The sequence below is a fragment of the Mobula birostris genome, chromosome 2, assembly GCF_030028105.1.
Source record: "Mobula birostris isolate sMobBir1 chromosome 2, sMobBir1.hap1, whole genome shotgun sequence".
NCBI lineage: Eukaryota > Metazoa > Chordata > Chondrichthyes > Myliobatiformes > Myliobatidae > Mobula > Mobula birostris.
Genome location: NC_092371.1, coordinates 20,072,768 through 20,361,125, shown reverse-complemented (window position 1 = coordinate 20,361,125; position 288,358 = coordinate 20,072,768).

Genomic DNA, 288,358 nt, shown 5'->3' with positions numbered 1-288,358 from the left:
CCCTTCTCTTTGACATCCCACGGATAGCCTACCTTGTCTTTTATTCTTCTCTTTCTAGCTAGAGGCCAAGAAAAATCAATAGTATGGGTCCCATATAGGGAGAGCAGAGATCTTTAACATAGAATACTACTGCACAGAAACAGGCACTTTGATCTATCTAGTTCATACCAAACTATGAATTTGCCTCATCCCATCAGCCTGCATCCAAATCATCATCCTCCAAGCCCCTCTCATCCACTTACCGATCCAAAATTCTCTTAAATCAAAAATCAAACCTGCATCTACTACTTGTGCTGGCAGCTCATTCTACACTCTCACCTCTGAGTGAAGAAAATCCCCTTCATGTTCCACTTATACATTTCACCTTTCACCCAACCTCAGTGGAAAAAAAAAGCCTGCTTGGTTTTATCTTATCTATATCCCTTATAATTTCGTGTACCTCCAACAAATCTCCCCTCAACCTTCTACATTCTAGGAAAGTAAGTCCTAAGCTATTCAACCTTTCCTTATAACTCAGGTCCTCAAGTCCCAGCAACATCCTTGTAACTTTTCTCTGCACTCTTTCAATCCTATTTACATCTTTACTGTAATTACGTGACAGAACAGCATTTAATACTCCGAAACTTGCCTCACAAACATCTCATACAATTTTAACATAACACCCCAACTGCTGCACTCAATACTTCCACTTATGAAGGCCAATTTGCCAAAAGCTTTCTCATTACCCTTTCTACCTGTGACACCAGTTATAAGGAATTATGGATCTGTATTCCCAAATTCCCCTTTTCTACTGCACTCCTCAATGGTGTACTGCTCACTGTGTAAGACCTGCCTTGGTTCTCCCAAAGTGCAACAACTCAGACTTGTCTGTATTAAATTCCACCTGCCATCCTTCAGCCTATTTTTCCAGCTCCAAGCTTTGATAGTCTTCCTCACCATTCACTATACCCAAGATTTTGGTGTCATCTACAAATTTGCTGATCCAGTTAAACACATGATCATCCAGATCTTTGATATAGGTGACAAACAACAACAGACCCAGCACCAATCCATACAGCACACAAATAGTCACAGATCTCATCAGAGAGGCAACCACTTACTACCACTCTCTTGCTTCTTCCTCAAAGTCGAGGTCTTTTCCAATTTAATACCTCACCTTCATAGGTTTCAAAGGTACAATTTAATGCCAGAGAAATGTATACAATATATATCCTGAAAAGCTTTTTCTTCGCAACCATCCATGACAATAGAGGTGTGCCCCAAAGAATGAATGGAAGTTAAATGTTAGAACCCCAAAGCTCCCCCCCAGCTCCCCCATCCCATGTGTAAGCGGCAGTGAGCAACAATCCCTCCTCCCCCCACTGGCAAAAAAAATGCATCGGCACCCCCCCACCGAGCACTCAAACATGAGCAAAGCAACAGTAAAGACACAGACTTGCAGTTACCCCAAAGGCTACATTTTTCACCTGGCATTCGACATACGATAGGTTCTCTCTCTCCCTAATAAGGAAGAAGGAGGTGTCTGTGTTTACACAGCGAATGGGGAGACATAACAAACAACTTGCTGGTTTACAATGTTAAAAGTCGCATTTTTCAAGCTCTGTGCCCAAAGATCACGATCTTCTGGGCACACAGCCGCAGATATTCCGACTCCTCCAACGACACATGGTTCTCCTGTTGTGACACCGACCCTCGTTCAGCCCATCTCCAGAGGCCCGAGATCATAGGCGTCCAAAGCCGAGCCGAATACTTAGGCCGAGCCCTTGGCGTGTTGAACAATGGCCAGTCCTGAAACCCCGAGAGCAGGTCCCATTCCCGCAAAGAACCATAGTCAGCGTGTAACTCCAGGTCAGGATCTTCAAAAGAACCCTGAAAGGGAAAAATAAAGACATTAAAGATGGAAATAGAGCTGTTTCCAAAGATGCAAGCAAAGGAGTCGCCGTTTAGCGCCTTCATCACTCCACTCCACCCTCTACTTGAACCTTTTTGACCAAACTCCCATGTGGGACCTTGTCAAAAGCTTTGCTCAAGTCCATGTAAACAATATCCACTGTCTTGCTGTTAATTATTTATGGTGCAACTGTAATGAAAACCAATTTCCCCCGGGATCAATAAAGTATGACTATAACTATGACTATGACTGTGACTATCAACTTTCCTGGTAACTTCCTTGAAAAACGCAGTAAGTTTATTCAGGCAAGACCTACCACACACAAAACCATGTTGACTTTCTCTAATCAGTCCCTGTATATCCAAATACTTACATAACTGGTCCCTTAGAATACCTTTCAATAACTTTCCTGATACTGATGTCAGGCTCACCAGCCTATAATTTCCTGACTTATTCTTAGAGCCTTTCTTAGACAACAGAACAGCATTAGTTATTCTCTAATACTCTGGTAACTCACCCATGGGTGAAGATATCTCTTCTAGAGCCCTGACAATTTCTTCACTAGCCTCCCACAGTTTCCAAGAGGCTCTGGGGATTTATCAACCCTAATTTACCCCAAGAAAGCAAATACCTCCTCCTCTGTAATCTGCATGGTGTCCATGACCTTGCTGCTGCTTTGCTTTACTTCCATGGACTCTGTGTCTGACTCCTGAGTAAATACAGATGCAAAAAACATCAATTTAAGGTCTTGTACATCTCTTTTAGTTCCACTCATAGATTATCTCTCTGATCTTGCAGAGGAACAATCTTGTCACTTGCTTTCCTTTTGCTTTTGATGTATCTGTAGAAGTTCTTGGGATTGTCCTTCACCCTGTTTGCTAGAGCAAACTCATGCCTTCTTTTAGGCCTCCTAATTTCTTTCTTGATTTTGTTTGCATTTATTATACTCTAAAAGTACCTACCTGTCTATACCTGCTATGCACCTCTTTCTTTTTCTTAATCAGAGCCTCAATATCTCTCTAAAACCAAGGATCCTTAAACCTGTATCACAGCCTTTTGTTCTGACAGGCACATACAAACACTGTACTCTCAAAATTTCAATTTTGAAGACCTCACATTTACCTAGTACACCTTTGGCAGAAAATAATCTGTCCCAGTCCACTTCTTCTGGATCCTTTCAGATACCATTAAAATTGGCCTTCCTCCAATTTAGAATCTCAACCCAAGAACCAGACCTATTCTTTTCCATAAGTGCCTTGAAACTAATGGCATTAAGTTCAATTGATGCAAAGTGTTCCCCTACCCAAACTTCTGTCACCTGCCCTGTCTCATTCCCTAATAGAAGATCTGGAATCACACTCTCTCTAGTTGGAGCTTCTTGTACTGATTAAGGAAACCCTTTCCGATCTAGCCCATCTAATGTATGGGAGTTCCTGTCAATAGGTGGAAAGTTAATGTCATCTACTATCACAAGCTTATTTATCTTGCAACAGTCTGCAATCTGTCTAAAAATTCACTCCTCTAAATCCTGTGGACTGTTGGGTGGTCTATAATATGCAATTAACATGGTTATATCTTTCTTATTTTTCAGTTCTACATGTAAAGCCTCACAAGACAAGCTTTCCAATCTGTCCTGCCCAAGTACTGTTGTGACATTTTTCCTGACTAGTAATGCTACCCTTTACCCTTTAATTCCTCCCACTTTATCACATCTGAAACAATGGCAACCCAAACATTGAACAGTCAGTGTTGTAGTTTGTAGTCTACAAGGACTTTAGGAAGGCTTTTTAAAGGTATTACATGAGAAACTGGTCCAAAAGGTCAGCTGACAAATGAATAATGATGAAGGGCTGTTTTTGTGATTGAATGCCTGTGCCCGTGATACGCCACAGGAATTGAAGTAGGGATCCATACTGTTTTAATATCACCAGTGCATATCATGAAATTTGTTAACTTTACGACAGCAGTACAATGAAAGACATGATAAATAAATTTAGAGAAGACTGAGTTACATTAAGTGTATACATACTTGTCTATTAAATAGTTAAGTTAAATTAAGTTGTGCAAAATAACAGAAATAAAAAAATGTGGTGAAGTAGTGTGTGCTTTCAGGCTTCTGTACCTCCTCCTCAATGGTCATAATGTAAAGAGGGCATGTCCTACATGGTGTAGATCCTTAATGATGGACGCTGCTTTCCTAAGGCACTACTCATGAAGATGTCATGAAAATTCAGTTGCTAGGTATACATGGAGAGGTGGTAAATTGGATTAGACATTGGCTCAATGGAAGAAGCCAAAGAGTGGTAGTAGAGGATTGCTTCTCTGAGTGGAGGCCTATGACTAGTGGTGTGCCACAGGGATCAGTGCTGGGTCCATTGTTATTTGTCATCTATATCAATGATCTGGATGATAATGTGGTAAATTGGATCAGCAAATTTGCTGATGATACAAAGATTGGAGGAGTAAGTGACAGAGAGGAAGGTTTTCAAAGCTTGCAGAAGGATTTGGACTAGCTGGAAAATTGGGCTGAAAAATGGCAGATGGAGTTTAATACAGACAAGTGTGAGGTATTGCACTTTGGAAGAACAAACCAAGGTAGAACATACAGGGTTAATGGTAAGGCACTGAGGAGTGCAGTAGAACAGAGGGATCTGGGAATACAGATACAAAATTCCCTAAAAGTGGCGTCACAGGTAGATAGGGTCGTAAAGAGGGCTTTTGGTACATTGGCCTTTATTAATCAAAGTATTGAGTATAAGAGCTGGAGTGTTATGATGTGGTTGTATAAGTCATTGGTGAAGCCGAACCTAGAGTATTGTGTTCAGTTTTGGTCACCAAATTACAGGAAGGATGTTAATAAGGTTGAAAGAGTGCAGAGAAGGTTCACAAGGATGTTGCCAGGACTTGAGAAACTCAGTTACAGAGAAAGGTTGAATAGGTTAGGACTTTATTCCCTGGAGCGTAGAAGAATGAGGGGAGATTTGATAGAGGTATATAAAATTATGATGAGTATAGATAGAGTGAATGCAAGCAGGCTTTTTCCACTGAGGCAAGGGGAAAAAAAACCAGAGGACATAGGTTAAGGGTGAGGAGGGAAAAGTTTAAAGGGAACATTAGGGGGGGCTTCTTCACATAGAGAGTGGTGGGAGTATGGAATGAGCTGCCAGATGAGGTGGTAAATGTGGGTTCTTTTTTAACATTTAAGAATAAATTGGACAGATACATGGATGGGAGGTGTATGGAGGGATATGGTCCATGTGCAGGTCAGAGGGACAAGGCAGAAAATAGCACAGCCAAGAAGGGCCAAAAGGCCTGTTGCTGTGCTGTAGTTTTTCTATGGTTCCTATGGCTTCTATATAATGAGTGCAGCGGATAGGGGGGAACAGATGGACGTTATTTACTTGGATTTCCAGAAGGGGTTCGATAAGGTGCCACATAAAAGACTTTTATCCATAAGATAAGGATGTATAGAGTTGGGGGTGATGTATTAACATGGATAGAGAATTGGTTAACCAGTAGAAAGCAGAGAGTTGGGATACATGGGTATTTCTCTGGTGGGCAATCAGTGGTGAGCTGTGTGTCACTGGGGTCGGTGCTGGGTCCGCAACTGTTCAAGATATACATTAACGATATGGAAGAGGGAACAGAGTATAGTGTATCTAAGTTTGCTAATACGTCAAATTGATTGGAAAAGCAAGGTGTGCAAAGGAGACGGAGAGGCTGCAGAAAGATATAGCTAGTTTAAGTGAGCGGGCAAGGGGCTGGCAGATGGAGTACAATGTTAGTAAATGCAAAGTCATCCTCTTCAGAAGGAAAAATGGAAGATCAGATTATTATTAAAAAAGGTAAAAGATTGCAGCTTGCTGCTGTGAAGAAGGACCTGGGAGTGCTTGTGCATGAATCACAAAAAGTTGGTTTGCAGGTGCAGCAGGCTGTCAGAAGGTAGATGGAATGTTGGCCTTTGTTGTTAGAGGGATTAGCAGTGAGGTTATGCTGCAGTTGTATAAGGTACTGGTGAGGCTGCACTTGCAGTATTGCATGCAGTTCTGGTCTTACTTGAGGAAGGATATACTGGCTTTGGAGGCGGTGCAGAGCAGGTTCACCAGGTTGATTCCTGAGATGAGGGGGTTAGACTATGAGGAGAGATTGAGTCGCCTGGAACTGTACTTGCTGGAATTCAGAAGAACGAGAGGAGATCTTATAGAAACGTAAAATATTATGACAGGGATAGAGACGGATAAGTTGTTTCCACTGGCAGGTGAGACTAGAACTAGGGGACATAACCTCAAGGTTTGGGGATTACACTTAGGACAGAGATGAGGAGGAACTGCTTTTCCCAGAGAGTGGTGAATCTATGGAATTCTCAGCCCAATGAAGCAATGGAGGCAACCTCAGTAAGACAAGGTTGGATAGAGATTTTTGCATACTAGGGGAATTAAGGGTTATGGGGAAAAGGCAGGTAGGCAGAGATGTGTCCATGGTCAGATCAGCCATGATCATCCATGTCTACAAGAAGGTTCAGAGCCGTCTCTATTTCCTGAGGAGACTGAGGTCCTTTAACATCTGCCGGACAATGCTGAGGATGTTCTATGAGTCTGTGGTGGCCAGTGCTGTCATATTTGCTGTTGTGTGCTGGGGCAGCAGGCTGAGGGTAGCAGACACCAACAGAATCAACAATCTCATTCATAAGGCCAGTGACGTTGTGGGGATGGAACTGGACTCTCTCACGGTGGTGTTTGAAAAGAGGATGCTGTCTAAGTTGCATGCCATCTTGGACAATGTCTCCCATCCACTACATAATGTACTGGGTGGGCACAGGAGTACATTCAGCCAGAGACTCATTCCACCGAAATGCAGCACAGAGCGTCATAGGAAGTCATTCCTGCCTGTGGCCATAATTTACTGGCATAAGTTACATATTACTATTTAACTATTTATGGTTCTATTACTATTTATTATTTATGGTGCAACTGTAACGAAAACCAATTTCCCCCGGGATCAATAAAGTATGACTATGACTATGATCTTATTGAATGGTAGAGCAGGCTCGATGAACCAGATGGCCTACTCCTGTTCCTATTTTTTATGTTCTAAGCCGAGATTCTTACCATTCTAAGAAAACATGCTTTTCATATGATTCCTTTAGAGGACAAATAGAAGCAGCACAAACCCAGTGAATGGTAAGGTGAAAGGGAGTATTGAAATCCAAGGAGAAACATAGCTGGATAGGTGGATAGCGGCAAACAGTGTTTTCCTTTTCAATAGATGTGTTAGAGTATATACTAGGAGCAGGGAGGCTATGATACAACTTTATAAAGCATTGCTCAAGATTCATCTGGAGTACAGTGTATGTTTCCTGTCAACACTCCAGAAGGAGGAGAGATGATAGATGGAGAAGGTGCAAGAGGGATTAAGCAGAAATTTGCCTGGGATGGAACATGTTACCTATGAGAAAAGACTGGAGAGACGGCGTTTATTTTCATTAGAGTGAAGGAGACTCGGGGGAGGCCTAGTAGAGGTATGGAGTGAAATGAAGGACATGGGTAAGATAGATAGTCAGAAGCATTTCGTTTAATAAGATAAGACATTCTAGGAATAGAATTAGGCCACTTGGCCCCTGGAGTCCACTCCGCCTTTTAATAACTGTTTATTTTTTTCAATTCGGTCTCCCGCATTCTCTCGTAACACCCATTAGTAATAATAATAATTAAACTGTAATAGAAATGTTTAACACTAGGGTTACAGGTAGAAGAAATGTTTACCCCAGAGGTTGATTGAAATCTGGAATGCACTGCCTGAATGGATGATGAGAGGAAGGGCTCTCATGGCAGTTTGAAACGTCTAGGCCCCTTGAGTCATTATGGCATAGAAGCCTCTGGACCAAGTGTTGGCAAATGGAATTGTTATTGATGTGTACTGGATGATTGACGTAAAATGATGTTGATCTGCTGCATGGGTCTAAAATTGTATGTCTATGAGTCTGGCTGTGCTCTTTCAACCATTCTTAACTCACTGCAAGAGCCTTAGGTGCAGTATTCAGCTCTCTTCTGACTCTGTACCCAACAAACCTACAGTAATGACATCTTTAAATAGAATACTTGCAGGCTTGCTTCTTCTGTGCAAATTCGTTTTCCCCTGGGTAGCCTGCAGACTGTATTAATTGCATGTAAATTAATCAATTTCACAGGAAGCCATCAATCAAGTGGTAGAGTGATATCAAACTTGCACGCACTGTGTGCTTCATGTATAATACATCAGGAACACACAGTAAGGCCTATTATATGCATTGCACATAAAAAAGTTCCAATATGTAATGGTTTCTGATCAATTTTACGCCACAATTCAATTGTGCAGCATAACTTATGAACATGTTATGTGAGGATATTTCCAGGCCAGCATCTACTTGTTTTTCCATATTTTTATCTTCCTGCTATCTGTCCGCAGTTTTTCATTCCTGTTTAATGTTTTATAATGTTCTGTTTCATTATTTTTGCTGACAGTTTTCCTCCTTTAACTGATGATTCAGAGCAAAAGCTTTTTAAACCAAGAGGATGGTTGGAATCTGAATATACTGCTAGAGTGTGGGTGGATGAAGGTAAGTAGCTTTTATGAAGAATCCAATAAGACCATAAGACAAAAGAGTGGAATTAATCCATTCGGCACATCATCTTCTCGCGATTCCATAATGGCTGATTTATTACCCCACTCAAATTCATTCTCCTGCCTTCTCCCCATAACGTTCAATCCCCCGACCTATCAATCTCCACCTAAGACAAAACAAAACTTGACCTGCACAGCCATCTGTGGCAATGAATTCCACAGATTCACCACCCTCTAGCTAAAGTACTTTCTCCTCATCACTATTCTAAATGGACGTTCCTCAATTCTAAGGCTGTGCTCTCTAGTCCTAGACTTCTCCCACTCTAGGAAACATTCCCTCCACATCCACTCTATCTAGGCCTTTCTAGATTCGATAGACTTCAATAAGGTTCCTCATTCTTCTAAACCCAGTAAAGTACAGGCCCACAGCCATCGAACACTCCTCATATGTTAATCTTTTCATTCGGTTGATCACTCTCATGAACCTCTTCTGGACCCTCTCCAATGTCAGCACATCATTTCTTAGAAAGGGAGTAAAAGCTGTTCACAATACTCAAAGTGTAGTCTGACCAATGCTTTATAAAACCTTCGTATTACATCCTTGTATTTGTATTCTTGTCACACTGGTGGGAGCATTGGGAGCAAGGGTGGACTCAAATGCAAGACACATCTTGTGAGGTTACTTAGATTTAGTTTATTGTTTGATACCAGGAGAGCTAGGCAGGAGCAGGAGTAGCGAACTGGACAAGGACTCAGGACTATGACTAGGCTGGGACCAAGGGTCTGGGCTTGGACTCAGAATCGGCTCCCAGAACTAGAGGAGACATGAAGAGGCTAGGGTATGGACTCCGAGCCAGAGACTGGGCAAGGACCCAGTACCTGGGTCTTGCCTTGGGCTCGGACCCCATAACCAGGCATGGAGATGACATGGGCTAGGGAGAGGAGGAACATGGAAAACAGAGCCTCGGTCTCGGGAGAGCAGGTACATGGAACCATAGACACATACACAGAACACAGAGTCGGGACCCCTCCTTGGGTACAGGACCTAGGGCTGGGACTCACACACAGAACAGAGAGCCAGGACCCCTCCTTGGGTACAGGACATAGGGCCGGGACTCATGACACCCCACAGGACAACGGCAAGACGGCCTGGCTTACCCCACGGAGGCGAGGACAAGACAAGACAAGACATGACACCCCGTGGGGCAACAGCAAGATGGCCAAACTTACCCCACGGAGGCGAGGACAAGACAAGACAAGACCAACATGAATAAACACCAGACAGTAGCTCCGGCAATAGAACTAGACCGAAGTGCAGGTGAGGGCTGCAGATGAGGGCTAGAGGCGAGAGGGGCAGAGAACGGATTCAGACAGGTGGGTAGGACAGGAATCACAGACCGCCAGGGCCAGGACTTGACTCGGAACTGGGAAGCCAACAGGGACAGGACTTGACTCAGTACTTGACTCAGTACTTGAATGCCGCCAGGACCAGGACTTGACTTGGTACTTGAATGCCCCCGGAGCCAGGACTTGACTTGGAGCCTCTGGGTAGTGGCGAGCTCTCAACTTGGCCCGGGAACAGTAGACAGCAGTTCTTGATTCCCTCCGGCGGGTTAACTGACGGACCCACCTCAGAGAGGAAACTTTGCAGGCCCGCTCTGGCGAGGTAACTTGACAAGGTTGTTCCAGTGAGGAAAGCCGAATTACCAGCACTCGCTTCGGGCGGAGACTAGGCTTGCTCCGGCCAGATGACATTGGCACGCTGTACCTTGGTGACTTTGCAAACGCACCCGCGCCAAACAGCTAAAAGCTGGAGACTATAAACTATCGATTCAGCTGAGTGTTAATTGCCTCTAATCACCAAAGCCGAGGGACATGGGAAAACAGGGAATCAGCGGTCCGGATCGTAACATAAACAAGGTAAGTTTAAAGGGACCCCGATCTGGACCATGACAATTCTAGTCCTCTTGAAATGAGTGTTAACATTGCATTTGCCTTCCTTACCACTGACTCATCCCATAAGTTAACCTTTAGGGAATCCTGCAAGAGGACTCCAAAGTCCCCTTGTACTTCAGATTTTTGAACTTTCTCCCCATTTATGAATTGACCATGCACTTCCTGACACTATATTCCATCTGCTTCTTATTTTCTCATTCCCCCTATCGTTCTATGTCAGGGGTTACCAACATTTTTATGCTATTCTCCAATACCATTAAGCAAAGGGTCCAATAACCCTAGGTTGGGAACCCCTGGTCTACGTCCTTCTGTAAACACCCTGCTTCCTCAACACTACTTGCCCCTCCACAAATCTTCGTCTGGTCTGCAAACGTGGCCACAAAGCCATCAATTCCTTTGGCCAAATCATTGAGGTATAATGGGAAAAGAAGCATTCCCAACACTGTCTCCTGCAGCATACCACAATTCACCAGCAGCAAACCAGAGGAGGCCCCTGTTATTCCCACTCTTTGCCTTCTGCCAATCAACCGATCTTCTATCCATGCTAGTACCTTACCTTTAATATCATAGGCTCTTAACTTGCCATTCCCCTAAGTACCTCAACCACAAGCTGCTCTAAAAAACCATCCCATAGGCATTCGACAAATTCCCTCTCCTGGTATCCAACACCAGCCTAAATTTAAAATCTACCTGCATATTGGAATCCTCCATGATTATCACAAATTTGCCCTTTTTACACACCTTTTCTATCTTCCATTGTAATTTTTTGCCATATCCTGTCTACTGTTCAGAGGCCTGTATATAACTCCTTTCAGGGTCTTCTAACTCTTGCAATTTTTTAACTCTGCACACAAGGATTCTATGGCTTCCTATCCTATGTCACTGCTTATGAAGAATTTGATTTCATTTTTTGCCAACAGAGCCACCCACCCACTCTACTGCCTGTCTGTCCTCTTGATGCAATGTTTATCCTTGGATGTTAAGCTCTCAACTATGATGTTCTTTCAGCCATGGTGCAGTGATACCCATAACGTCATACCTGCCAATTTCAACATGCTGTACAAGATCTTCTATGTCATTCCAAATACTGTGTGCATTAAAATATAACACCAGTAGTCCTGTATTCATCACCCTTTTTGATTCTAGCCCCCCTGTTACAACTTAACTCAACTCACTGCTGCCCTATCATCAGCCTGTCCTTCCTCACATTCTCACTATGCTCTGCATCGAGTTCTATACCAACTGCTCCATCCTCAACCCTATCTCTCCAGTTCCCATTCCTCTGCCAAATTAGATAAACCTTTCCCAACATCTCCAGCATACCTGTCCACAAGGATATTGGTCCCTCTTGAGTTTGGTGTAACCCATCCTTTTTGTACAGGTCATACCTTCTCCAGAAGAGATCCCCATGATCCAGAGATCTGCAACCCTGTCTCCTGCACTAATTCTTCTGCTAAATTATCCTATTTTTACCCTCACTGGCACAAGCCATAGGCTGTGAGGTCCTGCTTTTCAGCTTTCTGCCTAACTCACTATATTCTTTCCTCAGGACCTCTTCCCTTTTTCTACCTATGACATTCATAGCAATATGTACCACAACTTCTGGTTGCTCGCCTTCTCCCTTTAGAATGCCCTGGACATGCTCCAAGATATCCCCTACCCTGGTACCTGGAGGGCAACATACCATCTGGGTGTCTCTTTCACATCCACAGAATGTTCTTTCTGCTTCTCTAATTATGGTGTCCTCTATTACTACTGTACTCCTCTTCTTCTCTTCTAGCCACAGAGCAAGTCTCAGTGCCAGAGACCCAGTCACTGAGGCTTCCTCCCAGCAGATCACCCCCACTCAACAGTATCCAAAGTTGTATACTTATTATTGAGGGGAATGGCCACAGAGATAATCTGCACTGGCTGCCTATTCCCTTTCCCTCTCCTGACAGTCACCTGGGTACCTGCCTCCTGCAACTTAGGGGCGACTACCTACCTGTAGCTCTTATCCATCACCACCTCATTCTCTCGTATGAGCCGAAGGTCATCCATCAGCAGCTCCAGTTCCTTAATATAGTCTCTAAGGAGCTGCAACTCAGTGCACTTCATGCAGGTGTAGCTATCAGGGAAACTAGAGGTCCCCCAGACTTCCCACAACTCACACAAAGAACACAGGGACCCAGCTATGTACAAACAGAAAAAAATACTTACCAGCAACTTACTTAGAACCTCCACCTGTGCTCGCCCAAGCCTGTTGAGCCAAAGCCTGCCACTCTTACACTGGCCCACTCACACAGTGGTCGCTCCAAGATGGCACACTAGGAAACTGACCAAGTACACATAAATGGGGTAGATGGATACTCAATAGTGGCTTTGGACATGATGGTGTAAAGCATTATTTCATTAACGCTGATAATACGGTCAATATTACCTGCCACCCTGGCTGTTACCAATTGTTTCTACATTCTAAAGAAGATGCATGAGCTTGAAAGCCCAAACTCATGAACAGCTTCCTCCCAATGGTGATTAGACTTCTGAGCCAATCATCTACTTCATGCCACCTTCTCAGTGATGCTGCCACGTTCTCAGACCCTTAATTCTACCTCTCTTGGTCATTCTGTTATTGTCATGTCATATTGATGTTTGCGTTACTTCAGATTGAGCGATCATGTTTGCATTATTTTATTATTTTACGCTTATCTCTATTATTGACATGTATACTGTTTGCACTGTGAGCTTCTCAGGAGCTAGGAATTTCAGTGCACACCGGTGTAAATAACAATAAATTAAACCGAATCTCCGTTCTTCCATGATTACAGTAGGCATTCTCTTTATCTTCTCTATCCTTTCCTCCTCTCAAAGGTTAAAAACTCCGTTCCCCTCTCCACAGATGCTGATTATTTCCAGCCTTCTGTGTCCTTACTTCAGATGTCTGTCATCTGGGGTTGTTCAGCAAATGATTTTCTATGTGCTAGCTGTCAATATTCCTCTGGAACTTTCTCTCAAAAGACAAATTATTGCCTCTTTGGGATGTTCCTCAAAAATGATGGTTCTGGGTGGAAATCGGATTTGCTTTCTTTCCTTAGAGCTTTGATACAAGTTGCATTATTAACCGGGGCTCCTACCTACTTCAGCCATTGCTCAAGAAAGGTTTTGTTAAATTACCATAAAATCAAATGCCAGAACCGAAGTGATGCAATGTCATGAGTTTGAAGATGAGCATTGATGATCGGCGTGTAATATTTCTCATCTCAACCTAAACTCATCTTGAAAGTTGGAGAGATTTCAAACCCCTCTGATTATTCGGGAGGTTTGAACTGATTGCCTTTTCGGTCCCCAATGCAGCATGGATTGTCAGTTTTGATTCTTTGGCTTTCTGATCATGAAAACTAAACCAATTTTATTGAAGATTCATATTCAAAGAGACATTGTGTCCTAGAATTAAAGTATTTACATTTTGTAAAATTAGGCAAATCAAGAGCATGTCTCCTTCTCAGCTCATCATTGGGTGACATATTTTGAATTAATTTATCATGGTGTCTATTTATTAAGAATCGCTTGTTAAGTAATTTAAGGGCCTGAAATGATAGGCTTTTGGTGGGTTATTGGTTTTCCAGAAGGTGAAGGTGGGTTTATCCTGAGACTTACCAGACTCATTTGCTATCAACTGGCTTTAGCCATTTCCATTGTGAGGTGCTATTGGTTGGCCTGTGGTAGGCTATAGGCTTTGGGAGGTATCCAATGGTATAAGGCACATAATTGTATGGTCTCGCCTCCAGAGTGGATGCCGGAGGGTGGATGTGAATATAAAAGCTATGAGTAGTGAAAGCAAGGGTGGTGGGAAAGAGAGCTGGGGCAGGAAGTTAGAAAGCTGAATGGGGTATGAGAGAGTGGGAAAAGATGTGTGGGAGTGAATGGGTCAATAGTGTGAGGCAGTAGTGAGAGAACAGAGGGGGAACTGATATGGAGAGGAAAGAGACAAGAGGAAAGAGGAGGTTAAAAGTTTTGTGTTCTGTGAGAAGGATGTCATTATATTTGGAGGGATGAGGAAGTGGCATGGTCATGAATATTTTGCTTGTGTCAGTCTGCGCATGCGTGGGTTACCTCTACAAGTGTTGAGAGTGTGTGTTGTGTTTATACATGTTGTGCATTTTATGTATGCCGACTGTGTGTTCATGTTGTGTATTTCACATTTGTATATATGCATGTACGTGTTGTGTGGATGTCGTATTTGTGCATGTTTGTGCATTTGTGCATGTGTGTTTGAGAGAAACTGTGTATGTGTGTGTATCTGTATGTCTGCTTTATTTACATACTCCAGGACTTGATCCTGTTCCTTTCAAAGAACCATCCCTGCAGGCTTTAGTTCAGAGAGAAACAGCAGCTACTACATTTAGTTTGGATTATCTCCAACACCTGAATTGTGACAGTAGTTAAAATGTTAATAACTGATTTCACTGATTGCTCATTGTGTCCATGTCAATAGCTGGAGACAGTAGGTTTTGTGAGAAGAGAAAACGAACAGCTGTGATTTTGTCTTCCAAAGCTGACTTGATTTCCTGGGACAAGAAAGATGTTTTAGTCTATAAAAAAGAGGTTGCTACATTCTCAATGAAAATAATTCATAAATGAGACAGTAAAATGAGGTTCCAACAAGCAGATAAATCCAGAAGGTCTATGGCACTTAACAACAAGCATGGAACCAGTGTAAATTCACTTTGAGCCCAGCTCATTGCATTCACTCAGCCTTGGAATATTCAGAGGTGATGGTAATGGGTAGGTAATTAAAGGATCAGATTTTTAACATCAATACAGATTAGATGGGCTGAAGGGTCTGTTTCTGTGCTCTATGTCTATGACTTTACTCAGTATTTAAACTTTGCATTTGGTGCTAGCAAATGTTCCAAAATACTTTTGGTTGTTGTATTGTCTCAAACACACTAAAGACTACAGAGCATGGCAGTATGACTATTATTGTTACTGAAAGATCCAATTTATCTTTTAATTATAGAGGCTGTAGTGAAGATGATTGACTGGACAAAACCAAATACCTGATCTGACTTGTTCCATTCTGTTCTGGAGCATCATTACTAAGCACATTGTCCCCTGCTGTCTGTGCAGTACTAGAGAGTGCTGCATTGCCTTTCAAAGGCATTACTAAACTTTCCCTCTTGAGGAGTGGGGGGTATAAATGATTCCTCAACTGCTGATTTAAAGAGGAAGGAGAACAACTCTTTGGTGCTCTGCCCCAACTTTATTTGCCAACCTTGGGGTACAGCTGCTATTGCACTTGGTTCTGGTCAATCAAAGCCTCTCTGCATAGTCATAGATTCATAGAATTATACAGCTAATAAACAGGCTGTTAGTCCCCACTGGTCCATACTGACCAAAATGACCAACATGCCCCATCCAAGCTAGTCCCATTTTCAGTGTTTGGTCCATATCCCTTTTAACCTTTCCTATCCATGAACCTATCTAAATGCCTTCTAAATATCATTATTGTAACCACCTATGGCACTTCTTCACATCACACAAAATGCTCTTCCCTTTTTTTAAACCTGTTGTCTTTAGTTCTCAATCCCAGCGGGAACAAACTCCACTATCCAATCTGACCAGACACCTCATTACATCTTCCCACAGAAAATACTCCTCACCTCTCTAATTCATTCCAGGAACTGGAATTTATCAATCTAGGAACTATTCGTATATCTTTTCTAGATGCTTTTTAATGCCCTTGTTTCCTTTCTGCGCTGAGGTTCAAAGTCAAAGGATATTTGTTATCAATGTACACATATTCACTACATACTACCCTGAGATTAATTTTCTTAGCAGGCGTTCACAGTAGGTAAAAATAAATACAATAGAATCAATGAAAAACTACACACAAACAAAGATGGACAATCAATGTACGAAAGACAACCAATTGTCCAATTATAAAAGGTGAAGCAAAATAGTAATCATAATGAAGGAATGAATAAAAAAATAAATAAAATTGAGAACCTGCATTGTGATCCAAGTCCATATGTTGTGGAATCAGTTCCATGTTGGAATGAGTGAAGTTAACCACTCTAGCTCAGGAGCCTGATGGCTGAGGGGTATTTACTGCTCCTGCTTCTGGTGGTGTGGGATGCTGCACCTTCATCCCGGTGGCAGCAGCAGGAACAGAGCATGGCCTGGATGGTGGGGGTCCTTGATGATGGCTGCTGCTTTCCTGCGACAGCACTCCTTGTAGATATGCTCAATGGTGGGGAGGGCTTTACCCATGATGGACTGAGCCAAATCCACTTCTGCTTGTTGGCTTTTTAAGGGCACTGGTGTTTCCATGCAAGGCCATGATATTGCCAGTCAATATACGTACGTTCCACCACAAATCTATAGAGGCTTTCAAAGTTTTAGATGACATGATGAATCTTTGCAAACTTCTAAGAAAGTAGAGGTACTGCCATGCCTACATTGTAATGGCACTTACCTGCTGGGTCCAGGAATGATCCTCTGAAATGATACTACCGAGGAATTTAAGGTTACTGGCCCTCTCCACCTCTGGACCCCGATGAGGATTGGCTTATGGACCTCCAGTTTCCTCCTCCTGTAGTCAATAATCAGCTTTTTATTTTTGCTGACATCGAGCCAGAATTTCAATCTCCTGCTTTTATGCTGATTGGTTATCACCTTAGATTCGGCCAGCAACAAAGGTGTCATCAGGTTTATGCAATTGTTTCCATGGACTCAGTAGGCTAGGTTATCTCATTATGATACGGCAATGATACAGGTAAGATAATGGCAGACAAGTTGAAAGAGAATTTCAAGCACTTCTCTAGCTATGTGCAAAAGGGCCCTCTTGAAGACGAGTGTGATCATCTACAGAATGCATAGACTCCAGAGGGATAAAGAGATCATCAATGATTTTGTTTGCGTCTGTCGTCCCATTGTTTAAGAAGAAGTCTAAGAATAAGCTAGGAAATTATAGACCAGTGAGCCTGGAGCCTGCAACAGTCATGGGTAAATTAATGGAGGGTATTCTAAGGGATCAGATATAAAAGTACTTGGATTGACAGGGCCTGATCAAGGATAGTCAACATGGTTTGTGAAATCATGTCTAACCAGCCTCATAGAGTTTTTTCAAAAAGGTTATCAAGAACGTTGATGAAGGGAAGGCAGTGGATATTGTCTACATCGACTTCAGCAAGGTCTTTGACAATGTCCTTTATGAGAAGCTCACCAGGAAGGTTAAGTTGCTTGACATTTAGGATGAAGAAGTAAATTGGATTCAAAATTGGCTGAGCGAGAAAAGCCAGAGAGGAGTAGTAGATGTTTGTCTCTTGGACTAGAAGCCTGCCTATATTAATGATTTAGATGATGATCTGACAAACCATTTCAGTAAATGTGCAGATGATTCCAAGATTGGAAGTGCAGTGGACACCAAGGCTATCAAAGCTTGCAGCATGGTCTTGACCAGCTGGGAAAATAGGATGAAAAATGGCTGATGAAATTCAATGCATGTAAGTGTGAAGTGTTGCATTTTGGGATGACAAACCATGGTAAAACTAGCACAGTGAGATGTTCAAGGTCAAGTTCAAATTGAAATTTATCATCATTTGACTATGCATTTATACAACAAAATGAGAAAATATTCCTCTGGACCATGGTGCTCCCACAAAACATACATCATACATGGAACATAGAACAAAATATTACCACAAGTAAGTTATTAAAATATAATTCAAAGTGCATCTGATGCACTGCACAGGTAAACAGTGAACAGAATGGTAAACATCTTGATATCCCAGTGATGAGACAATGGTGGTGACAGGGTATTCATTAGTCTTTCAGTCTGAGGGCAGAAGCTGTTACCCAGTCTTGTAGTTCTAGTTCTGATGCTCTTTCCTGATGGTAATGGGTCAAAGAGATTGCAGCAGGGATCCTTAACAATGCTGCAGGCCCTTCATATCCAATATTCCATGCAAATGTCACAAGTAGATGGGAGGTTGACCTGGTGATCCCCTCAGTGGATTTTACTATCTTCTGTAGGATTTTGCAGTCCAATGTCTTGTACCTTCCCAACCACATAATGCTGCAGCCAGACAGGACACTCCCAAAGTTGCTCCTGTAGAAGTTGTTACAATAGGGGTGAGAGAAGCTTTGCAAACTTCATTCTCCTCAGAAAGTCCAGTCGCTGCTGCGTCTTCTTGACTAATGAGGAGGTGTTGTGGATTCAGGTTAGATCGTCTGTTATGTGCAAAAAGGAACTTTGTGCTCTTCACTCTTTCCATGGCAGAGCCATTGATAGAACAAAGATTAAACAAAGTGTGATAAAGCAAAAGGACTTGTGGATACAGATCCACAATTCCTTGACAGTAGTATCACAAGTCTTTAGTTTAGTAAAGAGAACATTTGGCACATTGGCCTTCATAAAATAGGGCACTGAGTACAGGAGTTGGAGTGTTATGTTGAAGTTGTGTAAATGAGTGATTGTCTTGGACATTTCTCTTGCGATCACAAGACCCTATAGGACATTGATAATGTAAAATGCTGCAAGTTCTTTTTCCCTTGTTTATTGGCAAAACAGATGGCAGGAGAGCTGTGTGACCTCAGTTGTCGCAAAGACTAGGTCTCAAGTTGTGGGCTCATCTGTTGCAGCAGTCCAGGAGAGAAGACGCCAGAGGTGGTGTAATGCAGTGTCCATGTTGGATAGGGGGTTATATCTCTGTGACTATATATTTACTTGCTATCTTATCTGTGCTATACATGCTTTGTGCTGTGTATGACTGTTGGTGCTGTGTTTTGTACCTTGGCCATTTAATTTGGCTGTATTCATTGGTTTTCATGTATGGTTGAATTATAATTAAACTTGAACTTGAACTTGATGATGTTGGTGAGTCCAACATTGGAGTATTGTGTGCATTTCTGGTCACTTGCCTACAGGAAAGATAACAAGCTTGAGAGAGTGCAGGGAAAATTCATAAGGATGTTGCCGGACCTTCAGTCCCTGAGCTATAGTAAAAGTTTGAACAGGTTAGGATTTTATTTACTACAATGTAGGAGAATGAAGGGAGAGCTGCGCAAAATTAATAGGGGTACAGATAGAGTGAATGCTTGTAGGCTTAGGTTGTGCAAGACTAGAACTAGAGGCCATTGGTTTAGGGTGAAAGATGAAATTTAAGAAGAATTTGAGGGGAAGCTTCTCACTCAGAGTGTGATACGAGTGTGGAATGAGCTACCAGCAGAAATGGTAGATGTGAGTTAACTTATAACATTTAAGAGAAGCTTAGATAGGTACCATAAATGAGGGAGGTATCGAGGGCTATAGTCTCCGTCCAGGCAGATGATCGGTCTGGCAGGGGCTAGAAGCACTTAAGGGACAGTACTGTAGTACACAGTCATGTACACTACATGAACAATTTCTGTACTGTAGTGCTCTACCACTCCAATATATAAACACATTTAATTGGGATGAAAAGGACAGCTACTGCCTCTCTTCCTTTGAATACATTGAGAGTTGGTCTTGACTCCAATGCTTTTTCCTCTTTTTTTAATCAAAATTCTGACCTTCGATGAATCTTTAGTGTAATTAATGGAAAGTGCAATCTCCCTCTGGAGTGCGATACATTTCAAATAGAACATGGATTCACAGCTTCAGAAAAATGCACTAATTACATCTCTAGTTATAAATGATTCTCTGGCCTTCTGTGAGGAGTATGAGTGTGATCATTAATTATCTGACCACATTTGTCAATCCAGTGAAAGACGTCCCTCCCTAACAGGCTAGTTCTATAGTAAAGGTCTCATTTCCTCAGGAAGTTAATGTATGTCAGACGTAACCCTGTCCAATGTGGGAGGTTAGGGAAGATGGATCATGGACTGAACTCAGGCTGAAGCAAACAATAGGAATGTTATAGATGCTGTGGATAAGGCATATGATGGATTCAGAGCCAACTATTAGATAAGTCATCATTTCATTGAATGACAGAGTCGGTTCAAAGAGGCATATAACCAATCCTCTTCCCGTTCCTTGTGTCTTTACAATCTGACTGCCTCATTTGGATGCGGTAAGTAAAACAGTAAGACAGTTACTTAAGTTATATAAGATTTACATAAATAAGTACAGCATGAAATTATGTCATTTAAATAAAACAAAGAGAGTCAGGGTATTTCTTTACAGTACAGTCATTAATGTGTAAGCATTATTAAATAATCATAAATTATTCTAGGAATGAGGGAAATAATCTAGTCACCAAGAAAGTTATAAGATGTCCAGGTATGATCTTCTGAAAGCCATCTCATGGATGGAATGGCAATTCAAGACTAAACTTGAATCTATGCAGGATGCTCAAGAGTTGTGGCAAGGAATCAATAATCTCACCTTTTATAAGGTTAAATGGTGTTATTAGGTCACATAGGTGTTAATGGTGCCAGCAAAAAAGCGACCAAGGGTGACATCCTCCGGATGGTTCATGAAACTACTTCTTTCACTTCTTTTACATCTTCTTTTTCTTTCAAATGTGGTTCTGCTATTGTTGGAGCTTATGATCTCACATCACACAAACCAATCTTCTGTCCTTGGACTCTTTTTACAACCCACGCTGTCGGAGCAGCGCTGCCAGGATAATCAAGGACACGACCCACCCAGCCAACACACTTTTCGCCCCTCTTCCCTCCGGGAGAAGGCTCAGGAGCTTGAAAACTCGTACGGCCAGATTTGGGAACAGCTTCTTTCCAACTGTGATAAGACTGCTGAACGGATCCTGACCCGGATCTGGGCCATACCCTCCAAATATCCGGACCTGCCTCTCGGTTTTTTTGCACTCCGTACTTTTCATTTTTCTATTTATGATTTATAAGTTAAATTTTAATATTTACTATTTTAAATATTTTAAATATTTAATATTTGTAATCCAGGGAGAGGAAAGCGCAGAATCAAATATCGCTGTGATGATTGTATGTTCTAGTATCAATTGCTTGGCAACAATAAAGTAGAAAGTAAAGTAAAGTATGAACTACATTTTGGTGGTGTGTTTTTGGGCCAATTGAGTGATCTAGTGCTTTATTGTCCCCGAGGGTGTTTGGTGAGGTTTCAAGTGGAGCGTGTGGCCTCATAGCCAAAAAACCTAGAGATGAGATGCAAGCCCCTCATCAACTCCATTACTTGCCCGCTGATTAAAGCATCAAAGAAGATTGTAATCATCGAGGCAACAACAGAAGATGAGAGAGTATTCAACGCTGTCTGCCAGCCTCTTGCTCACTGCTGCTGGAAGATGATGTCTGCGTGTGACAATATTCCTCTTCCTCTCACTCACTGCTCCCGGAATAAGGTCCCAGCATTTGAATGGTCTTTCTCTTCCTTTCGCTCAATGCTGGAGGATGGTGCCAGAATCCTGGGTATTGGGCAAAATTTAATCGACATGGTTGAGGATTGGACTCTGTGTTTTATGTGATGATATGTTTCTGGTTTCTGGCTGCTCCTTTTTTTGGTGCTATTTTAGGCAATTTTTATTGGGGCGGCTTGCAGATAACAAATGACACAGCACTAGATTGAACTGAACTAAGTTGAACTAAATATGCATAGACTCTTTCAATGTTTTTGTGGGTTTTCGTTTTATATTCTGTTTTTCGCTAATTTTTTTGCCATTTGCTCAGTTATTTTTTGCACGTGTGGGGTGGGGTGTTGATACTTTCCATTGAATGGGTTCGATGGTTTTCTTTGTTTCATGGAAGACAAATCTCAGGGTTGTATACTGCATACGTACTTTGATAATAAATGTATTTTGAATCTTTGACAACAGGGTTTCACTTCCAGATCAGCTCAATGCCATCGATACTCACTTTGACCATCAAAGCATGGAGGAATCATCACAAACTCCTACAGCCCCCGATGATCCTGTGATTTCAGTATCTGTGGCCGATATGTGAGCAGCCTTCAGCAGAATGAACCCATGAAAAACATCTGGACCAGACAGGTTACCTGGCCAAGAACTAAAGATCTGTGCTGATCAACTAGCTGGAGAGTTCACTGAGATCTTTAACCTCATGCTTCAGCAGTCCGAGGTGCCCACCTGCTTCAAGCAAGCTTCAGTTATACCAGTGCCTAAGAGGAGCATGGTAACCTGCCTCAATAACTATCATCAAGTAGCATTTACATCCACAGTGATACTTTAAACGTTATACCTTATACTTTATTGTCACCAAACAATTGATATTAGAACGTACAATCATCACAGCGATATTTGATTCTGTGCTTCCCGCTCCCTGGATTACAAATTGATAGAAAATATTAAAACTTTAAATTATAAATCATAAATAGAAAATAGAAAAATGGAAAGTAAGGTAGTGCAAAAAACCGAGAGGCAGGTCTGAATATTTGGAGGTAATGGCCCAGATCCGGGTCAGGATCTGTTCAGCAGTCTTATCACAGTTGGAAAGAAGCTGTTCCCAAATCTGGCCATATGAGTCTTCAAGCTCCTGAGCCTTCTCCCGGAGGGAAGAGGGACGAAAAGGGTGTTGGCTGGGTGGGTCGTGTCCTTGATTATCCTGGCAGCACTGCTCCGACAGCGTGTGGTGTAAAGTGAGTCCAAGGACGGAAGATTGGTTTGTGTGATGTGCTGCGCTGTGTTCACGATCTTCTGCAGCTTCTTTCAGTCTTGGACAGGACAACTTCCATACTAGGTTGTGATGCACCCTAGAAGAATGCTTTCTACGGTGCATCTATAAAAATTAGCGAGAGTTTTTGGGGACAGGCCAAATTTCTTTAGTTTTCTCAGGAAGTAAAGGCGCTGGTGGGCCTTCCTGGCAGCGGACTCTGCTTGCTTAGACCAAGTCAGGTCATTTGTGATATTGACCCCGAGGAACTTAAAGTTTTTGACCTGTTCTACTTGCGCACCACCGATGTAAATTGGTTCGTGCAGTCCGCTACTCCTTCTGAAGTCAACAACCAATTCCTTCATCTTGCTGACATTGAGGGATAGGTTATTGTCTTTGCACCATGACACCAGGTTCTTAATTTTCTCTCTGTACTCAAACTCATCATTACCCGAGATGCGGCCTACAATTGTTGTATCATCAGCAAACTTGTATATTGAGTGATGAAGGGTTTTGAAAGGATGGAGCTGAAACATATCAACTTCTGTCTGAGAAGAAATTTCGATCCACTCCAATTTGTCTACAGGTCCAAGCATATGCCATTTCATTGGCTCTTCAATCAACCCTGGGGCATGTGAACAGTAAAGCTACATACATCAGGACGCTCTTTATTGAATACAGCTCTGCTTTCAATGCCATCAACCCCTCAAAAATAATCAATAAGCTTCAAGAACTTGGCCGCAATACCTCTTTGTGCAATTGGATACTTGATTTCCTCACTCACTTGCACACCCATTCTCATGCCTCAGAACCGGTTATCTGGACACTAGATCAAGGAACACATACATTGACTGCAAGTACTAAGTAGGCTACCTCAATCCATTGTTACCGTATCACGTGCAGCCAATTGATGCTTCAATATGCTGTCACAATCAAGCACCCTCTGACCTCTCCAAACTCAGCCACACTCAGTGCATCTGAATCCCACTCTTATGCTTTTGCTCCATTTCAAGACTCCTGACAAGGGAGTCCTAGTTCACTAACTTCAGTGGGGTTCTGCAGTCAAGATCTACTCCTGATGCAGGGTTTTGACCTAAAATGTCATCAATTCTGTTTCCCTCACCCCCTCCCTTGCCCCCAGATTCTGACTGACTCATTGGAATTCCCTGAGCAGATTGTTTGATGCTTCAGATTCTAGCTTCTGATGTTTGTTGTGTTCTCATCTTAAAAAGGATTCTTCTGCCTTAAGATCTGGGAAAGGAGTCAAAGGCAATTTATTTTCAATTTCATAATAATAACCTCCAGAACAGTATCGTTCAGTTTTTTTTCAAAGCAGTAAAGCCTCAGATAAGATTTAGTTTAAAAGAAGAACATGAAAGATTTTCATTAAACACCCCATATTGTACCAGATCAGTATTATAAACGATATTTCAATCTCAAATAAACATATACAGTGTTGATGTCATCACTAAGATTATGTTTAATCACTACAAACTTCAGAAGCATGCTTCTTATACTGACTGTACCTCAAGAACTATAGATGTCTTAATTTTCAGCTTATAGACAACTGCAGTCTCTCAGAGGACTATCGAACTTTCCAAAACATGAAAGTGCTGATGGTGACTCAAGAAGGTTTTGCTGTATTTTAAATAACAGCTATACAATTTTTAAACAAAGAACTTGTCAAATACCATCTGAGCCAAATCTTGCATGAAGATTATATTTGTAAGGCAGCATGGATTCTAGTCAGTCAGAGAGTTCACAGCAAATAAATTTGACTATCATTTAACACGCACAAAACGCTGAAGGAATTCAGCAGGCCAGGCAGCATCTATAGAAAAGAGTACAGTTGGTGTTTTGGGCTGAGACCCTTCAGCAGGACCATGTTTCATTCCCCCATTTCCTCCCGGCAAGGATCACATAGATGTCAACACTTTGATTTGTACTTGAGATCAAAGGAACGGTGCCCGTAGAACAACAGACTTATCAGTAATTAAACTTCAAATAGAATTTGCATTCAGTGAAATTGCACCTGGAAGAAATGCTAATTGGTAAATCATATTGTTACACCTACTAAGGTACAGTGGAAAAGAAGTGGCTTGCATCCTGTCCATTCAGGTTGTTTTGCAACAACAGTACATCAAGGTAGTACGGCGGAAAAGCAATGATAGAGGGGAGAATGTAATGTTACAGTTACAGAGAAAGTACAGTACAAATAGACAATCATGTCCCAGGCCATGGTAAGGTATACTGTAAGGTAGATCTTCTGAGCCACCATTCAACAGTCTTTGAACAATGGGATAGAAGCTGTCCTTGAGCCTGGTGGTATTTGCTTTCATCTTTTGTACTTTATGCCTGATAGGAGGTAGGAGAAGAGAGAATGAATGAAGTAGGTGGGGTCTTTGATCATGTTGGCTGTTCCTTCGAGAGACTGGGAGTATAGACAGAGTCCATGGAGGGGAAGCTGATTTCCGTGCTGTGCTGAACTCTCTGCAGAAGTGAGTGCATGGAAAATACTTAAACTGACAGCTTCTACATTGCCAGAAAAGATAAATCAAATTCAGTCACTATTTTTTTTCCAAAAAAGCAAAATGGCTAGTTCACCATAATAAATTCTGAGATGTCAGACTATCATACAATGACTGATTTTATCAATCATGCCTGTATTCATTCCGGTTTGGAAGAATGCGAGAGGGGCTCATTGGGATTCTGATTGGCCGGTTGAGGGCTACTGTTTTTTCCCCAGCTGGAACCTGGAACCTGGGTTGGAAAAGCAACTACCAGTTCAAAATTGAATCCCAGCCCAGCCACTGCGTACGGCGTATATGCTATAACACACAATAAAATGAATCCAGGCAGCATTGACAACAACAAGATATTCCTTCCTGATGAGCTTAATACACACCATGTATGTTTTAAACAGAAGAGGATTGAATGTCAGAATCTGACTGCCTCATCGATGTGGATATACTGTAAAGTCTTCTGGAGAGTGAACCTGCAGTTCTCAGCACTGTACTCTACTCGCTACACTAGTGCCTGCCTGGCCAGGTTCTGCTCCAACTCCATTTACTAGATTGCAGATGATAGTGAGCTATATCTCAAATAACAATGAGTTAGAGTAGAGGAAGGAGTTTAGAGAGTTTAATAACATGGTATTTCGACCAAAACCTTTCCCTTAATGTCAGCAAAACAAAACAGCCGGTCATTGACTTCAGGAACTGGGACAATGCACGTGTTCCTGAATACATCAGTAGTGCTGAGGTTGAGAGCTTGAAGTTTCTAAGAGTGAGCATCACCAATATTTTGTCCAGCTCCAAACATGCAGACACGATTGCCAAAGGAGCTTATCAGCACCTCCACTTCATCAGAAGCCTAAAGGAATTTGGCATGTTGCCATTGACTTTCACCAATTATTTATCAATGCAGGAAAATGTCCTATCTAAATGCATCATGGCTTGGTACGGCAATTGCTCTACACATGACCACAGAGAGTTGTGAACATTACTCAGCACATCACAGGAACCAATCTACCCTCTATGGACTCTCGTTTCTACATCCCATTGCCTCAGGAAAGCAGCCAACATAATCTGAGACCCCACACATCTAGATAATCTCTCTTCTACCCTCTCCCATTGGTCAGAAGATACAGAAGTATGAAAGCACATATCACCAGGCTCAAGGAAAGATTATAGCCTGCTCTTGCAAGACTATTGTAAGTTTCCCTAGTACAACAGGAAAGATGATAGAGCACATAATTTGCCATGTTTTGAATTACACCTTACTGTCTGCCCGCATTGCACTTTCCCTGTATTTTGTACTCTGTTATTGTTTTACCTTATACTCCCTCAAGGAATTGTTATAACTAATTGACTTTTATGATGACATTGTGAACAAGTTTTACACTGGACATGTGACAGTAATAAGCTAATTTATCAACTTTTTTTGTAAATAATTTTTTATTGAAAGGGTCTCAGCCCAAAACGTTGACTGTTCGTCTCCATGGATGCTGCCAGACCTGCTGAGTTCCTCCAGCATGTTGTGCATGTTGCTTTGACCCCAGCATCTGCAAAGTATTTTGTGTTGTCTGTACTACCATGCTGTCCAATATTGAGATGACAAGATTTGCCCTGAGGAATTCAGGAGAAACATATTTTTAGAAAGTGTTTAGAGTATGAGTTTCACTTTTACAACATAAAGTTAAAGTCTGTCCCGAGCCTTATGGGCTCATCAGGCCGGTGCCTATGCCGGTTTCTGTGGCGTGAAGTGACTGAGAGTACGAGACTACCCCCACCCCTCATATAGGACACCAGTCTATCGTGAGGTTAACCCCCAGCATTTTTCAGCTGGGTGGACTGGAGCAGTGTGTGGTTAAGTGCCTTGCTCAAGGACACAATATGCTGCCTCGGCTGGGGCTCAAACTCACGACCTTCAGATCGCTAGTCCAACACCTTAACCACTTGGCCATGCACCACTTTTACAACATAAAATGTGTGAAATGTTCAGAAGATCAGGCAGAATCTTAAGGAAGCGTAAATGCATTTCAAGTCCAGGACCCTTCATCACATGATTTAGACTTTCAGGCTCATAAATGTTGGTTGAAAGGATTGATATTGATATACAGTACTTTACAGGAAAATATATACATGCATGATAAATATATGGTGGATGAAGGAATAAAAATTATGCCGACAAGTTTATATAAAGACCTACTAACAAAGGAAATAGGAGCAGGACAAAGTTATATGCTCCTCAGGACTGCGGCACCACTCAATGTGGTTATGTCTGAGCCTTACCTTTGTTTTCTGTTACTGAGTATCCAAAGCTTTCTCAGAGATTTTCAGAGACTCACACATTGTTGAATAAAGATACTCTCCTCATCTCAGTCCAGGTGCTGGAACCCATCATACTGAGACGATAGAGTGGAAGTGTGCATTCTGGCCCATGCAATACCAGTGTAGGTTGTAATCCACTTCTAAAATCCTGTTCATTGATATCAACACTCAGTTCCTTTAACTGAGTCTTTACTATGGATTGTGAATAGCTCAGCCTACAGTGGTGAAAGGCCAATGCCGATGACACCTCATGAGTTGAAGTCTGAGCAATTTATTATTACTGTTTCTATTCTTTGCTCAATCCTGTATCCAGTCTAATATTTACCTCGCAACTCAAAATGGTTGTAATTTTGTAAGCCAAGATCTTTCTGGCTGCTGACTGTATAGCTTTCTAGTACCCAGATATCTTCCACAGACTGGATAACCTACTTACCAATGTATTCAAGCTTTTTCCCAACAACTGATTTCAAGCTAAGCCAGATGTTGTTCAGGCTTTTCAATATTTTGTTGGACAATTATATTACATTTGTTTGCCACATCCGAACCCACTGGGTCCATCACAGAATCTAGGAAGTTCTAGAAGGTAACTACACAAAACACTGTTTAGACTTTATTTTGAGAATTGTGCACAATTCTAGTCATCACATTGTAGGAAATATATAGAGTCATATAATTGACATGATCACAGTGCAGAGAGTACAGACAGGATGTTGCCTGAATTGGAAAACTTAAATAATGGAAAAGCTGAGCTTGTTTTCTATTATGAAGCGGCTGCTTCTGTGCTGTAGAACTTAACTTGATGACTCTGACATTGACAATCCATATATTATCTCTGCTACCATCTCTTTCAGAACCCCAATGTGCCATCTGGTCCATGTGATTATTAGTCCCCTTCAATTCTCAGTCACTTTTCTTTACAAATCTGAATAATTTCCTCTCACTCATTATACACTTAACTCTGTATTATAAGCAAACTTTATTTATGCTTTACGCTGCGAAGGAGGATTCAAAATAATTATTTACCGATCATCCAGCTATTTATTCCCTATCATTATAATCTCTTGTTTTAGCATCAGAGACCCATGTTTATACTCATGACATTCTTCCTCTTTCAGCACATGTAGACACACTAATTATCTCTTTTTTATTGTATATTAATAGTTTTCTGTCATCCTATTTTTTCTGAGTCAATTTCTTGGTTGTCATTTTCTAGTTACACAAGGAGCAGTAGGAGCCAAGATTTGGTTCATAAGCATTGGAATGAATGAAATGATAAGCTGCTCTGACTCTGTGCTTACAGAGGCATCAGCCCAGGTTGAGTCTCAACCTCCTTGCTAGCTAAATCATAGGTTAAATTGCCACTGAACAGCTAAGTTTACAAGAGATTTAAACTCCATTTACATTAATTCAGCACCTACTGCACCTGCATTTTTTAAGTGGCATCACTGTAATATTGGCCACTATTGAAAGTCTACATCAGAATGCAGCTCTTTGCAAAGTGGAGCATTTTATCTGGGTCTGCAAGACACTCTCCCTTTTATCAAATTAAATTCTGTTCTACTTATTGCTCCTTCCTTTCTCCTAAAACTATCGATTCCTTTGTGAAATTTTGTTTCAGAGATGCAGGGCTGCTTGTGACACCTCATTCAGCAGGCTATTATCCATTTAAGGGAGGTACCATGATATTTTACCAATGGGACACAAGTGATCTCAATTCAATCACAGCTTGTAATTGGAAGCAGAAGCACTGCCTGATGTTCACAGCTCCTGATGATCAGCCTTCCCTTCTTCAGCATTCCTTCAGTAATATCATAGGACCATAAGATAAAGGGGCAGAATTTGGGCTCTGGGCCCTTCAAATCTGTTTGCCATTCAATCAAGGATAATTTTTCTCTCTCAGCTCCATTCTCTCACCTTCTCCCAACAATCCTAAAAGCCTCTTACCAAACAAGAACCTATCAATCTCAGCCTTGAATACACATCATACCTTGACCTCCACAGCCCTTTAGTTCACCGTCGTCTGGTTGAAGTAAATATTCTTTAACTCAGTTCTAATTGGACAACCTTTTATTCTGAGGCTATGCCCTCTGATCCTTGGCTCTCCTATTAATGGAAATATTCTCCCCACCTCCACTTTATCCAGGTCTTTCAGTACCTGGTGGGTTTCAATGAGATGTAACTATTGTTCTTCTGAACTCCCTCAAGTACAGGCCCAGAGACATCACATACTCCTCATACGTTAAGCCTTTCTTTCCAAGGATCATTCTTGTGAACAACCTTTGGATTCTCTTCAGGGCCAGCATATCTTTTCCTTTTATATGAGGCCCAAAACTGCTCGCAGTATTGATAAGGATAACTCACTTTCAGTGCATCTCTGGGTTCTGAGGTGACTGATGAGGAACCACAGAATCTCCTACAAGTGGACGAGGTGGTGCCTAGTGAGGTGTTTGGGTGGACAGTTTGTGAGGTAGTGACTTCCTTCTGTTGTTTGTGCGGAGCTCCCGATGAATGGAGTTGAGGTCCCAGAAAATACTTTCTCCATTAGTGTGGTCAAGGGCCAAAAAATCCCCATCTCAATGGGAATGTTGTACCATTCAAAGTAAGATTTATTATCAGAGTACATATATGTCACCACATACAGCCCTGAAATTCTTTTTCTGTGGGCATACTGAGAAAATCTACAAAACAGTAACTGTAAACAGGATCACTGGACAACAAACTATCTAAATGCAAATATAAATAAATATTAGTAAGTAACAAGAACAAGAATTAACAAGGGACCTTAAAGTGATACCTTCGGTTGTGGGTTATGGCTGTAATTTCTTTCGGGGGTGGGGGGGGTGGGGGAAGCTGATGTCTTTTCTTTCATCAACCCCAAGATCTGTATTTCATGGCTATCTGGAGTACACTAATATCAGAGTTATTTTGTATATGTATACTTTGACTACAAAATGAACTTCTGAATTTGAAAATTAACCAAAATTTCCAGAGACACTAGGCAGATCAACAGCACTAATGGAGGCTTGGCAGGTACTACTCAGAACTTTAACTAAATACAGAGGCAGGCTAAAAGGTAGGGAGTTTGGATCAAAGGAATAAATGAAGGAACACAGAGCAGAAGTGATAAAGCAGTGAACAGGTTGACAGACTGTTAAAGAGTCGGCCAGAGGATAACTATTATCACAACTACTGTTCAAAAACTGGTTTGTTGACCCCATTCTTCAGGCCAGAGAGATTTAATATGCTCAACCAAAATCTAAAATTATTGGGACTGCATTTCACCCCATTGAAACTGTGCAAATTGCCAAGGCAGAGAGATCAGACTGAGAATGGGTGAACTACCAACATAAGTAAAAGTTGCTAATAGTGCCATTCGAAGCCTCATTTCGGTCCTTTAATATCCTATTATTGGTCTGCTTTGGATTCTTAAGGTTGTTTTACCTGGGGGTGATAGTGGGGGTAAGCTCCCTGTGTCTATTAAATGCTCCGAGTGGCAGGCTTCTCAAATAGTTTCTGACAACCAAGTCCACCAACACCAACGCCAGCATAGCATGCCCACAGTTTGCTGGCCCTAACCCTATGCCTCTGGGATGTGGGAGGAGATACAAGCTCCTTTCAAACAGTGGCAGAAATCAGTTCCCTATCTTACAGCTAACACTGTGAAATATTGCACTAACGGCTACGCTACTGTCCTGCTCAACAGTCAAAATGGTGTCTTATCTAGGCTGGTGATAATATTCCTAGTTGCAGCTAAGCTCTTTTCAGCAAGTAGAAAATACTCCATCACATTTGTGAGATACTTATTGATAATGGACACCCTTTGGGAAGTTAGTAGACGTTTCACAACCTCTAACCCTTGAGTGTCATCATCCCCAGACCTATGCCTAATCGTGCTCACAGCTTTCTGAGTGTGGGAGAGGTGTCTTGGTATTTGAGAAACTATTAATGAAAGGGAACACTCTGGTATTGTCAGCAAATATTCCAGATGGCCCAGGACAAGGGCCAGTGCTTTAATGTAGCATCTGAAGCTGCAGATTTACATTAAGAAATAACCCAGAGGAGCTCTTGCAGTGATGGAGATGACATTATTATTTCTAAGAGCCACAGCCTTTTCCTGAGTATTTGAATTGTCTTTGGTTAGTGGAGAGCTTCGCCCTGAAGCCTATTCATTTCAATTTTGCTCAGGCTCACGTATGCCTCATTCACTACAAAGCTAACTTACCTTTCAAAGGTGTCACTCTCAACTCACCTCTGGACTTTGATTAGGTTTGTGCCAACATTGGAGATGATTGTACCTGTTGAAAGTCAAAATGACATCAGTGAAATGACTAGCCTAGAGCTGTCCTTGGTGTTAAATTGTCACTTTATGATCTTCTTAAGAAGTAAGCCCTCTCTTTTTTACATGGATACTGCCTGATCAGCTGAGATTCCAAATTTTTTCTCTATTATTTACAATAATATTTCCCTTGTATAACCTTGATTAATTGCTCTGTCACCCACTGAAGTGTTACTCTCATAAGCTGAAGAACTGGAGAATACAGATGCCAGAATTTAGAACAACACTAAAGGTGCTGAGGGGAGGAATATCAAGGAGGAAAATGGACTTCAGAGCCTCCTCCACTGCCATGTTGAAGCCTGACTCAGGTTGGAGGAGCAACATCGCATATTCCATTTTGGTAGTCTCCAGTCTGTTGGCATCAACATTGATTTCTCTAACTTCAGGTAATCACTCCTTTCTGTTCCCCCATCCCCATTTTTTCTTATCCCTGTGACCCTGTTACCTCTTCTCTTTCCCTTTCTCTGCCCTTATAACCTGTCTATTACCTCCCCTTAGTTCCCCACCTCCTTCCCTTTATTCCATGGTCTACAATACTCTGCTATCAGATTCCATCTTCTTCAGACCATTGCTTCTTCCACTCATCAACTTCCAGCTTCTGAAATTATTCTTTTTCCCTCCTCTCTCATCCACCTACCTTCTCCACCTCACTTGGACTCACCTATTAACTATCAGCTCCTACGCTTCCTCCTCCCTCTACCATTTTATTCTGCCTTCTGACGCCTTCTTTTCCAGTCCTCATGAAGGATCTTGGCAAAAGACATCAACTATTAAGTTTCTTCTGTAGAAGCTGTCTGACCTAAGGACTTCTCCAAGTATTTCTTGTGTGTTGACCCATATTTCCAGCACCTGAAGTCTCTCTTGTGTCTCTGAAATTCACAGTCGGTTTTTGAGGTTGAGACCCTCAAAATACTGACTGTGCATGTCCTTCCATAGTTGCTATGGTAGAGAACTGTCTCTTTGTAAGCCATTCCTAAATGCTGCATTATTCCCTTTAGAGCACAGATGAAGAGGAATTTCTTTAGCAGAGCATGGAGAATCTGTGGAATTCATTGCCACAAACAGCTGTGGAAGCCATTATTGGGTAGATTTAAAGTGGAAGTTGATAGGTTCTTGATTAGTAAGGGTGTGGAAGGTTACGAGGAGAAGGAGGTTGAGAGGGATAATAAATCAGCCACAATGGGATTGCAGAGCAAATTTGATGGCCTAAATGGCCCAATTCTGCTCCTACGTGTAATGGTTTTATGTTCTTATAAAATATGGCAAAAGTCAGTTTATGAAAGCTCTTACAATTTAAGGTCATTAATCCACGATTCCAGCAAACACACACCCCACAGTTACATTGTCTCCAGAACTGAGGAATCCCCTGTTCAGATGGTTCCACACACCATCCATAGCATGCTGCCGTGACTTTCAATGTAATGATGACCCGGGGTGATGAACAGATTGCCACTAAAGTGAGACAAAGTTTAAAAATGAAATGGAAAGGTTGACCCAGTTCTATCAGAGCTAAGATTTAACTATATTAGTACCAAATTCCACCATAATGTGTTCAAATACCACCTGAGATGAACAGACTCAGACTCCAGTTACTTGGGTATACTTCAAGGGTATTTTATTTATTGTAGCAGCTTTTATGGATCAGAGGATTTTATTCCCATTGGAGTGTTTGAACTTCCTCAGACACATTGGCTTCTTGCTGTCTCCCATCACCAGTAATTATTTCAGAAGCATCAGGACAGATTGCTGCCGGTGTGCGTGGTATAGCTGGATCTGTCCACCAGGGGAGCTGAGCATGGGAGTAATTGCCCAAATGACTGAAAGTTGCGTTTCAGAGAGCTTCAATATTCTCCACAATGTCTCACTGTTGTACTTGTAATATTGATAAGCTTCTGCATGTTTATCTACAAATACTTAGTATTTCTGTTTCCACCTTTCCCCACAAAATTTGCTCAAATTTTGAACTAAAAAGAATGCAAAGAACATCTTCATTACTACTGTTGACCAAGAATCTGGTACTTTGTCACCCTCTATTCTAATAAGTACAGGATTAGTCCATGACACAAATATTATACATTCATAAAATGATGTGATGACTGAATTTTTTTTTTTTTTAAAAATGTGCATTAAATTAATTTATTGTAGCATAATTAAAATAAATAGGTGGTTACAGAATCTAGTGATGTTATTTTAGGTTGTAGTCATCGGAACAAATCAGTTTTATTTTGTTTTCCTTGGTTTACAAATTCTTATGCCCGAATAGGGCAGATAAAATGGGTCGGGCTATTGATTTTTATGTGTTTGTCTGTGCTGCTTCCTCCAGGAAAACATTGGCTTTTAACTCCTAAGGGAAAAGCTCAAATCTTGAATGAACTGGATATGTGTTGGACCTCAAAGTTGTTCAGCTTTCATCTCTATAATGTGTGTTTGGTCTTTTAAAGAGCAAAAACTAATCAACTATGTTATCAGGCGAATACTGATGAAGATTTGCTTACACCCAGGCATTGAAGAGAAGGTTTTGATTTCAGTCAAAAAAATTTTTTAAAAAATGAATGTTGAAATGGTTGGACAGAGTAGATGTGGAAAGGTTGTTTCCCTTGGTGGGTGAGTCCAGGACAAGAGGCCATAGTCTTAGAATTAGAGGGTACCCAATTAAAACAGAGATGAGGAGAAATTTTTTTAGCCAGAGGGTCGTGGATTTGTGGAATTCGTTGCCACATACAGCTGTGGAGGCCCGATCATTGAGGATGTTTAAGGAGGAGACTGACAGGTACCTAATTAGTCAGGGTATCAAAGGATATGGTGAAAAAGCCGGAAATTGGAACTAGATGGGTGAATAGTTTAGCTCATGGGGGAGCTGCGGAGCAGACTTGATGGGCTGAATGGCCTACTTCTGCTCCTTTGTCTTGTGATCACAGAAATGATGTGATATTTTTAGAATTTCAGTTCATATCCAGTAGTTTCATTTGGCCATCACATCAAGAACTGGTGAAAATGACGGGGACATTGGATGGTGGAACCTCAGAGCAGAGAGCAAGAGCCGGGTATAGTTTCAGATACATCCCCCTGCACATTCACAAAAGGCTTACATGGTCCACTCTTCTTCAATTTGCTAATGACTTTGTGGTTAAGTATATGCAGAGCAAACCAGATGTCTGAACTATGGTGAATTTCAGTTAAATAATTTGCTATTTAAAATAAATATTTTAATAAGACCATTATACTGTGGAATTTTGTAAAACAATATCATTGGTATGTCCCAATGAAAATGTTCTTTTCCCATTACCTGGTCTGGATTGTATGTTAGAATATGATCACCACAGATAGAGCTAGACACCTGTGCTAAATTGTAAGATTTGGAAGAAACCGATATGATTTCCTTCCCACTAATCTAACTGTTACATCTGCGTATGAAAGTATTGGTAGAAGTGATGACTGAGCATTTCTTGTCGAGACCAAGTCCTGTTTTCATATCAGACACACCCTTTACTGTGCAGTATGGCACTGTAACTGTATGGAATAGGTTCGAATAAGATCTGGTCTCTAGGTTGTAGAAGAAAGCCCTTAACTCAAAATGGAGTCATCAGGATGCCGTCATGACACCTTTTCTTTAGCAGGCTTTCTTATTTTTACAAGGCCAAGTTGCTAGCTTGATGCTCAACCCAGCATGGATGGAAAGCGTGCAAGGGAGCCGGCTGGATTCGGACTCAGGAGCCTTCACTCCGAAGTCCGGCGCTGATGCCACTACGCCACCAGCTGGAGGTCTCTAGGTTGTGAAGCAGAGTAACTCTGTGCATTACAAGCTGCTCTTGCTGCTTTGTGGGCATGTAATCCTGAGATTCTACTTCACCTGCTTGGCATTTTTAGCTGTGCCTGAGGCGACTCTAAGCAGCCCCTCTGCGCTCCTCATTGAATCAGGGTTAAACCACCGGCCACTGGGTGGCACGGTAGCATAGCCATTAACACAATGCGTTACAGTATCAGTGATTATCAGACGGTGTTTAAACCCACCACTGTCCGTAAGGAGTTTGCACATTCTCCCCGTAACTGTGTGGCTTTCCTCTGGGTGCTCCAGTTTCCTCCCACATTCCAAAAACATGTGATTAGAGTCAGTGAATTGTGAGCATGCTATATTGGCATGGAACTGTATCGGCACTGTGGGCTGCTCCCAGCCCAATAATGTGTTCAGTCATTAACAGAAACAATGCGTTTCACTGTATGTTTCGATATTTCAACGTACATGCGACAAATAAAGCTACTCTTTCTTTAATCTCTGAAGATAATGCCAGGCTATGATATTACAGATTGTTGCAGGGTACATTTATGATCTTGTTAGACCATAAGACATAGGAACAGAATTAGGCCATTCAGCTCATTGAGTCTGCTCCGCCATTCCATCATGGCTGAGCCCAGATCCCACTCATCCCCATACACCTGCCTTCTCGCCATATCCTTTGATGCCCCGAGCAATCAGGAAACTATCAACTTCCGCCTTAAATATCTCCACAGACTTGACCTCCACCACAGTCTGTGGCACAGCATTCCACATATTCACTACAGTCTGGCTAAAATAATTCCTCCATACTTCTGTTCTAAAAGGTCGCCCCTCAATTTTGAGGCTGTGCCCTCTAGTTCTGGAAAACCCCATCATAGGAAACATCCTCTCCACATCCACACTGTCTAGTCCTTTCAACTTTCAGTAGGTTTCAATGAGATCCCTTCCCCACCACAGTGAATACAAGCCCAAAGCTGCCAAACGCCCCTCATACGTTAATCCCTTCATTCCCAGCATCATCCTTGTGAATCTCCCCTGGACTCCCTCCAATGCAAACGCATCCTTTCTGAGATATAGGGCCCAAAACTGTTGACGATATTCCAAGTGCGGCCTGACAAGTGTCTTCTGAAGGCTCAGCGTTATCTCCTTGCTTTCATATTCTATTCCCCTTGAAATAAATGCCAACACTTGCCTTTTTTACCACAGACTCAACCTGTAAATTAACCATCTGGGATTTTTGCATGAGGACTCCTAAGTCCCTCTGCACCTCTGATGTTTGAACCTTCTCCCCAATGAGATCATAGTCTGCACTATTGTTCCTTTTACCAAAACTCATTATAGCACATTTACAAACACTGTATTCCACCTGCCACTTTTTTGCTGATTCTCTTAATTTGACTAAGTCTTGCTGCAACCAGCACTATCTACCCTCCACCTATCTTCGTATCATCCGCAAATTTTGCTACAAAGCCATCAATTCCATTATCTACATCACTGACAAACAATATAAAAATTATTGTCCAATACCGACCCCTGAGGAATACCAGTAGTCATCAGCAGTCAACCAGAAAAGGCCCCTTTTATTCCCACTCGCTGCCTCCTGCCTATCAGCCATTCCTCTATCCATGCAGGTAGCTTTCCAGTAACGCCATAGGATTTTATCCTGTTAAGCAGGCTCGTGTGTGGCACCTTATTATATGACTTCTCAAAATCCAAGTAAATGACATCCACTGCCTCTCCTTTGTCCACCCTGCTTGTTACTTCCTCGAAGAACTCTAACAGATTTGTCAGGTAAGATTTCCCTTCACAGAAACCATGCTGACTTTGAGCTATTTTATCATTGGTCTCCAAGTGCTCCGAAACCTCATCCTTAATAAAAGACTCCAACACCTTCCCAACCACTAAGGTTAGGCTAACTGACCTATAATTTCCTTTCTTTTGCCTTCCTCCCTTGTTAAAGAATGGAGGGCAGAAGACAAAAGAAAGGAAATTATAGGCCAGGTAGCCTAACCTCAGTGGTTGTTGATAGAACCCACAACATTTGAATAGTATAGCATTTGAACAGGCCCATGACACCTGCATCAGCCATGATGCCAAAAGCATAACTGTCTTCACACAGTCTCACTTCCTCCATTTCCATGCCTGTTAATTTATCAGTCTAAATGCTTCTTAAATGTTGCTACCATTTCTGTTTCCACCACCACCCCTGACAATGCATTATAGGCACCTACCAGTCTCTATGTAAAAAACCTGTCATGTAATTGTCTTTTAAACTTTCCACCTCTCACCTTGAAGCTAAGCCCACTAGTATTTGCTGTTTAATCACTGGAATAAAGCTTTTGACCTTTGATTCCTAAAGATGCCTCTTAAAAAATTAGATGCTTCTATCTAGTCATTTCTCAGCTTCTGACGCTCTGAAGAAAATAATCCAATTTTGCACAATTTCTTAAAGATAATACTCTAATCTGGACAACCTTCTGGTGATCGGCTTCTGTACCCTCTCTAAAGCCTTCATATCTTCCCTGTACTGGAATGACCCAGAACTACACACAATGCTCCAAATGCAGACTAACTAAAATTTTATACAGCTGCAATGTGGCTTCCTAACATTTTACTCAACACGCTGACAGATGAAGGAGGATGCTGTATAACTTCATTACCACTCTATCCACTCGTGTTGCAACCTTTTGGGAGCTCTGGACTTACACCCCATGATCCCTCTGTACATCAGCACAGTAAGCGTCCTGCCATTTATGCTACACTTTTTCTTGCATTTGGCCTCCTAAAGTACAACACATCCTACTTGTCTGGATTAAACTCCATCTTCCCTTTGTCTACCTATTTTTCCAACTGATCTACATCCTGTGGTATCCTTCCTCACTATCCACAACTTCACCAAATTTTGTCACCTGCACACTTACTAATCGGCCCATTTATATTTTCATCCAAATCATTTATAAACAGCACAAACAGCATAGATTTCTTAATAAGGCTCATTGGCCTATAAAGTCCTGGTTTGTCTCTCCTGCCATTCTTAAATAGAGGAGCAACATTGTATATTCTTCAGTCCTCTGGGATCTTGCTTTTGGCTAAAGAGGATAAAAAGATCTCTTTCATGTCTTTATGAATCCTTAGTAGTCTCTTCTCTTACCTTTCTCAATAACTTGGGATAGGGGACTTCTCTAACCTAATGCTCCTCAAGACCCTTCTTGATATAAACGTGCTCCAGAATATCATCATATCCCTCTCTGATTTTGCTCTCCTCCATGTCCTTCTCCTTGATGAATATCAATGCAAACTACTTATTTGGTATCTCAGCCACATTCTCTGGTTCCAAGCATGAATCCTATTCTTTGTCGTTGGGTGGTCCTATCCTGTGTGTAGCTATCCAGTTGCTCCCTTCTTGCTTTCAATGCATGGAGTGCCTTTGGATTTTCTTTAAAACAAAAGATCAAAGACTTAACATAAAAGTGCAAATTAGCTTGCTGAAGACAGTTGCAGTTTGTCTGCATTGTCTTCTGGAAGGCCGGTTTTAAGCTAGTATGTGTTGAATAGTGCTAAATAGCTAATCAACTGGAGAAGGAGGAAGATATCCACATGTTGCCATCCTTAATGTTTGTAAGTGCTAAAGGCAAAGCTGAAGAATTTGCAAGCATGTTCACCCAGTGACTATGAGTGAATGATACATCCTGGATTCCTTCTGAGAGACTATTACCTCATACAGTTCCTGTAGCAAGTGGGTGGTGGTCTTATAACTCTCATTTGCAAGCTATTTGTTCAACTTCCTCTTATCTAGGTGGGAAAACTGAGTTCTAGTTAGGCTTGGATATTACTGTGTGTGCAATTTCACTTCCCCTTACATTAAAAGTGAGATATTATTTTCAATATTTGAAGAGCATCTTGAGCAAAATTATTCATAATCATTAAATTAATCTTCATAATCACTACCTTGCTGCAATATTTCATGTGCCAGTTTCAAGGAGATTCTCAATAACACACAGATGTTCTGTACTTTAATCCTGCAAACGTTGGCCTTTAGTTTTACAAAAAGCTCACCAACTAATTTGAGTACAGCTTTGAGAATTTCTTGGAGAGAATCTGGTAGACACATTATGTGAAACACTGACAGGAATTTAAGGATGAATGAACTGTCGAGGTTTGATTTGCACTTTGATGTAAAGTCTTTGATCTCTTTTTTATCAGTAAGCCAGATAGAGTAATATTTTTATTGGAGCAGAAATGCTGATGAATGAAACAGTTTTGCTCTCATGTGCAGCCACTCATTAGGCCACTTCTGGATCTGTTAACCAAAAATCATATAATTCAGCCAAAAGGAGAAAGTCCATAGCAAGATCCTTCACCGTCCTTTCAGTTCTGGTATCAAACTTCAAAGGAATGAACATTTCCTGCCACTGAACGGAAGGAACATCAATATTGCAGTTGTCCATAAATAGGTTCCAGTTCAGTGGAAGCTACTGGAAAAATGGTTGTTTCTGATGAAAGATGGTGTGTAGGTCATTGAGATGTGGAAACAAGTCCAGCGGAAGGCACCTTAAAGAATAACCTGTCACCATGAGTTGATTTAGCTGGACAAATTACTACTTTAGGAGTTGCAGTCATTGGCATGTTTTTCCTTCCTCTCCGACTGAATGAGCATTGGAGGCAGAGTTAAATATACTGCATCTTTAGCATGACTGACCATGGATACATATCATGATTTTTAAATTTGATTTTGTAAGAAAGCTTAATCAAAAACAAATAGACTGGGACAGAAGCTTATTTGGGACAAATCTTAAAGAACAAAAACAAATTGAAAAAATAGCTTGGATTATTTGGGACACTATGCCACTTAATTGGGACAGGTGACCGTTGCCTAATAGTTTCTAACAAGTGTCAGTTGCCTGCGCTTGTGTGGCCATTAGACACTACACTGTGCTTAGAGTGAGCAGTTTTTGAATAACATCAGTTGCATATGTTTAAAATTCTGTGATTTTTGTCATTGATGGTTGACAAGAAATAACCAGCAAGGCTATTCAGAACTGTTTTATTCACTGCTGTTTCAAGCATTCAGACTTGGAAATGCTTAAAATCGCTGGGAGTGAAAAGGAATCTATTTTACCACTTCAACAAGTTAGGACCTATGAAGAACTTGAATGCATTCACAATCATCTTAAATATTGTCTTTGGTCTCCACCAGACAGTCAGCTCCTACCTGTGACTCCAAGTACAGTAGCTTTTGCATGGAACAGCGGCAGCTCCCTGGTACAGGTGGGCTAAACCAGGTGAGGGAAGCTGTCAGGTCACGTAGCTGTCCTAGCATGCAAACTCAACTCTGGCAGTCTGGGCGGATGAGATCTACAGTGAGCTCCAATGGCCAGGAAGGTGGTTCTGCAATGCTATAGAGAGCAAAGGGCATGACAAAGCACAGAAGGGGTCCTCGTCATCAACTGCAATCAGGGAAGATCCCGGTTGTGACGTCTACTCATACCACTGGACCCGGTCCTCCAGGGTTGAGAGAGTGAAACTACCAGAGTGTAACGGCTCCTCCACTTTAAAATGGTTTCCTGTCATTGTCGGCTATAATGGACAGTAGTATTGATAGTGTTGTAATTTGATCTGGATTTCATTTAAATACATAATTTGATACTCAGTTAAATGGTAGTTTGACCTTTTTAACTATTTTGATGAATCTCTGGCTAATTGGGATAGACAATTAATTGGGCAAAAGGTACCTGCACCAATGTGTCTTAATTAAATGGAATCCACTGTATTTGGTCTCAATCTCAGTCTGCCTTGTTCTTTTCTTGAGGGTGAATGCAGTTCTGAATTTTTAAATATCACTGGAGGCAAAATGCGATAGGCCCTGAAAAGATGCCCAGATTTTGTTTGTAGTATATATTAATGATCTAGATGATGGGGTGGTAAATTGGATTAGTAAGTATGCAGGTGATACTAAGATAGGTGGTGTTGTGGATGATGAGGTAGGTTTTCAAAACTTGCAGAGAGATTTAGGACAGTTAGAAGAGTGGGCTGAAAGATGGCAGATGGAGTTTAATGCTGAAAAATGTGAGGTGCTGTATTTTGGTAGAACTAATCAAAATAGGACATACATGGTAAATGGTAGGGCATTAAAGAATGCTTTAGGATGGAGGGATCTACGAATAATGGTGCATAGTTCCCTGAAGGTGAAATCTCATGTGGATAGGATAGTGAAGAAAGCTTTTGGTTTGCTGACCTTTATTAATCAGAGCATCGAGTATAGGAGTCGGGATGTAATGTTGAATTTGTATAAGGCGTTGGTAAGGCCAAATCTGGAGTATTGTGTACAGTTCTGGTCACCGAATTATAGGAAGGATGTCAATAAAATTGAGCGAGTACAGAGGAGGTTTACTAAAATGTTGCCTGGGTTTCATCTCCTAAGTTACAGAGAAAGGTTGAACAAGTTAGGTCTTTATTCTTTGGAGCATAGAAGGTTGAGGGGAGACTTGATAGAGGTGTTTAAAATTATGAGGGGGATTGATAGACTTGACGTGGTTAGACTTTTTCCATTGAGAGTGGGGAAGATTCAAACAAGAGGGCGTGGGTTGAGAATTAGAGGACAAAAGTTTAGGGGTAACATGAGGGGGAACTTCTTTACTCAGAGAGTGGTAGCTGTGTGGAATGAGCTTCCAGCAGAAGTGGTTGAGGCAGGTTCTATGTCGTCGTTTAAAGTTAAATTGGATAGATATATGGACAGGAAAGGAATGGAGGGTTATGGGCTGGGTGCAGGTTGGTGGGAATAGGATGGTAAGAGTTCGGCATGGACTAGAAGGGCTGAGATGGCCTGTTTCCGTGCTGTAATTGTTATATGGTTATATGATTAAACCACGACCCTCAACCCTGCCTGACTCCAAAACACATCTCTAACTTTAAAATGCATTCTTACTAGTTAAACATACCCTTAACCCAAAAACACACTTTTAACCCTAAACATATTCTTTATACCTCCTGTCTGCCATAAGCAATAACTCCAACAAACCCACCAGCACAACTCTAAACATGTCCTGAACTCTAAAGACATCCCCTATAACCCCACCAACCCCAGCTAAGGCACCCACCAAGTTTAGCCAACACCCCCACCAACCCTAACCAATATCCCCTAATGGTAAACACCCCAGTTAACCCTAAGCAACTCCTCTTTACAGTAAACTCACCCAGTAATCTTAGGTGACTCTCCATTAACCCTTGGCACCTATTACAAACAGACCCTGACCCCAAGCAACAATACCTAGTACATCTCTCAACTCTTAATAAGACAGATGTTAGATAAAAAGAGATCCCAGTAAAGACCAGTAGTGTTGGACCAGGCTAATGATTGTGTGGGCCAGATCAACATGGCAGGGTCGAATGATACTGAATATCCAGTAACAAGATGAATAAATACGAGAGGGATTATTTTCCCACTGCCCGCATGCTAACACACAAACTCTGCCCTATCCCTAACATGCCAGATCTAAGCAAGTACCACACGCCAAGCCTCCTGCCTAGTTCACCCTCACCTTGTACAAATAATCATCCAATAATACCCAGCACCCACTCCACTCTTAATAAGATAAATGATTAATAAAAACACTGTAGATTCAAAGAAAGGCAAGTGGAGCTGAGCCAGTTGAATGAAGGGGTGGGCCTTTCCAAAGTGGCAGGATCTGTGAACCTGAATCTATAGTAATGAGACTGACAAACATGAGGGATGAACTTCCCACTACCTGCTTGCTGACACCCTAAACCTAACACTAACTGGAACTCTTGCATATGATGCTCCAGGGCCAGGCACCTCACACTGCTGCTGAACTACTCAGCCATTCCACTCCCAGACATACCTAATTCTAAACAAGCCTGTCAGCCCAAACTTTCAGCTTAGTTCATCCCCACCTTACACACATACAGTACATATACAATATTACCTAGCACCCGCTCCCACACTTAATAATATAAATGATTAATAGTTTCCAAGAAAGGCGAGTGGAGCTGGAGCAGAATAATGAAGGCATGATCCATTGCAGAGTGGCAGGGTCAAGTGATACTGAATCTCCAGTAACAAGATCACAAACATAACAGGGATGAATTTCCACCTGCCAGCATACCGACATCTAAACTAAAGTGAAATGCCTTTCATTATTTGGGTTCGTGAAACACCAATAAAAAGTCAAGAAAAAGGAACCAAGATGTTATCCCCAAGCTGGGACCACTGAAAACAAGTCACCAGAAAACCATAAAGCCCCTGAGCAGTTAAGTGATGTCTAAGCTGAGGGTCTTCAGGCACTAAATTGGTAACAAAATAACCTAGCTCTAAAGTAAATGGTGAAATAAAATAGGAATGTAGAAATAAAAGGTATGCCCCTTCCACAAATAAAGTAAGATAAGCACAAAGGAAAGGAAATGGGACAGTTCAATTCAAAGAAAGGGGCTTTTCTGACCAATAAGAGAGGATGGAATTAATAAGGGATGCATGGTCAGATCACTGAGCAAATGAACAAGTGGTTGCTCAGGACCATGTGGAACCCATGGCGTAAAAGACCCCAAACAGCCTGGCTAGAAGAAAGTTATTAAACTTTAATTAATACATGAGATAGGAATATAACTTTAAGTGCATACAGTATTGCAATATGAAACTAAAAATGAAATTAATTGAAATATTTAAAATAAAATCAAAACAAGAACACAGCAGTCAGGAAGACTAGCAATCTGGGGTCAGGTGAGCTTAACTGGACACCCCAGCTGAAACCCCCCAAAGCAAGAACAATCAATCTTAGCAGGAGGTATCATAGCAACAGTAGAAAGCTGCAATCTATCCAAAGGTTCAAAGATTCATTTATTACCAAAGTATACAGCTCTGAAATTCTTTTCCAGATAGCTACAAAACCAAGAAAGAAAAGAATGGCAGTACAATATCAACCCCCAAATCCTTCCACACTGAAACACTTTAAAAACTTGAAAATCAATGCTAAATAAAAGAGCGGGGAGAACCTACCATATGGGTAGGCACACCTTTACCAGAGCTCACCTGGAATTCCAAGCCCTTTTCTCCAGAGGAAGTTAGAGAAAAAGCAAAACTGGATTCTGTCCCTGTCCATCCAAGCACCCCCTGACCCTCAGCACACCTCGCTGACAACCAGGCAGCTCCACTCCCATACTTACACAATTCTAAACAAGTACAGCACTCCGAGCCTCTTGCCCAGTTCACCGCCACTTTGCACACATAAAAATACGACAATACTTAGCAACCCCTCCCACTCTTAATAAGATAAATGATTGATAAAGACAGATTACAAGAAAAGCGAGTGGAGCTAAACCAGGTTAATGAAGAAATGGGCAATTCCAAAGTGGCAGAGTCCAGTGGCACTGAATCTCCAGCAACAAGTTCAACAAACATAAGAAGGGTAATATTCCCACTGTCTGCATACTAACACCATAAACCTAACTCAGTGGCCATTTTCATTCGGTACCTCCTGTACCTAATAAATGGTCACTGAATGTATTTCTGTAGTCTTCTGCTGCTCTAACTCATTCACGTCAAGGTTTGATGTATTATGTTTTCAGAGACGTTCTTCTGCACACCACTGTTGTAACACATGCTCATTTCAGTTGCAGTCATCTTCCTGTCAACTTGAAATAGTCTGGCCATTTTCCTCTGACCTATCTCATTAACAAGAGGTACCTAATAAAGTGGTCATTGAGTGTATATTAAACTGCACCATCCTACCAATATTGCCAGTAGCCTGAGATACTTCCCCACTGTTGTCAATCAGGATTCCTACCAGACTTGCCCATACTATCCAGAACATTACGTTGATTGGCTTTCACAATTTCCTAGTTCATTTCCAAAAGGAGACGCATGAGATTGAAGGTGCTGGAGTCAGGAGCAAGAAGCAAACTGCTGCAGTAACTCAGCAGGTCAGGCTTTACTGTGCAGGAGAAATGGATAGTTGATGTTTCGAGTCAAGATCCTTCTTTATTGTTAACATAATTGAGATTAACATTTTATTTCGGATTTACTTAATTACTTGAAGTTATGTATCCTTGCTGCCATGACAAGATAAGACATCTTATCTTTGCTTTTTTACCTGCCCAGTGGCCAACAGAATGGGGTGGTTGGCCAGGTCCAGTGTGGGATTGTGGGTGAACATGAAATCAGGTTTGTGATTTCAGAACCACACAAGTGAATGGCTCTGGTACAAGCTATCTGGTTTCCAGCCCTTTCTTGTGTCTTCTTCCTTCACATTTCCTCTTCTTTTTCTCTTCTCGCAGCTTTTCACCTGTTCCTACATGGTAGCATGAAATACATCACCTCAGCTCACCTGCACTACAAGCTCCACCATATCCTCGACACAGTGGACGTCTTGAACACAAGAGACTCTGTAAATGCTGGAGATCCAGAGTAACACACACAACGATGGAGAAGGTCAGCAGGTCAGGCAGAATATATGGCAAGAAATAAAGAGTCAACGTTTCAAGCTGAGCCCTTTCATCAGGATTTCCAAGGTGAAAATGTTGGTCCGACATTCCAATCCTCTGCTAGGTGGAACTTCTTGTGGAATCTTGGATAATTGTTAGGGTATGAACCACAGTCATACTCCATGTCTTCCACAGAGAGTGCTTGACCTCATGTCATAGCATTATGTTTAACGTGGTGGTCAACTGCTGTGGAGTATTGGTGGTTGCCAGGATATAAATACACTATTTGTAGTCACACGCCAGTGGTACAAGAGTGAACAGAAAAATCTTCAGTCCCCACTGATGCCAACAGGTGTATAACAGACATTGAACAAGAACTTGTGTTCATTGGCAGACTACACCACAGAACAGCCAGCAGATATCGCGCAGGTGGGGGTGCTGAGGTGCATCTTTATTTGTACATGTTGGTAGATATGATTTCCTGCAATGAGTGACTATCCCCCTTCACCTCCTTACTCTACTGACAGTTGTAACTGTCACACTCTGAATAAAGGCTGACTATACACTGGACAACACATGTTTTCAAAAGTGTTGCTTTTTTTGTTTATGATAGACTGCTTGAAGATGAACACAAATATAATTTCAGACTACTTATATCACGTAGGAATTTGGAGAAACAACAAATTAACTTTTATTGAACAATTATTAACAATTATGTGTTTAATTGCATAATGGTGCTGATGCTTTGCAACAGATCAACTAAGTTAAAAATATTTTGTTAATGATTTTCATTTGTACTCAGTGTCTGAGGCTTCTCGCTTAAGTGTCCAACAATAATCCACCAGCATTGATAGATTCCAGTTGCCCTGGTATCTTTTCTCCATGACCACAATGCCCTGGTGAAACCTTTCACCATGCTCGTCACTAACAGCACCAAGATTTGCAGGGAAGAAGTCTAAATGGGAATGCAGAAAATGAATCTTTAGTGACATGTTGCATTTCATGCTTGAAGCATGCTTTCAACCAGCTGCATGTAGTTTGGTGCTCTGTAGATGCCGAGAAAAATTTCAACTACTTCCTTGAATGCCTTCCATGTGATTTTCTCTGGTCCCACTAGAAATTTTTCAGATTGCCTGTCATTGATGACCTGTTTGATTTGTGGACCAACAAAAATGCTTTCCTTAATCTTGGCATCAGTTATTCTGGGAATCATCTGTCTCAAATATCAAAATCCTTCATAGAAAATTTTCTACCTGGTGATGGCAAATTCCATCCTTACAGTCCTGAACCCAATAATTATTATTAAAACCTGTCCTGCCATGTAGCAGCCACGCCGCCTAAGCATGCCCAAGCATGCTTGGACAAGATAGGAAACTTTCCAGCTTACATTATAGGCAACATTTTAATTGACTTGAATTATGAATTGAAATAATAAACATAAGTGATTTCAAAAAATGGTGCGTGATAGGGAAATTTCATGGTGATTTTCATTGTCAGTAGCCCAAAATTCATAAGATACACCTAAAGGTATTCAGGAAGCAAAATCTTTGTTGTCCAGTGATTAGAACATAGAACACAGAAATGTACAGGAACAGACCCTTCAGCCTATCATATCAGTGCTAAATCCAACAGCAAATTAAGCAAGCTCTCTTCTTTTTGCACAAGATCCAAATCCCTGCTTATTCATGTGTCCATTTCTTTTCCCACGTCAACAATTGATCTGTATCCCACTTCATGTTCTGACAACCTTCATCAGTCTTCTACACAACTCCTCCCAGCTGTTTGTTGTGTGCAAACTTACAAACCCACTCATCTCCATTTCCATTCAGGTATATACAGGAACTGATGTCTCTGCTACATCATACCATTAACTTCAACACAAGAAATTTCAGGGAGGGGATACACTCAATGACTACTGTATTAGGTATCTCCTGTACCTTAATAAAGTGGCCACAGAGTGTGTATCCATGGTCTTCTGCTGCTGTAGCCCATTCACTTCAAGGTTCGACCTGTGCATTGGGGGTTGCTCTTCTGCATACCACTGTTACAACACCTGGTTATCTGGATTGTTGTAACTTTCCTGTCAGCTTAAATCAGTCTGACCATCACCTCCAACCTCTCTCATTAACAGTGCATTTTCGACCACAGAACTGCCTCTCACTGGATCATTCTCTGTAAACTCTAGAGACTGTAGTGTCAGGTGAAAGTCCCAGGAGATCAACACTTTCTGAGATACACCCCGTTTGGCAGCAATAATCATTCCATGGTCAAAGTCACTTGGATAATGAACGTAAACACACCTCCAAATCCACAATGGACTACCTCAAGAGACGCAAGCTGAAGGTTTTGCCATGGCCCTCACAGTCCCCTGACCTAAACATCATCGAGAATCTGTAGATAGACCTCAAAAGAGCAGTACATGCAAGACGGCCCAAGAATCTCACAGAACTAGAAGCCTTTTGCAAGGAAGAATTGGCGAAGATCCCCCAAACAAGAATTGAAAGACTCTTAGCTGGCTACAGATAGCACTTACAAGCTGTGAAATTTGTCAAAAGGGGTGTTACTAAGTACTGCCATGCAGGGTGCCCAAACTTTTGTATGCCACTGTATGTATAGCTTTGCTGACCAGGAATTTATTGCCGCTAAAGTATCTGTACATTATTGATGATTGTGGGATTTTCCTTTATTAAAATGCTGACTGCCCTTCAGAAGGATTTCATTAGTTAAAAGGGCACAAAAGCTTCCCAAGGATGAACATGAATTTATTTTTTTGTCCCTTGGTGACTTTCTGAAATTATCTTTCTCTCAGAAAAGACACTGTCAGATGAACTTAGGTCAGGAATGAGTACTGAAGGGAAATAAAACATCACTAAATGGAAAAGAATCAAGAGAAGGGAGGAAGCTTATCAGGGCTCACAGCACCAGAGGAAGGGGGCACGGTGGACAAAATGGTCGCTGGAAATGAATGATCATGTTGGAATTTGTTGAAGGGAAATGAAGTCTGCCTTCAGCACGTCTCTGATTGCTGGATACTAGGCCTGTGTAGTTTTCCAGTCCCTCTGGAGAAACAGCACACCCACCTCCTATAGATCTAACTCCACTTCACCAACAATGGTCTAGTTTGTGCTCCCACTTGCACCCAGTGATTGTTGATAGAATGTATGTCCCACATCCTTTGAAGAAATATTATGGCTTAATCAGGCACAAATATGATTTATTTCTAAAATTATTTGTTATACTAATGTCTATTTTTCCCTATCAATATTCATCCAGACTTCAATTTCTCCCCTCTTTCTGCCAGCAAGAAACCATTTATAATGCGGCTTTTGTTATGTCGCATTTGAAAATGGCTAATCTTTTATCTTCATCATGTACGTTGGGGAACTATTTTCCCAGTCATTATGTTTTCTGAATCAATGTACAAAATAACCATCTAGGACAAAGATTATCTTAAATCTTATTTTGTGGGATGATAAAGGGTTAATTCAGTGTTGTAAAAGGATTGTTAAGTTAGAGTGAATTTAATATGACTGAATTTTGTTTTAAGTTTGAAAGTGATATGGTTCAGTGCAAAACTAAGACCTTAAATCTCAACAAAGGAAACTATGAAGTAAGAAGTGATTTATGATTTATCCATGGCTGACAAGAAAAATTACATATATCTTACAGTACATCAATGGAAAAGGTTTATAAATTTGTCCGAAGTACCAGTAGTATTGGAATGATTTTAGAATTTAGCAAAGGCAGACCATGCAATTGCTGAAACAGTGGCAAGATAGAAGACTAATCTGGCAAGAAACATTTGAGCTTCTATCAATGTGTAAAAAGATAAAGTCAAAGGAAGGAAAATGTCAGTCCATTACAGACAGATAGGAAAATTTATGAGGGGAAATGTGGAAGAATTAAACCATAACTTTTGTCTGTCCTCACAGAAAAAGGCACAAAATGACTAGAGGTCTAGTGAGAATTATGAGTTGAATGAAATGGTATGAACTAAGCAGAGGATGTTTAACACAAGGCGATAGAAATCCAGAACAACACACGCAAAATGCAGGAGGAACTCAGCAGGTCAGGCAGCATCTTTGGGAATAAATAAACAGTCAATGTTTTGGGCGAAGACCCTTCAAAAGGACTGGAAAGGAATGGGGAAATGCCAAAATAAGGAAATGGGGAGAGGGGAAGGAGGTTAAGCTAGAAGATGATAGGTGAAGCCAGGAGCATGAGGGAGGGTGATGAAGAAGCTGGAAAGTGATTAAGTGGAAAAGGCAAAAGGCAGGAGAAGAGGAATTTGATAGGAAGGGAGAATAGCTCATGGATGAAGGGGAATGAGAAAGGGCACCAGACAGAGCTGATCGGTCGTTGAGGAGAAGAGATGAGAAGGCAAAGTGGGGAAAAGAAGAGGGAAAGGGGAGGATGAAAAATTACCAGAAGCTGGAAAAATCAATATTCATGGCATCAGGTTGGAGGCTACCTAGACAGAATATGAGGTGCTGCTAATCCAAGATGAGAGTGTCCTCATAGTGGCAGAAAAGGAGGCCATGGACCGATGGGAACAGGAATGGAGATAGGAATTGAAATGATTGGCTATTGGCATTTTGCGGAAGGAGCTGAAGTGCTGGACAAAGCAGTTACCAAATCTGCTCCACGTCAGGTCACAGCAACGTTGAGGCTGCATCAGGAGCACTGGAAGCAGTAGCCGACCCCAACAGGTTTGCAGGTGAAGTGTTGCCTCACCTGGAAGGGCTGCATACTTTTAAGAAAGAGCTCAGCTTGGAGAAGCTTTCCATCTTTGCTGGAATCAGAAATGCGACCTTTAGGAAGAACAAGGTTTTCCAGCAAATGGAAGGATACCTTGTTCAGTACAGATAGATTGGACTGTAATACATCTGTCTAATATAGATGGAATGAACAGTGACACACCTGCCTTGTACTGATGGAAGGAAGTGTGATACAGTTGTCCAATACAAACAGAGTGTACAGTGATAGACCTGTTCAGTACAAAAAGGCTGGATAGTGATCTACCATTCTGGTACGGAGGGTCTGGATGGTACTACACCTATCCAGTACAGACAGACTGGACAGTAAAAACCTGACCTGAAGATGGGCTGGACGCTGAATCCCTTGTTCTGTATTCACACTAATAGTCTAAATGCTTCAGGGGGCAGAAATCCCAAGCACCCAAAATGAATATTGTCAGGACTGTTTCTGAGAACACAAATATGGTAAATACACAAGAGATATCGATTGCCTAGATCTGTGACCATGTTTGATGTGCTAAGTGTCAGCATCCATCTGGTCTGCCAGCTTGAACTCAGTCACAATGGTGCAAATAAGTTAGCCATGTTCCCTGTTTTGATGTAAGCCAATTAACACAACCAAATTGTCTTAGTGTTTGGCTAGTACATATGCAATCACTTACTCTGTGAAGCAGCCTGTGCTTTTAACTTCAATTTACTGCTTGCAAGTTACAAAAAAAAACTAAAGGCTAATTGTAAGCTTCCTGAACTTACTTACATTTACAATAAGAACAGAAGCCTGGCTCTTGTTTGAATCAATATTTCATCATCATGTTGCATGTCATATGATGTGGGTGATTATGATCATTGATCATGTTTGTTCTTAGCAAGTGTTTCTGCAGAAGTGGTTTGCCATTGCCTTTTTGTGGGCAGTGTCTTTACAAGAAGGGTGACAGGGTGACCCCAGCCATTATCAATACGCTACAGAGAATATTTGCCTGGTGTCAGTGGTCACAGAACCATGACTTGGGATATGCACCAGCTGCTCATACGACCATCCATCATCTGCTCCCATGGCTTCATGTGACCGTGATTGATGGAGCTAAGCAGGGGCTACACATTGCTCGAGGTGAGCTGCAGGCAATTGGAAATGAGTTCCTATACCTCCTTTGGTAAAGATATTTCTCCACCCTACCACACATTACTAGCATCTACTATACTCAAATAATTCCAGAATACTCCTTAACACACCCTCCTCTTGGCTCCTGGACAGAAATGTTTTCCAAGAAGGCCAAACTTTGAAGAGGATCTAAAAATGGGAAGCAAATTTGCCTTTCACATTGGATCCCCTCCCCAATAACTAATCTGTCATGTCCTAATATACATCTACACAATCATCCCTAACTGGCTTTCTACAAGACTAAACCGAGGTGATAATAAAACTTTCCAGAAATATGATCACACCTCTGATAGCTAAAGTTCAAAGTTCAAAACAGTTCAAAGTAAATTTATTATCAATGTACATATACTGCACGTCACCATATCCAACCCTGAGATTCATTTTCTTGTGGGCATACTCAATAAATCCATAACAGAATAATAACCATAATAGAACCAATGAAAGAACACACCAACCAGTGTGCAAAGGGCAACAAACTATGTGCATACAATAATAATAATAATAATAATAATACACATAACTTATGGAAATCAATGTGAAAAACATCAGAAATATGCTGAATTCAAAGAGGAAATTGAAAGACTTTGGAACATGAACAGGGTATACATTGTCCTGATAATAAAATCTACAAAGGGTATCATCCCAAAAGTCCTACACAATAGCATTAAACCAGCCTTCATTACAGAGTACAGTTGCTATTATACTTTAACATGCTGTTCACGGCTTGCTGTCACGCCCTCTTGGTGTCCTCTGACCTTGATTTTGCTGTGGGTCTGCCTCCATCAGGTGTGGTGCAACCAGCTGATGGTCATCATTTAGGCTCCATGTAATGGCTCTGTTATTGGGTACACTTGATCTATTGATCTGTCTGTGGGGGCAACAAGGATGTGAGTCATGCGGTTTAACCTGACTCCTGTGTTTCCACTAGGAATCATTTGTCCGGAGCTCTACCTGTAGTTCTACCTATCTGGGAGCAAACCCTACCTTTTACTTCATTGGGCCCCCATCTTACTTCATCTTACTCCTCTAATTAAGGCCTGTATTGGAGCAACTAGTGCAGAGAACCCTGGTATGAAATGACAGCAGTAATTAAACAGACCCATTATCCTCTTGCCTACCCTTATACTTAATGGGCAGGGTAGGGAGCTGATTGCAGAACGTCTGTCATCTGACATGTCCTTCCTCCCCTGGGAAATTGTGTAGCCTAGGCACTGTATGGTTTGCTTTCCTGCTTGAACCTTGTATGGGCTGATTTTAAACTCCACATTTCAGAGTATCTCTAAAACAATGGCTATCAGCCCTAAATGAGCTACTTCATCTTCTGAAGTGATTAGTAATCATCTACATATTGTAAGATAGTTAGATGTTACATTGAGCTTTTCCAAAGTCTGCACCATGATCTTATGAAAAATGGCTGGGCTATTGAGGAATATCCTGGGGGAGTCCGGTCCACGTATACAACTGCCAACCCAGTGTGAAAGCAAATTGGTCTTGGGACTCAGGTGCAAAAGGGAGCCCCCAAAATCCATTAGCAACTTCCTCTGAGAAAATGTTATGCTCTGGAGAAAGGCAATTCAGTATTGTAACAGGGCTCACCACAATGGGCTGCAGTCTCGGCATGGTCTTATTAAAGGCGGTGCGTTATTATGTGTGCATAAAAAAGAACTTCACTTCCCAGTGGGCAATGCAAGTTGTTCACCCAGAACCGGAAGCTATAATGCTGACCTATGCTCGTAATCGCACACGCTCAGCTGAACAGGAGTTCAGTAATAAAATGTTCTAATGTAAACCCACACCTAGTTTGTCTTTATTAAAAAGAAACATGGCATAGTGTCCCAAGTCAGTATGAGGTTTAAACACGGAGAGTAATTGAATACCATAACGACTGAAAATGAGACAGCGTAAGTAGAAAAGGTGCCAGCAGCAAGTGGCGGGAGAACCTGGCCAGCGAGATGAGAGTACATTGCTTCACTGGATTCACCAAGAGAGGCTGAGAGTTCCAATCATGGATAAGCCAAGTTCTCCCACACCTCTGCAGTTTACTGGCAATCAAATGGATAAATGGAAACTCTTCAAACAGTGATTCAATATATATTTAGCTGCTATCAGAGTGGCAGGGTCCAAAGAAAAACTGAAAGCATCTATTTTTCTGCATGTAGTTGGCGAAGATGCGTTGGACATCTGTAACAACTTTTAAATGGATGAGACAGCTTTTATGTTGGGCACACTGTGAAAAAGTTTGGGGAGCAAACTTTTGTCCAAAGTGAAAACATCAAGTTTGAGAGATATAAGTTTTATTTTCCTGTGACCAGAAACCAGGTGTTAGCTTCGACCAATACTTTCCCGAGATACACACACTGAGGAAATCTTTTGAATTTGGAGATTTGAGAACTCACGAGATAGAGACAGAATAGTGTGTGGAATTTCGGATGATAGACTTAGAGAAAGACTGCTGCATGAAAATGTTTTAATGTGTTGAGCAGCAGAGACCACATGATCCCAAGCCAAGGAGCTGACAGGGAAGAAACAACAGGGCATGCTGTGAAAATAGAGGAGCAGAGCACAAGGCGATTCCCAAAGCAACAGCAAAGCCAAGGGGGAGGCTCACACAGCAAATGCAGCAGCTGTGAAGGTAGTCAAATTCCAAAGGTATGCCTTGCTTATGGAGAGTCCTACAATAATTGTAAGATGATGAATAATTTTGCAAAGTGCTAACATAACAAAGGTGCACGCAGTTGATGAGGAAATGGAGGAAGCTTCTGTGGATTCTTTACAGACTCCGGGTGCTGCTAAGACAATTGGATTGTTCCAGTGACTCTGAATGAGACTGTAATTCCTTACAAGCTTGGTACCAGAGCCCAGGAAAATCTGTTACCCATGGATTATTACAAGATTCTCACAATAAAAAGCAAGATTTACCCAGTAATGTTAAAGGTGATAGGCCATACTGGAGAGAATATTCCAGTAAAAGAGGGCTGTATAGTGACCTTCAAGCACAAGGAGCAGCACCTAAAGGCACACCTGCTGATTGTAGGAAACAGAGTGTAGCAATATTAGATCTGAGAGCTCAAACCTGGTGAAACGAGTTTTTGTAGTGGTTTGCAGAACATCGATGACCACCCAGCTGTCATGGAAGAGTATGCAGATGTCTTTGAGGGATTCAGATGCTTACTTGGTATACACAGAATTAACATAGATGAGACAGTGACTCCTGTTGACCATGCATGCAGGAAAGCTCCATTTCCACTTAGACACAAACTTAAACAAAAATTAGCACACGTGGAACAGAATAATCTCATACAGAAGACTGAAGAACCATCAGATTGGATGAGCCCACTGGTCTTTGTGAAAAAGAAAAATGGAACACTGTGGATATGTTTAGACTCAAAAAACCTCAATAAAGCCATCAAGAGAAAGTATTTTAAATTGCCAGCATGGGAGGAGATCATTTTCTGGTTTGCAGGTGCCAAGTGGTTTAGCAAGCTCGACAGGTCATCTGAGTTTGAGTGTGTACTTTTAACACACCACAGGGTATATATCACTTTTTCAGCTACTGTATGGGATTCTGTCTGCACCAAAAATCTACCATAAAACCACCTACATGATCTATGAGGTCATACCTGGTGTCGAGACCATGATGGATGATATCATCATCTGGGGGTCCACTAAGGATGAACATGATGCATGATTGAGACTATTGTTTGATGTGACACGGAATGTCAATTTGAAATCAAATAAAGAGAAATGTGAGTTTGGTCTTAAGAAACTGATTTTCATAGGAGATATCATATTTGGAGAGGAAATGAAGCATGACCCAAAAAAGATGTCAGCCATTGAAAACATGGAGAGGTCCCAAATCAAGGAGGAGGTGAAATGTTTCTTGAGGATGGTGACTTACCTGGCTAAGTTCATTCCTTGACTGTCAATTGTGTCAGCACCTCTTAGGTGAGCAGCGAAACAAGTGAATTTGGTCTCATGAGCAAGAAGTGTGTTTCCAGATGCTGAAAAGAATCCTAACTGAAGAGCCTGTGCTGAAGTTTTACGATCTGGAAAGATGAACTAGAATCTTGGCTGTTATGTCCCAGTACAGCCTTGAAGCATTACTACTGCAGCAGCATGATGACATGTGGCAACCTGTGGCCTATGCATCAAGGGCTTTAACAAGTTGGAAACCAACTATGCACAGATAGAGAATGAGCGTCTCGCCAGAGCATATGCATGTGAAAGCTTCCATCAGTACATCTATGGACGAGCTTTTGAAGTGGAGACAGACCACAAACCACTGGTTTCAATTATGTCTAAACCACTGAATGACTGTCCCATGAGGATACAGTGCATGTTGATAAGGCTGCAGAAATATGACATGAAGATGATATGCACATCGAGAAAATATATGTTGGCTGCTGATGCATTGTCTCAAGCAGTTGACAAGAAAGAAAAGAGTGACCAAGAGATTAATGCAGATAGGCAGGCTGATGTTGATGATTGTCACTTTAGGTTTAGAAAAGCATAGTATTGTATTTGTTTTCTTTAAATGGGGGAAGATGAGTTTGTACATAATGAAGAACTTCACTTCCCAGTAGGCAATGTGTGTAGTTCACCCAAAACCAGGAGCTACAATGCTGAACTACTCACAGGCATTCAGTGTTGAACAGGGAGTTCAGTTATAAAATGTTCCAGCATAAACCTACACCAAGTTTGTCTTTATTAAGAACAAACATACTGTATTGTTAACTGATATAAAACCATCTGGCTTCTCTGCTCGTTATATAAATGAGTTAGCAGTTCACGCAATCTCTCTTAGTATCCCTGAATGTTTTACTTCCCCATTATACTCTGAACCACTGTCAGGGCATCGGATTTTACAGGATACTGCTCATGGGGTTTATGTAAGTCTCCCTCTATTTTACTCGGGTTCATCTTCATTTGACCACAATCTTGGTTGTGTCTAGCCCATACTGCTGGAAACTGCTTACAAAGTAACCATAGGCAGCATTGTGGCACTAGTCCCTGATGGTCGGGGCAGCTGCAACTGTGCTGGCTAGGATGTGTTCTCTATTGGTTATACATGCTCACTGCCCCTGATATGTCCATATTATTTCTCCTTTTCTGAAATCTAAAATGGCCCCTGTCTCCCTTAGGATGTCTATCCCAAGGATATCAACCTTGTTATTTGTACAGACCCAGAAGTCTCAAGTACCTGGGACTGACTTCTCTCTGCCCTCATTGTTTCACCTCCTGAAGTGGTAATGTAAATGATCTCTCCAGTTATGGGCAAGGGTAGATCAGTTATCAATGCTGACGATCCACTAACATTTCACATTGCCGGCCCCCTAATAAATCTCTCATGTACATCCATGGATGACGACTTCTGACAATAGAGGCTTCTGTTAGTCATCTGTCTGATCTCACCAACCCTATAATCTGGTCAGCAGCCAAATCAAAAAGAGAAGGCACTGGGTGTGGATATCCCTGTTTCGGTGAATGATTCTTACACTTCCCTCTCTTTTCAGGACACTGACTCTACCCATGCCTGAGAAGCCACAGCCGCAACAAATTATCTCCTTTACCCTCTAAATTCTATCCTAGCAGATCCTTGCTAGATACCCTGGTTGCTAGTGCACAAAGGAAGTCCTCTGTGATGTCACAGGAGCTACCGTACAATTTCCCCCTGCTCTGGTCTATCTCACTGGCCCATGATACTATTGTAGGATAGTCTATCCCACCACTATCCCCAAATCTGAAACTTCCTGGAGGGCTGAACGCAAGCCTTCCTTCAGGATTTTTAGGAAGACTGGGTCATCCTTCCCTGAATACCCCTCATACACTCTATATTTACATTCTGCACAATACTTGGCTGGCTCTTCAGCTCTCTGAACCACTGACGTTATCGTTCCCCTATTACTGTCACCTCCCCCAGTCGCTGCCTCATGTCCCCTTTAAAGAAGCAATATCTCTCTTCATTGGTGGCATTCCCTGCTGTTGCCCAAGTACCATCCTGCTCTCTCTGGGTTATATGGTCCCACATATCCCTTGGGCACTTTGCTTTTATCAGCATGTGTATATCTTTGGACTGTAGTGATAAACTGCATTCATTTCCTCGAGCTTTCACCAGAATTCTACATTCCCACAGGCAACTTTAAGTGAGGGCAGCTCTGACAAAGTTCTCAGCTTCTCCCTGGGTGTGAAGGGCTTAAGGATGGTCCTAATCAAGGTCAAGGGCTGACAGGTCATCAGGGTTCTCGACCTGATGCTGCCTAACTTCAATAGGTGCCATCCTGATGGATATATCTGGATATAATCTCATACTCAAATTTCTCCACACTAATTCCCACACTATGCAAGTTATAAATAATGGATAAAAGTTAAACAGTACACACTTAAAGCTGAAGAGTACGTACCTTGCAATCTGCCAGATGGGTGTGTCTGAATTCATAATGCCTATTATATCCATTTGCATTTAAAATTGTTGCACCAAGGTTACAGATTTATTCTGGAGACACACAAGCATGCTTGCAAACGAGTCTTGCTACACAGCTTTCCTGAATGAGTATACTATACATGCACCCCACTGGTGTCCCAAACAGTTAGCAATCACCCTTTCAGTAACCATCCTTTGCAACTGGTGGCCCTGTCTCACCAAGTTACACAAAAATATCTCGTCCCTTACATAAACACACATGCACGCACATAGACCTCACTACTTTTCTATCTACTAGTTCTGGTGTCCGCCGTGTTTGTGATACCTCATGATCCCATAAATCAATGACCTGAACAGAGGCAGAAACAGAGACAAAGACTCCCTGACCTAACACTACAGCTATATGTTAAAGAACAAAGGTAACAAGATAAATTCTATAGTTACAAAGCCCTCATAATGCTTTTTTTTATTTACATGTAGTTTTCAAATGATTGGATCTTCTCACCAACACACCCAAATGAGTTTTAATTACTGTGGTCTCTGAGTCCTATTCATACAAAGGGGTATTGATTGCATTCATGCATATGCAGATGTATATCAGTTAAGTGGACGTTTCCTGATCTACAATTAACTGTTCCCAGCTTCATTTTGAATTCAGTTCACTATCCATATTCAGATCTGAAGATTGGTTGCTGAAGTTAGTATTTGCAATGTAATACGTCCAAGCAATCCCCAAGACAGTACCCACAATTTTTGGGCACATGCAAATTTCTGCAGGACGCTGTACTCCCTCAGTCCCAAGTACCTGAGACTCACTTCTCTCTGCTTTCATTGTTTCACTTCCTGCAGGAATATTGTAAATCACCTCTCCAGTTATGGATAAGGGTAGACCATTTATCGATGCTGATGACCCTGTGCCCATTAACTTTTCGTATTGCCTGCCCCCTAACAATCATTTTTTATAAATCCATGGGTGACCACTACTGGGAAAGGAGGCTGCCTTCAGTCATTTGTCTGAACTGGATGCTGTCCTCACCAGCTCAATAAGCTGGCTGGCAGTCAAATCAGACAGTGAGGGTGCTGCTGAGGCTTCTGCCTGCTTTCTTGAGTGATTCTCATACCTTCCTTCATTTTAGGACACTGTCTCTAAACGTGGCCTGAGAGGCCACAGCTGGAATAAATCATCTCCTTTCTATGTCTATTCAGACAATTCCTTGCTAGGTGCTCCAGTTGCTGGCACACAAAGCAAGTTCACAGTAGCTCCATCCACTACATCCATTTTATGACCTCTCTTCCCCCTCTCCAGTCTGTCTCCCCAGTCCATGGGGTAGCTTGATCCCACTGTTACCCCTAAATCTAAAACTTGCTGGTGAACTGAGCTCAGGCCTTCCTTCAACCTCAGGAAGACTGGGTTATCCCATCCTGGATTGTTCAACCCTGAATATTCCACATAGGCTCCATATTTACACTCTGCATTATCCATTGCAGGCACATCAGTACTCTGAACCACTGATATCATCATTCCCCAGTTACTTTTATATTTCCCCTCACAGTCGCTGCCTCACTTTCCCCTTAAAGAAGCGATATCACTCTTCATTACTGGCATTTCCCATAGTTGCCCATGGACCATCCTACAACACATGGGCCATACTATCCCACATATTCCTCGGGCATTTTGCTATAAACATCACTTGCCTTTCCTTGAGGTACATCTGGTGAACTTCAGTCATCTCTTCGAGTGTGCATCTGAATTCTGAATTTCCATAAGCAACTGTACTGAATCTCGGGCAAGATGCTTTGCTTCTAATGGGGGTGAAGGGCTAATGAATGATAGTACTCATGATCATGATCTGGTTTGGGTCATCAGGATTCTTGACCTGACATTGGCTGACCTCAACAAGTGCCATCCCAACAGATACACCTGGGTATAACCTGTCCCTCAAATACCTCCACACTAATTACCATACTAAGCAAAATATAAGGGATGGATAAAATTTAAACAGTACATACTTAAAACCACAGAGTATCTGCAATCTTCCACTTATGTGCCATTGAAATCATGTTGCCTGTTGTATTCATTTTCAAATAAATATATGGTACACTAAAGTCTCAAAATTATTCCTAAAGCATACAGGCAGACACACACTAGAAAAAGCTAGCATATACTTTCCCCAAGTCAATAAGTATACACCCCTCTGGCAGCCCAAACAATCAGGAACCACCTTTTGCAACTGGTGGCCTTGTTTCACCAAGCTATGCAAAACTGTCTTATAGCTTGTGTCTTACTCAAACACACATGCCAACATGCAGAACTTGTTTATATCTACTGGTTCAGCTCTCCACTGTGTTCTTTAATACATCATGATCCCATGTTCATTGACCTGAACAGATCTTAGTTTGTGGTGCTACTCTTAATTATACTCACTAGCCACACAGTGGGTCACAAATGTATCCCGGAAGAGCCCCCAAGTGTTGTGACTCTGATTGAAGTCACTGGAAGGACACTTAAGCTGATAATATAGAAGTCTTTTTTCATCACAACAAGCAGACATTATGTTGGGGACTCTCAGTGAAGACTCACAAACCCAAACGTACGTCACATTTTTATACCCTTACGATCAAAGGTAACAGTAGCTGATACAATACAATTTCAATAGTTACAATGGCATTGTTTACTTTAATACTTTGAGTTGACAAAAGATTCCTTTGAGAATATAGTGGAATTGATAAGATGTCTCTGAGTGTTCAAACACTTGTGTCACAAAGTAATTCATACAAGGATTCGAGAAGCCTCCGGGGGCAGAAATCCCATATACCCAAAATTAATGTTGTCAGAGTGTTCTCTGAGTACACAAGTATCATACGTACACAAAAACTATTGATTTCCTAGATCTGTGACCATGTTTGATATGCTCAGTGGAAGCACCCATCTGGTCTGCCAGCTTCCACTCAAGCCAGAATGGTGTAAATCATGTTGCTATGTTGCCTGGTTTAATGCAAAGCAATTAACACAACCCCAAGGACTTGGGTGAGGATCCAGCAGCTATTCAAATAGAGGCCACCCCAAACCTTCCTGTAGATTGATCAAAAGGACTGGTTGTCAAGATTATTCTGATGATCTTATGTCATGGCATAGAGTATGAAATGTTGCCTGTGAGCCTGAAGCAAAGATACCTCGCAGTGACCCTGCCCACTACTGACAGCCGCTATTGATGGTTTCAGCATTCAGAGATTGAAGGGGCTAAGGGAACATGATCTTACTTCTGGAACATTTTATTGCCATCTCTGCTTAGACTTGTAGATGCTCAGTTAGGGATGATATAGCAGGTATAGATGAACATAGGGACATGGCAGGTTAGCATTTGGGGAAGGGATCCAAAGTGAAAGGCATCTTTCTTCCCATTTTTGGATCTTTATTAAAGTTTGGCCTTCTTGGGACAGATTTCTATCCAAGGGCCAAGAGGAGGGTGTGTTAAGGAGTGTTCTGGAGTTATATGAATATAGCAGATATTTATACAAACAAGAACCAGGCTTCATAATTCTTACTGTAGATGTAAATAAGTTCAGGAAGCTTGCAATTAGTCTTCAGTTTTTTTGTAAATTGAAAGCAGTAAAATGAAGTTAAAAGCACAGGCTGCTCCACAGACTAAGAAATTGCAGAGGCTTTTTTCCCCAGAGCTGAAATGGCTAACAGGAGGGGGCATAGTTTTAAGGTGCTTGGAAGCAGGTACTGAAGGGATGTCAGTGGTAAGTTTTTCACACAGAGTGTGTTGAGTGCATGGAATGCACAGCCGCCGATGGTGGTGCAGGTGGACATAATAGAGTCTATTAAGAGACTCTTAGATAGGTACATGGAGCTTAGAAAAATAGAGGGCTATGCTGTAGAGTAATTCTAGTCAGTTCCTAGACTAGGTTACATGTTCAGCACAACATTGTGGGCCAAAGGCCTGTAATGCACTGTAGATGTCTATGTTCAATGTTCTATAAGCAGCAACCAGACATTAAGATGATTGGGTTGTGCTAATTGGCTTATATAAAGCCAGGCAACATGGTTAGGTTATTTGCACCATTGTGACTGAGTTCAAGCTGGCAGACCAGGCGGATGTTGTCACTAAGCATCACTTGGGATTTCTGCCTCCAGAAGCTTTTGGACTATTGGGTGAATTACTTTTTGACAAAGATGTTAGAACATTCAGAGGCACCTATCACTCTAGATATGTAATTCAAAGGAAGCATTCCCAACCCAATATATTGAACATCTTCCACAGTAAAGAAAGCTCACCAAGACCTCCGCTTTCTCAGGACACTGTAGAGAGCTGGACTATGCACATTGCCAGTATTTGTCAGTATTGGGACTGCAACTTTTCACATTGTTTGTCAATGATTTGGATAATGGAATTGATGGCTTTAAGGCAAAGTTTGCGGATGATACAAAGGTAGGTGGAGAGGTAAGTCGTGTTGAGGAAGCAATACGATTGTAGCTGGACTTCAACAAATTTGGAAGAATGGACAAAAAAGTGGCAGATGGAATACAGCATTTTGAAATGTTAAATAATATATTTTGGTAAAAGGAACAATAGTGTAGACTATTATCTAAATGGCGAGAAAATTCAAACATCAGAGATGCAGAAGGACTTAGGAGTCCTCATGCAAGACCCCCAGAAGGTTAATTTACAGGTTGTGTCTGGGGTAAAGAAGGCAAATGCAATGTTGGCATTTACTTCAAGGGGAATAAAATATAAATGCAAGGAGATAATGGTGTGGCTTTATAAGACACTAGTTATGCCGCACTTGGAGAATTGTTAAACGTTTCGGGCCCCATATCTCAGAAAGGATGTGTTGCCATTGGAGAGAGTCCAGAGGAGCTTCACGAGGATGATTCCTGGAATGAAGGAGTTAACATATGAGGAGCGTTTGGCAGCTTTGGGCCTGTACTCACTGGAATTTAGAAGAATGCAGGGGATCTCATTGAAACCTACTGAATGTTGATCAGACTAGATAGGGTGGATGTAGACAGGATGTCTCCTGTGGTGAGTGTACCTAAAACTAGAAAAGACAGCCTCAAAATTGAGGGGCCGCCTTTTAGAACAGAGTTAAGGAGGAATATTTTTATCAGGAATGTTCTGCCACAGACTGCAGCAGGGGCCAAGTCCAGGGGTATACTTAAGGCTGAAGTTGATAGTTTCCTGATCGGTCAGGGCATCAAAGGACATGGTGAGACAGCAGGTATATGGGGTTGAATGGGATCTGTGGAGCAGACTGCTGGGCTGATTGACCTAATTCTCCTCCTATGTCTTATCGTCTTATCCATACTCACGTCATTCTACAGATACTAAGTAGAGAGCATCCTAATAAGCGATATCTCTGCCTGAAATGCAAACCGCACTGCAACAGACAGGATGGCTATAAAGTGTAGTTAAAACTGCCTCTTGCTTCACCGGCATTAGCTTATCCACCATCGAGGTCACCTATACAGAAAGCTACCAGAAAAAGGGCAGTAATATCATAAAGGATCCCACCCACCCTGCTTATGGATTGTTTGTCCCACTCCCAACGTGAAAGAGGCTGCACAGCATCTACCCCAAGACCACTAGACTTAAAAACAATTACTTCCCTCAAGAATCAAACTGAGCAACACATCGTCCCATTATCCCATTCTACCACACCCAACCACCACGACATACTCTGCGTATATAGCAGTTAGTAGTCCATTGTATTTTATCAGATTATAATTACGTTTATCGTTATTGTGTATTTTTATTGTGTTCACTATACTTACTATGTTTTTATTTTGCTGCTTCAGATCAGAAGTAACTATTGTTTTGCTGTCTTATACACTTGTGTACTAAAAAATGTCAATCAACAATCTTGAATCTTGAACCTTCTAATATTACTTTTCTAATTTTTATTACATTTTTGCTCTACCTGCCGAGTTTGAAAAAGAAAGGTTTTTGGCAATAAGGAACCTATCTCTTGCTTTATTTTCTCTCTGATAAACCTCCATATACCTCCTTGCTGCTGGACATATTACTTTAATGTTCCTTGTCTCCAACTTTTTAAACATTGCTTGTTCCAGGTTAAAACAAGTTCTGACGTCTGAATCCTTTTCACGATAAGGAGTTGTTCCCTTGTTCATCGAACGCTGAGTTAGAGATACACATTGAAAGGACAATGAACAGGAAACTGGATGAGTGTTTCAAACCTGTTCCATAGCATTCAGCATCAATACACTGAATCCAATTACTATAACAACCCAAGGAAATGTATTTGTTATGGGTTTAAGTATGTTAATATTGTAGATCAATGATGAACGAGCTAGGTACTTAAAAGTTACATAGCACAGTAAACAATGAAATAACCGTGATTCATAAAGCTACTGCTCTGGGTTAAAAAGGGTTTAACCTGTCTTTACTGACAATCCTGAGATGCCATTTGATACAGCGATTCACCATTATCAGGTGATGGGTTCAGCCATACATCATTATCAGGTGATGATACTAGAAATCCTATTAAAGAACTTCTCAGTTAATCATCTCCACATGTAGACACTCTCATTATATTGAGGTCATAGTTCCAAATGCAACTTTTATCATGAATCCACATGAGGCTTCTATCAGTTAGGTTTGACCATGAATATTGCATCCTAGCTGTATACAGCCACAAGCCCAGGCAGTACGATATGGACGGCAAACTGTTGCCCATGTAGCAAGCTCCCCCTTTCTACGCACCTAATGGACCCAAAGAAACGGCAGAGACCAATACAGTTTGGTACCAGCAGCATCGCGGGAGTTGCCAGTCAGTGTTCAGCTCAATGTAGGACTGCCTTAGGGAATCCAGCAGTGGATTTTTTCTGTGGGGTTTACTCCCGAAGCTTTCCCTGTGAATGGGGATAGTTGCAAGGCAGTAGAGGTTTGAGATCAGAGTTTTCCTTCTACTGGATGAGCTGCCAATCTGCCCAGAGCATTTGGTTTTAAGGCACCAGTAACCTGCCTTTGTCCCTTCTCCTGACAGTAGAAACGGTTCTACCAGCCTTAGTTGTTAAGCCACATGTGCAGGTCAGGAGCTCGACTTGGTTGTGAGAGGCTATTTGAGATGGACGCCATTGGGACGTTTCAATAGGTAGTGGGAGCTTGTCCCCATTACCACCCCCTCCCAGCTAGTACAATCTTAAGAATCGACATAACATACAAAAATGCATTAAGTCTTCTATTAAGTGACCATTATTTTGAAGGAGCTCTAGTGTTAAGTTGCCTGGACTTTGTATTCCCTTCAGGGGGAATAAACTGATGAAACAGCTGACAGTGATAAAAACATTTTGGAGGATAGAGAGTGCAGAAGCATTCCAGCACAGAAAGTATTAGCTGTTCAGAGATAACATCAAGATGAACTGTGTCACACAAACAGTAGTGTAAATCCTGAATTCTTGCTGCAAAAGTATTTATTGGGATCAGGCTAATTGAAAATTTATAACTTCAGACTTTTGCCAGGCCAGTGTATTAACAATATCTCTTCACCAGCTGAGTGGTGCAATTTATTCCTTTACTGTGTGATTTCAGTCCAGTTTATTGTTGTCACTGGCTAGTGCTAAAAGAGCTGAGCCACCCAGGGAAAGAGTTATCTATCTAACTATATACTCTTTTTTTTCTGAGGCTGAGCAGCCACCAGCACCAGGAGAATGATCCAAATTGCTGCTAAGTATTTATAAATAATGCAGCTTAAACAGGCTGGGTTACCAAAAGTCAGTGCTTGCCACACCTGGACAGGTTACTATTACATAGAGAATATTGGCTGCTAAGATATTTTGTGCCTTGATTAACAAGTTTTCCAACTGGTTGACTATCCCTCTGGTTTGCTTTGAGATGTTTTTCTTTTGACTATTTCTTTCTCTGTCTTATCACTCGTTTCCTCTTGCCCGCACTCTCTGTGTGAGACCCTGAGCCACTTTTTCACCTCATGCAACCTTCCATCAGTCTGTAATATTTCATTTTATCAGTTGTGTGTTTTGAGTTGTTTCTAACGCCTTAATATTTTACTTTTCAATTTTCTTCTTAGCAATCAGCTCAATTTTTTCATGTCTTTACTGCTTTAGATTTTCCAGTACTTGATTTCGACCCTTCTGCCTTTTCCTTGCTGATGGTGTTTGTTCAGTTCGAGGTTTGACTTGCAATGTATTTATCTGCCTTGGTGGTTCGCTTAAAAAATATACTGGATCTATCTAAAATTCCCTCCACTTAAGTCCTTTACCCTTCACAATGTCTTAAAAGCAAATTCTTTTAAAAATATCATTTGTTATATCTTCTCAATGAACTTTACCTTTGTCTAAGTCTTACACAAAACGTTATCTCCAGGGGAATAATCTTGAAATTACTTTAAGATTATAAAGAATATTAGAAAGACTGAGGTTGTAGTATTCTATACTATGTTGAGTCATAGTCATAGAGAAATGCAGTATGAATACAGGCCCTTTGGCCCAACGGCTCCATGTTGACCATGGTATCCACCGAGAAGTCTCAATTTCCTGCATTCACCCTGTCACCCATCCACCGAGAAGTCTCAATTTCCTGCATTCACCTTCCAAGCCCTGTCCCTCCATGTACCTATCTAAGAGCTTCTTAAATGCTACTATTTTACCTGTTTCAACAACTTCTTCTGGTAACTCATCACTGCATGAAAATAGTTGCCCCCAAGTCCCTTTTAAATCTTTCTCTTCTCACCCTAAATCTATGCTGCCTAATTTTAGACACTACTACCCTGGAGAAAAGACTGCTGCCACCCACCATATCTATGCCCCTCATGATTTTACAAACGTCTGTACGATTACCCTTCATTTTTCTGTGCTCCAGGTAATAAAGACAAAGCATGGTCAACCTCTTCCCATAAGTCTGTTAGGGTGCATTCTGGTGTTATGGAATATTGCAAGTATTAATTTCAACAGCAACCAGTCTTCAGATCTAAATGTGGACTTCGGATTGTATTTAAACGTAGCTTAGATCAATGGTCTCCTTTGAGTTGCAGACTGGGGTCGATTACAAGTAGGAAACACTTCATTGACAAAGAAACACCCCATTGACATTGGATGTCTGCATATACACGAATGCAGCTCAGAGATAGCGATGATTAACATTCAGTTTAGGGTGTCAAAAATGTTGGTGTATGGATCTAGGTGTTTGAAAATTATATGTAATTCAAAGGAATTATTATGAATGCATTATAACTATAGAAATTGCTCTGCTGTAACCTTTGATCTTTAGTATATGCAGTAAAACTGTGATGTAGTGTTGGGTCAGGAAGCCACTCTCCAGAGTGATTCCAAATACTGTTAGCTTGTGTGTATTGAAGAAAGATTTTTATGCTACCAGCAATATGTCTCTCCAGTGGCTTTTGTTTGTCATTGCAACAACAAAGTCAATTCCTTCAGTCCTGGCGCATGCTTGTAAATCATTTCAATTTAGCGACACCTTTCCTGCAGAGTGACCAAAGCTGTACACAGTTCTCAGCACCGATTACTGCAGCTACATCATATTGTCCCTACTCCTTAACTCAATGAGCTGCTTACTAAAAGGAGGAATTCAAAGAGACAAATCTCTAAAGGGTTTAGGATGGGTGATGCCATAAATTTATAACTCTGCAAAACTATGCCTATCCTGAAAGATCAAATATGTGGGTGCTTTAAATGAGGGAAGGGTAAGTGGTGGTGGAATGAAAGCCGTCAATGAAGTAGGTCGCAATTAGGTTGAATGGGAAACTGTCAGACTTTGCAGATGCTGATTTGCTTCTTTTTTCTGTGAATTGCACGCACAGAATTTAGCAAGAAATGCATTGCCTGGCATACTGGCTCACATGCCAAAGTATGTGCTACTCATGTAAACAGGAAGCATGCAAAGTACAAGGGTGATGACATCTATAAAATAATTTTTTCCTCAGGTAGCAACAACCTATGTCAGACAGCATCCTTTTAAGGAGAGTGGAGGAAGGTTTAGGGGAGATGTCAGAGGAGGGTTTATTTTACAAAGAGTGGGACGTTTCTGAAATCACTGCTGGGATGGTGGTGGATTCAGATACATTAGGCACATTTAAGGGACTCATAGAGACATGTGGATGAAAGAAAAGTGGAGGGCTAGGGGTTGTGTAGGAGGGAAGGGTTGGATTCAACTTGGAGTAAGTTATAATATCAGCACAACATCATGGGACATAAGGCCCGTAGTTGTTGTACTGTTCTCTGTTCTCTCTGGCTCTGATGAATCAATCGGAGCTCAATGTTGCTGCCATTTATGAGGTAGACAGTTTAGACTCAAAGTACTACAGATGAAACAGGGATACACCCCACATCGCCTCCTCTCCTCACACCCCCACACAAATGGAGTCTATGTTAGTCGAGCGAGTCTGATGATCCTGGACGCCATGGTAGTGTTGCTGTTAGCGTGACGCTATTAGCTAGCAGTTCAACTCTAACACCATCTGTAAGGAATTTGTGCGTTCTCCCCGTGAAAAGCATGGGTTACCTCTGGGTGATCAGGTTTCCTCCCACAGTCAGACATACATACCAGTCAGTGGGTCATTGTAAATTATCCCGTGATTAGGCTCATGTTCAATAGTTGGGATTTTAGGCAAGAAGGGCCTGTTCCACAATCTACTCCTAAATATATAAAATTAAATAAAGACCAAAGAAAAGTAAAGCAGGGAGTGAGTTCCCCAATACTGAAATTTTAAAAAATAACACATTTGGAAACTCACAAGATGCAACAGGAGGTATGAGACACTTAGGTTTGCCTTGAATGAGTTAATAAGTTTCTCATGGGCAATTGCTGGCAAATTCTGTTGCATTATAATTGGCAGGTCATGAAGTTAGCCCGTGGCTGCATTCTATTCAAATAGTTCAGGTTAATATGTGAATGTAATCACACTACCCATTTCCCAAAGTGTTACCTGAGCATTTGAAATAGATTTTCTATTTCTGACACAAATTGTTCTGTTGTTTGATTTGTGCTTCTACTCTTTTATTGAATCTGTGTCTTTCATGTATGAGGTTATTTCTCTGACTTACATTATGTTTTGAAGCCCTCTGTCAGATCTATTCTTTGTTGATCTGTCAATGGAAAGGCACTATCAAGTTTTGGATGCATGTGTTAATAATTGTTCTTTCAAGAGACTGATACCTTTTCAAGTGCAAGTTAAAAAAAAGTCTTAACAGTACATTTCACTTGGACTTCTGCAGTGCACTGAGGTGCACGTAGTTCATTGTGTCTGCTTCTCATATTGACCACGCTGCAGTTACTGTAAGGAATGCCTGAAAAGGGAGAGATCATTTGCTCCCTCAAGCCCAGTACACAATTTGAATAAATCATGCAAAATACACATAAACACAAGGAAATCTGCAGATGCTGGAATTTCAAGCAACACACATAAAAATTGCTGGTGAACGCAGCAGGCCAGGCAGCATCTATAGGAAGAGGTACAGTAGACATTTAGGGCTGAGACCCTTCATCAGGACTAACTGAAAGAAGAGATAGTAAGAGATTTGAAAGTGGGAGGGGGAGGGTGAGATGCAAAATGATAGGAGAAGACGGGAGGGGGAGGGATGGAGCCAAGAGCTGGAAAGTTGATTGGCAAAAGGAATATGAGAGGGTCATGGGACGGGAGGCCTAGGGAGAAAGAAAGGGGGAGGGGGGAAGCCCAGAGGATGGGCAAGGAGTATAGTGAGAGGAACAGAGGGAGAAAAAAGAGAGAGAAAAAAAATAATAATAATAATAATAATAAATAAGGACATAAGGAAGCTCAGAAATAATTGACCCATGAACTGACGTACAGTGATAAACTTGTTCTTGCATGCCAGATAAGAAACATTTCACCACATTACAACTCAAGGTAGTACAAGGGAAAAGTAATAACAGAATGCAGAATATGGTGTTAAAATTACAGAGAAAGTGCATCGTAGACAGACAATAAGGCATGAGGGCCATGACAAGGCAGATTGTAAGGTCAAGAGTCTACCTTACTATACAAGAGCTATATTCAATGTTTTTATAACAGCGAGGTAGAAGCTGTCCAGCCTGATGGGATGTGATTTCAGGCTTTTGTCACATATTCAGGTTATTTATGATATTAGAAATCAAAGCATGTCCCCTGGCCAAAATTAGGAATCCAGGAGGGTGAATCAGGTAACCAAAGGGCATGGTTGAGAAGCCATGCTTAAAGTAGGTATTATGTGAAAATGAGAGATGTTGAAATACTCAGCAGGGCAGGCAGCATCTGTGGAGAAAGAAAGAGTTGTTATTTCAGGTCATCTGAATGAGGAAAAAGATTTCTGAAAGGGCAATCAACCTGAAACATTGTTTTTTTTTCTCTCTGCAGATCTTATCTTCTCTGCTCAGTGTCTCCAGGACTTTCTATTTTTGTTTTATATTTCTAATATTTAAAGTTTTTTTTTGATTTTCATGTAGTGTTGTCAGACAGTATTAAGCTGGAGTTTATTCTAAATGTGGAGGCAGGGGAAGCTGTAAGGTGTTGAGTAGACTCTGTGGGTGTAAAGGAATTCTGAGGTTGAGGAGTTTCCAATTTCCTCACAAGATCCCGAAGAGAGGAACATACAAGAGCCAAGATTCAAGCTCATCTGTCCTGTATGTACATCCAAGCATAAAGGAAATGTGTCATTTGCATGAACATCCAACACCCGCCCCCCCCAAGAGTGTGCTGGGGTCAACGTGCAAATGTCGCTGCTCATTTTGGTAACAACATAGCATGCCAACAGTGCTCGGAGGAACAACACAGAACCAATCAATCAACAAAAATAAGCCCTGTTCCTCGCTCTTATGTGACCAGGAAGAAAGCAAAGTAAGTGTATGATACTCGCATGTTCTAACCTTAATATTGTCCGTAGCCACAGAACATGAGACATTGGAGCAGAATTAGGCCATTAAGCCCATTGAATATGCTTCACCATTCAACCGTGGTAGAACCTTTCAAACCCATTCCCCTGACTTCTCCTCATAAATTTTGATGTCTTTACTAATAAAGAAACTGTAAATCTCCACTTTAAATATAGGGAATGTTTTCATCTACACAGCCACATGTGGCAATAAATTCCACTGATTCACCGTCCTCTTGCTAAAGAAATTTCTCCTTAAAGATATCCTTCTGTTCTGAGGCTGTGCACATTGGTCTGAGGCTCTCCCACTATTTGAAACTTCCTCCTACATTCACTTTATCTAGGTCTTTCAATACTTGTTTGGTTTCAGTGAGATTCCCCATCATTCATCGAATGCTTATCATATGTTAACCCTTTCATTTCTGGGATATTTCTTGTAAATCTCCTCTGGACCCTATCCAATGTCAGCACGTCCTTTCTTATGTATGGGCCCAAAACTGGTCACAAAATTCCAAATATAGTCTGATCAATGTCTTTTAAAACTTTAACATCACATGCTTACTTTTATATAGTAAAATGAATGCAAATATTGTATTTACTTTTGTTAGTGCCTAACATCATATCACATATCTGGGCTTCAGGTCGCGACTTTTCATCTGGATCAATCCAGATGTTGCTTGACATGCAGGAAATTAATTAATTAATTTAATAGAACAGGAGCAGGTTACCAGTCCACGCATTTACTCTGTCATTCAGAATGATCATGGTTAATATGTGCTGACGTCAAATTATCTTTTGTTCCCCATATCTCTCAATTCATTGCAGTTTTACATTTATCTATCTCCCACCTTAAGTATCCCTAAGTAGATCTGGCCTGACCCACCCCCTGGGATGGAAAATCCCAGAGGTTTACTATTTTCCAAGAGTAGATTTTACACACCTCACTTTTAAATAAAAGGCTATTTGTTTTGCAACTGAATGGACTTGGGAGTCCTCGCCCAGGATTCGACAAAGGTTATCTTGCAGGTTGGGTTTGTGGTAAGGAGGGCCAATATAATGTTAGCATTCATTTCAAGAGGACGAGACTACCGTGGTAACCATATATATATGCTGTAACTGGGTTACCTGTCTGGACACGCCCCTCTGCTGACTGCCCCTGTGGCTCCTCCCACAGACCTCTGAATAAAGGCGATTTCGCCATTGCTCCTCCTCCTCCTCCTCCTCCTCCTCAGTCCAGGAGCAGACACTCAGCATGCTGGAGGTCACATTTTACTGTGAACAAAAGCCTTTCAGTATTTACTCTACTTCCAGTCTTTTGGAGTTATTGAAGGTGCATCAACTACAAAAGCAAGGATGTAATGCTGAGACTTTATAAGGAATTCATCAGATCGTACTTTGGTGTATTGGGCTCTGGAGCAGTTTTGGGTTCTTTTATTTAAGAAGAGATGTGCTGGCATTGGAAAGGGCCCAGAGGAGGTTTACAGGAATGAAAGGATCAACATTTGATAGCTCTGAGCCTATATTTTCTGTGTTGCTGTGATCTAGGAGAAGGGGTGGGGGGAGAATCTCATTGAGAATTAGTGAATATTGAAAGGCCTGGAGAGAGTGGATGCAGAGAGGATGTTTCTTACAGTGGGGTGAGTCTAGGATCAAAGGGCACAGCCTCAGAATTGCCATCCATTTAGAACAGAGATGAGGAAAAATGTCTTTTTTTTTATCAGAGGGTGGTGTATCTGTGGAATTCCTTACCACAGACGGCTGTGCAGTTCAAGTCATTGGGTATACTTAAGCCAGAGGTTGATAGGTTCTTGACTAATCAGGGCATCAACGTTACAAAGAAAGGCAGAAGAATGGGGTTGAGAGGTAGATGTCTTAATCAGCTATGATGGAATGATGGAGCAGACTCGGTGGGCTAAAAGGCCTAATTCTGCTCCTATGTCTTTTGGTCTTATTGACTGCATAAAGAGAGCATCAGTTAAAGAGGAACAACATTTTAAGTGTTGGCACAGAGCAATCGGGGGACAATTTTGCTGTTGCGTTACAGTTCATTCAGAGTGCAGATGTGGGGAGAATGAAGGAATTCTCTTGATTGGGATGGAGGCATGATTAGCATTGGATAAGATACTAAAATTGGTGTCAGGAAATCCTCAGTGTCACACAGAACCAGATTACACACCCTGACAAGGACTGTCATCACCGTTCCCTCTAAACTGCGAGAGTGCGCGGCCACACAGTAACAGAAATGCTCCTGCACACATAGCCTTTGTTGCCACGCAGCTGTAATTTTCTTTTATGCAATGTTAACAATTTTTTAATTTTGTTAATATAATTTTGAAGTCATGCTAATATAGTTTTGAAATCTACATTAATATCATTGTGAAACACCCTGTAATTAATTATGCGCTCATGAATATAATCCATAAATTTTCGAAATAATAAATGTACCACAACTTTTGCTTTGAAACATATTAGAGCCTCATCATATTTACATTATCAGTATTTCAACTTGGCAATACATTTTATTGGAGTGACAAAGTGAAAGATCTGCTTGCGTCTATAAGTTCTGACATCAATACTGTGCTTATTATTCAAATCATTGAACAACCTGCTGTGCGGGTTGACTGTGTGGTTAGGAAAGCATATGGTGCATTGGCCTTCAATCGTGGGATCGAGTTTAGGAGCTGAGAGGTAATGTTGCAGTTATATAGGACCTTGGTCAGACTCCACTTGGAGTACTGCGCTCAGTTCTGGTCGCCTCACTATATGAAGGATGTAGAAATCATAGAAAGGGTGCAGAGACTTACAAGGATGTTGCCTGGATTGGGGAGTATACCTTACGAGAATAGGTTGAGCGAACTTGACCTTTTTTCCTTGGAGCGACGGAGGATTAGAGGTGACCTGATAGAGGTGTATAAGATGATGAGAGGCATTGATCGTCTGGATGGTCAGATTCTTTTTCCCAGGGCTGAAATGGCTAGCATGAGAGGGCTGCTGTTGACGGAGGTGGAGGCAGATACGATAGGGTCTTTTAAGAGATTCCTGGACAGGTACATGGAGCTCAGAAAAATAGAGAGCTATGGGTAACCTTAGGTAATTTCTAAGCTAAGGACATGTTTGGCACAGCTTTGTGGGCCGAAAGGCCTGTATTGTGCTGTAGGTTTTCTATGTTTCTATGTCTATGTTTCTAACTATATTATTACTTGGATAATAGATTTTCTAGCAAGCCTTTGACCCTTTTGCTTTTGCAAATACAATCAATTTTGAAATTGGACAAGAGAGTGTTGTACAACTGTAATGGTCTGTGTTGATGAGACCCAACAACTCGAGAGTCCAGGAGATGAGGTCATAAATGTACAAGCACAACAAATTAACTGTAGCCTGATTTGTTATAAAAGAGAAAGCACAAATAAAGCACAGAATATACTACATAGTAAGTTACAAAGATTTCAGAGCTGCTCATAATTCTTCGTCTCCACTTGATTGTTGCTGCCTTCGGGGGACTTAATTCTTGCTGTGGCTGGGGGAACTCCGAATTCTGACTAGTGATTCCTCAGTCTAGGTGGAGTCCCAAGAAACCAGCAAGAGGTGTCTCAAAATTCGGGATTCAATCCACAAGCATAGTGAGACACACAGAGACAAACACTTCGATCTTTTGTTCTCATGCCGCTGTGCCTGAAGCCAGAAAGAATCCAGTCGCTATTAGCAAACACGTAACAAACCTACAGTGTAAGACTCCAGCCACTATCAGCAAACATTTAACAAACCTACAGTGTTGAACTTGTATAGACACCTTACATGCTGCAAGCTCACAAAGAGTTAAAGTGTCACTTGGAATTATTCAATTTTACAAAAGTTAGTAGACCTTAACAACGACCGACAAAATAATACTCATTTCTGAGAATGCTAAGACTGGTTCAATTAGGATGATTGTTGATATATTGAACGACGTGCTTAGAAAGGAAGAATTTGAAGAACTGTCAATTCTTGTTGACATCGTTGGAACATTTCAGGCTTCTGTTGCTGATTGCGAATGTGGATTCAGTCATGAATTCAATCAAATATAAATCCAGTAACAGACTAGAAGTGGAACATTTGAATGATCTAACGAGGATTAAGAAGTATCTTTCATCTGGATGTGAAATTAATCTGGACAATATTTATAGACAATAGATTTATTATAAAACAGATGAAAATAAGGTTTACGAAACATGAAAGATTTCCTTTGCTGTACTGTATTTCATTATACCCTTTAATTAATAAATAAAATCAGAAATATGCAATTTTTCAATTTTCATTCTAAATATTCAGAGTATGCATATTACAAAAAGCAACATTTACAGTGCCACACAGTTTTTGGGCTATGTAAAAATTACCTGCTCAAAGGAGTAGTTGTTCTGTGCAGTTGTAAAAAAAAAGTTGGAGAGAAATTTGGCTGTCATGCATAAATATGTATTAAATAAGCATCTTTCAAATGTGTGCCTAATGCCACTAGACTTCCTACTCAGGACCTGTTCCAGAGCACAAATGGCAACCCACTTAATCAGCACTGCTCTCTCAAAGCTGACATCCTTCAGGTGAGATGTTGAGCTGAGGGTCTCCCTCCCAGGTAGACAATGGAGATCCCATTCCACCTGTCATAGGTGGGATAGTCTTCAAATGACAACTGTGACCCATTATCACTTTGCTCTCTGTGGGTGCTTGCTAAACAATATTTTTCTTTAACACTGTTTACACTTCAGAATTAATTCACAGGGTATAAATCAGCTTGGGATGACTTAGACCATGAACTTTATTTTACTTTATTGTCGCCAAGTAATTGATACTAGAGTGTACAATCGTCATAGCGATATTTGATTCTGCGCTTCGCACTCCCTAGAGTACAAATCGATAGTAAATAGTAAAAATTTAAATTATAAATCATAAATAGAAAATAGAAAAGGGAAAGTAAGGTAGTGCAAAAAAACCAAGAGGCAGGTCCGGATATTTGGAGGGTATGGCCCAGAGCGTGACGAACAGCTGCAAGGCTTTCTTTCAGAGTCATAGAATCATTAAGTAATGCTGCAGCATGGATGCAGGCTCTTCAGTCCAACTCATTCATGCAAACCAAGTTACAAGCTCACAAGTTAGTTCTATTTGCTTGCTTTGGGTCAGAGCCTGTCCAACATAGTTCCTATCCGTGTATCATCCAAATATATTTAAATTTTTTTTTACCAACTTCAACTACTTTCTCTGGCAACTTGTTTCATGTACTCACTGCACTCTACCTGAAGAAATTGTCCCTCAGATCACTTTTCATACACTTCCCTCACTCTTTAATCCTATCCCTTCTAGTCATTAGTTTCTTTCCCAGAGAAGGGAACTAAATGGGTTTTACAGCCAATGACAATTCAAGTTGGATTTTCTATTCATCTGTGAGGGTTAATCTACGACATTTTATCACATCTTCACCAGTCATGTGCTCAGAGGAGTAGAACTTAAGTGTCCAGTTCTAATTAGGCACTGGAGATCTAACAGAAGATGTCAACATTCAGTACAGTTTGATTGCACTGTGCTGAATGCACCTCAAAGTAAACGTGCTAAGAAAAAGAAATGATTCAAAAAATATTGTGTTTGACCTTCATTGCAAGTCTCTCAGAAGTGCCTGTTCATTGTGTATATTTATTGTTGAATAAAGTATATTCTGAAATAAAAAAAATGAGTGTGTCTCAGTCCCTGTGAGTAATGGGTTAGACCCGAAGAGCCACTGATCATGTGGATAGTCAGAGGCTTTTTCCCAGGGCTGAAATAGCTAACACGAGAGGGCACAGTTTTAAGGTGCTTGGAAGTAGGTACAGAGGAGACGTCAGGGGTAAGTTTTTTACGCAAGGAGTGGTGAGTGTGTGGAATGAACTGCAGGAAACGGTGGTGGAGGCAGATACAATAGGGTCTTTCAAGAGACTTCTGGATAGGTACATGGAGCTTAGAAAAATAGAGGGCTATGAGTAACCCTAGGTAATTTCTAAAGTAAGTACATGTTCGGCTCAGCTTTGTGGGCCGAAGGGCCTGTATTGTGCTGTAGGTTTTCTATGTTTCTGTGTTTCTATTTTCTATATTGTGTTTTTGCAAAAGCTGAAACATTTGCATGGCAATCACGAGGAAATCTGCAGATGCTGGAAATTCAAGCAACACATATAAAAAATGCTGGTGAACGCAGCAGTCCAGGCAGCATCTATAGGAAGAGGTACAGTCGACGTTTTGGGCCAAGACCCTTCGTCAGGACTAAATGAAAGAAGAGGTAATAAGAGATCTGAAAGTGGGAGGGGGATGGGGAGATCTGAACTGATAGGAGAGGACAGGAGCGGGAGGCATGGAGCTGAGATCTGGAAAGTTGATTGGCAAAAGAAATATGAGGCTGGAGAAGGGAGAGGATCATGGGATGGGAGGCCTAGGGAGAAAGAAATGGGGAGGGGGGAGCCCAGAGGATAGGCAAGGAGGGAGAAAAAAAAAGGGGGAAATAAATAAATAAATATATAAGGGATGGGGTACGAAGGGAAGGCGGGGCATTAACAAAAGTTTGAGAAATCGATGTTCATGCCATCAAGCTTGAGGCTAACCAGATGGAATATAAGGTGTTGTTCCTCCAACCTGAGTGTGGCTTCATCTTTACAGTAGAGGAGGCCGTGGATAGACATATCAGAATGGGAATGGGACATGGAATTAAAATGTGTGGCCACTGGGAGATCCTGCTTTCTCTGGCGGACAGAGCGTAGGTATTCAGTGAAACAGTCTCCCAGCCTGCGTTGGGTTTCGCCAATATATAGAAGGCCACATCAGAGGCACCGGAAGCAGTATATCATCCCAGCTGCCTCACAGGTGAAGTGTCGCCTCACCTGGAAGGACTGTCTGAGGCCCTGAATGGTGGTGAGGGAGGAAGTGTAAGGGCATGTGTAGCACTTGTTCCGCTTACAAGGATAAGTGCCGGGAGGGAGATCGGTGGGAAGGGATGGGGGGTAAAGAATGGACAAGGGAGTCGCGTAGGGAGCGATCCCTGCAGAAAGCAGAAAGGGGGTGGGGAGAGAAAGATGTGCTTAGTGGTGGGATCTCGTTGGAGGTGGCAGAAGTTACAGAGAATTATATGTTGGACCCGGAGCCTGGTGGGGTGGTAGGTGAGGACAAGGGGAACTCTATTCCTAGTGGGGTGAGGGTAGATGCACGTGAAATGGGAGAGATGTGTTTGAGAGCAGAGTTGATGGTGGAGGAAAGGAAGCCCCTTTCTTTAAAAAAAGAGGTCATCTCCTTCATCCTGGAATAAAAAGCCTCATCCTGAGAGCAGATGCGGTGGAGATGGAGGAATTGCGAGAAGGGGATGGCATTTTTGCAAGAGACAGGGTAGGAAGAGGAATAATCCAGGTAGCTGTGAAAGTCCATAGGCTTATAGTAGACTAAGTAGTATAACATTCGCATGGTATGTCTTTAGGACATTATGTTTAGTTCACAATCAAACTATTTGGGTTTTTAGCGCTGGAAATAGTTACATTCGGACACGTCTCATTAGCAGGGCAGCAGTAGGTTGCATTGTTTAATCCAGGGACCAGCTGATTGCGCTTATGCCGGCCGGTTTAGCGAACAGAGTAGCGGACGTCCCTGCTGAAGTCTGGAGGAAAACACACAGAGGATGCAGAGGGGGATCACAAAGGCGAAGAAAGAGGACGGTGTCGAGACAACAGAGACGTATGAAGAAGAGGAGTTCGGTGGGTAATAAAATGGACGAGTTGACGGTGCTAGCCAGGCGTCAGAGAACATTTTGGGAGTGCAATGAAATGTGTTTTACTGAAACGGGGCTGCACGAGGACATACCCGACCAAAACCTCTCCATGGACGGCTTCCAGACCGTTCGGACTGATCGGAAGTGCACTGACAGCGGTAAGCGTAAAGGAGTTGGAGGCTTGCTGTTCTGGTTAACAACGGATGGTGTAATCCTGGTCATATTACAATCGAGGAACGTGTTTGTAGACCAGATATTAAATTTTTTGCTGTTGGACTCCGGCCATATTCCACCGAGATACAACACTGGGCATCATGGGAGGTTATTTCTGCCTTTGGCCATCGAACTTTGCAGCTCCTCCCGTGGAGGGTCAGACACCCTGAGCCAATAGGCTGGTCCTGGACTTATTTCCATCTGGCATAGTTTGCATATTGTTGTTTGATTGTTTGTGGTTTTTGTATTGCTATATTTATGCTCTCTTCTTGGTTGGTGCAGCTGTAATGAAACCCAATTTCCCTCGGGATCAATAAAGTATATCTATCTATCTAACTGGTTCTCGTCTTGGTAATGGAAGAACAAAATGAACAGTTACCCACCCCTTTTTTCAAACAAACACCGGCAGTAAAAGTTCACGTTCAAAGTTTTTCTGTCCTAGTCCTCAAAGGATTGCGAGAAGAATCAAACCTCAGTGACCTAGTAAAGACATCACTATAATGAACATTAACTTTGGCAAGACTTCTTCTGTAGGTAATTGGTGGAAAGCTGCAACGTTGTACTGGATATGTTGAATCAGTCAGCACTCATGCATCAAGGTCCTCAAAAGGAACACGGGACTCCCAAAGTGGGTTATTTGGCAATGGAAACTTTTCTTTCTCTAGCAAAGAGAACTCTTTTTTCCATAATGGACATTTCTGGGATTTAGATTAAGAGGCAGGATAGTGATCCAATGCACAAGTGACCACAGATGTAGATATCAGACCTTTACGTCCTGACATTGACAAATGGCTCTTCTGGTCTAACCCATTACCCACAGGGACTGAGACACACTCATGGCTCGACAGGCACTTATACTGAGAGACTTGCAATGAAGGTCAAACACAAACTAAATGGTTCTGCCAGTAGCAAGTCAGGCTGCTACATAGTAATCAGAAATGCTGTGAAATATTCTGACAGTATAATTAGAGTGCAGGCAACCTACAGTGTTTGAAATTAAATGGAATCTTTGAAGTATAATTATTGCTCAGAATTTCAAGTATAGGCTTTGAATCCCCATAAAGAATGATTATTGCTTGCAGAAAAAAAGTAATGTTCTTTATTTTTTCATGTGCAGGAGATATTATGTAAATGCTGGTAGTGGACTGTATCCTGACATGGAGGGGACTTTTTATCGAAGCCATTTTGGGCACAGTTATACTGTAGTGCTATGCTCAAAAAAGAATTATGAACAAAGGCTGTCAGTCAATAGCCCTCAGCGATTCAAAAAAAGGAGGCATTTGTTCAAAAAAAAACAAGTTTTACATTTTAGGATTATGCGTTTGATCAAATCGTGTGCTTAATCTTCTCTGGCTTATTTGAGAAAACACAGAAAAATACCTTTGTATGCAATCCTTCATAAGTTTGATGTAATGCTGTATTTGGATTTATTCTTTTTTAAAGTTTTTTTCATGATACTTTTTAGCCAACTGCTTTTTCATTTTAAAATCAGATGGTACATACAGTAAGTCATCAGCACTATGTTCCACTATTTTCCTCTGTTAATATTCAGCACGATTGAGTCATAGAGTCAAACAGCACAGAAGCAGGCCTTTCAACTCCGTGAGTCAAGGCTGACCATCAAACATTCAGTTAAATGAAAATCAATAAAATCTGCAGATGCCAGAAGTTAGAAACAAAAACAGAAAAACACATCTTAACGCAGGCAACCCTTAATTCCATCCATTACCGTCCCCCTCCTCTGTGACCTATTTCCTCTTTTCCACCTATTTCCTCTCTTCCACAGTTCTATTGAAGAATCTTCAACTTGAGATGTTCACAGTTATTGACCTGCCGAGTCTTTCCAGCATTTTCTGCTCGTGTTATTCACTCATTTACATGAGCTTGACATTATACTTTTTTCTCCATATTCTGATCAGCTTCCCACACTCACCAGAAAATAATTTATGGTAAGCAATTGACCCACCAATCTTCACTGAAGGAAACTGGAGCACCTGGACAAAAGTCATGCAGACGCAGGGAAAAGGAACAACCACCACACAGACAGGACCTGCAGACCTACTCATCCTTGTGATTGCCCCTTCTGTGCTCAGTTTATGCTATACAAGATCACGTACTTTAACTTAATCTGTTAATCCTGTGCCCTCAAATTTGCTTGACTTGTTGAGGAAAAAATAAGCTGATAAAAGAACTCAGCAGATCAAGCAGCATTTATTTCCCTCCCTAGATGCTGTCTGGTTTGTTGAGTTCTTCTAGAATTTTGTGTGAGCATGCACACATCATTCAGAGCTGCATTGAAAGGAACACTTTTATTGTTATTCTTGAGTTAATCCACTTCTTTAGCCAAACATGACCAAATGGAGAGTCAGCATTAGATCACAATTTAGTTACTATCATATTAGACAGCTTTACCACTAGATGCTTTTAAATTGGTGCTTTGCTTTTTTACTTCACTATTAATTGATTCTAAAACAATTCTACTCTATCATCTTATACTATCTTACCCAAATCATTAATTACTCTCTTCATTTCACCTGTTGGGCTTTGAGTTGTGGTTGCTGCAGTGAAAGAAGAAGTCCACCTTTCCACTGCCCTATTCTGATATTACTTTCTGATGTTTTGCTGCCTAATTTATCCTTATTTAGTAATTCTTAGAGACATAGAATTGAGATTTAAAAGGGTAGAACAATTATAATAAAGTCATGAGCAGGTTGCCTCCATAGTGTTTTCCTCACTTTCCTTTCCAGGATTAGAGACATAGAGACTGGGCTATGATCCGACAGATCAATTGTTGCAATATTACAGTTTTTTATCCTGAGTCTATCTGTATTAAAGATAAAGAAATAGTCTATCCTTGAACAGGCTGAATGAGGGAAAGAGTAATGTGTATAATCTTTACTAGTAGGGTGTAATTCCCTCCAGACATCTATAATTCCCAACTCCTCCATCAATGAATTCATTTTCCGAGTCAGAGGTTTATTCTGAGTAACTATTCCTGAAGAATCTAATACAGGATTTAATCTAATATTAAAATCCCCTCCACAAATTACTACCCCTTGAGAACTGACCATTAGGTCAAAAATGTGTCTATAAAATGACCATTCACAACCTGGAGGAGCATAAACATTCAGCAATGTTATTTCTGTACCTTCTATTCTTCCTGTGATTTTTACAAACCGTCCTTCTTTGTCTTTAGTCTCTGAAATATGTTCATAATTAAGAGTACTTGATATTAAAGTAGCTACCCCTCTTTTGTGACTCAATTTATATGATGAATAAAATACATGCTTAAAGCCCATTCTTTTTAATTTTCCATGTTCAGATTGGCTCATATGTGTTTCCTGGAGGAAAGCTATTTGTGCCCTCTCTTTTTTCAATTTAGACATAATCTTATTTCTTTTAATTGGATTCAAAACCCCATTAACATTATAGGAAATTATTTTTACCAATTCAGTTTGCATTTTTCTCTAGTAGAAAAAAAACGCTCTCCTTTTCTAACCAAACAGTAAGCAATCCCTTCTCAACAGTAAACCAAGACATATAACCACACACTAGACATTTTTGAACGTGTAACATTTGAAAATTTTTCCCGACTTCCCAAAGTGAGGCCTGAGCACCGACTCGCCTCAGTTCAGAGGGATAACCTCTATCTTCACCCTGTGTTAGAGGGCCCTCAGCAGTTTGAATAATCATAGAGAATTTTCTCTTATTTATGTCTCGACCATATTGCTATCATTCAAGTTATTTCGCCTAGTTTATTTTCAGTTACCAGTTTTCATTTTACCTTTAAGTCCAATTTACTCTTTTCAGTCATTTCTCTTAATTAATCTGTGTTCTCTGTACATTCGCGTCTGAATACTTGCAGCTTTTCCTTGTAGTTTGACACTCTGGTTCGAGTGGAGCGTCCTCGCCGCACTAACTGCCACGACTTCTGCCGAATCCTCTCCAGTAGCGACTCCGGTTGGGTGATAACTTTAATAGGTAGTCCCCGGTCCGCCAGGTCCAACGTTGCCTCCTCCACCGTAGCGTAAGTTTTTGTCCCTTCGTCGTAAAAGACTCTCAGCCGAGCTGGATACAGGGTCTGAAATCTGATGTTGTTTTCCTTCAGGACTCTCCGTGTTTCCGTATATTCCTTCCGTCTGGCAAGAATCCCCGGTGCGTAGTTGTGGTCTAAACTGATTTTACAGTTGTTCCACATGAAACCTTTATTTTGCCATGCCCTTTTAAGCAACTCTTCCTTCGTTCTGTAACTGAGAAATCTGACCAGAATCGATCTGGGCTGGGCGCCTGCTGGAGGCTGTGGTGCCAACGCGCGGTGAGCCCTTTCTATCTGTAGGTCTTTTGCAGCCGGTATATCAAGGTTCTCTCTAAGCAGCTTCTCTATGAAGGGAATCATCAATCTGGGTTTACCTTCGGTTCCTTCGGGAACTCCGTAAATCCTCACATTTTCCCTTCTTGAGCGGCCTTCTTGATCTATTAGTTTCCACTGGAGCTGGTCTTGCAGCTTCAGCATTTCTGCTATCACTTCCTCGGCGTTTTGTAGCTTCTCTTGAATTCCAACAATCCTCGCTTCGGCTTCATCTATCCGCGAGTTAGTTTTTACTATTTCTCCTTTAATATCTTCCAGCTGTTTGCTGTTATCTTGTCGGAACTCACAAATCTCTCCGAGAATCAAAGACAGAGTCACTGATTCCCCCTCATTATCTCCGTCCTGGCTTGCCGTGGGGGAGCTAGGCCCATCGCCTTGCTGCGTCTCTTTATGTTTATCAGCCTTCGGAGCGGACTTTTTAATCTTGTTCTTAGACATCATCCTTGCCCCTTTTATTAATATAGTTATGCAATATTAAGTATTTGTCTAAATTCAATTTTTGGGGCAGTTTACCTTCTTTTTTGTCGAGAGACCTTTTCCTTACGCCGCCATTCCCTTGATGACCCGGAAGTCCTCCATGAGCAGGTTGCAATGAGTTGCCACACTCCAGTGGCATCTTATAAGGACTCTTGAGTTAGAATCTACCTCGCTGTGACCATGCACCTTATTGTTTACCTGCACAACAATGCAAGTGTAACACTTTATTCTGTACTCTGTTATTGTTTTACCCTGGATGATACCAATGCAGTATGCAATGAATTGATCTGCATGAGCAGTATGCAAGTCAAGACTTTCTCTGCATCTCAGGACATATGATAATAATAAACCAATTCACTTTCACTTATTCCTGCTATTTGTACCATGCTCACAACTCTGTCTTTCCTCACTTTATTCCAGTTCGGCCAGTGTTAGATTCCACCATCATTAGTTTCCCATAATCTTACCAGTTCCACTTCAAAAATCTACGTTCTTACCTGCAGTTGTCAGTGATTAGTCTATGGCTTTTTGCAGTAAAAGATGGTCAATCTGAGACAAGTTGAAGTTGTATTCTGCAAACACTTGTCTCCCTTTTTTATCCCCAATCACTTGTACCAAAACTGGAGTCCCTTCATATCATGCATCATGCCTTCCCCAGCCCAGAGTTGACATTTCTGAGAAATGGACAGGTGAAATACAGCTCTTTCCAAAATTTTCAAGTTTTGACCATTCTCCTGGATGAGTGGTAGTTGATGGATACTGATAGACATCAGCGGAATTAGTCTCAACTACAGTATCCCTGGGGGAATGATCTCACTTACACTATTCCCTGGAGAATGATTTCACTCACAACATCCCATAGAGAATTATTTCACCCACGTTATTCCCCAGAGGACAATCTCATCTACTCCATGCTCCAGAGAACGCAGCCACACTCATACAGTTCTCCAAGTACAAAGAAATAAAATGTTTTGCTCTGTGTTGGTCTAGTTCATATGATTTATGCTATCTATACTGCTCGAGTTGGTTAAAAATTCCAGATAATTCATTGACACAGAAGCTTTCACGTCTGTTATCAGCTACCCATTCCCTCAGAGGCTGGGGTTGATATTGAACGCACTGTAGAAAGTTTATCATTCTCAAGGAATAAAAAGCTCATAAAACTCATGGCAACCACTTTTGCCTGCTTGAATATTTTGAGAATGATATAATGCGATCTGATTGATGTGAAACCATTGTACATTTTTGGGTTGCTGCATAGCATAAATCTTCAAACTGACCAGCCACCTTCGTCAGGACTAACTTAGTCCTGACGAAGGGTCTCGGCCTGAAACGTCGACTGTACCTCCTCCTAGAGATGCTGCCTGGCCTGCCGCGTTCACCAGCAACTTTGATGTGTGTCCCTTCCCCTACAGCCCTGTCGTGCATGAGTCACCTCTCACCATCTCAGGAATTCATTCTCCAGTTTGCATTCACTGCATACTTCCCTTGTTGAACTTCTGACGATTCTTTCATGAGTCTCTGTTGTATTTTCCTTTGTTGTTTTGCTGTTACTGTTTTTCCCTTGTGTTTGTGTTTTTCTGATTACTGAAAATGCACTCATCAGAACTCCTGCTGTTAGGTCTCTCTGTATACCAATTCATTCAGCAATCTTGCTATTATGACATCCTTTCCCAAAGCTTTACATCCTACTACTGGGGAATTTTACTTGCTGTTCCAACAGCTGTTAACATTTACCCTCTTTTAAAATTTCTGAAATTTAAAAATAAGATATTGGCAAGATGGCACCAGCGCACAACGTTTCCTGAGTTGACATTCCTCAGATAGCAAGCAAAATATCTTTTTTTTACTTCTTTTACATCTATTTTCATCTTAATGTCTTTCTGGGACTGTAAGAGCCTGTGGTTTACAGTTTGGAGATTGTTTGAGTAATCCAGTGCTTTGCTGTCTCCGGGAAGATTCTGGGAAGCGAGCGCATACTCAGATGGCCTCGATGCGAAGAAACTTCGAGATGGGGTGTGAGCCAATGCTTAACTCCATTTCACTGTTTACAGCATCCATCAATCGCTGATTAAGACGTTTCAGAAGATTGAGACATTAAGACGTATGCTGAAGGCGAGAGAGAGTTTCAGCGTTGACTGCCTGCCTCTTGATCGCTGCCAGAGAAGGATTCTGTGAGCGGCTCATCTCTGTGTGGCTCGCTGTGGCAGGCGGGTTGGTCTGTCTGCCTCACGCGGTGTCTCTCACTTTCGATAAATGTCAGTGGTGTCGTAGGATGGTATCGTGGTTCGGCGTTTATAGATTGGACTTTATGAGCTGTGGACTTTTTATATTCTGTGTTTTCTTATCAAACATTCTTTTTCTGTTTTGTTGTGTGAGGGAAAGGATTTTGAGGGTTGATACTCTGTTAATGTTCTGTTAGGTTTCTGTGCAGGGGAGGACTTGTCTTTTTTGCGCGAGTTCGATGTTCCTGTTCCGTTTTGTGCAGGGGGGGTGGGTTTATTGATCAGGATGCCATTTTTTGTACTGGAGGTTGAGTTTGATGTTTCTCTCTTAACAACTTTTATGTTATTTATTTGTTTCCTAGCTATATGATGAAATTTATCCTTATTCTATTTGCCCGCTTATCACTATTTCCTTTTCTGGTCACCTCCTAACTTTATTCATTCTTGAATCTTCTGGGATGTCCCATGGCCTTTCTGACCAGGTTACATACACAAGCAGTTCCGTGTACTCTCCCTTTTCAATGATACTTGCTTCCCTGTTTCCCTAGCTGAACCTCTGTAGGCAGTTCTTCCCATCACTTGTTCTCTGGGTTTCCTGAACCTGTCTGGAGAGGGTGAAGTAAGCTGAGGCTCACTGACTGACAACTATTAACACTCTTTCTAAAAGTTTATTGAAAATAAGAAACACTACTGCTAATAGAATAGAGAAAGCACAAATAATATAACAATTGATATTCTAAAAAATTACAAAATAATGGATAAGAAATATTACAAACTGTAATAAGGTGCACTGAACTGCCCTGAACTTTTGCACTCTAATAAACTTGCATAGCTTTTAACTCTTAATTATTCATCACCCACAGCTACCAAGTAATGAGCTTTGTCTCTGATTTTGGACACAGCCACTATCTGCAGAAGTTGTCAGACCTGTCTAAGCTTTCATTGACAGCTCAGGTTGACTCCAAACCTCACTCTTATAAAACTGATACACACAAACCATCCCAACGAAATGAGCAATGCAAATCCCTCCATTTGTGATCATCCATTGCATGTCCAGTTTATTTCTTCTAAGACTAGGCATCCTGATCCAATTAGACCATGTATCATCACTTACCATTGAAGTTTTTGAGATGAGGAAGAGCTTTCAGCTTCAATTATCCTCTCATCTTGTCAGAGTTCAAGTTAGGTTCAGTTCAACCATGTGGCAGGAACCAGAAGACAAGTCAGATGAATGATTTTATTCATCTCATATCTCTATGTTATTCTTTTGTTTGTGTAGGATTCAACATAATGTTACAGTTAATCATCAAGCACTGAATATGGAAGATAAACTTGTGACTAATCTTCAGGACTTGAGATTTCCTTGAATACCGAAATAACATGTTAACTCCCAGTTATTGGAGCTCATTGCTGGGGTACTTCTAGGTGCATATTTGAGTCTACCTGGGTCCACAGATACTTCTTTCATATCGGTGGCTGCATCTCAGTACTTTTTAAACAATGAAATACTGTCACTGATTACCTGACTCTCCCACTGATCCCCTTTTCTGCGTTTCCTTCACTGATCCCCTTTCTGTGACTCACTCACTGATCCTGCACGGGCGACAGCTTGCTCTCCATATCGTACTGACTTGCGTACCATATAGGCAGCTGGGACACAACATCCTGGTCAACCCTGACCAATGGAGGGCCTCCCTCTCCCAGCCAATGCCCTTCTTCAGCGGATTAACCTGATGACATAATGTGGTGGATACAGCCCAGTCCATCACAGACAAAGCCCTCCTTTCCATTGAGCACATCTACAAGAAGCACTGCCACAAGAAAGCAGCATCCATCATCAAGGACCCCTACCATCCAGGCTATGCACTCTATTCACTGCTGCTATCAGGAAGAGGGTACAGGAACCTTAGGTCTCACACCAGGGACAGTTATTACCCTTCAACAACCGGGCTCCCGAGCCACCATGTATAGCTCCATGAAAGCTATTCCATGCTGCTACCATCAACAGGAAGTTGTGCTGTAGGTGCTGGGGGTCCTTACCTGAGCTTCCAGGCTCCCAGATGCAGATGTAGGAGACAAGAAACAGCACAGTCTGTTGAAGACACAGGACCATACCTCTCAGAAGGAGCCACCTCCACTCAGTGGTTCTGGGAACAGTTCTTCTTATTGTATCTTAGTTAGGAGTCACAGAGTTGCAGAGCACAGAAACAGGCCCTTTAGTCCAACTTGCCCTTGTTGACCAAGATGCCGACCTGAGCTTGTCCCATTTTCAATTAGTTGGCTCATCTTCATCTAAACCTTTGTCATCTGTGTACCTGTCTAAATGTTTTCTAAACATTACTTCTATTACTTCCTCGGGCAACCATACGCTCATTATTCTCTGTGCCACTCAGTTACTCTCTAAATTTTCCCTCTCTTACATATGGTTTTAGACTTCTCTGTTCTTAGAGAAAGACTGTGATTGTTCACCCTTTCTCTGGCCTTGTGATTTTATGTGCTTTTATAAGCCCACCTCTCAGCATCCTACGCTCCAGAAAAAAATATGCCCCAGCCTATCCAGTCTTGTTAATATTTTTGTTAATTTTTACTGCAGCCTTTCCAGCTTAATGACATCCTTCCTATAATAGTGACCAGAAATACTCAAAATACTCCAAGTATGATCTTACCAATCTCTTGTAAAATGGATATATTAACCTTAATTATGAAACAAAAACTAAATTGGAGAAACGTGTCTTACCTTGTTTTCTTTAAATTTCATGGTTGTGTGTTTGCATAGTTTTCCTATCAGTTTTAAGACCATGTAACTAGGTTAATAAAATAATACCAAAGCAATTGTTATCTTTACATTTGTCCTATTGTGACTAAATTACATTTCCCACTGCCACTGTGGGGCCATTTTACAAACGTCTCAAAAAATGAAAACCTAACGAGCAAGAATTGCAGCTAGATTATCAGCAGTATTCTGCTATGGACTTGATCTACAGGGAGAAAGATTGACATTGGCTAAAGTCATTTCACCAGCAGCTGCTACAGAGAGAAAGCATTAATCTCATTTGCTTGGGCTGGCAATGAACCACAGCTCCATGCGCAAAAAGGTGGTGCTTCCTTCTCTTATGTATCTATTATTTCTACAAGCTGTACGCTGGAGAATGGAAACAAAGCCTTACACATTCCACTGGATTGGAACAGTGAAAAGCAAGGCGAACAGCTGGGGTGAGAGTGAAGTTCCCTCCTTCTGACAGCTGTCAAGGGCCTTAACACACAGGGTAGGCTTTCTCAGGCTTGATAGAGGCTGGTGGCTCAACAGCAACTGAGGTGGGAAGGAATCAGGCCAGTTCCTAGTGACTGTACCTCCAATGTTAGCAACACACCACCATCTCAGCAACAGTGTTGTGGGGTGCCATCTGGATCAATCCTGAGCAATGAGACAAAAACACATTTTCACTTTAGCATCGAGAAGCACGCATGAGCTTCACCATGACAATAACGACAGGTTGTGTGTAGTGAGCAACTAATTTCCAGAGGAATGGAGCAATGTTCCATTTTCAGAGGAACAGGCAAGGGCATCCTGATTTTCAGATGTACTCTGGGTGCTTCGCAAGGTGGAGGATGTACTCTGGGTGCTTCGCAAGGAGGAGGAGAAAGAGATCCTCAACTTGCATGGGTCCTAGAAGGCCTGTTGACAGTGGGAGGAAGTCACTGATTACAGTAATGGACACGTACACATTGCCTTAAACATGATGCATCCAGCTAACAGATTTAGTACTCACTACAGGTTTTGGTCATAAACACTACTACATTATTCCTCTTTTGCACTTATTATTTATTGTTGTAATGTAGAGAAGTTTGTACTGTGTATCTTCCAATGTAATGCGATTGAAAAACAACACATTTCACAAAGCATGCCAGTGATAATAAGCCTGGTTCTGCAGTTTGCACGTCCTCATATTGAAGCAATCACAAAGAAGGCACATCAGTGGCTATTCTTGATTAGAAGTTTGGAGAGATTTGGTACGTCAACATGGAGTCTATAAAATTTCTACAGATGTAGCGTGGTGAGTATTTTGACTGGTTACATCACTGCCTCGTGGGGAGACTCCAATGCACGGGATCAGGAAAAGCTGCACAGGGGTTTGGACTCTGCCAACTCTAGCCTCCCCATCATTGAGGACATCTTCAAAAGGAAGTGCCTCAGGCATCCATCATTAAAGGCCCTGAACATCCATGGCATTCCCTCTTCTCATTTCTACCATCTGGGAGGAGATACAGGAGCATGAAGATGCACACACATCATTTTAAGAATAGCTTCTTCCCGTCCTCCATCAGATTTCTGAATGACCCATGAACGCATGAGCACTAACTCACCATTTTTCCCTCTTTTTGCACTATTTATTATTTTTAATGTTTCTTATTGTAAATTATAGTATTTTTATTTATTACACCATATTGCCATTGCAAAACAACAAATTTCACATCACGTAAGACAGTGAGAATGAACCAGATTCTGATCCTGATTCTTCCTAATGACTGTGTGCATTTCTAGAAGGTTCACTGGTTTCCTTCCCCATCCCAAAGACAGGTGATAGAGGCACAAAACACAAAGGCCATTCGGCCCATCAGGTCCATGACGACTTATCCATGCCAACTTCTTTTTAATCTGTGTTAGGTCCATTGTCCTCTTTATAATTTTAATGCTTGTCTAAATGTTATGGGTGTCTCTCACTCCCACCTACACACTGAGCATATTTCAGATTTTTCCATGTGAACAAACTCCCCTCAGATCACCCTTAACCTCCTCCCTCTCACCTCTTGTCTTGTTTTTGGCACACCATGGGAAAGAGACTTGCTGGCAGATGAAAGGCTGTTGTAAATTCTCATTTTATACAGGTCAATGGGAAGAAAGAGTCGAAGACAACTGATGGACAATTCTGAGAGACAATAAGATACAGAGATGCAAGGGATGAAGGGTGATGGGTGAGAACCCGTAAGATTGCACTGCTAGAAGCTGTCATAGACTTAATAGGCCAAATGACCCCCTTTTGTGCCATTATAACTATAGCGAGGAAGAGCAGCAGGGGGGAAAATTATCTGACAACATACATCTCTGAGAACAAATTGCATTCATTCATGTTTGTTTAATTGCATTGAAACATTTGCTGGGCTTTGAAGTTTATATCTTTTTAAATTTAACTTTAATATTCTTTTGAACAGTGTTTAATTTTCTATTAGTATTTTGTTATTTTTTTAGGCATGTAAAGATTAAAGATATTTATATTCAAGCTGTTCGTCAGCTTTAGGAGCCAGTTGGGAAGAGGAATGCAGCTTAATCAGCTGACAAAGAACACGTATGGGACTTGTGATTATGTCGCAGGGCTGGTCAATCAGCTTGGAGATTCATGGACAGATTTTCTCATCACACTGTCTTACACCAGGGGAAGAGGCATTTTGGCCAGCTGAATCCACACTAAGCTTTAAACACCTGTTTTGAACTAAGGCCACTTTTTTATTCTCTGCACATCGCTAACTTCCCTCAGAAATAACCATCCACCAGCAATATAGGGCAATTTACAGAGGTCAATTAATCTATTAACCTAAATGTCTTTGGTATATGGAAGCATTTGTGGGAAACCTACATATCAGCCTGAAGAACGTGCAAACTCCACATTGACACTACCCAATTTCAATATCAAACTCGTCCTGCTGCAGCTGTGAAGCTGTGTGGGAGCTGCTGCTTTTGGAAGGAGATGTGTCATTAAAACTAATGAATTAATGCCTGATCAGAGGTAATTTTTAAGGAGTTTTTAAATAAGATTGAGAGGTGGAACTGTCTAAGCAGGTAATACTAAGACCAAGGACTTTGATAGCTAAGCTCCGAACACCAGTGGCTGGCTGAACACAAATTACATAACAACCTCTCACTCAACATCAGCAAAACCAAAGAGCTGATTATCGATGTTAGGAGGAATAAGTTGGAAGACCATGAACCAGTCCTCATGAGGGGATTGAAGGTAAAGAGGGTCAGTAGATTTAGATTCCTTGGTATTATCACATCAGAGGATCTGTCCTGGGACCAGTATATAAGTGCATCACAAAGCAGGAACAGCAGTGCATCGACTTTCTTAACTGTTTGAGTAGACTCAGCATATGTGTTGTTACATACCTCGTGGGTATCTTGTGATTGTCTTATGACCATGATGTAAATGAGTATCTTGTGAGCATGATGTAATGATCTTGTAATGGTGTGGTGTTGTAATTTTCCCGCCAGTGTGAGGTCATGTGATGACACGTTCTCAACAGGTATGTAACGGGAAACTCCTGTTGTTACACAGTTGATCCATTGTTTAATTCATCAGTTACTCCATTATGCTGCGTATTCGTCTCATGATGCAGTTTTGGTTTAATGTGAAGTTTTATTTTCTATTGTAAGTCTGGTATTGGAGAGTGAAGACCTTACTAAAGTACGGGAACGTGAAGGATTGAGTAAAGTTGGTGTTGTTCGGTGGTTTCATAAAGGATCGATCTTATTGAGTCTCGTTCAGAGATAGTGACCTGCATCTGAGATAGCCCCTGTAAGATCAGGAAGGTTTTTGCAGTGTTCATTCACCAGGAAAGGGTCAGTTTCTTTAAGCCGTTTTATTTCCTTCGTCGTGAATCCTTTGGACAGAATCAGCAGTAACTTCACGTCTTCGAATAAATCCGTTTCCAGAGAAGTCTCTCATTATTGACTGCGTAAATCACTTGGAGTTTTGAATTTACCATTTTAAGACTGTGTTCGAATTTACCACTTTAAGAACTGTTCCAGAGTTGCCATATAGCAGTTAACTTCCGATTAAGTCAGTCGTTTGAATACTCCTCGCTATTGTTGAGCAGAGTTTAATAAATATTTATGTTTGTTTTTAAAACCACACTCAATTCTATATTCATTGTTGCTGGTCACATGACAAAGTCACTAAAAACTTTGCCCAGCAAATGGAAAATTCTCCCAGAAAGTGATAGATACATCCCAGTCCAACACAAGTGAATCCCTCCCCACCACTGAGCATGTCTACATGAAACATTGCCACAAGAAAGCACCATCCAGCATCAAGGACACCTGTCATCCAGGCTATGCTGTCTTCTCACTACACCAAGCAAGAGGCATAGAAGCCTTGGTTCCCACTTCACTAGGTTCATAAACAGTTATTACCCTACAACATTCGCCATAATTCTAAACTAATTCTCCAACCTGCAAGCTCACTTTGAAGGCCTTTTCGCAGCTCATGTTCTCAATGTTATTTCTTTTGTTTATTTATGCAGTTTGTCTTCTATGCATTGATTATTTGTCAGTCTTATTTGTATAGTTTTTTTGTTAATCCTATTGCATTCCTTCATATTCCTATAGACGCCTGCAAGAAAATGAATCGCAAGGTAACATATAATATCAGAATTCTAGAAGTAAAGTTCACTTTGACTTTAACTTACTTTGAATTATTATCAATGTGAGTGGAATCAGTAATCACTCAGGGAAACACAAAAGATTGGGCATTACACGTTTCTGGGATCTGTTTTTTGGAGGAAGTCTTCCTTCATTCGAACAACTGTCAACTAAATATAGTTTACCAAAAACCCATTTTTTTCGGTACTTACAAAATAGAGATTTTCTGCAATCTCAAATATATATATTTCCTAATAGTCCTAATAAGAACGTATTAGATGAAATTCTTAATATGAAATCATTCTATAATGGTTCAATATCCAATATTTATGATATGTTGTTGGGAATGAGAAATGACTCTTTAGACAAAATCAAAAATCTTTGGGAACAAGATTTACAGACCTCAATTTCTGAAGAAACTTGGAATGAGATTTTAAATTGGTTAATACTTCGTTATGTGCTCATCATTCCCTCTTACAATTTTAAAGTGGTTCATAGGGCTTATATGACCAAGGATAAGTTATCTGGTTTTTATATGGATATATCTCCCCACTGTGATAGGTGTAACAATGGAGAAGCTTCATTTATTCATATGTTTTGGACGTGCCCAAGTCTTGGAAAATATTGGAAGGAAGTATTCCAAACTTTTTCTGTACTCTTTAAAGTAAATTTTAAGCCTAATCCTTTGACTGCCCCATTTGGTATTGTTGGAAGGAAAGATATCATTTTGAAGACATCTGATCTGCACATTCGGGCTTTTATCTCTCTTATGGCTAGGAGGGCGCTTTTGTTTAAATGGAAGGATGCTGTTCCGCCTAATCATGCTCAGTGGTTACGGGATGTTCTGGCATGCCTAAATTTAGAAAAGATTCATTGTTCAATTTCTGAAACTAACCAAGATTTTCAAACTTCGTGGGGGCTGTTTTTAAGTTATTTTCATAATCTTTGACTTCTTGTTAAAGTACAGAAGTTGGTTAATAACATATTTTATTATTTTATCAGTTTTTTTTCCTCTTTTTTTCCCCAAACAGCTTTGACTTTGGTAGTGGGTGTAGATCTCTTTTTTTAATAAAATTGTTTATATTCTAATACATGAATTAATCTAATCTCTATCAAGATAGAGTAAGGGATTTGTTAATGTGATTCAATATACTGTATTTGGTATTATATTTTTCTTTTGTTTTATAATATGTAATCTCTTGGACTATATTCTTCTATATAGAAATCAATAAAAAAAATTGGAAAAGACAGAGAAACACAAAAGGCTAGAAATCTATGCACTTCCTCTAAGACAGACACAGTGAGAAACTGGGGATACGTATGCATATTACATGTTATATCCAAAAAGATAACAAGACAACTAATAATCTTAACATGTCACCCACCTTATTTTGTGGGGGTGTGTACAGTGAGGGTGAGGATTCTGTGAGTTGTACAGCAGGCATTAAACCCCTCAAGGCCTGGTCCAGGAGCTTGCTGCTCACCCAGTGCTTTTCTCCATCACACAGGCCACTTGGCAAAGCAATTCCCTGGAATATTTCATAATAACTGCATACGCTATTGGATACATTGAGCTATACAAAATGCTCCAGCTTAGAAGTGTTTTAGTGTGAATGCTAACATGAAGCTGCTGTTCTGTGAGTAGGGGCTCGGATGCAGTATATTCAGAGCAAGTAAATGAGGATGAATTTTGAATGCAAAGCCTCAGAATTACCATTTCTGAACACAATGTTTACTTACATATTGAACTTTATGAAATGATACCTAACAAAGAAAGTCAGGGACCTATAGCTGGATTTTCAAGTCTGAACTGAGAGGCCTGTAAATGTGTCCAGTGGAAAGCTAACTTGGAAATCACCTCCATGGTTTTCATCCATGTGAACAGAGCTTTCTTCTTGGTAATTTTAGTGAAGTGACAGGATTAGATATGCTGAGTCCAGCACTGGGAACAAACCTGAGGACCTTCTCTCATAGTGTCGTTCCCTCTATCCCTCAGTTCCACCTCTTCAGGTTCAATCCCAAGTGTGGCCATTTCCATTTACCATTTCATGACCTGAGCACCACCCCAGCTCCACAGAGATGACAAAAGCCGTCTACGTATCACATGTATCACCCTATCCCAGGCCCTGAACAATTCTGGGCCATTGAACCGATGCAAGAAAACAGGTGAATCAGAGAACAATTTGGCTACAATAATAATTTAGAACTCTTCTGGTTTCCAATATTTGATGCTGTCTCATCTCCTCCTGTGGTTTTCCAGCATTCCTTCAACTGTAGAAAGAGCAGCAATCTGAGCTGTGCCTTCAGCTCCTACGTGTCTGAGAAAAAATACTTCTCTTGGGTTACTTGTTGTATTTATATGATAATTCCCAGTTCAAGTTTTGAACTGTTCCACAAGTCGTTCTTATGGAAACATCTGCATGATGCTAAGCTAGGGCACATCATCAGTGATGTTACTTGGGGTAGTCGGGGGTTTCGGGTCTTTCAGCATCATATACCCTCGCCCAGGCGACCTGACCGGGGTTGATCAGATCCCAGCCTGTGTCCTAGCAGCAACCCACAGATCTGTCCTCTTTATCCAGAGCCATCTTGACGCTTTCTCTGCTGCATCTGTGGTGGTAGAAATGGCTCTCCTTCTTCTCTGTCCCGTGATTCCAAGTGCAGTGTACACTTTGCAGAGCGACTGGCCTGCAAAGCCATGACAGCTGATCTCCACGGGCCAACACTTTGATCTCCAGCCTCTTCTTTGGCAGTTGTCCTTCAGATCTTCATACTGGTCTCTTTTCCGCTCGTAGGTGAAGAGCAACCTGGTTGCGTTCTGGTGTTCCATTGGTCTTTCCCCCTCTTTGACAAAGCAGATGGCATTCTTGACCGAACTTGTTTTCCGGCAGATGTTAAGGGTGCTGCAAATTGTCTTAGTAATTGTCTGGAGGACCTGGTCATGCCGCCACCGATAACAGCCATCGGCAAGAGCTCTGGGGCAGCAGCTCAGAATATGCTCTAGCGTACCAGTCTTCTCACAGAAGGAGCAAGCTGGTCATTCTGCAAAGTCCCAGCAGTGCAGGTTTGATGGGCTAAGAAGGGCGTCATAAACAGCCTGGTTAAGGAACTTGATGCAGTGTGGATCCACCATCCAGAGATCGTTCCGCGTGATCTTTTGCTCAATCACCTGCTCCCATTTGGTCCAGGCTCCTTGCTGTTTCATTGCCACTGCTCTGCTAGTCCTCTCCTCCTTCACAGCTGCCCTTACTTCATTCTGGACCAGATCTCATCACTCTTTCCCTTGTACTTTGTCAAAATGGGGGACCTCAAGGCTTCCGAGTCCAACTCTCCCCTTGGAGACTGTCCCCACCAGCACCTTATGGCGCAGTCACTCTCAGCTTCTTCCACTGCAGCCTCTGCTCTCCACTTTCTTCCAGTTCTCACCGCCACTCTTGCTTCGGCAACCTTTGGATCTGAAGATTCCCAGAACTACAGCACCTCTCTTGCTCGCAAAACCTTGAACTCCTCCTCGATGGATTTCAGGGGGAGCCTCAATTTGCAGTTATTCCCGTATAGAGCGATGCTGCTGATGTTCCTTGGTAAACCCAGCCATCTTCACAGGAACCAGCTGACTACTCTCTCTAATTCATCAACAGTGGAAATTGGAAACTCATAGAGAAGCAGTGGCCAGAGGATTCTTGGTAGTATCCCGTGCTGGTAAATCCATGCCTTAAACTGCCCTGGAAGGCCAGTCCTGTCAACCTCTTGCAACCGTTGTTCAAACTCCCCACAGGTGTTTCTTATTGCCGCCTTAGTGTTGCATCAAACATCTTCCCAAGACTTTTAACAGGGTCTCTGTGATGGTAGGAATTGGAATGTCCTCAATAGAAAAACAAAATTTCTTCAGTACTCTCCCCTCCTTCAGCACTACAGATCTTGATTTTGCAGGCTTAAAGGACATCCTTGCCCACCTCATCAAACTTTCCAGCCCCTTAAGAATCCACCTAGCACCAGGCACTGACTCCGTAGTGATAGTCAGATCATCCATGAAGGCTCGTATTGGTGGCTGGCAGATCCCAGATCTTAATTTTGGGCCTCAACACTCTGGCTCTGCAGATTTCACCAGCATATTCATTGCCAGGGTGAAAAGGATGACTGAGATGGTGCAACCTGTGATGATACCAATCTCCAGCCTGCACCAGTCTGATGTTATTGGCCCTGTTGAGACTGTCAAGTGGAACTTGTTGTAGTAGTCCATAAGGAGGCCTCTGATTCCTTCAGGATCATGGTGCCTCCTCAGAGTGTCTTCAACAACCTTGTGGTGGATTGATCCATAGGCATAGGCCAAATCCAACCACAAAACCACTAGGTCACCCTTATTCTCTCTGGCCTCTCTCAGGAGCTGTGTGATGACTCCAGTGTGCTCCAAGCAGTCTGGTACCCTTGGAACGCCACCCTTCTGGACGGAGGTGTTGATGTAATTGTTCATCAGGAAGTACTCTGTTAGACGCTTTGCCACCACGCTGAAGAAGATCTTCCCTTCAACACTGAGCAAGGATATTATCCGAAACTGGCTGATGATCTCGGAGTTCTCTTCTTTTGGAATCCACACTCTGTTTGCATACTTCCATTGATTGGGTACTTTGCCTCTCTTCCAGATGGCCTTGAGGATTCTCCACAGCTGCCGGAGAGGTTGGGGGCAGCGTTTGTAGATGTTTTAGGTGGTGCCACTCGGACCAGGAGCTGAGCCAGCTCTGGCTTTCTTGACTACTTGCTGAAACTCCTTGAAGAGAAGCTCTCGAAGGTCGAAAGCCTCTGTTGGTTCTGCTGGGGCGATGAGGGCATCACTGTCTCCCAGTTCAACTTCTCTGTCCGGGTTACTGAAGGTGCTTTGAAGATGGTGGTCCGTCTATTCCTTTGTGCAGGACAGCTTTCCGCTTCTCTTCTGACCTAGCAGCTGATTGGTGAACTGAAATGTGTTGCTGATAAATGCAGATCCTTTCCGTGCTCTTTCTCTCCTGCGCCTCCAATGTTGCTCCGCTCTTCTCAGAGTTATGAGTCTTTTCCTCAACATCACACGCAGTTCTTCCAGTGGTTCCCTATCCTCATGGTTTTCCAATTTATGTTGTTGCTTGAGCACCTTGAGTTCTTTCCGGATATTGTGGATTTTGGTGGCTCTGTTGTTTTTAACATATGGCTCTTTCACACTCTTCTCTTCCTTGGCACCAAATTTTTCTGCTGCCACAGTTATGGTCACTGTTGTCATTATCTGCAATCTCCTCTCCACACCGCCTTTGGCCACTGTTTCCAACACTAGATCTACATCCTCATCAAGTCTTTGCCACTCTGTTGTCTGGCAGGCTTTGGGCCACCTCATCCGCAGGGTCTGAGATGTGATGGTGGGATGCACAGCTTGCACCACGCGGAGGCTCTCAGTACTGACCCTGACCCTAACCCTGCTCCTCCTCTGTCTCACCAGATTGGGAATCTGCACATTGTGGTGCTCCATGTTGCTCTTTACATTTCATCTTGACCGGTGGATTTTCAAGTCTCTCTGGTTCTTACAAATTTTGCCACAGATGCACTGTATACTCATTGTCATTTGTTCTTTGCACTGGGTCGGTAGCCTTGTATTCGTCCAGCTGGGAAGCTCTTGCATGCCGCCCCCCACCCCCCCCCCCGGCGGGCTTCCTTGGGGGTACCTTTCCATTCTTTGATCCATAGCCTTCTTGGGTACTCCTTTACAGGAACTGTGGTTAGGGCTGCTAACCCACCCCACCCCAGTTTGCTGTCTTTCCAGGCTGTCAACCAGACTCTTCCTGGTAGTCACTGGTGTCCCAGGAGGTAGTTCTTACAGGAACATCTGCATGATGCTAAACTAGGGCACGTCATCAGTGATGTTACCTGGGGTCGTCAGGTGTTTCGGGTCTTTCAACATCATACACCCTCGCCCAGGCGACCCGACCGGGGTTGATCAGACCCCGTCCTGTGTCCTAGCAGCAACCCATGGATCTGCCCTCTTTATCCAGAGCCATCTTGATGCTTTCTCTGCTGCATCTGTGGTGGTAAAAATGGCTCTCCTTCTTCTCTCTCCCGTGATTCCAAGTGCCGTGTACACTTTGAAGAGCAACTGGCCTGCAAAGCCACAACACCCGACCTCCACGGGTCAACACTTTTCTCTCCAGCCTCTTCTTTGGCAGTTGTTCTTCAGATCTTCATACTTGGCTCTTTTCTGCTCGTAGGCCTCCTCCATGCGTTCTTCCCACAGCACAAGCATAAGAACATGCTTTGATGCGTCGGACCACAACACAATGTCGGGCCGCAATGTAGTCTTTGTGATGTGGGGAGGAAACTGCAGCTGTTTTTCCAGGTCTGCTTTTAGCTTCTGGTCTTGCACAGTGAAGAGCAACCTGGTTGTTTTCTGGTGTTCTGTTAGTCTTTCCCCCCTTTGACAAAGCAGATGGTATTCTTGACCAGACTTGTTTTCTAGCAGATGTTAAGTGTGCTGCAGATTGTCTCAGCAATTGTCCAGGGGACCTGGTCATGCCGCCACCAATAATGGCCATCAGCAAGAGCTCGGGGGCAGCAGCTCAGAATATGCTCTAGCATACCAGTCTTCTCATAGAGGGGGCAAGCTGGTCATAACATTTATCCAGTTCAACCCAATTGACTTCAGAATTACAAAGCTTTCTTTGATATCTCTTCAGTTACAAGCTCTGAATGCTACAGTTGGAAGTTCCCACCTGCTTCAAAAGGGCAACAATTATACCACTGCCCAAGGAGAGCAGTGTGAATTGGCTTAACGACTGTCATCCAGCCTCTCTCACATCTATGGTTAAGAAATGCTTTTAGATTTGGTCATAGCTAGAATCAACTCCTGCCTCAGCAAGGGCCTGGACCCACTGCAATTTGCCTATTATCACAATAGGTCTACAGCAGGCACAATCTCATTGGCTCTCCACACAGCCAGAGTTCACATGGACAATACAAATACCCATGTCAGGATGCTGTTCATTGACTACAGCTCAGCATTTAACACCATCATTCCTGCAGTTCTAATTGATAAGCTACAAAGCCTGGACTTGCTAACTCTCATTATCAATACTACATGGCAATCTTCATGGCCAGTACTTTAATTAATGATCTACCATAACAACAACCCAATATTTGGAGGAGAATAGTGTCAATAAATCATTTTAAAAAGTTTTGCTTACCACTCAAAGAGAAACTCACTATTTTATGGTCTCTGTTGCTGGGATGTGAGGAGGGAAACACACACATCACTTCTACAAAATGAACATTAAAGGACACAGTAATGGATGCTGATGTAAAAACTGTGAGCAATATTTCGGTGCATGGATAAACATAAACATTAATGAGGCAAAAGTGCTCAGAAGTCTGATGTTTACGAGGATTAAGTTCATAAGGAGGTTCTAACAGGGGACTTATTGCCCTGTTAGTGTACAACTGGATGCAGCCTCCCTGGAAACATGCACCTCACACTCTTCCTGCTGACAGATATTGTTAAGGCTTCATCAACACACCAGTGACATTGGCTAAGCACCCGAAATGTGTGTGTGCTGCACGGCAGCCATTCTACCTTCAGATAGTTGGGCAAGTTTGGGTATTCTGCCCTTGCCCAACAGTTTTCCCCATTTTCTTAAGCTGGACAAATAGATAACACCAGTCCCGGCGTAGCTGTAGCTGAAGACAATTTTATTATTCACTCATGTGTTACAGTAGGCAAGGAACTGATGTGAAAAAACAGTATTTCTTAGTATCCTAACAAAAGGTAGATTCAAATATTGATTGAAATTCCTTTGGCTTCTAACAAGTGCTACTAAATGGAACGTACAAACGATTATGTAATGGCCGACCTAATGTCAAAGACTAATTGCTTAAGAACTCAATAATAAGCAATCAGCAATAGCTATGAACTTACAAGTAGTGAGATCCAACAAGTAGAGATAAACAAACCACATCAGGGTGGACATGACATTGGCCCTGGGTTTTCTGTTCACGATCAAGTGGATCTGAATTGGGTGATAATCATGAGATGGAGACCTTCCTTATTCTGGGGAGAGAATAACCCTTCATCTTTAGATCTATTCCATCAAGATTGCTGGTCCCATGGCAGGGAACTTATCTGCTTTCTTCTTCAGTAGCCGAGTCAGCCTAAAATGTGCTGGTACTGAAAGCCAACCTGATAGCCAACATCTTCCTTGCACATGGGTGGGGCAGACACAGGCTAATGGGAATTGCACTTAGTCAGCAATGGAGTGGGAAACATTTAGCATTCAGTCTTAATGTGGGTAAATGATACTAACATTTATGAAACTATGGGAGGTGTAGACAGGGTAGGTAGTCAGAGTTTACTTTGCACCCAGGATGCAAGTGCCAAATGTCAAGAGGGTCCAGACTGAAGGTGAGAGGGGAAAATTTAAAAGAGAAGTGCAAAGCAAGATTTTATTTACATCGAGAGAGAAAAGTGCCTGGAATCAGAATCAGGTTTATTATCACTGGCATACATCTTGAAATGTGTTGTTTTGTACAGCAGTTCAGTGCAAGACAGAAAAATTATTATTAAATGGATACATAGATAGGTAGTGCAAAAGGGGAATAGCAGGGTAGTGTTCATGGCTTCATGGACTATTCAGAAATCTGATGGTGGATGGAAGATGATAAGATAGAGGTGGTTAATAAGTTTTTAGAGACATGAATATGCAGAGAATTGAGAGATGTAGACCATGTGCAGACAGGTGTGGAGTTTAAATTGGCAAAATAGTTGGAACAGACATCGTGGGCCAAAAGCTGTACTGTTCTATGTTCTTGAATGGGAATAGTGCAGATGGGCAGAAAGATCAGCATTGACATGGTGGGCTTATTTCTAACCAATAAGTTTCCATGTCTCTAAGACTCACAGGATGACCATTCATTTGCACATAAGGGCAATGAGGAGACAGCACAGGGTTTCCCCCACTTCCCTCTTAAAGTCAGTAATAAAGCTGTGAAACTAACCTTATTCCTCAGGTTGATAAACTCACAGTGTTCTCCTATACCACCCCCTCAGCAGGGAAGACGTAAATAACTAACCAAACAAGTTCCTTGGAGACTGGCTACCTTAGGAAGAGATATTCACCCACAATCTAGACATTAGAGGCCACGTCCTTTAGCTCCACTCTGTTTCTTTTCAGAAGGAAGTGCAAGGCCAAGATTTTCCTTTCGGGACAGAGGGAACATTCAGAGGCCCCATCGATATTATGGAGAAGAGTATCAAACAGAGCGCACACCCACGAGGCCTGCCTCATCCTTCACCCTCTAAGTATATGAAGGGGTAGGCCCCTCCCCAAATGGCCACTCCCTTCCCTGCAGCTCAGGGAACACAAAATTTAAAGCAGAGAAGGCCAACATTAATGTAATAAAAATTGCACAGGAGAATTTTAGCAACAACTCAAATCAAGTGCTTCATTTGATGAATAGGATGCAAGTATACCTAGTTTTGCCTTCCCATAGGTCAAAGCACGTATTTTTTGGCAAAATTCGACCCTGTTGCTTAGATATAGCAACAGTCATTTCAAAAAATGCTGCAAGGATTGGCTTGTCAATGTATCAATCTTGCATAGATTTTGCTCATGGTTTCTGTTCACGCCTACTTGTTGGAAGTGTAAAATATCTCTGCTCTGTCGTAATTTCCTAGGAATAGCAATACCAATCAGGGATGAGTTTTAATTTTTAAATTTAGACAAAAAGTTGCTTGAAAAAGATATCCAAAGACTATAAAAACCTTGGGTATTTACCCCAAAACATTATGAGGTACTACAGGAACTGATGATTGCAGTTCAACAAGCAATAGATCTTTGAGCAAGGGTCTTCACTAAATCTCTTTCGTGAATTTATGTTTCAACAAAAACCACTGCATCCATCTGCTGTAATGAGGGAGAAGCTCACATACACTCTGCCTCATTTAATTTCACCCCAAATGAACAGAAACTTACTGCCTTAGAATGATGTCTTACTTTGGTATTCCATACAATTACTGCAGTAAGACCACTGCAAGGGGACAATCCATTTATTATACAAACAGAGTTTACGGCTTTGAAAATGATAGTAAATTACCAACAAATGAACAGAGAGCTACCATAATGATATAGGAATGGCAAATACTATACAAGACCAAACACCTTAAAGTGGTGCGTTTCTGTGTGTTGCTTGAAATTCCAGCATCTGCAGATTTCCTCGTGTTTGCGACCTTAAAGTGGGAATGTGTTCCTAAGAGCAATGACCTAAACACCTTATCTGTCATGGAAGATGCAAAACCATCTTCTCTATGACTTAACAAAGCAAGGCATCCTTGGTGTTACCATTTTGGCCGACCTGTCCTGGCCCAGCATGTAGGTGCAATTGTGAAGAAAGCACAGCAGCACCTCTACTGCCTTAGGAGTTTGTGGTGATTCTGCATGACATCTAACTCTTTGACAAACTTTTATAGATGTTTAGTGGAAAGTGTATTGACTGACTCACTTCTAATAACTCTTCATACCATGTTCTCTATTATTTATTGCTTATTTATTTATTACCATTGGCCAGTGGTGCAGTGGTATCCACACCGAGCTTTGAGGCGAGACGTCCCAAGTTCAAATTCGGACGGACGGCTCCTTGCACGCTTTCCATCTGTGTTGGGTTGAGCATTGAGCTGGAAACTCAGCCTCATAAGAAAAAAGAAAAAAATCTAAATAAACAGCAAGGTTTCCACTTGATACGCCACAAGGCGCAGAGAGGAACAACAATTTATTATTATTATTTCTTTCTTTTTGCATCTGCGCAGTTTGTTGTCTTTTGCACACTGGTTGAATACCCAAGTTGATGTGATCCTTCATTGATTCTATTATGGCTACAATTCTGCTATGAAGTTATTGAGTATGCCTGCAAGAAAATGAATCTCCAGGTTATATGTGGTGACCTGTATGCACTTCAGCAATGAAGTTACTTTGAACTTTGAACTTTAGAGCACTATTCTCAAATACGGTACTGTGATGGGTTGGTAATGGAAATCCAGAAAGATGCATCCACTCAATTATAATATCTGCTCTTAATTACAGAAGGAAAACTTATTGGAAACTGAAATTGAACCACATGAGTTGCAAGCGCAGCATTTATGGAATCAAAAAGCTCAAATTGCAGAGGCGAAAACAAGAAAATAAAACTGAGTCAATACTGACTCTACCTGGTCAACTGCTAGATGGAGAACACACAGAGGTAAACACTTCCACATTTCTCCACATGGAAGAATATTTATGAGCGATTATTGACTAGACCACTCGCACCTGCATACATGCCAACTGAGGGTCTCCCTTCAGTGGTAAAAGTTTTCAAGTCATGTGTGAACAAGAAGGCATACAAATGGATTACAGCACTCCATTCCAGCTGCTATTGAGTGGAATAGGGGAGCAGAGGAATCGAGAGATTATGCAAGGCCTGGCAATACTAGTCTAATTTTGAGGCACTTGTCCCTGAAGTGCAACTGAGTGTAAACAGAATGCCTACTATGAATGTAACTCCTTATTTCTCCATATATAATGTTCACCTAAATACATCCCTAAGCACTAAATTAGACTAACTATCACCTACACCCGATACAACTCTCCTCAAGGAATTGAGAAAATTTATGGGAATTCAAGGAAAAACAAAAGAACCTGACAGGAATGTTTGGAGACTACAACAAGGGGACTGGGTCCAAAAACAGGAAATTCCATAAAAATAATTCTGACCCTAGTTTCCATCCTAACTGAAAACCTCCTTTTCTCATTACCCTGCTTATCAATGATACAACTGTGGTAATCGAGACTGAGAGGGAAAACAAGACTATAAATAAAAACCTTCTCCACAGATAACATAAAACCTGTCACAGCAGGATTTATTTCCCCAGAATCAGTGGAACCCTCAATTTAAGTTGGTATATGGGTCCACCACGGAAAACCTACACCTGAACGGGTGGAGTGGGGATGAGTTATGGTGGTTGTCCATTGTGCCCAACAATGACAGGAAACCTGTGTGTGAGAACTTTTAAAGTGGAAGAGTTGTTGCATTGGGGCAGTTACACTCAAACCTCAGAAGTCTGGGTCCAGTGGTGCGAACAAGCTTCACAGACTAGGGTCTCCCTTGGTGCAGTGGATGATCATGACATCTTCTGTGCCTTGTCATGCCTATTACTCTCCATAGAGTGTCGCAGTACTGCTCTCTCGCGTTTGGATGACACTGTAGACTTTATCCACCTAGTCAACTGAAAATCATTTTGCATGCTGGGACAGGCATGTCCCTATCTCACCAGGGTATAAGACCGCTAGTTACCCTCACCTGGTTTAGCCCAGCTGTCGAAGCAGTGTACTGGGGTGTGGCCACTGCCGTACGTCAGAAGCTACTTAGAGACCCAGATGAGAGCTGAGTGTCCCGTGGAGAACAAAGGTGAGTGAGCTGCCCCAGACTGGATACGACAAGTCCTTCATCAGAGGTATTACCTATCCCTGGACACCCCTTACATCTCGGATGCATTGTATTGAAAAGGTACAAACAATATTTAGATCTAAAAAACAATGAGAAAATTTCCTCTTCACTTGAGGAAAATCTCAGAGACGTTATCCTGGGGATAATACTTACAGATTGCGTTGTTATTTTCAGAGTAAGACCGACTCAAATTCCAGGAAGAAATGCTGCTTTTGCTGTTTTTACCATTTGTTTTTTTTTTCAGAGGAAACCATATTTACTATGGAAATTGCTCATCTGGCTTGGACAACCCTAAAACTTAATGATTCATAAAATATTTGATATAGGATACCTGTGAGTAATGATGATTCTAATTTAAATATCATTAAATGGCCTATTACCTCTTCGTCATGTGAACTAATACAGTAGAACCCTTAATTCTTGTCTCTGACAAAGTGATTGTTCCTGCCCACTCTGACCTCATTGCAGATAAAATGAACATAGATACATGGGAAGGCAAAGAATCCCTTGCAGAAATGATTAACAAAGCCCCACTGATCTCCCACCCGGCACTTATCCCTGTAAGCATAAGTGCTACACCTGTCCCTGCACCTCATCTCTTGCAACCGTTCAGGGCCCCAAACAGTCCTTCCAGGTGAGACAACACTTCACTTGTGAGTCTGTTGGGGTCATCTATTGCATCCGGTGCTCCCGGTGCGGCCTCCTCTACATCAGTGAAACCAGACGCAGACTGGGGGACCGCTTCGTTGAGCACCTCCACTCTGTCCGCCATAACAGACAGGATCTCCCGGTAGCCACCCACTTCAACTCTGCTTCCCATTCCCATTCAGATATGTCCATACATGGTCTCCTCTACTGCCATGATGAGGCTAAACTCAGGTTGGAGGAGCAACACCTCATATACCGTCTAGGTAGTCTCCAGCCCCTTGGTATGAACATAGAATTCTCCAACTTCTGGTAATTCCCTCTCCCTCCCTTCCTCTACCCCTATTTCACCCTGCCCCCTCCCCCAGCTCCCTCATGGTTCCGCCTCCTTCTTCTACCACCCATTGTTTTCAGGGCTATGACGTCCCTGCTTCCCCTCCCCCACCCCTTTGTCTTTCAAATTACTGGTCTATCAACTGACACTACAAGCATTCTTCAAATCCTTCCCCATCTTTCATTCTTCAGTTCTGACGAAGGATTCCGGCCCGAAGCGTCGACTCATCGTTTCTGACTGATGCTGCCCGACCTGCTGAGTTCACCCAGCGTACTGAAAGTGTTGCTTTGATCTTTTACAGCATCTGCAGATTATTTTGTATTAACAAAACCGTAACAAAACTGAGAGTTTCCAGCCCAGGGATTAAAAGTAAACTAATACAGGAATCCCTTGAGATGGATCCCTCAACACTTTTAGAAAACTATAGCCACAGTTGTGTTATTGAATGACCCCACTCATGGGAACATTTCGTTGAAATAATTCATCTAGAGCATAGCGTACATCCTATTTTTCATGAAGCCTTTTACATTAAACAGATACTTTATTGTACTTTTCTTTTATGGTCATCAAGTATATGTACATACAAAGATTTTAGATGTTTCCATTTCTTCAGATTATGGCCACTATTCCACTCCATTGTCAAATGCCAAGGTAACATAACAATTTTCTGCATCTCTGGGTTATGTTCTAAATTGTTCAGTGAAGCCCTTGATCCAGGCTTTTGAATGGGGAGATAAGATGGAAGGATGCACTGAAGCAGAAGCTACGATAAAATGAAAATGTTTTCCTCCTTGGTGAACTGAAACTGATAAGTTCAATAAACCTTTCAGAGATTTTAGTCCCATAGACTATTGTATAGACCCAGATCTCCTATTTGCCTGTAATCAAACAGTTGTGAATAGTTTGTGCTGTGATACCCTACAACAAAATTAGTTCTGAATTATTGGTGGTCTTGCAAATTCTATTACATTTCAGATAGACTTCGCCTACAAGTTGAAAAATGGCGAAACAAACCTATAACAAATTTTACTGTTTGAGACCAAATGATAATGCTAAATTTGGGGGTTACACTGATGGCATTACTTCCAAAATAGACAAAGTTACATACACCGACAAGTTTTTAATTATTTCTGTGTGTTCAGTCACATGGTGTTACCATCAGCAGGCAGAGAGAAAAAAATGCAATTCAGCTCTAAACAATTTTCATAGATAAAAAATATATATGAGAGTAAAACTGCCTGTACAGTCATGCCTTGACAGTACCCACTCTCATAAATGCAGTGATGTAATCCTTCTGTCTTGGTGGAAGGTGGAATTTCTGATGACAAATGTTGCTCAGACATACTTCTGTCAGAGTTCCACCCACATTTTCAGGTTTATAAGGGTAATATGATTTTATCTATGTTGTGTATCTCAAGACAGGTCCATTTTTAAGGAACAATTTACAAACAGATGCAACAAAGAATGTTCTTGAAGAACTGAATATTTGTCAATAGTAGCTGGAAGAAAGTCAGTGAAATTAAAAGAATATTTACCTATGCATTTTGAGAGCAACGGAACTGACATAATCAGATGAGCAACATTCATTCGCAGACTCACTCTAAGCCCCTGACTGGCTTAATGCTCTAATTGCAACAATAGCTAAGAACTTTCCAGCTGTTGCATATTTAATTTCCATTGCAATAAATACAGATTCACACTACTTTAAATTGGGCTGAAGGTTTATTTTGGCAAATGTCCAATAGACAATTTACCTATCCTTTGGAATGAGTGTTTTAGTCATGCTCCTTTTATTTAATGTTGAAGTCCATAAGGATGGAAGTTTGGAGACTTCTGTTTGTTGTATAATGACTTCACTCCTTAGCCTTCATTAACTCTCATACTTGACTACTATGGATTATTTCTCATATACAAGAGAAAATCTGCAGATGCTGGAAATCCGAGCAACACACACAAAATGCTGAAGGAACTCAGCACACCAGGCAGCATCTATGGAAAAAAGTACAGTTGACATTTTGGGTCAAGACACTTTGGCAGGGCTGGAGAATTTTTCTCCAGCCCTACTGAAGGGTCTCAACCCAAAATGTCCACTACGCTTTTTTCCGTAGATGCTGCCTGGCCTGCTGAGTTCCTCCAGCATTTTGTGTGTGTTATTTCTCAAATGTTTGCTTTGCTATTCCTTGCCTTGTACTCACATCTTTACCTGTTCATTTGGTTTGTCTTTAACTGAAAGAGTAAAGAGCAAGGACTGCCCTAATCATGTTACCCTTGTTCCTCTCCTTTTCCTAGTCCTGATCACTGACAGTGCATACAGATATGCATGTTTGCCACATTATCTTAATGGGGGGGAGGGAAGGTTGTGATGTGTCTTTCATGAATAATTAGACTAATAACAGAAATCCCACGGAAAGATGAGTCAATAAACATTATTTTCACTTACCTATTTCAAAGTTTCATATTTACTTTTTAACATGGGTAAATGTTAAGTAAATGGTTCTTAAGATTTTATATAATGTACTTAGTAAATGTGTTATTTATTGCTAATGATAGTATTATACCATCATAATTTACAAATTTGACTTTTAAACTAACTATATTACCATATTTTATGTGCAACAATGCAGCAAGTAAGACCACTAGACTCATTAAATGCTGCTATTCATGTTGCACTTGTACAAGAATAACTTGTATATCTGGTTAATAAAATCCCATGGTTTGACAGAACAATTTGAGTAGCCTTGCACAGTTAAAGGTTTCCGGAGAAACATGAAAGTTGGGAAGGTACATCAATTCTTGTCATTTAGGTCCAATCCTTAGCAAGGTAAAGGGGTAAGACCTAAATAATAACACCCAGAGTACAGAATCATGAACATGGGAAGAAACTTATGCTGATGGTATGACTGGTATCAAAATTTTAAGTTACTGCATATACCCAATGGGTATTCACTACCATGGGGGGGACATAACCACTTTAAATGTGACATAATATTTTTTCTCTGAGAAAATTAAAGATATAGACAGAATCCTCAACAGGAGAACTGTGCTCTTCCTTACTTTTGCAATGTTTCATTTTTATGTTTATTGTTATATTGTGAAATCATGTGGTGGATGGATATAATTTCCCTTAATTAAAATGTGAGATTACAAACTCATATGCAAAAGAAGACAGTGATACACAATCAGCAAAGTGTTTACAAAACTTGCTGTGCACCACATCAAAAGCAATGCAAACACCCCTGTGAAAGAGATGAACTATGTTTGACTTGTTGAAAGACTTTACCAGCTGACTTGATGAACTAATAGCAGCAGAGACAGAGATTCAAGCTTGCATCAAGGAAATGGCAAGAACTGTTCGTGGGAAGAAGATCTTACAGATGGACTAATGTGGACTTATAATGTGAATGTTGATGAATCGTTGTCATATTTTTATGGAAAATTACAATGGTGACATTTCTTTGCGGTTTGGGAAATGTATGCAGCTGAGATTCAGAAGTGAGTACCCTAAAGAGAAAATCACACAGAAGCCCCTACATTGGGAAGTTCTCAATTAATTCTTTGAGCATTGGAATGAAGAGAGCCTTTCTAGCACTGGTCACCAACTGGAACGATGGAGAAGTGATGCTCTTTTCCCGGGAGGAGGTCTTGATCTTGAAGCTGATATTAGTAGAAAAAAGCTGAGTTATAAATCTTTGGCTAGCAAGAGGATGGTGTGATGGATATTCACTTCTGGACCTGTAGGCCTCTTTCTTGGCATTTTGTTAAACTTGCTTTATAAACACAGCTGCCACTTGTAAGATCAAAAACAGTTGTGAGTAAATTTCTGACTATCAGTTTGTTTAGTTTGTGGGCATAAAAAAGAAGTCAGTCTTCAGTTCATAAAATGCAAATAGTAAGTAATAATCAGCTTGCAGTTAAAAAGCACTCTATGGAACACCTTTGCAAACAAGCTTTGTATTTTGAAGATGCTCTGTCCGTGACAAGCAGATGGAAGTCACTACATCTGTTTTTTTTTAGCTGAGAGATGTAGTATAAGACAATGTATTGTTTAATTTGGTTTGCTTCAAACAGACAAGCTGGTACTTAAGTTGCTTGGTTCAAGGAAGCTTGCAGAACAGATGGATAATATAATTTAGTATATCAATAATTGGTATGTTTATAGTTAGAATAGCTTTTATGTGCTTACAGAAGTTAGCTTTATAGAATTTAGAGCATTAATTTAGGCCAGGAATGGGCTAAGGAACATCAAGGGTGACGCAGTTAGCAGAATGCGATTAAAAATTAGGGCATACCAGAGTTCGGAGTTCAATTCCAGTGCCTTTTTGCCAAGAACTTCTGTACATCCAACTCATGGAAAGGACATTTCTTTTCCAAAAGGAGTACTGGGAGTGTCAGTATCTGTGTGGCTTCACACTGGGAGTGTCAGTATCTGTGTGGATTCACACTGGGAGTGCCTGATACTGTTGATGTCTCTATTAAATGAGTTTCCTTGGTCGACATTTGCTGTCACCTCCTAATCTTGAGAATAGTGATGTTCTGCTTCATGGAAACAAGGCATTTCACTGTCCACTGGTGTTTGTGACAATAAACAAACCTGAATGTAAATCTGAAGGCAGACTTAAATCAATCATCCCTTCTCATCAGTGTTTGTATCATTAATACACACCTTATTTTGCTGTGATGATCATTCTTGCAGTAAAAATTTGTACTGGAAGTTTTAGTGAAATAGATACTTGTAGGACAGGATTCCGCACTTCGCACTGGCCCCTGTTGACCTGGTTCAGGAAGCAGCTGAAAATGCCCTCGACACTAACTCTGTAGGTTTTTGCAATTAAGACAACATGAGGCATTTTATGTTTAAGGAAAACTATAACAACTTATTTATTGTAATCCAAACACTTAACACATAAAGCATGGTAACAGAACTCCACATAATACATCATCACATCTGATCTGTCTCTTAGTGTGAACCCGACTCAGTGTTCGTGTTTGTGAATTATGTACTTTTCCACCAATTACATTACGCTACACCTGCCTTGATTCACTTTTAATTACACTAAGAATTTCATTGATTTGTTATCTGCAACATGTCCTAACATGTATGAGTTTAATAACATGTGTTTGAAATATCAACTCGAATGTAATGAAGGAAATTTTGCTGGCAATTTTCACACATTAAGTAACCCTTGATTGAGGCTGTGACCCGTTTATGATAGTAGGTGGAGAAAAAACATTGTACTGGTTCGTGCTGTAGCAAACCATGTCCTGGGATCTTTAGCTCCTCCTGAGAGAGCTGTTCTTAACACAGATGGCAGTTCCTGCCACGTGACGCAGCTTTGGTATTATGTTGGATTGACAGTTCAAATTATGACCTTGCTTACGGAAGGCATAAAGCCTTTAGGCTCAGTTTCATACGTTAGCTAAACCATGAGCACAAGATGAAAAATCAATGGAGCAACATGCTGGAAGGCTTGTGCAGTGTAGAAAGGCATTTCTAGGTTCATTTTCAACTGCAAGACATCATGCTATGAAAAGGAAAGACACCTGTACAATTGTCGATCTTATCTATTATAGAAACTACTTATAATCAAAAATGCCCTTTGCTCTTTCTTTGTCCTTTCTGGACCCCAAATATTGTAAAACCCACCTATCATTCACTTTATTTATATTAGAACAGATTGATTAATGTTTGGATGATCTAATAATGTGTTATTGTTCAAATAGTGAATGCCCTTTGCCCTTTCCATAGTGGACCATTAACATTTCAGTAAAAACACTTTCATTGATGGTTTTAATTGCAACTATGAGTTGCAATAATTGTACCTTGTGCACTGAAATCCACTATGCAGCCCCTCTCCACCAATTACACTGGACAACGAATATTTTCTAAAGTGTTGGCCTCCTCAAAAATTGACTTTGTTTATGATAGACCACTTGAAGTGAACATTAATATAATTTCAAACTACTTGTATCACGTAGGGATTTAGAGAAACAAGAAATTATCTTTTATTGAATATAATGCATTTAATTGCATAATGGTACTGATGCTTTGCAATAGTTCAACTGAACTAAAAATGTTCTGTTGATGAATTTCATTAGTATTCGGTGTCTTAAGCTTCTTGCGTAAGTGTCCAACACTAATCAGCCAGCACTGATGGATTCCAGTTGCCTTGATACTGTTTCTTCATGACTGCAATGTCCTGGTGAAACCTTCCACCATTCTTGCCACTGACAATGCCAAGATTTGCTGGGAAGAGTCCAAATGTGATTGTCAGTGACATGTTGCACTTCATGGTTTTGTATACGTGAAGCATGTTGTCAACCAACTGCACGTAGCTTGGTGCTTTGTAGTTGCCAAGCATATGGTCAACAAGGTCCTTGAATGTCTTCCATGTGATTTTCTCTGATCTCACTTGAAGTTCTTTCACTTGACTGTCATTAGTGACCTGTTTGATTTGCAGACCAATAAAAATGCCTTCCTCAACCTCGGCAGCAGTTATTCTGACTTGAATTATGAATTGAAGCAGCAAATATAGGTCATTTTTTTAAAAAACTGATGTGTGATAGGGTAATTTCATGGTGGTTTTCATGATCAGCAGGTCAAAATCCATCAGATACACCCCCAAAAGTATTCAGGAAGCAAAATTTTTGTTGTCTAATGTTACATTGATGTTAACTGTCATTCTGTCTAGAGAGTTTGGTGCTTTTGGAAGTGACGTGTCACAATTTTAAGACCAATAAGACCATAAGACATAGGAACAGAATTAGGTCATTTGGCCCATCGAGTCTGCTCCGCCATTCCATCATGGCTGATTTATTATCCCTCTCAAACCCATTCTCCTGTCTTCTCCCCATAGCCTTTGATATGCTGACTAATCAACTTCTACTTTCAATATAGCCAACGACGTGGCCTCCACAACCATGTGGCAATGAATTTCACATATTCACTACCCTCTGGCTAAAGAAATTCCTTCTCATCTCTGTTCTAAACAGATGTCCCTCTATTCTGAGGCTGTGCCCACTGGTCCTTGACTCTGCCACTGTTGAAAAAATCCTCTCAGGGCATGTACTCGCTGGAGTTTTGAAGAATGAGTGAAGAATCTCATACTTAATCCTGTCATTCCCAAAATCATTCTTGTGAACCTCCTTGGGATCCTTTCCAATGCCAGCACATCTTTTCTTTTCTTAGATAGGGGGCCTAAAGCTGTTCACAGTACTCCATGTGGTCTGAGCAATGCTTGATAAAACCTTATAAAGAACGGAAGAGTGATCTATTCACAGGCAGATTTACTATAAGAGCATCAATCATCTTATTTGTCTTCATGAACTTCTATTTAACTGTAATTACATAACAAAACCCATCCCTCTCTTCCAGTCCAATTCACAGTATTTTCAACTTATCACCCAAGAACAAAATTGTTTTCAAAGGTAACAACACAAATAATAAACATATTAGTATTCAATGCTGAGTGGAAACTCCTAATAAGTATGGAAGACTGATTAATTGTTTACAATTTCTCTGCAAGTAGGTTCATACTTTTAAAAAGAATTGACAGCACCTCATTCTAAGATAAAAAGTAAATGAATTCTGCTCAAATACATTCATTTGTTGGAATGTGATGGTGGTGTGTTTGTCTCCAGCTCTCTCAGTGGACTGCGCAAAGGCTGCCAACAATTAAATGAATGGATGCTGTCAGTAATTGCAATCATCAGACTTTATAAGGGCACCATTCTCTGCAGTGTGTGGTATTTCTGAGCCGAGACTTCAGAATCACAGAGATCATCCACCAGAGATATCACAGAAGTCTTCAAAAATGCACCTTAAGCGGAATTCATCAGAAACTCCACTGTACCATATGATGCAATGCTTTGAGTTTTGCAAAATGAATGCAAGACTTTCAAGTTCTCCATCATGGAGATGTGGTTCACCAATTGTTCTGAGTTGATTCCAGTTGAATGCAGCAAATAAAAACATCACAATATGCAGCAGACATCCATCCAACCCTATTACTTTAAAGAGTATGTGTTATGTACCAAATAGTTAAATAGTTACGCGACCCCTGAGCTTAGGTAGTAGGTAGTGGGTAGTGGCTGCATATGTCACTACTACAGGGTGTGACGACCCTACCCTACACGAGTCCTGGGCTCAGCTGGCTCTGGCTGACTGTACCTGGTATGGGCCCCTATCCAGGGTTACGGATCCCACTGCCTTGTGGGTATCTTCGGGAGAAGAGAAGGCTAAGGAGTAATCCCTACACAATTCCGGAGTGGAGCCCCTAAGGCGGTTGGATGATGTATCATGTCACCTCCCGGCAACTGCTGCAGCCAAGCTGATGCCAAATGTACTGCATCGCATTCCTTTGGACCACATCTGCGAGGCCGAGAGGGGGATCTTGACATCTGGACAGCCCAGGATCTCCATATTCATTGCTCAGGTCTGCGCCCAGTCCTAAACCTGGCGCATCCATTGTCTACTTAGACAGACGGAGCCATGATGATTTTGTGTTATGTGTAGTCATGTTCCCACCATTATCTGCATTGATCAGTTTGCCAGTGATGAATCTACACCAATCTTTTTGCTACATACAAAAAGATCAGATTCATGTGGACAAGAGCCAGCCATTCAGCTCTTCAAGCTGTTAAATCATTTAATTCCATCTTGGCTGATCTGTACATTTGTTCTTGTCCTGTTACCCAGCAGAAGTTTACTGCTTTCAATTTGAAATCTCCTGTGTACCAGCACACTCAACCACTGGTAAAAGGATGCTAAAAGTTAAAAATAACTGCATATGCTGGAAATATGAAACAAAAGCAGAAAGTGCAGGAAAACACAACAGGTCAGGAAGAAACTGTGGAGAGAAAAATAGAAGTTAATCTTTGAGAAGGAAAAACTTGGTTAGATCTCAAAAATCCTTTGTGAAATGATGTACTGTATCTCTGATTTGAAACATGAATTCTGCTTTTATAAAAGCCTGAAAGTAGATGCCACCAGGATAAAGGACAGCTTTTAAAAAAATAATTTAGAGATACAGCATGGAATAGTCCCTTTTGGCCCTTCGAGTTGCACCACTCAGCAACCCCCGATAACCCTAATTTAACCCTAACCTAATCACAGGATAATTTAGAATGACAAATTAACCTACCCTATTAGTCTTGGGACAGTGGGAAAAAATCCACACTTTCCACATGGAGGATATACAGAGACTCCTTGCAGATGACCCCAGAATTGAATTTTGAACTCTGCTGTCCTAAGTTGTAATAGTGTTGTGCTAAGTGCTACACTACTCATCTACTGTTATAAGACTACTGAGTGGGCGGCTTATATAATAAGGTAAACGCTTGATCTCACAATCCACCTTATAATGGCTCTTGCACTTATCTTCCACCTGCACTGCTCTGTTCCTGCAATTGTAACAACACATTCTGCATCCCATTATTGCATTTTCCTCAATGTACTGATGGATGAGATTATCTGCATGAATGGTTTACTTTTCCCTTTAAGGTACAAAAGAGAAAGGAGGAGTCATTATTTATTCTCACATAGGGAAACTGGTGCAGGAGAATGAAGATGGAGACAGACAAGCCATGAGGCATTATCGATTGAATAATAAGGCAGGCTTGAGGGTCTTAATCCCACGGCCTAATCTCACTCCTTGAAGCATATGAGTTATGGACTCATTCAAAGGTGCGGCATGGTTGAGGGGCTAAATGACCTACAACAGCTCCCATTTTCTCATGTTCTGATCGGAGCTAGAACACTTAGAAGGAAAAACAAGGAGCAGTTTTCACACCAGAGGATGGGAAATTGTAGGTTGTTAAAGTGAAATCAGTAGAGTTAATTGTATTAATTGGAAATGGAGCAGATGAATAAATGGAGCTCAGACGAGATCACTGATGACCTAAATGACTGGCAGGGAAAGGTTACAGAGCTCAATAGCCAATGTTACTTTTTATGTTTCTGTAGGTCTACACAAGAGTTTTGGATAAAAGCAAAATGTGGCTTGGGTGAATACCCTCCAAACACTATAATCACAGTTCACAGCCAAGCACATGTAAAGAGGTGAACACATGGCTAACGCTCCAGAAACTGGCCAATTGCTACTTGGAGAAAGGAGACAAGGAAAGAGATGATATAGTTGGTGAAATTAAAAACTTGACATTCTGCATTATTTTATATAAGTATCAAAATACTTTTGAATTGATTGATTAGATTGATTGGCTGTCTGTCCTCGTCAACAATTACAGATTTGTGCAGATCTTCTGTTACGTATTCGAAGATGGATATTGAATCCAAGTTGTGAGTGACATGGACATCCACAATAAGGCCATTTGCAATAGTCTTCTCTCCTCTAGGTTGTTGTGCTTAGCCCTCTGCTCTACATGCATTATATTTATGAATATGAGTTTGAGCACAGCTCCAATGCAATATTTAAATTTGCTGACAGCACCACTGACGTTGGCCAAGTCAAAGGTGGCGATGAATCAGCATGCAGAAGGGAGATTGAAAATCTAGCTGAAAGGTGCCACAACAACACTCAATGTTAGCAAGTCCAAGGAGCTGATATTTGACATCAGAAGGAGGAAGTCAGAGATCCATGAGTCAGTCCTCATCAGGAGGTCAGAGCTGGAGAGAGTTAGCAAAACTTTAAATACCTCAGTGTTTAAGAAGATCTGTCCTGGGTCTAGCATGTAGGTGCTGAAGAAATCACAGTAGTGCCTCTTCTTAGAAGTTTCCAAAGATTTGGCATGTCAGCTAAAACTTTGACAACCTTCTATAGATGCGTGGTGGAGAGTATATTGACTTGTTACAGTATGGTATGGTTTAGAAACACCAATGCGCTTGAAGGAAAAAAACATCCAAAAAGTGATGGATGCCCAGTCCATCGCAGGTAAAACCCTCCCCACTATTGAGCACATCTACATGGAGTACTATTGCAGGAAGGAAGCATCCATCATTAAGTATCCCTACTACCCAGGCCATGCCCTCTTATTGCTGCTATCATCAGGAAGAAGGTACAAGAGACTCAGAGGTCTCACAGTTCAGGAACTGTTATTACCCTCCCAACCATCAGACTCTTGAAGCAGAGGGGATAACTTCACTCAACTTCACTTGCCCCACCACTGAAAAGTTCCCACAACCTATGGGCTCACTTTCAAGGACTCTTTACCTCATATTCTGAATATTTAGTGTTTATTTATTATTATTATTAGCTTTTTATTGTATTTGTACAGTATGCTGTCTTTTGCACATTAGTTGTATGTCCATTCAGTTGGATGCAATCTTTCATTGATTCTATTGTGTTTTTCTTGTATTTACTGTGCATGCCCACAGAAAAATAAATCTCAGGGTTGTATATGTGACAAATATGTACTTTGGTAATAAATTTACTTTGAACTTCATGAGAAATTCTAACCATCATTCTGGTCTTGCTCACTCAACTGGAAGGGAATAAGTTTACCGTGTGCAATATGTGACTTAACACATTCTTTGGACCATTTGTGGAGCCTGCCTGAATTTCTCTCACACAGAGAAATCTCACATATGGTAGCTGTTTGTGGATTTGGGAATACTTCAGATATATGTCATGCCCTGGCCATTGAAGTCGTATTTTTATGTTCAAGGCTTCAGTGTTCTAGATTTGTGACTCAGTCCTACCAACAAATGCCAAGGATTGACTTCAAGATTATGCATTTAGCCCTCCTGCATTTTGAGGTACATTTTATATACGGTCAACTTTCACATTTGTAGAGGAGGAAGTACACAATTGCTGCGGATATCTTCCTCAACTGGTCCAACTGAAGTGAAAGCTTATATCAGGGCTCTGGAGCAGGGATCCAATCACAAACCCAGTACTGTGCACACAGAGATATTAATTGAATAATAAATCCCAAGGTGCAAACAAAGTCAGCATCAAAGTTCAGGCAGAAATCAAAACATACAGAGAAGTCTAAAAACCAGAATCAGGAAACAGGCAGAGTCAGTATTCAGACAGACAGAGTACAGATACGAATGCTGGAAAGGCTCAGGAAAACTCACTGGCAAAATCTGACAACAAACAGGTGAAAGCACAGGACTGAAATAAACAGAGAGGCAGATGATAGGTGGAGCACAATGAAACACAGGTGGCAGCAATACAGGTAATAATGAGAAACAGGTGAGAGACGGAGTAGAGCAGGAGCGGGGACAGGAGTACATGGCAATACAAAACCACAGACTGACAGCTAAGGAGAAAACACACAAAAAGACAGGGTTCGACTGGAGGTACTGATAGTTTTTCGCAATAACCTAGCGAGCATCTGGGAGAGCCAGAGGGTGGTGAATCTATGGAACTCATTGCCATAGACGGTTGTGGAGGTCAAGTCATTGGTTATAGTTAATGTGAGGGTTGGTAGTTTCTTAATTAGTGAGGATGACAAAGTTTACTGGGAGAAAGCAGGAAAATGGGGTTGAGAGGGATAATAAATTAGCCATGAAGGAAATTTGGACCAGACTTGATGGGCCAAATGATCTAATTCTTCTCCTATGTCTTATAGTCCTATGGTCTTATGGAAACTGACATGTTGAAAGACTTTTGGCATGCCACAGTAATCTCACTCCCCAAGAGTACAGGCACAAAGCCAATTGTGGTAAATATCATAACATTTTTCTTCTGTAAAAGTTTAAAGTAAATTTATTATCAGGGTACATATTTGTCACCATATACAACCACGAGATTCATTTTTTACATGTATATTCAACAAACCCATAATAGAACAACAGCCATAAAAGAATCAATGAAAACCCACACCAACTGGGCATTCAACCAATGTGCAAAAGGCAACGCTCTGTGCAAATACAAAAAGAAATAAATAATAAGAAATATATAAAAAATTAATATCAAGAACATGAGATGATGAGTTCTTGAATGTGAGTCCATTGGTTGTCAGAATATTTCAGTGATGGGACAAGTGAAGTTGATTGAAGCTATTCCCTTTGGTACAAGGCCTGATGTTTGACACAGTCATAGTCATAGTCATAGTCATACTTTATTGATCCCGGGGGAAATTGGTTTTCGTTACAGTTGCACCATTAATAATAAATAGTAATAGAACCATAAATAGTTAAGTAGTAATATGTAAATTATACCAGTAAATTATGAAATAAGTCCAGGACCAGCCTATTGGCTCAGGGTGTCTGACCCTCCAAGGAAAGAGTTGTAAAGTTTGATGGCCACAGGCAGGAATGACCTCCTATGACGCTCTGTGCTGCATCTTGGTGGAATGAGTCTCTGGCTGAATGTACTCCTGTGCCCACCTAGTAGAATACGTAGTGGATGGGAGACATTGACCTAGATGACATGCAACTTAGACAGCATCCTCTTTTCAGACACCACCGTGAGAGAGCCCAGTTCCATCCCCACAACATCACTGGCCTTACGAATGAGTTTGTTAATTCTGTTGGTGTCTGCCACCCTCAGCCTGCCAAATCTCTCCAGGGTCTTCATGATGTGGGAGGTCAATGCCACCGGTCTGTAGTCATTGAGGCTGCTGGGGCGCGGCGTCTTCAGCATAGGGATGAGGCAGGATGGCTTCCACAGTACAGGAACTCTCTGGAGCCTCAGGTTTGAGAGGTAATAACTGTTCCTAAACCTGGTGGTCTAAGTTTTAATTCTCCTGTACCTTCTTCCTCATGGCACCTGCGAGAAGGGAGACGACCTTGTTGGTGGGGATCCTGATGACGAATGCTGCTTTCCAGTGTGAGCACTCCAGCTAGATGGTGGGATGGCTTTATCCGTGATGGACTAGGTTGTATTCATTACTTTTTGTAGGATTTTCCATTCAAGGGCACCCATACCAGGCTGTGATGCAACCAGTCAATATACTCTACACCACACATCTATAGAAGTTCATCAAAGGTTTAGATGACTTGACAAAGCTTGGCAAATGCCTGAGAAGGTAGAGGTGCTGCTGTGCTTTCTTCACAATCGTATTTATGTGCTGGGCCCAGGACAGGTCCTCTGAAATGTTAACACTGATGAATTTAAGGCTGCTGACCCTCTCCACTTCTGGTCCTCCAAACAGGACTGGCTCATGGACCTCTAGTCTCCTCCTCCTGAAGTCAATATTCAACTCATTGGTCTTGCTGGCATTGAGTAAGAGGTTGTTGGTGTTGTGGCACCACTCAGCCAGATTTTCAATCTCCCTCCTATGCGCTGACTCGTCACCAATACTGGTGTTGTCAGAGAACTTGAAAATGGTCAGATCCTGGGAAGATCCTGGCTCTTATAACCCTCAGCCAGTTAATCTCCAGAGTATCATAGAAGAAGCTTCCCAAGACACAGTAGGAGTTTCGTCTGCATTAAATGGAATCAATCAGTATTTGAAACAGAATGGAGGAAGGGTGTGTGTGGCCCCTGTGCTGTTTAACCTATTCTTCACATGTATGCTGAACCAGACAGTCAGACATCTTGAATGTGGTGTCTACTTGAGGTACAGATTTGATGGATCAGTCTTTGACCTATGTTGCCTGAAAGCCAAAAAATGATAGTCAGGAAACTCATTCTTGAAGCCCTCTACACGCATAATTGTGCACTGAGTGTAAACTTCAGCCAATTGTCAACAACTTTGCTGAAGCCTCGTGTCTCTTTGATCGTAATATCAATCAAGGCAAGACAGAAGTCTTATTCAACCTGCTCTTGGATCAGCTGTTATTGGCCTCTCTATCACCAATGAGGGAACCAAATTGAATACAATGAATGATTTCAAGTATCTTGGCAGCGTTCTTTGCAGTGATGGCCCATTAGACAGAGAAACCAGCACCAGGATTTGTAAGGCTAGACAGAGCGTTGGTCGGCTGCAATCACACGTTGAACAAGCACAACATCCACCTGTCTACGAAAATAAAGTTAGATTACTATTCCAGCTAAAGGACATTTGAAATGCATTTGATGTACTAATATGAAAGGTACACTGAGAAAATAACCTAACTCATCACATTTGCCAAATGAACTGGGACCCACTTTATGTGCTCCCAGCTTGAATGTATGGTAACACTATAATGCATTGTTCTGATTTTAAACACATGGCCTATATTTGTGTGCCCTTATGAATGGTAATTCCCATTTATTAAAAACTGTATCTTACATAACATTCACATCAATTACCCTACACAGCCTGCAATATGTCCTGAAACTTTTATTAAAACCATAAATTTGCAGCTTTGCTATATATTGTATAAACTCATTACATAAAGATAGTAATCATTTAGTTCATTACTTTTGGCCATTAAAGATTTTTCATTAAATTTTTGCTTTGGAAAATGCTATTCAGAAGTTTTTGTTGAAAACTCTGATACATTAGGAAAGAAGTTATCAATTCTTTGAATTATCTGGACTCACTATTCCAGAAACTCAGGAGGAAAATGCTGCTTAAAGTAATCATATTTTACTGTGAAAAAAACTAGCTAATGCTTCAATGCTTATTCATCAAACCCATATTTAATCCACAACATTTTTCTGTTGGAATTTTCTGCAAAATTGTGATGATTGACTGGAACTTGTTAAAAAAGGGAACTGTTAAAAAGAACAGTCATCATTCAGAGAGGATTATATTTCAAGGATTAGCAGAGATTTCTGGAGGACCAATTTACAGTAAGGGCACATGATATATTTATCAAATAATTTCCTCAGTCTGCAGAATGGCTGGAGATACACAGCTGAGTCAATATTTTTTTCTCCCTAAGGTCTTCAAGTCATAGAGTTTTGCTGACATTTAATTTCAAATTTAAGAAATGTATTCATTTTTCGCATCATTGCCAGACATTGTTGCAGAGGTATTTTTTTTCAATTTCCAGAGTATTTGGTAAAGATATTCATGCCATTGACTATCAATAATGGGATGTCAATATATCCTAGTCCACAGTTTTGGGAAGATTCATGGATCCAATTCCTCAGTGCTCTGGGAACTCTATGTATCAATTTTCTTTGGTGCTGTGAGGATACCTGGTCTTCAAAACATAAAGCCATTCGTGCATCTCAATCCTTCACAATGGGAGATGCTGTTAATTCTTTCCTCAACACAGCATGTATTCCTTTTTTTCAATACTGGAAAGTCCAAAATTCTTATTGGGAGATCCACATATACTGATCCTCAACAATGGGATCTGAATGTATCTCATTCATCGAAAATAGGAGACTCATTAATCCCATTTGATAATCCCATGAAGCTCATGTTTCATATTCCTGAACACTGCAAGGTCCATAATACCTTCTATTTTGTTTCTATTTTGCATTCTTCACACGTTGCATCATGCATTATGTCAGTATTCTTCAGCAATCTGGCAAATGTGGAAGCTCCACTTTACCTATTGGTCAAATCTAGATATTCTGATTTCCTGCACCTCAGGGCCAAGAGATTAAAGTATTAAATCATGAAGTTTGGAATTTCTGTGCATCTCATTGACCAAGATTCTAAAAAGTCAAAGTCAATGAGTTTAATAATTTAATACACTGGTAGGCCTGTACATTTCCTTTCGAAACAGTGGATGATTATAATTGCATTTGGTTTATTATTATCACATGTACTGAGCTGCAACGAGACCTGGGTGTCATTATACACCAGTCATTGAAAGTGGGCATGCAGGTACAGCAGGCGGTGAAAAAGGCGAATGGTATGCTGGCATTTATAGCAAGAGGATTCGAGTACAGGAGCAGGGAGGTACTACTGCAGTTGTACAAGGCCTTGGTGAGACCACACCTGGAGTATTGTGTGCAGTTTTGGTCCCCTAATCTGAGGAAAGACATCCTTGCCATAGAAGGAGTATGAAGAAGCTTCACCAGATTGATTCCTGGGATGGCAGGACTTTCATATGATGGAAGACTGGATGAACTAGGCTTATACTCGTTGGAATTTAGAAGATTGAGGGGGGATCTGATTGAAATGTATAAAATCCTAAAGGGACTGGACAGGCTAGACGCAGGAAGATTGTTCCCGATGTTGGGGAAGTCCAGAATTAGGGGTCACAGTTTGAGGATAAAGGGGAAGCCTTTTAGGACTGAGATTAGGAAAAACTTCTTCACACAGAGAGTGGTGAATCTGTGGAATTCTCTGCCACAGGAAACAGTTGAGGCCAGTTCACTGGCTATATTTAAGAGGGAGTTAGATATGGCCCTTGTGGCTAAAAGGATCAGGGGGTATGGAGGGAAGGCTGGTGCAGGGTTCTGAGATGGATGATCAGCCATGATCACACTGAATGGCGGTGCAGGCTCGAAGGGCCGAATGCCCTACTCCTGCACCTATTTTCTATGTTTCTATGCAATGAAAAGCTTCCAGGCAAATCATTCCATAAATAAGTACTTCAAGGTACTATGAAGGTTAAAAAGGCATAATATTCATCAATTCTGGAAATTCATTGAGTCATAAAGTCAAATGACATAGAAACAAGCACTTTGTTTCATAGTATCAAGTAGCCATATTAATCACATTTGTGCCTTCCATGCCATGGCATTTCAAGTGTCCATCTAAAGACATTATAAATGTGTCCACCATCTCCTCAAACTAGGACACCACATGGTAATAGGGCAATACTCTGACCTAGGAATCTATGTACTCTTTAATTGAATACGAGAGTAGGAGGCGGAGCGGAGTGACGATGGCACTGAATGGTGACTCCTTCGCTCTCATCTTCGGAAACAGCTCTATTTCCATCTTTAATATCTTTATTTTTCCCATTTCAGGGTTCTTTTGAAGACCCTGACCTGGAGTTACACGCTGACTTTAGTTCTTTGTGGGAATAGGGCCCGCTCTTGGGGTTTCATAGCTGGCCGTTGTTGTTCAGCATGCCAAGGGCTCGGCCTAAGAGTCCAATTCAGATTTGGAAGCCTAGGATCTCAGGGTTCTGGAGACAGGCGAATCAAGGGTCGGTGTCATGACAGGAAACCCATGTGTCATTGGGGGAATTGCAATACTTTTGGGCAAAAAATAGCTCAAAAAAAGCGATGTGGTGGGCTTTTAACATCACAAACCAGTGAGTTGTTTGTTATGTCTCCCAGCTCGCTGAGAAAACAGAGCCACCTCTTTCTCTCTTATTAGGGAGGGAGAGAACCTGTGGTATGCCAAATACGGGGGGAAATGTGAAGTCTTTGGGGTTGAAGTCTGTGTCTTTACTTTGTCTTTGCTTTGCTCACGCTTGAGTGCTCGATAGCGGGTGCCAATGCTTTTTTTTTGCCCATGGGGGGAGGGGGGATTGTTGCTTACGTGCGAGAGGGGGGAGCTGGGGGGCACTTTGGGTTCTAACATTTGACTGTCGGTTCATTCTTTGGGGCACTCTGTGTTCATGGATGTTTGTGAAGAAAAAGCATTTCAGGATGTATATTGTATACATTTCTCTAACATTAAATTGTACCTTTGAGACCTTTGAATACCATGTCCTGAAAGCTAGAAGGTTAGTGTCTCTCAATTCTTTGCATGGGGAGCTCTAAATATCACAACATGCAAAGTGTTATGTTATTCACCTTTGTCTTTCTTCAAGATTTGGAGGTACTGGTTTCTCAGTTTTTCAAGCCTGACTAAAACATATCTCATTTCTCCACACTGTAGAGCAGCCTTTCTCAAACTTTTTGCCCTGGAGAAACCCTTGGAATATTTTTCAGGTCTAAAGGAACTCTTGCATAAAAATTATTATATCTGCAACTCACGGTACATTAGTTGGATCAGTAAGTTGTAGAAATAATAATCCAAAAATATTTTAAATGCTTTTTGAGTAGAGAATAAATTTAGCCAATCTTTCTTGGAAAGTAAAACAGATAGTTAAGCTTAGCTCACCGTTCTTGAAATTAATCCCTTTCTTTCCCTTTCATAAATTTTAAAAACTCTAAGGCAAACATAATAAATTTCTCAATTCTGGGTTGAACTTGAGATAAACACACACTGATTTCACCTTCAACATGGCAGCAGGAGGACCAGGGCTGGGAAATGAATATTCAAGAGTATACATCCTATCGAAAGGACAGACAGGTGGGCAGAGGGGATGGAGTGGCTCTGTTAGTGAGGAATGAAATTTAGTCCCTTGCGAGGGGTGACATAGAATCAGGAGATGTAGGGTCACCATGGATGGAACTGAGAAATAGTAAGGGCTAAAAGACCTTAATGGGAGTTATCTACAGACCCCCAAACAGTAGCCTGGATATAAGGTGCAAGTTGAATCAAGAGTTAAAATTGGCATGTCGCAAGGGTAATGCGACAGTTGTTATGGGGGATTTCAACATGCAGGTAGACTGGGAAAATCAGATTGGTACTAGACCCCAAGAAAGGGAGTTTGTGAAGTGCCTCCGAGATGGATTCTTAGAGCAGCTTGTACTGGAGCATACCAGGGAAAAGGCAATTCTGGATCTAGTGTTGTGTAATGACACAGATTTGATAAGGGAACTTGAGGTAAAGGAGCCACTAGGAGATAGTGACCACAATATGATAAGTTTTAATCTACAATTTGAGAAGGAGAAGGGAAAATCAGAAGTGTCAGTATTATAGTTGAACAAAGAGGACTATGGAGCCATGAGGGAGGAGCTGACCAAAGTTGACTGGAAAGATACCCTAGCAGGAATGACAGTGGAAAAACAATGGCAGGTATTTCTGGGAATAATACAGAAGGTGCAGGATCAGTTCATTCTAAAGAGGAAGAAAGATTCTAAGGGGAGTAAGGGGTGACCGTGGCTGACAAGAGAAGTCAAGGACAGTATAAAAATAAAAGAGAAGTATAACATAGCAAAAATGAGCGGAAAGCCAGAGGATTGGGAAACTTTTAAAGAACAACAGAAGATAACATAAAAGGCAATACGGGGAGAAAAGATGAGGTATGAAGGTAAGCTAGCCAAGAATAAAAAGGAGGATAGTAAAAGCTTCTTTACGTATGTGAAGAGGAAAAAATTAGTTAAGACCAAATTTGTCCCCCTTGAAGACAGAAATGGGTGAATTTATTATGGGGAACAAAGAAATGGCAGATGAGTTGAACAGGTACTTTGGATCTGTCTTCACTAGGGAAGACACAAACAATCTCCCAGATGTCATAGTGGCCAGAGGACCTAGGGTAACAGAGGAACTGAAGGAAATTCACATTAGGCAGAAAATGGTGTTGGATAAACTGATGGGACTGAAGGCTGATAAATCCCCAGGGCCTGATGGTCTGCATCCCAGGGTACTTAAGGAGGTGGCTCTAGAAATCGTGGATGCGTTGGTAATCATTTTCCAATGTTCTATAGATTCAGGATCAGTTCCTGTGGATTGGAGGGTAGCTAATGTTATCCCACTTTTTAAGAAAGGAGGGAGAGAGAAAACAGGGAATTATAGACCAGTTAGCCTGACAGCAGTGGTGGGGAAGATGCTAGAGTCATTTATAAAAGATGAAATAGGGGCATATTTGGAGAGCAGTAACAGGATTGGTCCGAGTCAGCATGGATTTACGAAGGGGAGATCATGCTTGACTAATCTTCTGGAACTTTTTGAGGATGTAACTATGAAAATAGACAAGGGAGAGCCAGTGGATGTTTTGTACCTGGACCTTCAGAAAGCCTGTGATAAGGTCCCAAATAGGAGATTAGTGGGCAAAATTGGAGCACATGGTATTGGGGATAGGGTACTGACATGGATAGAAAATTGGTTGGCAGACAGGAAACAAAGTGTAGGGATTAATGGGTCCCTTTCAGAAAGGCAGGCAGTGACAAGGCTCGGTGCTGGGACAGCAGCTATTTACAACATACATTAATTATTTAGATGAAGGGATTAAAAGTAACAATAGCAAATTTGCAGATGACATAAAGCTGGGTGGCAGTGTGAAATGTGCGGAGGATGTTATGAGAATGCAGGGTGACTTGGACAGGTTGAGTGAGTGGGCAGATGCATGGCAGATGCAGTTTAATGTGGATAAATGTGAGGTTATCCACTTTGGTGGCAAGAACAGGAAGGCAAATTACTTTCTGAATGCTGTCAAGTTAGGAAAAGGGGAAGTACAATGAGATCTGGGTGTCCTTGTTCATCAGTCACTGAAAGTAAGCATGCAGGTACAGCAGGCAGTGAAGAAAGCTAATGGCATGTTGGCCTTCATAACAAGGAAAGTTGAGTATAGGAGCAAAGAGCTCCTTCTGTGGTAGTACAGGGCCCTGGTGAGACCACACCTGGAGTATTGTGTGCAGTTTTGGTCTCCAAATTTGAGGAAGGACATTCTTGCTATTCAGAGAGTGCAGCGAAGGTTCACAAGGTTAATTCCCGGGATGGCGGGACTGCCATATGTTGAAAGATTGGAGCGACTGGGCCCGTATAAACTGCAATTTAGAAGGATGAGAGGGGATTTGATTGAAACATATAAGATTATTAAGGGGTTGGACACGCTACAGGCAGGAAACATGTTTCCGATGTTGGGAGAGTCCAGAACCAAAGGCCACAGTTTAAGAATAAGGGGTAGGCCATTTAGAATGGAGTTGAGGAAAAACTTTTTCACCCAGAGAGTTGTGGATCTGTGCAATGCTCTGCCTCAGAAGGCAGTTGAGACCAATTCTCTGGATGCTTTCAAGAAAGAGTTAGATGGAGCTCTTAAAGATAGTGGAGTCAAGGGATATGGGGAAAAGGCAGGAACAGGGTACTGATTGTGAATGATCAGCCATGGTCACAGTGAATGGCGGTGCTGGCTCAAAGGGCCGAATGGCCTACTCCAGCATCTATTGTCTATTGTCTATAACGGAAATGAGACAATTCCTATTCTTGCTCTTGATGCTTGTTAAACAATAAAAAGCTTGCTCACACATATCAGAAGTGAAAACTGCAGCAAAATGTTCATTTGCTTTCCTGAGAAAGGCAGGATACTCCTCTTTCACAAAAATCCAGAATTTGTCCTGGAGCAGGTCAGTAGATCTCATATTAAGTGTTTGATCAGAGTGTAGTTCACAAAGTTCTTCTTCTCCTCTCAAATTCAAGTTCTCAGGCTGTGCAGAAGGTTCAGAGAAAGGGTCTTTCACTCAGTCATATACTTGGGTTGAAAAGGGGCACATTTCTGTAGTTCCTTTGGGTGGTTTTCAATAAGACTTGAGACTTTCTGATATCCTTCCTCACTCTCAAGCCCAAGCAGCAGTGGAAACATTTTAAAACTTCCTTTTGCAACATGTTTTTTTCCAAAGATTCATTTTCCTTTTAAATCCAAGAATCTGGTCACTTGCAGTCAAACATTTTCTCCAGAACCTTGCAGAGACTTGTTCAACTGGTTCCTATGATGAAAAATGTCTGTTAATTAGGCTAGGTTTTGCAGACATTCTTCATCTTCAAAGCATTTAGCAAAATCTGGCCCACTATTTTCTTGAAAGTACTCTTGCAATTCAGCTTTCAGCTCAAACACCCCATTGACAACCTTACCTCTGTTAAGTCACCGAATTTCTATATGTAGCAGAAGATTAGTGTGTTCTTTGTCCGAGTTTTCAGACAGTTTTCTAAACATTCTCAAGTGAACTGGTCTTAAAACTACTAAGTAACTTGCTTCCTGAGATTTTTTTTACACACTGAGACTTTCTTTTCAAAAGTTTTAATCTGCTTTGAGATTCCGATAGCCGTTTAATATAATCAACTCTTTTATGTGTCATATGGTTTGATTTGTAGTTAAGAGAGTTTTCAATTTCACTGGAGACATTGCTATACTTGTAAGTTGTCTGCCACAAACTAGGCACAATGGAATAAGACAACTTGGATCACCAGTCCATATAAAACCCATTGATAAATAGCTTTCATTGAAAATATAGACTTTTTTGTGCCCATTGTTGCACTAGTGCAGTGAAATGACTCAGAAGATTATAATTCTTCATCATTAACCTTATCAGAATTTTCCATAGGCCTAGGCCTAGAATCCTCTCTTCCATCTCACACCTCCACTTCAAAAATCTCCACACTGGACTATGTCTAGAATGAAGAATTCCCTCCAATTTCCTACTACACTGGAAGCTTGTTCGCTTCCATAAGTCAGTTGGCAGCGCCTAAAGAAAAGTTGGGAGAGGTAACTTGGGAGGGAGAGGATGACGTCACAGTCCATGTTAGGCAAGTCCATTCAATGCTCGGAAAATGCACTTCACATTCTTCAACATCCTACTGTCCTACCCTCCATGCAATGCAGCACTCACCAATTATCAGCCTACCATCCTCTGCTCCGTGCATTCACCACTCAACAATGGGCTCCCCTACCTTGCATCAAAAACTGAGAATGGACTCAACCAAATAAACACGGTCTGACTGTGTACTGCCATACTGGGCTGAGGTTGCTCATGGCTGCTTGCTCACTGCCCACCACTGTGAGTGCGAGCATTGCATATTATGCAAAGTTCAAAAAACAATGTTTTTTTTAAATCACGATCTCTCAGGGAACCCCTGGTGACCTCTTATGGAACCCCGGCTGGGAAGCCCCACTGTAGAGTGTAGGATTCCCATGTAGCCCACCCTTAACATAGTGGAAGGAAATGTCCAATTCTTTGACACTCTAAGATTTAAATGAATCTTCTCACTTCATAATATCCATTGCCCCATGCTTCAACACTAAGGATGCATGTACTTCATCTCCCAATGCTGGAGATACATTCTTCTCTTCCCTTAACACTGGAAGCATGTGTCTCTCTTCCTTCAACACTGGTAGATCTATATATCCCATTCATCTGGCAGGATCACATATTCCATTCCTCAACAGTGGAAGGCTAATGCATCTCAATATACAATCAAGGATGATCTCAAATTCTTACTCCTCGATAATGGGAATTCTATGTACAGTATCTCATCTCTTGACACTGGAAGCTTCACATATCTTATTTCATAAAAGTGGAGTATCTCCATAGTTTTTTTCTAAGTATCAATCCTCAAATAGTGGCTATTTCATAATTCAGGAAAAGGGGACACAGTAGCACATTCACTTATGCATAATTACCTCAAACATCCCACTCCACCCAATTAAACACTTGGCCAGGTGAAGGGTTTGTAAATCCCCCTTTGTAAATCAGAAAAGGTTGTAGAATGAGGAGGAAGTAGAATGCAAAAAAAAAATTGGTTTGGATGTAAGAATGGAGTCTGCCCATCACTGGCAATCCATTCTTTTTCAGCCATTCCAGTAGACACCAGCACTCTCCTCTCCAGAGCGATAGTCTGAGAAACAACAAGAGAGATAGCAGCAGGCTAGGTATCATTGTTGGGGGTGAAATCTATTCATGTTGCAGGTCAGTGGCTCAGGCATGCTTCTCAATGGATTGCAAATACTATGAATTAATCACCAACTTCCCTTGCAATAAAGTTTAAAGTTCAAAGGAAGTTTTATTATCAAAGCACATATATGTCACCATAGACAACACTGAGATCTATTTTCTTATGATAGAGAAGAAAGGGCGTTGGTGAGTGTACTACCATGTGATTGGGTGCTGGTCTCTATCAAATAGCCAGCAGCATGTAGAGGCTGAATTGATCCCAAAATTTACGGTGGTGATGTGTGGCTCAGAGTAGGGTGGGGCATTTGTACTATATTGCTGCCACAATACAATAAATCCCAAGACATAGAGTCATAGAAAATTACAGCACAGAAACAGGCCCTTCAGCCCATCTAGTCCATGCCAACCAAGTCCTGTAGTGGTTGACCAGAACTCCACACACTAACTGTGGTCTAACTACTATATACATTATTTCTTTATTCTATTTTCTTTATTCTTTTTCTTAATTTCTTCGTTACTCTTTATTATAATTTTCAGTGGTTTAGCAATAAAAGCAACTGTCTCCAATCTTTTAAAAAATGTTAACCATTCTCTCCATCAGCCAAACCCCATCAGCACAGGTGTACCACAAGGCTATATTCTTAGCCCTCTGCTCTACTCGCTTTACGCTTATGTCTGTGAGGCTAAGCCCAGCTCCAATGCCATATTTGGGTTTCCTGATGACACCACTGTCACTGGCCGAATCAAAGGTGGTGAAGAATCATCACGTAGGGGGGAGATTGAAAATCTGACTGCACGGTGTCACAGCAACTTATCATTCAATGTTAGCAAAACCAAAGAACTGATTATTGACTTTGGGAGGAGGCAACCGGAGGTCCATGAGTCTGTCCTCAATGGGGGATCAGAGATGGAGAGGGTCAGCAACTTTAAATTTCTTGGTGTTATCATTTCAGAGAATTTGTCCTGGTCTCAGCACATAAGTGCCATTACAAAGAATGCACAGCAGTGCCTCTACTTCTTTAAGAGTTTGCGGATATTTGCATGACATTTAAAACCTTGACAAACTTCTATAGATGTATGGTGCAGCTAATCTGACTGGCCACATCACAGCCTGGTATGGAAACACCAATGTCCCTGAATGGAAAATCCAACAAAAAGCAGTGAATATGGCCCAGTCTATCACAGGTAAAGCCCTCCCCACCTTTGAGTACATCTACACGGAGTGCTGTTGCAGGAAAGCAGCATCCATTATCACTGAGCCCCACCACCCAGGACATGCTCTCTTCTTGCTGTTGCCATCCTGGAGGAGGTACAGGAGCATCAGGGCTCACATCACTAAGTTCAGGAACAGCTATTACCCGTCGACCATCAGGCTCTTGAACCAAAGTCATATAAGACAGCAATAATACACCTACAACACACACAAAATGGTAGAGAAACTCAATGGGCCAGACAGCACCTATGGAGGCCAAGACTTTTCATTAGGACTGGAATAGAAGACGGCATTCAGGAGCCATTAACTATATTTTTATTGATTTATTTATTTTGAGATACAGCATGTTCACAGGTCCTTCCAGCCCAACAAACTCACACTGCCCAATTACACCCATGTGATCAATTAACCTATTAATCCATAAGTCTTTGGAATGTGGAAGAAACCAGAGCACCCAGAGGAAAACCATACAGTTACGGTGAAATTATACAAACTCCTTACAGACAGCAGAGGAATTAAACCCGTCGAGGAATTGAACCCAAGTCGCTGGCGCTGTTTTTGCATTATGCTAACCACTACCCTACCACGCTGCCCATTATTCCAGCACTTTGCACATGTCCCTGGTGCTTCAGTCCAGATATTGGTTTTGCTGGTGAATATTCCCCTCTGGTTTTCTTTGTGAACTTTATAGCACCCTGCTCCCCTGTGGGTAGACGGTGTTATCCTTCCATCCACCTCATCAAGCAAATCTGCAGCTGGAAATCAGGACATATGATCTCCCTTCTGCTCCTGACTGTCACCATCATGAAAGTGACTTTTTCAGAGACAGGGAGTGTCCCAACACACATAGCCCCATACATACATGCAAATCATTCAGACGGTCTCGGCCAATCTGAATTAGAGTCAGATTTATTGTCACTGTCTTGTACTTTATATTATGAAATTCATTCCTCTGTGGCAGCAGTTCAGTTCAAGGATGTAAAGAAATCAAATAAAATGAGGATTTTTACTAAGAGTTCAAATGTCCCACTGCACCTTCAGTTACATCACCACTGCAAACCTTAGCATCCACTCACACTGGCCTTCATCAGTCAGCGTAGAGAAGCTGGGTGGTTATGTTGAAGTTATACAAAACACTGGTGATTCTGCACTTGTAGTATTATGTTCAGTTTTGTTCACTGTACAATGTGAAAGGTGTCCTTGAGCTGGAAAGAATGCAGAAAAGATTTGCAATGATGTTGGCAGGATTCAAAATCCAGAGTGATAGTTGGGCAGGTTAGGGTTTTGTTCATTGGGAAGAGGAGCCTGAGGGTGATTTTATAGAGCTGTATAAAACCATGAGGGACATAAATATGATGAAGTCCTTTTTCCCAAGCCAGGGAATCAAAAACGAGAAGGCACGGATTGAGGGTGAGAGCATTGATCTTTGGTTATTATTCATGACTCTAGATTGTTTAATGTCACTTCCAGTGCACAAGTGTAAAGGAAAACTAAGGAATTGTTACTCTGGGTCCAATACAGCATAAAAACACACGATAAGATAAAGAACACAGTAATAAAAGTACACAATAAATATAAATAAATGAGATAGTTTATATACATAGATTGATTGTATAAAGTGATGTTAGGCACAGGAGTATCTGTTAATAAGGTGACCCTGACAGGAAATGATGAAGTAGTGGTGACTGGGGATGCGGAGTGATGGGTGAGTGAATGGAGCTGTTGATCATCCTTATTGGTTGGGGAAAGTAACTGCTCTTGGGTCTGGTGATCCTGGCGTGGATGCTGTGTAGCCTCCTCCCGAATGGGATTGGGGCAAACAGTCCATGAGCAGGGTGGATGGCATCCTTCATAATGTTACTGGCCCTTTTCGGGCACCTTTATCAATGCATGTCCTTTATAGGCTGGTGATGGTGATTCATTGTGCAGTTTGATTACCCATTGTGGAGCCTTCCTGTCCACCACAGTAGAGTTTCCATACCATGCAATGATGCAGCAGGTCAGGATGCTCTCTACTGCGAACCTGTAGAAGGACATGAGTATTCAAGTGCATAGTCCAACTCTTCATCAGCCTCCTCAGAAAGTAGAGCCATTGGTGAGCTTTCTTGATTGTGTAGGGTATATTCTGGGACCACGAAAGATTGTGTGTAATGTACACTCTCAAGAGTTTAAAACTACTCACTACTGTGCACTGATATAAAGAGGACGGTAAGTGGTGCAAATCTCCTGAAGGTGATACCATCTCCTTTGTCCTGTTGACATTGAGTAAAGGGTTATTTGCCTGGAACCAGGCCTTGAACTCTTCCATCTCCTCTCTGTACTCTGTCTCATCATTTTCGGTGATGAGCCCCACCACTGTCATGTCATCAGAGAACTTGACGATATGCTTATTCGGGTGTTTGGCCATGCAGTCATGTGTAAGCAGAGTGAGGAACAATGGGGTCAGATAACAGTTCTTGGGGCATTCATGTTGAGGATGAAGGAGAGGAAGGAGTGGTTGTGCATCCTGACTACCTGAGGATGGTTTGTTATGAAATCCAACATACAGTTGCACACACGTGCATGTACCAAGATGCCGTTGAAAACTCATTTACATACTGTTTATACAGAACAAATCAATACCGAGTAGAATGAGGTAAAACAAAGACAATGCATAAAATTGTGTAAAAGCTACTGAAAAAGTACAGTGCAGGTAAACAATAAGGTGCAAGTTCATAGCGAGGTAGATTGTAAGGCAAAGAGTCCATCTCATCATACAAGAAGTTCCTTTTAAGAGTCTGACAATAGTGGGATAGAAGCAGTCCTTGAGCCTGGTGGTACCTGCTGGTACAGGCTTTTTCATCTTTTCCCTGATGGGAGCTGATGTGGGGGGAGGTGAAGGTTGGGATCTTTGATTATACTGGCTGCTTTACCGAGGCAGTGAGAAGAATCATCAGCTCTCAAAGAGGAGAGGCTGGTTCCTGTTGATGTTGCGAGCTGGGAACATAACACTCTGCAGTTTGTTCTGTTCTGAGGGTAGCAGACACCAACAGAATCAACAAACTCATTCATAAGGCCAGTGATGTTGTGGGGATGGAACTGGACTCTCTCACGGTGGTGTCTGAAAAGAGGATGCTGTCCAAGTTGCATGCCATCTTGGACAACGTCTCCCATCCACTACATAATGTACTGGGTGGGCACAGGAGTGCATTCAGCCAGAGACTCATTCCACCGAGATGCAACACTGAGCGTCATAGGAAGTCATTCCTGCCTGTGGCCATCAAACTTTACAACTCCTCCCTTGGAGTGTCAGACACCCTGAACCAATAGGCTGGTCCTGGACTTATTTCCTGGCATAAATTACATATTACTATTTAATTATTTATGGTTTTATTACTATTTAATTATTTATGGTGCAACTGTAAGGAAAACGAATTTCCCTCGGGATCAATAAAGTATGACTATGACCATGTCTATGACTATGACTGTGACTACGTGCAGAGCAGTTGTCATACCAAGCCATTATGCACCCAGACAAAACGCTCTATATGGAGCTTTGCCTAAAGTTCATAAGGGTTAACGGGGAATTTATTTAGCCTCCTGAGAAATTAAAAGCATTAATGAGCTCTTTTGGCCATGATATCAACAAGGGAGAACTTTAATAGGAACCTGAGGGACAACTGTGATCCAGCTTCAGTTAATGATGGATGCTCATGTCTACGTGGCACAGTAGATACCACTGAAGCTAACTTAAAGACTAACATATTCAAAGCCCCCAACCATCTCAGACATTCTCTCTTCTCCCCTCTTCATTGGTAGAGGATACAAAAGCCAAGCACAAGAACAGCTTACACCCATTTATTATAAGAATGTTAAATGTCTCCTTAGTACAATAAGAAGGACTCTTGACCTTGCAACCTGCTCGTTATGATCTTGCACTTTATTGGTATTGGTCTTGGTTATTACTGCCACATGTACCAAGACACTGTGATAAGTTTGTCTTGGGTGCTGTACACACAGATCACGCCAGGACGTAATGCATTAAGGTAGAATATGGCAAGATAATAACAATGCAGAATGAAGTGTAACAACTACCAAATATGCAGTGCAGATAAATACCAAAGTGCAAGATCATAATGAGGCAAAGAGTTTATTTTATCATACAAGAGATCTGTTCAAGAATCTGGTAGACAGTGGGATAGAATTTACTCTTTATTGTTTACCTGCACTGCACTTCCTCAGTAGCTGCTACACCTTATTCTTGGTACTCTATCTTGGTACAGTACATATGATAATAATAAACTTAAACAAGTCCAGTCCAACCTACACACACAAATGCTGAAGGAACTCAGCAGGCCCGGCAGCATCTATGGAAATAAGTATAGTCAAGGTTTCGGGCCGAGACCCTTCAGCAGGACTCTTCGTGTGTACTGATGAAGGGTCTCAGCCCAAAACGTCAACTGTACTCTTTTCCGTAGATGCTACCTGACCTGCTCAGTTCCTCCAGAATGTTGTGTATGTTGCTTGGACTTTTAGCATCTGCAGATTTTCTTGTGTTTCGAGTTCCAACCTGAGCACAGTTGGTTGCTAATTTGATAATGAGAGTGGAATCTCTATCTCCTGTGCGGCTTGAATCCTGCCAGGGGGAGGGTTGGGATTGTGTGGGGGTGCACTGGTAACTCAACATTATTTCCTGCCTTTCTCCACAGTTTTGGTCAGAGCTATTGGAAGAATCCATCATTATTTGTGGTTGGGACTGATGCAGCCTCACTTGGCAGGTAAAGGAGGGAGGTGTTATTCAGGGTGGGTGACTGGGTACCAATTAAGAAAGGTCTTTTACCCAGGGTGGTGGTGAGGTTCCCAAGTGTTGCTGAGCTGCATCAGGGATTTGGTCAGACTTTCATCACACCCCTGACTTGTGGCTGCAATTGAAGCAAAGACTTTCAGTTGTCAGGAGATGATTGAATTGCCGCAGGATTTTGAACCTCTGACCTGCTTTTGTAGTTACAACAATTATATGGATAATTCAGTTAATTATAGTCAATTAAGAATCTCTGGGGTTTTGGCAGTGGAGGATTAGTGATAGTAATATTATTGAAGTGGGAGTTGAAGTTAGTGTCTTTATGATGAATTGTGTGGTAGCCATGTTACTTACCACATACCAGTCCAAACCTAAATTACCTCTTGGTCATTCTGAATGGTGGAAACCCCTATGGAGTTCCATGTAAATTGGGGACCTGGGGTGGAAAGTGTTGCATTGTGCAGTACCATGCAACAGGTTTTTAAGTAGCTTCACTGACACCCTATCCATCTGTTCATTCTGTAACCCGGAGGAGTCAGTGTACCATGCATATATGGAATGTGAGAGGTTTAGCCCCTGTTTGAACACCTGAAGGGACTGCTTCTCAGGTTCTGGTTGCATTTCAAAGCTACGCTCCTTATATAAAGACACCCAGTACGGAAGGGGGCGGGCTGCGCGGAGGATTTACCGGCGAGTTGCTCCTGGGACTGGCCAAGATGGCCATTTGGGGGTCTAGGCTGCAGACAGTCAAGGGCTCTGCCAGGGCCAGCTGTCTGCCCGCTTCCAAGGATATGTTCAGGCCCAGCAGTCCTTGTAGAGAGAGCATGTGGTCACGATGAGTAAGTGGGGGATTTCCAGGATTGGTGGGCCCCCCAGTGAATTTACTGCTTAATATTTTAATCTAAATTTATTTGCTGTCTTGTAAATACTTGATGTTCCTACTTCATGTATTTTGTATTTGAATAAACTTCTGTAGTTTTGTTTAAAAAAAAGCACCAATGGCTTCATTGCCAGAATGGTTCAGTTCAGCTCTCTCCTCGTTATCTGCAAGGCAATCAGTCTGTCTTTGCCAACACAGGCAGAAGAGGCAGAGCCCACTGTCAGCTCCTCCATCGTTCCATATTCTCCTGCAGTGCATCTGTCTGTAAATGTACATTTTCTAGACTGTGGATGATGTATCTTGAAACCCTCCCTGTGTGAAGGGGAGTCCAGTTCTTGCCCTGTCCAAATATTCTCAGAAGTTATTCAGTTGGAGGGATCTCACATTATAGGTGTATCCTTTTCGTGTGCAACAAACCTGGACTGGACTTAGTCACCTGGGGGTCAGGCAAAATTTACTAGAAGATCTGGGTACGGGCATATGGAATGAATAAACAGCAGTTACCACTGTGATTTTTGGTCTCTATACAACTAAAAGTCAGTCTAACTGATGAGATAAGGCCTTATCATTGTGTGGTCTTCCACATTATGAGGTGCATCTCTGACAGTGACCTGAATGCAGTCATTTGAAGCCGGAATTCCGAGACACCTGTAATGTTGGCAAATCACTGCACATGACTCTTTCTGTTCTGGAGCCAAGTAGAAGGAGCTGGTTTCCACTCTCTGAGTGGACAGCTCCTGTCCCTGTTCTACCACAGTGGTTGTCTGTGTACTGTAACAGGACAGCATCATGGTATCTATTCCTGCCCTGCACTTGAATATGGCAAATGGTGCAACCTGGTTTGAATGCGGCAAATGGTGCAACCTGGTGCCATAATTCTGACTCATCGAGAGTGCTCCCTGCCCATTGTGAAGAACATCACCTCACTCAAGTCAATTACTGCACCCCTCTAATACCAGATCAACCAGCAAACTCTGAATCAGTGAGGAGAAAAGGACAGGCTCAGCCAGAGATTTTCTGCAGCTCGGTGACAAGCTCTCTTACGTTAACCCGAAAGTACCACTCAGCCCAAAGCATTTGTACGGCTGTTAAGGGAAACAATCCCATCAATATCATTCTGTCCCTCTCTTTTACTCTGGTATCCCTGTAATTATTCTCTTTTATAGAGTACATGCCCATCAATTCTCCCTTTAATTCTTTTTGCAACTTAGTCACAATGAAGGGCAGTTTACAGCAACTTCCCTCAGTGAGAGCCAACTTACCTGCACATCACTGGGACGAGTGAGGAGGCCAGAGCACCCGGGGAAATGCATGTGGTCAGACAGAGAACCTGCAAACTCCACACAGTCAGCAATGTAGGTCAGAATCGAACCTGGGTGCATAGATCGTGATGTAGCAGCACTAACCTCTGCGTCATCAAACACCATTGTGCAGAGTCTGTCAGCTGCAGACACCTTCCCCACTTAACAGGGTCAACATTAAATTGATAAAGGGTACGGATTAATTGACCAACTTCTCCACTGCACACTTTCAGCATGGATGAGCAATGCAGGTGTTGCCGGCACCACCCACACTGTTACAAAAAGTGGAAATGGAAACGGACTAGTATCTACATCCTGCTGCTCAGTTTTTTTCTTCATTTATCTCTGCAGGGTCAGACCTTGTTGTAACCTAAACAACTAAAATATTGACAACAGCTGTTTATATCCAACAATTCAATGTTTTCTCCCCCTGCCAGGGAAGTCAGGTAGGCAGCCGGATAGTAGATCACGAATTGAGGTACTTGTAACCATTTTAATTCTATTCTTCAGACTTGTCACTTGGCATTCGCAGCTACAAGACTGATGACATTCACAAGAAGCTCCCTCCAAATGGTTTTTGAGTAATGTGAGCAGAGTCATGCTGAACTGACCCATGTGGAATTTCACATCACAGTTCCCTTCCAAACATAGTTTCTTTTGATATTTCTTTTTCTCCTCTTGCTGATTGCTGTTAGTTTATGTTCCAGTTGGCTAATTTATCATTAATTCAATGAGCCTTAAAAAACTTCAGAAATGATGCATGTGGAGCTTTATTAATCAGCTTATAAAATTTAAGAGTTAAAGCCATTGCATTTACTAGTACTTATGGGTTTTCATTGGTTATTGAATGATTGACAGTAGGCAGCGAGCTGCATTTGAGCTGGGATACTCTGGGTTCCAGTTCCGCTCCAGAGTCTTGAACATGAAAGCTACATTGACTGACCAATTTCTGGTGCATTTATGCAGGGATGGCACAGCAGAGCAACTTGTGGAGCCACTGTCTCCCACATCAGTGGCCCAGGTTCAGTCCTGCCCTCTGGTGCTGTCTGTGTAGAATATGCACATTCTCCCTCTGACCGGATGAGTTTCCTCACATATCTGGGGGCAAAGAGGTTGGTGGGTTGATTGGCAACTGGAAAGTCCCCTATAGTGTGTGGGTGAGAGGTAGAATCTGGAGCAGCTGAAAGAATCATAGAGTAGGACAGGGTAGGATTGATGTAACTGGGTGTTCCTGATGGCTGTCATGGACCAAGTGGGTGAAGGGCTGTTTTCATGCTGGATGATTGTTATAGAGCAGGACTGTAATACTGATTGTACTATCTTTCAGAAGTTCTGTAAAACCAATGCAATGCTATTTATGCACTCTCAAGGGCATAGAATGATCCCATAGGATAATGCCAGAGAACAGCAGGGTCTTTTACTCTTCTGACCAACATCAACCAACCTCACTAACCGACAAAATGTTCATTATCACACTGGAGTTTGTTCTTTAGGTGCAAGACGATAGCTCCATTGCCAACCTTACCCCAGTGTTCAGCAATCACATATACTTTGTTGAGTTTAAAGTCTTTTGGGAATGACTAGGCTGTAGACGTCACTCTGCTTTTTGCTTTCTTTGCCATTTATATTGAACAATTCGCTCCCACTGCAAGCTTGGAGAAGACTGAGAGAGTTTTTTTTGCATCAACTCATTCTGTGTTTGTGCTGTCCTTATTCATTACCTTATTTCACCCTGCGTTTGTCTCTTCATTTGTTTTCCCTCTTGTAGGTGACACGAAATAGAAGCACAAATCTCTTCTTGTTACAATTATGTTCTTGTATCTCCTTCCCTTTCTCTTTGCCTGACACCGTATTCCTGTTTAAACCATTTCTTAAAATTACTTTTCTTATTCCGATTGATCAGCTTTTGTTTTCCCCCAATTGTTCTCATCTGGATGAATTTCAACCTGAACAGTTTGGTCAGCTAATTTCTCAGCCCCTTCCAGTCTTTCTTCTTCTGGAGATCTTCCTTTCTCAATTTCAAGCCACAGACCTATTCAAAGGACTGATATGTGAAACATAAAGGTATTCACCTGACTGATAATAACTGGTATCTTTACAATACTTCTTTTACCACTCAATTACCAATCACATTTCTCCTTTAGATTATAATTCAAAGTTCATAGTTCAAAGTCAATTTATTATTAAAGTACATATATGTCACTATATACTACAAAGGTACTTTGAGATTCATTTTTATATAAAAGTACAATAGTATTTATGAAAAACTATACATGAACAAAGACTGATAAACAACCAATGTACAAAAGAAGGTGTGTAAGTAAGAAAATACTGAGAAGACGAGTTATAAATTCCTTGAGAGTGAGTCTGTAGGTTGCGGAATCAGCTCAGAGTTGTGGTGAGTGAAGTTCAGCATGCCAGCTCAGGAGTCTAATGGCTGTAAAGTTTCCTACTAATCTGCTTTCCTACTCACACAATCCATGTGCAAGTTATCTGTAAGTTTCAGAATCCATCTCATTTTCTCCTGATTCCATTACTTCAGCATTTGTACATTGTTTATCCACTTTATATGCTTAATTCTTTTAATACTTTCCATTCCTATAATGAATGTCAGTTCACTGGGCCCAGGCAATCCTTTAATCAGAATATTTAATGCACTTATATCTTAATCCATCATTAATATTTTCTCTAATGCTCCAATCTGAGATTAGACTTCTTCAGCCAGCTTTTATGTATAACCTTTTAATCTGTACTGATGCCCCAATATCTCTGCTTCTGAAACTGGTTAAAACCTGTTAATATCTCTATTTTCTTCCAGTTCTGGTGGGTGATTAACAATCTGAAACATTAATGTTCTCATTCCATTGATGCAATGTTACCTGATGTGATCGTCTTTATTCCATCTATCACCAGCTTCATCTGCATGGTTGAAAGTGCTTGCAACTCAGGAACCTCTAAACTCCACCGAATTCTTTTGACTCCCAAATAATTCCATTGTATTGTAATAATGAAACCACTGCAGTAGTAATTTGCTGCAGTAAGGTCAGAGCCAGAAATAATTTCTTATATTTTGGTAGAAATTTGCATGAGCCATAACAATGTAAACCACAACAGAGTAGTCAATTGCATCATGGATACAATTCTCCCCACACTCAAGGACATCTATAAGAGATGAGAAGAGCAACATATATCATCATGAACCTCCTTAATCTAGGCCATGCCCTCTTCTCATTAATGCCATTGGACAGGAGGTACTATTTAATTATTTATGGTTTTATCACTATTTAATTATTTAAGGTGCAACTGTAACGAAAACCAATTTCCCTCGGGGTCAATAAAGTATAACTATGACTATGACATTCCCCATCTGGTTCTTGAACAAACCTGATAAACTCTGGTCTTACCCTGGACTATACTATAATATTATCTGTTTATGTTGTCATTAAAGTATGTATAACTTACGCAAATTAGAATTTATTTAATTTACATATGTTTGCTATATTCATAAGGCACGGCTGCTGCAAAATGCAGACTTTCATGGTATTTATACCCTGAGTAGGTACGTCCATCACAATAAACTTGAACTTGATGCTTGTTAATTCAGTGATCCAATCTTACAATCATTTCTAGTTTTCTCCAGATGTCCATTGAAAGCCCACAAATGCCCATGATCTTGAATTATTTCTCTATATGTCATCCTATGCAAAATTGTCAGTCATCTGAGGCTGATTATTGTACCTCTTGTGCATTAATGGCACAGACTGGGGTTGGAACTTGAACATCTGGCTCCATGGGAATCTGTTACTCGAGAGGAAAGGGAAAGGGAGGAGACGACTCATGAATTAACAATAGATGCCTGATGAAGGTGTATTTGAATCATTCCGCTACTGAACAAGCTATGAAGCTAACATAGAGTAAGCACCCATAAAACCCAGTAAAATGCAAAATGAGGGTGAAAATGAGAAGCATTCATCTCCAAGTGTTATCTTGTTGCAACTGAAAGAGAAAATTAGAAAATACCAAATCAAAGGCCACTGCAGACCTTAAAAAAACTGGCTGAATTTTAGTTGTTTGTTTATAAGGAGGAGGAGAAGGTGGCGGCGTGACGGCAGCGCGCGTGGACACTTCAGTGGTGATGTCTGTTATCTGTCAAATAGGGGACCGTGCACAATTCTGATTTGATGGAGACGGACAAGAGAGTATGGGGGAACATCTGGAAAACTTCTGAAATGCCTGCTTCGCTGCCACTGCTAGTGTGTGGTAACCGGAATTTCCGGGGCAGAAGGCCCTGAAATCCTGGGCTTTGCGTGTTTCAGCTGCCGAAGGCGCTTGGTAGAGGATGGTGCTCAGGAGGCTGTATTGGAGAGGCTGGTCGGAAGCTTGAAGGTTTCGGACAGATTGACTCAGTGTCAGCTGTGGTCAGCTGCTGCCAAAGCATCAGCAAGTTGACGGTGCCTGGAGGTTTATGGCAGGGAGTTTCTCCCTTTTGCCGCCCGCTATCGGGGACTCGGGAGTCGATCGACTCGGGGACTTTTGAGACTTTATTTACCGTGCCCATGGTTTGTTCTTCATCAAATTATGGTATTGCTTTGCACTGCTGTAACTATATGTTATAATTATGTGGTTCTGTCAGTGTTAGTCTTTGGTTTGTCCCGTTTTCTGTGATATCACTCCGGAGAAACATTGTATCATTTTTTAATGCATGTATGCATTTCTAAATGACAATAAAAGAGGACTGAGTGTTCTCATAATCTATATATTTTCATAACCTATATTAGTTATCATAACCTATATTTAGTTAATTTAGGTGACATCAAAACCTCATTCAGTAAAAACAGCTTCAAAAATTTGCAAACATATGGTTAAGGAACAGACAATCATTTCTCATTGTGAATGTAACAGCAAGTAGATCTATAACGAATGATGTAATAGATAGTGGACCCGGTGAGAGGTAAGGAAAACAAGCGTTAGTGTGGATTTATGAAGAATAAGTTGTATTTGACTCTTCTATTGATGATCTTTGAGTATCTGTTTGGTGCAATAGATAAAAGAGTGCCTGTCAATGTGGTGTATTTGGAATTTTAGCATGATTTCAAAAGGGTCCCACACTTGAGGCCAGTCAGCGAGGGTTGGAGAATGGTAGTAGGGGTAATGTATGCAATGGATTGGCAAAAAATGGGAAAAATTAGCAAAAAGTGGCTCAAAAGGAAAGGGAGGGGTCACGGGAGAAAAGTGCAGTAGTGATCCAGGAATAAAAGCGTTAATTTACGGAGAGCATTTGATGGCTCGGGGCCTGTACTCAGTGGAGTTTAGTAAAATGAGGAAGGATCCCATTGAAATCTATTGAATATTGAAAGGCCTTAGATAAAGTGGGCATGGAGAGGATATGTCCTATGGAGGGGGAGTCTGGGATCAGAAGGCATAGGCTCAGAATAGAAGGAAGCCCCTTTATAACAGAAATGAGAAGGGATTTCATTAGCCAAAGGGTGGTGACTCCATGAAATGCATTGCTAGAGAGAGTTATGGATGCCAAATCACAGGTTATTTTTAAAATGCAGGTTGATAGATTTTTGACTAATGAAGGCATCAAGTGTTACAGTGAGAGAGCAGGAGAACGGGGTTAAGAGGGATAATAAATCAGCCATGATGGAATGCTAGAGCAGACTTGATGGGCCAAGTTCTGCTTCTGTGTCTTATGGTCTTATATTCTTATGGCATAGGCAGCTCTTTAGTTTTCTCTAGTCCTGATTAAGACTTGGCACAAACTACCAATTCTTTATTTCTCTTAGTAGATATTTTCTGACCTGCTGAGTCCCTCCAGCATTTTATTGCACTGGATATCCAGCATCTGTAGAGTCTCTTGTGGTTATCTTCCTCCAGCTGGCAACTGTCATTTTTGCAGTGCCAGAGGGACCAATGCCTTGGGCAACCAATGATTTGACTGAGTGGACCAAATGTGCTTCCAAGTTGCCATTGATACAAAACCAGCTTGGCTTGTTGGTAGTGCAGAGGGTATAAAGAGGTTCCAGGGGAATCTGAACAGACTGAATAAGTGGGTAAGAGCATGGCAGGTGAAAAAGGTGCATTAGAAATCCTCTTTGATGCACAAAAATTAACACAATAATGTTATTATTCAATGGTGAAAGATTAAGAGATATTGATGTTCAGAGGAACCGATGTGACTTGTGGATAACTCACTAAAAGACAACTTGGAGATAAAGCTGTACGGTTTTGTTTTGGGAAATATTATAAGAGCATCTGAGTAAAATGTAATTTGCTGAGATTATACCTGGAGTTTGATGTCTGGTTTTGGTCTTAACTGAAACACCATAGACTTGCCATATACTTACCACATACTTGCCAGAAAGGGAGTGTTAGAAAGATTCACTAGCATGTTTCTTGGAATGGCAGCTTAGCTATGTCAGGAGAGATCAGTCCAGGCATGTAACATATGGAATTTAGAGGAACGAAAGGTGATCACAATAAAATGTATAATTTTTACATATTGACGAAATGGATGCAGGGAGGATATTACTCTTGGAACTGGGGTAGCAGTGTCCACCTATGATATAGGAAATTTAGGATTAAGGGAAGGAGAAATTACTTTACCTAAAGCCTGGTAATCTTTGAAATGCACTACCTGTGAAGGCCCATTCATTGAATTCATTTACATCTGTGATCCACAGATTGACACAAAGTAGGATTAGTGCACACACAATTCTATCTTGCATTGTGGCTGTGGCGTAGCTATCTCCAGTACAATAAGATTTCAGGAAGTTGTGGCTGAAGAATTAGCAGAATTGAAGTGTCCAATCCAGCAGCCGCCATCGTGCCAGTGCCGAAGCATTCCACTGCCATGAGCCTGAATGTCATCTGCCCAGTTGCACTCACCCCCATCATCGCACAGTGCTTTGAGAGACTGGTTCTATCATATCTGTAATCCTGTCCGCCCACTACCCTGGACCCCCATCAATTTGCCTATTGCACGAACAGGTCAACAGAGGACGCCATCTTCACGGCACTTCATCCTGCCCTGACCCACCTGGACAGCCCCAACTCTTACGTCAGAATGCCGTTCATTGTCTTTAGTTCGCTATTCAATACTGTGATCCCCTCCAAGCTGATCGCCCCAAACTTCGCCAGCTTGGTATCAGCTCATCCCTCTGCAATTGGACCTCGGACTTTCTGACTAACAGACCCCAATCAGTTAAGTTCGACAACGTCTTCTCCTCCACTCTCACCCTGAATACTGGCGTGCCTCAAGGCTGTATGCTGAGCCCTCTTCTGTACTCCCTTTTCACCTATGACTGCGTTCCTGTACATGATTCTAACTCCATAATCAAGTTTGCAGACGACACCACGGTGGTTGGCCTGACCAGAGGGGATGACGAGAAGGCCTACAGGGATGAGGTCCAGCACCTGGCCGTGTGGTGTGCCAACAACAACCTGGCCCTTAACACCCAGAAGACCAAGGAGATCATTGTGGACTTCAGGCATGCTAAGTGCCACACTCATATCCCCATCTACATCAACAGAGCTGTAGTGGAGCGTGTATCAAGATTCAAATTCTTTAGTGTCCTCATTTCCGAGGATCTCACCTGGTCCCTGAACTCCTCCATCCTGATCAAAAAGGTGCAACAGCGCCTTTATTTCCTGTGGAGCATCAAGAAAGCTCGCCTCTGTCCCGGGATACTGAAGAACTTTTATCACTGTACCATTGAGAGCATACTCACCAACTGCATCTCAGTGTGGTATGGCAATTGTCCCGTATCAGACTGCAAAGCACTCCAGCGTGTGATGAAAACTGCCCAGCGGATTATCGGCACCCAATTGCCCACCATTGAGAACATCTACCATAAACACTGCCTGGGCAGGGCGAAAAGCATTATCAGGGATGCATCTCACCCTAAACATGGACTTTTTACTCTCCTCCCATCCGGTAGGCGCTACAGGAGCCACCGCTTCCACACCAGCAGGCACAGGAGGAGCTTCTTTCTTCCCTGAGGCTGTGACCCTGCTGAACCTCACATCACAGCGCTAAGCAGTATTGCACCCGTATTGTACTGTCTCAGTACTTTTATATTTGTGTGCTGTAGCACTTACTTTTTATTCGCAGTTATTCTGTAAATAACACTATTCTTTGCATTTCTGGTTAGATGCTAACTGCATTTCATTGGCTTTGTATCTGTATTCAGCACAATGACAAGAAAGTTGAATCTGATCTAATCTAATCTAATCTAATTTAATCTCATCTAATCTAATCTAATATAATCTCCTGGCCCTTCGGAGCTGGGAAGGGGACTCTTTCAACTTCATTGTCCACAATTCTACAATGGGATGCAGTAATGTGCAGCTGCTTCTGTCTTCATCAAACAGAAAGTGCTGGAAATACTCAGCAGATCTGGCAGCATCTATGGAGAAAGGAATGGAATTAATGTTTTAGGTCAAAGGCCTCCCACCTGATGAAAGCTTTCTGATCTGAAGCATTGACTTTCACATATGCTGCCTGGCCTGCTGTTACAACTCCATTTTTAAAACTAATCCTCAAAGTTACAGTATTTTCACTGTTCAGTAGTCAATCACTGTCATCATCAAGCTACCAAAAAGCAATTTTGTTGCTGTGTGCTGGCAGTTCAAATTCTACTAACTGAGAAAACAGACACAAGTGTGCAGTCTGCTTTTTACAGAAAATGCTTAACTGTGTGGGGGAAATATTTTTTTAATCTTAAGAGCAGCCACTATATCTAGTCTAATTCCCAACTTGATAAGCTGTTTTACACATAGAAAATAATAATCAAGTCTTTGTTTATATCTTTTTAATAGACACTGTTACTGGAATGAGCGAAGTTCTACCTTGTTATAGGTGTGACCATAACATTTGTGCTCACTGTACTTCATTCTGTCATGATCACACAGAATGGTTCAAAAAGATCATCTCTGATTTCTTCTAAACTCCAGTAAGATTTGAAGGCTCATCATGTGGTAGTGGTTAGAAGTATCCCCTTCTCAAGCGTCTGTCCTTCTCCAGCAGTCTGTATGAGGTTCACACATTCCCTGTGTGACCGTGTGGGTTTCTCTCCCAAACGCTCCTGTTTCCTTCAACCTTAAAGGTAACTTGGCTGTTGTAACTTGTTCCAAGTTTTTGGGTGAGTTGGAACCTGAGATAAGTAGATGGGAATATGGGTAGGATGAAATGAGTTGAGCTAGAATTAACGTAAACGGTTGCCTGATCGCCAGCACGACCGCAGGTGGTTAAAGGAATTGTTTCTGTGCTGTATTTCTCTATGGCTCCTTTGTTCTTGCGAGAGGTGTCCTATGTTTTAGGTGTGAGGTGTCCAGTCTTCCTGTGTGAAGTTTCAAGTTGAGGGCAAAACTTTCTTTCAGATTATGTTGTTTACTATGTGATTCAGAGCATCCCACATATATGTGAAATGTGCATGATCTGCACTTTAATGGATCCTAGAAATATCATAGATATGCAAATACATATCTAGCTGCTTCATTAGCTGGATGTTCGGGCACTGTCACTGGCTAGGGACTGCATTTGTGGCCTATGTTCTGTGATCCATTTGACAGTAGAGATTATAGATGTATATCTACCCCAGAGAATCACTCTGGTTTCCTGCAAATGTCACCATAACCTGACACCAGAAATGGAACACTTGTTCAGTGTTTTTTTGCCTTCATCAGGAATCCATACCTGGAACTTTCTCCTGAACTGTGTTTACCTGCTTGCATCTCTCCTCAATCCCCAAATTTAAATTTCTTCTAAGAACTTCTGTTGATCTCAAAATGTTCATACATAGCTTGGCATTGAGTTTTGTTTGACTGTGTTTCTTTGAAGTACTTAAGGACATTTCATTGCATTGAATACACTCTATAACATTATACTTTTGATATTGTTTTGAGGTGAATATGCTTTATCAATTGCAGGCTTTGGTTTGAAAACAAATTTAGTCTCATCTGTATTAAAATACTCAATACCAAACCCATCTGAAAGATCATCCTGATCGCAATCCAGACCAAAAATTTCAGGTGACAAAATAGGAATTTGGGCTGTCGTTCTGATAATTTGAAATTCAGGTTGCACTCAGAAGCTTTACCATCTACTGTTTCTTTAAAGTTGCAGTAGCTCCTGAGCCTGACGTGATGAGAACAGAGCTGTTAATAATGCCATACCAACCCTAGGATTTTGTAAGTTGATATAAATTCGAGTGAATTTGTAGAGCTCATTATGAATTTTGGTTCTCTTTAGATATACTTGGCGTTTTTCTTTATCCATTTCAAAATGATGTTGAACTGTCTTCGTGAAGTGTCTAAGAAATTCCTTCCTAATTAAAGCATAGCAAAATGACTGCTGACCTAATCTATCTGTGAGATGGCAGGTGTTAATAGTTCATCGATATTTTATTCACAGTCTACAGAGCAATTATCCAAAACCCTACTTAGATAAGAACCATTAGTCTCTTTTCGAAGTTGAACATAATATTCTAAAGTGAGCATCTGTGCTAGAAAGAAGAGCAGTGATGCGAAAATTTAGTTGCTTATTGGATTTCCACAGTCAGAGGCTTCAAATTAGACTTGAGCTCCCATTGTTGCATCTACTGAACACATTGTAGACAAGAAAAAGTGTAGACTCTCAGCTTAAGGAAAGGGAATCAATGATGCAGACACAAGAAACTGCAGATGTTGATTGCTGGAGACACTGGATCTTGAATGCTGGACTGATACACAAAGCAGAGAATGAACCCAATGGGTCTGGCAGCATCTATGGAGAGTAATGGACAGCTGACATTACAATTTTGGCTCTTCATCTGGGTAAAGAGAAACAATGATGCTCGTAATTTTGTGGAACTAATGCGGTGTTTTATCTTGCATTCCGTAGAACTCTCACTAAAGATCTGATTGTGAACATGATGCTCTGATGCTAACAAACGCAAGATTAAATGGATTTATAATGCTCCCATAAAGGATTCGATTGGATACCACTAGACCTCATCAACACCTGTAGTTTATGGTTCTTTCTTCTTTACCTCATATCTGAGAAAATAAGTCTGAGAAAATGTCAAGCTGAATCCAGACCATCAGAATTATTCATGCATCAACAGTTAAATTCTTCTTTCTTTGTGAACTACAGCCTGAACATGTATTTTAATCCACCTGGAAGTTCAGCTTCTGGTTCATGAAATTTCAGTTACAGTAGATCAATGAACAGCACACTTTTTGAAACAAAAGTGAGAATTTGCCTCTGCAGTCAATGGTCTTGAAAGTACTGTAGATCAATTAATATTGTATGCACAAGTTTACACAGAGAGAAAAAAAAGAGCAGTCGATCACACCAACCTTAAATATCCAGCAAAATTACACATATTGTGAAATCCAGCAAGGCTGTTCCATGCATAGTTCATGTTAATAAGCTAGTCAATTTCAAATAATATTACTATTGGTTCATATCTTTTTCCATGAGTTAGAACTTAGAACCCTCTGGCCAAAGAAATTACTTTTCAGATCTGTTTTAAATGGACATCTCACTATTCTGACACTGTGTCCCCTGGTCTTAGACACACCCACTATAGGAAACATATTCTCTATATCTACTTTATCTAGGCCTTACAATATTCAATAGGTTGCATTAAGATCCCCCTTCATTCTTCTAAGCTTCAGCAATTACAACTCAGAGTCATCAAATGCTCCTCACACTTTAACCCTTCACTGAAAGAATACCAACATATTTGTCAGGTAAGATTTCCTCTTAAGGAAACCATGCTGACTTTGGCGTATTTTATCATGTGTCTCCAAGTACCCCAAAACCTCATCCCTAATAATGGACTCCAACATCTTCCCAACCACTGAGATCAGGCTAACTGGCCTATAATTTCCTTTCTACTCTCCCCTTTCTTTCTTAAAGAGTGGAGTGATTTTTGCAATTTTTCAGTGCTCTGAAACCATCCCAGACCTAGTGATTCTTGAAAGATCATTGCTAATGCTTCCACAATCTCTTCAGCCACCTCTTTCAGAACCCTGGGGTGTAGTTCATCTGGGCTGGGTAAGTGGCCAAGACTTGCTGTCACTAATGTACAACCCAAAGGACGGAGGGAGAGACACTGAAGTGGAAGAACATTTTACTGATGTTTAATAAGAACTGTGCAGGTTTGAAAGAAAAACAATAAATGCTAGGCCAACTGAAATTCTCAAGCTGACAGGTAACACTGACACTGTAGTTTGAAAGCAATGGCTAAAGGCTAAATGGTAGCAGTCATCACTGGGATTACCTTCCTAGGATTAAACATGGACACAAGGGACTGGTGGTCTGTCACTAGCATAAACTTTTCTCTGTAGAGGTAGTGGTGGAACCTCTTTATCCCCCATACTAGACTAGGGGCCTTTCAGTCGATCTGTGCTTAGTTGCATTCAGTGATCTTGAAGCAAATGCATTCATATGTTCAGATCCATCTTCCATAGTGTGTGATAAAACAGCACCAATGCAATAAGGGGATGCAATGCACACCAGGCTGATGGGCAGAGATGGATCATAATGGGTGAGCAGTTCATCTCATTTATCAGTCTCTTTGTTTCCAGTGCATTCAATGGCGCAGCACTGCAGCAAGATTTGGGAGAAACCCGTAATAGTAGTTTACAAAGTCCAAGTATGAGGTGAGTTGTGACACATTTTCCAGTTTCTGCTTCTCTTGAGAATTATGTAAGCCATGCTTGTCAATGACATGCCTACAATATGAGATTTTGTTTTTGAAAAACTCACATTTCTCTCTCATTGCAAGCAGACCATTCTCGCTCTGCCTGGTAAGCACTTTACCAAGGTTCTGGAGGTGCTCTTCGTCATTCTTGCCTGTCACAATGATGTCATCAAGGTCGCATTGTGTTCCTGGGATATCGTGAGGCACTTGGTCCATTGCCCTATGCCAAATTGCTGGAAGACTTCCTTGAGATGTTGATTATGAGAAACTTCATGCTTGACTCCTCAGTATCCATTTACAGATAGGCTTGTGTGACAAGTCAATCTTTGAAAATCTCTCCCTACTTGCCAAAGATAGCTTTTATTCCCTGGAGCGTAGAAGAATGAGGAGAGATTTGGTAGAGGTATATAAAATTATGATGGGTATAGATAGAGTCAATGCAAGCAGGCTTTTTCCACTGAGGCTAGGGGAGAAAAAAACCAGAGGACATGGGTTAAGGGTGAAGGGGGAAAAGTTTAAAGGGAACATTGGGGGTAGGGGGGCTTCTTCAGACAGAGAGTGGTGGGAGTGTGGAATGAGCTGCCAGACGAGGTAGTAAATGGAGGCTCACTTTTAACATTTAAGAAAAACTTGGACAGGTACATGGATGAGAGGTGTACGGAGGGACATGGTCCAGGTGCAGGTCAGTGGGACTAGGCAGAAAAATGGTTCGGCACTGCCAAGAAGGGCCAAAAGGCCTGTTCCTGTGCTGTAATGTTCTATGGTTCTATGGTTCTATTCATGGCAAAAGATACTGCAGAGCACCGGGTTGATGCTCAATTTGAAATCCCCACATATGGGGCGCTGGCCTTTTCTTTCTTGATCACCAGGGCAATCAACATGGCTCAATCTATCCAATCAACCTTGGGGAGAATTCCAGGTGCCTCTAAACTCTGTAGTACAGCGTCCTCTTTAGGACATAGTGCGTAAGGCACTGGGTGCGCTTTAAGGATTCTTGGTGTTACTGTTTCATTCAGTTCAATTCTGGCCTTCAAGCCTTTGAATTTACCAGTACCCTTCTCAAACACCTTCTTATTATCATTTAGCAGCTGTGACATTCTCTGGTTAGTGCTGCTATTTGGGCTGTAGCTGCCTGTTGATGATACATTGAGAGCTTTGATTGTGTGCTAGTCCGGTTGGATTTTTCTCAACCATTCACATCTAAAAAGTGCTGTCCTCCACTTTTCAACACATAAAGCTCTAGCTGCAGTGTTTTGCCTCTGTACATCACATTTACTTTCATAGTAACATAGAAACATAGAAAACCTACAGCAAAGTACAGGCCCTTCAGCCCACAAATTTGTGCCGAGCATGTCCCTACCTTAGAAATTACTAGGCTTACCCAGAGCCCTCTATTTTTCTAGGTTCTATGTACCTATCCAAAAGTCTCTTAAAAGACCCTATTGTATCCGCCTCCACGACCGTTGCCAGCAGCCCGTTCCATGCACTCACCATTCTCTGTGTAAAAAACCTACTCCTGACATCTCCTCTGTACCTACTCCCCAGCACATTAAACCTCTGTGTCCTCTTGTGGCAACCATTTCAACCCTGGGAAAAAGCCTCTGACTATCCACACAATCATTGCCTCTCATCATCTTATACACCTCTATCAAGTCACCTCTCTTCCTCTGTCGCTCTTTTTTAATTTTTGTTCCTCCATGCAGAATATGACCCGCCTACAACCACTCTTTGCCTTCTGTGGGCAAGCCAGTTCTGGATCCACAAAGCAATGTCCCCTTGGATCCCATGTCTCATAATTTCAGTTTGCTTTTGGGAGACACTCTTTCACCTATGATCGCCTTTAGCAACACTGAGGTCTTTTCTAATGGTAGCTTAGAAAACAGTCAGTTACAGTCAGCCTCTGAAACTACAGACAAAACTGACCCTGTATCCAGCTCCATTTTTATTTTTACACCAGACACATCTGTTATGATATATATAATTTTGCGAACTGCTTCAGTAATGCTATGCAAATCTAAGAATGACAACTCAGCTTTGTCTAGCTCTGTGTTGTCTGATTCAGTTTCACATTCAATCACTTTGTATGTTTGTTTAGTTTTGTGTTTGAAACTTTTCACTCCGTATGATTTCTCTCTTTGGTTGTGCTTTTTGTCTGACTTACACACTCTCCATGTGACCTTGTCTATTATACTTTCTGCAAACGTTTTCTTTGAACCGACAGTCATTTGTACCTTGGGAGGATTTGCTACTTTGATAACATTTTTGGCTTTTTGCACCATTGAGGAACATTTTGTATGTTTCACATTCTTCACTCTTTTTCTGTCGTTCTGATGCATCCTTTTCTTCTGTCTCCAATGATAATCAAACAGACAATGCCCATTCTAAGGTTAGTTCTCTTTCTGACAGTAACCTCTTTTAAATGCTTTGACTATGCAGGCTACATACCAGCCTGTCCCTTAATGTATCAGAAAGTTTGTCTCCAAAGTCACAGTATTGGGAAAGTTTGTGGATTCAGAAATGCTCACATCCTTTGACTGTTTCCTTTTATGATATCTAACACTCTCAGCAATTACTAGTGCTTAAGGCTCAAGTAATTTTGTAAAATTGCAACAATTTTGTCAAACATCTTGATTGCTGGTTTTTCAGGAGTTACTAAGTTGTGTAAGAGTTTGTATGTTTTAGAATCCATTAAGCTAAGAAATGTGGAGACTCCAATACGGTCACCCCTCTCGATATACGATTTTGCATAATCAGCATAACTGGTGCATTGTTGATTGTGGGAGTTTGCTGCATTGTGATATGCAAAAAGGAAATTGGTGTGCTTCTGATTTAGGGTCAGTATAGTGTCTGACATTGCTTGCAATGTGTTCTTTAGACTCTGGACAAATCTTTCTGCCAATCCATTTGTAGCTGGATCGTTCGATGCAGATGTATTATGTCATATCCTATTCATTTTCAGGAATGATTGAAAGTGTTCCACAACAAACTGTGGTCCAAAATCAAAGATTCAATGTACATTTTTTATCAATGTATGTAGTATATAACCCTAAGATTCACATTCCCATGATACAACCAGGAAACAAAGAAGCATCATAGAACCTGTTCAAAGAAAACATCAGACACACAATGTGAAAAAATATAGAACAAATTGCACGAATGGCAAAAGATGAGTGAGAAAACACACAGAATATAAAACATCAAACCACAGAGTCCTTGGAACAGTCTAGGAATATCCAATTTATTTCAATTTAGTGTTACGCTGTTTGTTGACTTCAGGCTGCACAGACAGTCTTGCACAAAATAGCAATTAAAAAGGAGTAACCAGAAAGCAAAAACACATCAAAACATGAACAACAGAGTTCAACCAACAAACCACAGTGGCTAAACCTTGCCCAAGACCGAAGACTCCAGCACTATCCTTCGAAAGCAGCATGTGAGAGAGAGAGATTGGTCAAACACAGGCACCAAACTCCAAAGGCACCAGTGAAATGCAGGTACTTTCCTCCAGAAGCAGCAAGGGAGAGAGAGAGAGAGAGAGACCAGTCAAACGCAGACAGAAGGTGCAGAACATCTGTTTGCCTCCCACTCTTATCTTAGTTGATTTCAATCTTGCTTGATTCTTTAATCAGCAAAATTGGCAAGAAATGGAGTCAATCATGGGCTCATAGGCTTCCAGGCCTAAAGTCCACACACTCTGCTTCAAACCTCACAGAACTTCCTCAGAGACAGCAAAGCAGCAGGTCCTTCAATTGGCCTGAAAACACACCATTAAAATGTAAATCACAGGTTCCAATCACACACCGTTTAGTCTTAGATTAGATTATGAGGACACGTAGTCCTCTTTTATTGTCATTTAGTAATGCATGCATTAAGAAATGATACAATGCTCCTCCAGAATGATATCACAGAAGCACAAGACAAATCAAGACTGAAAAACTGACAAAAAACACATAATGATAACATATAGTTACAGCAGTGCAAAGCAATACCATAATTTGATAAAAAAACAGACCATGGGCATGGAAAAAAACAAGTCTCAAAGTCTCTCGAAAGTCCCATCATCTCACGCAGACGGTAGAAGGAAGAGAAAAAACTCTCCCTGCCATGAACATCCAGGGCTGCAAACTTGCCGATGCAGCATCCTGGAAGCACCTGACCACAGCCGACTCTTGAGTCCATCCAAAACTTCAAGTCTCCGACCAGCCCTCCGACACCGAGCACCGAGCACCATCTCTGCCAAGCGCTTCGACCCCAGCCCCGGCAACAGGCAATAAGCAAAGCCGAGGATTTGGGGCCTTCCCCTCCAGAGACTCTCTATCGTACAGTAGCGGCGGCAGCGAAGCAGGCATTTCAGAAGTTTCTCCAGATGTTCCTCCCTGCTTGTCACGTCTGTCTCCATCAAATCAGGATTGTGCACGGCCTCTACTTAACAAATACGATACCATTTCAGAGCTGCCGCGCGCGCTGTGTCAGCCGCCATCTTTTCCTCCCCTCCTCTAGTAGAATCTCATTTGAAAGAAGTAAAAGAAGTAGTTTTGTAAACTGAATGAAGGTCTTCAAAATGCACCATAAACCCTCTGCCAGGGCAATGCAGACCACTCCTAGGGATGAAGCATAGCTCTTGGCATTTTCTGGATGTGTTGGAATGCTGAAGAGTGCATGGCAAGCTGCTTGATTTATTGATCTATCTGAGCTATGAGACAAAGTTTTGAACAAACGCTTTCATTTTGACCAAGCCTAGATGACAGAAATGTAGCTCCACCAACACTTTAGCTCTTGGCTTGGATAGTACAACAGTTCTCAATTCCCACATAAGGCATACCCCACCCCTCCCTCATCCCCTCCGCCAAGGACAAGTGCATCTCAGTACTGTACTGGTAAAAATGGAGGAACTGGACTTTCTGCTGCACATTTTAGCCATTTTGGGTTGCCATATAGACCTGAGACAGTCGAGTCTTTACTAGTTTCCCTTTGGATCATCTCTGCTATAGTTGGTAGACCTTCAATTCATATTAGGGAGCATAGATCAAGAGGGCTGTCCCCTTTTGTAAATTTTTCAGGTACAGTAGCTCCATTTACAAGTGTGAACAGGATAATCCACCAGCATTTCCATGATTAGTTGTACTCTTGAAATCAACCTTGTAACTGTGTCCTCCAAGAAGCAGACTCCATCTATACATTTGTGCTGTTGTGGTTAGTGGAATACCTTTCTGTGCAATGAAAGTGGACACTAATGAGTGTATACTCTCTCTGATACAGGTACTGGTTGAAATGTTTTACTCCGCAAACCAGACACAAGGCCTCTCTCAATCTATGCGTATTTTTTTCTCTGCAGCCATAATAGAACATGATGCAAAGGCTTTGGGACTTTCACTTCCATCACTTATAACATATGACAGGACTGCACCTGTATCATAAGGCAAGGCAGCACAAGCAAGCTTCACTGAACGATGTGGATAATAATGTGTGAATAGTGTCTGACATCATTATTTCCTTTGCCTTTTGGAAGCCACTTCATACTGTTTTGTCCATTACCATTTCTGCCCAATCTGCAGTAATAATTTCAAGGGGTGGAGCACAGTGGCTAGGTTTGGCAGGAACCTGTTATAGTAATTGACAAATCGTAAAAAGTACCGCAGCTGTATCATGTGCTTTGGCCTTGGATTATCGATCATTTCTTCGACTTTCTCACCATAATTATGAGAATCTTGTGCATCAATGGTGTGACATAAAAAGTGATGCTTGGTTTAAAGAATTCATACTTGTTTCATCATGCCCTGAGCCCATAATTTTCTAATCTTTTTGACACTTAATTGAGATTTTGGAGATACTCCGTGCCATCCTTACCCATAACGATGTCATCTAGGTAATGCTGAGCACCTGGGCAGCCTTGCAGATCCTAGTCCCTAGCTTTCTTCGAGAGCGCAGATGCAGATGCTACTCCAAAAATTAGGCCTATAATAGTGATCAAACCCTTTTTGTGTGTTTGTGGTCAGAAACACTTTGGACTCTTCTTCCATCTCTGTCTGTAGGCTGGCCTTAGCTAAGTCCGTTTTGCTGAAGTGTTTCTTTCTAGAAAGGTTTGCAGAGATATTCTCTATCCTGGGCTGAAGGGTTTGAACTACCTTCAGTGCTGATGATCTTAACACCGCCACAGAGCCTGACAGACTCATCCTTCCTGGCTATTCCTGACCTTTGGTCTTGACCATGGGCTCTACTCAACCTTGGAAAGACCTCCTTCAGTCCCCGCATGATATAACTCACTGGCTACTTTATCACAGATGGTATAAGGACCCAGAAGTTTTTTAAAGCTTGGGTGTGGGCATTTTCATTTAACAAGCTTTTTTATCCTTGATGCATTTGAGTTTTCCTTGAACACTGCTGTGGCATCATTCATGTTCAGTTGACTATATTGCAGGGAATGTGGTATGCAAATATTGGATGTTAATCCAATCAAGTCTTAGGTTTCTCAGCCAATCACATCCACACAATGTTGAACCTTCTGTTTTCACCACATACAAGCCCAATGTGACATGTTAGTTGTTCTGCTTTACCATTACAAACATCATTCCCAGAGGAGTTAGCTTTTCTCCAGTGTAAGTTCTTAATCGGTTATTTGCAGGCTTCAGTTCAGTATCTTTAAAATGCCAGTCAAACAATTTTTGTGGAATGACTCAAACCGATGAGCCAGTGTCCAATTTCATTTTAATTAATTTGTTGTTCACTTCTGTAGTAAGCCATATTGCATGTCTATTGTTAGTTTTTGCAAATTATACCCCAAGACGACCCAGTCCTGTGTTACTCTTATCGTTATTAGATTTTTCATCACCAGCTTGCAGAGTTTGAAAGTGCAATTTGCCTTTTTTTTATCTCTTCCTCTTCCCTGTGCCGTCTATTTATTTTTGCCTGCCCAAATGCTCTTTGTATGTGCCCTACTTTATTGCATCTTCTACAAGTTTCGCCCTTAAACTTGCATCGGTCTGGTGTATGTGAAGCCCAGCAACAATAGTAACTCAATTTTTTGGCTAGGCATGTTTTTGTTTAGATGCTGCAATTTTGTTCACACTCACTTTCATTCCAGACTGCAACTCACTTGCATCTCTGGCTGATGTTTCCAGTGAAACAACGATTTCAATTACTCTTTTAAATGTGAGTTATGTTTCAGTTAAGAGCCATTTTTGAATGTTTACTTGTAAGATCCCACAAACCAAATGTTCTCTCAGTGCATCATTAAGCCCATCACTGAACTGACAATGTTCAGAATATTTCTTCATTCAGCCACATAAGCTGAAATGGACTCACTTCCTTTTGATTCCACTTATAAAACTTAAAATGTTTATAACTGTTCCTGCATTACATTCATGATATCAGCAAAACTCATTTCAGCTGGTTTGCATGGAGCAAGTAAGCAAACTGTATGCTTTTCCACCTATTGCACTCAGTAGTACTGGCATTTACTTTTAATTGGCTATTCCATTTGCTTCAAAATACTGCTCAATCCGTTCAGTATACAGCTGTTACTGAAAAGATAAATTTCTTTTTTTTGTAATTTATTTTTTATTGAAGTTCATCATCAAACCAACATTTCCATAAGATGTATTTCAGATACTGTACATATATATTATATAATCATATTTATCACAAATCTCCACATAATATTTATCTGAGGTATACACTTATAGAAAGGAGAGGAAAGAAAGAACAATCGAAAGAAGAAAACTATGTACTAGATAGGGAGTGATTTTTTATAACATATTCATTGACTTGTGAGAATAAAATCAGGCCTATGAGGTGTTATGTAGTTAAACCATTTTCCCAGTATGAATCAAATTGTTCCAACTTATGAATAACAGATACTGTTATCTTTTCCATTTTGTAAATGTCCATTGTAATTTCCATCCATACATTTAAAGTTGAGCTCTCCTCTGATAACCATTTCCTGCTAAGGGTCTTTTTACCAGCCACCAGCAGTATATTCATTAAGTATTTATCTCTTTTCAACCATTCTTGAGGTATATACCCAAAACATATGGTCTTACTCTCTAAGGGTATTTCACATTTAAAGATGTCTTGTAGGGCATTATGTATCCCACTCCAATAGTCTTTGATAACGAGGCATTCCCAGAAAATATGATAATGGTTTGCATTTTGATTTCCACAATCTCTCCAGCAAACAGGATACTATCATAATGAGATTTCTGAGAGGGTGTAATAAAATATCTTCTCAAGTTTTTCCACCTGAACTTCCTCCATTTCTGTGAACTGGTACGCTTCCATTGATACCTCCATATTATTGTCCATTCTTCCTCAGATATTATTATCCCTCTTTCCTTCTCCCATTTTGTTTTAATGTATGAATTTTTTCTGCCTTTTTTAACATGACAATCTCTATCTCTTTCTGAAGAAACACATGCTGCACTTTTTAACTTATTGGTCTCTCTCTCTCCCTCACTCCCCCCTCCCACCCTTCCCCCCTCTGCCTCCCCCCCTCCCCATCCCCTTCAGGGGAAAAACATGCTGTGCTGCAACAGGTAGGTAGTTGCCTTTGGTTCTTCTTAAAAGTATCTCATCTCCGCCATTACGTTTTGTAACCCCAGAAACTAATTGAAAGAAAAACACAGGTCTTGTGCTGTTATGTTCTTTATGGCACTGGGCACTTCCTAATTACTAATTCTACTCTTTTCTCATAGAAAATGTCAAGTTACTTTAAATGTTAAGTTCAGACTCATTATTTTTTCACTGGTCCATAAAACACTGTAAAATAAAGCCACCTTCCCTCGGTAAAGGCCCAGCCTTTGAATTAAACCAATAGTGAAGTGTTGTATTTTTTTTTAAGAAAGCACTTGCACAGAGTTTTGGATAGATTTACCCACGGAGGCAGGGAAAGGATTGTAGAGTGAAAGAAACATGGTTGAAACAAGATATAGAACTTGTACAGAGGAAGCAATGATCAGACAGGTAGCCAGGAAAGAGCTTAAGATGGGAGAGAAGAGCAAGAAGGGAAAGACTTTACTGAGTAAGAGTAATAAACAGCAAGGTATGTAAAGAACAGGAGGATAACTAGGGTGAGGGTAAGACTGATGAGGAATAGAAGAGGAACCATGTGCCTGGATTTAGAGGAGGTAGGGAAAGATCTTAATGAATACTTCTCTTCTGTATTCACCTGTGAGAGGAAGTTTAATGAATGTGAGGGCAGCGGAAAGCAGGTTTAAATGATAGATGTTAAGAAGTGGATGTGCTGGGAATTCTGGGATAGCTAACTCACTGGGCAAGGTGGAACATATGCCAGGGTACCTTAGGAAGCGTGAAAGGAGACTGTGGAACCTTTGGAGATGATCTTTGCATCCTCACTGGCCACCAGAAGATTAGAGGGTGGCAAATGTTATTCCTTTGTTCAAGAAAAGTATTAGGTATAATCTTGGGAATTATAGGCCAGTGAGTCTTACATCAGTGGTGGGCAAACATAGTCTCATTAGAGAAAATCAGCATGGCTTTGTGGGGGGCAGGTCATGCCCCACGAGCCTGATCAAATTCCTCAAGAAAGTTACAGAGGAAATAGATGAGCATCGAGCAGAGGGTGATGTCTATATCGATTTTGTTAAGGCATTTTGATCAGGTTCCCATGATAGGTTTATCGAGGATGTCAGGAGGCATGGGATCTGGGGGAACTTCTCTATGTGGATTGAGAATTGGCTTGTTCACAGAAGGCAGAGGATTGTTGTCGAAGGAGAGTATTCTGCTTGGAGGTTGGTGACCAATAGTGTTCCACAGGGATCTGTTCTGGGAACCCTGCTCTTTATGGATTTTATAAATGACTTAGATGAGGAAATTGAAAGGAGGGTTAGTAACTTTGCAAGTGACATGAAGGTTGGTGGTGTTGTGGATAGTATAGAAGGTTGGTTAAGTTACAACAGGGCATCAATAGATGTAGAGCTGGGCTGAGAAGTGGCAAATAGAGTTCAATCCAGAGAAGATTGAAGGTAGAGTATAGTGTTAATGACAGGTTTCTCAGAGGAACAGTGAGATCTTGGGGCCTGCATTCTATTAAATTGTTCAAACATAATTATCCTCAAACAAAGCTTCAGTGATAATTTTAATCAATCCCTGCCTTTCCGTGTGTAGATTAATCATGTGCCTCAGGATTTTTCCAATAATCTTCCTGTGATTAACATTACATTCCCAGTAACCTGAGTGATTCAGGAAGGGGACATTCCTTGACTGAAAAACATTCATGACCTAGATGTGTTTAATCTACAACTCTTTGGGATGTGAAAAGACACTGGAGCACCATGGGGGAAACCATGTGGTCACAAGTGAAGTGCACAAATTCCACACGTACAGAGCGGGAGATCAGGATTGAACCTGTGTCACTGGAACTGGAGTCAGCAGTACTATTAGCTTTGTCACTGCAGCTCAGATACTGCTGAGAGTTGACAAGAGAACCATGGCTGTTACAATTTGGGTCTGTCATTGAATACTTGCTTGAGATTTCCATTGATTTGTGAATGGAGATTGTATGCTCACAATAAGGAATTAATCTGTGCTTTGTCAAACGTTGGCAACAGTGAAAAATGAACAACAGGATAAAGGTCAGAAAAGGTTACAGGCAACTTGCACATTATTTTCATGCCAAATCGAATGTTCCTGAGAGAAAGATTTCAGTGCGTCACTGATACATAGGCCTATCAGCTCACACATCTCTAGGACAAAAGGTGGGTTTTGGATATAGATCAACGGTTTTTGCTATCACAAACATCTCTGTGTTCCTGGGGCAATGTCAGAGGGATGATATCTAATTTGGGCAACATCTCTGCCAGATTTTCCCTGCTCCTGATACCTCCAGGGCATAGGATTTGTCCACAGATTAAGAATGTATCAGTGGTCCTGCATGTAAAAGAAAATTCAGAAGGCAAGTTATTAGCTTGTGGCAGCTAATGCTTTATTCAGAACATGTCTCAGTAGCTTGTTCTGACACAATTACAGAAATATATTTCTAATACATTTTTGATTGGGTTCAGCTCCTTTGCTGTCTGCTCTACAGCGTATCTAGACAGCAATATCAACATTTGATTAACCGTGTGCCAAAGCCCAACTCAATTCAAAATTCAATGACAGATCCTTTGCCAAAACTTTTTGGAGCAGTGTTCAAAGTGGGATTGAACCAAGAAGTAATAATGGGATGGAATCTGTTGTTGGAATGGTGATAAGAACATGCTGCTCACCCATGTTAATGAAACCAAATGACAGATTCAGTGGAGGTCAACATCTGTCATCCATGTAGCTTGATCCATTCTCCAGGTTAATGGAAACAGCTTCTCACTTTAGCTCTGACATGCAATGAACTGACCGACACTAAATTACTGGCTGAGAAATACCCCTACCTGGAAGCTCACTGTCAAGGATGTTAAAATTCTGAGAAGTGACCTCCAGATTATGCAAATATATAAAGCATTTTGCACATGTGTCTTGGGACTGGTCACACTTCAACAGAATAATGCAGGGTATTGAACAGTGCTTTTGAGGTCACATGCAAAACAAGAAGTGCAACACCACTTAATAGGCAAGAACAGAACCTAACTTGAACTATTTGATGGGTCGGTTTTGCCTTGAGTGTCAGGTCAGTGGTGGAATGGGTAATGAGAAAGAACTAGCAGGAAATGGAGGGGAAGACATGACTCACAAGTAGCTTCAGTGTCGGGATCTGAAATATCCATAAACTTCTGTCTTGTCCACCGTGTGACTCTTATTGATCTGTCATGTGACATCATGGCGTTTGTCAGTTTCACAGGCTTACACATTTCTCAATTAACGTCTGACCTACAAATTATGTGCGTGTGAACGTGTTCTTTGTTCTGACTGACTACGAGTCAAACAGATCTATTCGGCTGCACAATATATAATAAATGGCGTTTGTTGTAACAGCTGCGACAAGGTGAAAAATGTGTGACACTCACTCTTTTGGAATACAAGTTTACATTTGAACAATGCGCACACTTGAAAAAGTTGAGGAATATTTATGTCAAATGTTTGAACTTTTTTTCCGCGGCAAGTGACATTACAGAACCCAATTAAAAAGAGCTAGCACCTTGCTCAGTGTATGGGGTCTGAAAACATACACCATCATCCGAAGCTTAATGAGTCCCGATTTGCTGTCTTTGAAATCTTATGGGGAATTTGCGAGATTAATTGGTTCTCATTACAATCCTAAACCATCAGTTATTGTACATCTCTTTAGATTCAACAGACATACTCAGTTAGAAGATACTCAGTAGCACTGTTTGAAGAAATCTAACCGAATTCTGTGATTTTGGTGCTGTTCAAAAAGATTTGATACGACACCGCTTGGCCTTTGGCGTGAGTGATGTTTGCATTCAACGTTGCTTTTTGGCAGAATCAGAGCTCACACTAAGTCAGCCTTTGATATTGCAAATAGCATGGAAGCAGCAGATGAGAACGAAGTTTTGTTGCAACTTTGCCAACTACAAGGAGAGGCGACACTGCCATCACCTACAACTGCAGCAGATGATACTGACCTCAGTAAGGTGTCCCGAGTTAAGAAAAAAAGGAATTATACTCTGGTTTCCAATGTTACCATTACAGTGAATTTCACCAGAAGCCTTCTGACTGATGACACTGAGATTTCATCTGTTATACTTGCCAAAGGATAGGACACTTGGCAAGAGTTTGCCGATCTCAGCCCCCATCCAAACCTAAACGTTCCACAGCAGCACTGTACGTGGTTACGGTGCAGAGGACTTTAGTAATGAGCTCAGATGGTCTGGGGCCAGTTCCCCCTGTACAGATGGTTTTATAGATTAATGGCAGAACCATTCCCCTTGAACTTGATCCCGGCTGTGCTATTACTCTCTGCAGTGAAAAGACATAGGTAGATATGTTTGGTCCTGACTATTTGAAGACACTTAAGCCACCACATTACAGACTGAAGACTTACACGGGGGAGCTATTATAGCTGCTTGGTTTCTTAACTCGGGATACTATGTTAGGTCAGTATGATCTGCTGCAGCTGTAGGTGATGGCAGAGTTGCCTCTTCTTGTACTGGCACTGTTGCAACAAAACTTTGTTCTCACAAGCCTTTGGTTTATTTTTGTACTAATTCTGTTTTATTCTTGTGAAAATGTGTATAATTTATGTTTTTGGGAATGCTGTGACTCTGATGCTATTGCCTGTGGTACTGCTACAAGTATGTTTTTCAAAGTTCAACATTCAAATTAAATTTATTATCAAAGTACATATAAACTACCCTGAGATTAATTTCCTTCTGAATATTCACAATAGAAACAAAAAAACAGTCAATAAAAAATGACGCATAAAACAAAAACAAGCAAACAACCAATCTGCAAAGGAAGACAAATTATGCAAATTCAAAAAAAGAACATAAAAATAATAAATAAATGAGTAATAAATAATATTGAGAGCATGAGCTGTAGAGTCCTTGAAAGTGAGTCCCATAGGTTGTGAGGTGAGTGAAGTTGCCCACGATGGTTCAGGAGCTTGATGGCTGAAGGGTAATATCTGTTTCTGATCCTGATAGTGTGGGGTCTAAGACTCCTGTACCTCTTATCTGATGGCATCAATGAGAACAGCCTGGATGGTGGGGATCCTTCATGATGGATGCTACCTTCTTGTCCTGCGCACTTTGTACATGTGCTAAATAGTGTGGAGAGCTTTTCCTGTGATGGGCTGGACTGTATCCACTACTTTTTGTGGACCTTTCCGTTCATGGGCATTGGTGCTTCCAATCATGCCAGGCATAATGCAACCTGTCAGGGCAATCTCCACTGTGCATCTAGTAAAGTTTGTTAAAGTTTTAGATGACCTGCCCAGTCTACCCGAGCTACTAAGAAAGTGATGGCATAGCTGAGCCTTCCTTGTAATGGCACATCTTGATCCCAGGACAGATCCTCTGAAATGATAACGCCAAGGAAATCAAAGTTACTGACCTTCTCCACCTCCAATCCCCTGATGGGGATTGGCTTATGGACTTCCAGTTTCCTCCTCTTATAGACAATAACTAGCTCTTCGGTTTTTCTGATGTTGAGTGAGAAACTGTTGTTGGATTTTCAATCTCCGATTTGCCACCACCTTTGATTTGGCCAACAACAAACCAATTTTTACAGGGGTTGGCAAAATTGAATATAGGATAGGAGATTTGCACATATGAATACATGAACTTAGGCAAATAACAATAAATTTGACTTCTACTTTGAGGACCTCAGTAAAGTTTTGAGTTAGGTGCTGTGAATGTTCCTGAAGGTTGTTATAGCCAGGTGTGATAATGAGAATAAGCTCCCACTACTTCTTCAATTTCCCAATGGTGTGTGTCTCAAATAGCATGTGACAACCAAGTTCAGCTCCTGGCGTTTCATGTGCAGCTTAGCTATTAAGCCTAGAAGAACCCTTTCTACTGACAAGAGAAGGGGAAAAGGTGGGTTACTGGCACCTTAAAACCAATCACTTTGGGCAGATGGGGCTTGTCAGCCATTGTTGGCAGAAAAATTTGTTGGCAAAAATTGGTTTGTTGTTGGCCAAATCAAAGGTGGTGGCAAATCGGAGATTGAAAATCCAACAACAGTTTCTCACTCAACATCAGAAAAACCGAAGAGCTAGTTATTGTCTATAAGAGGAGGAAACTGGAAGTCCATAAGCCAATCCCCATCAGGGAATTGGAGGTGGAGAAGGTCAGTAACTTTGATTTCCTTGGCGTTATCATTTCAGAGAAGGAAAACTCTAATCTCAAACCTCTGCTGCCTTGTAGCTATACCCAATCATGAGAAGGCTTCAGAGAGTAAACCCTAAGTGAAAATTCTGGAACTGGAGTCCCTAAGACAGTCCATATTGAGTTTAATGTTGACTGGCAACTCCTGCAATGCTGCTGGTGGTATCAAAATATATTGGTCTCAGCTGGATCTCTAGGTTCATCAGAGGGGAGGGGGAGCTTGCTGCATGGGCAACAGCTTGTTCTCTATTTCATACTGCCCAGGCATATGTATCCAGACAGCTAGGACACAATATCCATAGACAACTCTGGCCAACGGAGGCCCTTGACTCACTGCGAATGTAGAGGAGAACTTATAGCATTTAGAACTTGAGGTGTCCCCTTCGAATCTGTGTGTTTTTTTTTAACTCACATGCTACATAATGGAAAATCTGGCCCACTGTGTTTCTGCAGGAGACTGAAGCAAGTGGTGCACTGGGAACATAAATCTGGCTCGAAGCAATACTAGGAGGATTGCTTTGAGCAATTTAAGACATACATATTTAATTCAGTATGAATTCAGACAAATGCTGCACTTTATATGACAGAGATTCTCTTAAGGAACTTCTTCGGATTTTATATTCAAATTTGCAGGACACTAGCACTGTTTCATATTTTAATGAGAGTTAGGAGATAAGACAATGGAGAAAACTGTGTTCCACTGGACAAGCTGCTGCTTGTGCTTTTATGACACAAAATGAAGGCAAAGGACAGAAGCAAATGCCGTAGATGCAGAAAATCCAAAATGACTGCTCAATTTACTCAGCAGATTAGCCATCATCCAGGAAAGAGAGAGACACACATTGACCTTTCAGCAGAACAGGAGGTATAATGACACCATGAAGACAATTGCTCTCTCTGGAAATTCTTCAAGGCTCTTAAAAGCAGAGAGGCATTTATGGTGTAGTTCAGCCATACTAATGGGAAAGTAGACTTGGTGGAGAAGAATTTATTTAATGGGAGCTTTGAATTAGTGATCCTGGAAAGGCCTTCTCCTGTTCCCTTTTCTTAATTTCTTATGTTGTGGCTACATGTTACTGAGCTCTGGTCAGAGTTCAATTTATTATCATGTACACAAGTACATGTGTGCACAAGTGAAATGAAAAACTTACTTGCAGCAACTTCACAGGCACATAACATCAGGAAAGCAGCAGTCACACTGAAAACATAATTAATCATAAATTATACACACAATAATCACACATTTAGAAGAAAATAGTTCATTTAATTGCAAAGTGATTAAAGTGGTCACAGTGCAACACACCGAAAATTCTTGAGGAACTCAACAAGTCAGGCAGCATCTATGGAGGGAGATGAACAGTTGATATTTCATTGGCACTTGTGATTCATCCAGCAGTGGTGTTGTCAGCGAATTTGAAGATGGCGTTGGAGCTGTGCTTAATCACACAGCTTTGAGTGTATACAGTGTCCAGAAGAGGTCAAAGAACACAGCCTTGAGGTGTGCTTGTGCAGATGGTCAGCAAAGAGTATATGTTGTTAACAATCCTCACTGACTGAGTACTGCTGAGAAGAAAGCTAAGGATCCAGTTGCAGATGGATGTACAGAGGCCCAGGTCTTGAAACTTGATGGTAAGTTTGGAAGGGATGATTGTGTTGGATGCTGAGCTGTAGCTGATAAACAACAGCCTGACGTATGTGTTTCTGTGTTCCACAGTAGAGTGAAGAGCCAGAGAAACTTCATCTGTTGTTGAACTGTTTTGGCAGTGCAGATTGTGAGGCATAGTTACAACCTTCCTTTATTGTACTTTTCCTGTACTTTAACACTTTGTTCTGCACACTTTTATTATATTAACCTACACTACTTCAATGTACTGTTATAAATAATTGACCTGTATGAGCAGTATGCAAGTATTTTATTGAACCCCAGTACACATGATAATTTATAAATTTGTGTACATTATTATGTTAATAATAAAATACAGATAATTTTATTTACCAATACATTGAAACCAGAAATGTAGAGTCGTTTAAGAGGAAATGGTGACAGAGCAGTTAGCATTAGCGAGAGGCTCAAGTTTAAAACATGCAAAGTACACCAATAGATCGCTAATGATACAGTTAGAAGGTATCACACAGTTGTAAATTGCCTTGACCTTTAACCTTTCCTGAACAACAAATGGACTTGTAGTGATATTTACTCTCAGGGATGGACTCCAGTCTGTGGTAACCACAGGCATGCCCGTCACCAAACTGCTCTGGAGTTACAATGCAGAATTTTTAATTTTTATACAGATATTGATCGATCTGTTATTATGTGCAGTTCTTAATCCCATTACTTGCATACTAAAATACCAATCATGATACATATTTCAGGACTCAATAACCAATAAAATCTACTTGCCAATAATACTTGAGAACTAGTAAAATGACTGTCCAAAACTTAGTGTACCTGATAATCCTACATTTGCATCCTTGCCCCGGTGACACGGGGTCCCAGGCTTGAATAAATATGGAGTTAGGTACTGATGTATTGAGCTTGGGTGACTGGACAATGTCTGCATACCATCTCTGATAGCACATCAACTTAACTCTTGCCTTGACTCAACTTCCACGTTGCTTTAAATATTGCTAGCACCAAAAGAGCAATAAAACGATGAACAGTTATGAATAACATCCACTAATGTATAATGTTGACCATAAGGTTTAAGAGCAGAATTAGACCATTTGGCCCATCGAGACTGCTCCACATTCCATCATGAATGATTTATTGTCCCACTCAACCCCATTCTCCTGCCTTCTTCCCATTACCTTTGGCACCCTAAATAATCAGGAATCTATCAACCTCCACTTTAAATATACCCAGTAACTGGACCTCCATGGTTGTCTGTGGTAATGAATTCCACAGATTCACCACCCTCTGGCTAAGGAAATTTCTCCTCATCTCTGTTCTAAATGAACATTCCTCTATTCTGAGGCTGTGCCCTCTGGTCCTAGATCCACCCACTATAGGAAACATCCTCCCCATTTCCACTCTCTCAAGGGATTTCAGTGTTTGATAGATTTCAATGAGATTCCCTCTTATTCTTCTAAACTCTAGCAAGTACAGGCCCAGAGCCATCAAACACTTGTTATTCTGTAACCATTTCATTCTAGGAATCATTCTCATAAACCTCCTCTAGACACCCTCCAAAGCCAGCACATCTTTTTTTCAGATAGGGAGCCCAAAACTTCTCACAATGCTCCAAGTGTGGTCTGACCGATGCTTTATTAAGACTTAGCATTACGTTCTTGTTAGAGTGGATTTTTTTGGGTAGATGATTTGTTTACACTTAAATGACTTTGGCCACCAGACTTCTATTTTAACTGTTTGACAAAGGACTGTGGATTGAGTCCACCACAATGGGCTTCCTAAAAGGTGTAAATACCAGATGCTTCTGGTGCCTGATGCCGTAGTTTCAAAGACGGTATTATCTATACATTATAAGTATTAATTGTCTTCTATGTTAGCACGTAAAATGCCAAACAAATGTATTGTGGATTGAACTAAAGGCTGTGGATATCAACCCAGACATGTTGGCATCAGAAGGAAAGGATGAAATCCAAAGATGTGATATTTGGTATGTAACTTCAAAGGGATGCATTGTCTATGCATTGTCTGTAACTTTTAAGTAGTGATTGCCTCTGTGTTTAGCATATATACATATTGAACCTACATTTAGCTAGCAGACCTTTCTGCGGAAAACTCTCCTTCTGTTAAGAAGCCTGCTGTACCTTGTTGTGTCAAATAAAGAAGCTGCTTTGTATCTACCAGTGACTCTGTCTCTCCAGTGATTTCATCCACGCTACAACAATCCTTGCTTCTTATATTCTAGTCCTCTTCAAATAAATTCTAAGATTGCACTTAGGCTATATCTAAACGCTTTGACTGCAAGTCTCGACCACAAGATGAATCCTGCAAAGTGAGAACAGCTGACCTTGTCAATGAGAGTTGTTGGCCAGATGTGGGAAAAGTTACATGTGGTCGAATCTGTGTTTGGAGAAGTCACTGAAGCAATGTGACAGATAATCCCTGGATTGACAAGCCTGGTCTGAACTACAGAAACCTCAAATCAACGGCGTAGCAGCTCACCACAGACAATCGGAATCAGATGGCAGCAATTTCCATTCACACAGCTGCAGTCTATGAACTTACGGCCAATGGCCAGTGTCAGCTGACAGCCATTAGCGCCTTGCAAACGTAATTCAACAGCCTTTGGCAACTTCTGTCCCAGTCCTAGCAGCTGACAGATCTTACTTTTCTGCTGGCCCAACATCTATGGTCTACTAATGCCTCACCTCCCACAACAGGATTAGAATGAATTCCCATGTCCATACCAGGAATAAGTAATCCTCCACTGGGCAGATACTTTGGTGGCCCTGATAGCTGCAGGAATCGCAATACCCAGTGTGAAGTGATTTTCCAATCCCAACTTGGTTGATTTGGTTATGGTGCACGTAAATTGCCATACATGGCATATCTCTTGGGTAGACCTCCGGTCAGATTGTTCAATGCTCCCTGAGAGCAAGGTTTCCCTGCGACCCAGTCATCTTGCCAAGTTAAGGAGAGTTTTTGACCTTTCGGTATGGGGTCAGGAGGCTGCCCACTGACTCCTCGGCCTGCACCAAGGTAGAAGGATAGTGAGGGACTATGCAGTGAAATTCCACGTGCTGGTGGTGGAGACAGGATGAAACGAGTAATCCTTCATCACAGCCTTCCAACGTGGAGTGATTACTGTTCATGATGAGCAGGAGAGACTGGACGACCTAATTAAACTGGCCATTCGAGTTGATAACCGGATAACTGAGTGGTGCAGGAAAAGAATGTCTCGACTTCCCTACTCTGTGGATCACTGCCTGTCTTCACCTTCTCCCTCATCACCCATCACCTAGTCCATGAAGGCACATGTGCTTATATGGGGAGGAACAAGATTGGTGCAGGATAACATGTTCCTGCCTCTATTGTGGTGATCTAGGGCATTTCTGGGCATCATGTCCCAAGCATCAATTAAAAAGGATACCCATCAGCAGGAATGGGAGTTCTGATGTGTCAGTTCTCCCTACAATCAGCTTCCCCTGATTATAAGATGCTCCCAGTCACCTTGTCGTGGGGGTCTCAGACTCATGAACTTCAGACATTTTTCGACTCCAGGGCAGCCGAGAATCTCATAAACATCTCTATAGCTCAAAGGTGGAGAGTTCCGACTCAGAAACTGAGAGAAAATATTGTCACCGTCCTGGATGGTCGACCTCTGGGGTGAAATCCAGGGCAATGCACAGGAAGTGCTGGAGGAATTCAGCAGGTCAAGCAGCATCTATGGAGATGAATAAACAGTTGATGTTTTGGGCCAAGACTATTCTTCTGGACAGTCAGAACAGTTCAGGGAATATGATTAATAGGTTTAATGTTCAAACATGTAAGCTTCATCTAATTGTCTAATTGTCCTGTGCTCTAAAGCATAAACTAGAATTTCGCAAATTGCCAGACCATGCACAACACCAGATAGGAATGCCTCCAAGCTAATTTTAAAGGTTCCAAGTTTCACTTATTATCAAAACATGTATCCATATACAACTCTGAAATTTGTCTTCTCCAGATAGCGATGAAACAAAGAAAGAACTGAAAGTCTTTTCAATGTCATTTAAGACTTTTCTGATGGACATTTGAAGAGTCTCCTTACATCGCTAGGAATATACTCTGTCTCCTTGCAGCAGAGTAAAAGGGGTAATCGCATACTGGAATCTTTTCCCATTTCTGCCCCGATTTACATTTTTACTGAAGGGAAAGAAGTAAGACAGGCTGTGACTTGCTGATGTTTGCTTATCACAATTGTACAAAGTCACAGTTTCAGTGGCTTTATCAATGCATCTTTGCCTTCCACCCAATTCTTATCTTGAGCTGAGTAAGTAATGCACTATTATTGTCTGCATTGTGTGTGATTTAGAGTTATTACAGTAAAATCACTTTTGTCCATTTGGAAAAGCATTAAACTGAGGGAAAGCACACAGTTACAGCTACAGACGAGCATTCATCTGTCACAGTAATTTGACAGCAAGATCTTCCCAATTTTAACCTGACAGGAAGGTAGCTTTAAGTGTTATCTGTGCAGATTTCTATCACCACTTCCATTCTCAGTAGAAACCCTAGAGAAGTGGTAACCAGAAGAATCACCACAATCGTGTTGTTAATGTACCTACAGCAGTTCCTCTCATTGTAAAAGCAGATAAAAGCAAAGAAACTTTGAAAACAAAGCCGGTTGCATGCTTCTCAATATAACGGTGGAAAACAGCTGCCAGAAACAGTAGGTTTAATTGCTTACACACCTCTAACACTTGTGTCTGATGCAATATTGGTCGTTAGACATTATTGCTGTTTTAAGCCTCCACCATTTCAAGAATCTTATTATGTGACAATTTTGTCTTGGTATGTTGGTACTGATTGAACTGACTGAAACTGTTGGTGTCTGTGGAAGAAAGAAACCATGTTGTCCACAGCTGGTGTGGTCTCCTGTATATTGGTAAGATCTGACAAAAATTGGGAGACCGCTTCATTGAGCACCTACGCTCCATCCACCAGAAGAAGCGGAATCTCCTAGTGGCCACCCATTTTAATTCCACACCCTCTCCAATTCTGATGTGTCAATCCATCACCTCCGCTACTGTTGTGATGAGGCCACACTCAGGTTGGAGGTACAAAACATAATCCATCTGGGTATCCTCCAACTGGATGGCATGAACATTTCAGTCCTGCTGAAGGGTTTCGGCTTGAAATGTTGACAAACTTTTTCCCATAGTTGCTGACTGGCCTGCTGAGTTCCTCCAGCATTTGTGTGTGTTCCATCTTGTTCATGCATTATTTTATTTAACTTGACCAGCAATTTTCCCAAAATATTAGAATGACACACAGAGGTTTATTACATGTAAATGGGAAGCTGGTCAGAACATTTGAGCTGGTGCTGAATTTTAGGGTCACTAACAGCCATCTAGTTCAAACCAACACGCACGCGCGCGCACACACACACACACACACACACACACACACATCTACTGAGGCAGGTTTTAGAGAGAGGAGACAAAAGCAGAAAATGCAGGAAAAGCTCAGCAAGTCAAGTGGCATCCATGGAAAGGAAGCATGTTCCCGCTGATGGGTGAGTCCAGAACCAGAGGCCACAGTTTAAGAATTAAGGGTAGGCCATTTAGAACGGAGTTGAGGAAAAACTTTTTCACCCAGAGAGTGGTGGATATATGGAATGCTCTGCCCCAGAAGGCTGCGGAAGCCAAGTCTCTGGATGCTTTCAAGAAAGAGATGGATAGAGTTCTTAAAGATAGTGGAATCAAAGGTTATGGGGATAAGGCAGGAACTGGATACTGATAGTGGATGATCAGCCACGATTACAGTGAATGGCGGTGCTGGCTCGAAGGGCCAAATGGCCTACTTCTGCACCTATTGTCTATCGTCTATTGTCTAAAAAGAATTGGGGATTAATAAATGATTCCGCAGCAAGAGGGTGATGGGATAGACCCTCCACATTTAGACAGTAACACCATAAGACGTTGGAGCAGAATTATGCCATGTGGCCCATCGAGTCTGCTCCGCCGTTCAATCATGGCTGATTCTTTTTTCTTCTCCTCCTCAACCCCAGTTCCTGGCCTTTCCCCCGTAACCTTTGATGCCATAGCCAATCAAGAACCTATCAATCTCTGCCTTAAGTATACCCATCGCCCTGGTCTCCTCAGATGCATGTGGCAACAAATTCCAGAAATTCACTACACTTTGGCTAAAGAAATTTCTCCGCATCTCTGCTTTGAAAGGGCAAACCTCTATCCTGAGGCTGTGCCCTCTTGTCCTAGACTCTCCCCCTTTGGGAAACGTCCTTTCCACATCTACTCTGTCTAGGCCTTTCAACATCTGAAAGTTTTCAATGAGATTCCCCCCTCATCTTTCTGAATTCCAGTGAGTACAGACCCAGAGCCATCAAACGTTCCTCGTATGATAACCCTTTCTTTCCTGGAATCATCCTTGTGAAACTCCTCTGATCCTTTTACAATGCCAGCACATCTCTTCTAAGATGAGGAGCCCAAAACTGTTCACAATACTCAAGGTGAGGCCTCACCAGTGCCTTATAAAGCCTCAGCATCACATCCTTGTTCTTGTATACTAGACCTCTTGAAATGAACGCTAACATGGCATTTGCATTCCTCATTCAACCTGCAAGTTAACCTTAAGGGTGTTCCAGACAATGCTTGACACTCATTGACAAGGATCTTTGTCTGGTTGGCTGCCAGTGACAAGTGCTGTTTCGCAGAGATCAGTATTGGGACTACTTTTTTTCTGACGTATATCAATGATTTAGATAATGGAATAGATGGCTCTGCTGCTAAAATTACAAATGATTGGTGGATGGGCAGGTGGCGTTGAGTAAACAGGCAGGCTGCAGAAGGACTTAGACAGATTAGGAGAATAGGCAAGAACATGGTAAATGAAATACAATGCTGGAAAATGCATGATCATGCACTTTGGTAGTGAAATACAGTGGCATACAAAAGTGCGGGCACCCCGGTCAAAATTTCTGTTACTGTGAATAGCTAAGCGAGTAAAAGATGAACTGATTTCCAAAAGGCATAAAGTTAAAGATGACACATTTCTTTAATACTTTAGGAAAGAAATTTTCTTTATTTCCATCTATTACAGTTTCAAAATTACGAAAAAGGAAAAGATGCCTGAAGCAAAAGTTTGGGCACCCTGCATGGTTGGTACTTAGTAACACGCCCTTTGCAAAGTATCACAGCTTGTAAATGCTTTCTGTAGCCAGCTAAGAGTCTTTCAATTCTTGTCTGGGGGATTTTCGCCCGTTCTTCCTTGCAAAGGCTTCTAGTTCTATAAGATTCTTAGGCCATCTTGCATGCACTGCTCTTTTGAGGTCTATCCACAGATTCTCGATGATATTTAGGTCTGGGGAATGTGAGGGCCTTGGAAAAGCCTTCAGTTTGTGCCTCTTGAGGTAGTCCATTGTGGATTTTGAGGTGTATTTAGGTTCATTATCCTGTTGTAGAAGCCATCCTATTTTCATCTTCGGCTTTTTTACATAAGGTGTGATATTTGCTACCAGAATTTGCTGGTATTTCATTGAATTCATTATTCCCTCTACCAGTAAATGTTCCCCGTGCCACTGGCTGCAACACAAGCCCAAAGCTTGATCGATCCACCCCCGTGCTTAACAGTTGGAGAGGTGTTCTTTTCATGAAATTCTGCACCCTTTTTTCTCTAAACATACCTTTGTTCATTGCAGCCAAAAATTTCCATTCAAAAGGTTCAAAGGAACATCTAAACAAGCCTGATGCATTTTGGAAACAAGTCCTGTGGACTGATGAAGTTAAAATAGAACTTTTTGGCCGCAATGAGCAAATGTATGTTTGGAGAAAAAAGGGTGCAGAATTTCATGAAAAGAACACCTCTCCAACTGTTAAGCATGGGGGTGGATTGATCATTCTTTGGGCTTGTGTTACAGCCAGTGGCACGGGGAACATTTACTGGTAGAGGGAAGAATGAATTCAATTAAATACCAGCAAATTCTGGTAGCAAACATCACACCGTCTGTAAAATACCAGCAAATTCTGGTAGCAAACATCACACCAGATGAAAAGAGGATGGCTTCTACAACAGGATAATGATCCTAAACACACCTCAAAATCTATAATGGACTACCTCAAGAGGAGCAAGCTGAAGGTTTTGCCATGGCCCTCACAGTCCACAGACCTAAACATCATTGAGAGTCTGTGGATAGACCTCAAAAGAGCAGTGCATGCAGGACGGCCCAAGAATCTCACAGAACTGGAAGCTTTTTGCAAGGAAGAATGGACGAAAATCCCCCAAACAAGAATTGAAAGACTCCTAGCTGGCTACAAAAAGCATTTACAAGCTGTGATACTTGCCAAAGGGGGTGTTACTAAGTACTGCCATGCAGGGTGCCCAAACTTTTGCTTCGGGCCCTTTTCCTTTTTCATTATTTTGAAACTGTAAATGATGGAAATAAAAAAGTTTTCTTACTTGAAATATTAAAGAAATGTGTCATCTTTAACTTTATGTCTTTTGGAAATCAGTTCATCTTTTACTCGCTTAGCTATTCACAGTAACAGAAATTTTGACCAGGGGTGCCCAGACTTTTGCATGCCACTGTAAGTATGCAGACTATTTTCTAAACAGGGAGAAAATCCAAAAATCTAAAATACAAAGTGACTTGGGAGTTCTTGTGCAGAACACGCTGACGTTGAGTCAGTGTGAAGGAAGTCAAATGCTTCTTGATTTGGTATTTCAGCCACAATTCCGCCTAATTTCTTAAGCCCCTGAGGAAGTAGAAGCATTGGAGAACTTTCTTGGCCGTGGCATCAATGTTATGGTAGGAGGACAGGCTATTGGTGATGTTCATTCCTAGGAACATGATCTTCTCAAACCTGTTAATCTCAGCAGTGTTTGTAAACAGGAACATGTGCACGCCCTGCTCCCTTTCCTGAAGTCATTGACGATCTCTTTTGTTTTGCTGATATTGACAGAATAATTATTGTCATGACACCTTGTCCCTGTCTCCATCCTGTACTCTGACTCTTTGTTGTTTGAGATATAGCCCAGTATGATTGCACAATCTGCAAACTTGTAGATGAAGTTAAAACAGCATTCGGCCACATAGTTGGAAGACTATATGGAGCAGTAAGGGGGCAGTAGATACTGCCTTGTGGGGTGCCAGTGTTGAGTATAATCATGGCAGAGCTGTTGCTGTGTATCCATACTAAACCATGTGAGTTTTTAGTCAGGAAAACAGGGATCCAGTTGCAAAGGGGTGTTGAGTATCTAGTCAAGGGGTTTGGAAATGAGGTTGTTAGAAATTACAGCACTGAAGGCGGAGCTGTGGTCAATAAAAGATGGTCTGATCTTGATGTTTCTGATGCTCCAGAGATGGGTGTAGTGACAGGGACATAGCATCTTCCATAGATCTATTTTGCTGGTATGCAAATTGCAGTGGGTTGAGGTTGTCTGAGAGGCTGGAGTTAATAGTGGATGTCAGAGCCACTGGGTGGTTGTCATTAAGAAATGTCACCTTGTTTTCTTAGGTACCAGCATGATAGTAGACCTTCTTAAAGGGTGTGCAAACTATAAATTGAAACAAGAAGAGGGTAACAATGTCTGGAAAACCCCCCTGCCAGTTTACCTTCACAGGATTTAAGGATACAGCCAGAGACACCATCTGGGCCAGATGTTTCCATGGGTTCACTCTCCAGAAGGCTGATCTGATCAGCAATGATGACTGTGGGTTCAAGTGTATTGGAGACTGTCGGACAAGATGATGACATTCCATTCCCTTTCTATTCAAAACATGCATAGAATGAGTTAAGCTCAGAGGGAAGGTATGTGCTGTTTTGGAAATGCTACCTAAATTCATTTCATCACTCATTATTACACATAGACCTTGTCACAGATGATGACTGGTATGGGACTTGATTTTGAACTGGTACCCTCGTGACATTCCCGATAGTTTGGTCCTCAACAAATTTGCTAATGTAAGTCCGTGAGGAGGCTGGTGACATACTGTCCAGATCCACAGCTGAGTCTTTGAACATAGACCAGTCTATCAACTCAAAGTAGTCATGTAGAAGCTTATCTAATTCCTCAGACCGGCACTCTACAACTTTCTGTAGTGGATCCTCCTATTTCAGCTTCTGTTTGTATGCAGAGAGAAGGGGCACAGCATGGCGGCCTTGTTTACCAAAGTGGATGGAGGAATGGGGAGAGTGACTGCATATGAAATCCACACGGTGCATGTTGATACAAAGATATGATATGATACTGATAGGTAATGTTTGAGATCTTGAATTAACCTATGTCAACTGAGATTAAACTTTTGAAATCATATCAGTTGCCTCTCGTTCACCCAGTCTGACCTTTATCAACTACAACCTGAAGTGATTCCTGCAGATTTTAAAACAGGCAGATAATGTGATGCAGTCACTTGTTCATCAGATAAGCTGATAAAGCAAAGTCGTTGATATAAGTATATTGTCATCATGATATGGTGCCCCTTTGCTCTCAGCAGTAGGAAAATTGGAGACTCCCTGACATTAGCTATTAGTCACTAAAAGTCAATTTCACCTCAAATTCTGCCTGGGCAGTGTCCACCTAGAGGCAGGAACATTAAATTCCTCTGTCATTTCTCTCTTTTTATTTATTTTTTTCCCCTCATGATCCAGCTAACCCCCCCATCACCCAATGCCTTTACCCTCCCTCATCCTTTCTATCTCACCATCATCCATACTCTCCTCCCGGGGGTTATTGTACCCACCTCCCTCCTTTGGTTCCATGTTCGTCTCCTATCAGATTGCATCTTCTTCATCCCTTTGTTATTCTCACCTACCACCTTCCAGTTTCTGACTTTATTCCCAGTCTCATCTCACCCTCATCTGCCTATCAGCTGGATCCACCTTTCACCTGCCAGCTCTTGCTTCACCCCTCCTCCCGCACACCTTTTTACATTGACTATCTCTCCTCTTTCTTTCCAGTTGTGAAATATCAAAAGTCCATTTCTCTCCATAGATGCTGATTGACCCTTTGAGTTCCTCCAGCATTTTGTGGGTTGTTATGTTTTTTTTACACTCATGGTCAGTGAGTATTTCTTGCCCATCATTAAGTCCTATGTAGATGGGGATGGTGATACTATTTTATGAAGTACTGCAGGTCCGTATGTTACTGGACTCTTGCAGTGTCTGTAAGAATTTTACATTGATAATAAAAATTCTGTTGTTGGAATGCTGTGTGACTGGAAGGAGCATCTGGAGGTCATGCTTTCTCTGTGTGCTTGCTGACCTTATTTGTTTAAATGGTAGGGTTTGGAGATTTGGAACTGCTGACAAGAAAATGTGACACAATTCTGATCCACCACAATCTATTACTGCCAACAGTAATGCGATTAATTACAATTACCTTTCATCTTCAGCAATTAATGAGCGGAGACAAAACTATTGGAAATGATTTTCCCTACTTCAAAGCTATCTGTAAAACAAAACACATGATATAAGCTCCAGATTGATTGGCAACTCTGTGGTTTTCTCAGGCCTCAAGAACTGGGGTGTTTTGGAAGGAAGAATTCCATGTCATAGCACAGCAAATTGATGGACACTTTGCAGAACAACCTGACAAATGCAATTATCACTTTAACCTGCAGCCCTGCTGTTTTTTCCAATTGTCTTCACTCAATTAAAACCCAGATCTCACAGTTTATTCTGGTCTCCGTTGTGTTATTGTCCATCATTGATTTCTACTTTGCCCATATCCCAGCTGCCTCATAACCATCTGCCTATGCGATGACAATATCTAATAAAAAACACTGCTGATAATATTAGAGCAAATGCTTTGTTTGATTGACAGTTTGAGCAAAATACCGTTTTACTCTTTAAGCAGAATATTCGAAGAGATTGCTTAGGAATACTGTGATAGATGTATAATTCAGAAGGTCTGGGACGTCATCTGATGACCATGTAACTCAATGACAATTCTCCTCATTAATATCCAGTTGTCGCTGCTGCCTGCCAACAGTTTCTAAACCATTACTTCATTCTGGACAGGGGTTTCGTAGGTCACAACAGACATTGACATTCATTGTGAGCTGTCTTGCTTTTTGAAAAAATAATGAAGTTATCTTGGAGTACAGTGTATTTCAGTCTGTTTTCCCTTATCCCTTCTGAAGAGACAAGGCAAAGAAGGATTTGGTCGGAATGCAGGAAAATGGGATTAGCAAGGTGGACAAAAGGGTTTGTATGGACATAATGGGCTGAAGGGCCTGTTTCTGTGCTGTACAACTCTCTGACTCTTTCGACTGCCTCTCCTGCTCTCTATCTGGTATTGATTTCTCCATCACCTGCTGACCCCTCTCTTCCACTCGGAATCCAACCAACTAGGATAGATGAGTTCACTGTACGATCCAACATTAATCAATTAAGATTTTAAACTGAGGTTGACGGATTATGGCTAGGTATGTAGGATGTTAAGGGATATTGGAACAAAGGCAAGAAAAAGATGCTGAGATACTCGTCAGCAGCCAGACACTACAATCCCTATCAAAAGTATTCACACCTCCTCCCACGGAAGTTTTCATGTTTTATTGTTTTACAACATTGAATCACAGTGGATTTAATTTGGCTCTTTTGATACTGATCAACAGAAAAAGGCTCGTTTGTGTCAAAGTAGAAACAGATCTCTACAAAGTGAGCTAATTTAATTACAAATACAAAGCAGGGACAAGCCACAAACGAGAGAAAATCTTCAGATGTTAGAAATCCAAGCAACACAAACAAAATGCTGGAGGAACTCAGCAGGCCAGGCAGCATCTATGGAAAAGAGTAAACAGTCAACGATTCGGGCTGAGACCCTTCATCAGGACAAGCCAAGTTATTAAAGGATTTTTAACACAAAGTCAGCCATAAAGTCATAGAACACTACACCTGAGAAACAGGCCCTTCAGCCACCTAGTCCATGCTGAATCTGTAATAACTTGGCTTACATCGATCTGCACCCAGACCTGCTCTCCATATCCCTCTTATCCATGTACCTATGGAAATCTCACCGAAATGTTGAAATTGAATACCCATTCACCACTTCCACTGGTCACTCGTTCCACAATCTCACCTCCTTCTGAGTGAAGAAGTTTCTGATCATGTTCCCCTTAAACATTTCACCTTTCATCCTTAACCCATGACCTCTATTTGTCATCTCACCCCAACCTCAGTGGAAAAAAGCCAGCTTATATTTACACTATCTATGTTTTCATACCCCTCATAATTTTGTATTCATCTATCAAATCTCCCCTCATCCCCCTATGCTCTAGGGAATAAAGTTCTAACCTATTAAACCTTTCCTAATAGCTCAAGTCCTCAAATCCAGGCAACATCCTTGTAAACTTTCTCTGAACTCTTTCAATCATATTGACATGTATCTTGTAGGTAGGTTGCCAGAACTGGACGCAATACTCCAAATTAGGCCTCACCTTCATCCTTTTTCAACTTTTAACAAACTATTCCAACTCCTGTACTCAATACTTTAATTTATGGAGACCAATGTACTGAAAGTTTTCTTTATGACCCTATCTACCTGTGACAGCACTATTCCCAGATTCTTCTGTTCTACCACACTCCTCGGTACGCTATCACTCACCATGTAGGTCCTACCTTGGTTTGTCCTCCAAAGTGCAATAGCTCACACTTATCTGCATTAAATTGTATCTGCAGTTTTTAAGACCATTTTTTCATCTGGTCTAAACTCTGCTGTGAGCTTTGATACCCTTCCTTGCTGTCCACTATACTCCCAATCTTGATGTCTCCCACATATTTGCTGATCCACTTTATTATATTGACATCCACATAGCTGATATACAATGGATGATTAACAACAATGGACCCAGCACCAATCCCTGTGGTACACCAATAGTGACAGGCCTCCAACTGGAGAGGCAAACATCTACTGTCACTCTCTGGCTTCTCCCACAAAGCCAATCACAGATCAAATTTACTTCCTCATCTTGAATGTCAAGTGTCTGAATCTATCTGACTAACTTTGCATCGTCAAAGGCCTTGCTAAAGTCCATGTGGACAACATCTACTGCCTTGGCTTCATCAACTTGCTTTGTAACTTCCTCAAAAATCTCTATAGGTTTGCTTAGACACAATCTGCTATGCATAAAGGCATGTTGACTATCAGTCCCTGACTATTCAAATATTTATATATCTGATCCTTTAGAATTCCTTCCGATAATTCACCCACTACTGATGTTAGTTTCACTGGCCTATAATTTCCTAGCTTATTCTTAGAGCCTTTCTTGAACAATAGAACAACACGAGCTATCCTCCAATCCTCTGGCACCTCATCTATGGTAAAGAACGTTTTACTTATCTCTGGTAGGGCCCCTGCAATTTCTGCATTAGCCCCCCACAGGGTTTGAGGGAAGAGTTTGTTATGCCCCGGGGATTTATCCACCCTAATTTATCTCAAGACAGCAAACAGCTCCTCCTCTGTAATCTGAACATGACCATGACTTCACTGCTGATTTGCCTCACTTCTATAGACTTTGTGTCCCTTTCCCAAGTAAGTACCAATGCAAAAAATCCATCTAAGATACCCTCCATCCCTTTCAGCTCCATGCATAGATGACAACTCTGATCTTCCAGAAGATAAATTTTGTCCCTTGCTATCCTTTTGCTCTTAATATATCTGTAAAAACCCTCGAGAGTCTCTTTCACCTTGTCTGCTGGAGCATCATCATGTCTTCTTTTAGCCCTCTGGATTTTGTTCTCTTGCATGTCTAATACTCGTGAGGTACCTCATTTGCTCCTGCCTGCCTGACTATACCTGCTATGCACCTCCTTCTTCTAAACCAAGGCCTCAATGCCTTTTGAAAAACAAAGTTCCTTAAATGTTGAAGGCCTCCCAAGTACACCTTTGCCAGAAAACAACCTGTCCCAAACTACTCACAAAAAAAGAGAAAATCTGCAGATGCTGGAAATCAAAAACAACAGACACAAAATGCTGGAAGAACTGAGCAGGCCAGGCAGCAACTATGGAAAAGTTGATGTTTCGGGCCAAGATCCTTCCTCAGGACTGAAAGAAAGAAAAGGGGGAGGAGCACCATAAAGGTAATGGGAAGCAGAATTAAAATGGGTGGCCACTAGGTAATTCCGCTTTTTCTGGTGAAGGGAGTGTAGGTGCTCCCAGAGTGGACTCCTGTATATTGATGAGACCAGATGCAAATTGGGAGACCACTCGCCGAGCACCCGCGCTTCATTTGCCAGAAAAAGCAGTTCTCCCAGTGGCCACACATTTTAATTTCACTTCCCATTCCCATTCTGACATGTTAATCCATGGCCTCCTCTACTGTCACAGTGAGGCCACACTCAGGTTGGAGGAGCAACACCTTATGTTCCATCTGGATAGCCTCCAACCTGATGGCATGATCATTGATTTCTCAAACTTACGGTAATACCCCCCCTCACAATTCCCCATTTCAGTTTCCCTCCCTCACCTTATCTCCTTACCTGTCTATCACCTCTCTCTGGTGCTCCTCCCCCTTTTCTTTCTTCCATGGTCTTCTGTCCTCTCCTATTAGATCTCCAGTCCCGAAGAAGGGTCTCGGCCCAAAACATCAACTGTACTCTTTTCTGTAGATGCTGCCTGGCCTGCTGAGTCTGTCTTGCATTCTGTGTGTATTGCTGTCTCAATCTATGCTTGCCAGGTCCTGTCTGAACCATCAAAATTGGACTTTCTCCAGTTTGGAATCTTAACCTGAGGACAAAGCCTATCCTTTTCCATATTTGTCTTGATCCCTAGATGCAAAGTATTCCTCTACACAAACTTCTGACACCTGCCCTGTCTCATTCCCCGACGGGAAATCTAGTATTGCACTCATTCAAGTTGGGACTTCTGGATACTGATGAAGGAAACTTTCCTGAACACATTTGAAAAAACTCTATCCCATCCAGCCTGTTTACAGTATGGGATTCTCAGTCAATATGAGGAAAGTTACTATCTCCTACTGTCACAACCTTTTGTTTCTTGCAACATACAATCATGATCTCGCTTCAAATTTACTCCTCTAAATCCCGTTGACTGTTGGGTAGTTTATAATATAATCCTATTAGTGTTATCATCACTTTCTTATTGCTCAGGTCCAGCCATATAGCTACAATTTATGAGCTCTCCAGCCAGTCCTGTCTGAGCACTGCCATGACATTTTCCCTGACTAGCACCCTTTTCATCCCTCCTGCTCTATTATGTCTAAAACTACTAAACCCTGGAACATTCAGTTACTAGTCCTGCCCCTTCAGCAACCAGGTCTCACTAATGGATACAATTCATCATTCTATGTGCTGATCTATGCCCTAAGCTCATCCACCTTTCCTACAATACTCACTGAACTCTGCAGCCTGCAGCAGCCTGCCTATTTCCTCAACACTACCTGCCCCTCCACCAATCTTCATATCACCTGCAAAATTGGCAATAGTGTCACCTATTCCATCACCTAAATCATAGATATGCAGCATAAAAAGATGCAGTCCTCTACTCCGACACCTGCAGAACACCACTAGTTACTGGCAGCCAATCAGAAAAGGACCCTTTCCTTCCCACTTGGTGTCTCCTACCAATCAGCCAGTGCTCTAACAATCCATTATCTCTCCTGTAATACCATGGGCTCTTAACTTGGTTAGCGGCCTCATTTATGGCACCTTGTCAAAGGCCTTCTAAAAGTCCAAATACACAACATCTACAGAATCTATCCTATGTGTAACCTCCTCAAAAGAATTCCAACAGGTTTGTCAGGCAAGTTGTTCTCTTAAGGAAACCATGCTGACTTCGTCCTATCTTATCCTGTGTCACCAAGTACTCCATAACCTTATCCTTAACAATTGACTCCAACATCTTCTAAACCACTAAGGTCAGGCTATCAGGTCTATATTTTTTTTTTCTGTTGCCTTCCTCCTTTCTTAAAGAGTGGAGTGACATTTGCAATTTTCCAGTCCTCTGGCTCCATGCCAGAGTTCAATGATTTTTAAAAGATCATTACTAATCCCTTCACAATGTCTACCACTACCTCTTTCAGAATCCTAGGGTGCAGTTCATCTGGTCTAGGTGACTTATGAACCCTTAGGGTTTTCAGTATTTTGAGCACCTTCTCATTTGAAATAGTAACTGCACACACTTCTCTTCCCTCACACTCTTCAATATCTGGCACATTGCTAGTGTCTTCCAGGGTGAAGACTGATGCAAAATCCACCTTTCCTACAATACTCATTGAATTCTGCAGTCTGCAGCAGCCTACCTATTTCCGCAACCCTACCTGTCCCTCCACCAATCTTCATATCATCCGCAAAATTGGCAACAGTGTCACCTATTCCATCACCTAAATCATAGATATGCAGCATAAAAAGACGCAGTCCTCCCTGATCCCAGGTGCCAGGGTACGGGATGTTTCGGATCGGGTCCTGAATATTCTAAAGGGGGAGGGTGAGCAGCCAGTTGTCTTGGTACATGTTGGTACCAATGACTTAGATAGGACAAAGGAGGAGGTCCTGAAGAGAGATTTCCAGGAGTTAGGAAGGAAGCTGAGAAGCAGGACCTCCAGGGTAGTAATCTCGGGATTGCTACCTGTGCCACATGCTAGCGAGGGCAAGAATAGTAGGATCAGGCAGATGAATGCGTGGCTGAGAGACTGGTGCAGGGGGCAGGGCTTCAGATTCTTGGATAATTGGGATCTCTTCTGGGGGAAGTATGACCTCTTCAAAAAGGACAGGTTACACCTGAACCCGAAGGGGACCAATATCCTGGCAGGAAAGTTTAACAGAGCTGTTAGGGAGGGTTTAAACTAATTTGGCAGGGGGATGGGAACTGGAATGACAGAGCGGAGGAAGGGGAAAACAGAAACAAATCTAAGATAGTGAGCAGTAAAGATATCAGGAAAGACAGGCAGGTGATGGGGCAAATTTGTAGCCATTGGGATGAGTTACAGTGCAATAAAGTTGCAGTGAAATCAAAGCAAAAAGTACCAAATACTGGTCTTAAGGTGTTATACTTAAATGCACGCAGCATAAGGAATAAGGCGGATGATCTTGTCGTACAGCTGCAGATTGGCAGGTATGATATTGTGGCCATCACTGAGACCTGGCTAAAGGATGCATGTCTCTGGGAGCTGAACGTCCAAGAATACACAGTGTATCGGAAGGATAGGAAGGTAGGCAGAGGGGGAGGCGTGGCTTTATTGGTAAGAAATGATATTAGATCATTAGAAAGAGGTGATATAGGATCAGAAGGTGCAGAGTCTTTATGGGTTGAGCTAAGAAATCGCAGGGGTAAAAGGACCCTGATGGCAGTTATTTATAGGCCTCCAAACAGCTGCAGGGATGTGGACTACAAATTACAACAGGAAATAGAAAAGGCTTGTCAGAAGGCAGTGTTATGATAATTGTGGGGGATTTTAACATGCGAGTGGATTGGGAAAATCAGGTCAGCACTGGATCTCAAGAGAGAGAATTTGTAGAATGTCTGCGAGATGGCTTTTTAGAACAGCTTGTTGTTGAGCCCACTAGGGGATCGGCTGTACTGGATTGGGTATTGTGTAATGAACTGGAGGTGATTAGGGAGATTGAGGTGAAGGAACCTTTAGGAGGCAGTGATCATAACATGATTGAGTTCACTGTGACATTTGAAAAAGAGAAGCCGAAATCTGATGTGTCGGTATTTCAGTGGAGTAAAGGAAATTACAGTGGCATGAGAGAGGAACTGGCCAAAGTTGACTGGAAAGGGACACTGGCAGGAAAGACGGCAAAGCAGCAGTGGCTGGAGTTTATGTGAGAAGTTAGGAAGATGCAAGACAGGTATATTCCAGAAAAGAAGAAATTTTCGAGTGGAAAAAGGATGCAACCGTGGTTGACAAGAGAAGTCAAAGCCAAAGTTAAAGCAAAGGAGAGGGCATATAAGGAAGCAAAAATTAGTGGGAAGACAGAGGATTGGGAAGTTTTTAAAACCTTACAAAAGGAAACTAAGAAGGTCAATAAGAGAGAAGAGATTAACTATGAAAGGAAGCTAGCAAATAATATCAAAGAGGACACTAAAAGCTTTTTCAAGTATGTAAAGAGTAAAAGACAGGTGACAGTAGATATAGGACTGATAGAAAATGATGCTGGAGAATTTGTAATGGGAGATAAGGAGATGGCAGAGGAAGTGAATGAGTATTTTGCATCAGTCTTCACTGAGGAAGACATCAGCAGTATACCGGACACTCAAGGGTGGCAGGGAAGAGAAGTGTGCGCAGTCACAATTATGACAGAGAAAGTACTCAGGAAGCTGAATAGTCTAAAGGTAGTGTTCTGAAGGAAGTAGCTGTGGAGATTGCGGAGGCATTAGCGATGATCTTTCAAAAGTTGATAGGTTTTGGCATGGTTCTGGAGGACTGGAAGATTGCAAATGTCACTCCGCTATTTAAGAAGGGGGCAAGGAAGCAAAAAGGAAATTATAGACCTGTTAGCTTGACATCGGTGGTTGGGAAGTTGTTGGAGTCGATTGTCAAGGATGAGGTTACAGAGTACCTGGAGGCATATGACAAGATAGGCAGAACTCAGCATGGATTCTTTAAAGGAAAATCATGCCTGATAAACCTATTACAATTTTTTGGGGAAATTACCAGTAGGCTAGACAAGGGAGATGCAGTGGATGTTGTATATTTGGATTTTCAGAAGGCCTTTGACAAGGTGCCACACATGAGGCTACTTAACAAGATAAGAGCCCACGGAATTACAGGAAAGTTACATACGTGGATAGAGCGTTGGCTGATTGGCAGGAAACAGAGAGTGGGAATAAAGGGATCCTATTCTGGTTGGCTGCCGGATACCAGTGGTGTTCCACAGGGGTCCGTGTTGGGGCTGCTTCTTTTTACATTGTACATCAACGATTTGGATTATGGAATAGATGGCTTTGTGGCTAAGTTTGCTGATGATACGAAGATAGGTGGAGGGGCCGGTAGTGCTGAGGAAACGGAGAGTCTGCAGAGAGACTTGGATAGATTGGAAGAATGGGCAAAGAAGTGGCAAATGAAGTACAATGTTGGAAAGTGTATAGTTATGTACTTTGGCAGAAGTAATAAACGGGCAGACTATTATTTAAATGGGGAAAGAATTCAAAGTTCTGAGATGCAACGGGACTTGGGAGTCCTTGTACAGGATACCCTTAAGGTTAGCCTCCAGGTTGAGTCCATAGTGAAGAAGGCGAATGCAATGTTGGCATTCATTTCTAGAGGAATAGAGTATAGGAGCAGGGATGTGACGTTGAGGCTCTCTAAGGCGCTGGTGAGACCTCACTTGGAGTACTGTGGGCAGTTTTGGTCTCCTTATTTAAGAAAGGATGTGCTGATGTTGGAGAGGGTACAGAGCAGATTCACTGAAAAGATTCTGGGATTGAGAGGGTTAACATATGAGGAACATTTGTCCGCTCTTGGACTGTATTCCTTGGAGTTTCGAAGGATGAGTGGAGACCTTATAGAAACATTTTGATTGTTGAAAGGCACGGACAGAGTGGATGTGGCAAAGTTGCTTCCCATGATGGGGGAGTCTAGTACGAAAGGGCATGACTTAAGGATTGAAGGGCGCCCATTCAGAACAGAAATGCGAAGAAATTTTTTTAGCCAGAGGGTGGTGAATCTATGGAATTTGTTGCCACGGGCAGCAGTGGAGGCCAAGTCATTGGGTGTATTTAAGGCAGAGATTGATATGTATCTGAGTAGCCAGGGCATCAAAGGTTATGGTGAAAAGGCGGGGGAGTGGGACTAAATGGGAGAATGGATCAGCTCATGATAAAATGGTGGAGCAGATTTGATGGGCAGAATGGCCAACTTCTGCTCCTTTGTCTTATGGTCTTATGGTCTTAAAATACTCATTTAGTTCATCTGCCATTTCCATGTCCTCTGCTATTATTTTTCTGGCCTCATTTCTAATGGTCCTATATCCGTTCTCATCTCTTCTGTTTTTTATTTATTTGAAAACACTTTTACTCTCCACTTTGATATTGTTTGTTAGCTTATTTTCATATTTCATCTTTTCCCTCCTAATGATTCTTTTAGTTGCTCTTTGTAGGATCTTAAAAGATTCCCAATCCTCTGTCTTCCCACTAATTTTTCTTTCTTGTAAGCCCTCTCTTTTGCTTTTACATGAGCATTGAGATCCCTTCTCAGCCAATGTTGTACTATTTTGCCATTCGAGTATTTCTTCATTTTTGAAATACATCTTTCCTGCACCTTCCTCATTTCCCCTAGAAACCCATGCCATCGCTGCTCCACTGTCATCCATGCCAGTATCTCCTTCCAATTTACCTTGGCCAACTCCTCTCTCATATGCAAACAACAGGAATTCTGCAGATGCTGGAAATTCAAGCAACACACATCAAAGTTGCTGGTGAACGCAGCAGGCCAGGCAGCATCTGTAGGAAGAGGTGCAGTCGACGTTTCAGGCCGAGACCCTTCGTCAGGACTAACTGAAGGAAGAGTGAGTAAGGGATTTGAAAGTTGGAGGGGGAGGGGGAGATCCAAAATGATAGGAGAAGACAGGAGGGGGAGGGATGGAGCCAAGAGCTGGACAGGTGATAGGCAAAAGGGATACGAGAGGATCATGGGACAGGAGGTCCGGGAAGAAAGACAAGGTGGGGGGGGGGACCCAGAGGATGGGCAAGAGGTATATTCAGAGGGACAGAGGGAGAAAAAGGAGAGTGAGAGAAAGAATGTGTGCATAAAAATGAGTAACAGATGGGGTACGAGGGGGAGGTGGGGCCTTAGCGGAAGTTAGAGAAGTCTCTCTCATACTGTAGTTTCCTTTACTCCACTGAAATACTGTTAGGTCAGTCTTTTCTTTCTTCCTATCAAATTTCAAGCTGAACTCAAACATAGGAACACATTTTAACACAGATATTGTAAGCTGCAATGAAGGAGACTGGAGATCAGACAGCCTGATACCAGAAGGTATAATCAAAAGGAAGGATCCACTATCCAGTCTTTCTGACAGGAAACACTAACTCTAATCCCAAACCCTGTCCCTGACTCAAACCCTATTTATAACACTAATCCTCATCCCTAATCCTAAACCATGTCCTTGACACAAAGCTCAACTCCTGAGCCAGACCTGGTCCCTAATCTTACCTCATCCCCAGTCATCCTGCTAGTCCATACATCTAACCCAAAAACTAAACACGAACCCCGGACAGTGAGATGCCATTGGTGACCATGGGGAGAGATGGGACAAGCTCCACCTCACACAGGAGCTTGCTGTTGTGGTCCTGAGTCCTTACATCATCACTCCTGAGATCCCAGATAAAGTATTAGAGTATGAGGCAGGAGCCACTGTAGGGCCTGTAGACATCTGAAAATATTAAGAAGTGTCAATAACAAGAATGACAGGGAAGTACATCCAGATGGAGCAGAGGATAAATGCACAGCACAGAATTTAGTATATTCAGTTCAGTGTAAACAATGTTACATCTTATACATAGGAGAAACAAGTAACAGCTTAGTGGGTAGATTCACAGGGCACCTTAGTATCATTTCAAGGGGAGACCAGAACAGAAGTGTCAACAGATGCTTTGAGTAGCATGGGGTCTACTTTTAGCAATCCTGCGTCTGGAAACTAAGTTACTGTTTGAAATTCAGATGGTTAAAATTATTCCATATTTGGATAAAGAAGTGCAGGGTAGGTGAAGACTACTGTCAAACAATACAAGACATATTTGTGTCTGCTACGGTGAGATGCAACATAAATTTGAGGGCCAAAATTTTAGATTCCTTCTAGGTACCATAATTAAACTGGTCATAGTGTTGCTGTACTGGGGTAGTGATTAAAGTTTTGCAGGTTGGTCCAAGAATTGAATAGTTGAAGGGAAGTAGCTGTTCTTGAACGTGGTAGAGTGCGACTTTAGCCTTCCATACCTGACACCAGCTAAGGTGACGGCATGGCCAGAATGGTAGGGACTTTTGGTGATTGATGTTGCCTTCTTGAAGTTGTGCGTTATGTAGATACTACTGACAGTGGCGAGAGATGTGCCTATGATGTATTGGGCTGAGTCCACTACGCTCTTGTGCATTTGAATTGCTGTCCCAAACCATGGTGAAACTTGTCAGAATTCATTCAACAGTTCATTGATAGCGTGATAGTTTGATAATGTGGTTTGTTACATGACAAACCTCCTTGACCTTCCAAGAAAGTAAAGATGCTGGCATTCCTTCCTTGTGATTTCATCTGTGTGCTGAAGTTACCCAATGTGTTTACACCCAACAACTTAAAGCTGCTGACCTTCTCCACCACCAATCCCCTAATGTAGACCTGTGTGTACTCACCTTCCTTCACCTTTCTGAAGTCAACAATCAGGTGTTCAATTTTGCAGATGGCATAAATGAAAGCTAATTAGAAGGAGGTCAAAAACTCCCCAGTAGTCCTGGAATGCTAACTGAACTTCTCACCTGTCTAGTTCAGCAGCTGAGCTTTCAGCCTGTGCATGTTTAACATGCTAACACAATGTATCAGAGCAGAAGATTATGTAAGGTCTTTGGCCTTAGGTCCAGTTCCTGTCCTAGTCCAGTACCTTCTAATTCCCTAAAGCTTCAAAATCTGTTTCCTTTATCCTTTAGTCTATATGAAGATTCAGAGAAACACTCAAGTGTAACATCCAAGAGCTGGAATGTTATGATGAGGTTGTATAATGCATTGGTGAGGCCGAATCTGGAGTGTTGTGTTCAGTTTTGGTCACCAAATTACAGGAAGGATATAAATAAGGTTGAAAGAGTGCAGAGAAGGTTTACAGGGATGTTGCCGGGACTTGAGAAACTCAGTTACAGAGAAAGGTTGAATAGGTTAGGACTTTATTCCCTGGAGCGTAGAAGAATGAGGGGAGATTTGATAGAGGTATATAAAATTATGATGGGTATAGATAGAGTGAATGCAAGCAGGCTTTTTCCACTGAGGCAAGGGGAGAAAAAACCAGAGGACATGGGTTAAGGGTGAGGGGGGAAAAGTTTAAAGGGAACATTGGGGGGGGGGCTTCTTCACACAGAGAGTGGTGGGAGTATGGAATGAGCTGCCAGACGAGGGGTAAATGCGGGTTCTTTTTTAACATTTAAGAATAAATTGGACAGATACATGGATGAGAGGTGTATGGAGGGATATGGTCCATGTGCAGGTCAGTGGGACTAGGCAGAAAATGGTTCGGCACAGCCAAGAAGGGCCAAAAGGCCTGTTTCTGTGCTGTAGTTTTTCTATGGTTTCTATGGTAAAGAATTCCAAAGCACTACAACATTCAGAGGGACAAAATTCTTCCATCTCTATTTCAATAGGTTTTACTTACTCAGAGCTCCATTGCCTTGGGTTTGCTCCCAGCAGGGCAGATACCCTTACAGTGCATATCCAGTCAAGCACCCTTTAAATGAGATCTATTGTATAATCAAATGAAATGCTAGAGACCAACTTGAGCAACCCTTCATGGTCTTAGAACACATTATACACAATCAAGAAAGCTAACCAACATCTCTACTTTCTGAGGAGGCTGAGGAGAGCTGGACTATGCATATCTATACACATGTCATTTTACAGATGCGCAGCAGAATACATCCCAACGAACTGCATCACTGCATGGTACAGAAAATGCATTACAGTGGACAGGATTGCACTACAGCAACAAGTAGCCAAAGCTGCCCCACACACCTCCAGCACCTCTTACCTGCCATCAAGCACATAGATACAGAAAGGTGCTGGGAAAGTGCCAGGAACATGAGGGATCCCACCAACCATGTTCATGAGTTGTTTGTCCCACTTCTATCAGAGAGGAGGCTACATAGCATCCACGCCAGGACCACTAGACTCAAAAACAGTTACTTTCCACAAGCAGTAAGGCTGATCAATACCTCGATTCACTATCTCACCCTTTCACATCTTCAGTCACTACTATTTTATCATTTCCTGTTAGAGTCACATATGTACAGACTCTCCTATGCCTAACATCATTTTATGGACATACAATCAATCTATGTATATAGATTATTTTATGTATTTATATTTGTTGTGCTTTTTATTAATTGTGTTCTTTATCTTATTGTGTTGCTTTTTTTGCGCATTGCATCAGATCCAGAGTGATAATTATTTCATTCTCCTTTACACTTGTATACTGGAAATGGCATTAAACGATCTTGAACCTTTAATGCATTTAAAATGAGAGGAGTAAGTTCAAAGATGTGTAGGCAAGCTTTTAAGTAGAGAGTGGTTGGTGCTTGGAATGTGCTGCCATGCGTGGTAGAAGAGGCAAATACAATGGAAACATTTAAGAGGCTCTTTAATAGGTAGAAAAATGTGCAGATGATAGAGCTGGTGGGAGGGGGAAATGGCTATAGACATTGTGTAGGTAGGAGGGATTAGTTGATGTAAGCATTTAATTACTTGGTTAATTAGATGGTGGGCTGAAGGTTCTGTTCTTGTGCTGTACTGTCTGAGTTCTGTCACTACTCATTAACCACTATAAATATGTCCTAGATAATTTGTGCCTGTGTGCACTCACCACATACACCCTGATAGAGCTTTGGGTTTAGCACATTTACATTTAGCAAATGTCTTCTCACCCACCAATCTTCAAATCTGAATGTAAATTGTAGATTTAATTTAAATAAACAATCAGTTCCTAAAAGCCATGAATCACAGACCAGACAATACTGATTAAAATTCATTTAGATGTCTGTGGTGTAGGTGAGAATCAGGAGATGTGAAGTCTGGGTATAGTTTTTTTAAGATTAGATTATGAGGAGTGCACTCAGTCCTCATTTATTGTCATTTAGAAATGCATGCATGCATCAAGAAATGATACAACGTCCCTCCAGAATAATATCACAAAAAAAAAGACAAACCAAAGACTAACACTGACCAAGACCACATAATTATAACATATAGTTACAGCAGTGCAAAGCAATGCCATAATTTGATAAAGAGCAGACCATGGGAACGGGTAAAAAAAAGTCTCAAAGTTCTGATCGACTCCTGATAGTCCCCGGTAGCAGGCGGCAGAAGGGAGAAACTCTCTCTGCCATAAACCACCAGGCACCGACAACTGTCGATGCATTGGAAGCACCCTACCACAGCCGACTCTGAGTCCGTCCGAAAGTTTTGAAGAAAGCATTGTAAATATGGAATTGTCCTTTGATGTTTAGTGCATAAAATATTGAGCCCCTCATTGGGCTAGCCAGACCTTTCACTGAAAGCCTCGCAATATGATGCCTGCTGTATCTTGTTTTGTTGAATAAAGAAGCTGCTTCATACCTGCTAGTACTCTTCTCCAGTAGCTTCCTTTGGTGACAAAAATGGGATACCTTTGTACGGCCCACTGCGTGGCCAGCAATCTTAGCATTCTAAGTGGATGTCCAATCACAAACAAGAGAAAATCTGCAGATGCTGGAAATCTAAGCAACACGCATAAAATGCCGGAGGAAGTCTGCAGGCCAGGCAGCATCTGTGGAAAGAAGTAGAGTCAACGTTTCAGGCCAAGCCCCTTGATCAGGAGTCTAAGTGGATGTGTATTTTTAAAATTAGCACTCACTCTTGGATCTGTATGGGTCGGTGGTACATGGGAACACTAAGTATCACTAACATGGAAAGCTGAACTGGTAGACATAAAAGTAGTGAGTGCACATGCATGTGTGTTTATGTAGGAGATTAAATTTTGCTTGTTAATTTGGTGGGACTGAGCAACCAGTTGTGATGCATTGTTATTGAAGGTACGGGACGCCAGTGGGGACGCTCCAGGAGCTGCATTTTAACTTATGCATTTTGTGATTGTGATGCAAAGGAATACAACAGGCATCATGAGTTCATGTGCTCAAAAGTGGCAGATTGCAGAATACATACCCTGCTCTTTTAAATATGTGCTGTTTAACTAGTACATGTCATTTATATTCTGCATAGTGTGGGAATTAGTGTGGCAATGAAGTTTTACTCAGGTCAAGATCCCTGATGACCTGAGTCAGCCCTTGACTCTGATTATGAACATTCATGAGCCTTTCGCCTCCGGGGACAAACAGAGCATTTTGTCAGAGTTGCCCTCACTTAAAGTTGCATGTGGGAATTCGGAATTCTGGTGCAAATTCGAGGAAATGGTTGAAAGTCACCAGATGCACCCTAAAGATATACATGTGTTGGTAAAAGCGAAGTGCTCAATGGATATGTGGGACAGTATGGCCCAGGGGCGTGTGGGTTAGTACATGGGCAACTTCCGGGTATTCCAGCAATGAAGAAAGAAATCACATTTTTAAAGAGGAAGTGAGGCAGCAACTGGGAGGAGGTGAGAGTAACTGGGGAATGATAACGACAGTGATTCAAAGAGTTGATGAGACAGCCATGCACTATGCAGAATTTAAATACCGAGCGTATGAGGAGTGTTCTGGGTTGGATAATCCAGGGAGGGACAACCCAGTCTTCCTGAAGATAAAGAGGGAACGCCTGAGTTTATCTCACCATGAAGTTTTAGATAGCAGTGGGGTCAACCTACTCTGTGATAGTTTCGTGGGCCAGTGAGATAAACCAAAGAAAGTGCAAGACAAATCGTAAAAGAGCTATAGTGGATGGAGTTGCTGTGATATCTTGGAGAGTTTGTTTGTGTGCCCATAGCCAGGGCACAAAGCAAGGAACTACTAGAATAGAAGTGGGAGGGTAAAGGAGTTGATATGCTACAGTCGTGGCTTATTGGGACATGGTTGGGGGCAGTGTCCAAAAAAGAGGAAAGAAAAACAGGTGAACGTCACAGCAGGTACGCAATCTCTCACCCAGTCTGAACAATCTGACTATCAATCAAATCAGATAGCTGATGAAGATAGCCTCTAGCTCAAAAAATTATGTGGCAGCAATCCCCACGGCCGGCGCTGGGGACCCGTGGATGCTCACGACAGCATTGTCAGCGGGCCAGCAATGCAATATGTTAGTGGACACGGGCATTGGTATCGTTAACTGACCTAATCTTGCCAACAACCGGGCAAGCTATTTATATTCCAGGTATAGGGGGAAAATCAGTGAAAGCAGGAAGAAGCAAGTTGTAATAACACGGTATTGGGGGTAAGGTATTGGTGTGGGTGGAGAGTTGGTTACCAGACAGGAAGCAAAGAGTGGGAATAAACGGGACCTTTTCAGAATGGCAGGCGGTGACTAGTGGGGTACCGCAAGGCTCAGTGCTGGGACCCCAGTTGTTTACAATATATATTAATGACTTGGATGAGGGAATTAAATGCAGCATCTCCAAGTTTGCAGATGACACGAAGCTGGGTGGCAGTGTTAGCTGTGAGGAGGATGCTAAGAGGATGCAGGGTGAGTTGGATAGGTTGGGTGAGTGGGCAAATTCATGGCAGATGCAATTTAATGTGGATAAATGTGAAGTTATCCACTTTGGTGGCAAAAATAGGAAAACAGATTATTATCTGAATGGTGGCCGATTAGGAAAAGGGGAGGTGCAACGAGACCTGGGTGTCATTATACACCAGTCATTGAAAGTGGGCATGCAGGTACAGCAGGCGGTGAAAAAGGCGAATGGTATGCTGGCATTTATAGCGAGAGGATTCGAGTACAGGAGCAGGGAGGTACTACTGCAATTGTACAAGGCCTTGGTGAGACCACACCAGGAGTATTGTGTGCAGTTTTGGTCCCCTAATCTGAGGAAAGACATCCTTGCCATAGAGGGAGTACAAAGAAGGTTCACCAGATTGATTCCTGGGATGGCAGGACTTTCATATGAAGAAAGACTGGATGAACTGGGCTTGTACTCGTTGGAATTTAGAAGATTGAGGGGGGGATCTGATTGAAACGTATAAGATCCTAAAGGGATTGGACAGGCTAGATGCAGGAAGATTGTTCCCGATCTTGAGGAAGTCCAGAACGAGGGGTCACAGTTTGAGGATAGAGGGGAAGCCTTTTAGGACCGAGATTAGGAAAAACTTCTTCACACAGAGAGTGGTGAATCTGTGGAATTCTCTGCCACAGGAAACAGTTGAGGCCAGTTCATTGGCTATATTTAAAAGGGAGTTAGATATGGCCCTTGTGGCTACGGGGGTCAGGGGATATGGAGGGAAGGCTGGGGTGATGTTCTGAGTTGGATGATCAGCCATGATCATAATAAATGGCGGTGCAGGCTCGAAGGGCCAAATGGCCTACTCCTGCACCTATTTTCTATGTTTCTATATAAATATTCAAAATCGACCGTGTACAGCTTGCAGTGTATTTCTGCGTCGGTCCAAATAATGAGGGTACTATTCTTGGAATAGACATCCTGGGGAATGCAACGGTTGTTATAGATTCAGGAAAGGGAGAAATAATATGGACAAGTCAGGAAAAGCGTACATATGCAAACAACAGAATACACAATCTGGTTAGCATAGTTGCAGCTGCCCCGATTATTAGAGACTGGAGCCAGAATAGTGTCTATGGGTTACTTTGTCAGAAGTTCCAGAAGTTCCCTGCAGTCTGGGCTGGACACAAACAAGGTTACCATCAAGTAAAGATAAACCCAGTTAAAATAGAAAAACTGCCACACTGACAGCTGTTCAGTGTATAATGAAGGTACTAAAACACCAAGGGATATTCAGAGAGACTGTATCAACTACCATCTCACCTATATGACCAGTAATGAATCCTGATGCATCATATCAGTTAACAATACACCATACCACCCTTCATAAGACCACATCGAGATCGCATCCTATTGTGGTGAACCCTGCAACAATCCTGGAGGTTGCTGCTGACCGTTCCACTTGGCGACAGCTGTGTAGGGACAGAGTTTGTATTCTGGAGATGGAAAGAACAACCAGAAGACAACAGAAGAGAGCCAGGAGAAATGCAGCCATCGTTGCCACCGCTACCACGTATACATGTCCCACCTGCAATAGAGCTTGTGGGTCCAGGATAGGACTGTATAGTCATCAAAGATTGCACTGTTAAAGGAGTGGGTGTCGTCATCGGATTTCAATGGAGAGCCAAATAAGAAGAAGATATAAGACATTGGTCAGATCACACTTGGAGTATTGTGAGCAGTTTTGAGCCCCTTTAGCTAAAAAATATGCTGGGGTTAAAGAGAGTCCAGAAGAGGTTTGCAGCAATGATACAGGAAGTGACTGGCTTAATGTATAAGGAGTGGTTGATAGCTCTAGGCCTGTACCCACTGGAATTTAGAAGAACGAAGGGGACATCTCATTGAAACCTATCAAATATTAAGAAGTCTAGATAGAGTGGATGTGGAGGGGATTTTTCCTATAGTGAGAGAGTAGAACATAGAAAGCCCACATCACAATACAGGCCCTTCAGCCCACAATGCTGTGCCGAGTCTAGGACTAGAGGGCACAACCTCAGAAATGAGGGACATCCATTTAGAACAGAGATGAAGAGAAATTTATTTAGCCTGAGGGTGTTGAATCTGTGGAGGTCAAGCCATTGAGTGTATTGGAAGTGGAGGGTGATAGGTTCTTTGGTGTCAAGAGTTACAGGTAGAAGGCAGGAGCAACAGGTTGAGAGGGATAATAAATCAGGTAAGACTTAATGGGCTGAGTGGCCTAATTCTGCTCCTATGTCTTATTGCTTTAAGGTCTTTGTATTCTAACTGTGGGAAGTCATTATATGGTTTCTTGATATTTGAATAATGTGAATGTGGAGAGCGTTTTCTCTGGTCACTGTTGCCAGACAGATTTGGCACCGGTGCATTAGTTTATTTTTTGGGAGAGAGCAGATGGCATTGTCTGAGTAAATAGTTATTCATTCAACATAATTAGGAATTTCAATTACTCTATTAAAAACAAAAATAATTGCCTATAAAGGTCAGTGCCATCAGTAGAGTGAGCAGAGTTTCAGCCCAACAGCCCTGCAGCAGGAATCAGAAACAGTTTGAAATAAGGTACAAAGCCAGGGAAAAGGAAAGGTGGAGCACTAGGGATGGGAAGGGGGAGGTCGCTTGAGTGGAGTGGAAGCAGAGAGAATATCATAGGTGATGGGTGAAGGACAGGAGTGGTTGATAAAATGGATTTACAAGGCAAAAGGAAGTGATAGATAGCATCATAACCATCAGTAGGTACAGAGTTGTGGCCACCAGACAGAAAAAGAAGGTTGAGAAGATACTGACCAGGATGTTGCCTGAGATGGAGCATTCTGGTTTAGAGCTCAGACTGGACAGTTTCAGCTCATTAAAACTCATTCACAAGATTGAACTATTTATTCAAATTTTGTGTTTGGGAGGAGGCAGTCAGGAATTGGTCATCCAATCTACAGCCCTCATGCTGTCAGTCCAAGATATCCTTAGGAACAGAAAGTGATCATCGGAGAATATTACACACCAAATTAGACCTTTTGGTAAAAGTTTAAAAAAGGATGGTACCTTCCAGATGCATTTCTTATAGACCATAAGGCATAGGAACAGAATTAGGCCATTTAGCCCATTAAGAATGCTTCACCATTCCAGCATGGCTAGTTTATTATTCCTCTCAACCCCATTCTCTTGTCTTCTTCCCATAACATTTGAATCACTTACTAATCAAGCATCTATCCACCTCTGCTTTAAATACAGAGGATTCTTGTTAACTGGGACACATCAGGACAATTACCTTTTGACCCAATTATGTGGCTGCTCCAATTAGCTGAAGGTTCATCAAAATGTTAAAAAGGTATAAAAAAGATAAACTATTGTTTAATAGGGTAACAAATTATGTATTTAAATGAGATATGGAAAAATACATACCAACACTGCTAGAATACTATAAAACAGGGTGTAGGTTTCTAATGGTTATCAACAGAGGAATTCATTTAGTATACACTGTTGTGTCCTTTTGACTGACTGTAAATGAACAAATTCAGCACAGCCACCTGGTGCAGATAATGGACTACCTTCATACAATCCGTTTGAAGACTGCATCCTCCAAAACTTCATTTTGATCCTACATTCAACGGGAGATAGAAAATGTATGCCAAAAGGGCAATTTAACAATAGTCATAGGGGACTTCAATAAGCAGATAGATTGGGAAAATTATGTTGGCGCTGGATTCCAGCAAGGGAAACTTCTAGAGTGCCTGTGAGATGGCTTTTAGACCTGGTGGTTGAGCCCACCAGGGGATTAATGATTCTGGATTGAGTGTTGTGCAATGAACCAGAATTGATCGGAGAGCTTAAATTAAAAGAACCATTAGGGACAAGTAATCATAATATTATTGAATTCACCCTGACATCTGAGAACAGAGAAGCTAAAGTCAGATGTCTCACTATTACAGTGGAGTAAAATGAGAGAGGAGTTGGCTGGAATTGTTCGGGAAAGAATACTGACGAATTTATAAAAGCAATTCGAAAGGCAGAGGATATGTACATCCCAAAGAGGAAGTAGTTTTCTAAAGGGAGGATGACCTAATTGTGGCTAACAATAGAAGTCAAAGTCAACATAAAAATCAAAGATGGGGCATATAATAGATCAAAAATTAGTAGGAAGTTAGAGGATTGGGAAGCTTTTAAAAATCAACAGAAGACAACTCATTAAGAAAGGTGAATATGGAATATGAAAGTAAGCTAGCCAATAATATTAAAGAAGATACCAAAAGTTTCTTCATATACATGAAGTGTAAAAGAGAGGAGAGATTGGATATGGGAATGCTAGAAAATAGTGCTGGAGAGGTAGTAATGGAGGACAGCCAAATGGCAGATGAACTGAATAAGTATATTGCTTCTGTATTCACTGAGGAACACACTAGCAGTATTGTGGAAGCGCCAGGTGTCAGGGGTCATAAGGTGTATGAAGTTACCATAACTAAAGAGAAGGTTCTTGGGAAACTGAAAGGTCTGAAGTAGATAAGTCACTTGGACCATATGGTGTACACACCAGGATTCAGAAAGAGGCAGCTGAAGAGATTGTGGAAGTATTAGTAATGATATATCAGAAATCAGTAGACTCTGGAATGGTTTGGAAGACTGTGAAAATTGCAAATGTCACTCCACACTTCAAGAAGGGAGAAAGACAGAAAGGAAACTATGGGCCAGTTATTGTGACCTCACTAGTTGGGAAGACATTGGAGTCGATTAGTAAGGAAGAGATCTCAGGATATTTGGAGGCACATGATAAAATAGGCCATAGTCAGCATGGTTTCCTCAAAGGAAAATCTTGCCTGACAGATCTGTTGGAATTCTTTGAAGAAATAACAAGCAGGATAGACAAAGGAGAATCTTTTGATGTGTAGTTGGATTTTCAGAAGGCCTTTGACATGGTGCCATCTATTAGGCTGCTTCGCAAGCTACAAGGCCATGGTATTACAGGAAAGCTTATAGCATGGATAAAACAGTGGCTGATAGGCAGGAAGCAAAGAGTGGGCATAAAGAGAGCCTTTTCTAGTTGGGTTCCAGTGACTATTAGTGTTCCACAGGTGTCTGTGCTAGTATCGATTCTTTTTACTTTCTTTGTTAATGATCTAGATGATGGATTTGGTGGCTTTGTTGCAAAGTTTGTAGGCGATATGTAGGCAGATGAAGGGGCAGGTAGTTTTGAGGAAGTAGAGAGGCTACAGAAAGTCCTGACAGATTGGGAGAATATGCAAAATAATAGCAGATGGCATACAGTGTTGGGACGTTTATGGTCATACACTTTGGTCAAAGAAATAAGAGGGTTGACTATTTTCTAAATGGAGAGAGAGGAACAAAAATCTGAGACACACAGGGACTTCGGAGTTTTTGTGCAGGATTCCCTAAAGGTTAATTTGATGGTTGAATCTGTGATGAGGAAGGCAAATGCAATGTTACCATTCATGTCAAGAGGACTCGAATATGTTGTAAAAACAAGGATGTAATGTTGAGACTTTCTAAAGCACTGATGAGGCCTCATTTGGAGAATTGTGAGCAGTGTTGGGCACCTTATCTGAAAAGGGATGTGCTGAAACTGGAGAGTTTTCTAAGGAGATTCATGAAAATTATTCCAGGTTTGAATGGCTTGTCATATGAAGAGCGTTTGATGGCTCTCGGCCTATATTCATTGGAGCTTAGAAGAATGAGGTGTAACCTAATTGAAACCTATCAAGTGATGAAAGGCTGTGGTGAGGATATTTTCTATGATGGGAGAGAGTTTAAGACCAGAGGGCACAGCCTCAGAATAGAGGTGCATACTTTTAGAACACAAATGAGAAGGAATTTCTTCTGCCAGCGAGTGATGAATCTGTGGAATTTGTTGGCCGAGGTAGCTGTGGATGCCAAGTCTTAATGTACATTTAAGGCAGAAGTTGACAGATTCTTCATTGATCAGGGCATGATTGGATACAAGGAACAGGCAGGAGACTGGGGCTGACAGGAAAAATGGATCAACCATGATGAAATGGCAGATCAGACTCAATGGGCCACATGGCCTAATTCTGCTCCTATGTCTTATAGGCTTATATTTATGCCCCTCATGATTTTATACAGTTCTATAAGATTGCCTCTCAGGCTCCTATTCTTCAAATGCCCTCATTCTTCTTCTACAGCTTATGGTCTTATCATCTTATGATTGTCGATGCCTTCAATTTTTTTGTAGCTCCTAAATTGTTGAAGTAGTGAAATCATGTCATTGTCACTCCCTGTTGTTTATGGCAACTCCAGGCTGTACACTTGAAATCTCAGTGAGCAAAACAATTCTAAATTGTCTTACTGCTTCTTTCTTGCCAACTATCAGTGGACATGTATACAAAAACATACTCTAAAAAAGGTCAACAACATCATGAAAAATCCCCCCTACCCTGCTCAGGGCCTTTTGTCCCACTCACTTCAGGAAGGAGGCAAGGTATCTTTCATACCAGGCTCAATAACAGTTACTTTCTCCAAGCAGTAAGGTTGATCAACATCTCCACCCACTAACCCATCCTACCACACCCCTCCCCTCAATTCTGATCGGTTCTTGTCAGAGTCACCTTATATACAGACACCTGTGCCTTGTGTCATTTTATGGATAATACATATAAATTATCTAATATGTATATATGTAACCTGGGGAAAAGTACACACTCAGGACAACAAATACTTTTTCGGGTTTTAATTCCTTTATCTGTTTTAGATGTTTAAGTGCCAGAAGAAGGTCGTGAAACAAAACGAACGAATTTACAACCAGTTCTTGCCATTACAATCTCAGTTTAACTTTCGATCCACACCCTTGCGTATGGACAGAATTGCGTATGCAGTATAAAAAACCAGAACTAATACGGTAGTGGCAATCCTGAAGGAACACAATACAAACAACATTAGAATCCCACCCACCCTGCATCTTATACATAACAGCGAAAAATGTAAGCAAATACATCTCCTCTAAGACCTACACACGTGCTGAACTTCCGAACAGAGACTAAATGTTCACGCTACGTGGTCACATGCACAATCAGTTCCGATACAATAAAGTCAGACAAAAGGTACACTTTGGCACGACTTTTACAAGATATTTCCTGGTAGTTAAATTACAGGAAAACTGACCACCTCGGATGGTGAGGAACTTTGTATAAGCCACGCGACCCAATGTTGATTTCTTCACTCGTGGAAATCTAAAGCATGCATGTGTAAAACATGTCAAATTACCGATATTCTCAATCTGCCAACAAGCATAAACGAATTCACATGGATATTGTCAATTAATGCTCACCTTTCCTCATCATGCCCAGCACACTCTGGGAGGAACCCAATTCCAACGCCCTACCAAGTCTTCGGCAGAAAGCAAAATGGTCTCCCCACTATCCTGCGCATGCGTAATGACATCACCGTCTCCCTTAAAGGCACAGACAACTATTCTAGCATTACCCGGATGGCTGCTTAAGTACACTTTTAACAATACTGAATAAGATCCGACGGTCACCCGGTTACATATATATATATATATATATATAGTGTTATTATTATTGCATTCTTTATTTTATTGTGTTTTTGTGCTGCATTGTATTTGGAGTAACAATTATTTTGTTCTCCATTACATTTGTGTACTGAAAATAACATTAAACAATCTTGAATCTTGAATCCACAAATCTTTATTTTGTCTTACTCTGCCCTCATTTGTTCAGTTATTTCAAAGTTATTTCACTGTTTATTTAGGCAGGTTCCAAGCATGATATGAAGGAGTTGATCTGCATATCACACAATCTGTTTCTGTGGCCATAGAGAATTTAATTACATTGCCTTGTCAAGACTATGTTTGCATGTTGAACATTGTGTATTTCAATTATTTTGAATTCACTGGTTTCGCTAAACCCAGTGTTAATTTTTCACTAATTTATCGCAACTACAAGTACCCATTGTCAATATTTTTAAGCTTCTTATCTCCATAAATTGACAGTTCATGGTTTTATAATAGCTGTTGTGTACAAAAGAGAAAAGCTAAAGCCTAGAGACCTTTATATACCCACGCACAGGATCATCGACTGAATCTTCCAGCCAGAGATACCAGCCGTACAACTGTTACCTATTCAATGGCAGAAATTGTTCTTTCGCAGGTGCTTGTTCTTCCTAAAATTCTGCAGCACTCTGTAAAATTGAGTAATTACTTGTAGGGTCTTTTTCTGCATGTCAGTCACTTCAAGCACTGTAAATGTTCATAGGTATCCCACTACTTTGTTAATGTGGTCTTCAGGTTCTGAGTTGTCCAGAGCTTTTGGAACCACCTTAGGCCAGACTTCCTGCTGACAAAATTCACTGCTTGCAATAGGAGGCAGACTGTAGAGTCGTGGACACAACCCAACACATCACGAATATATCTCTCCTCACCAGTGGTATAATCTACAGGAATTGCTGCCTCAAGATGGCAACATTCAATATCAAAGATCCCCACCACCTGAGGGATACCATCTTTCGCAGCTACACTGGGCAAGAGGTACAAAATCCTGAAGTTTCACACCACCAGGTTCAAGAACAGCTCCTTCCCCTCAATCATTCAGATCTTGAATTAACCAACACATTTATAATCACTAGTTTAGCAACACAACTGTATTAATCACATAGCTTGAAAATGTTTTTGTCTAGTTGTGGTAGTTCTTATAAAAATGTGTACAACATCTTTAATTTATGCTTTTTTCTTGTTGATGGGCTTAACTGATGCCAAGTGTCAATGATACTGTAACTAGATTTCCTTCTTAGCTGTGCATACACACACTTGTGCATATGACAATAAATTCTTCTTTTCCTTTGACATGACTTTCACTTCTTTCAGTGTGTTCCTACTGTTAGGGAGTATTTCTGAAGTTATGTGAATATAGCAGATATTAATTGAAACAAGAACCGGGCTTCAGATCTGTAAATGTAAATACGTTCAAGAAGCCCGTGATTAGCCTTCAGCTTTTTGTAAATTACAAACAGTAAAATTAAGTTAAAATCACAGGCTGCTTCACCAATTGCATATGCAAGAGCCAAGCATTAAAACAATGGGATTGTGTTAATTGTATTGCATCAAACCAGGCGACATGACTAAAATATTAGCATCATTGTGATTTAAGTACAATCTGGCCGACCAGACGGATGTTGTCACTTAACATATCCAACATGGTCACAGGGTAATCATAGTTTTTGTGTGTGTACCATATTTGATTACTCAGAGATAGCCCAGAAAACATTATTATTAGGTGTCTGGCTCTCTTTTGTTAAAAAGATTTAGAATTTTTGTACTAATTAGTTTCTCCTAAACACATTTGGACCTTCAGAGGTGTCTTATCAATTACAATATGCTTCTAATGTGTATCTCAAAGGAACATATGTCAACCTAAAGTATTGAAGTAAACAATGTCATTGTAATTATTGAAATTGTATTTAAACACCTGCTGTTGCCTTTGATCATAACAGTATAAAATGTGATGTATGTTTGGGTTTGGGAGCCTCTACTGAGAGTGTGTCCAATGATGCCTGCTTGTTGTGCTAAGTAAGGATGTCTATATCACCACTTTCAGTGTCTCTCCAGTTACTTTTTCCCCATCACAAATCTAGGTCTATTTTCGAGGAGGTTGGTGTCAGCTGTCTGGCTTCTAGAGAAGGCTAAATTCTGATTTCCAGGTTTATCAGAGAATACCCTCAATGTTCAGAAGCGTTACAGAATTCTGTGGGGGTAGTTTAACAATGACAGTTTTATAAACAATGTGTCTGAGTAAACTCATGGAAACTTTATGATGCAGAAGATCATGCAACTCATTTTGTCTACAGTGGCTGAAGACCAGTCTATTCCCACCTTGCATTGATTCTGTAGCCTGCAGGTCAAATTAATTTTTTAAAATATTAGGGAATGTATATGTGTACATCACCTTTTCAAGCAGTAAGTTCTGAAGTCTGGGTGAAAGTATTTTTGGTATACTGGTAAATTTGGTTAATTGGTTTACTATTATCACACGTACTGAGGTACAGTGAAAAGCATACTATCCATATAGATCATTTCAGTGCATGAGTCCATCAAGGTAGTGTAATGGAAAAGTTGTAACAGAATGCAGAATATAATGATACAGCTACAATAAAACTAGAGTGCAGGTAGTCAATAATGTCCAAATGCCAGCATGAGACAGATTGTGATCTTTAAATAAGTCCACCTTCTTTAAACAAGAGGTCTGCCCAATAGTCTTATAACTGCGGTATAGTGTCCTAGAGCCTATTAGTACAAACTTTAAGGCTTTGCTCTTCTCCCTTCTGATCTTTCCACTGACTCCTTTCAATCTATGCCCCCTAGTTTACTTGCTCCTCTCTAGTCACTCTGAATTGGCTGCTCAATTTTATACATTTCAAAGACAACTTTTATTGCCATATGCACAAGGACATGTATGCTCAGGTGCAATGAAAAAAATTACTTCCAACAGCATCACAGACACAGACAATAGAAGTGCTATCCATAAGAGAAACATCAGTTTTTCTACACTACTAGAACAAAGAAAAACACACAAAATCCATTGTAGTGCACAGTGTTCAAAGTAGTCATAGATTGGCTGTACTGAGGTGTGGTTACGTTTATGCTGTTTGATTCAAGAACCACACAAGTTGAAGGGAAGTAGCTGTTCCTCTTGAACTGGTGGTGTGGGACTTTAGCCTTCCTCCAGCCTTCTCTGATCCAAGGAAAAGAATCCTTCTAGCCCATGGAAAATTTCAAGGCCATATGTTTGGTAAAAGGTCTTAACATTGAAGAATTCTGGCAAAGAGCCATTGAAGCTTCTGATGAAATGAAACATGGAGTGTTACATACCTCAAGGAGATCTTGTGACTTTTTTGTGAGAATGATGTAATGGTTTTTTGGAGGTCACCTGATGTAATTTTCCCGCCAATGTGAGGTCACGTGATGACATGTGCACCACGGGTATAAAAGGGAAGACCTCTGGTGACGCAGTTTTTAGTTTTCCAGCTAGAACGTTAGTCAGAGTCTCTATTTCTGTTGCGTGTTTTATGATGCAGTTTCATTTTTAAAACTGAGTTTTACATTCTATTGTAAGGTACAATAGCGCTGGATTGGCAGTTTACCCTTCCTGCTAGATGTGTTGATGTATCTTTTCAGTAGTATTGGAGAGTGAAGACTTTATTGAAGTACAGGATATGGAGGATTAAGAGAAGTGGGGAATGTTCAGCAGTTTAATAAAGGATCAGCCTTAGTGAGTCTTCATTGAAGAAGTAGCGATCTGGATCGAAGATAACTCCTGCCGAAAGAGCAAGGAAGTTCATGCAAGGTTTGCTTTCTAGAAGAAATTAAGGTCGGTTGTTTTAAGCCATTTATTTCCTTCATCGTGAATCCTTTGGACAGAACCAGCAGGAAAGTCGCATCTATGAAGAAATCCTTCTCCAGAGAAGTCTCTCCCAAATGAATGTATAAATCTGTTGGACTTTCGAATTTACCATTTTAAGAATTGTATTTGACTTTACCGCTTTAAGAATCAGTACCGAGTGACGATTTGTTGAACGGCTGCATAGCGATTAACTTCCGGTTAAGGTTTTCATTTGTTTTTATTGTTTATCCGTGTTTAATAAATGTTTGGTTGTTTTTATATATCCTGACACAATTGATACTCGTTGTCGGTTACGTAACAGGAGAAACCCAATTTCATTGAAGCTGAATATTATGGCAACTCTTGCTATTGTGAAACAGCTCAGGTTAATGTAAACATGGACAATAAGGTGAACCACAAGCCCACCTAATGTATCTGAGCTTCCAGTTTTCTGCAAGTTCCATCTCCATCCTCAACTCTACTCGTCCATTTACTAGTGGCTTAACTTCAACAGCTATTCACAAGAGAATGTCCTTATTTTTTAATGAATATCTGGCAATAAAGAATTATTTTTCTTTCTTTCTGGGTGTTAATGCTGTGTAGCTTAAGATGAGAAAACCAAGTCATAGTGCCATACAACATGGAAGCAGGTCATTTTGTCTCTACTGTATGTTCATTAAAGATATTCTCATTTTTCCACATTTGGCCCATTATCTCTAAACCTTTCCTATCTTGTAAATATACCCTTGCCTCAACCACTGGCAGTTAATTCTATATATTGATGAACCTCTGGGTGAAAGTTGCCCCTCATCCTAAACCCTGGGAAAATACTTTGTGTATATACCCTATCTGTTCCTCTCATGATTTTATACAAGATTTCTCCATTTTATTCTACACTCCAATAAATAATGTCTCTACCTATTCACCCTCTCTCCAACCACTGAGCAGTCCCTAGAGTCGCAGCAAGATCCTTGTAAACCTTCTTTGCATCGTTCCAGCATAGTATATTTTCAAAAGCAGAATAACTAAAACAGACATCTAAGTCTCAAATATGGTCTCACCAACATCTTGTACAATGTATCAGAAGTTTTTCTTTCATTCCCTTTAACTGAACGTATCAGAGATTTGGTCCAGTACCGTCAGCTGTAATTTATTAGATGTACCTCCCTGATATAAAATCCTTTCATTAAAAAGTATATTCATCTTCTGATGGGACTGATTAATCTTCGTTGCACATCAGACCAACATGCTGAAAGGCACTATAAGTCAGAATGGTGATGCCATCTGACAGGAATCAGTCATACTGTAGCAATCTCGGGAGCACCTTGACTTGAAGGACGGCAATGGTTCATGAAGTCAGCTTACTACCAGGTCCTCAGAGAAAATTGGGGATGGACAAAAATTCTGGCCTAGTCAATGATTCCTGAATAATAAGTCTATTCTGTGAAAAGAAGTTGGCATGGAAGGAAACTAGTGGAGAATGAATTTCACCATAGAACACAATGTCCATTTGTCTGTGAGATTAGATACAGTATACTAACATATCTACCAGCTCTGTGAGCACAGAAATGCACCCAGAAACTCTGGGTTCCATACTTGACTGTTACTGTGAGAGGTAAAAAGAGCCTGGTCGGGGCTCCACACTTCAAAACTAATCACAGATTCCAGAAAATATAACTAACCTCTTTTTTTTATTATTTCCAGGACCATCTTCAGCAGCTAACTGCTTTGTTTAAATGATTTCCCTTGTGACCTTATCATTTAATTAGCTGGTCTTTATGGCCTCATCGCTCGGTGGAATTCGCTTAAATGGCGCAAGTTAATTCAGAGGTTTTTGCCTGTATCACATCACAGAGCTATGGAATTGAATTTTGATGGCATATTGCAAAAACCATGAAAACATAACCTTTCTGTATGAATCACACAGTTGGCAAAATATAACCAGGTATTATAGCATGTCCAATGATTTGAAGCAAAGTTTTTAAATAAAAAGAAATCTTGTGTATGTTTGTGTGGGCGTGTGTGTATTTGACATTTCACCAGATGGATGATACATGTTTTAAAGGAGTATAGTTCCTGGGAAGCTGCTGATGCAAGTTGTCAAATGAAGGTTGGGCTTAGGCAGCCAGGAAATAGGCTGATGCTTGGTTACGAGAGAGGAACATCTTTGATGAGATGTAGAGCAAGATGATTAAAGGACATAGCAATTGATAATGTAATGCTAATGTAATTGTTTGTTCATTATGTGCCGTGTGATATGACATGGGAAATCATGATCTCTCCATAACCATGACTGCCTTGGCGATTTTTTCTACAGAAGTGGTTTGCCAATGCCTTCTTCTGGGCAGTGCCTTTACAAGACAGGTGACCCCAGCCATTATCAGTACTCTTCAGAGAAGGTCTGCCTGGTGTCAGTGGTCACTAATGTAATAGGTAATTTAAAATATATTTGACAGTTACATGGACAGGAAAGGATTATCATGTTCAAGTTTAATTGTCATTCAACCATACATATGAATACAGCTGAATAAAACAGATTTCCTGCGGGGCCAAAACATAGTACCAATAGTCACACACAGCACATATAATTACCATACCAGAAAAACATAGTCACAAAAAATATATATGAAACAATGGTAACATTGCCCAAGTTGCTGAGTGTCGTGGCCTGTAGATTGATGGTGCATGGATGCTGTTCTGGAGCCAAGTTTGCCCAACTTCTCATCGTGCAATGCAGAGAGCAGCACTGACAGGATACTCAGCCCCCAACCCAGCACCACTCCAGTGGCTCCTTCTCTGGGCTACTGCAACAGGTGAGCCCCATGGCACAAGGGCTGGTCTGGGCAACAACCGAGGACACTGGGCTCCACCACCATCAGTCCCACCAATGAATCAATGATTCAGACAATGATTCTTTCTGACCAATATCCAACAGGGTCTTGTGATCACTGGAAAAATACCCAAGATAACTATTTGCAATATTTGTTGGACACCGCCTCCGTGCAATGTCATCTTCCCTGGGTGGTTGTAGCACGCTTCAACAAACACAAGTGCAGCTTCACTGCTATTGAACAATATGCTGGGACAACCTTCAGTATCTATTAGTTTTATACCATCCGCCCTGCTCTGCTGGAGGAGAAGCTGACAGCGATGCAGGTGGATGCTTTCCTAGCGTCGTGGATTCTTGATTACCTGACTGGCAGACCACAGTACGTGTGCTTGCAACACTGTGTGTCTGACAGAGTGATCAGCAGCACTGAGGCTCCACAGGGGACTGCCTTGTCTCCCTTTCTCTTCACCATTTACACCTCGGACTTCAACTACTGCACAGAGTCTTGTCATCTTCAGAAGTTTCCGATGACTCTGCCATAGTTGGATGCATCAGCAAGGGAGATGAGGCTGAGTACAGGGCTACGGTAGGAAACTTTGTCACATGGTGTGAGCAGAATTATCTGCAGATTAATGTGAAAAAGACTAAGGAGCTGGTGGTAGACCTGATGAGAGCTAAGGTACCGGTGACCCCTGTTTCCATCCAGGGAGTCAGGGTGGACATGGTGAAGGATTACAAATACCTGGGGATATGAATTGACAATAAACTGGACTGGTCAAAGAACACTGAGGCTGTTTACAAGAAGGGTCAGAGCCGTCTCTATTTCCTGAGGAGACTGAGGTCCTTTAACATCTGCCGGACGATGCTGAGGATGTTCTATGAATCTGTGGTGGCCAGTGCTATCATGCTTGCTGTTGTGTGCTGGAGCAGCAGGCTGCGGGCAGCAGACACCAACAGAATCAACAAACTTATTCATAAGGCCGGTGATGTTGTGGGGATGGAACTGGACTCTCTGATAGTGGTGTCTGAAAAGAGGATGCTGTCTAAGTTGCATGCCATCTTGGACAATGTCTCCCATCCACTACATAATGTACTGGTTGGGCACAGGAGTACATTCAGCCAGAGACTCATGCCACCAAGATGCAACACAGAGTGTCATAGGAAGTCATTCCTGCCTGTGGCCATCAAACTTTACAACTCCTCCCCTGGAGGGTCAGACACCCTGAGCCAATAGGCTGGCCCTGGACATATTTCTTTGCATAATTTACATATTACTATTTAACTGTTTATGGTTTTATTACTATTTATTATTTATGGTGCAACTGTAACGAAAACCAATTTCCCCCGGGATCAATAAAGTATGACTATGACTATGACTATGTCTATGACTATATCCAGCAGTGTTTTGCAATCCCTTAGTTGGTCTCAGAGATGTGGTGACCGAGCATGCCACCATCTTACCGGAAAATGGTGATATGGGCAAATTCAGGCAATTAACACTAGCTCAGCTAGACAATTTGCTTGTCATGATTGTTGAGCTCAACAGCCTGATCCCAAGTGTATGACTTTATTACTCTGAGGATCATGAAGTTGGAGAGCAGAGGCGACACCTTTTGGTCCATCACGCCCACTTAAACCAAGTATCCATCTACATTAAATACACTTACCAGCACTTGATCCATAGCCCACCATGCTTTCATGATTTAAGTGCTCATGTAAATGCTTGAATGTTCTATGAGTGACAACCTCTGCACCTTTGCTGACAGTGTGCTCTAGGCTGCAAACCCATCTATCTGAAAAATTCCTTGAGACCCCCTCTAACCTTTTTGTTCCCCACCTTCAAACTATGCATGTGTGGCACCTTGTCAAAGGCCTTCCAAAAATTCAAGTGCACAACATCCACTGATTCTCCTTTTTTCATCCTGCTTGTTACTTCATCAATAAATTCCAACAGATTTGTCAAGCAAGTTTTTCCCATAATGAAACCATGCTGATTTTGGCCCATGTGCATCCAAGTACCCTGAAACCACATCCTTATCAATTAACTTCAACATCTACGCAGCTACTTAAGTCAGACTAAATGGCCTGTAATTTCCTTTCTTCTGTTTCTCTCCCTTCTTTTGAAAAGTGGAGTAACATTTGCCATTTTCCAAACCTCTGGAATCATGCCAGAATCCATTGATTCTTGAAAGATTATTACTGATGCCTCCACAATCTCTACAACCACCTTTTTTAGAACATTGGGGTGTAGACCATCTGGTCCAGGTGCCTTATCTAATTTCAGACCTTTCAGCTTCTCAAGCACCTTCTTCTTAGTAAAGGCAACTTCACTCACATCTGTCCCCTGACACTCTTGAACCTCTGGCATACTATTAGTGCCTTCAACAGTGAAGACCGATGCAAAATATTTATTCAGGTCATCTGCCATTTCTTTGTCCAGCATTAGTCTCTGTCCAGCATCATTTTCCAGTGGTCCATTATCTACATTCGCCTCTCTTTTACTCTTTATATATCTGAAGAAACCTTTGGTATCCTCTTCAATATTATCAGTTAGCTTACCTTCATAGTCCATCATTTCCCGCTTTATGACTTTTTTAGTTGCCTTCTGTTGGTTTTTAAAAGCTTCCCAATCCTCTAGTTTCCCACTAATTTTTGCTTTACTTATATGCCCTTTCTTTGGCTTTTATGTTGGCTTTGACTTCTCTTATCAGCTATGGTTGCATCATCCTGCCTTTATAATACTTCATCTTCATTGGGATGTATATATTGTGCACCTTGTGAATTGTTCCCAGAAATTCCAGCCATTGCTGCTCCGCTATCATTGCTGCTAGTGGTCTCTTCTGATCAATTTTGGCTAACTCTTCTCTCATGCCTCTGTAATTTCTTTGACTCCTCTGTGATACTGACACATCTCACTTTAACTTCTCCACCTTAAATTGCAGGGTGAAGTCTGTCATATTATGAGCACTGTCTGCTAAGGGTTCCTTTACCTTAAGCTCTTGAAATCAATTCCAGTTTGTTGCACAACATCCAATCCAGAATAGCTAATCCCCTAGTTGACTCAGCCACGAGCTGCTATAAAAAGCTCTCTTGTCAACATTCTACAAATTTCCCCTCTTGTGATGAAGCACCAAGCTGATTTTCTGAATCTACCTGCATATTGAAATCCCCCATAACCGTCACAACATTGCCCTTTTGACATGCTTTTTCTATCTCCCATTGTAATTTGTAAATCACATCTTTGCTGCTATTTGGAGGTTTGTATGTAACTCTCATCGGGGTCTTTTTACTGTTGCAGTCTCTTAGCTCGACCAGCAACATTTCTATACTTTTTAATCCTATGTCATTTCTTTCTAATGATTTAATTTCATTTTCGGCCAACAAAGCAACCCCACTCCCTCTGCCCACCTGCCTGTCCTTTTGATACAATGTGTATCCTTGGATAGTAAATTCACAGTTATAATCTTCTTTCAGCAACGATTCAGTGATGTCTGGAACATCATACATGCTAATTTGTAACAGTGCTACAAGCTCATTTGTTTTATTCTGTATGAGCCAGCAGTCTCATTAAACACTTCCTCTGTTTGCAAACCATCCTCAAGAACACACACAAAGTGCTGGAGGAACTCAGCATGTTGCAATGAGCAGCTGGAGCAGACCCAAGTGCAGGACACAGGCACGGAGACAAACTTAGACTTCAGGACTTGGACTTGACTGGAACACAGAGCCTGGACTCGAACTTGGACGCAGAGCCGGGGCTCGGAACTTGGACATGGACATGGAGCTTGGACTTGGACTTGGACACAGAGATGACAACAGCATACAAAGACAGACAATTCATATCACGGCTCAGAGCAGCAGCTAACGGCCTGCAATACTCAGTCAGACACAAGACAACAAAAACAAACAACGACAGTCCATTCATATCTCGACTCCAGGTAGCACTTGAAGTGGCAAATGACCGGCAAAACTGGACCACAGGATCTTGACTCGACCCAGGAACTGTGAACAGCAGGCTCTCGACTTGACCCAGGAACAGCGAACAGCAGGCTCTCGACTCGACCCAGGAACTGTAGATGGCAGGCTCTTGATTCTACCCAGGAACTGTGGCAGACAGGCTCTTGATTCTACCCAGGATCTGTGGATGACAGGCTCTCGACTCGACCCAGGAACTGTGGAGGTGACGAACCAGCAGCGAGTAGATGTAAGCTGGAATTTTATGCTGCCGGTTCGAATGAGGATCAGGTGCCCTAATCAAGGAGCCCAGTGGAACACGGGGAAAAGGAAATTAACTGAAATGAGGAGTCAACGGACTGGACCGTGATACAGCAGGCCAGACAACATCTACGGAAAAGAGTAAGCAGTCAATGCTTCGGGCCGAGACTCATCCTCTGCCCTAGTACTTTGGTTTCCATCACACTGCCAAAATAGTTTAAATCCTCCCAAACAGCTCTAACAAACTTATCCACAAGGATATTTGTCCCCCTCCAATTCAAGCGCAACCCATCCCTTTTGTACATGTCTGAGCTCCCTCAGAAGAGGTCCCATTGATCCAGAAATCTGAACCCCTGCCCCCTGCAACAGTTTCTCAGCCACACATCCATCTACCAAATCATTCTATTCTTACCCTCACTGGCACATGACACAGGAAATAATCCAAAGGTTACTACCCTGGAGGTCCTGCTTTTCAGCTTTCTACCTAGCTACCTAAAATCTCTCTTCAGGACCTCCTCAACTTTCCTACCATTTTCATTGGTGTTAATATGTACCAGGACTTCCGGCTGTTCACCGTTCCCCTTTAGAATGCCGTGAATCCTGTCCAAGATATCCCTGATGCTGGCACCTGGAAGACAATGTACCAACACACACAAAATGCTGGAGGAACTCAGCGGGCCAAGCAGCATTTAGGAAATGAGTGCAGTTGACATTTTGGGCTAAAACCCTTTTGCAGAACCGGAGAAAAAAGCTGAGGAGTAGATTTAAAAGGTGGGGGAGGGGAGAAAGCGGCAACGTACCGTCTGGGGGTCTCTATCACACCCACAGAAACTTGTCTCCATTCCTCTGATTATGGATCACCCTGTCACCACTGTAGTTTCTCTTCATCTCTCTTCTCTTTTGTGCCACAGCACCAGATTCAGTGCCAGAGACCCGATCACTGCAGCTCCACTTGGTAGGTCGCGCACCTCAAAAGTATCCAAAGTAGTATTCTTATTATTGAGGGGAACAGCCACACGAGTATTCTGTACTGGCTGCCCATTTTCCTTTCCTTCTCCTGACAGTCACCCAGTTACCTGCCTCCTGTAACCTAGGGGTGACTACCCCCCCATAGCTCGTATCCATCACCTCCTCATTCTCCCATATGAGCAGAAGGTAATTGAGTTGCAGCTCCAGTTCCTTAGCGTGTTCTCTGAGCAGGCTCATTGCCCCAGCTGCCGATGTGGTTATCTGAAAGGCTAAAGGTCTCTCAGAATTCCCACATCTCACACACAGAACAAAACATAGCCCCTGGACCCATTCTCACTGCACTAACTGTGCCCTAAGAGATAAGGAATGAAGGATAAATAAGGAAAAAGAAACTTACCAGATACTTGCCCAGACCTGATTTCACCTAAACCTGATGAACCAAAGCCACTCAAACACTGGACCAGTCACAATAATAGCTGCATTGCTTGCGTCTGCCTTATTTTTATTCGCCCTTTCTAATGAATACCATACAGTGATTGGTCGCAGTCCAACTCCAAAAAACTGCCACAAAGTGCTGCTTTTTTTAATGTTGAGGGTGAACTTAAGCGAAAAAGTAGCTTTCTTCTTGCGCTCCCGCTCAGTGATTGGTTCGCAGTGCAACAAGAGTCCAATGAGAAGGTCGGTTAGTTATAAAGCTGGTGAATACAGTACTGAATACAGAGGCTTTGCAGCTTATTGTCTGCCTGCATTGAACTTTGTTACTCTAACTCTTTATTCTGCATTATGCGCTTTTCTCTTGGACTAACATGATGTACTGATGTGATGAAATGATCTGTGTGGATAGCATGTAAAACATTTTTTTGCTGTAAGTCAGAACATGTGACAATAATAAACCAATGTATCAATTTACCGACACTTTGATCTAACAGTGCAATGGTTTGGTCATAGCAACTGATGAAATAATCTACTCAACAATACTGACCTGATTAATACTTTAAGATACCCAACACTGATATATGCCAGCTGCTGATGTTTCACTGGTGACAAAAACATATTGTTGTCTTGGCTGCTAAGTGGAGAGAAGACAGTATAACACATTCACCTCATTGTAAGTCAAGAATTGTATATTGGGGTTCACCTTTTTGCTTTTTCAGTCAAGAAATAAAAAGCCACACCTGCAAATGCTGACCCATTATACATCTCTTAAAAATGTCTTAAATGTACTGCAAAGAGTTTCTCAAAATTTTAACATTACTGTTTGAAATGATATTGGGATAAAGGCTTGAGAAAAAATCCATCAGCTTGAAGTATAAAAAAGATTGCAACATTTACTTATATCCTGAAATAAGTACGCACAATGGAATCCCTTCTGCCCACCTTAGTTTATTTGTAAAGAAAAATTTCAGCTACCACTAAACCCTGATTGCTCTTAAGAGATTTTATGAGACAGAAATGCACCAATTTCAACAGCATTAAATACACTCGATTGTTGAATTGAAACACAGGATCTTGCTACTGATGTTCATTCTGTTGAATTCAACTACCAAAAGAGGGAGAATTTCTGATCAGTCAAATTTACAACATATGAGCAGGCCACTCTTTACCTGTGTTTATGCTCAATATGAATCTGCTCCTATCAGAACATCATCTGAACTTTCCTGCTGCTTTCTCCTTTGTTATTTGTGGAGCTTCCTTAGTGCATTGTCCTCTCTTTTGCCTCATCTACTTCTTATAACCATATAACCATACAACAATTACAGCACAGAAACAGGCCATTTCGGCCCTTCTAGTCCACGCCGAACTCTTACTCTCACCTAGTCTCACCGACCTGCACACAGCCCATAACCCTCCATTCCTTTCCTGTCCAAATAGCTATCCATCTTAACTTTAAATGACAACATCAGACCTGCCTCAACCACTTCTGCTGGAAGCTCGTTCCACACAGCTACCACTCTGTGTAAAGAAGTTCCCCCTCATGTTACCCCTAAACTTTTGCCCTTTAACTCTCAACTCATGTCCTCTTGTTTGAGTCTCCCCAACTCTCAATGGAAAAAGCCTATCCACGTCAACTCTATCTATCCCCCTCATAATTTTAAATACCTCTATCAAGTCCCCCCTCAACCTTCTACGCTCCAAAGAATAAAGACCAAACTTGTTCAACCTTTCTCTGTAACTTAGGTGATGAAACCCAGGTAACATTCTAGTAAATCTTCTCTGTACTCTCTCAATTTTGTTGACATCTTTCCTATAATTCGGTGACCAAAACTGTACACAATACTCCAAATTTGGCCTTACCAATGCCTTGTACAATTTCAACATTGCATCCCAACTCCTATACTCAATGCTCTGATTTATAAAGGCCAGCATACCAAAAGCTTTCTTCACCACACTATCCACATGAGATTCCACCTTCAGGGAGCTATGCACCATTATTTTTAAATCCCTCTGTTCTACTGCATTCTTCAATGTCCTACCATTTATCATGTATGTCCTATTTTGATTAGTCCTACCAAAATATAGCACCTCACATTTATCAGCATTAAACTCCATCTGCCATCTTTCAGCCCACTCCTCTAACTGGCCTAAATCTCTCTGCAAGCTTTGAAAACCTACTTCATAATCCACAACTCCACCTATCTTAGTATCAGCTGCATACTTACTCATCCAATTTACCACCCCATCGTCCAGATCATTAATATATATAACAAACAACATTGGACCCAGTACAGATCCCTGAGGCACAGCACTAGTCACCGGCCTCCATTGCTAGCCACTGCTGAATCCATTTTAGGAATCCTTCCTAACTAACCTTCCGTGTGGAACCTTGTCAAAGGCCTTACTGAGGTTCATATAGACAACATCCACCGCTTTACCGTTGTCGACTTTCCTTGTAACCTCTTCAAAAAATTCAATAAGATTTGTCAAACACAACTTTCCATGCACAAACCCATACTGTTCCTAATCATTCTTGATGTGATAAGTTCTATATTGGTGGTTGTTGTCAGATCTAGGCCTGGATGAAAGGAGCAAAAAACAAGCATCTCGTAGGATGGGGAAAGAGGCAGAACGAGCCTCTTGTTGGATTTGGAGTAGGCGAGAGGAGGGGAGCTGGAAGCCAGGAGCAGATGGGCAGTGATTTGGCTACCACTGCCGGCCCACCAACTGGGGAGTGTCGTGGTTAAGGGTCGAAACACTCTGTGAAGTTTGGGAACCACCTGATGACATCTGCTCCTGGCTGAAGGCTACGGTTACCTGGACAAGGCAACTGGACAATGCACCCTAACAGGTGTATGTAACAAGCAAACAAGTTCGCATCTTTATGCAGGCAAAGCCATTTCTGCTGAATTCCTTAATGATAATATAATACTAGTTCAGAACAGTTCACTTGGCAACATTCAGTAGCTGGCCGAAGCTCTATGGAGTTTAGAAGAATAAAATGTTGTCTTACTTAAATATCCAGGTTTGAAATTGAGACCATAGTTCAGTTTAGGGGGCGCAGTGGTACAACTTGCAGCTCCAGTAACCCAGGTTCAACCCAGAACTCCAAGTGCATCTCTGTGGAGCTTCATGTTCTCCCTTTGACTGTATGGGTTTCCCCACGGTGATCTGGTTTCCTCCCACACTTCAAATATGTGCAGTTAGTTAATCTAATTGACTGCATTAAATTGCTCGAGTAACTGTGAGTGAGTGACCCTGGTGGGGTGAGAGTGGAATTTTGATGGGGAAGTGGGAGAGGCTAAAATGGGTTGGAATAGCTTTAGTGTAAAAGTGAGCACTCAATGGTCAGTACAGACTTGGTGGGCAGAAGGGCCTGTTTCTGTGATGTATCTCTCTGACTATGATTCCATAATGTCGCCTGCTGTTGCTGCCTTCTAGCCGCAGTTTTACATTTCATCTCTGTAACTCACTGCTTCCTTTCTTTCAATGTTTGGGACAGATTGGGTTCACAAATATGAGGTTATTTCAACATTGCAAGATTAATTGCTGTGTCAATCCTGGTGTGTGTTTTGCCTTGATAACCCTTTTCAAAGAGTGAATCTTACCACTAGGGTCCTAGATAAATAGAAATCACTGTAGCAGTGTGCTACACACAGTGCTAAAATAACCACACGTAGTCGGTGAGTTGGAGTTGTGATGAAAGAGATTTATTCAAACTTCGCAGCTGGCTTTAAAGCCTTCCTGTTCCTGCCCTCCCTGGGGTGGGACTGCTGTGGAGAATGCATATTCCCAGACCCTCTCCGCGCACGGGACTTTCCCCCGCTGGTGAAGATGGCCTGGCGCCCTTTTTGGGGCCGGCCCTCTGCCTGTGCACGCTGTTTTGTGAGCCGGTTCGTGTGTGCTAGAAAGTGGGTCGCAACATAACCCGCCCACAGAACCTGCGATACCTCTCCCAATGTCCGCAGTCTGGATCGGCCTCTGTTTGGGAGGTCTGCCCCTGTGCCGCGGTGCCTGAGCTGTTGCGTTAACAAAGTCACCAGATATAATTTACTGTTAGATTCAAAGCATCTCCTTTATTCATCAAAACAAGGTACAGCAGGCATCACATGGAAATGCTTTTGGTTGAAAAGTCTCACTGGGCCAACATGGGGCTTGATATTTTATGCTCCAAACATCAAATGACTCTCCACATTTACAATGTATGGACAATGCTTTCTTTGAAACCACATACAAGCTTCACACCTCCTGATTCACATCCACGCCACAGACATCCAAATGAATTTTAATCAGCATTGTCTGGACTTGGATTTACAGCTTTTAGGACCCCATTGTTCAGAGCTACACTTCAGATTAAATGTACAATGCATTTTCAGATCAGCAGACTGGTAGCCAAAGTCAATTGTTAAATGTATAGGTACTAAACCCAAAAATCACTCTAGCAGGCTCTTGATTAGTAAGGGTGTCAAAGGTTATGGGGAGAATTGGTGCTAGAGGGATAATAAATCAGCCATGATGGGCCAAGTGACCTAATTCTGCTCCTATGTCTCATGGCATTTTTTTACTCTCTCTCGCTCGCTCTCTCCTCATGCTTTCACACTATCAATCTTTCTAATACTTTCTCTTACTCCCTTTCTCATTTTCTCTGTCTTCATTTTGCTGCCTCTTTCTCCCTTTTCTCCTCAGATTTTGACCTTAAGCAAAATAGGACTGGAACCTGGAAAGGTGTGTGCTGCTTTTCTCTTGCTGTGAAACCTAATTTCATCAGGGAACTTGTAAGTGTGAATTGCGTTCATTTCAAGACGGACTCCTCCCAAGCTTATTCCTCAGAGAGTCAGGGCTGTTACGCCACAGCTGTGAGATCCTCAAAGTCTGGACTTCGGCTCTCAGTGGTGATGCACTAATGCAGAGGAAGCCAGCTCAGCAATGGCATCTCAGTGAGATTGTCACAGCTTCACAATGTGGAGGGTGTTATGTAAGGTCTAAGAATCAAGTGAGAATAAGCAGTGAGCATGGTCACTACCAGGGGAAATGGGATGGTGGGGTGGAGTTAGAGTAACCGTAGGACCAGCTGAGGATAGTGAGTGGGAATTGGGTGGTCAGTCAGCAAGTGAGGGATTGAGTGGGCAGAAGTACAATGGAGACGTCCCTGACGGCTAAATAGTTTTAGGCAAAGGAGTGACTTGGAGGTCAGACATATGTGAAAACCTGAAGGTGGGGTGTTGAACTGCTGCTGCTAAATTAACAAATTTCACATCACATGCCAGTGATAATAAACCTGATTCTGTTCCTTGCACCCTTATGACTTTGCCTTCAGCTGCCAAGCCCAGAGCTCAAAACTCCCTTCTTAACTCTCTCAAACTCTTACCTCCTCTAAGGTAGTTTATCTTTAGATCCATGGAGACACAGTACTACAGCACTGAAACAGGTCCTTCAGACCATCTAGTCTGTGCTAACTTCAATTTCCATCAAGCCCCATCTACAGGTTCTCGGAATATAGCTCTCCATACCCCTTTCGTCCATGTAGCTGTCCAAACTTCTCTTAAATTTTGCAACTGAAACTGGATCCACTACTTCTGCTAAAAGCTCATTCCACACGAGAGAAGATGTTTCCCTCAGAATCCCCTTAAATATTTGTCTTTTCAATATTTCTTGTTGGCCAAGCTCTTAATGTTTCCTTGTTCTAATAAGCAGTGCAGCACAGAATGTCACTTGTAACCTCTTTTGTGAAGATCTTCATAAATTTTGGTTTACCTGAATCATTGTTCAAACCTCCTTGTGCCTCAAGAAGACATTGAGTTGTCTGTGAGTGAGAAGCACTTCTGTGGGTGTGTGGCCCGACTGAAAGAGTATATTCCTAACTGAGATGATGCTTCGTCTCTCTCTTTCCACTGGGTGCTCAATTTGGGCTTGTTACAAACAGTGCATAAACTGGCTCGTAACACGGATATAAAACATAGAACAAACAATACAACAGCAGACAGGCCCTTTGACACACAATGTTGTGCCAAACTAATTAAACTAATGGCTCTGAATTAATGTAATCTTTCTCCCAAATATTAACTATATCTCTCCCTCTCATGAGTCCATCTAAGGGTCTTTTAAGTACTCCTATGTTATTTGCCCCATCAGCATCCCTGGCAGTGTCTTTCAGAGTTCAGCAGTCTGTGTACAAAAAAAATGCCTCACACATCTCCTTTGTACTTCCTTCCTCCCCCCCCCCCCCATTTTAAATACATGCCCTCTAGTACTAAACACCGATGTATTTGGGCTCTCACGACCAGACTATGTAACAGTTTCTTCCCCCAAGCCATCAGACTCCTCAACACACAGAGCCTGGACTGACACCAGCCTACTGCCCTCTACTGTGCCTGTTGTCTTGTTTATTATTTATTGTAATGCCTGTACTGTTTTGTGCACTTTATGCAGTCCTGGGTAGGTCTGTAGTCTAGTGTAGTTTTACATAGTTCAGTGTAGTTTTTGTATTGTTCATGTAACACCATGGTCCTGAAAAACGTTCTCTCGTTTTTACTGTGTACTGTACCAGCAGTTATGGTCAAAATGACAATAAAAAGTGACTTGACTTGACTTGCTTTAGAGAAAACAACCCCATCTTGTCCATCCTCCGCTCAGAGTGCATGCCCTTCACAAAAATCTTACTTTTTCCTCTTCACCTTCTCCATTGGCAAAGGTGGTACCTAAGTCCCAATTTTTTTTCCAAATGATGAGAGAGTTGGAGTACTAATATCTTGAACCAAAACATCAGCTGTCTATTTCCCCCCGCCAGATAATGCCTGACCCATTGAGTTTTCCAGCACCTTGTGTGTTGCTTCTGATTTCTGCATCTGCAGTCCCTTGTGTCTGCCAACAGCTTGAGAAGTTGAGAATTGTGTGCTTATTGGCAGAAGAGGGTATCAAAGGCCAAGACATAGAAAATGAAGTTCTGAATATTGGAATTAACATTTGGGTTCTTGATAGTCAGCATGAATATGATGGCCTGAAAGGTCTGTTTCTCTGTTGTGAGACTCCATGAACGATATTTAAGATAGAACCAGAAAACAAACGAGAAGTTTCTTTTTCGACTGAGTAGCCACGATTTGCCTGAAAATGTGGAAATTTAAAGTATCTTTCAAAAGAGAACTGCATGTATATTTGAAAGTAAGAAAAATTGCATGTGGGGGGGAGGGGAGTAGTGGGTGATGAGAAAACCAAACCCAAGGGAATGGGAATAATTGAGTTAATCTTTCAAGGAACTCAAATGGGCAAGCTGGCAAGATTCAATTTTTCTATCATTGCTTTGAATACTTGTAACAATTAGTTGAGCAGACTATCGTATCTTTATTACATTTAATTTGAAAAATTCTTGGGTATTTTTCCAGCTTTACTTTACACCAGTTAATACTTATAATCTCCAATATGACTGTCTGCCTTATTTAAAAGTTATATTCAGGCTTTATCTCTTCTAAATCTTTCAATATTTTATGTACTTCGTAGAAATCTCTTTAGGGCTTAGAAATTGTGTTTTTAATCCATCTCTATAGCTCATTCTCTTTGTACTTGGAATCATTCCTCCGCTGTTCTTTTTAACCAACCCTTGGGAGGGAAAAAGAATAAGAACTGTAATTATGTTAAAGAATAAAATAACCGATGGAAAAACAAGGTATGAATAAATTCTTAAAAATGCAAGCATTGTTATTATTTGGGCACCTTTAGAAGAAAAAACATCATTTGAAGTCTGCACTTGTCTACAATTGGCTATCTTTCAGATGTTGTTGTGAATTATGGAACACCTGGATTATCATGCATAACATAAAACTATCGTAATAGAATCAAAGTCAGAATCAAATTTATTATCGGCTTACTTAGATGATTTGAAGATGCCGTTTTTTTCTTGCAGCTGTACAATGCAAGGACATAAAATTACTGTAAATAACACAAAAGCAAAGAATATCAAAATAGTCTTCATGGGTTCACGGACAGGCCAGATATCTGATGGTGGAGGGGAAGAAGCTGTTTGTTCCTAAAGCTCCTCTCTGATGGTTATAATGAGAACAGGGCATGCTAGGGATGGTGAGAGTCTTTAATGATGGATGACAACTTTTGGAGCATCGCCTCCTGAAGATGTCTTTGATGGTGGAGATGGTTGTGCTTGTAATGGATCTGGCTGAGTCTACAAACCTCTGCAGCTTGTGCTTTGGACCCTTTGGACTGAAATGAAACCAATCAGTATACTCTCCACCATGCAGCTATAAAATTGTAGGAGTCTCTGATGGCTTACTGAATTTCCTCAAACTCCTAATGAAGTAGAGTCTTTGGCATGTCTTAGAGATGCTCAGAGGTGTTGACATCCGGGAACTTGAAGCTGTTCACCTCTTCCACCACTGCATCCTCAGTAAGGACTTGTGTGTATTCTCTTGACTTTCCCTTCCTGAAATCCACAATCGGTTCCTTGGTCCTGCTGATATTAAGTGTGAAGATTTTTGTTGCAACAACACTCAACTGGTCGATCTACCTTATTCTTCACCTCTTCTTTGTTAACTATGATTCCAGCAACAACAGTGGTGTTATCAGTGAATTTATATATTATGTTTGAACTGTGTTGAGCCGTATAGTTATGAGTTTAGAGAGTAGAACAGTGTATTCTGCAATCTATTATTGTGTTTCCCTTATACTAACTCAATGCACTGATGTGTTGAAATGATCTGTATGGATGGCATGCACTGAACCTTGTTACGTGACAATAATGAACTAATTTACCACTCAGCCAGTTTTGGTCATCTTATCAGTCTGATTCCTGGTATGGTGGTACCATACTAGGTGTGACTATGCTTGTCCTCAAAGAGAAGTGATTGCACTTAAGCACACAAAAAATTCTGACAGGGCTGGACAGATTGGAAGCAGGACAGGGGCTTCTCTTCGCTGTAGGACAAGGGGTCTCTAGATATGGAATGAGATGAGCTTTCATTACATGGTGCTGAACTTGTGGCATTCTCCACCTATGGGGCCCAAGTCACTGAATACATTGAAGGAGGAGGTAGGTTTCTAGACACATGGGACATCAAGAGATGTGGGATTGAGATAAAGGATCAGCCATAAACATACTAATTGGTGAAGCAGGGGTAGGCTTCAAAGAGTCACGTGTTCACTTCTCTTCCTATTGTGCTTAATGCTATCAAGTCAGCAGTTACAGATTCAATTAATTTATTTATTACACAGTGCACTGAAGCATACAGTGAAATGTGACATTTGTATTAACCAGCACAAAATAACAATGTGCTGGGGGCAGACCACAAGTGTCGCCACAGGGTTCTGAGCCAGCAACAATGAAGGAGCAGTGACCTATTTCCAAATGGATGTGGAGTGAGACAAAAATTAAACTGCTCCTTTTGTTCTTGGTGAAATTTGCGAGCAAAGAAGATATAGTAGGTTTCTGAAAGTATTAGTCGTTGGATAATTAAATCTACAATATTTTGAGTAGTTTCATTATTGGGAAACTAGCCAAGTACTTGCAATTTAGTTGTAATAAGCTATTTATACAGCCACATTAGATGGTGCTTACAGTGTTTAATAAAAGGCCCTTAATGGAATGCTAAGGCTGCTAAAATAAAGATTCTTTCAGCAGTTAAAGATGCATCACGGGCAAACTCCCCTTTGTGATCTCCCTTGTGCTGTGAGCTGTGTGTGGCCATCAAACTGGGTTAAATCAGGATTATTTCAGAGAAGTACACATTTTCATCAGGACTCAAAGAATTTCAGCAGACAAGAAAGATTAGTTGAGGAATAAGCAGTGATAAAGCACCCTTACCAGTCTGAAGTGTTCAGCTTTGATCCCTGTGATTTTAGTGTTGAAAAAGAAGTTGACTGGCAGATTGTTCAAAGGAATGCCCTTCTCTCCATCCTAAAATCAATCCTTTTTCAGAGTATTCTAGATGAAGAAGACTGATGGTTTATCCCAGCTTTTACCCAGCCCTGTTGCGATGGACTGAGTGATCTCCTCTACCATAAATTCCTGCAGATCTATGACTCCCTTTTCTGAGCTGTGGGTGGTCATTTTGATTGTTGCATTTACTTTCATTTCATTCATTTCAGCTACGTTTTCAAAACTTGATTCAGTATTGGCATTGGTTTATTATTATCACATGTACCGAGATACAAATGAAAGTTTGTCTTACACACTGTTCATATGTATCATTACAACAGAGCGTTGAGCTGGAACAACGAAGAATACATTGTAACAGTTGTACTGAGAAAGTGCAGTGTAGGTAAACAAAGTGCACGATCACGATGGGGTAGATAGTGAGTTCAGGAGTCTATTTTATCATAAAAATTTGTAAGCAATACTTTAATTAGATTAGATTATGAGGACACTCAGTCCTCATTTATTGTCATTTAGAAATTCATGCATTAAAAAATGATACAATGTTCCTCCAGAGAGATATCACAAAAACACAGGACAAGCCAAGACTAAAACTGACTAAACCACATAATTAGAACATATAGTTACAACAGTGCAAAGCAATACCGTAATTTGATAAAGAGCAGACCATGGGCACAGTAAAATAAGTCTTAAGTCCCGATAGCTGCATCATCTCACGCAGATGGTAGAAGGGAGAAACTCTCCCTGCCTCCAAGAGCCGCAAACCTGCCGATGCATTGGAAGCACCCGACTGCAGCCAACGCTGAGCCCATCCGAAAACTTGGAGCCTCCGACACCGAGCACTGAGCACCATCACTGCCGAGCACTTCTACTCCGCCCTGGCCGCCGAGCAACAAGCAAAGCGGAGGACTCGGAGCCTTCCCCTCCGGAGATTCTGGACCACACAGTAACAGCGGCAGCGAAGCAGGCATTTCAGAAGCTTCACAGATGTTCCTCCGTGCTTTTACGTCTGTCTCCATCAAATCAGGATTGTGCACAGCACCCTACTTGACAGATAACAGATATCATTCACCAGAGTGGCTGCTGCAAGCTGCGTTGCACCGCCATCTTCTCCTCCCGCTAATTAAAAGCTTTTTCAAGTATTTCATGGAGATTTTCTCTACATAGTGACTTCAGGGAGATGAGGCTGCATGCGCAGCCCTCCGGTGAAAATGATATCGTATTTGTTAAATAGGGGCCGTGGACAATTCTGATTTGATGGAGACAGACATGAAAGCACAGAGGAACACCTGGAGAAATTTCTAAAATGCTGGTTCGCTGCTGTTGTTACTGCGCGATCGAGAATCTTCCGGAGGGATGGCCTCAATCTCCAGCTTTGCCTGCTGTTGGTGACCGAGATTGAGGTCGAATCATTCAGATAGAGATGGTGCTCGGTACTCGGTGTTGGAGAGCTGATCGGAGGCTCGAAGTTTTCGGACGACTCAGAGTCGGACTGTGGTCAGGCATGGCAGGGAGAGTTTTTCTTCCTTCTCTCGTCTGCGTGAGATGTGGGACATTTGAGAGACTTTGAACTCTTTACTGTGCTCATGGACTGTTCTTCATCAGGTTATGGTATTGTTGCACTATTGTAACTATATGTTATAATTATGTGGTTTTGTTAGTTTTTCAGTCTTGGTCTGTCCTGTGTTTTGTGATATCACACCGGAGGAAATATTTTATCATTTCTTAATGCATGTATTACTAAATGACAATAAAAGACAACTGCATGCCTTCATAATCTCAACTGCTGAGTGGAAACTGTATAATTTAGTGGGACTATGAACCAAATCCCAGTCAACTATCCCAAAATTTTGGAGATTTTTGGATATATAAAGCATTATAAAAGGGAATGAGATTACCAAATTCCCATCTGTTTGTTAATGACAATACAGGAGTTAACCCTGACCAGGGGCCCCTTTAAAATGAAAATATTGAGGATAAGCGTAGGATAATATGCGAACCATATGAGTTAAACTTGATCAAAGTATTTACATCTAATTTGCAGAAATGGATTGTCTGTTTCTGAAGAACATAATCAGCAGTCTTCACAGAAAGTCAGGGTGCTTAGTTAACTATGTCTAATGAAACCAAGCCTGTCACTCTTTTTGTGCTTACATTGGCAACATTCTGTGACTGTGATAGACTGCTGCACCGTCTACGAATGATTCTTACAAATCAACAGCAGGAAATCAGGACGTTGTTACAGAACAGCTTCCCTTATTAATACACAACAATGAATCAGAGCTACTAATAAATGTCCTCCTTAAAGGAAGCCGCTTATTAGCAAGCATCTACAGTGTTTACATTCTGTGATAGCACTCAGCATGCAACTGCACACATGAGCAGGTTATCCATTTATCTTGTCAGATTATATAAAATCAAATAACAATTTTGTTCTATTGGAGAAACAGTAGTAAATTCTAGAGATTGACCAGAAGTTTGATGGCATCAAGAATCTGAAGCAGCATAATTTTCCAGCACAAGAGCACATCCTTTGTCTCATGATGTGCCAAACTAATTAATTAAGCTAATCCTTTTGACCTATTCAATATCCTTTCATTCTCTGTATGCTCATGTATAGTGGCATGCAAAAGTTTGGGCACCCCTGATCAAAATTTCTGTTACTGTGAATAGCTAAGCGAGTAAAAGATGAACTGATTTCCAAAATGCATAAAGTTAAAGATGACACATTTCTTTAATACCTTAAGCAAGAAAACTTTATTTCCATCTTTTTAGAGTTTCAAAATAATAAAAAAGGAAAAGATGCCCAAAGCAAAAGTTTGGGCACCCTGCATGGCAGTACTTAGTAACACGCCCTTTGGCAAGTATCACAGCTTGCAAATGCTTTCTGTAGCCACCTAAGAATCTTTCAATTCTTGTTTGGAGGATTTTCACCCATTCCTTCTTGCACAAGGCTTCTAATTCTGTGAGATTCTGGGCCATCTTGCATGCACTGTTCTTTTGAGGTCTATCCACAGATTCTCGATGATATTTAGTTCTGGGGACTGTGAGGGCCATGGAAAAACCTTCAGCTTGCACCTCTTGAGGTAGTCCATTGTGGATTTTGTGTGTTTAGGTTCATTATCCTGTTGTAGAAGCCATCCTCTTTTCATCTTCAGCTTTTTTACAGACGGTGTGATGTTTGCTTCCAGAATTTGCTGGTATTTAATTGAATTCATCCTTTCCTCTACCAGAGAATGTTCCTCATGCCACTGGCTGCAACACAAGCCCAAAGCATGATCGATCCACCCTCGTGCTTAACAGTTGGAGAGGGGTTCTTTTCATGAAATTCTGCGCCCTTTTCTCTCCAAACATACATCTGCTCATTGCGGCCAAAAAGTTCCATTCAAAAGGTTCAAAGGAACATCTAAACAAGTCTGATGCATTTTGGAAAAAAGTCCTGTGGATTGACGAAGTTAAAATAAAACTTTCTGGCCGCAATGAGCAAAGGTGGAAGTTGACAGGTTTTTGATCAGTCAGAGCGTGAAAGGTTACGGGGAAAAGGCAGGGGAATGGAGTTGAAAGGAATATGTATCAGCCATGATGAAATGGTGGCGCAGACTTGATGGGCTGAATGGCCTAATTCTGGTCCTATGTCTTATGACCTTATGATCTTCTGGGATGCTGCGCAAGGACTCCCAAGTCCCTTTGTACATTTGAGCTTTGAATTTTCACCCCATTTAGAAAACGTTCTACATCTTGATTCTTTCTGTCAAATGCATGACTGTCTACTTCCCTGTATTCTATTCTGTTTGCCACTTCATTTCCCATTCTTGTAATCATATGCAGGTTCATGCTTCCTCAACACTATCTGCCCGCTTCCTATCTTCCTATTGTCTGCAAATCTGGCCACAGAGCCATCAGTTTCATCATGCAAATCACTGACAATCATCCACTAGTAATAGGCATTTCAACCCTCAGAAAATGATACCAGCTGTTTACTCTATCTACTGTGTGACTTGCATGACCTTTACAAACTTTCCTCAACCTTCATTGCTCCAGAAGAAACCATTCAAATTTGTTCAACCTCCTCTTTGAACACATGAACCCTAATACAGGCAACTTCCTGGTATACCCCTTCTACACTTTCTCCAAAGTTTCCACATCCTTCCTCTAATGGGCAATCAAAACTGAATGTAATACTCCAGAAGCGGCTTAATCAATATTTTATAAAGCTGCACCATAACCTCCTTACTCTATGCTCAGAGCTCAACTAATAAAGAATGCCTTCTTTACTGATTTACCAAACAGTGCTTTTGACATGGACCCCATGATCCCTCCGTTCATCAATGTTGTTAAAAGTCCTACCATCCAGCCTTGATATTTTATCTTTCAAAATGTAACATCTCACACTTGGCAAGATTAAATGCTACTGTCAATTTTCTGCCCATATCTGGTTGCATCCTTCAGTAATCTTCTACCCTTTATCTTCTATCTGGCATTCAGACATCAATAATTTGTGGGTGAACCACTGCGGAGAGATGGGAGTGATGACACTAAAATCAGGCTTCCACTATGCAATTAGCACCCTGCCATCATTTACCAATCCTTAGTCTGGTAGTCGAGTTTTTGGACCTTGAGATATTGTTCAGGGTCTTCAGAAGTCAAAAATGAGCTACAAATCTCATTTATGAGATTTATGAAGAGCTCATGACAACAAAAAAAAAAGCAATAACCAACTTATTCTACTGTGTTAGAACCGAAGGAAAAAGACAAAGGAAAAAAAGGACAAAGAAGAAAGAAGTTGTGATTGTCATACACTGAAAACAAGCTCAAACTAGACAAATAAAGGAATTCTTTGTTAAGAGCAGTCCATGTGACAGTTCCATTTATGGTGTGACACAGGCTGCAGACTAAGAAACTACAAAAATACAAAACCAGCTGTACTACAAATAACTGAAAGTACACGGAATATTTATAAACAGTTGTCAAACATGTAAGCAAGCATAAGGAAAGTTCAACTACAAGAAAAATGACAGTTTACATCCTAATCCAACAGGGGCCTAGACATCACAGCTTGACAAGGACTTTCTGTACAGGTGGGAAGTGCCACTGTGCACACATTTGTCATCAATGTGAGCAGCAATCTTTCTCTTGGACCTTAGGAAGCACCATGATTTTGCCTGTGGTAGTCATGGCCTCTCACTATAACCTGCTATAGTTTCAACCACAACCACACACATCACCACCCTAAGATGCAACTTTCCCCATCTACCTACATCCCCTGACACCAGCCACCCATAAGCCCTTTTTCACCAGGGAACCCTGTTTGTGCTATACCATTGATCACCTGGCTCCGCAGGTTCAAATATCAGTGGCGGCACCAGAGGTTTTTTCTTGCTGGTGCTGCAGTGGGGCTGAATTATTCAGTGATGGTGTTGAGGGATGTATCCTATGGTAATATGCATTCGCAAGGCCAGACACGTGGCGTTCAAAAGTCAGTTTCAAGCATTATGTGCCTACTATAAATGCCTCTGTTGATTCACAAGCAACAGCAATTGATAATATAGAAGTAAACTGTGACAGTGTCAACAGCATCGGAGACAACCCAGGCTACACAGAGCATAAACAAACAAACCAACAGAGCGTCCGACCACAGCGCGCAATGTGAATCATACACCAATCCCGCAATAAGCGTGAAATGCGTGCTTTTCAACTGAAAAACACAACACTAACCCACAATGTTCACTGCTATTCACATTACATAGACAGACAATGCCAAAAGATACACCATTATTAAAGCCAAATAAGGCAACCAACAGATGCAAGGCTTTACCAGGAGTTGGACAAATCATACTCTGACCATGCAATATCTCAATTAATTCGGTTACTGAATTTAAAACAAAAATCAACAGAATCACTGCTTGGAAGTCTAAGCAAAACCAGCAGGCTTAATAATAAAATGTAATAGTTTGGGATTTTCAGGAACCATAAGGATTATGGGATATCCACCACAAAATAATAATAATAATAATAATAAGCATTAGTCTTGGCCCAAATTTATAAAAAAGATCAACTGCACTCACCATTGATGTCTTCAGAGAAGCACAATCCGTCTGTTGTTGTGATTGGTGGCGAGAACATCAATGATTTTCTGGATGTCAAGTGCTTTGGTCCTCCACCTATTTATGACCAACAGGGCCAAGTTGCTGTTCTGAACATCACCACTGCTATTCCTTAGGTCGTTTTTGAGGCTTCTGAGGCAAGAGAAACTCTATTTGCATGAGGTAGATGTCACAGGTAGTGTCAGTGATATGCAGATTAGATTGTATAAATCTATAAATGCATCGCGGTAGGGTCTCATTAGAGCTAGAAATTCCACTGCGTCAGTCACTGTCTGTCCTTGCTAGAGACTCAACCACAGCTCTCATATACTCATGATTTTCTTGGACAATCTGTGCATGTCCTTTGTCAGGCATATTTCCCAATCTTGACCGTCTTGTTTTATCAATTTGAATTCGGCCCATGCCTCCATAGCAAACTTATGAGCTGCACTTATATGGTGGGTTTTGAAAGCTGTTGTAGCTTTCCGCCAGTTGCAGTAACCGGTGACTGTGAAGGCAGACTCAGAATGGAACCCATGTCCTCCACACAGGAAATGCCTGCATGCGAAGCAGAACATAGTATCTTTCGTGATCGAATAGAAACATAGAAAATAGGTGCAGGAGTAGGCTATTCGGCCCTTCAAGCCTGCACTGCCATTCAGTATGTTCATGGCTGATCATCCAACTCAGAACCCTGTACCAGCCTTCCATTCATACCCCCGATCCCTTTAGCCACAAGGGCCATATCTAACTCTCTCTTAAATATAGCCAATAAACTGGCCTCAACCATTTCCTGTGGCAGAGAATTCTCTGTGTGAAGAAGTTTTTCCTAATCTCAGTCCTAAAAGGCTTCCCCTTTATCCTCAAACTGTGACCCCTCGTTCTGGACGTCCCCAACATCGGGAACAATCTTCCTGCATCTAGCCTGTCCAATCCCTTTAGGATTTTATATGTTTCAATAAGATCCCCCCTCAATCTTCTAAATTCTAATGAGTATAAGCCTAGTCGATCCAATCTTTCATCACATGAAAGTCCTGCCAACCCAGGAATCAATCTGGTGAACCTTCTTTGTACTCCCTCTATGGCAAGGATGTCTTTCCTCAGATTAGGGGACCAAAACTGCACACAATACTCCAGGTGTGGTCTCACCAAGGCCTTGTACAACTGCAGTAGTACCTCCCTGCTCCTGTACTCGAATCCTCTTGCTATAAATGCCAGCATACCATTCGCCTTTTTCACCACCTGCTGTACCTGCATGCCCACTTTCAATGACTGGTGTATAATGACACCCAGGTCTCATTGCACCTCCCCTTTTCCTAATCAGCCACCATTCAGATAATAATCTGTTTTCCTGTTTTTGCCACCAAAGTAGATAACTTCACATTTATCCACATTAAATTGCATCTGCCATGAATTTGCCCACTCACCTAACCTATCCAAGTCACCCTGCATCCTCTTAGCATCCTCCTCATAGCTAACACTGCCGCCCAGCTTCATGTCATCCGCAAACTTGGAGATGCTGCATTTAATTCCCTCATCCAAGTCATTAATGTGTATTGTAAACAACTGGGGTTCCAGAACCGAGCCTTGCGGTACCCCACTAGTCACTGCCTGCCATTCTGAAAAGGTCCTGTTTATTCCCACTCTTTGCTTCCTGTCTGCCAACTAATTCTCTATCCACATCAATACCATACCTCCAATACCATGTGCTTTAAGTTTGCACACTAATCTCCTGTGTGGGACCTTGTCAAAAGCCTTTTGAAAATCCAAATATACCACATCCACTGGTTCTCCCCTATCCAGTCTACTAGTTACATCCTCAAAAAATTCTATGAGATTCGTCAGACCTGATTTTCCTTTCACAAATCCATGCTGACTTTGTCCGATGATTTCACCGCTTTCCAAATGTGCTGTTATCACATCTTTGATAACTGACTCTAGCATTTTCCCCACCATCGATGTTAGGCTAACCAGTCTAATTCCCCGGTTTCTCTCTCCCTCCTTTTTTAAAAAGTGGGGTTACATTAGCCACCCTCCAATCCTCAGGAACTAGTCCAGAATCTAAAGAGTTTTGGATATTCCAGCCAGGAGTACAGGTCAAACCAGCCACGAATAAAACTCCTTTACTGATTGCCAGACTGTTGTGAGCAGTGAAGGATACCTTTTCAATGCTGGCTGACGGGGTCTTTCCTCAGGCTGCTGACTAGCATCGCTAACAGTATTCACATTAGCACTAAGAGCAGCTTCATCTACGTTCTCTTTCGAATCCCGCTCTATTTCTTGTTCGGACAACTCGCGGATACCTCCTCCTATTTACCCCTCGATCGTGACCCCACTAAGGAGCACCAACCCATTGTCTCCTACACCATCACCGACTTTATCCGCTCAGGGGATCTCCCATCCACTGCTACCAACCTTATAGTTCCCACACCGCACTTCCCGTTTCTACCTCCTACCCAAGATCCACAAACCTGCCTGTCCTGGCCGACCTATTGTCTCAGCTTGCTCCTGCCCCACCGAACTCATTTCTGCATACCTTGACACTGTTTTATCACCCCTTGTTCAATCCCTTCCGACCTATGTTCGTGACACTTCTCACGCTCTTAAACTTTTCGATGATTTTAAGTTCCCTGGCCCTCACCGCTTTATTTTCACCATGGATGTCCAGTCCTTATATACTTCCATCCCCCATCAGGAAGGTCTCAAAGCTCTACGCTTCTTTTTGGATTCCAGACCTAATCAGTTCCCCTCTACCACCACTCTGCTCCGTCTAGCGGAATTAGTCCTTACTCTTAATAATTTCTCCTTTGGCTCCTCCCATTTCCTCCAAACTAAAGGTGTAGCTATGGGCACCCGTATGGGTCCTAGCTATGTCTGCCTTTTTGTTGGCTTTGTGGAACAATCTATGTTCCGTGCCTATTCTGGTATCTGTCCCCCACTTTTCCTTCGCTACATCGATGACTGCATTGGCGCTGCTTCCTGCACGCATGCAGAACTCGTTGACTTTATTAACTTTGCCTCCAACTTTCACCCTGCCCTCAAGTTTACCTGGTCCATTTCCGACACCTCCCTCCCCTTTCTAGATCTTTCTGTCTCCGTCTCTGGAGACAGCTTATCCACTGATGTCTACTATAAGCCTACTGACTCTCACAGCTATCTGGACTATTCCTCTTCTCACCGTGTCTCTTGCAAAAACGCCATCTCCTTCTTGCAACTCCTCCGTCTCCGCCGCATCTGCTCTCAGGATGAGGCTTTTCATTCTAGGACGAGGGAAATGTCTTCTTTTTTTAAAGAAAGGGGCTTCCCTTCCTCCACTATCAACTCTGCTCTTAAACGCATCTCCCCCATTTCACGTACATCTGCTCTCACTCCATCCTCCCACCACCCCACTAGGAATAGGGTTCCCTTGGTCCTAACCTACCACCCCACCAGCCTCCGGGTCCAACATATTATTCTCCGTAACTTCCGCCACCTCCAACTGGATCCCACCACTAAGCACATCTTTCCTTCCCCACTCTCTCTGCATTCCGCAGGGATCGCTCCCTACACAACTCCCTTGTCCATTCATCCCCCCCATCCCTCCCCACTGATCTCCCTCTTGGCACTTATCCGTGTAAGCGGAACAAGTGCTACACATGCCCTTACACTTCCTCCCTTACCACCATTCAGGGACCCAAACAGTCCTTCCAGGTGAGGCAACACTTCACCTGTGAGTCGACTGGGGTGATGTACTGCATCCGGTGCTCCCGATGTGGCCTTTTATATATTGGCGAGACCCGACGCAGACTGGGAGACCGCTTTGCTGAACATCTACACTCTGTCCGCCAGAGAAAGCAGGATCTCCTAGTGGCCACACATTTTAATTCCACATCCCATTCCCATTCTGACATGTCTATCCACGGCCTCCTCTACTGTAAAGATGAAGCCACACTCAGGTTGGAGGAACAATACCTTATATTCCATCTGGGTAGCCTCCAACCTGATGGCATGAACATCGACTTCTCTAACTTCCGCTAATGCCCCACCTCCCCCTCGTACCCCATCTGTTACTTATTTTTATGCACACATTCTTTCTCTCACTCTCCTTTTTCTCCCTCTGTCCCTCTGAATATACCTCTTGCCCATCCTCTGGGTTCCCCCCCCCCTTGTCTTTCTTCCCAGACCTCCTGTCCCATGATCCTCTCGTATCCCCTTTTGCCAATCACCTGTCCAGCTCTTGGCTCCATCCCTCCCCCTCCTGTCTTCTCCTATCATTTTGGATCTCCCCCTCCTCCTCCAACTTTCAAAACCCTTACTCACTCTTCCTTCAGTTAGTCCTGACGAAGGGTCTCGGCCTGAAACGTCAACTGCACCTCTTCCTAGATATGCTGTCTGGCCTGCTGCGTTCACCAGCAACTTTGATGTGTGTTGCTTGAATTTCCAGCATTTGCAGAATTCCTGTTGTTTGCTATTTCTTGTTCCTCTACTTTGCCCTCACACTCCTTCGATGAACTGCTGTTGTCCTCATCCCCACTTACTTCTTTCTCCATGTCACTTTCAATTAAGACAGCCTCAGGCTGAGACACCATTGATTCTTCTGGATGAGGTTGTTTTCTCACTAAAAATCGATCCATTTTGCACACCGCCAAAATAATGCACATGCCAGGGCACGCTAGCTTGTGTGTGTGTGTGTGTGTGTGCGCGCACACGCGCGCACGCACGTGGCATCAGTTAGTCTCGCAAGACCACGGATCTGTGCATGGATGTACACTATCAATCTCTTGCATGAGTGAGAGTGAGTGACATCACCACCTTAAGTGATCTTAGATCAGCTTAACTGATCTGAGGACAGCACCAGCAAGACATTGACAAAGAACAAATAAGCAGAAGTGTAGAGTGGATCTGACAGAGTTTATAACTTTATTGCTGCGTGGGTGCTATGGTAATCGGGGGCGCTGTTTCACTAGATCAACTGGAAAAACAAGCTGTATTCACAACTGTACAGAGAAAGCAAAGCAGCTGCAATTTGTATGTGAAATTTCAGTTAATGTCTTGGTGGTGCTCTTGTAATTTCTGCTATAGCACCAGCTAGTACCAGCTTAGCGCCACCCCTGTCAAATGTTGATGGGCTGCCCAGTGAAATATGGAAAAAGTACCAAAAGCACAGAATTTTTGATAGCTTCTCCACACTGCTGTTCATTACACAACCCATCCTAATCACCCTCCATACCCCACAATCAATTGTCATCAACCCACTATGTCCCACAGTGAAACCTCATTACCCTTCCATGCCATACAACCAAACCTCATAGCCCTCCATATCATGCAACTAAACTTCATGGCCCTATCACATAAATCTAAATCACCTGTCCGTACTTCACATTCAAAACATGTACCTCTCCACATCCTTGAACTAAAGCTCATACACCTCCATAACTTAAAATCAAACTTTATAACCCTCCGTACTTCGCAACCAAACCTCATACCCCTGTATAACCCTCAACCAAGCCGGACACCATTCCATGCTCCACAAACAAATTTCATCACACTTCAACACCCTGCACCCAAACCTCATCACTCATCCACACTAACAACTAAACTCACCAACTCCCACTCCAATAAATACTGCTTCCAAACATCAGCCCTTTCCCACACCGCACACTGCTGGCTGGAGAGTTGATCAGCCTGCTGGCCACATGCTGGTGAGTATAATCAACAAGTTCTTTCTAATCCATTTGACCCTAAAGGGCGAATAAGGCCCCAACCCAGGGATTACTGGGGCAAGGTAAACACGTACAGACCACTTCATGCTTCTGATGGTTGAACAGTTCTGGAGGTGTGTAACCTGGTGGACTTGTACACAACCACACACTAGAGGGAGTTTATATACCCCAGGAGCCTCTATTGCAAAGCAATGTCTCTCTGCTCCAAACTGCCACAGGTTGACATTTTGTCTTTCCAACAAGAAATTATTTTTAGACTTGGTTTGGAGCTGATAATGGCCAAAAGAAGTTCTAAGATACAGGGATAATGGACTTGTCAGTTGGAAAGCAGAATCAGTAGGTCACCCAGCACCCTTAGTAGGAGCAGCGGTAAGATCAAGATATGTAAATACAAGGTCAAGAGAACACTGTTGTCAGGACTCCAGCGTGATGCCATGTCCAAGCTAAGAACAACAGGGAGAAACCAGGAGAATGGGGTTGAATAAAAACATCAACCTATTGAATGGCAGGGCCGACTATATGAGCCAGATGACCTAATTCTGTTTCTATGTCTATTGGTTTATACCTTTGGTTGCACAGCACTGGAGGCATGTGCTCCCAGTTCAATATTCTTTTAAAGGAGTTACCATGATAGACAGAATATTCTTCCAGTCACAGCTGAGTGTTGCCACCAAATACATAGATGCAACAAGTATTTCGGAGATAAAAGTAGAATATGTTGGAAATAATCAACAGATCAGGCAGCCTCTGAGGACAGAGAAATAAAGTCAACTTTTCTTAGCCCTGGGTCTGTACCAGCATACGTTCAGGTGAAGAAAATCATAATCAATACAAATCATCACACCAGTAGGGAGTTATTTTCAACGCAATGGACAGCAGCAGTGGTGTTGCAACTTGCTCCTCACATGCCGGCCCGTGAGGAGTTTACACATTTTCTGTGCACCTGTATGGGTTTCCTTGGGTTCTCCAGTTTCCTCTCATATCCAAAGACATATGGCAGCTGTAAATTGCCTCACGTGTATATACGTGGAAGGAGAACTCGTTGGAGTGGGGTGAGGGGGGGGGGGAAGTTAATGGAGATGTGAGAGGAAGGAAACATTGGATTAGTGTAGCTGCAAACTCGATGGTCAAAAGGGCCTGATTCTATTCTGAATAACTCACACTGTGGCAACAATCAGTTTGCTGGAGTATCTCAGAGGGTAGAGCAACATCTGTGGAAGAAAGCAATTGTTGACGCTTCAGGCTGAGACTCTGCTTCAGGACTGAGGCAGTCTGCAATATCCTGAGATATGGAAGCAGAAAATGAGTGAGAGCTCTCTCCACCACTAACATTCCAGTGGATACACACGAGGGAGACTGAGCTCACAGAGATCTCTGTGTGCTGGTATTGGGTTTGTCAACCTCAAAGCTCTAAACTCAAATAAAGACCTTAAGCCCTATCTGATATAAATAGCCACAAGTACTCTCACTAAAGGGAGATTATACTCTAATTACTCAATCTTCAAAGACTTATTTACTTCAGCAACACACACAAAATTCTGCAGGATCTCAGCAAGTCAGGTAGCAAAATGGTAAAGAGTAAACAGTCGATGTTTCTGGCCGAGACCATTCTTCAGGGCAGTTTACGCCCCTGTTTATTCTCCATGGTGAGTTTAGCTGCCAATATCCTATATTTGAGTGGTAGGTCCCCTATCCCTAACAAAGAGAAGATGCTTCCAGCTAACAAACTACTTTACAACACGGTTCCTTTATTTTCAGTGATACACATTTAAATCCACACCATGCCTAAAGCACATTTAAAACTCAGAGGACTTGTATCTTTAACATTTCCCAATTTTCGCAGAGGACTTATAAAACACAAAACATTTCCGAAGCACAAAGCATTTCTTAGATTCAAAGGATAAAATATAAAGCATAAAGCATTTCTTAATAATAAACCCTGATGGATTTCCAAAACACAGGTACAATTTCTATAAACTAAACAGAGTGATGCAGAAAAATGAATGACCTGTCGCAGAAACCAAAGGATATTCATTCAGCCTGTGTTTTTTTCATGTTTCTTCTTGATGTTCCTTATCTCATTCCTAATAAGTTCAAAGTTTACTATCAGAGTACATACATGTCACCACTTAAACCCTGAGATTCTTTATCTATGGGCATACTTAGAAAATCTATAGAACAGTAACTGTAGTCTATAAACAAACTCTACAAATGCAGGTAATAACTAAAGAGTAATAAATAATGAGCATGAAATAACATGATAAAAAAGTCCTTAAATGGGATTAATTATCCCCTATTTTTTCAAGAGCCCGATGGTTGAGGGGTAGAAACTGTTCTTGAACCTGGTGGTGTGAGTCCTGAGGCACCTGAACCTTCTACCTGATGGCAGCAGCAAGAAAAGAGCATGGCCTGGGCGGTGAGGATTTTTGATGATGGATGCTGCTTTTCTGTGGTAACTTTTCATGTAGATGTGCTTAGTAGTTGGGAGAGTTTTACTTGTGATGTACTGGGCTGAATCCCATACCTTTTGTAGGATTTTCACCCAAAGGCATTGGTGTTCCCTTACCAGGTTGTATTGCAGCAAATTGGCACACTTTCCACCACACATCTATGAAAGTTTGCCAAAGTTTTTGATGACATGCCAAATCTCCGCAGACTGCTGAGGAAGTAGAGGCGCTGTTGTGCTTTCTTCACAATTATTACTTTATGATTAGTCCCGGACAGGTCCTCTGAGATACTGACAGCCAGAAATTTAAAGTTACTGTACCTCTCTCCACCTCTGATCCTCCAATGATTACTGACTCATGGACCTCTAGTTTCCTGCTGCTGAAGTCTACGAAGAGTTCATTGGTTTTATAAGTTGGATTGCTCTCTACATTTGTACCGTCTTTCTCCCACTTTGGTGACTTCATGTACGTGTGATATTTCTTCAGATATTCTTTTAACACAATCAATCTGAAAACTTTTTTTTTGGAGACATAGTCCTTAACTTAGTGTTCACAGTTCACAATTAATGTTGTAAAGCTAGCATATAACTCACAACCATAAACACATCAGGTTATTGATATATTAAATTATATTATCCATTTGTTCTGCAAGCTTCCTTGAACTAAGCTTATTTTTTTGAAACAACCCAGATTAAACAACCTACTGTATAATACTCTACCTCGAGCAGTAATAAAGCAGGTGCAGTGACAAGCATCTGCTACTACTCACAGACAGAATGTCTGTAAAATACAGAACTTGTTTGCTCTGTTCTATTGAGAGGGTTTTTTTTATATAAATTTCAAACTGATTACAGCTTTTGATTTACATTTTCAGAACTGAAGACTGACTCCAATTTACAACCAGAAGTTAAACAAACTGTTACTTTGAAGCTTACTTGCGTCTGTTTTTGATCTTCAGAATCAGAATCAAGTTTATTATCACCGGCATGTGACAGGAAATTTGTTAACATAGCAGCAGCAGTTCAATGCAATCATAATCTAGCAGAAAGAAAAAATAATGCAATATATAAAATAAAACATAATAACAATAAATAAACAATTACTTATATTGAATAGATTTTTAAAATGTGCAGAAACAGAAATACTGTATATTAAGAAAAAGTGAGGATGCAGTGACAGAAGCAGGAAGGGTATAACTGGAGTAACAAAGGGCTGTGTAAACTGGAGTCTGATAAATAAGGAAATTGATAAGTAGAACCAGACAGGGGAGGGATGAGGGATAGATGGAACTAAGTGGAGGAGTGGATAGGAGGCAATGGGTTAAGTGTGTGAAAAATATGCAGGTGTACCTGGTGGTGGAAGTGTAAGGGACTGGGTGTCTTCCAGGGTGGTGGGGTGGGAGTGGTGTTGGGGATGTGGTTTGGACAGAAGAGGGGTTGACCGATCCCCAGTGTATCAGAGGGGGAGAGAAATGAACACATAGGGATTAGGTTACCTGAAACTAGGCAAATCAATGCTCATATATACAGCTGGGTGGGAGACAACCCGGGCCGAATATGAGATGCTGTTCTTTTAACTTGGCCTCACTCTGGCAGTGGAGAAGGCCAAAGGAAATGTGGGAATGAGAAGCAAAAATGCCATGAAGCAAGGATATCAAGATGGTTGTTGAATGCAAAAATTCTTTGTAAATATCAATGAATTATTGTGTCATACTGCAGACACAATTCCTTTGAACCAGTATGAGTACTATTAAGTTCCCATCTATACTAAATCCTGTAAACCCTCACCAATTTTTATCGATGCACCATGCAAAGCATCCTATCTGGATGTATCATGACCAGGACGGCTGAGAGTTTTGGACACAGCTGAGCACATCACAAGATCTTTGACAAGTGGCCAATCAGATCATCTGAAGTTCGGAGAGGAGGGAGTTTCTTTTCCAATATTTTTATTATTAATTTTACATATAAGAAAAGAGTACAAGAAAATATATATCAATACGTCATACTAAATCGCATGAAGACTCCTTACCCTATATTCATACAGATTAATTAATTCGTAACATTGAAATATAGTAATTTTATTATATTAAGAAATCTAACCCACTACCAAGACCGAAGCTGATTAGTAAAGAAACAAAGAAAAATAATTATCAGTTATCCACTGTGCTTTAACACAAATCAAAGGTTTTGAAAATAATTCACAAAAGGTCCCCACAATGTTTGATAGTCTTGGCTAGACTCAGAGATTGAACATTGAATCTTCACTAAATTTAAACATGATATCACATTACGTAACCATTGAGCGTGAAAAAGAGCGGACGCATCTTTACATTTAAGCAAGAGCGTCCTTCTGGCCATAAGAGAAATAAAAGCCAAAATGTGTAAGTCAGATGACTCCAAAATAATATCCTTCCCTCCAACAATACCAAATAAAGCGGTCAAAGGATTAGGCTTAAAGTTTACTTTGAAAAGTATCGAGAAAGTTTGAAATGCTTCTATCCAATATTTTCCAAGACTCGGACATATCCAAAACATATGAATGAGTGAAGCTTCTCCATTATTACATTTATCACCATATGGAGATATATCTAAATAAAAATGAGACAGCTTATCCTTGCTCCTATGGGCCCTATGGACAACTTTAAATTATAGGAGAGAGTGGGGGGCACATAACAATGAAGTGTTAACCAATTTAAAAATTTGATTCCAAGTTTCCTCAGAAATTGAAGTCTGTAAATCTTGTTCCAAAGATTTTTAATTTTATCTAAAGGAACTCTTCTCATTCCCAACAGCATATTATAAATATTAGATATAGATCCCAACAGCATATTATAAATATTAGATATTATAAAAAGATTTCAAATTAAAAATTACATCTAGTAGATTCTTATCAGGACTTTTAGGAAATGTACTTATTTGATACTGTAAAAAATCTCTTATTTGTAGGCATCCATAAAAATGAGTTTTGGGTAAACTATATTTAGTTGACAGTTGTTCAAATGAAAAGAGACTTCCCTCTACAAACAAGTCCTGAAAGCATTTAATACCTAATCTATCCCATTCTTTAAAAGCCACAATCACAGAAGGTTTAAAAATTAATTAGAAAAAATGGGACTCGAAAGAGAAAATTTCAATAAGCCGAAGTATTCTTAGAATTGTATCCAAATTCTCATAATGTGTTTAACTACCATCTTATCAGTTAACTTACTCAGAGACAAAGTAAGTGAGGATGCAAGAAGAGAAATAATAGAAAATTTATTAACAGAGTTAGCTTCTAATAAAACCCACATCGCGCAATCCTCACGATTAATGTAATCTAACCAAAATGTAAGATTTCTTATATTAACTGCACAATAATAAAATCTAAAGTGTGGTAAGGCTAATCCTCCATTCTTTTTATCCTTCTGAAGATGAATTTTCTTTAATCTGGAATGCTTATTCTTCCATATATAAGATATAATAGGGTCAAGAGAATCAAAGAATGATTTAGGAATAAAAATAGGCAATGCCTGAAAAAGATATATAAATTTAGGTAATATATTCATTTCAATAGAGTTAATTCGGCCAATCAGCAATAATGAAAGAGGCGACCAATTTGATAGTATCCTTCTTATGTGATTCAATAGGGTAAGAAAACTTTCTTTAAATAGATGCTTATAGTTTTTAGTAATTGTTACACCTAAGCAGGTAAATTGGTTTCTAACAATTTTAAAAAGGTTAGAATTTGTTGGTATCAAATTATTCAAAGGGAAAAGTTCACTTTTATGTGGGTTTAATATATAACCTGAGAACTGGCTAAAACAGGACAGTAAAGAAAGCGCATTGGGGTAACAAAGTCATAACATTAGAAATTAATAGCAGCAGATCATCAGTGTACAGCGAGACTTTGTGAATGGTGTCGCTCCTTAAAATACCGGTGATATCACTAGATTCTCGAAAGGCAATTGCTAAAGGTTCTAAGGCCAGATCAAAAAGCAAAGGGCTCAATAGACAGCCTTGTCTAGTGCCACGTTGAAGCTTAAATGGTTTGGAATTATGAGAATTAGTGATAACCCTAGCGGAAGGAGTTAAATAAAATAATTTAATCCATTGAATGAAAATGGGTCCAAAATTGAATTTTTCTGAAGTTTTAAATAAATAATTCCATTCAACTCTGTCGAAAGCTTTTTCAGCATCTAGGATACCATACATTCCGATATCATGTTAGAAGGAGAATAAATAATGTTTAATAATGGTCAAATATTAAAGTGAAAATATTGATTTTTGATAAATCCAGTTTGGTTATCGGAAATTACAGATGGTAAAACATTTTCAATCCTACGGGCAAAAACTTTAGATAGGATCTTGGTATCAACATTAATTAAAGAAATTAGTCAATAAGAAGAGCATTCAGTTGGATCCTTATTCTTTTTAAGGATAAGCGAAATGGAAGTCTGGTAAAAAGATTGGGGGAGTCTGACCAACTTGAATTATTCCTAAAAAACTGAACATAAATGAGGTATAAGCAATGAGGAAAAGATCTTGTAAAACTCTCCATAAAATCCATCTGAACCTGGAGCTTTCCTCAAATGTAATGAGCGCACAGCCTTAACAATTTCCTGAAAAGAAATAGGCTGTTCCAACAACTTTCTGTTGTCAGTAGAAATTGTAGGAATGCTTAGTTGGTCTGAAAAATTGTTCATTACAGTGTTATCCTCAGAAGATTCAGAACTATAGAGCTTAGAATAAAATTCTCTAAAAGTATCATTTATTTCTAATTAACCAGTTGTCCTATCACCATTAGCTTTCCATATTTCTTTAATCTGCTGTTTAGCTATAAAGATTTTAATTTGATCAGCCAATAATTTACCTGTTTTATCTCCATGAATATAAAATTGACTTTTATCTTTTAGGGGTTGGGTTTCAATTGGATAGGTTAAAGGAGATCATACTTAGTTTTAGTTTCAACACATCTTTTATATAAGGCAGGTTCTGGAGCCAAGGCATACTCTTGGTCTAATTTTTTCAGAAAATTAGCTAAATCACTTCTCTATTAGCTTTTTTCTTAATACTTGTAATATAAGAAATAATTTGTCCTCTAATATATGGCTTAAAGGCATACCACTCTCATAAGACTAGAAGTCTCCCCTAAAGTATTCTCTTCAAAAAAAAAAAGAGTAATTTGTCTCTCCATAATCTTTAATTTTTTTTTATCAGATAACAAAGTTAAATTAAATCACCAAAACCTATTTGTTTGAAGAAGACCAGGGAGATTTAAAGATAGGAACACAGGAGCGTGATCTGAGACAGCAATCTCCTTATATTCACAGGATAAAACTGATGGAATCATTTGGCTATCAATAAAAAAATAATCAATCCTGGAATATGTATGGTGAACATGAGAGAAAAATGAATATTCCTTGTCTACTGGATGAGAAAAAACACCAGGCATCAACAATACCACATTTCATTAAAAAATATTTAATAAACACAGCTGATTTATTTGGTATCATTAGTTTAGAAGATGAATGATCTAAAGCTGGATCTTTGCAACAATTAAAGTCTCCACCCATCACCACTGAGTACAGACTTGGATCTAGCAAAAATGAAAAAAAAACTCAAAGAAACCTGGGTCATTTATATTTGGAGCATACACATTGGCAAATACGATTAGTTTGTTATTTAGTTTCCCTGATACTATAACAAAATGCCCATTAGTATCAGAAATTACTTTATGTTGAACAAAAGGAACTTTACTATCTATAAGGATCGAAGCTCCACTGGCTTTGGCCTCGAACGAGGAATGGAAATGAGAACCTCTCCATTGGTTGAAAAGGCGTGAGTTGTCACACTTATGTACATGGGTTTCTTGAAGAAAAACAATTGGTACCTCAAGTTTTTTTAATATAGGCAAAAATCGTATTTCTTTTCATGGGGTAATTTAGCCCTTTCACGTTAAAACTAAGTAAATTAATACTTTGATCCATTATAAAACTATGTTTAAGAAAGGTTAAAGTAGCCAGAGGAATGTATATTAAACCCAAATAATAAACCTTGAGATATATTAGCTAAGCAACAGAATTAACTAGATTCCCAAATCAGCTTCAAGAAAAAAGAACTCCCAACCCCTCCCTCCTCCCAAAGAGAGAAAATCGGTCAAAGAACAACCGTTATCTACCCCTACTGAAAACATCCCCTTAGAAAGCCTGTTGGAACCACTCCAAAGAATTCAAGGTTATTTACTGTTCCAACCAAGACTAAATAACATACAGTAAGAAAATAATAGAGTGGAGGAAGGGGAAAACAGAAATAAATCTAAGATAGTGAGCAGTAAAGATGTCAGGAAAGACAGGCAGGTGATGGGCAAATGTGTAGCCATTGGGATGAGTTACAGTGCAATAAAGTTGCAGTGAAATCAAAGCAAAAAGTATCAAATACTGGTCTTAAGGTGTTGTACTTAAATGCACACAGTATAAGGAATAAGGTGGATGATCTTGTTGTACAGCTACAGATTGGCAGGTATGATATTGTGGCCATCACTGAGACCTGGCTAAAGGATGCATGTCTCTGGGAGCTGAACGTCCAAGGATACACGGTGTATCGGAAGGATAGGAAGGTAGGCAGAGGGGGAAGCATGGCTTTATTGGTAAGAAATGATATTAAATCATTAGAAAGAGGTGATATAGGATCAGATGGTGCAGAATCTTTATGGGTTGAGCTAAGGAATAGCAGGGGTAAAAGGACCCTGATGGCAGTTATTTATAGGCCTCCAAACAGCTGCAGGGATGTGGACTACAAATTACAACTGGAAATAGAAAAGGCTTGTCAGAAGGGCAGTGTTATGATAATTGTGGGGGATTTTAACATGCAAGTAGATTGGAAAAATCAGGTCGGCACTGGATCTCAAGAGAGAGAATTTGTAGAATGTCTGCGAGATGGCTTTTTAGAACAGCTTGTTGTTGAGCCCACTAGGGGATCGGCTGTACTGGATTGGGTATTGTGTAATGAACCGGAGGTGATTGGAAAGATTGAGGTGAAGGAACCTTTAGGAGACAGTGATCATAACATGATTGAGTTCACTGTGAAATTAGAAAAAGAGAAGCTGAAATCTGATGTATCGGTGTTTCAGTGGAGTAAAGGAAACTACAGTGGCATGAGAGAGGAACTGGCCAAAGTTGACTGGAAAGGGACACTGGCAGGAAAGACGGCAGAGCAGCAGTGGCTGGAGTTTATGCGAGAAATGAGGAATGTGCAAGACAGGTATATTCCAAAAAAGAAGAAATTTGAGTGGAAAAAGGATGCAATCGTGGTTGACAAGAGAAGTCAAAGCTAAAGTTAAAGCTAAGGAAAGGGCATACAAGGAAGCAAAAATTAGTGGGAAGACAGGGGATTGGGAAGTCTTTAAAACCTTACAAAAGGAAACCAAGAAGGTCATTACGAGAGAAAAGATTAACTATGAAAGGAAACTAGCAAATAGTATCAAAGAGGATACTAAAAGCTTTTTCAAGTATATAAAGAGTAAAGGACAGGTGAGAGTAGATATAGGACCGATAGAAAATGATACTGGAGAAATTGTAATGGGAGATGAGGAGATGGCAGAGGAACTGTCACAATTATGACAGAGAAAGTACTCAGGAAGCTGAATAGGCTAAAGGTCAATAAATCTCCTGGACCAGATGGAATGCACCCTCGTGTTCTGAAGGAAGTAGCTGTGGAGATTGTGGAGGCATTAGCGATGATCTTTCAAAAGTCGATAGATTCTGGCATGGTTCCGGAAGACTGGAAGATTGCAAATGTCACTCCGCTATTTAAGAAGGGGGCAAGGAAGCAAAAAGGAAATTATAGACCTGATAGCTTGACATCGGTGGTTGGGAAGTTGTTGGAGTCGATTGTCAAGGATGAGGTTACAGAGTACCTGGAGGCATATGACAAGATAGGCAGAACTCAGCATGGATTCCTTAAAGGAAAATCCTGCCTGACAAACCTATTACAATTTTTTGAGGAAATTACCAGTAGGCTAGACAAGGGAGATGCAGTGGATGTTGTATATTTGGATTTTCAGAAGGTCTTTGACAAGGTGCCACACATGAGGCTGCTTAACAAGATAAGAGCCCATGGAATTACAGGAAAGTTACATATGTGGATAGAGCGTTGGCTGATTGGCAGGAAACAGAGTGGGAATAAAGGGATCCTACTCTGGTTGGCTGCCGGTTACCAGTGGTGTTCCGCAGGGATCAATGTTGGGGCCGCTTCTTTTTACATTGTACATCAATGATTTGGATTATGGAATAGATGGCTTTGTGGCTACATTTGCTGACGATACGAAGATAGGTGGAGGGGCCGGTAGTGCTGAGGAAACGGAGAGTCTGCAGAGAGACTTGGATAGATTGGAAGAATGGGCAGAGAAGTGACAAATGAAGTACAATGTTGGAAAGTGTATGGTTATGCACTTTGGCAGAAAAAATAAATGGGCAGACTATTATTTAAATGGGGAAAGAATTCAAAGTTCTGAGATGCAACGGGACTTGGGAGTCCTCATACAGGATTCCCTTAAAGTTAACCTCCAGGTTGAGTTGGTAATGAAGGAGGCGAATGCAATGTTGGCATTCATTTCTAGAGGAATAGAGTATAGGAGCAGGGATGTGATGTTGAGGCTCTATAAGGCGCTGGTGAGACCTCACTTGGAGTACTGTGGGCAGTTTTGGTCTCCTTATTTATGAAGAGATGTGCTGACGTTGGAGAGGGTACAGAGAAGATTGACTAGAATGATTCCAGGAATGAGAGGGTTAACATATGGGGAACGTTTGTCCGCTCTTGGACTGTATTCCTTGGAGTTTAGAAGAATGAGGGGAGACCTCAGAAACATTTCGAATGTTAAAAGGCATGGACAGAGTGGATGTGGCAAAGTTGTTTCCCATGATGGGGGAGTCTAGTATGAGAGGGCATGACTTAAGGATTGAAGGGCGCCCTTTCAGAACAGAAATGCGAAAAATTTTTTTAGTCAGAGGGTGGTGAATCTATGGAATTTGTTGCCACGGGCAGCAGTGGAGGCCAAGTCATTGGGTGTATTTAAGGCAGAGATTGATAGGTATCTGAGTAGCCAGGGCATCAAAGGTTATGGTGAGAAGGCGGGGCAGTGGGACTAAATAGGATAAAATGGATCAGCTCATGATAAAATGGCGGAGCAGACTCGATGGGCCGAATGGCCTACTTCTGCTCCTTTGTCTTATGGTGTTATGAAAAACAAGCTTAGATGGGTTTATCAAACAAAAAGAGCAATTATTCATACTGAAATATATTAAACAGTCATTTTTTTAATATATAGCATTTCTTTTTTTGCAAGATTTTTAATCTATTCAATATATGTACACAATCATTTTTTTAGGTCTAAAAATTCTTGCGCCTGCTCCTTCATGCAAAACCATTTAAATAATCCATCTTCCATTGTGATTCTCAGTCAAGCCAGAAAACGAAGAAAAGGCTTAACATTTTGGCTGTATAGCTCCGTCATAACTTTTTTTAAAACTTAACACATTCTGCCATAACTTCTGATGAAAAATCTTCAACAATATGAATCTTCTGAACTTGGTAGTCAATCATACCTTTTCCACGGGCATCACAAATCAGATGGTCCTTTATTTGAAATTCTTGGAAGCATATAATTGTCATAAAGAGGGCACTGGGAGTGGACCCAAATATAAGACACAGACACTGAAGTACTAGGAACAGGACAAGGACTAGAGTTAGGGACGTGACCGGATGCAGACTAGGAGCTGGGACAAGAACACAGTCTTGGGCTAGGAAAGCAGAACCAGGGCAAAGAACTAGGAACAAGGAGCCTGGGCTAGGACTCCAACCAGAGACTGGACAAGGACCCAGAAGCTGGGTCTACACTTGGGTTCAGACCCCGGAACTAGGTGAGGGCATGACGAGGCTTGGATTCTTCGAGTCTTCACTATGGACTCTGAGCCAGGGACTGGGCAAGGACAAAAACCTGGGTCTTGACTCGGGCTCAAACTCCAGAACTAGGTGAAGACATGACTTGGCTACAGGACTGGATGAGGCTTGGATTCTTCGAGGCTTTCCTGGGCAGAATGAGGTCATCCTGGGCAGGACAAGGCACATGGACAGGACAAGAACTCAAAACCTTGACTTGGTCTTGGGAGAACAGGAAACATAGAGCCTTGGTCATGAGAGAACAGGAACACAGAGACTTGGTCTTGGCCGAACCCAGAGCCGGGACCCCTCCTTGGGAACAGAGCTTGGGGCCGGGGCTCTACACAGAGTCAGGATGCCTCCTAGGGAGCAGGACATAGGGCCAGGACTCATACACAGAACACTGAGAGACATATCTGCACTCAAGGTAGCAGCAAGCGGCCAGACCTACCCAGCAGAGGCAAGAGCACAAAGCGACGGTTCCCACCACAAGGTAACAGCAAACGGCCAGACCTACCTAGCAAAGACGTGGACACAGAGACAGATCCCAACTCAAGGTAGCAGCAAACTGCCAGACCTACCTAGCGAAGATGAACACACAAGCAGACAGCTCCAAACAACGAAAGACAGTTCCTTATCTAGACACAGCAAGGCTCTGGTCTTGCTCCAGTGGTAGAATTTGACAGCAATACAGGCAAAGGCTTCAGGCAAAGGTTTCAGGAGGAAGGTGAAGGGAAGGGAACAGTCCAGCAACTGAAGCAGAACCCAAGAGCTATTTATGTAGCCAGCCCAAAATGAGAATCAGGTGCCTCAATTAGAGCACCCAACAGAACAAGGGAAAACTAGAAAACCTGGAATAAGGAACAATGGACCGGACCGTGAACCGGAATGCGGCTTCACAAACCGGACCATGACAATAATGACTGATCTTGGTTTTGATTTTGAAGTCGATCCGTAGATAGGTGATCTGTGAGCATGATCAATCAAAGGCAGAGACTTTATAATATCAGAGAATAATTCCATCAAAAGGTTTGCAAAGAGTTCTTTAGGATTATCTCCTTCCATTTGCTCTTTAAGACCCAAGATTCATAAGTTGTTTCTCCTACTTCTTTTTTCCAAATCAGTAATCTTCTGTCTCAGTATTTCATTGGACTTGGATTGTTTTTCATACAGCTTTTGCAAATCATCCATTCTCTTGTCCAGTATGGTAATAACCTTTCCATGTTCCTTTATCTTCTTATCATGCTCGGTTAGAGTTGCTTGAATATTGTCTAATTTCATATCTATTTGTTTCATTTCAGCGTTGATTTGTTGCAAATCAGCCGACGCTTCTTTTCTGAACTGTTGAAACTCCTTAGTAAGCTTTTGAATTGAGCCCATAATAGCTTCCAAAGCTGCTTTGGTAGTCATAGTAATACAATAACCCATCTAACAGTAGTATTTCAAAAGGTTCGAGAGAAAAGTAAGTAAGTTAGGAGCACCAGCAGAGAGCTGTTACTCCATCAGTGGCCACCCGACAAATCCCTGGGAGTTTCAATCAGGTCCACCGCCTGAGGATAAAAGTCAGGAGCAGTTTGCAGCAGCATAACAGAGCTTTTCCCAGTGTTTAATTGGTGTCTGGGATTAATTAGTAAGAGCAAATTAAAGAAAGACAGGGGCTAGTGCAGCAGCCATCGTTGCAATGGCCGTCGCCTGAGTCAGAGTGGTGATCTTCGGCTTTAGCTCTTTTAGATTTCTGCGAAGAGAGACTTCACTCAGAGAAAGCAAAGCTCAGTTTTTCAGTCTTCACATTTTTATGTCTGCTCAGCAAGGTAGAGATGACAGGTTCTTCTTGTGGGATGTGGGAAGGCAAGGAGACCTCCAGCATCCCTGACCACTACAACTGTGAGAAGTTCATCCAGCCGCAGCTTCTAGCAAACTGCGTTAAGGAGTTGTAGCTGGATTTGGGTGAACTCCAGGTCATTGGGGAGGCTGAAGGGGTGATAGAGAGGTAGTTACACCCAAGGGACAGGACACAGGAGACTGGGTGACAGTCAGGAAGGAGAAAGGGGTTAAGAGATCCCAGTGCAGAGTGCCCCTGTGGCCATCTCCCTCAACAATGGGTTTATCACTTTGGAGACTGTCGGGGGGATAACCTAACAGAGGAAAGTCACAGTGGCCGAGTCTCTGGGACTGAGTCTACCTCTCTGCCAGACAGGAAAAGAGGAAGAAAAGGCACACTGTGGTGATAGGGAACAAGGGTTAGGGAAATGGATAGGACTTCCTGTAGATGAGAATGAGATTCCCAGATGGTAAGTTCCCTCTCAGGTGCCAGTGTTTGGGATATCTCAGTTTGAGTCCTCAGAATTCTTAAGTGGGAGGGTGAACAGCCAGAAATCATGGTCCATGTCGGTACCAATGCCGTGGATAGGATAAGTGACGACGTTCTCCATAGGGAATCCAGGGAGTTAGGGGCTATGTTAAAGAGCAGGCCCTCCAGAGTTGTGATTTTAGGATTACTACCCATGTCACATGCAAGTGAGGCCAGAGCTAGGAAGATAATACAGGTTAATATGTGGTTACTCAGCGGGTGTACAAGGGAGGGCATAAGATTTTTGGATTATTGGTCTCTCTTCCAGTGAAAGTGGGATTTCTACAGAAGGGACAGTGTGCACCTGAACTGGAGGGGGACTAATATCCTAGCAGAAAGGTTTGTTAATTTTACACAGTGGGGTTTAAACTAGAGTTGCAGGGGGATGGGGACCAGTGTGCCAGAGCAGTTAGTAAAGAGGTTGTGAAGGCAGATGTTGGTAAGACCTCAGACAAAGTTAGGAATCAAAAGGATGAGCATGGTGTGACAAGATCAAAAAGGGTGAATACAGGACTGAAGGTGTTGTATCTGAATGCTCGCAGCATACTGAACAAGGTAGATGAACTTGCAGCACAGTTGCAGATTGGCAGATATGATGTTGCAGGCATCACTGAATCACAGCTGAAAGAGTATATTTGGGAGCTTAATGTCACTGGATACACATTATATCAAAAGGTTAGGCAGGAAGACAGAGGGGGCAGCCTTGTTCTGCTGATAAAGAATGAAATCAAATCTTTAGGAAAAGATGACATATAGGGTCAGAAGCTGTTGAATCATTGTGGATCGAGTTAAGGAACTGCAAGTGTATAAAGACCCTGATGGAAGTTGTATACAGACCCCCAGACAGTAGGAAGGGTGTTGCCTACAATGTGACATACAAAATGCATGCCACAAGGGCAATATTAAAGTAGCCATGAGGACTTCAATATGCCAGTAGATTAGGAAACTCAGGTTGGTGCTGAATTACAAGAGGGTGAATTTCCAGAAGGCATACGAGATGAGGTCCAGAATACAGGAGCAGTGATGTGATGTTGAGATTTTATAAAGCACTGGTGAGGCCTCACCTTGAGTATTGTGAATAGTTTTGAGCTCATCGAAGAAAAGATGTGCTAGCATTGGAGAGGTTTCAGAGGAGGTTCACAAGGATGATTCTGTGAATGGAAGGTTTATCATACAAGGAATGTTTGATAGCTCTGGGTCTGTACTCGCTGGAATTTAGAGGATGAAGGGAATCTCATTGAAACTTTTCACATGCTGAAAGGCCTAGACAGAGTAGATGTGGAAAAGATGTTTCCCATGGTGGGGGAGTCTAGGAAAAGAGATCACAACCTCAAGATATTGGGGCACCACTTAAAACAGAGATGTGGAGAGATTTCTTGAGCCAGAGGGTAGTGAATTTGTGGAATTTGGTACCACAGGCAGCTCTGGAGGCCAGGTGTATTCAAGGCAGACTCTGATCAGTTCTTGATTGGACATGACATCAAAGGTATGGGGAGAAGGCTGGAGAGTGGGGATGAGAAGCGGAAAAAAAAATCAGCCATGATTGAATGGTGGAGCAGACTCAATAGGCCAAATGGCCTAATTCTGCTCCCATGTCTTATGGAGAAGGCTTTTTAGAGCAACTTGTGGTTGAGCCCACTAGTGGATCAGTAATTCTGGACTGGGTATTTTGCAATGAACCAGAATTATTTAGACAGCTTAAGGTAAAAGAACTCCTTTGGGGAAAATGATCATAATATGATCAAATTCACCCTGAAATTTGAGAAGGAGAAGCTAAAGTGAGATGTATCAGTATTACAATGGACTAAAGGGAATTACAGAGTCATGAGAGAGGAGTTGGCTGGAATTGATTGGAAAAGAACACTGGCAGGGATGATGGCAGAGCAGCAATGGCAGGAATTTCTGGAAGCAAATCAGAAGGCACAGGATATATACATTCCAAAGAGGAAGAAGTATTCTGAAGAAAATATGACAAAACCATGGCTAACAAGAGAAGTCAAAGCCAACATAAAGCCAAAGAGAGGGCATATAACAGAGCAAAGATCAGTGGGAAGTTAAAGGTTTGGGAAGCTTTTAAAAACCAACAGAAGGCAACTAAGAAAGTCATTCAGAATGTAAAGATGGAATACAAAAATAAGCTCGCCAATAATACTAAAGAGGATACCAAAAGTTTCATCAGATACATAGAGTGTAAAAGAAAGGTGAGAATAGATATCAGACCACTGGAATATTATGCTGGAGAGGTAGCTATAGAGGACAATGACATAGCAGATGAAGTGAATAAATATTTTGCATCAGTCTTTACTGCGGAAGACAGTAGCAGTATGACGGAAATGCCAGGGGTCAGGGGTCATGAAGTGTGTGAAGTTACCATAACTAGCAAGAAGGTTCTTGGGAAACTGAAAGGTCTGAAGGTAGGTAACTCACCTGGACCAGATGGTGTACCCCAGAGTTCTGAAAGAGGTGACTGAAGAGATTGTGGAGGCATTGGTAATGATCTTTCAAGAATCGCAAGATTCTGGAATGGTTCCAGAAGACTGGAAAATTGCAAATGTCATTCCACTCTTCAAGAAGGGAGAGAGGCAGAAGAAAGGAAACTGTAGGCCAGAGAGTATGACCTCAGTGGTTGGGAAGATGTTGGAGTCGATTATCAGGATACTTGGAAGCACATGATAAAATAGGCCTAGTCAGTGTAGTTTCCTCAAGGGAAAATCTTGTCTGACAAATCTGTTGGAATTCTTTGAAGAAGTAACAAACAGGATATGGTGGCTGTCTCTCGGGATCCGAGGAAGACTAAACACTGTGCAGTCATCTGTGGATACGCATGTGACTTCAGAGGCCGAAAGCCGAAGCACACATGCGGTTGCAGGTTGGACATGGAATGGCGGTTTTTAGAACAGGTGCATAAACAGCTTTGCGACATCGGTCTCATGCTGCTGCAAGGCGTTTATTTCAGTCATCCTCAAAGTCAAACGCAGCTTTTCTGGTCAGGGCGCGTCACACAGCCCTGTCAGCCTGTGGACTCCTCAAGTTGTCGAGGCTGGAGGTCTGCCCATTTGATGTACAGTTTCAGATGGTCTTTGAATCATTTTTTGGGGTGACCCTGATTGCGATTGCCATGCTCAAGCTCACCGTAGAACAGCTGCCTGGGGATTCTTGTTCCACCCATGTGGATTACATGGCCAGTCCAGCGTAGCTGGGCCTGGATGATCCTTGCCGCAAAGCTTGTGCTGTTGACTCTGTCAAAGAATAGACAAAGGATAATTGGTTGATGTTTGTGTACTTGGATTTTCAGAAGACCTTTAACAAGGTACGACGTATGAGGCTGCTTAAACAGCTATGAGCCCATGGTATTATTGGAAAGATTCTACCATGGATAAAGCAGTGGCTGATTGGCAGGAGGCAAAGAGTGGGAATAAAGGGAGTCTTTTCTGACTGTCAGCTGGTGTCGAGTTGTGTTCCACAGGGGTTTTTGTTAGGATGGATTCTTTTTACGTTATATGTCTATGGTTTTGATGCTGGAATTGATGGCTTTGTTACAAAGTTTGCAGGCAATATAATGATAGGTGGAGGGGCAGGTACTTTTGAGGAACTACAGAGGTTACAGAAGAACTTTCACGGATTAGGAGAATGGGCAAAGAAATAGCAGATAGAATATAATGTCAGGAAGTATATGGTTATGCACTTTGGTAGAAGAAATGAAAGTGTTGACTATTTTTTCAATGGTGAAAAAATCATAAAAGAAAGAGACATAAAGGGACTTTGGAGTTCTTGTGCAGAATTCCCTAGAGATTAATTTGTACTTTGAGTCCGTGGTGAGGAAGGCAAATGCAACATTAGCATTCAGTTCAAGAAGACTAGAATATAAAAACAAGGATGTAATGTTGAAACTTTATAAAGTACTGAAGTGGCCTCATTTGGAGTATTGTGAGCAGGTTTGGGCACCTTATCTTAGAAAGAATATGCTGAAACTGCAGAAGGTTCAAAGTAGTTTCACAATAATTATTCCGGGATTGAATGGTTTGTCCTTTGAAAAGCACTTGATGGCTATAGGCCTGTACTCACTAGAATTCAGAAATCTATCGAATGGTGAAAAGCCTTGATAGATTGGATGTAGACAGGATATTTCCTGTGGTGGGAGAGTCTAAGACCAGAGGACACAGCTTCAGAATATAGGGGCATTTTTTTTACAATGGACATGAGGAGAAAATTCATAAGCCAGCGAGTGGTGGATCTGTGGAATTCTTTGCCACAGGCAGCTGTTGGAGGCCAAGTATTTTTTATGACAGACATTGATAGATTCTTGATTAATCAGGGCATGAGGGATACAGGGAGAAGGCAGGAGACTGGGGCTGTGAGGAAAATTGGATCAGCCATGATGAAATGGTGGAGCAGGCTCGATGGGCCAAATGCCTAATTCTGCTCCTATATCTTATGTTCTTATGTTCTAAGGTTGAACCTCCTCTTCAAGAACTCTGCCTCAGGAAAGCTGACAGCATAACCAAACACCCCACACACCTGAGACATTCTCTCTTCTTCCCCCATCTCTCAACAGAAGAAAACAAAAGCCTGAAGGTACATGCCATCATACTCAAGGAGAGCTTCTATACTGCTCTTATAAGACCATTGAATGTGAACTCTTAACCTCATGTTCTACTTCACAATCTTGCTCCTTAATGTCTGCACATTCTTTGTACAGTAACTCTTTATTCTGCATTCTGTGGTATTTTCAGTTTTATTTAGAGATACAGCACAGTAACTGGTCATTGCAGTCCAATGAGTTGTTAAGTCTCTGGGCCTGATGGCATATACCCCAGGTTATTAAAACCCCAGGGCCTGATGGCATAATCTCCAGGTTATTGAGAGACGCAAGAGAAGAGATTGGTGGGGCCTTGACCAATATCTTTGTGTCTTCTGTAGCCACATGCGAGGTCCCAGAGGACTGGTGAGTAGCTATTGTTGTTCCGTTATTCAAGAAGGAAACCAGGGATAATCCTGGAATCTATAAACTAGTGGTAGGGAAGTTACTAGAGAGAATTTTCACAGATAAGATTTATGAGCATTTGGAAAACCATAGTCTAATTAGGGAGAGCTAGCATGGCTTTGTGCAGGACAAGTCATGTCTTATTGACTTGATTAAATGTTTTGTCGAGGAGACAAGGGTGATTCATGAAGGTAAAACCATGGATGTTGTTTACATGTGTTTTAATAGGGCATTTGACAAGGTTCCTCATGGAAGAGGATTAAGATGCATGGGATCCATGGTGAATTGGCCTTTTGGATTCAGATCCGCCTTGCCCATAGAAGGCAGAGGGTAGTGGTTGAAGGGACTTTTTATATCTGGAGTCCTGTCATTAGTTGTGTTCCACAGTGATCTGTGATGGGATCTCTGCTGTTTGCCATGTAAATAAATAACCTGGATGAAAATGTAGATGGGTGGGCTAGGATGTTGCGAATGATAAAACGCTTGGTGGTGATAGGTAGATAACTGGCAAAGAATACAGTGGGATATAGATCAGTTGCAGATATAGGTGGAGAAACAGCAAATGGCGTATAACGTGGTCAAATCTGAAGTGTTGCATTGGTAGGTCAAATTTAAAGAGACAGTATACAGCTAAGGGCAAGATCCTTTAGGTTACTGAGCAGAGGGATCTTAAGGTCCAAGTTCATAGCTCCTTGAAAATGGCTACACAGGTTGATAGGATGGTTAAGGAGGCATATTGCATGGTTGTCTTTATTAGTCGAGGCATTGAGTTCAAAATTCAGGAAGTTATGTTGCAGCTTTATAAAACACCAGTTAGGCTGCATCTAGGGTATTGCATACAGTTCTGGTCCCACTATTATAAGAAGGATGTCAAGGCTTTGGAGAGGGTGCAGAAAGGGTTTAACAGGATATTGCCTGGATTAGAGGGCGTATGCCATAATGAGAGAGGGTGGACAATCTGTGTGGTGTTCTCTGGTGTCTGAGGGAAGATCTGATAGAGGTTTATGAGATTATGAGAAGCATTGTTAGAGCAGGCAGGTAACATCTCTTCCCAAGCTTTGAAATGTTGAATAACAGAAGTCATGCATTTAAAGTGAGTGAGGGTAATTTCAAAGGAGATGGGAGGGGCAAGTTTTTTGCACAGAGAGTGATGGGTGCCTGGAATGCGTTGCCTGGAGTGGAGGTAGAGGCAGAAAGATTAGAGACTTAAAAGAGATATTTATATAGGCACATGAATGTGAGGAAGTGGAAGAATATGGACATTGTATAAGCAGAAGAGATTAGTTTAGTTAGCCATTTAATTTCTTTGGCACAACATTTCTGTACTGAACTGTTTTATGTTCTCTGTTCTAATGAGTCCGCATTGCCCAATTACACCCGTGTAACCAATTAACCTTCAAACACATATGCCTTTGAAATCTGAGAGGCAACCGAAGCACCCAGAGGAAACACAGCACAATACCTTTTCACTTGTATTTATGCAAAGACAGTTGTATGCCATGTTTTCTTCTACTTGTTTGGCTTGTAAACTTTGGTTTTCATTCACATAATTTATACCAAAGTATTTTTCAACTGAAACAGTGCCACATACTTCTTCCAAATAAGAATTCCATACTCAGCATTGAAAATGCCATGTTTTTAGCTGTAATTTGTGTCAATTCTCAACTGCATTGCTCGTCTAATAAAAATGCTGACTCAGACAAGATGACATTTTCACTGAACTGACAATTCTATTGTTTTTTGTAGATGCTTAAGTCTTCATGATTTGGATATAAATAACTGCTTTTGTATTTTGAACTATTGATTTTTCGGGAGCTGTGAGCAATTTCTGTACAGTTAAGCATTTACTGCACATAATTAGAACCTCAGGTATGGAGAGATTGGAAAAAGTAAGAAGAAAGGTTAATCTTGAAATTACACTATGAAGGTATTTGATGCATTGTAAATGACAAATTCTCTCTGTATCTTTATCACTGGAAGGTACTCCAGTGCATTTACCTTTTTAAGAAGGTTAAGGAGCTTGGCCATGGGGTTAGGTTGAATACAGGTTTCCCCCACCATCCGAAGGTAGAGCGTTCCTATGAAATGGTTCGTAAGCCGGAATGTCGTAAAGCGAAGAAGCAATTACCATTTATTTATATGGGAAAATTTTGTGAGCGTTTACAGACCCAAAAATAACCTACCAAATCATGCCAAATAACACATAAAACCTAAAATAACAGTAACATATAGTAAAAGCAGGAATGATATGATAAATACACAGCCTACATAAAGTAGAAATATTTTTCCACAATTATTGCCTGCACAGATCTCCGTAGCGAAAATCTCACGCTAACACCGTCGGCAAAAACACGGCGCAAGTGCTGTTGGCAAAAACACTCTCTCCAGTAACCTTTAAGTTATGAAGCTGCCAAATCATACCAAATAACACGTAAAAATACACAGCCTATATAAAGTAGAAATAATGTATGCACACTGTAGTATCACTTACAGGAATAGGGAAGACAGCTTGCCGAGCACACTGATGATGGTGTGTTAGACTGAGTCATCGGAGTTTGGGTGGTGCAGTGGCCCCCACCCTCCAGGCAGCGAACTGATACCAACCCGCGAAGCATGCAGCGGTACAACGATAGCCGGGAGGCACACAGCACAGCGATTGCCGATTGCACGTTAGTTCGCTACTGCATTCGGTTTCGATTGTTATCCTTTCCTCTTCCAATTGCATCAGCTCTTCATCTATCAGTAATTGGTCATGGGATGCCAAAACCTCTTCAACATCATCTTTGTCAGCTTCCACAAGCCAAACTCACGTTGTCCTTACTTCGTTCACCGCGATCAAAATGCTTAATTATGTCTAGTTTTATGCTAAGTGTAACACCCTTACGAGCTCTTTCAGGCTTTTCCGATACCTTAGAACTCATCTTGCTAACGGCTGCTCACATGCACGTGTTAAAGCAAAATGCCGGCGAGAATGCCGTTCTGGATCCTGGGGAGAACGGCTGCTCGGAACGCGTGCTGCCTTTTATCGTGCGCTGCTTTTTTTTGCGCGCTGATTTTTTTCGTAACAGTGAAAACACCTTCTGTTAGTGAAAACAGGGAAGTAATGTAGGTCTTTCATAACAGTGAAGTTTGGTAAAGCGAACGTTCGAAAAGCAGGGGACACCTCTATGCAAGTTGCTCGACATGGACAAATATAGGCTGAAGGGCATTTTTCTGCGCTGTACAAATCTATGACTGGATGTCTCCAGGCCACTGAACGTTCCAACAATCTGATCCTGTTGTACTGTTGGAAGTATCCTAACTGATTTCATCGTTGTCTGGTATGGCATTTCAAAAGCACAGGAATGTAAGAAGTTGCAGAGGTTAGCCATCTCAGCCTTACAGAACATGGGCACGTCCCTCTCCACTATCACTATTATATATGTATGTAAGACACTGTCTCAAAAAGGCAACAACTATCATCAAAGATCCCCGGCATCTGGGCCAGATCATTTTCTCACAGTTGCTATCACAAGTACAAAAGTCTGGTCTCCATTACCAGGTCAAAAACAGCTACTTCCCTTCAGCCAATTGGCTCTTGAACTAAAATTCCCAACCCTAATCATGACCAACTTTGTTCACTTTGCATTACAATGCACTTTGTTTTGTTTGATATAGAAAGACAGAGCAATATAGCTCAGTTACAGGCCCTTCTGCCCAACCAGTGCATGCCAACCATGGTGTCCACCATAACTTAGGCCCTTTAGTCCTGGTAACATACTGATAAACTGTTTCTGCACTCTTGCCAGTTTATTCACATCTTTCTCGAAAGAGTGACCACAACTATACACAGTTATAAACTCCTTTCAATGAACTTGTACCCCTGAGTTGCACTACACTCCCCTGTGCCCTGTTATTTGAAGTATGTTCTATGTTGGTTTGACTTTCCAAGATGCATCACCTCGCACTTACCTGTAGCGAAATCCACTTAGCAGTCCTCAGCTCATTTCCAAAACTTAATCAAGATTTTCCTATGGATTTATAGATTTTTCTTCACAAATGCTGCCTGACCTGCTGAGTTCTTTCAGCGTTTTGTGTGTTGTGTGGATTTCCAGCATCTGCAGATTCTCTCTTGTTTTTCAAGATTCTCTTGTAATTTCTGCTAATATGCTTCACTAACAACAATACCTCTTTCTTTTGTTATCTGTAAACTTCCTGATCAAGCCTTTTGCATCCGCATACCAAACATTTATATAAATAATGAATAACAAGGGTTCCGGCATCAACCCCTGCAACATAACACTCGTCACCAGCCTCTATTCCGAGACGCAACTTTCAGTCACCACCTTTGTTCCCTACCTCCAAGCCAACTTTGAATCCTCTTAACTACATATTGATTCTAAGGGACCTATCCTTCCAGACAAGTCTGCTATTAGTGACCTTCTCAAAGCTGTTTGTTTGTTTGTTTGTTTGCTCTACCAATATGGCATCAACGATCAATTCCCAAGAAAGTCTTCTCTAAACATGGCTGTTATGTTCTCCTTTATCAAAAAGTCCAGGACTCCTCTTCACTTACCTGTACTTCTGTGATGCCTGTGCCATCAGTATACAGGAAAACCGAGCTGCCAGTTCTGTTCTTCTCTCAGCCATGGTTCTGTTATGGCTATAACATCCCATTCCTCAAAGCCAATCCACACTTAGATTTCTTCTGCTTTACTTGGTCTAATTATGTTTATTCTTGCAAAAAAGTTGTATAGTTTGTGCTTAATTTATGCTTCTTGTGAATGCTGCTTACCTGATGATATGTGCCCATGATGCTGCTGTAAGTGAGCTTCTCTTTACAGCGTTACATGTATGTATTTGTGCATAAGTTCAACTTTGAATTTGATTTTATTTGCATTAGGAATTTTGTTTTTCTTTCCTCTATTGAAGGTATTTAAATTAACTAGACTACAGATTCCCATCCAACGATGCCTTGGATAAATCCCAGAACTGTCTGGGTCTAGTAACCGGGTGCCATCTGTAGACACATGATCAATTGTGAGGGGAAATCCACTGATATTAGAGACAAAAGAGTTCATTGGGAGATCACAGCATCACCATTGAGGCCACCAGGATGAGTAGAAGAGTAATCAGAAGATAAGCTCACAAGACCCTTTGCCTGCCTTCTAATTCAAGAAGCTTCTAGGTGCACAGGGAACAGAAGTGTCCATGACTCCCTTCACAATGTGCACCAGCCCTTTTCCTAGCCAGGGTGGATTGGTTCAATAAATGGTTCAAATGGTGTTTCAGCAGCATTGCATCTTACACTATCGCTTCAGTAATTATTTCAAACTGAAATAACAAACAGGCAAATAAAGCAAAGGTGTTAAGAGTAAGAGCATGAACAGGCCATTCAGCCCATTGAGCCATGATCTTGTTTGATCCACCTCAATCCCACTTTCTCATATCGCCCTCACATTAATTGATTCCTGTAATATTCTGTGATCCATTCGTCTTAGTTTTGAATAAAATCTATATCTAGGATACCACAGCCTGCCACAATAGGGAACTCCAAAGATTCACCACTGTCTCATTGAAGAAATGTCTCCTTGTCTCAGTCTGAAATGGCCTCCCCCTGTTCTGAGACTGACCCCTGGTTTTAGATTTCTCAGCCAGGAGGAACACCTTTTCTGCATCCAGATCACTCAGTTTCGAGATATCTTTTGTAAATTTTAATGCGATCTCCTGTCATTATTCTAAATACAGACATAGTCTACCAAACTGACCATTTCTACTGACCAGATTATTAAGAAAAATCTATATTAGAAGGTTCTAAGATCAAGCCCTCCCCACACTCTAGAATAAGCATGTAATCCAGGCTAATGTTCTGTTGTAGTACTAATTGAATGTAGAGCAGACCTAATTGCTGAGAGAACCTTCAACTGAAGAGATGTCAAGGTGAAAATGCGAGTTTATTGTCATGCACAAGTACATGAATGTACAGGTGCAATGAAACACATCTGCAGTAGCATCACAGGCAGATAAACAAGTATCACAAGAAAATATGATAAATTAAAAATAAATTATACTCAATTTTAACAGAAACACAATTAGAACAAAAAATGAAGTCTTTTGTGGTATAAAGTAGTCGAAGTAGTCACAGTGCTGCTATAGTGGTATCATGATTTGACTTGTCAGGTTGGTTCAAGAAACCAAATGGTTCAAGGGAAATAGTTGATGTCCCCTGACTTGAAAAGGATATCATTTGCTGTTTGATGAAAGGCTGATACAATTACACCTTTTTCACCTACTTCTCCATTTACTCATCATCAAGATTATGTGACGCGTTGCATGACATAGGTGATTATGGTCCGATGACCATGGATGTTCTTGGCAAATTTTTCTACAGAAGTGGTTGCCATTGCCTTCTTCTGGGCACAGTCTCTTTATAAGACAGGTGACCCCAGACAGTTGCAATACTCTTCCGAGTTTGTCTGCCTGGTGTCAGAGGTCACATAACCAGGATGAGTGATAGGCATCAGCTGCTCACATGACCATCCACTACCTGCTCCCATGGCTTCAAATGACCCTGATGGGGGGTGGGGGTGGGATGCTAAGCAGGTGCAACACCTTGTTCAAGGGTGACCTGCAGGCTAGCAGAGGGAAGGAGTGCCATACACCTCCTTTGGTAGAGATGTATCTCCACCCTGGCACCTGTTCTGTTTACTCACCATTACCAGATAAAGTTTTCAATCTAGTTGTGGTGGGGGTTTAAGATAACCTGATGTAAGGTTCAGACCTGTTTTTATCAGATGGTATTGTCCAACTCCAAATTTTCAGTGCAGATCAACCAAGAAGGAGAGGCAAGAGGGTTTGATGGGAATGTACAAAACACGTGGGTGTCCTATTCCGTATTTGATGCTTCGATTCAGCAGGAATCACAACAGAACACTGCCAATCAGTGGAAACCACTATGTACAGAAGGTAGGGTATTATAGTTATGTTGTTTTAACAGGAGTTTGCCTTTTCTGTTTGCTAATCAATCAAAGAGCTGAAGCTTGTTATTCACTGAATAAATCTAACTGCCATTCTGTCATTAAGAGGAGCATATACATGGCATTTTACTTCTCCAATAAATCACAACTGAGGCATTTAAATCTCATTTACATAATTTTTTAATAAAATAAATTACTGGGCCACAAAAACTGATGATGCAGTGCCAGGAAAAAATGGTATTTATTTTAATTTGAAATGGATAATTAATCTAAAATTTATCCACTTGAAAACAAGTTTGAACAGTGTAGGTTTTATGAAATCTGAACAGCCTTATTGGGACGTCTTTGGTCTTGGTGAATATTTTTCAAGTTTAGAATGCATATTATTATTGATAATTTTCATGGCAGAAGGTGAAAATGAGTACCCAACAGAGCTCTGTCCTGGTGGCCACCTTTGTGTGTGGCTGTATCAGGCTGTGTGTGGAACCACCGTGCACAAGCATCAAGTGTCACACCATGCTGAGGTTCTAACCTCTCAACTTCAACTTCGAGTTCAAGTTTATGTCCATTCAACTACCCACATGTATACTGCCAAATGAAACTATCTACCTCCAGACCAAGGTGTGTAACACAGTACTGATAACTCATACACAATACATAAAGTTATATAACTACAAATACATTACCTAATAATAAGGGACATTTACAACATGTTAAAAGTCAGCAGTATAACACTACTGGGGCTTCATATGTGATGAGACCTGGGTGGTGGCAGGGAGTAGTCTCACAGCCTGGGGGAAGAAGTGGTTTCCCATCTGAACAGTCCTTGTCCTAATACTATGGTACCTCCTATATGATGGTAGGGAAGTCAGAGAGATTGTTGGATGGATGGAAATGATGACTGACAATATTAAGGGCCCTGGATATGCAGGGCTCCTGATAAATATCTCTGAGGGGTGGAAGAGAGACCCAATGATCCTTTCAGCAGTCCTCATAATCCTTTCTGGGGGCTTGTGATCATATGCCTTGCAATTCCCTAACCGGCTGGTCAGGACACTCTCAATGATGCTCCTATAAACTTTGGCTAGAATTGGTTCCTCACCTCAATCTACTCAGGAAGTGCAGATTCTCCTGTGCTTTCTTAACTAAAGAGGTATTGTTGAAGGATCAAGTGTTATCCTGCATTATTTGAGCTCCCAGACACTTGGTGCTCCTAACTTTCTCCACGGAAGAGATACTTATGTGCAGTGAGAAGTGGTCAGCCTGCACCTTCCTAAAGTCCACAATAACTCTTTGGTCTTGACCATGATGAGACTCAAGTTGTTGGACTCACACCATTCTACCAGCCGCCCTACCTCCTTTCTGTACACTGTCTTGTCATTGTTGATGACGCCATTTGCTGTTATGTCATTAGTGAACATGATGATTCGGTTTGAAATGGAACTAGCAGTGCAGCCGTGTGTCAGCAGTATGAACAGCAGTAGGCTGAGCACGCAGTCCTACGGGGAACTGACGCTCAGCGTGATGGAGCTAGAGATGTTCCTGCCAACATGGACCGACTGTGGTCTTTTTGTCAACAAGTCAAGGATCCACTTACAGAAATAGGTGTTGAGGCCCAATAAGGACAGCTTACCCACTGGCTTCTGATGGATGATCATATTATATACCAGGTATGCTGAAGGACGGACTGAACTTGTTGCAATGCAATGTCTCTGTCCTTTGTGGAAATGTTATTTCAAGCAAACACATTTGATCACGAGATCATCGGGCATCAGTCAGCACAAGATGTTCTACAGGTAATCGATCAATAGGTACTCTGGGTGTGTTCGTTTCCCAATACCAGATCAAGTACAACCTTTCCTTTAGTTGGCTTATCTACATACTGCATCAGGAAACCTTCCTGAACACACCTAACAAACTTCACCCCATCTAAACCCCTTACTGTAAGGAGATGCCAGTCAATAATAGGAAAGTTAAAATCTCCCATCACAACAACCCTATTGTTATTGCAACCATTCTAGAATCTGCCTCCTTAGCTCTTCCTCAGTATCCCAGTTACTATTGGGGGATCTATAAAAAATACCCAGTAGAATTATTGCCCCCTTTCTGTTTCTGACTTCCATCCACAACGACTTAGTGGACAATCCTTCCATGACTTCCTCCTTTCATGCAGCCATGATACTATCCCTGATTAGGAATTGCACTATCTCGGATCGCAAGACCCTACAGCGGATAGTAAGGTCAGCTGAGAAGATCATCGGGGTCTCTTTTCCCGCCATTACAGACATTTACACCACACGCTGCATCCGTAAAGCAAGCAGTATTATGAAGGACCCCACGCACCCCTCATACAAACTCTTCTCCCTCCTGCCATCTGGCAAAAGGCACCGAAGCACTTGGGGTCTCAGGACCAGACTATGTAACAGTTTCTTCCCCGAAGTCATCAGGCTCCTCAATACCCAGAGCCTGGACTGACACCAACCTACTGCCCTCTATCGTGCCTATTGTCTTGTTTATTATTTATTGTAATGCCTGCACTGTTTTGTGCACTTTATGCAGTCCTGGGTAGGTCTGTAGTCTAGTGTAGTTTTTGTGTTGTTTTGCGTAGTTCAGTATAGTTTTTGTATTGTTTCCTGTAGCACCATGGTGCTCAAAAACGTTGTCTTGTTTTTACTGTGTACTGTACCAGCAGTTATGGTCGAAATGACAATAAAAAGTGGCTTGACTTGACTGGACTTGAGCTATGCCACTCCCTCACTTCTTTCGCCTCCTGCCCCTGAGACATCCAAGTCTCTGTAATGGCCACAATATCATAGTTCCATGTATTGATCCATGCTCTAAGTTTATCTGCCTAATTTATGATACTCCTTGCATTAAAATAGACACATCTCAAACCATCTGGCTGAGTGCATCATTGCTTTATCATCTGCCTGCCCTTCCTCATAAACTCCCTACAAGCTGTCACTACTTGTACACCAACCATCCCATCTACTGCTTCTTCATTTCGGTTCCTACACCGCTGCAAATCTAACTTAAACCCTCCCCAATAGAACTAGCAAACCTCCCTCCCAAGATATTGGTTCCCTTCCAGTTCAGGTGCAACCTGTCCCACTTGTACATGTTACCCCTTCCCCAGAAGAGTTCCAATGATCTAAGAAACTTGAAACCCTGCCCACTGCACCATCTCCTCAGTCACTCATTCATCTGTGCTATCTTCCTATCCTGACCTTCCCTCACTCATTGCACTGGGAGTAATCCGGAGATTACCACCTTGGAGGTCCTGCTCTTCAGCCTCCTTCTTAACTCCCTAAACTTACAACGCCGAACCTCTATTCCTCTGCTGCCTATGTCATTGGTAGCAATGTGTACCATGACCTCTGGCTGCCTAGATTTGTTGGAAAGATACAATACTGGTGGTTAAGAGACTTTTAATTAGACACATGAATATGCAGGGAATGGAAGGAATGGATTGTGTGCAGGCAGAAGTGATCTAGCTGATTTGGTGCTGTATTTGGCAGATGCTGTTCAGTAGACAGAAGTGCTTGTTACTGTGATGTACTGTTCTGTGTTCTCCGTGAACTGTTTACTACCACTCCCCCTTCCCCTAAAATTGTATGGTTGAAGGTGGCCAACACACAAGCTGCATTATCACCCATCAGCATAACCTCCTGCAATCTTAGATACAACCACTTAAACTAGAGTCCTCAACAGTACTCAAAGAGAACTCATTTGGCTCTTTTCAACCCTTGACAGCTTCCCAGTTACCTTTAGCTAACAAATTGAAACATGTTCATCATGAAACCTAATTGAACCTAAAATGCCAACCCTGTTTATTTCATAAAAGATGCTCCTGAACCTGTTAAAAATCTGTAGCTCTTTGTTATCATTTTATGTTTTCAATATACTGAGTATTTTGCTTTCAGTGGAGAGAAATGAGTTACTTTTCCTGATTACCTCTGTTAATGCTACAGACATTTTTCATTCACTCCAGCAACAATTATGCGGGAGCTATTGCTCTGACAATAATTTTAATGCAGCTTTTAAATCAGAAGCCTCAGGGAAGGATAAAAATCAAAGTGCAGGACGTCACCAGATGAATGAGATAGAGTGAAACTGAGATGCTGTTGGAATGAAAGGAGAGCTGTATTTGTAAAGATTTCATGGCTTGTTGGAGAGTGAGATACAAAATATCGCAGATACTCAAAAATAATGGATGGCACAGAGGCACAACAGTGGAACTGCTTCCTCAGTTCCAGTGATGTTTGTTCGATTCTGACCTCTGGTGCAGTCTGTATGTTTCCTCTGTGCTTCCTTCCAATCACTGATAGACGCAGCAATTTCAATTGACATTCCCCTTTCAATCAGACAGCTTTGAAACCTTGAATCTGGACTCCATTTCTTTCGTTCTACCAATGCTCCTAACCCCAAGAAAACAAACTGCTGCAGGAACTCATGTAATTCATATAATTCACTGCAGAACAAGAATCTAATTTGAAGATTTAAGAAGTGGCTGTAACTTACGACTTGTAATGTGACATGAAGCATAAATCCAATGGCTGCAGTTGTGTGACAAAGGAAAATAAATGGATGCAAAAAGAAATCAATTAACTTCAGCAGATGACGAAGCTGAGAAGCATTTTAAATCCCCTTGGCCATTAAACCATTCGGATTATACAACCCATCACTTCCTAGAGTGGTGAGGGTGTAATGAAAGCAAGCGCTTGGAAATGGCAGTCTGCCTGGTGTAATGAATGGATGCAAATACTAATGTTCATCATTTCTTCAGCAGCTGAATGATACGTGAGTCACTTCAGAATCTCAGACCAAGCCATGGAGGAATTGTTTCACCGTTTTGGTTTATTTTTTAGTTCTGAATTTTGAAGTACCCGTACTTTAATTTTCTTGAACGGTGCGGACAAAGGGAACTGGAGCCCCTGCTATGACAGCCTCCAGCCCATGAATAATCCAGTAGATGTCATGTGACTGCAGTTCCAAGGTGAAGATTATTAGTCATGACATTGAACTAAATAATTCAGTGATAAACAGAAAGAGCTCAATTGGAATTGGAACTAGAATTGGGATTGGTTTATTACGATGGTGTGTACCGAGATACAGTGAAAAGCTTATCTTGCATATTGTTCATATTCCTCAAATCATTATACAGTGCACGGTGGTAATACAAAGTAAAACAATAGCAGAATGCAGAATAAAATGTAACAGCTACAGAGAAAGTGCAGTGTAGGCAGACAATAAAGTGGAAGATCATCCTAAGGCACATGCCAGTCACAATCCTGATCCTGGATAGTCAATTCACAAGAGATAGGTCAGAATTAATGAATGGTACGTTGATCTGTGCATAAATTGGGAGGGATATGGACAAATGATGTACAGGTTTGAGCTAGTCATTTTCCATGAGACTGAATGCTTTCAGTGTGAAGCAGTGGTCGTCTGTTAGGGAAAGGGATCCTTAGCAGCTTTGAACAGAATCAGTGCCAAAGGGAGGTTTGTACATACAAGGACAATCTTCCTCTAACACAGTATATATTATACAAAGTGCTGGAGGAACTCAGCAGACCGGCAGCATTTATGGAAAAAAGCATTGCTCGGATTTCCGGCATCTGCAGATTTTCTCTTATTTGTATATTTTAAAGCACTATCTTGGAAAGGATCCATTCCTAATTCCATTGGATGTATTATTTCATCTTCCTTTCCTCAATGGAAAAATCCCAATGTGACTCAGGAACAGTGAAGTGTTTGAAATGGTCTCTGCATATTACACCACAGCCTCTACCTGAAGCATCATCATTCTCAGGGCCTTGGGATTTCCAGGCACAAGGCGGTGATACCAGGTAAATGCAGTGAAGCTATTACATCAGGACATGGTCCAGTCTATATTCTATTGTCTGTTTGTTGATCTACAGTCAGATGGAAATGGTTGATATAAAACAACCTTTCATGACACCTCATGATTTCTTAATGCCTTGAGAAAGCAGCCAATACAATCAGAGATTTCTCCCAACCCAGTCATTCTCTCTTCTTCCCTCTGCCTTCAGGCAGAAGATACAAAAGCTTAAGGGCATAATCCACCAGGCTCAAGAGCAGATTCTATCCCACTGTGATCAGATTCTTGAATGGATTTTGTGCACATTAAAGGATGAACATCTGATTTCCCAATCTACCTGTCATGGCTCTTGTACTTTATTTGTCCACCTGCCACTGCATTTTTTCTGAAATATTATATTCTGAGTTCTGTTTTCCCATTTTACTGATGTACTTACATAAGGATGGCATGCAAATGAGAAGCATTTCACTCTTTTGAAACATGTGACATAATAAACCAATTCTGTGATTCTTTAAAGAGTGATAAGACATTTTCCATTCAGCCAGAGGTAAAGGTACAACCTGATTTCTATCTGAAAGACTATGCAGTTTGTCACAGTACTTCGTTAGTGTGTCAGCTTGTGATTTGAGCTCTCTCTGAAGTGAGTCTCAAACTACAGCACTCTGGAATAGAGGTGACTATGACCACGATTCAATGAACATACAACATTACAGTACACAAACTGGTCCTTTGGCCCACGATAATCTTCTGAACATATTAAACTAATTACTAAAGTCTAACTAAAGTAATTCCTTTTGCCTCACATGTCCATATCTCTCCATTCTTTACATATTCATTGCCTGTCTAAAAAATTCTTAAATGCCTCCATCGTATTTGCCTCCACAACCACCCCTGCAGTGCATTCCAGGCACCTAGAACTCTGTAACAATCTTGCCCTGCACATCTCCTTTGAATTTACTGTCCTCACCTTAAATGCTTGCCCTCTAGTATTAGACATTTCATCCATGGAAAACCATTACCAGTTGTCTATTCTATCAATGCCTCTCTAATCCTATAGTTTCCATTAAGTCTCCCCTCAGCCTTCATGACTCCAGAGAAAACAACCCAAGATTGACTAGCTTCACCTAGTATCTTATGTCCTCTAAACTAGACAACATTTTGGTAGGACCTTTCTGCAACTTCTCCAAAGCGTGTAATTCCTTCCTATAATGGAGTGACCAGAAGTGAATTCAATATTCCAGATGTAGCCTATAGCCTCGATTCATAAAGGCAAACATGCATGTGCCTTCTTTCTTGTCTTTATAATCTTCGCAGCAACTTTCAGGGAGCTGTGGACTTGGACCCAAGATCCCTCTGTAAATCAATGCTCTTGAGGGTCCTGCTATTAACTGTGCACTCTCTCCTTTACATTTCATCTCCGAAAGTACTGTACCTAACATGCCCAGATTAAACTCCATATGACATTTCTTTACCTATCTGTATCTTAATCTACTGAATATCGATTGTTGACACTTTGCCAAAAACTTATAGGATCATCTAAAGTGAACAGTTATGAGCTTTGAAAATCAAAAACACTGACAATTTTGGAAATTTGAAATAAAAACAGAACAGGCTAGAAACTCTTGACCGGTCTGGCAGTATCCATGGAAGGAGAAGCAATAAATGTTTCAGGTACAGTACATGATCCGTCATCAGACTGTATGGACTTTGTTTAAAATATCACAACAAATTATGAGATTAATTTCTCTTTTATGTGGTGTATTTTTGAGAAAAGATCAATCAATAATTGTAGATTGTTACAATATTGTGTAAGGAAAGAGGTGAGATGGAGCAAAGAGGGAATATCAGTGTGTTTCACACACTTCTATAGAGGCACAGTGGAGAGTACCTGGACTGGTTGCACGTCAGCCTGATATGGAAACACCAATGCCTAGAAATGGAAAAATCTACAGAAGGTGGTCAATAAAGCTCAGTTCATCACAGGCAAAGCTCTCTCTGCCATGAAATACATTTAATGGAATACACATCCATTCTGAAAGATCCCCGTCATCCAAGCCATGCCCCCTTCTCATTACTACCAGTGGGCAGGCAGGATGGAAGCCTTAGGTTCCATACCATCAAGTTCAGGGACAGCTATTACCCTACAACCATCAGGCTCCTGAATCAACGTGAATAACTTCAATTACAACTACTCCGAACTGATTCTATGACCTCCAGACACACTTTGGAGGAAACTTTACAACTCTTACTTTCAATATCATATTTTTATTCATAGAGTTTGTCTTCTTTTGTATATTGGTTGTTTGTCAGTTTCTGTTTATATATATTTTCAATGAAATTTAGAACTTAAAATTTAAAATTTATTTAAATCTTGCATCCATCCCACAACATGAGGGAGTAAAACTCTTTGTGTTATGACTCTGATGCAATGTATAGACATGTGAGTTTAAAAGACTAATGGCTTGTAGAAAGAAGCTGTCTCGTAGCCTGTTGGTCCTGGCTTTAATGCTACGGTACAGTTTGCCAGATGGAAGCAGCTGAAACAGTTTATGGTTGGGGTGACTGGTGTCCCCAATGACCTTCCAGGCCTTCTTTCTGCACCTGCTGTTATAAATGTCTTGTAAACACAAAATAATCTGCAGATGCTGGGATCAAAGCAACACTCACAGCACGCTAGAGGAACTCAGCAGGTCGGGCAGCATCAGCGAAAACGATGAGTCAACGTTTCGGGCCAAAACCCTTCGTCAGGACTGAACAAAGAAGGACGGGGAAGAATTTGAAGAATGCTTGTAGGTTCAGTTGAAAGCCCAGTAATTTGAAAGACAAAGGGGTGGGGGTGGGGAAACAGGGACATCATAAGCAGGAAAACAATGGGTAGTAGAGAAGAAGAAGATCTTGGTTTCCCTTCTGCCGTCATCAATGATGCCCTCACCCTCATCTCCTCCATTTCCCGCACTTCAGCCCTCACCCCATCCTCCCACAACCACAACAGGGACAGAGTTCCCGTTGTCCTTACCTACCACCCCACCAGGCTCCAGATCCAGCACATTATCCTCCGCAACTTTCGCCACCTTCAACAGGACCCCACCACTAAGCACATCTTTCCCTCTCCACCCCTCTCCGCTTTCTGCAGGAATCGGTCCCTCCGAGATTCCCTTATCGGCAGGTCCATCCCCACGGATCTCCCACCCGGCACTTATCCTCGTAAGCGTAAGTGCTACGCCTGTGCCTACACCTCCTCTCTTGCCACCATTCAGGGTCCTTCCAGGTGAGGCAACACTTCACTTGTGAGTCTGTTGGGGTCATCTATTGCATCCGGTGCTCCCAGTGCGGCCTCCTCTACATCAGTGAAACCCGACGCAGATTGGGGGACCGCTTCGTCGAGCACCTCCACTCCCTCCGCCACAACAGACAGGATCTCTCGGTAGTCACCTATTTCAACTCTGCTTCCCATTCCCATTCAGATATGTCCATACATGGCCTCCTCTACTGCCGTGATAAGGCTAAACTCAGGTTGGAGGAGCAACACCTCATATACCATCTAGGTATTCTCCAGCCCCTTGGTATGAACATAGAATTCTCCAACTTCTGGTAATTCCCTCCCCCTCCCTTCCTCTATCCCTATTTCACGCTGCCCCCTCCCCCAGCTGCCTATCACCTCCCTCATGGTTCCGCCTCCTTCTTCTACTACTCATTGTTTTCCTGCCTATTTCGTCCCTGCTTTCCCTCCCCTACCCCTTTGTCTTTCAAATTACTGGTCTTTCAACTGAACCTACAAGCATTCTTCAAATCCTTCCCCCTCCTTCTTTGTTCAGTCCTGACAAAGGGTTCCGGCCCGAAACATTGACTCATCATTTCCACTGATGCTGCCCGACCTGCTGAGTTCCTCCAGCGTGCTGTGAGTGTTGTTATAAATGTCTTCACTGGAGGGAAGTTCACTTCCATAGATGTGCTGGGTTGTCCATACCACTCTTTGCAGCACCCAGTGATCAAGGTTACAAGAGATCCTCAGTGATGTATATGTCGAGGAACTTAAAGCTGTTCACCGTCTCAACCCCAGATCCATTGCTGTCAATAGGGGTTAGCCAGTCTCCATTCCTCCTGTAATTCACAAACAGCTCCTTTGTCTTTGCAACATTGAGGGAGAGCTTGTTCTTTTGACATCACTGTATCAGGGTGATAACTTCCTCTCTGTAGGCTACCTCGTTATTTTTGAGATAAGGCCAGTCAGTGTACTATCATCAGCAAATTTCATTTGCCCATTATACCAAGGAACTTGAAACTACTCACCTTCTCAACTGAAGATCCATTGATGTTGATTGGGCCAAGTCTGACTGTGGTCCTTCTGTAAACCACAATTAGTTCTTTTGTTTTTTGGAGATTGAGGGAGATGGTGTTATCCTGGCACCATTGTGTCAGGGTGTCAACCTCTCCTCTGTAGGCTGTCTCATTACCGCTAGAAATAAGGCCAATCAAAGTCGACATACCTGATGTGACTTTCAACTTGTTTAAGAGAAGTGCAGAAAGAAGTAGAGAAATAAGCAGAAGATTACAATGCCAATTCAGAGTATGCAACACAGCTGCCGTACATGGCACCATCTTGTAGTCATAGTCATAGTCATACCTTATTGATCCCGGGGGAAATTGTTTTTTGTTACAATTGCACCATAAATAATAAATAGCAATAGAACCATAAATAATTAAATAGTAATATGTAAATTATGCCAGTAAATTATGAAATAAATCCAGGACCAGCCTATTGGCTCAGGGTGTCTGACCATCCAAGGGAGGAGTAGTAAAGTTTGATGGCCACAGGTAGGAATGACTTCCTATGACACTTTGTGCTGCATCTCAGAGGAATGAGTCTCTGGCTGAATGTACTCCTGTGCCCACCCAGTACATTATGTAGTGGATGGGAGACATTGACCAAGATAGCATGCAACTTAGACAGCATCCTCTTTTCAGACACCACCGTGAGAGAGTGCAGTTCCATCCCCACAACATCACTGGCCTTACGAATGAGTTCGTTGATTCTGTTGGTGTCTGCCACCCTCAGCCTGCTGCCCCAGCACACAACAGCAAACATGATAGCACTGGCCACCACAGACTCGTAGAACATCCTCAGCATCGTCCGGCAGATGTTAAAGGACCTCAGTCTCCTCAGGAAATAGAGACGGTACTGTATTTCTTTTCCCCCTGTAAATGCTTGATAGAAAATGAATCTCAAGTTATTATATAGTAGCACACAGTGTACATATGCATTTTGATAATAAATTTACTTTGAACTTTGTTACTTTTCAGAGAAGAGTGGCAGTCATTTTTGCACTTTTATTGCACAGAGCTCATCTGGGAATCGTTGAAAGAATTTTTTATTGAATCGCTGATGCTCACTTTCCTGTCCAAGTATCACCAAGATTTGTAACGGTTAGCTGTTGAGAAAACCAAACTGTAGCTCTGTGTCTGATCATCAGTCTTGATCTGCTTGACCTGCAGTCACTGTGCTTAAGGCAGGAACACTTCAAAGTTCAAAGGACATTTATTACCGAAGTATGTATACCATATACATATAAAGGTCGCCCCTGTCCCAGAATTGGTTCCAATGATACAAGAACCTGAAACCCTGTTGCCCGCACCAGTTTTTCAACCACTCATTCGTCAGGTCATGGGGTGTATTGAAGACAGAGCTTGATAGGTTCTTGATTGGACACGGCATCAAAGGTTACAGGGAGAAGGCCCGGGGATGGGGCTGAGGAGGGGAAGAAAGGATCAGCGATGATTGAATGGCCTAATTCTGCTCCTACGTCTTATGACCTTATGGTCTTATATACAACCTTGACATTCATTTTCTGGCTGGCGTCCACAAAACAAAGTAACACACTAGAATTCACGTTAAAGATCATACAAAAAAGACTGTCAAATATCCAATCTGTGAAAAAAAAGAACAACTGGTATTGTAATGCTAGGAGTATTACGAGTAAAGGCAATGAACTTAGAGCATGGATCAGTACACGGAAATATGATATTGTGGCCATTGCAGAGACTTGATTGAGTGACGGACCGGAATGGGTGCTTAATATCCAGGGTTTTGATGTTTCAGATGAAATCCCTTTTTACCAGTCGTCTCCAGACATGCAACTCATTAGCTCCTCGCTAACAGTCAATGGACTCAGCGGTGAGAAAACCACCTTTCTCAGACTCCATACTTAGATCCCACCAAAACCAGGAAATTGGGATGTCTCGGTCACCCGAACTGCGATCTGTGCGAATATTATGTAAATATTGCCAGCATGCAATTAGCCATCGGCAAGAAATAACAGATTGTATACTGCATACAATTTTAGAGAAAATATATTTACAAATGTCAGCCCTATTGAACAGCTCGTAAGGAAAAGAAAAAAATTCAAAAAGAGGCCATTACAGTTAACCCAGACCAAATATGCACCTAAGTTGGACCTCATCCTGAAGTTGTCTTTAACTCATGCACTAATGCCACAGTCTGTGTGAAAGCACACACCACCTTTCGATTGTTGCTCAATCCACTTCGAACAAATTGTCTTCTCCACAGGAGTATCGGCTTTTCCTCATTGAAGCCATTCATCTGCTTAAAGCACCTTGTGCAACAGGGACAGCATCCTCAACCATCTTCCCTCCTTTCTTCTCCCAGCTCCCACCAAGAAGACCTGGACCCACACCAGTGTCCGTCACAAAAATCTTCTCCACCCAGCATTTGCTAGAACCTTCTCCCAATTTCACCATCTTGGTTGGCTGACAGTACATTCCTAACCCCGTTTTCTTTAGCTCAAACCCAAACATGCTAAAAGCAGAACAAACCATCTTCTCCTCCCTATCAAAGGGAGGGGAGGAGAAGATAGCGGCTGACGCGATGTAGCGCGCGCGGCCGCTCTGAAATGATATCGTATTTGTAGGTAGGTACCATGCACAATCTTGATTTGATGGAGACAGCTGTAAGAAGCACAGAGGAACATCTGGAGAAACTTCTGAAATGCCCGCTTCGCTGCCACTGCTACTGTGTAATCGAGAATCTCCGGAGGGGAAGGCCCCAGATCCTACTGCCAGGGCCGGGGTTGAAGCGCTCAGCAGAGATGGTGCTTGGTGCTCGGTATCGGAGGGCTGGTCGGAGGCTCGAAGTTTTCGGACAGACTCAAGAGTCGGCTGTGGTCGGGTGCTTCCAGGGTGCTGCATCGGCAAGTTTGCAGCGCTGGAAGCTCGTGGCAGGGAGAGTTTCTTCCTTCTACTGTCTGCGTGAGATGATAGGAATTTCGAGAGACTTTGAGACTTTTTTTTTACTGTATCCATGGTCTGTTCTTTATCAAATTACGGTATTGCTTTGCACTGTTGTAACTATATGTTATAATTATGTGGTTTTTGTCAGTTTTTTTAGTCTTGGTTTGTCTTGTGTTTCTGAGATATCATTCTGGAGGAACACTATCATTTCTTAATGTATGCATTAGTAAATGACAATAACCCAAAAAAAACGCTCTTACAGAACTGCTGAAATGAAATACCTACAGCATTGCAGTAAAAATCTTAACCAGGGTGTTACATAGAAAAGATGCAGAGGGAAGTAAAGGAGGTGGGGGAGTTGCACGACTAATCAGGGAGAATATTTCAGCTGCATTCAGAGAGGACAAAATTGATGATTTGTTCACTGAGTCTCTATGGGTAGACCTCTAAAACAGGAAGAGTGCCATCACTCTGATGGATTTGTACTACAGGAACCCCCTCCATACCAGAACAATCGCCTCTGATCTGCGCCGACATTTATGTACCGGGCGGCACCTAATTAATTCACTTGTTTATTTCGGCTTTTTTTCTTAAAGGTGTGTTAGGTGCATTCCAGCCACCGCTGTACCGCTGAATTCTTCGCAGCCCGGAAGCTGGGGACAACTGAATTATAAGTCACTTATAAGTCAATAGCATCATAGCATTTTAAGTAATGTTTGGATATTAAACACACAGCGCATATTTTCCTCGTATGAACATATAAAATCATTGCAACACACCAATATTGCTGAGTCAGTGGGAGCCCTGGGCTTGTTTTCCTGCAACAAGATGAGGGGTGATGGGAGACAGCGATACTCGAAGGGGCTTCCTTATGTCCAGTCTATTCTGCAATTTAGTTTTCGTTGCATTTATCGCAGAAAACCCTGCTTCGCAGCGATATGATGTTGGAAATGGAAGCAACGTTTTCAGTGCTTTCGTGGCTATCTCAGGATATTCAGCCTTGACTTTGATCTGGAATGGCAGCACAGATGTTATATCAAACATACTTTTCAGCCGACTGTCATTTGCAAGTTCGAGGAGTTGATCTTTTTCCCGTGCTGACATGGAAGATTCACTGGAAACATTCACAAATGGGTCACGGACCCGTTCCTTTGCACGTCTTGGGTCACTGATGATCTCACGTGCATTAAAGTTCAACAGTGGGCGTGACAGAGAATGAGAAAAGGTGCAACTGACTCGTATCGTTTCATATTTCCGAATCATATCGTTTCCTCGCGGCTCGTGGCCCGTTCGCACATGCTTTGTGGCCCGGTACCGGTCCGTGGCTCGGTGATTGGGGACCGCTGTTCTAGGTCGTGTCCTCGGCATGTCGAAAAGCGGCTGGTCATGAGGCCCTGAGAGCAGGTCTCATTCCCGCAAAGAACCGAAGTCAGAGTGTAACTCCAGGTCAGGGTCTTCAAAGGAACTTTGAAAAGGAAGAAAAGAGATATTAAAGATAGAAATAAAGCTGTTTCTGAAGATGCAAGCGAAGGAGTAACCGTTTAGCACCATATTCACTCAGCTCAGAATAACAACACAATTATTTCCAAAAAAATGTATCACCAGCAGCAAACGTATATTTGGTCCTCTTTGATAACCAACCATAAATAGAACATATAGCAATAGAGCACAGGAACAAGCCCTGTGGTCCACTATGACTACGCCCAACACACTGCTGAATTAAAATAAATCCCTTCTATCTATGTGTGATCCATGATCTTCCATTCCTGCATATTTATATGTCTACTTAAAAACTTTTTAATGATATTGCCATATCTTCTTTTACCACCACCCTTTGCAGCCCATCCCAGACATCCACCACTTTCCATTTAAAAAAAATCATGACCCACACATCTGCTTTAACCTTGCCCCCGTCTCACCCTAAATGCCTATTTGCTAGTGTTGACATAAACAAAGCTTTACGGTTAGGGAACTGTGAACTGTGGAAGAATTCACAAATTTAAAACTGAAGTTTAGTATCTCCGGTCAAAATGTTTTTTATGCTGCATTGTATCTGTGCACATACATAGTTGTGCATATAAGCTCTACTTTGCTGATTTTGTTATGATTTTGCTGTACACACATTTGCTACTGCTCTTCCACAACAGTGATTACACTTTTATAAGCACTTCCTTAGGCCATATGACCCTAAGACTCATTTGGCCCATAGATTTTGCTCTGCCATTCAAGCATGGTTGATTTATGATCCCTCTCAGCTAAGTATAGTGAACTGTCATGGGATCCTGACTGTAAGCATTAGAGTAAGTATTCCTTAGGTGTTCTGGTGTACCAGGGGAGTTTTCCATGATCGCTCATCCATATTTATCACATTTAGTCAATCTCATTTCCCTGAGCAAGCATCAGTGTTCCCATCTGAGTTTCCACACTGAATGGTAGCAAGTAATCTATCAATTAAACTATCTCTTTTGGGCATATTAAACTAGGAGCAGTTACCAGGAACTGAATTAATGAATGCTGTTCTATGTAAGTTATCTTAAACAATAACAAAATTATTTTTAATCAATCTCCGATTACAGGAAAAATTTTAAATCAAGAATTAATAATCCTCACAGTTCATCCATCATTCTCAAAGATGCAACATTTTTCTTAATTACTTCTGAAGGAAGACTATTCTGTATACTCATTACACTGAAGTGGAGAAAAATGTTTTATTCATATATTGCTGGAATTTCTAATGTATGAAAAGTTACCTCACCAATTACTCCAACCTGATGGCAGGAACATTGACTTCTCTAACTTCTGCTAACGCTCCACCTCCCCCTCGTAACCCAACCGTTATTTATTTATATACACACATTCTCTCTCTCTCTCTCTCCTTTTTTCTCCCTCTGTCCCTCTGACTATACCCCTTGCCCATCCTCTGGGTTTTCCCTCCCTCCCCCTCTTCCTTCTCCCTGGGCCTCCTGTCCCATGATCCTCTCATATCCCTTTTGCCAATCACCTGTCCAGCTCTTGGCTCCATCCCTCCCACTCCTGTCTTCTCCTATCATTTTGGATCTCCCCCCCCCACTTTCAAATCTCTTACTAACTCTTCTTTCAGTTAGTCCTGACGAAGGGACTCAGCCCGAAACGTCGACTGTACCTCTTCCTAGAGATGCTGCCTGGCCTGCTGCATTCACCAGCAACTTTGATGTGTGTTGCTCACCAATTATTTCATTTCTTTGTGTGGACCTTAAGTCTGATGCACGCTTGTGTGACTTCTGTTGTGTAAACACAGAAGATCACTATATGCACCAGGTTCTTGGCCACTTTTGGAGAGAAAACCTGCCAATAGCCTTACTTTCGTAAAACAGTTAAAAAATAACAGGGCTCTGTTAGCAGTCGAGTTACTGGAGGAATACAATGGGTCAAGTAGCATCCACACAAGGAAATGGACAGTAGAGTTTTCAGGTCCAGATGAAAGGTTCCAACTGGAAACGTCAACTACCCATTCCCTCTACAAATGCTGCCTACTCTGCTGGGTTCATCCAGTAGCTTGTGCATTGCTCCAGATTACAACATCTGCACCTACATTTTGTTACTCCCTTGCAAATACTTTTCAAAGTACGTGACCTCTGAAGAACTCTGTAAAGACTTCTTATTGTTTTAAAACCCTACCTCTTATCTATTTACGTACTCTTTCCATGTCTTTGGGTCTCAAAGTTATCTTTTGCTGCCTTGTTATTATTGGTCACCGAAAGAAAAAAAACAACTCACATTTGCATACCAACCATCAATACAGCAGCACTTTCCAAAGTGCATTCCATCCCCGGACTTTGCTGCTTTATCGTAGGAAACAGGACAGCAGAATGCTGCACAAACAGCAATCCGACACATGATCCATTGAAATTAAGACCCTAAAATCAGAATGCATAGGATCAGAATTAGGCTATTCCGCCCATTAAGTCCCTTCCACAAATCCAATGGCCTGTTTATTCTCTGTCTCAACCCCAATCTCCTGCCTTTAATGCCTTAACCAATCAAGAACTCAACAGCCTCCACTTCAAATATACTCAGTGACTTGGCCTCTGCAGCAATCTATGGCATTGAATTCCTCAGATTCACCAACATCTGGCTAAAAAAATTCCTCTTATCTCTGTTCTAAATATACATCCCTCAATTCTGAGCCTGTGTCCTTTGGTTCTAGACTCCCCACTTCAGGACACATCCTCTCCACATCCATCCTATCTAGGCCATCCAATATTTCATAGGTGTCAATAAGATCCCCACCCCCCGTTCTAACTTCCAGGGAGTACAGATCCAGAGCCATCAAATGCTTCTCAACTTTTTCTTCCCTGGAATCATTCTCATGGACCTCCTCTGGATCCTCTCCAATATCAATGCATCTTATTTTAGATAAGGGGCCTAAAATTGCTCACAATACTCCAAGTGCAGTCTGAACAATGCCTTATAAGAACTCAGCATTATATTCTTCCTATTACATTCTAGTCCTCTCAAACTGAATGCTAACATTCCATTTACCTCCTTTACCATTGACTCTATCTGCAAGTTAATCTTTAGGGAATCCTGCAAGAGAACTCCATGTTCAATTCCACCTTTGATTTTTGAATTTTCTCTCAATTTAGAAAATATTCAATGCTTTTATTCCTTTTACTGAAGTGCATGATCATACACTTCCCTAAACTATTTTCTATCTGTAACTTCTTTCCCCATTCTCTCAATCTGTTTAAGTTCTTCTGAAGACTCCCAGCTTCCTCAACACTATCTGCCCCACCACCTAATCTTCGTATCGTTTGCACACTTAGCAATAAAGCCATCAGTTCCATAATCAAAATCATTGACATATAACATGAAAAGAAATAGTCCCAACACCGACTCCTGTGGAACACAACTAGTCATCAGCAGCCAAGCAGAAAATGTACCCTTTACTCCCACTCTTCGCCTCCTGCCTGTAAGCCAATCTTCTATCTATGTTAATGACTTTCTTGTAATAATATGGCCTCTTATCTTGTTAAGAAGCCTCGTTTGGCACCTTGCAAAGGCCTTCTGAAAATCCAAATAAACAACATCCACTGACTTTTCTTTGCCTAACATGCCTGTTATTTCCTCAAAGAATTCCAGGTCTCAACAGATTTGTCACCAAGATTTCCCCTTAAGGAAAACCATGATGACTTGGGCTTATTTTATCATGTGCCTCCAAGCATGCTTAATAATGGTTATCAACATCTTCTCAACTACTGAAGGCAGGCTAACTGGCCTATAATTTCCTTTCTTCTGCCTCTCTCTCTTCTGAAGGAGTAGAGTGACATTTGCAATTTTCCAGTCCTGCGAACCTTTGTAGAATCTAGTGATTCTTGAAATATCATTACTAATGCCTCCACAATCTCTTCACCTACCTCTTTCAAAGGGCATAGATCATCTGGTCCAGGTGACTTATCTACCTTCAGATTTTTCAGCATACCAAGCATCTTCTCCTTTGTAATAGTAATTACATTAACTTCTGCCCCCTGGCACTTCCAAATATCTGGCATGCTGTCAGTGTCTTTCATAGTGAAGATTGACACAAAACACTTGTTAGTTCCTTCAATATTCCTTGTTCTCTATTACTATCCTTCCAATATCATCTTCCAACTGTCTTTATATATATTTTGTATTCTCTTTTATATTATTTGCTAGTCGACCTTCATATTTAATCTTTTCTCTTACTTATGGTCTTTTTTATTGTCTTCTGTTGGCTTTTAAAAGTTTACCAATCCCCTAACTTCTCACTAACTTCTCACCATTGCTGTTCTTTTGCCATCCCTGTTAGTGTCCCTTTCCAATCAAGTTTGGCCAGCTCCTCTCTCATGCTTCTGTAATTCCCTTTATCCCACTGTTTATACAGATATATCTGACTTTAGCTTCTCCCTCTCAATCTACAGGGTAAGTTCTATCATATTATGTTCACTGCCTCCTAAGGCTTTCTTGTCCTTATGTTTCCTAATCAAATCTGGTTCATTCAATAACATCAAATCCAGAATTGCCCTTTTGCTACTGTGCTCAACCACAAGCTACTCTAAAAAGTCATGTCTTAGGCATTCTACAAATCCTATCTCTTGGGATCCATCACCAACCTGGTTTTCCCAATCTACCTGCCTATTGAAATCCCCAACTATCATAACATTGCTTTTTTCATATTTTTTTCCTATGTCCCAGTATAATTTGTAGCCCTACATCTTGGCTACTCTTTGCAAGCTCTTCACATCAGGATCTTTCAACCCTTGCATTTTCTTAACTCTTCCCACAAGGATTCTACATCTTCCGATGCTATGTCACCTCCGTCTAAGCTAGGGATTTGATTTCCGTTTTTACCAACAGAGCCACAACCCCGCGTCAGCCCACCTGTTCGCACTTTTGATACAATATGTATCCTTGGATGTTAAGCTCTCAATTATGATCTTCTTTCAGCCATGGCTCATTGATGCCCACAAAATTGTACCTGCCAATCTCTACATGCACTGCAAGTTCATCTACCTTATTCTATATACTACAAGTATTTATATAACACCTTCAGTCCTACATACATCACCCTTTTCAATTTTACTTCCATGTTACATTTCAACTCATTCTATTGACTGCAATGTTGCCCTATCATCTGCCTGTTCTTCCCCACGGTCCCACCACATTGCATCTACTTGTGTCCGAACTACCCAACCTCAGCTTTATCACTACGATTCCCATCCCCTGCCATGTTAGTTTAACCCCACACCAGCAGCTCTAGTAATCCTGCCAACAAGGTTGTCCTCGAGTTCTGGTGTAAGCCATCCTTTTTGCACAGGCCTCACCTTCCCCAGATCCCAATGATTCAGAAATCTGAAACCCTGCCTCTATGCCAATTCCTCAGCCATGAGTTGATCTGTCAAATCATTCTATTGTTATGATCCCCGGCACATGACACAGGCAGCAATCCAAAGATCAATTCCCTGGAGGTCCTGCTTTTCAGCTTTCTACCAAACTCCATCTATTGTCTCTTCAGGAACTTTTCCTTTTTATTCCCTATGTTATTGGTACCAATATGTACCATGACTTCCAGCTGCTCATTCCTCACCCCACTTTCGAATGCTGTACACCTGATTGAAGACATTCCTGACCCTGGCACTTGAGAGGCAGCATACCATCGGGATGTACTTTCACGTCCACAGAATCTCCTGTTTGCTCATCTATTTGATCAGAGGTGGCGAGTGTCAGCAACTATCTCAGTGTCATCACTTCAGAGGGCCTGTCCTGGGCCTGCCATGTAAGTGCAATTACGAAGAAACCATGGCAGTGCCTCCATTCCTTAGAAGTTTGTGAAGATTTGGAACGGCATCCAAAACGATAACAAACTTCTCTTCATGTGTGGCAGAGAGTATGTTGACTGGCTGCATCAAACCATTGCCCTTGAATATAACATGCTACAAAATAGAGTGGATATGGCCCAGTCTATCATGGATAAAGCCTACCCCACCTTTGAAGATGTCTGCACCATCCAGGTTATGCTCTCTTCCCACTGCTGCCATCAGGAGGAAGATACAGGAACCTCAGGACTCACACCATCAGTTTCAGGAACAGTTATTACCTCTCAACCATCAGGCCAGAGGGGATAACTTCACTTGCCCCATCACTGAACTGTTCCCAGAAACCTATGGACTCAGTTTCCATGGATTCCTAATCTCATGTTCTCAATACTTGTTGCTTGTTTATTTATTATCATTATTTTTTTCTGTTTTGTTCTTTCTTTTTGTATTTGCACTGGTTGTACGCCCTGTTGATGCAGTCTTTCATTAATTCTTTCAGTTATTGGATTTGTTGCATATGCCTGCAAGAATGTTAATCCCAGGAATGTATATGGTGACATAAATGTACTTTGATAATAAACATTGATATATGAACTTTGTACTATGAATTCCTCTATCGCGACTGCCCTCCTCTCCTCCGTCTCCGCCTTCTGAGCCACAAAGCCAGACTCAGTGCCAGAGATTTGACTGCTGCGGCTTTCCTCTACTAGGTCATCTCCCTAAACACTATCCAAAGTGTTGTTGAAGGTATGGCCACAGGGGCATTCTACACCAGCTGCCTATCCCCTTTCCTCTCCTGACAGTCACCCTGTTACCGATGTGCTGCACCTTTGGTGTAATACCTCCCTGTACCGTATGTCTTGTTGATCAATCCCTCAGCCTTCCTAATGATCTGCAATCCATACAGTTCCAGTTCCTGAATGTAGTCTCAAAGAAGCTGCAGCTGGATTCAATTCTTGCAGGTGTGGTTAAAAGGGACACTGGAGAATTCCCTGCCTTCCCACATCTCATTAGCAGAGTATTCCACTATCCTGCCTGATATCCTCACTGCTTTAACTGTGCAATAAGAAAGAAAAAAAGAAACATTAAATAAAAAAAAACTACCTACAGCTTTTGCCTCTCCTTGTCAAACGCTCAATGAGCCATAGACTGAACTCTCCACTCTGATACCACCCACTCATACAATGGCCACTCCTCGTAAACCTGACTTCTTTGCTCTTTCTGATGTTTAAGTTCAAGTTCAAATTTAAATGTCTTTCAACTATACATGAATAACCCATGAATACAGACAGATGAAAGAGTGTTACTCTGTGGCCAAGGTGTGAAACACAGTACCAGCAGTTACACATAGCACAAGAAACATATATCACATATAAGATAGCAGTAAAATACAGTCAAACAAAAAATATATATAGTTTAAAACCCTGAGCCTATGAATGTTGCAGCAATCTGCAGTCGAAAATAATATGGTTTGCCTTCTGCCGAGCAGACACGGGGCACACCAACACCAGTGTGACTCTCACGCCTCTCTCCTGGGCGGATGTAAACAGACCACGGCTTGAGGCCTAGTCCTCGCTACAAGAGAGGCTAAGCAGCTGCCCTGCATCGTCCAATAAATGAGTGAATCAGACTAGCAGCATTCCACATTAACAGAGTCCAACAGGTTCTTGCAATCCCAAGAAGAGCAATGAAGATATCACTCTTTGTCAGACTGCCAACTGCCTTCGCACACTGACTCCTCCACTGCCTTTCTGACGCAGGCAGCAGTATGATCCACACCACTGACAGAGTAATGAACATTAGTCAAAATGGGACAAAGCTCACCCACTGATCAAATACTACTGCATCCGCTTTGAGATATGAAATCTCATTTCAGAAAGAATGCAGCTGAAATTTCACTGGCACCTTGACCCAGATTGGATGCTGACACTTGAGTTCACCAGCCTCTGAGACTCAGGGTGAACGTGCCATAACTAGAGTTTGCTTTTCTATTTGAGCGCTAATTCACATTGTAAAACAGGTCACCTCAGTCGAAAGATGGCTCCTTCTGCTGGTAACTGGCCATTTTCCCAGTGTGGATTTATGGACTCTCCCAATAGCAGTATTGGAGAAGCAGAATAAAGAGAAATGATCTTCAAAGGCTGTGCTGACCCATGACAGCATGAGCTGCTGCTTCACCAGCTTTACTGGCTTTGGATAAAAGAGTTCCCTCACAGCTCCTGCTGGGTGTCCAGGTTGCTCTCAAGATCATTTGGGAAAAAAACACCGAAGGTATAGGCACACACCACAAATGAAATAGAAATGCCCAGGAAATGCAAAATCTAATATTGGAAACAGCTGTTGAATCTACCCACACATTTCTTTAAAGAAAACACTGGCAGGAGAAGTTTCAAAGTCAGAGTCACACTTATTGTTACAAGCACATGTCTGACCTGGTGTAATGGAAAGCTTACTTGCAGCAGCATTGCAGACACTTAGAATCAGATAAGCAGCTTCCATAAGAGAAACATAACATAGACTTAAATAATACACAAGTTTGGAAGAAAATAAAATTAGACCAGAAATGTCCATTTCAGTGCAAAGTGGTCAAAGTGTTCATAGTGTACATTTCA